Consider the following 288,358-nt stretch of genomic DNA (forward strand, 5'->3'; position numbering starts at 1 on the left):
GCACATGACCGAGGTTGACAAGATGGGCCATTTCCTAAAAGGCATCGCGAATGAAGCCTTCAATTTACTCGTCTATAACGACGTTTCTACTGTCGACGCCATCGTCAAAGAATGCCGCCGGATCGAGATAGCCAAAAGCCGCCGCGTCGTCCCACAGTTTTCCCGGCTCCCAGACACCCCTGCCAGGTCCTCTTGCTCCGCTCTTTTTCACGACCATTTCAAGAGAACGTCACGCATATCATTCGCCGTTTGATTGAAGCGGCGAATCCGGTCCGCCTTCATCCACGACCCCTCGATGATACCTTTGACCAAGCGGCCCCCACTATTTCCGTTATTGAAGCAGTTGTGCGGCAAAAAATTGCAAACCTTGGCATCCCTACAACCTGCTCTGTCTCCCGACCTAACTCGGCACCCATTCCCATGTCCACAACCTGTAATGACTGGTATTTCACTCCCAGACGACGCAATCCTGCTGAATGGCAAACCCGAGACGACAAACCGATCTGCTTCCGTTGCCACCGAGTTGGTAATGTATCCCGCCACTGCCGCACCACCTGGATGCCGCCGTACCGGAGCTCATTCCCTGATCCTCGCCCATACGCTGACACTCGCCGTTATTCACCTGGCCGTCTGTACCCTATTGCTGATGACCCTGACAGCCGCACCTCCGGGCGATCGCCGTCACCTCAACGCCGTCGCTCCCCGTCACCTCAACCTCGCCCGTTTTCCTCGCCAAACCGCCGGACGGAAAACTAGGCCATGCAGCTCTTGGAGGTAGTGCTGCATCACGTTCGTCCTGTCCAAATCCTCCGTTGACGCTCCTCACGAACGCGAACCTAATTGATGTAGACGTAGATGGTGTTCCGTTCAAGGCATTGATTGATACTGGAGCCCAAGTGCCCATAATGAGCGCTAACCTATGTCGTTGCCTCAAAAAGTTCTTACGCATGCCATCAATCGAGCCGTACGCGTCACCAATGGCGCCACTGTTGCCGTCAGTGGTATGTGCACTGCTCGCTTAGGAATTGCTGGCCGCCAAGTTCCTGTCCTGTTCACCGTGCTGACGAGTTGCCCTCATGACCTAATCATCGGGTTCGACTGTCTGATGACGCATTCTGCCATCATCGACTGTTCCACCGGTACGCTGTGCCTCGAGCTTCCGCTTCTTTCAGACGTTCGCCCCAAACAACCGAACACCCTCTGCACTACAGCGTTTGTTCGTTTACCTCCAAAAGCCCTAACCTTCGTCGAGTTGGCCTCAACGGCAACCGTGCCTGATGGCGACTATGTCGTCGCACCTATTCGTGATGTCCTCCTAGCGCGCGGCATCTCTGTGCCACACTCCGTCGTTACCCTTGCCGCTTATCGTATGTGTCTCCCCGTTATCAATTTTGGCTTGACGAAGCAAGTGTTACCTGAAGGCATAGCGGTGGACACGCTCCGGCCAGTGACAGACGACCGCGTCTCTGCTTTTGCAGCCGACGCGTCTCCAGATCCTGTTGATTACCCGCAGGATGCCTTGAACCTCGATGGCCCATTACGTTCCATGGTCGCTCCGGACCTCGCCCCTGACCAAGCAGCCGCCCTATATCGCCTTTCGCTATCCTACCGTGACATATTTGACACTGACAATCGACCATTTGGTCAGACGTCCCTTGTTAAGCATCGGATAAACACTGGTGTGCTGGTCCCATTCACCGCCGACCATATTGCGTGTCCACGGCAGAGCGGCAAGTTAGTCAGCAGGAAGTAAACAAGATACTCGCCAAAGGCATTGTTGAGCCCTCGTCGAGTCCTTGGGTGTCGCTGGTCGTGCTCGTCAAAAAAATGTCGCAGTTTCGCCCGAAAGGCGAAGCATCGATTGCGATAGCAAATTAGTAGAGAGCTATTCGGTGTAGGGATAGTAGTTTTATCGGCTGCATAAACTTGGACACATTGGCTTACTAACTGAATTAACAATCGTGGTGTCGGCGCGCACAAGCAAACATGAATGGATCACACTGAATGACCGCAGCCAACGACTGTCAAAACGCTGGCAGCAAGCGCAGGTTCGCGTGGTCTATCGCTTCAACGGAAACTGAGCGGCGAATGCACAGCGCATAGAAAGGTCAGAGCCGTGTGGAGATAAGAGACGGTGCGGACGACCGGCATCCCCGGGCAAAGCGCAAAGGAGAAGTTGTTGGCAGAGGAGAAGCTGCCCCCCCCTCTCCCCCTTTTCCCGCTTTGTTGCTTTCGCGTGGGAGATTGAGAGGTAAGATACGCCTTTGATGATGATTTATTGGCATCCCCTTTGAAACGGGGCGGCGACAAATAGTCACCTAGCCTGCTTGATTTAATCAGGTACGCTAATCAGGTATACTGGTGCCGGAGCACAGCGCCGCCCCGCCCCGCCCCGCCCCGCCTCCCTCCCTCCCTCCCATACCCCCACGGTCTTGTGTGCGACGGTCACGTTTGCTTACCGCCGAGCGTTCGCTCTCCGTGATAGCGCAGGGGGGGGGGGGGGGGTCGCCCTCCGTGATAACGCGCGTCCCCCGCGCGCTTTCGCTGGCGCATACGGCGCGCGGCGACGATTTTATCGCCCTTGGAATCTATACGGAACTTCACGGCGACGGCGACGACGATGGCAGCGCCGACGGCAGAAATCCGGTTGAAGTGTCCATATAATTGCTATCGCAATAAAAGAAAGATGGCACGCGGCGTTTCTGCGTTGATTACCGCCACCTAAACCGAATCACTAAAAAGGACGTTTACCCTTTACCTCGAATCGACGACGCTCTTGATTGTCTTCACGGTGCCAAATACTTTTCGTTCATTGACCTTCGATCTGGTTATTGGAAGATTTCCGTCGATGAGCAAGACTAAGAAAAGACCGTTTTCGTCACTCCAGATGGCCTCTACCAATTTATGGTTATGCCGTTCGGTTTATGCAATGCCCTCGGCACGTTCGAACGGATGACGAACTCTCTGTCTCTGCTTCAAGGTGTCAAATGGTCAACTTGCCTTTGTTATCGCCACGACATCCTTTTCGTCTACATTTGAGACGCACCTTGAACGCGTCGCAGCTATCCTTGACGTCTTCCGCAAGGCTGGGCTCCAATTAAACTCATCAAAGTGCCACTTCGGGTGCCGACAGATTACAGTGCTAGGCCACCTCGTCGATGCTTCCGGAGTACAACCCGACCCGGAGAAGTTTAGAGCAGTAACGGCTTTTCCTGTGCCTCAGTCTGTCAAAGACGTCCGGAGTTTTGCGGGGCTCTGTTCTTATTTCAGACGGTTCGTGAAAGATTTCGCAGCAATCACTCGACCACTCATTGAACGTCTGAAGAAAGACGTGTCTTTTACGGGGGGTTCCCCTCAGGCTGTCGCATTTTCACGCCTTGCGAGTCTGACCAATCCACCGATCTTGGCCCACTTTGACCCGTCCGCACCTACAGAGGTCCGAACCGATGCCAGTGGTTATGGGATCGGCGCCGTCTTAGCGCAACGCCAACACGGACACGACCAAGTTATAGCCTACGCTAGCCGGCTCCTGACAACTGCAGAGCGCAACTATTTGATTACCGAGCGCGAATGTCTTGCTCTCGTCTGGGCTGTTTCAAAGTTCCGCCCATATTTATATGGCAAGCCCTTCTCAGTAATCACAGTCCATCATGCGCTGTGTTGGCTTTCGTCGCTCAAGGATCCTACAGGCCAGCTCGGTCGTTGGGCCCTCCGACTACAAGAATATCCCTACACAATGACGTACAAGTCGGGACGCCAACACCAGGACGCAGATTGCCTCTCTCGCTACCCAGTCGAAGACCCGATCCCTTCGTCTGATCCTGACACCGACGCCTGCGTCCTCACTGTTTTATTGCGATAGCAACTATATGGACACTTCAACGGGATTTCTGCCGTCGGCGTCGCCGTCGCCGTCGTCGTCGTCGTCGTCGTCGTCGCCGTGAGGTCCCGTATAGATTCCAAGGGCGATAAAATCGTCGCCGCGCGCCGTATGCGCGAGTAAAAGCACGCGGGGGACGCGCGCTATCACGGAGAGCCAACGCACGGCGGAAAGCAAACGCGATTGTCGCGCGAAAGGCCGGGGGGGGGGGGGTATGGAGGGGAGGGAGGCGGGGAGACGCTGTGCTGCGGCACCACATGCTTATCTAGCAACCCAGCGCAAGGGGAACTGGCAACACAATCTCCCAAGCGAAAGCAAAAAAAAAAAAGTCACAGTTTCGCCCTAAGGGCGAAGCAATGAATGCGATAGCAACACAACAATCTCATACGAAGTATTAAGGTGAGCGGCTTTGGTAGCAATATGAATTCTAGTAAACATGAGCTGATTAAGTAAGCAGGTGTGCTGCGGCGTAAGTAGACCTCGATGACCACCAGAAGGCGCGTGTGAAACGGTGGTGTTGATGAGAAGCGCTGCCCGTGGGCAGCGCGTGCGAAGGGACACACCTGTAGCGCTGCACTGCCGATCCGGGCAGCATTGCTTGTGTAGCGTGCGTTGGAAAATGTGGCCCGACTATTACTAACTGTGGTTTGAGCACGCACAAAAAAACATGAATGGATCACACTGAATGACTGCAGACAACGACTGTCAAAATGCTGGCAGCAAGCGCATATACGCCGCCGCAGGCGAAGGTACGTGCGGTCTATCGCTTCAACGGAAACTGAGCGGCGAATGCACAGCGCATAAAGGTCAGAGCCGTGTGGAGATAAGAGACGGTGCGAGCGAGCGACGAGCGCGGTTGTTGGCAGAGTAGAAATGCGCCCCCCCCCCCGCTCCCTCCGGCGCTCGCTTCCCGCTTCCTTGCTTGCGCGTGGAAGATTGAGTGCGTTCGCTCTCCGTGACAGCGTGCGTCCCCGCACGCTTCCGCTCGGGCATACGGCGCGCGGCGAAGATATTATCTATACGGAACCTCACGGCGACGGCGACGCCGACGGCAGAAATCCGGTGGAAGTGTCCATGTAATTGCTATCGCAATAAAAAAAAGCGGGGAGGCAGCGCGGGAGGGAGGGGGGTTGGGGAGCAGCTTCTACTCTGCCAACAAATACGCTTGCACTGGCTGTGGTGGCCGTCACCCGCCCCGTCTCTTATCTCCACACGGCTCTGACCTTTGTAAGTGCCGCTCAGTTTCCGTTGAAGCGATAGACCGTACGCTTCTTCGCCCACTGGCTGCAGCGGCTGCGCTTGCTGCCAGCGTTTTGACAGTCGTTGTCTGCGGTCATTCAGTGTGATCTATTCATGTTTGCTTGTGCGCGATGACACCACGCTTGTCAATTCAGTTAGAAAGCGAATGTGTCCAACTTTATGCGGCCGATAAAACTACTCTACTATCCCTACTCCGAATAGCTCTCTACCAATTTGCTATCGCAATTGATGCTTCGCCTTTCGGGTGAAACTGCGACATTTTTCCACTGGTCCATGTCGCCGACGAGCAGCGCCGTGACCCGTCCTTGCCTATTATCATTGACCGCCTGGAATCGCCACTTGCCGACAGTTCCCTTCGCTTATTCACACTTCAAGATGGCGTACTCTACCGCCACAACGTTCACCCCGACGGCCCAGCATTACTCCTTGTAATCCCTAAACACCTTCGCTCGGCTGTTCTCCACGAACTTCACGACCTCCCCACTGCTGGTCACCTCGGCGTGTCACGTACCGACGACCGGATCCGCCGACGCTTCTTTTGGCCAGGGCTTGCTCGTTCCGTTCGAAGAAACGTAGCTGCGTGTGAGAAATGCCAGCGACGCAAAACACCATCGACGCTCCCTGCTGGGTACCTTCAACCAATCGACGATCCCGCGGAGCCATTCTTTCGGTTGGTTTAGACTTACTTGGTCATTTTCCTCTTTCTACCTCTGGGAACTGGTGGATCGCTGTGGCCACAGATTACGCCACGCACTACGCCATCACCTGAGCGCTCCCTACAAGCTGCGTCACAGATGTTGCATATTTTCTTCTACGCGACGTGATTTTATTACATGGAGCTCCGCGACAACTTCTCACCGACCGTGGCCGGACATTTCTGTCAAAAGTTATCGCGGACATCCTGCAGTCCTGTGCCACGAGGCACAAGCTGTCCATGTCATACCATCCGCAAACAAATGGCCTCATGGAGCGTCTCAATCGCACTCTCACAGACATGCTCGCGAAGTATGCCTCTTCATACCACGCTGACTGGGACCTCGCTCTACTGTTTGGGACGTTTGCGTATAATTCCTCGCGCCACGACACAGCCGCTTATTCCCCATTTTTCCTTCCGTTCGGCCGAGAACCAGCACTGCCCCTCGACACAACCCTCCCTGTTCACGCGGCAACCACCAGTGAATATGCACTTGATGCCGTCGCCCGCGCTGCCCACGCAAGGTAAATTGCCCATGACCGCCTTAACTCCCAAGAGAGTCAAAGGCATTTGTACGACCGGCGACACCAAGACGTGCACTTCCCGCCTGGTTCTTTGGTGCTTCTATGGTCTCCGTCGCGTCAGGTCGGCCTGTCAGAAAAACTGCTGTCTCGTTACACAGGCCCACACCGAGTGCTTCGTGCCGTGAATCCCGTCACCTACGAGATCGACCCTGACGCCCCATCTGATTCCCAGTCCAGTGATACCGTGCACGTTACACGACTGAAGCAGTATCACCCTCCCAGGGATGACATTTAGATGCTCCGGGACGTCGCTTCTGCCGCCAGAGGATTATGCTACACGTGTGTGGTATTTGATTGTTTGAACGACGCGCGCGGGCGCCATCACTTGAGAAAAGAAGAGGAAGAACGAGCAGGGCTCGCGCTGTGAATCTAACCGGTCAGCGCTGCAACCGCTGTTGTAAATATATCCTGCAAATAGTTGCTCGTCTTACTGACTCGTAACCATATACTTTGGGAATCTCAACGCCCTGAAGAAGAACGACCAAGAAGAAGGGGGAAGATAACAGCAGGACCCTCTGAAGCGGGGCGCCTCGCTGAGAGATGGCAAGCCGCCCTCCTCAGCGAGGCACCCGAGGATCAGGAGTGGGCCGTCCAGCGGGCCAGGGCCATTGCCGATGATTTCGAAAAAAATTTTCTCAGGCGATGGACCCCTGGCAGCCTAGTCCCGTGCACCAACAGCAATAACCGCTGGACAAATAAAGTTTATTCCTATCCTATCCTGACTCGTCCTTCGCGTAACAATATTAAGTTGTTTCGCCGGGAACGGTTCGCGGCGTCGTCCAGACGGTTATCTAGATTAGAGACACGACATGCCGTTTCAGCGCTTTCAGTCTGTACGGCTACAAGCTGCTGTCGCAAGCGTTCGATATGTACGCAATGGGCTTCGACAGGTGCCACACGATTGGCCAGGTCAGCGATGGCATTCTTTGTTGCAACAAGATGTGCCTTAAGTTCTCTAATTTTTGTTATTACTGTCGACTGACCGGCGGTTAGCTTGCGCAACTCGGTAAGAATAGATGCATCGTCTGGCCCAGGGTTTGACTCGAAATCACACGCGACTAGCAGCAAGGAACGGAAGACCGCACCACATTCACAACAAGTAGCAAACAAACGCTGCGGGATCGGCAGCTGTAGCAAGAGGTAATTACTCGATTTCTTTGCAAATAGGCTGTACGAAGGACCAGCCTGCATGACGAAGAGCAGTGGTCACGCCTGCTGAACAGCGGCCGAGCCCACAAAGCGATGCCGACAGGAGCGGCGGCTCTATAGCTGGAGGAGCCATTGTTGTCGTGGCCGATGGGACCATCCAAGCTGTACCGCCGTCCAAGCTTTTATTGCGATAGCAATTATATGGACACTTCTACCGGATTTCTGCCGTCGCCGTCGCCGTGAGGTTCCCTATAGATAAAATCTTCGCCGCGCGCCGTATGCCCGAGCGGAAGCGTGCGGGGACGCGCGCTTCACGGAGAGCGAACGCACTCAATCATCCACGCGCAAGCAAAGAAGCGGGAAGCCAGCGCCGGAGGGAGCGCGGGGGCGGGGGGGGGAGGGGGGGCGCACTTCTACGCTGCCAACAACCGCGCTCGTCGCTCGTCCGCACCGTCTCTTATCTGCACACGGCTCTGACCTTCATGCGCCGTGCGTGCATTCGCCGCTCAGTTTCCGTTGAAGCGATAGACCGCACGTACCTTCGCCCGCTGCGGCGTATATACGCTCGCTGCCAGCGTTTTGACAGTCTCTGTCTGCAGTGGTTCATTGTGATCTATTCCTGTTTGTTTGTGCGCGCTCACACCACGCTTGTTCATTCAGTTAGTAATAGTCGGGCCACATTTTCCAACGCACGCTACACATGCAATGCTGCCCGGATCGGCAGTGCAGCACTACAGGTGTGTCCCTTCGCACGCGCTGCCCACGGGAATCGCTTCTCATCAACATCACGGTTTCACACGCGCCTTCTCGTGGTCATCGAGTCTCTCTTCATGTCGGTCTACTTACGCCGCAGCACACCTGCTTACTTAATCAGCTCATGTTTACTACAATTCATATTGCTACCAAAGCCGCTCACCTTACTTCGTATGACATTGCTGTGTTGCTATCGCATTCATTGCTTCGCCCTTAGGGCAAAACTGTGACATTTTTTGGGGGAAAATGGTGATGGAGCACGACCGTAAACGAACGAAGCCAGCGCCCAGTGGCATGACGGCCCACGTGATGACATTAGGCCAATAACGACGCTGCGTCGGCCTCGGACAGGGCGCGTGAGGAGGAGGCGACATTCTTCAAAGCGTTTCGCTACTTTACGAAGTTTGAGGGCTTTAAGCGATTGCTGGCTCAACGTCGCATGCTTTCACTCGCACATACAGCGTACGGCGCGTGGCGACTATATTATCGCCCGTGGACTTTATAGACTTTTTCACTGATTACAAACATAGGCCCTGCAAGGCTTCCGGTTTCCCCCACTGACGTAGCTGCTAAATCTAACTGGCAAAAAAGCAAGCATGCGTTAAAACATAGCAGACTGATAATTAAGGCACGTGACCGGAAGTTTCTTGGGGGCGGCACGCTCGCTGCTGTTATCGAGAGCATGAAACCGTCTATACGGAACCCTACGGCGATGGCGACGTGACGGCAGAAATTCGCCTAGAGTGCCATATAATTGCTATCGCAATAAATCAACTTTCCGTAGGTGTGGAATGATCCCACGTCTTCGCATTACTCGTGGAATGCTTTTACCAATTGAGCTACCGCGGTTGATTGACCAGTTGCCTTCACCCAAAAAGATGACGTACTCGTGACGCCTGCGTCACATCCGCCGCCAGTGTTTGTGAGTGGTGGCGCTGGCTAACACTCTCAGGGTTCTAGTAGTAAAACATAAGTACCCCAGAAAGTGGATGGGAAAACGGCGCAGCGGTAGCTCAGTTGGTAAGAGCACCGCACGCGTAATGCGAATACGTGTGATCGTCCCCCACCTACGGCAACTTGTTTTTAATGGTAAAGCATTATATACCCCATTACGCGAAAATCTGGCTTTGTAGTCGGCGGCGTGACCGAATGATAGTACAAGAAATGGTCGATGGCACAGAGGAAAAACACGTCAAAAAATACCAACGTTAAACTTCTCAGTGAGGATCCGGGAAACGAAGTAAATCATGCCTTGGAAAAGAAAACTAGGTCTGGCTGGGAATCCGGGATGCGAGACGAGAGCGCTTCCCCGAGGCCACGGCGACTTTCTGGTTGACTAAACGTGTGTCCTAGTGCGTGCGTCGTTAGGCACCTGACGACGCAGCCAATGGGTGGCGCCTCGTCAGGAGTGTAAAAAAAAAAAAAAAAGATTTGCCGACGATTACGATACTCCCTAGTGCAACACTTGAGCGCAGCTATATACGTGTTTTCATTTCGCGATATATTTGAATTAGAAAGAGACGTGTAGCACAGTCGGCAATCGCCGAACATCTCATCTGCGGGTCAAGCGCGTCAGCTTTTATACGTGACTCGTCGAAGGTTCCACTGTAATCGATGTTAGCTTCCAGAAAGTACTACACAATACAGAAGTAGTGCATACAATCAGATTACAAAACAGTCGCAAACCATGACAATAGAAACAAGCACGAATGAGACGAAAGCAAGTAAACCAAAGAGGCGCGAGGCGAGATCTGGCGCGAGCAGACGCTAGTACGAAACGAGCGGTCCGGTTGAGACCATATTGGGGGCGAGCTCTAACACTGGAAAAGCTGGCGCCACCATCGGCGTGACGTAGTATGAGGAATCACGTGGACACAGCGGCCGCGTTGTCTGCTTCGGAAGCGCCGAAGCGATCTGAATACAACAGTTTAGTCCCACCTCCGCTACGGTTCTGATTAAGTCGGGATGTTTTCTCGCTTCGGGTGTTTGCTTGACAACACTTGAAAGCACTATGACATGTAGTGGCTGCTTTTCAAGGCGTCCGACATGGTAGGCTATTGCTCAGTACCGCAGTGCCGGACGCGTAAGCAACGCAGCCCGGTGTGAGCCTTCACACGTACCCGCAGGCTAAGAAGCTGCGTGTAGCTTGGATTGCGAAACCTGCAACCGGCAAGCAGCCATCGGCTACAACTTGTGTGTGTAGCAAGCACTTCCGCGACGAAGATTTCTGCTACGGCGTTGGGGCGGCGATGTTCGGTGAGTAGCAAAAAGCATGCACTGAGAAACTTACCCTCGTGCGCTGCCCGGTTAATGTCAGAATTTGGTCTATGAACTTGTTGATGGTAGATACTGGCAAGTTCACCAGAAAGGAAAGGGCACGGTAAGAAGCACATTCAAAAAAGGCATTGCATATGCTCATGTTTGTGTTAGCACCAAACAATGAACGTACTGGATTGACAAAAAGAAGCAGTGGGAGATTTCTTGGATAAACCTACAGTGCGACGCAACTTGAGAAATAAAGATATTGAAACGGCCAATAATTCAGAAGAACAGAAAAAAATAATGGAATCATCGCGGTGGCACATCACGAGTCGCCGTATAGCGTCCAAGTTTTTTTGAACAGCTCTGATTGCGTCCACGCAACAATGGTTGCTTGTGTACTGTTCATATGCTGCGGCCTAAAGCTCACGGCATGGTGCGAAAACGCGCTCGCAGCGAAAGCGAAACATTGTGCGCGGACATGCATGCAGACGCGTAGTCTGCGAACCCGTGCGGTCGCTGCATTCAGGCTCCATTCTGTTATGCTCCATTTGGTTATACAGACAGGACACTTTAAGAACATATTTCACATAGTCTTCGCTCAGCGACTGCTTACTACTACGACTGCGCAAGAAGCTGGTTCGGGGGACTACATCACGACGACCGCGCACAATGGGCGTTCACTGTACGTATTCGGTAGAGATAGCGCCTGTAAATTATTCTGCGCTTTGTTTGCCCAAGGTGATTATTTTGACAGTAAGAAACTTCCCTTGATTGGAGAGTACTGGCAGAAATGGCCGGGCGGGCTCCAGCGTGGTGTTTTTACTGAGCGCCCACAGCCAAACCTGTACGTGAGGAGTGCGCCGCGTTATCCCTCATACTACGCAAGCGAGGCGCTTCTTACAGATGGCGACTCCGTAAGTCCTCGCCCCCAATACGAGTACGCAACAAGTGGTCGGGCGGGTCCGCATGAAACCAGTTTCCCGCGCGCACCTCACTGAAGGAGCCGCTCTCATTGATCTCCGCGTCTTTCATCTTACGCTGTTGTGCTCGTTCGCTGGGTTACGCCGTCTCTGACATTCGCTCCGGGCCATTAAGAGCGGCGTTCTAAAATGAGCGTATGAAATAAAGAGTAATAATGTCAAATTGAACGCCGCCGCTGAGCGAAGGATGCGCGGGCAAGCGAGTGCGCTGAGACTTGATTTGGCCTTACCGAGGCGCAGTTCGAACGCAGGCGCGGAGAAGGAACAAAGAAAACATTTCACCAAACGGTTCGGATTCTCACACGTTAAGCGTCTCGGCCAAATTTTTTCATCCATTTTCATTATTGTATAATTTCCCCTATGTTGTCCTTGGTGCCATTGTTTGTTGGCGTCTCGTGATGTTATATGGCATTTGTAACTGTTAAATAAATATTTCGTCAAATTTCATTGAAAATACAAGGCTGTTGTGCTGGTTGTGAAAATAGGCCATGGCCGGGAATGGTGAGGTACAATTCGACTCCGCTGTAGACATGCCTTCGTAACATCAGGGTAACAGAGTTGTGCTTGTCAGTGAATGGCCAGGCCTACCCGCACATGCTGTCACGCGAGAGCTTTGGTGCGTCTAGTGGTTCTGAATCTGCTGGTCAAAACCCCCAAATGGGCCATGGGGTGTCAAAATATGTGTATTGATCTGCTTGCCGGAGCAGAGGGAAATGTTCAGACTCGGTACCCGTAGTGCTTAAACGTCGTTTGTATTAAGAATATTGTAAGCCTACATATATCATCCATGAAATTATGCTTATTGTGCGGAGTTATTATGCTAAACCTTCGGTTACCAAAGAGAAAAAATGTCGCAGTTTCGCCCGAAAGGCGAAGCATCAATTGCGTTACGAAATTAGTAGAGATCTATTCGGAGTAGGGATAGTTGTTTTATCGGCTGCACGAACTTGGACACATTCACTTACTAACTGAATTAACAAGCGTGGTGTCAGCGCGCACAAGCAACCATGAATAGATCACACTGAATGACTGCAGACAACGACTGTCAAAACGCTGGCAGCAAGCGCAGCCGTCGCAGCGGGTGAAGGTTCGTGCGGTCTATCGCTTCAACGGAAACTGATTGGCTAATGCACAGCGCATACAAAGGGCAGAGCCGTGTGGAGATAAGAGACGGTGCGGGCGACCGCCACAGCCGGGCAAAGTACGAGCGCAGTTGTTGGCTGTGTAGAAGCTGCGCCCCCTCCCCACCTCCCTCCCGCTTTCTTGCTTTCGCGTGAGTGGGCAGTTCCCCTTGCGCCCTATTGCAAGATACGCCTTTGGTGCCGCAGCACAGCGTCGCCCCGCCTCCGTCCCTCCCATACCCCGACGGCCTTTCGCGCGACGGTCGCGTTTGCGGTCGCGTGCGTTCGCTCTCCGTGATAGCGCGCGTCCCGCGCGCGCTTTCAACGCGCATAGGGCGCGTGGCGACGATTTTACCGCCCTTGGACTTTATACGGAACATCACGGCGACGGCGACGCCTACGGCAGAAATCCGGTTGAAGTGTCCATATAATTGCTATCGCAATAAAACTTAACCGAACGCTGCCTCCCAACCGCAGCCAGTTCTGTCTCACCGAAACTGTCGAATTTGGGTTCAGCAGATATGGTTGTGTCCAGCAAATACGCCCTTCGCATTAAAATGCAGGATTCAATCAATCCGTCTCGCCAGACATCAGCAAACATTTTTGGCAGCTCTCTCTGCTGTGGTTAACATCTTTTCATTGAATTAAAATCTAAATGTATCTGCGTCAATGAAGAAAGTAAATTTTCAGATGACCTATAAAAGTGGAGGGTCATTATAGTAGGCGTCACGTACTGGAAACGTTTGAGCAACACTGGGTTTCGGCGGCTGCAGGAGAGGGCACCACTACAGATGTAGCGTCTCTGTTTTTCGCCCAATTGCGCAATGAAACGACAATCGCTACATGAATGTCCTCAATGCCACACGTCTTAAGGCGCGTCATTACTTTAATAAACCGAATGGCTTTCTACAAGTGCTGGGTTATTCGATCAATGATGGACCATTATTGTCGATGGCTTGTGCCTAATTTTTCTTTTCTGTCAGATTCCGCAACAAGTTCCCAGGCCAAATGTACAGGTAGCACAGATAAGCGCTTGCTTTTTAGATGCAGCGAACAACGCCCTAATGACCCGACGAAAGAAGAGCCAATGTGAGAGCAGCAAGCGCTTTCCGTCAGGGCGCCCGCAGCAACGGCTTCCTGTCGGCGCCAAGAGTGGTGGCAAGCGGTGCGCCGACGTCGGGAATCCGGCCACGCTCTCTCTCGCCACCGCGGTGAAAGTGGCCGCCGAGCGCCAACCCACCACATCACAAGGCAGCCGGACGGCCAAGGGAAACCAACTTGACCGGTGAGTGGAGCGCTTTTTCCGGCGCGTCCCGGTGAACGCGCGCCTCTCGCTGTGCGCGCTAATGCAGGCTGCTCTCGTCGACGATCACTTGTGAACCCCTTGTCCTACAAAGAAGACACGACTCAATAGTTAATCCCAATATTTTGGCGGTACCGTGACTGGGCCACAATTCTTTATTTAGCCGCAACGCGGCGTCGCTTTCGGCAGCGATTGTTTTCTTTACACGAGAGCCGTCTTTCCCCTACAACGGAGGAATGCACATGGTTGTTGCGTGACGCGGTGTCGTGAATGTGAGTGGTGGTGCGCCCGACCTGGAAGACTACACCGGTGTGGCTGACGCGCGCACCAGCACGCCTGCTTTCTTTGCCGGGAATACGCAATTTGATGCTCTGCAAAACCATGGGTGAGTCATGAAACTTGACAGCTCACACGCGAGGGCACATTACCTGCATTACCTACCTCCATTCAGACCAATTTCAACCACAAAATTTATGGCTACTCAGCGCAGAACTCAAAGGTGCAGGGGCAAGGTGAGCGCTAACTTTGGGCTGTTTGTTTTGCTTACAAAGACTATGTATGCACTGTGCAGCTCACTTGAAACGCTTTGCGTCAGGCTCAAACGTCGCTCTTACACGACGCACCTCGCTTCTTGATACGAAACGCCTCGAATAATTCACCCCCGCTTCTACCCAGAGCCGATCATCTTGTCTAGTCGTGGCTTTGCAGATGTGCTCCCCTTTGAGACACCGCTCATGTTCCCGCGCACGACACCGTAATATCACACAATCTGGTTCCCTTTTGCACCAAGTGGCCATATCGTCTGAAATTGTTCAGTATGAAACATTCTGCTCAAGACGTGGCTATTTGCTCCCTTTTCTCGCAAACAATGACTTTACCGATTTCGCAGTGAAACGCGAAATCGCCGTTATACCGTTTACAATATCACCGACCCCAGGCGAAAAAATATTATGTTCTTTTATCCCGAAAAAAAAAACTAAAATAGGCCTCGTTAAAAATAAACTACCGACTTTAAGCGCATGCATGATCGCATCTCTTCGAGATATGCAATGGTGACATCATCTTTTTTTGTCGATTCCTGTTTTATACAAATAGGCGTGCAAAATTTTAACGTCAGACTTGTTTGTTTAATAACTGCACACCCATGCATAATACTTTTTGTTAACGGTATTTTAATGTTTTGCACGATCATTTGTTTTTCTTCCTTATGCTTAATTTCTTATCATAATTACCAAGAAATCAGACTGCTCTATTGTCCACTCTGCCAAGCTTATCCATCAAATCGGCCGTGTATGAATTCCAGCAAATACAGCCGCATTCGAGTCAACTTTGAACACGAGGTAATTGCAGCTTTTTTTTTTTAAACGTAACTGGCAATCGACTAAAATATCAGCGTAAGAATTCCAGCAACGCCACTGTCTTCTCTGTAATACGCTGTCCATTCCATTTCAAGTCAGACGTCATTCGAATACCCAGATATTCATACTTGTCACAATTATTTAAGGTAATAATACTCAAAGTATGGGCAAATGGCTGAGATGTTCAGTTCCTCGTAAAAGTGACGTTGACACATTTTCGAACACTGACATTTACCACTCATTGCACCTAACTTATCAGCCTGCAGTTATCTGATTTCTTGACCTATAAATTGTGAAATATTCGACAAATGCTCTAAACGAACGCGCTTCATTGGTTGCAACGTCACTTATAAAAAATAAAAATAAAATACCCAAGAAGGCCCTCCGGGGCACGCAGCTCACTAGAGAATATGCAAATAAATGACAGTCTATAACTGCTGTCTTGAGAAAAGATTGAGAAAAGGAAGCGATGAGACCTTCATGTAGTTTATAGGCAGTTTATCGGTTCCATAGCGACACCACAAGCGTTCACATTTTCACACCTTCAGCGCTGGTCCTGTGTAGTTTCTTCTTCATTCTTAGCCCTTACCATGAATCAACACCAACTCGCGACTATTCTCAGTATGAAATGCTTTTATTTAATCGAGAAAAAACGCAATCAATAGGTTAGTTTGAACCCATTACAAAGTCCAGAATGCAAATATATTCAGCAAACTGTGTTGAGCATGAAATGCCTTGATGGAAACCGTGTTGGCCAGGGCTCAAAAGATTGTGTTTTGCTAAAAGTGACATGATGAAAATGTTACGGGCCGTTCCTAAATCGTACACGTAATACTTCTTAAGGACAACGGTTTCTAGTGCTTAAGGGGGTCTTAACGCCACTTTTGTGAATCTATACAACACGTATCAACTTGCAATCGTGGATAAAGAAATTTTAAGTAAGCACTTTTGAATTTACCGAGAAAAAAAATGACCGACGATTACGATACTCCCTAATGAAAAATTCTCCGTACGTGTTTTCAATTGGCGTGTGGCGCGGTCCATCTATCTCGTGCGGCACGTCGCAAACGGCGGAGTGTGCTGCGACTGCCTCACACACGCGTGTGTGTCGCGTGGGCGCGATTCACAACAGCCACCGCCGACAGATGACGCGCGCTACTGTGGCGCCATCATCGTCGCCGCACTGCGCTTTTCTTCTCAACCTTTCGCCATACCCTCCTCCCCCGTTTTCGCTGGGCTCGCCGCAGGAAAGATATGCGCTCTAGAACGAAAGCTGTTTTTGAATAGCAGTTTGAGCAGCTTTTCGTGCCTGAATCTCATCCGGGTCACGTGCCGTCATCGGCTTTTTTACAGTAACATCATAATCATCAGCCTATTTTTATGTCCCCTGCAGGACGAAGGCCTCTTCTCCCTACGACCACCCCTGTCTTGCGCTAGCTCATTCCATCTTACGGCTGCAAATTTGCTAACATCATCACCCCACCTAGTTTTCGGCTGTCCTCAACTGCGCTTCCCTTCTCTTGGAAGGGAAGCGCAGTCACATTCTGTAACTCGAATGGTGCACCGGTTATCCATCCTACGCATTACATGGCCTACCCAACTCAATTTCTTCCTCTTAATGTCAATTAAAATATCGCCTATCCCCGTTTACACTCTGATCCACACGGCTCTCTTCCAGTCTCTTAACGTTAGGCCTAACATTTTTCGTTCCATCGCTCTTTGTGAGGTCCTTAACTTGTTCTAGAGATTATTTGCTAACCTCCAAGTTTCTGCCCCGTATGTTAGCAACGGTAGAATTCAATGATTGTACACTTCCTTCTTCAACGACAGTGGTAAGCTCCCAGTCAGGATTTGGCAATGCCTGTCCAATTTGGCACTCCATCCCAATTTTATTCTTCTGTAAAGTTCCTTCTCATGATCAGGGTCCTTTGTGAATAACTGACCTAGATAAACGTTCTCCTTTACGGACTCAAGAGGTGAGTCGCCCATAGTTCCGACCAAATATCACTTTGACCATTTGATTTATGTTAGTTGTGTTGTCCTGTGCGATGTCACAGAACGTTAAAAAACTGGGGCGGTATAAATTAATCCGGAGCCCTACACTATGGCGTCAGTCATAGTCTGACTCGCTTCGTGACGTTAGAACCTCACATTCCACAATCCTAGAGCCTGTTTATGTATTGCTGGGGAAAAAATATTTTTAAAAAATAGAAAGAAAACGCAGTGACGTTTAGGGGCTGTTATATCTAGTTAGTGCGTAAACAACCATGCAACAGAGCCACTAATATATTTGTGCGTCAACGTGTACTGGCTCTGTGTATTATGTAACACTAACGAGCCCAGCAGGTGGGCGTAGTAGCGCGCTCAGCCTGGCTACGGCCGCGCTGGAATAGAAAAACAAAATTGCCTGAGGTTTCACGAGCGAAAGGTCTGTTTGGCTTGGTTTTGCAAAGACTATGCACACAGTGTTTCATTAATGCACGCTTCCGCGCGTGGTAAGCATCTCCATAACGTGCTAATGTGGCCTCCATTTGCCAGCTTTGCTTGAAATTTCACAGCCTGCCGTCTAGCGATACAGAATGATTGGATTCAGCCGGTCGCTTGCGATGACGCACAGACCGGCCGGGATACTGAGCGACCCAGCGCCGGCGAGCCTAGTCACGCGGTACCGTAGCGGCCGAGCGAGCGCAGCTGCGACGCCGGCGGCTTATTGCGACGCGACGAATGTTTGTGCACGGCCGGACTCCCCCCTCCGCGCTCCCTTACGGCCTTTGTAATGATGGATGCTGCCGCCGCAACTCTGTGGTGGCGCTGTTAGCTCACCGTTGCCGCCTTCGCAAAACGCGTTCACAGATGCGCTCCGGCACCAGCAACATCTGTGCAACTCCGGCTGTCAGACGCAAGTTATCTCGAATTTTAAAGCCTAATCTTTATTTTTGGTGCCAGTAGTCAATACCATAGCCTCATACGATGTGGATGAAACAGCTTACAGCCTCTTCTTGTAGCCGCAAGCCTGTAGCAGACGACGCTCGAAAGATTAAACTGAGGGGAAGGTTAAGCCAACACCCATAACAATTGAATACACATGTCGTTACTTAGGGGAATTGATTATCTCAGTACATGCACTTCAATTTATAAGAGAGGTACAGATACTGCGAGGCTACAACAAAGACACAAATTTTACAGGTACAAACTATTTATTTCCTGATCAATACAGTGCACTCTTGTACATTTTGGTGCCAACAACCTTCACATCATGTACAATAAAGCCTAAAATAATTTCTGGATGGCTTATGCACAAAAGCAACTGGTTTTTCATTTTTTCGTTAGTCTTTGTGATTTACTGGAAGTAGTCAGACAAATTTGTCAGCAATCACACCAGCTGTGCGCCTTGTGTAACCATTGCCAACATCTGGGCAGTTCAAGATGCGCGATTGTTCAAGGTAGAGCGCAACGAGAAGTTGCAGCACTTCATGCACTTTTGTTCGCGGGAAGTGCTTCGCAGCCGTTTCAAAGAAAGCCACAATGTTGCCCAAAAGTGCCGAAAACATGCGATTTGGGTGAAGCGTATACACTTCGCCGGCAGTGTCAAGAGGTCAAATTTTTGAGCGTGATCATAACCTTTTGGCGAAAGGAAGCGCCAAATCCCAGACTCTCTGACTTCTGAGTAACAAGGTCGTTTACTGCCATAGACTTGGATCTGGTGACGGAGAAAAACAGCCTTTTTTTCACGTTTCTCGGAATCGGCAACGATCTTTTTGACGGCAATATAGTGTTTGTCGTCGTTGTACTGTTTCATCTTTTCTCAGTAGCCCCCCGCACTTCGAGCGCTGGTAGGCAATCTGAGCCCGAAGCCTTTTCATCATGACCAGATAGTGACTAGCTCGGTAAGCATTGTTACTGGTGGTTTGTGTTGAAGCACTTTGTGTCTCCTCGGTTACCTCCTGCCCCAAAATCTTCATGAGCAGGCAAAAGCGACTCTGCTTTTCGCTTTGATGAATTCCCAGGAGCTGGGGGGTCACGACATGTAGGGTCCTTAAGCGGTCTCTTTGCAGCTGGCACCATGTAGAACTGATAGAGTTCGAAGATGGTCGGTACAGCTCCCACAGGCAACTCCCACAGGCAACCGTATTCGGCATCCGGGAACATAATCACTCTCATTGAAGTGTTTGCTGCACACTACAGTTTACAGTTGATGAGGACTTGTCGTTTATGACGAGATTCTCACGGCAAATGTTTTTTCGCCACTTGGAGCACAGTTCCGCATCGCTAGGAAATTGGTGAAAGGAAACACCCGGCGTCTTCCTCTGTTGAGATTTGCAAAATGGCACACAACAGTACACCATGGCTGCAGTGATCGCATTTGAGGCAGGAGGAAAAAATGGCGCTTTCACGCTTGCAACGATCCCATGGAGAAAGCTCACACATTCAGCTGCGAAAGCTGGCACACAGTAGGTAGTACACGAGGGATCGGCGACATAGGCTTGCTGCTTCAGACGCCGCCGTCAAGCACAGAAGTGGTGGAGTAATTGCGCCCACAAAAGCAGACCAAGCAGACCACACTCATGTCGATGGTGGGCATCAGCGGGCAAGTCTGATGAACGTTGTGGGCACAAGAATCTCACCAGTCGGGACACCAGCACAGAATAAAGAACCAAATTGACAGCAGGTATTGAAGAAAATGGCAGCAGCAAAACCGAGCTCGCGCAAGTTTGTAAGGGTGTTAGGTGCACGCGCTACTGTGGCTACCCGCGCGACCCTTCGCTCCCACGGACACGGTTACACGGTGAGGTGGTAGCGACCTCTTGCGGCGAGCCATCGAGCTACTCGTCAGAAAAAAAATACATTGACTCCCGTCGCGTTGCAAAGGCCGTAAGGGAGCGCGGAGGAGAGTCGAGTCCTAAAACCCCTTGATGTTAGAAAGTAGCAACACGCTTTGATCTACGCCGCAACACCCTCGCCGGCGTGGTCAACCTCCTCTTTTTCTCCCCCTCTTTCGCGTTGGCAGCGCATCCGCCACGCTGAATGGCTGCGGCGCTCGAGACTACCCCGTCAGGTGACCCTGACGTCACGAAAACGGCGCGAAACTTGCTTTCGCGCGCCTTTAGTTTCTCCCGCTCGCCATGAGCAGTCCAAGTGGTGGTCGCCCTGCCGCTCCGAACGTAACGCATAACGCACCGAAGCAGGGCATTCGTGTCTGTTCGTGAGAACGCGATGCTTACTTCTGACGCATTATTTACAGCTATAGCTGGGGAAGAATTGCTACAAAGGATTGTGGACCTTAAGCGACAAAGTGTAAGAGTATGGTCGAAGATTATCATGCAGAATATGAAGGTAATGTTCAATAACGTGGTAAGCGAACTAGAGTTCATGATCGCCAGTCAGCATCACATGGAGGAAGCAAACCCAGAAGAGGCCCCGGCGAGCACGGATGTATTGGAGAAAGTGTGGTGGAAGTCACATGCTGTTTTTCGCAAAGGAGCACTGGGACGGGTACCCGAAACGTCAACGTTTCCATAGGAACCGCGCTCTTGGAGCTTTCGCTGCTGCTCTCGGTCTCTGAAATGTGAGATTTTTCCACCGGTGTCTTTCTCGCAGCACCTTTTGTTCGCGAGAAAAGCTGACTTTGGAGTGGGGTATGCAAGATTGAAACTTGTGTTTTGGGTCATTGAGTGTGAGTGTCGGCCAGCAACAGGTACAGTCAAGCAATCACGGCGCGGGTCTTCCTCAACGTGCTACGGAAAAACATAGGAGCGCGTCTGCTTCACTAAAACTGCTTCAGAAGTTTCGTAGGCTTTGTTTTGACGCGCGTCGGCAGCACACACTTCCGGCGGCTCGTAACCGCTCGTAACAATGCAACTTGAAAGTTCGCGCCCATCTGCTCCGGCGAGCTGCGAAACCCCTGATTGGAGGCGCAAAGGGAGATGGTACACTAACATAGCTGCACTTCCGGCTTCAAAAATGGGATGTCAGGGCCTCTCCTGTTTAGTTTGTTTCATGCAGCATCTAGAGTACATGCAGCATCTAGAGTCAGTGTAGGAGTACGTTGATCTAGGGAAATACTAGGCGTAACGTTAAGATGCAGGCAGAGAGTGGGGTGAATGAGAGAGCAAAACGGCGATAGCCGGTATTCTAGTTGACCGTGAGAAAAAATTCCGAGGACACCTAAGCATTTATTATGAGTTGTGATTGCGAAATCATTAATGTCCAATTTAAGTTATGAGCTCTTGGCATTCAACCGAGCGGGTCGAGATGCTTGTCGCGTTTACATTTGGCCTTACTGAGGCGCAGTTACGATGGAAGACTTTATTAACAGCGGAGCTGTTTAAGCCAGCTGTGATTTGTGGTGCGTAGCAAGAAAGAAAAGAAAAACTTTCTTGCCGAGGCGGGATTCGAACCCGCATGCCGCCGGTCCCAAGGCGAGCGTCGTAACCACTAGGCTATACAACCACTTTTTTTGTTTATTGCATGGAAATATTAGTAGTTATATGCGAAAATTAGTTGCGTTACATATACACATACATGAAAAACAAATTCACACAAGCTAGGCAGTCCAATGAAAGTTCAAAAATCGGGTAAACAAACACAAGCGTCCAGATACGAAATCTATTCCGGAACGGGGTCAAAGGTTGTAACCACACTCCGCACTTGAGCAGCCTCTTCTCGAAAGAGAGACCTTGTCGAGCGGGGTGGCTCGGCATGTCTGTCGATCATTGGCTTCTCCATAATGAATACAGTCCTAATAACATAAACAAATCATATGGTGCATTACTGATTGTCTTTTTGAAAGGAAGGAACCGGATACCGTAATGTGTTAGAGGAAATTCTTTTTTGATAGTTCTTTGTAAAATGTCCCAAAAATAAAATGCATCACGACAAAGAATAAAGCAATGTTCTATTGTCTCAGGTTGGCTGCACAGTCTACAATCTGTATTCCACGGTACATATAATCCTTTATCATGAAGCCATGTTTTAACTGGCAGGGTGGAAGTGTGCAGCTTAAAGAAAAATGTTTTCGCTGCTGGCGTTATACACATTCGACGAACACGGCAAAGAACATCTTGACCAAATAGAGACAGATATGGCTTTCGATACATAGGTGCAGGGAAAAGGTTATTTACAAATGCTATATTTAGCGATGTTCGATCAACGCTAAATAAATATTCTAACGTGAATCTGGCTTTTAAAAATGAGATAGTATCCACGAGTTCTTTTAGGAAGCCCCATAACGGCAGTTCTTGAGCAGAGTTTGTCGTGACAAAAAGAAAAGGGAGGTGTGACGCAAGACGTGTTCTATTAACTGCAAGGAGGAAAGGATGACGGACATTTTTAAGGTAAAATAATCGCATGACCAATTGTCTCACAAAAAATGCACAAGACTGACACCTCCCTTCTCAAGTGGAAGAAAAAGATTATCCCTTCTCATAGATTCCCATGATGACTGCCAAATAAAACATGCAAATGTTCTGTGGAATGCCTGAACATGGATGCGGGAGCAGTGCAAGACCTGCAGAACATAAAGAAGCTTAGAAGCAAGGAATATATTGCACGCCTTAGCTCTTGCGAAAATGGAGAAGTCGCCTCCCTGCCAGGTTGTCACCTTTCGACGGATTGTGGTTATCGCGGATGTCCAATGAGGTCCACTATTACGGAAGTTATCGAGAGGCACACCAAGATATCGCAGCGAAGACTGATTCCAATGAATATTCCAGGACACAGAGGGAGTTAGAGCCCACATGCCTAGCCAAAACCCCCTACTTTTATCAAAATTTACACTAGCTCCTGCCATTTCACAGAAACGCAAGGTAGTGCTTATTGTCTCAGTAATACTGGGCTTATCAATGCAAAATAAGGCAATGTCATCCGCATAAGCTAGAACTTTAATTTCTTCATCTGCATACCTGTATCCCTTAATGCTTGAGTTATAAAGCACGCTTAAGCAAAGAGGTTCCAAGTATATTGCGAAAAGTAAAGGCGAGAAAGGACAACCCTGACGGACGGATGACTGTACCTGTATTACACCTGAGAGGGTACGGTTCACAATTAACTTTGTAGTGCACCCTTTATAACAAAGTGCTATACCGTTATATAATGCATCACCTAACTGCAGATGTCGTAGTAATGGAACAAAAAACTGTGCTGAACCTTACCAAAGGCTTTGGCGAGGTCAATCTGAAGAAGAGCTACTTAATCCATGCTACCTTCTAAGCACTCAAGGACTGAACGTGCGCTATGAATATTTGTTTGTATAGAGCGTCCTCGAATTTCACATGTTTGATGGTCACCAACTAATTTAGCAATGACTGTCTGCAACCTATTTGTAAGTACTTTTGCAAATATTTTATTATCGACGTTACATAATGATATCGGCCTATATCCGTTTACACTCTTTAATATTTCATTATCAGTACTCTTTGGGATTAGGGTCGTATGGCCCTGATAGAAAGTCGGAGGAAGCTCACCATGTTTATAAGCGTCTTTGAAAACCTGCTCAAGAAAGGGACACAAGAATTCCTGAAATTTTACATAAAACTCGGCACTAAGGCCATCAGGGCCAGGCGTTTTCTTTTTCTGCAGAATTTCAACGGCAAGCTTAATTTCTTCTCGAGTTATTGGCTCGTCAACGCTGACTCGATCATCATCTTGTAATTGTGGCATAAGAGAAATAAATTGATCGGCTTTTTCTTCGTAACCCGGCTGATGCGTAACTGCAGTGAAAAGATTTTTATAGTGATCTTCAAATATGGTGATTATCTGCGACGTTTCTGTATATATGGAACCACCAGATTCAATTTGTAATAGTTGCTTTGAAAGCGCGTATCGCTTTTCATCACCAAGAGCCCTTTTTGTGGGCTCCTCATCTGTGAAACGAGTTGTGCGTGAACGCACCACTGCTCTTCTGTACGCTTCCGTCTCATATTTCTGTACCTCTGCTCGAACTGTATTTATCTCGTCGCTATACAACCCTGGCTCATGACTTTCGAAAGCGTGCAGCTTATGAAGTAGATTATAAAGGTGATGTTTTTCTGCATTTTTTCTTTGAGGCAGCTCACATGAAATAGCAATCGCTTCATTTTTTACTCTCTGTTTGAACATTTCCCATTGAGCAAACAGTGGGAGCTGTCGACATTGCGTTATCTCTGGAAATAATTCTTTCACTTTGTTTACAAATGTTTCCTCTCGTAAAAGTTCTGTGTTAAGTTTCCACAATTCCCAATTTGGAGTAAACTTGCGAAACTTTCTGGGACCCCATGAAACAGCCACTAAACAATGGTCTGTGAAAAATATAGGCTTCACGACGTAGCTGTGAATGTGAGACCAGAGATCCGTCGAAACATACACACGATCAAGTCGAGCATGAGAGACGCCTTGAAAGTGCGTGAACCACACGCAAGAAGGCGTGTAGGCTCCGACGTCTATTAGATTGTGGTCTTTCAGTAATTGCTGAAGCAAAGTTGCACTTGCATCATAACGCTTTGTTAGGTATGAGTGGTCTCTATGATCACAAACACAGTTAAAGTCTCCCAAAACTACTAAATCTCTGTCAGTGTCTAGGAACGGAGCAAGAGACAGAAAGAAAGCCTTCCTGTCGCTCACTTTAAGGGGAGCATAGACACAAATAAACCGCCAATTACGGTAACGAAAAGAGAGGTCACAACATAGAAAGCGGCCTTCCCCATCAACACGTAGCGACAATGAAGCGTGATTCAACTGCTTTCTAACAAAAAACATCCAGCGGAAGCACCACACGCTTGGCTAACACACACCTCATAATCTGGTTGAAAAATTTGCAGCGCAAGGTTAGCAACGGTAGCAGATGAAATCTTGGTCTCTTGCACTGCACCAACATCAATTTCATGCTAAGTACGTGCAGTAACTTCTGCTGACGCCTTATACTCCGCAGCCCACGCACGTTGAGTGTTGCTACACATAAGGGGAGGGTGAAGGCGGTAGCCATTTTTCTCACCTAAAGCTTTTGTTCTTCATCACCCTTGGCCACAGGTAAATCTGTGGTCTAGGCTATACAACCACGCCTGCCGAGCATGCATTTATGCGAACCATATTGTCACGCAGCAGTGACGCTGAAGTAAACACTCGTAAAACTGTGTATGACGAAACTGATTCTTTATTGGGCGAACCTGTGCCCACAAAAGCAAGCTACACTCGAAGCGAAACGAAAGCGGCAAATGCAGTCGGCGATCGTCCAAAATCGGATCAGCGGCGAAACGCGTCGGCTTTTATACCTGAGTCATCGAAGGTTCCAGATTTTCCCCTGGTGCCCAGCGTGTTTTCCAGAAAGTTCTAGACAATTCGCGTCGCTCATACAATCAGATTACATGAGCGTCGGTGACCACAGACGACGGATAGAAGCATCGATAACGTTCGAGAAGGTTCCAATGCAGGTGCGTCCTGCGCCGAGCGATAACGTTTAACATTTGTTAGTCGGTGGAAAGCGGCCACCGGTGAAAGATAAACATGTATACGTGTCAATGCCTTCACCTTAAGAAGCGTCGTCCCGATGCTACAAACACGAAAGCAAAAACAAAACCACGCGTACAGAAAGGAAGAAAAAAAAACAAGAACAAAGCAACAAAGGACCTAAGTTCGTCCGCGGGCGTAGAAATGCTTTAGACGCACCACGTGGATGACCTCAGGTCGTGCTCGGCGCCGCTGTGATTGCGAAATACCGTCTGGCACGACCTCATAGTCCGGTGCGCCAATACGTCGGATGATCTTATATGCTCCGAAATAGCGACGTAAGAGTTTCTCGCCGAGTCCTCGTCGGCGTATCGGAGTCCAGACCCAAACACAGTCGCCGGGCTGGTACTTGAAGTAGCGTCATCGAAGATTGTAGTGTCGGCAATCGGTCCTCTGCTGGTTCTTGATGCGCAGGCGGGCGAGCTGTCGACCTTCTTCGGCACGCTGCAAATAGGTGGCAAAGTCGAGATTTTCTTCATCGGTGAAGTCCGGTAGCATGGCGTCAAGCGTCGTTGCCGGGTTCCTTCCGTAGACAAGGTTGAACGGCGCCATGTGCTTCGTTTCTTGCACGGCCGTGTGGGATGCGAAGGTCACGTACGGAAGGACGCCATCCCACGTCTTGTGTTCGACGTGGACGTACATTGCCAGCATGTCGGCGATGGCCTTATTTAGGCACTCGGTGAAGCCATTCGTCTGCGGGTGGTAGGCGGTGGTCCGGCGATGGTTTGTCTGGATGTATCGCAGGATGGCTTGAGTTAGTTCTACCGCAATGGCCGTGCCTCTGTGGGTGATGAGGACTTCTGGGGCACCGTGACGCAGGAGGATGTTCTCAACGAAGAATCGGGCTACCTCGGCGGCACTGCCTTTGGGCAAGGCTTTTGTTTCGGCGTAGCGGGTGAGGTAGTCCGCAGAAACGACGATCCATTTATTCCCGGACGTTGACGTCGGAAAAGGTCCCAGTAAGTCCATCCCGATTATCTGGAACGGTCAGCGAGGTGGCTCGATCGGCTGTACAAGTCCAACTGGCCTTGTCGGCAGTGTTTTGCGTCGCTGACAGTCTCGGCATATCCTTACGTAATGAACGACGTCAAAAGAGAGGCGAGGCCAGTAGTATTTTTCTTGTATCCTCGCGAGCGTGAGAGTAACACCAAGGTGTCCGGCCGCTGGGTCGTCATAGAGAGCTTGCAGAACCTCTGGACGCAATGCTGAGGGTACCACGAGGAGGTAGTTGGCTCGGAGATGCGAGAAGTTCTTCTTTAGGAGAATGTCGTTTTGCAAGAAAAACGACGCGAATCCTCGCCTGAACACTTTCGGCACAATGACGGTCTTGCCTTCCAGGTAGTCTACAAGGCTCCTTAGTTCCGGGTCGGCTCGCTGTTGTTCGGCGAATTCGTCGGTACTGATGGGTCCCAAGAAAGTGTCGTCATCCTGGTCGTCCTGTGGCGGCGCTTCGACGGGGGCGCGAGACAAGCAGTCGGCGTCAGAGTACTTTCGCCCGGACTTGTAAACGACGGTGATGTCGAATGCTTGAAGTCTCGGACTCCATCGTGCGAGGCGACCTGAAGGATCCGTCAAGTTAGCTAGCCAACACAAGGCGTGGTGGTCGCTCATAACATTGAAGGGTCGCCCATAGAGGTAGGCGCGAAACGTTCATGTAGCCCAGATGATGGCGAGGCACTCCCTTTCTGTTGTGGAATAATTTGCTTCCGTCTTCGATAGCGAACCTCTAGCGTAACTTACAACCCTTTCTGGTCCATCAGTCCTCTGCACAAGCACGGCGCCGAGTCCTACACTGCTTACGTCGGTGTGGACGTCGGTATCGGCGTTTTCGTCGAAATGCGCAAGTATTGGCGGCTATTGCAGGCGTCGCTTCAGTTTTTCAAATGCTTCGACTTGTGGCGTCTCCCACTTGAACTCGACGTCGGCCTTCGTGAGGTACGTCATTGACTCGGCGATCCGTGAAAACTCCTTGACGAAGCACTTGTAATAGGCGCACAGTCCAAGAAATCTACGCACTGCCTTTTTGTCGGCGGGCGGAGGAAAGTCAGTGATGGCCGCCGTTTTCTGTGGATCAGCACACACTCCATACTTGTTGATGACGTGGCCCAAAAACAAGAGCTCCTCGTATGCGAAGCGGCACTTTTCTGGCTTCAACATAAGTTCCTTTAAGTTGTCTTTGTGAGCATGTAAGAGTTTGCTTATGTGATGGTTGTGGTGTGTGCGTGAGGTGGTGGGATCAATGAGGTGTCGTAATAGTTGCCACGTCCGCTTACTACCAAGGTGACCGTGCATGCTGTCGCATATTTGGCGCGCCAACTTCTCGCTCACGTGGAATGAGCTGATCCGAACTGAGGCGCCGCACACCGACCGCGCCGCCAGAGAGGGAAAAAGAAGAAAATCGTGATACGTCATCGAGGCGAGGCCCCGCCCCTGCACGGATTTGTTGTGAAAACAGTCGCACCCGAGTTCCCCGCGTCGCCGCAGCCGCTGTGTTTGATGATTTTCGTGCAGTGTGATGCCGGTTTTCGCTGTTTTGTGGAAGGAAAGCGAGTTTATTACGCCGACCACATCATTTGAGCCGATCTGAGAGAGGCACATGAGGCTGAAGTGGTCGCACGGTGTGTGGAAACCTCTGGCGTGACAGCGGGCCCGCACGAGCTTCTGATGAAAATCACCGATGTATTCTTGATACTCGTGCACTGCTGGATTGTCGGAAAAGCACAAGCACGTTTCTGCTGCTTTGATTCACTGGCGCAGATCCGGCGTTTCGAGCGTGCGAGACAGCGGCCGGCAAAGTTGGGTATGTCGCGCTGGCCTCGCCATGATTGCCCAAAACGTACAACCTGCTCACTATGGCACGTTTAACATGGCCCGCAGCAGTGCACCGACTTGCTCGATCAGCTTTTGCCGCATGTACATGCGCTTAATTATGCAGACGGCGGGCACTTTTCCATTGTTCTTGCCTTAACGCATTTTCGTTCCGCGAAGGCGCAAGCTCTGCATGCTCCTTACAGTCCTCCTAAAATCAAGTTTTACACTTTATCGCGAGCATGCACTACGAATCTGTGGCAAACCTTTCCCGGTACTTTTGCGTTCCTGTTATCTATTTTACATTCAAGATTTGCGCAACGTGACTGCTGCTTCGCTTAGCTGTAGTTATTGCAGTAGTTGACGCATTGTTTCTCTCGTAGAGAACAAAACGTTATATAAGAAATCGAAGGATCTGCTTCGTAGAATAAAAACACATTTGCACACCATGTGCAGGTATGGCTTGTGGTGCGTGGCCTGACCATGAATGATTACTCCTCGCTGTCTACGAACATGTCGCGTATGGGTGCTCTGTAAACCAATGAAATAAAAACAAATGCTTCTGTATAAATTAATGTTAAATCAGCTACTGCATGATGAATCTAATTTTCCATGTTATTCTATAATTGACGTATTGGGCATGTTATGTGTCCAAAACTGGGTTCGCCTCTGAACTGGCAATTTCCTTCAATCACTGATACGAGATACAATTGATTTGATAAGTACGCATTTTCAAATGAGCACCTACTAATTTGCAGTAGTTATGCGTGTAGCGTGTCCAGGCCGCAAGGAAGGCGTACCGCTATGCCACTCCATAGCTATTCTGCACGCTGGTGTGTACATGGTGTTTCCATAGAACGATTTACCGACGTTACCCGGGAGCACCTGAAACTCCGATTTTCGCTGATACACCATACGCGGTAGTTCCACCATAGAGAAACATACTACGTAAAGAGCGGACACTCCCGTAGGGCCTTGCGGCCCAGCTACTGCACTGCTACCAGCGCGACCAGCGGCTGGTCAGACCATCAATTTTGTCTTCCGAGATTCGGGACGCCTGGTTTGGCTCTGTTTTGGTTTCGGTTTTGACAGCAGTGCTTTTCAATATGATTTACCTAGCTGTTTAAGTGTTCAACTACGTTGTCTTTAGTGAAGCATCGGTGTTGTGTTTTTGGCATAAACAGGCGTATAAACTAGCAGATCGCGATCTTTTCACTAAACAAAAACAACCAAGGTTGTCGATGTACCATGCAAAACGGAATTTGCTCATGCGAACAGCATAAAATCATGCGGTCAGATATTTTGTTGTTGTTTTTGTTCTCACTTTTCTGCCGTTCTTCTGAATTACACACAACAGGAAGCAGTAGTGGCACAGTACAAAATGCTTTATTTTTCCTTGTTTACAAGCGGACTACCAAGATCCTATTAGACACAACTAATTTCAGTGCATATCCTTAAAATTGCAGGTAAAGAGCAGGCAGAACAACAAAAATGGTTTAGCAATGACAGCAACGCGTTATGTACAGCCCACGCTTACGAACCAGCCTCGGTGGGCGCCGAAGCATATATTGTATGCTACGCACGTAAAGATACACTCCATCAGCATCAATAAACATCTCTTTAACAATGTTGAACGCAAACAATTGCAAATTCTTAGTGCAGACAAAAGGATGCAACTTACCGCAGCAGCGAACCGGCGTGTTGAAAGCGCGGCGAGGTGGGCGTATCCAGCGGCACATAAACCGGAGCAGCCGGCGCAGCATCAACGTTTCTATGGAGACGGGACACCACAGAGGGGACGTCATAGAGCTGCTTCACTGGCCGTTCCCCGCGGCAGAGCTTTGGTTTCGGCGTAGCGCGTGAGATAGTCCGTGGCTACCATAATCCATCGGTGTCCCGTAGCAGAGGTTGGAAATGGGCCTAGCAGATCCATTCCGACTTGTGCAATTGGAGTTCTGGGTACTTCCATAGGACGAAGGAAGCCTGCTGGTTTGACGGCTGGCACTTTCCGCCGCTGGCAATCAAGGCATGTACGGACGTACTGTTGAACGGTCGCCGTCAATCTTGGCCAGTAATACTTTTGTCTCACTCTGCAGAGCGTTCGTGTGAAGCCCAAATGGCCGGATGTTGCTTCATCAAGGCATGCGTGCAATATTTCATTCCTGAGATATGGTGGGACGACGAGCAAGTAGGGGCTGCCGTTCGGAGAAAAGTTCACTTTATAGAGGACGTCGTCGCGTAAGCAAAACGATGGAAGTCCTCTTGCAGTACGTTTTGGCAGAGTAGAAGTGCGACCCTCCAGGAAGCTAATAATGGGCTCCAATTCTGGGTCTTCGCGTTGCTGCTGTGCAAGCGTAGTCGTGTTGACAACCGCAACAAACGCTGTAGCGTCGTCATCTTCTGTACTAGCTGGTTCGAATGGGGCACCCGGTATGGGTTTTGCCGTATGGGTCTCGCCGTTTCGTCTGTAATAATTCGATGTTTGGTCAGTGGCGTTTGGCCAACTTTGGACATCGAAGAGAAACAGTCGCGAAACTCATCAATAAGCTCGAGGAGTCTTTCTTTCTGTTTAGGTAGTAAACTTGGGCCGACATCAATGGATAGAGGCACGTTCGGCAGACCGGGGGAATCGTCTTGTTCAACAGTCATGCAGTCGGTAACCTCATTCAGCTCTTCCACGTACGCGACTGCCATACCTCTTGTAAGATGCCGGCGTTCAGGACTAAAGTTTGTTAGTAGGACGTCCGTCTGTCCGCGAGTAATGTCAACTACACCTCTTGCAACTGATACGCCATGACTAAACAGCAAACCAGGAATTTGTTCGGCGATCATGTTGGAGCACCTTGGCGAGTCGCATGTTACAGGCACTAGAGCGCTTGAGTGCGGAGGGATGCTTACATCGTGATCGAAGATACGTAAATGCTCACGTCGCTGATCCTCACAGGGTACGGCCGAATCTGCGTTCATCGAAAACCTGATCGACCTGTCCGGAATGTTCATAATAGCGCCGTATTCATGCAGGAAATCCATTCCCAATATCACGTCTCTGCAGCAATCCAGCAAGATAACGAAAGTGTCAACAACCGTCGAGCTACCGATGTCGACTCTGGCCATGAATTTGCCTGTTGGGGTTATCAATTGACCTCCCACCGTTCTTATGTGGGGACCAGTCCATGATGTTTTGACTTTATTAAGGCTATCGGAGATTATCTGGCTAGTTATCGAGAAATCGGCCCTGCAGTATCTGCTAACGCGGTTACTGGGTGTCAATCTATGAAAACAGCGACGTCGGCACTTACGACTTCCCTTAGGGTCGGCAGAGGCATATTGTCCGATTGCACATATAGCGTTGGGGGTGTTGAAGCATTGCGATGGTGGGCAACCTCCGCCCCAAAGGTCGCTCCTGTTTCCCCGACGAGGGCTGTTTACCCGACGAGGGCTAGGGGACCTGCCGCTCCTGACAACATCGGCGTAACTGCGACCTTGCGGCGAAGAGCTCGGTGCAGGTGACGGAGAGCGGGTTCGACGAGTGAATGGATGTCCTTGTGGAGCAACGTCGTCATTGTAGCGCCTGTTTGCGAAGTGAACTCGAGGAAAGGTGGGTGGAAAGCTCTGGTATCCGGGGTCACGATACGGGCAAAAACGGTAAACGTGGCCGGCTTCTCCACAATGAAAGCACAAAGGACGGCGGTCGACGGTGCGCCAGATTTCCGTCCTGCGAACAAATGGTCGACTTGTGGGCGTCCTCTGCGGCCAAGCTGCAGTTGCCTGCGGAGGGAAGTAGGCCGATGTTTCCACGGGTACACTAGATTGCGTGGTCAGTGGCTGCGCGTTGTACGGCGGGGATGGCGGCTCGTTGAAAGGACCAGCCATTGGTGATGAGTTGTAGGCTGCCGCTGGAGGAGGACGACGAACAGCCGATGCGTAGCTCAGAGACCGTTGGTCCGGTAGGGATTCGGGCAATGCGAATGCCTGCCTGATTTCTTGTCGCACAACCTCAGCTACAGAAGCCCCGACTGACTCCTGCGGGGTCACAAGAAGGTTGCGAATCTCTTCACGAACAACCTCCCGGATGAGCTCACGAAGCTCATTGCCGGCAGCCAGAGCAGAAACGTTGCTCGAGGCGTTGCTTGGGCGATCGAAGGGTCGGCAGCGTTCTTGCAGTGCTCGTTCGATGGACGTAGCTTCCGAGATGAATTCCGCAACGGTTGTCGGCGGGTTGCGAAGAAGACCGGCGAAAAGTTGTTCCTTGACGCCTCGCATCAGACGGCGGATTTTAGTTGCTTCCGGCATCTCTGGGTCAGCGCGGCGGAACAGGCGGGTCATGTCCTCCGCAAACATGGCGACGCTCTCATTCGGTTTCTGGATGCGTGACTCGATTAGTTGGTAGGCAGAATCACGACGATCGTTGTTTGCGAAGGTGGTGGAAAGCTGCTGTCGAAACTCATTCCAGGAAGTCAGTGTGGCTTCCCGGTTCTCGTACCACGTACGAGCGCTGTCCGCCAGAGTGAAGTAGACGCGTGAGAGTTTTTCTTCTGCAGTCCACCGATTCGCCTTGGCGACTCGCTCGTATTGCGCGAGCCAACTTCGATGTCCTCGTAAACATCACCGTGGAATGTCTCGGGAGTCTGAGGATGCTGCAGAGTCACCTGAGAGGGTCCTGCGGTTGCCATTTCGTTATGTAGAGGTCCGGTTAGTGGGGAGTTCTCCAAGAAGATTACCTCCGGGCTGAGGCCCCGCAGTCGGCGACTGTAGCGGTGGACAGGAGTGTCCACTGTGGGAACTGATTGCGGGTTTGAACTGGGCGTTGCACTCCGCACAGGAGTTGCGGGCATCAGGGAGTACCCAGCACCTCCACCAGTGTCGCAAGATGCGAAGAGCGGCACACAGAACGACGGTGGTGTGACAACAAACACAGGCTCTATATTCAAGGCCCAACAATAATTGTCCGCGCCAACTTTATCTTCTTCGAAGAGAGAGACGCTTGCGCTCGTGCCCCTTCCTTCATTGTCTTCTTTAGTCGTGACAATATGACGCGTCGATGCAGCCCGCTGGAGGCATGATAACCTGTCAATCTTTGAAGCGAAGTGGAAGCGCTTGTCACTACGCCATCTGGCGGGTGGTCAGACCCTCAATTGCTTGGCCGCGAAACGGCCCTTGTGGCCACTCTTTACGTAGTATGTTTCTCTATGGTTCCACGTTGTGCGCCACATGTATCCGATATAACAGCTTCAATCAAGGTAAGATTGAGTACCGCGGCGACATTCGCATCATTAACTGTATTACCACGCCGGCTATCACCCGAAACTGCACTGCATGTTGCAACACGCATACGCTGGACGTTATCACGATGGCAGTAAGAACCTCAACGCAAACTTCCTGAAGTTTGCTGTAGCGCTTTACTGCAAACGTGTACAAGCAACAGGATCGCGTTCTTTTCACACAAACAACAAACCGATGCTCGCCCGAAAAAAAAAAGAACTTTCTCGAGCAAGATGTTGAGAACACAGCTATTGTCGTCGTCGCAGTTTTGTTGTGATAATATTCGCAAGCCATGTGGATCTTCGGCGCCGCAAAACTGCAAAACACAGCATAATTCCACGGCCGTGCGGAGTGTCGTAGCTCCATCGTTGTAGAAGCGCACCCGATCGCAGTATGAAGGCTAGGGACGGAGCGTCTGTTGCGACGCTCCAACCTCCGTGGGACGTTTCCGGCGCTCGCCGCTAGGTGTCGCATGAGTTGCAGGAGTCGCGAATAGCCCCGGAATTCGACCGGTCCGTTAGTTCTTTGCAGGCCAATTATGTCTGGTCGGGAGGCGATGTGGGTGATGTAGAGCTGCAGGTTGCTCCGCTTATTGTGGTACCCCCTCTAATGACATGGCCATGCTCTAATTTGCTGGCGGGGCGCCATTTTGGAGTACAGGTGCGGGCGGTTGATTTTGTTGAGGGAGGTTGAAGAGGGAATAGGAGACGGGCTTCGACAGTCGCGAGGCGGTCCGTAATTTGTTGGAGAATCTCGTAGATATTTAGTGTGGTTTTGCTTCGAAAGCGGCTAGTCTGGCGTCGAATGCTGCAAACATGCGCCTTTCCAGCGCGTTCAGTTTGATGTTTGGTTTTGGAGTGAGACTCCTACTCATCAAGACTGCCCTGCAGAACCCAGAGCTCGCGTCCTTTGTCGACGTGGCGCAGTATCCCAGATCAAACTCGTACGCGGCAACGGTGGTTGATCCCCAAGGCAAAATCCTGAATGCAGCGTCCATCCAACACTCGACGGCGTCCGTCGCAGAGCAAGTCGCAGTGGCGCTGGCTCTGTGCGATCCTGGGCGCACCCAGATCTTCACGGACTCCAGGTCGGCGGCGATGGCCTTTCTCGCCGGCTCGGTCTCGGCCGAGGCTGCGGCGGTGCTTAGGACCCGCAAGCCAGGCACGGTCCGTCACGTCATCACTTGGTTCCCGGCTCACATGGGCCGGAACGTCTCTCCCGGATCGATCAACCCCGATGAGCTGGCCCATGACCAGGCGCGAGGTCTCGTCAACCGCGCCGGTCTGAGGGGCCCGGTTTCGCAGGGGATCGAACGGACCACGGACCCGCTGCTTACTTTCCACGACATCACGGCTCACTACCAGCTGGGAGGCAGGCAGTTCCCGGCTCCTCACCCGAAGCTCGGCAGACCTCAGGCCTCGGTGTTGAGAATGCTGCAGACGGGCTCATTTCCGTCTCGATCCAGGCTGAGCCACTACGCTCCGGGTGTGGATCCCCGTTGCCCCGACTGCGGCGAGGAAAGGTCCACCTTTAATCACATGCTGTGGCAATGTTCAGCATTGCACCACTCGCCTTTCAACAGGCAAGAAGACTGGGAAGAAGCCGTCAAGAGCGACGACCTTCAAGTCCAGCTTCGGGCTGTCCAAAGGGCCTGCGAAAGGGCTGAAGATCACGGTCTTCCGCCCCCGGTGCAGGTGCGGCTCGCGACTACGACAAAGTAGTCCCTTAGGATAAAATAAAGTTTCGTGTCTGTTTGTCTGTCTGTCTGTCCTCCTCCGGAGTAGTATCTGTGGAGCGTTTTAGCCCCTGATAATCTCTGGTCCCCTGATTTTATGAAATATAAGTATAGAAAATTTGGGGAAACCCGTTCCTACTGGTATGCAATAACGAGTTTACAGCCAATGAAAAATAAAAAATGAAGGGTATGAAAAATTACCTAAATCGCACATTTGCGAATTAAAATTCAATTGGAAAAATAAAAAGTAGGCACGCTAACTCTTAATGTCCTAAGGTTTGGTCAGCGAGGGCAGAAGGTCTCCGCGTAGAGAGTTTAATGAGAATGTGTTATGATGGTTTGGAAGATGTGTGTCATTGCCAGGTAGCAAGTGCGCCGATGAAAAGTCAAGATGACGACGTCAGGGTTAATTCTGATGCATGTAAACGAAGACAAGACCACAGATGGAATCGGAGCGAGGGAGGAAAATCTGAAAAAAAGCTAAAATAAAAGGTGTTGGCCAAAGAACGGCAAACAATTGATAACTTTCAGAAAGCGTTCGAGCTGGACGCGGTCACCTAAGCCAGCTTGATTATGCAAGTTCCAGAAAATTGTTGGATCCGACTCCAAGATAGCGGCGGACAGGCTCATTCAGGCGATGAATGATCGAAACCAAGGACTGGACATAGATCAATCGAAGTACATTGTAAAAATTACGCTCACTGAACGCAATGGCAACACGTCTCATGTGGTTGAATTGTGCCCTGCTAATTTCCATGAGATCATGAAGAGAAGCCGAGGGTAGTCGAGGACCTGCACGTGTCCCTCTAGACGCACATTGCGGCGTCGCTTTTGCCAGGATGCTTACAAGGCGATCTGCACAAAATTGCTCAGACGTTCGCATGGGCGACGCGGCCGTGAGTTGTGCCGGGGATCCAGAGGGCTTGGCGAGCATCGCTGTCCCGCATTGGTCGAGAGGGCACAATTTTTTTTTCTATTATTTTCGCAATCTCTTTCAACAGGTGTCATTCCAGATGACTGGAAAGTGGGAAAGATCGTTCCCATCTTCAAATCCGGTAACAAAAACTCACCTCTGAACTACCGACCAATTTCCTTGACTGGCGTACCTTGTAAACTCATGGAACACGTCATTGACTCTCACATCATGAATTTCCTTGACTCTCATACTTCTTTCATCATTCTGAAGACGAAACTCAGCTTGTCATCTTTGTTCATGACCTTCATGCTAACCTTGATGTTAACGTACAAACCGACTTTTTATTTCTTGACTTCGTGAGAGCCTTTGATAAAGTACCCCACAAACGCCTAATTTTAAAATTATCCTTCATAAACTTGCAGCCGATTGTAGGAAATTCGATTAAGGAATTCTTGACTAACCGTTCACAAGTAGTGTTTACAAATAACAAATTATGCAGCCCACTACCAGTGTCATCGGGGGTGCCTCAAGGCTCTGTCCTCGGTCCTCTTCTGTTCCTAATATACATTAACGACCTACCTTCGCATGTATCTTCTAATATCCGCACGTTTGCTGACGACTGCGTCATTTACCGAACCGTTACTAGCCCATCTAACCAAATGATTCTACCACAATATCTCGACCACATAGTACAATGGTGTGATGACTGGCTAATGTTCTAAAACCCTACTAAATGCAAACTCATTTCCTTCACACCTCGTGAAACTTTCCTTCACGTCGCTTATAGCATAGCTAACGTTCCCGTTGAATCAGTAACTACTTATAAATACCTAGGAGTTACCTTATCTAACAGTATGTCCTGCAACACGCACATTGCTTAAGTCGCGTCATCCGCTAACAGAACTTTCGGTTTCTTAAAACGTTATTTACGTAATGCTCCGAGACACGTATAACTACTTGCTTACAAATCATTAGTCAGGGCTAAGTTAGAGCACGCATCTCCCATCTGGAACCCACCCGAAGTAAGTCTCACTAATACCCTAGAATACGTTCAAAACCGTGCTGCTAGATTCATTCATGCTTAGTATTCATATGAAATCGGTGCTTCATCCCTTAAAGCCGAGTGTAACCTGTCACCTTTGTCTTGTCGCCGACGTATTGCAACCCTCTCTCTATGTCACAAGTTCTTTCACTCGCCACTTAATTGCGCTCCTTACATTATCCCTGCAGCTCACATTTCTCATCGCACTTGTCATACGCTACAAGTTTCTCGCCCACGTGCCCGTACTAAAACATTTGCTGCTTCATTTTATTGCGATAGCAATTATATGGACACTTCAACCGGATTTCTGCCGTCGGCGTCGTCGTCGCCGTCGCCGTCGCCGTGAGGTTCTCTATAGATAAAATCTTCGCCGCGCGCCGTATGCCCGAGCGGAAGCGTGCGGGGACGCGCGCTATCACGGAGAGCGAACCGAACGCACTCACCTCCCACGCGCAAGCAAGGAAGCAGGAAGCCAGCGCCGGAGGGAGCGGGGGGGGGGGGGCGCACTTCTACTCTGCCAACAACCGCGCTCGTCGCTCGTCCGCACCGTCTCTTATCTCCACACGGTTCTGACCTTTATGCGCCGTGCATTCGCCGCTCAGTTTCCGTTGAAGCGATAGACCGCACTTACCTTCGCCCGCTGCGGCCACATTTTCCAACGCACGCTACACATGTAATGCTGCCCGGATCGGCAGTGCAGCGCTACAGGTGTGTCCCTTCGCACGCGCTGCCCACGGGAAGCGCTTCTCATCAACACCACCGTTTCACACGCGCCTTCTCGTGGTCATCGAGTCTCTCTACAAGTCGGTCTACTTACGCCGCAGCACACCTGCTTACTTAATCAGCTCATGTTTACTACAATTCATATTGCTACCAAAGCGGCTCACCTTACTTCATATGACATTGCTGTGTTGCTATCGCATTCATTGCTTCGCCCTTAGGGCGAAACTGTGACATTTTTTTCCCAGAGCAGCAAAAGACTGGAACGGCCTTTCTCGCAACATCGCTACTATCACCTGCCCATCAAGCTTTATGCATAGCATATCAAATGTATCATCGCACTGATCGTTGTCAACAACATTGTGTGTAAAAAAAAACCACCCCTTATGTAATACCCCCTCGATGGTCCTGAAGGAAATAAAAATGAAAAATGAAATGATTATGACTAGCTTTTGCGGGCCCAGAGGCGCGGCGGGTTTCTCTTACATCACATTTCTCGCATGCTGCGGCTTGCGCTCCGAGGGCGCAGCCTGCGGCATGATACATACTTTGGGCTACAGTAAAACAGTGCGGCGGACGTGCTAATGCGCCCGTTCCTCTTGCTCCTAAAAGAGTGGGTACGTGTTCTCGTGGTGACCCTCACCGCGAGTCACTTCTGCGTGACAGGTCGATCTGGTGTTCCCTCGCGCGCGGCTTCGCAGGGTTGGATGACGTGGTCGGTGGCCCATGTGGTTGGGCCGGCCCGGATGGGGCTGGTACTGGGGGTGAGAGCAGGCGCTGGGTGCATTGCGCGTGGATGACAGCGCCTGTTATTAGCCTGGCCGTACTATTTGGCTCGGTGAATTCGGCATTGATGGAGGCGAAATGCAAAAACGCCCGTGTGCTTGCGTTGTAGTGCACGTTAAAGAACCCCAGCTGGTCGAAATTAATCCGGAGCCCTCCACTACGGCGTGCCTCATAATCAGAACTGGTTTTGCCACGTAAAACCCCAGAAAGAAGAAGAAGAAGAATTTGGCATTGCCTTTAGACCTTTGGCATGACGCATAATTTTAATCTCAATTTCATTCAAGCAAATGTGGACCATACAAAACATGCGATGGCAGCAATGATACGAGCCATGGAGGTCAGGGAAATTTCATTCGCGCTTGTGTGTGACCCTTAGGTAAAGGCGAATGAAATTCCCAGTATTCCGCCTCGTTATCATCAATTCCAGTCATCAGGAAATCCAAAAACGGTTGTCTTTTGCGATGGGCCTTTATACGACTGCTTCCCTATTATGATTTCTACCCATGTCATAGGCGCCGTCTAAGGGGGGGGGGGGGGTGTGCTCCGGGGCTCGAGCCCCCTCCGGGGTTTTCCGGGGAGACCCCCCACCGCTCCTCAAATGTCAGTACGAGAGTCCTGTTATCCAAACCGCTTATGGTTTCTTTTGAGTTGCCTCTACATTTCCGCTTATTGTGGCTAAAAAAGCTAACTGCATCATTGTTGACGCGGACGTGCACGACGTTTATTCATACGTTCGCTTTATTTCTGAAAATCATGGCAATAGCAAAACAGGCTCATTCGAAGCACCAACGGCAGCTCCCTCAGCCGTATTTTTTCACTTCGACATGTTATTTTAATTTCCAGTGCACCATGCACAGACACACCATGCACAGACACATTATATTTCAATGTGTACACAGGACAAAATTTATGATGTTTTGAAAGAGAAAGAGGTAGCCAACGAACAATTATTTCTAATGATATGGATAGCCTATGTCTAGAAAATCAATATGTTGCTCTATGTTCGACTTGCTACAGATTGCTTTGCACTTTTTGACACTGAAAAAGACCTGCAGACTTCAGTGACCCCTTCGGTAGAGTCTTTTATCAACGGTGTGTGAAATACACGTAAATGATATGTGTGTCAGCGTTGCTTCTCTTTCCAGTAGGTAATGCTAGCGACGCATGAAAAAAAAAACTTATAATTATTTACAACATATATTTAAGATGGAAACATCGCAACGTGCATGCAGATGCCATATATATATATATATATATATATATATATATATATATATATATATAATTAACTTAGTAACCGAAGTGAGGCCAAGCCGGATTCACTCGAAATCAGAATCAATAGCAGTCATACGCAGCAGAGCTTCTACTAGGACTCAGAAAAAGAGGTTGTAGTTTTGCCGGAAGGGTGAAGCCATAAGACAATTACATGAAAAAGATTCTTCCCCTATAAATCCATGTAAGATCCGCACACCGAAATTGAAAGCAAATATTTTTTTTTTAAATCCAACCAAGAAGCAATCGGTTTCAGCGCGATTCCGATCGCGCTCCACTGCGAATTTTCCAGCGCAGCGTACTTTCGCACGTCGCAACTATAAAAAAAAGTCAGTTATAACTTAAGAAGACGGGAACCCGGCCCTGACCACAAGCGCAGCAGCCGATTTCCACCACGATTGATGGTGGAATCTTCAAAGGAATCTTTATTGGAATCTTTAAAACGGGTTGGTGACAAATAGTCACGTAGCCTGCTTGAGTTAACCAGGTCCAGTTACATGCAGCATGCAACTGCTATATGCAACTTACATGTTGGGCACGCTGCGTTTGCAGGCACCTTATCTAGATGGCGCCACCATACTGGCGGAGGCTCAGGATCGCGTTGATTGCGCGCCTCGTGTGAATCGCATCTCCTCATCGGTGCTTGCCTAGGGCGCGTTTATGAGCATTTTTCGGCTACCTGACAGCTCGCGCTAGCGTTGCTCAGTGGGCGCACGTTCGATCTCGGCGGGAACCGGGTACTATTTTTCGCATTTCCGGCGATAGCGGTTACGGCCGCCACCTACGCCGGCGACGGCGGCGGACACCAACGTGAAACGAACGAATGAGCCCATAACAGATTACGCTGTAAAATTCAAATGCTTGGCTGTGGAGGTCGCGTTCTGGGCTGTGATAGTGTATACATTACGATCGTCCATAGCCTGAAGCGAGCGCTGGCGTCCCAACAGCATGACAGAAGGTCGTGGTTTATCGAATTCCGCTCTCCTCTGGAAGTGTATATATTGTGTAAATCCGTCGTTGCTTAAATGACCGCTAAAGGGAACAGTGCCATAATGTCAACAACGGGGAACAACGGGCGCTGCCATAAGTGCACCTGCACCCCAAAGCTGCACTGTTATAGCCCGGAATCAATGGGAGAGGCTTGTTATCAAGGCGAAGTCGATATGTGATGAAATAGGAAAATGTGGATGGACGGGCAAAAACTTTATAAAAGCACCTGTGAGGTTGCCGGCCCGGGCTGAGGCCACCCGGGCATTATGTGCGGTGAGGCATAGCCTTTGTACCGCTGCCCGGGCTCGCTGGATTGTCCATAGATGGTTGTGTAGATCTGAGCTAGCCAGAGCGCTTAGCCATCGCTCCTCGAGACGGTCCGGTTCTATGTGTCCTCTCTGTATAATGGGCTGCTCTCTGTGCATTTCCGTAAGACTTGTGCCATGTCTGCGTGTTCGTGCTTGAAGAGCTTGCAGCTCGCTTCTGGGTATTGTGTGGAATTTACTCTCTTTAAGTGTACTGGGTTTCTGAAGGTTCTGGCTTGCCACCTTCTCTAATCTGTTTCTTGAGGTATGTCCAGTTGTTTGTGTGGTTCTCTTTGTTTCTTATAGTGTGTCGGAGCACCCCCTCCTGCGCGCCGTGGTTTTTGAGGATCGTTTTCTTGCGGCATTTTCTTCTCTCGACATTGCGCTCGGGGTGCATGTTCTCCGTGTTTATTGCGGCTCGCACGTCTGGTTGAATCTGGGTATTGGGGCCCTTCAACCCGTGGTAGTTTATGCTGATCTTTTCCATGATTTCTCTGCCCGCCTTGGTTCCGGAGATTCTTTCGAGTTGCGCTATCCTCTGTGCTTTCGCGATCTCGCCCAGCGTGTTATGTACCCTGAGTTGTAGTAGCCTCTTGTCTCTTGTTTATTGCGGGAGACCCAGTGCCGTTCTGTTCGGTTTTCTAATGAGCGCGTCGATCTTGTCTTTCTCAGCCTTGTTCTCAGTCACGTACGCGATGTGACTGATCACGAAAGCCTGGACGAGCCGTACCACGTTTATTTCTTTAATGCCCCTTCTGCTGTTGGAGACCCTTTTTATTAGCCTAACGGTCGCCCTGACTTTCTTTTCAAGACGCGTTAAGGTTTCCGCGTTTGTTCCCCTGGCTTCGATCCAGAGACCCAGGACTCTGATCTCTTGGACCGTGGGTATCTCCGTGCCGTTTCTCGTGGTTATTATGTATTTTTGTAGTTACGCTACGTCTCTGGACGGTGTAATCCAACCTCCTGGGGCGGTGGAGTAGCAGTTCGACTTCCCCGGCGAACATTCTAGTCCGGTGCCCTCCAAATAATACTCGACTGCCGCCACCGCGCCTTGAAATTGGTTATACATCTCGCCCTCGCTTGCGTCCTTCGTGGTCCAAATCGTCTGCATATACTCTATGATTAATGCATTCTATTCGCTCCAATTTTTTCGATAGTCCGATCATGACGAGGTTGAAGAGCATCGGTGACACGATGGACCCTTGCGGTATGCCCGCGCTGCCCGTGTCCACCTGGATGCTCTCCTCCTCGTCCAGTCTGATTCTGGCTGTTCTTCCCGTAAGGAAATTTCTGATGTACGTTCGTTCGCCCAGGCCGAGTTGCGTGATTATTTCGAGGATGGCCGCGTGATCGACCCTGTCGAAGGCCTTTCGATCTAGTCCGAGTATTGCCCTCAAGCCTCGCCGCGTGGTATCTATGACTTTCTCCTTCAGTTGTATCATGGCGTTTTGGGTAGAGAGCCCTCTTCTGAAGCCGATCGTGTTGCTGCGGTATACGTCGTTGTACTCCAGGTAGCCTAACTCTGTTCAGGCGGGCGTTCTCTATCACTTTACCGACGCAGGAAGTGAAGGAGATCGGCCGCATATTCTGGATTTCTAAGGGTTTACCCGGCTTGGGGATGAGGATCAAATCGGTCCGCTTCCATTCGTCGGGTATACTCCCGTTCCGCCAGCACTCGTTGATGTAGTCTGTCAATCGGCTCGTTGCCTGGTCGACCAGGTTCCGGAGCATCTTGTTGGTCACTTTGTCGGGGCTCGGAGCCGACTTGGCCTTGATGGTCGGCAACACCGCCCTGATTTCTTGCTGGGAGAACTCTCTTTCGAGGTCCTCGTTGGAAGAGCCTGAGTAATTCCGGTATTCGACGGCTGGGAGTCTCTCGAGGTACCGCTTGGCGATTTCATCACCCATCTCATAGATGTTTCCTTTGTACTTGTGTGTGATCTTGGTCATTTCCGCTATCGCTGCCGTCTTGGTGCCCGACGGGGCGAGCAGGTGCTTGAGGATCTGCCACGTCTTGCCAGTGTTGATGTTCCCGTCCATGGCGTCGCACACCTCGTCCCATTCCTGATTGCATAACTGGGCGCAGTGTGTTTAGATGTTCTTGTTTAGTTCCGCAATTTTGTGCCTTAGATTTCTATTGTGTTTTTGCCCTTGCAGGCATTTGTGGACGAATTTTTTGACTTGTACGAGGTGCGCGAACCTGCTGTCTATCCGAGGTGGGTGACCGCCGCCGTCGTCTTCGTTTTCTCGTGTAGCTCCCCAGTCTTCCCACTCCATCTGGGTCGTGGCTTTTTCAACGTCTCGCAGATACATAGATAGGTAAACTTTAATCCAAAGATAGTTTTGTCTTGCCCCAATGGGGCATCGCTAATGGTCGGGGCCCTTAGTCCAGGGCTCCGCTGGCTCTTGCCATCTTCTCTGCTCTCTGGATCAGCTTGAGCTGGTCGTCGAGGGCCGAGCTGGACAGCAGTGCCTCCCATTGCTCCCTCGTGGTGTTCGTGTCATGGTGTTCTATGTTGTGTAGCGTGAAATCCCACGTAATGTGGTATAGGGTTGGTGTGGCCCCACACCACGGGCATTCGTCCCTGTAGGCTGTGGGGTGCATGCGATGTAATATGTGTAGGTTCGTGTAACTGCCTGTCTGGAGCCTACGCCAGGCAGCGGCATCCTCCGTCTGATGGGGTGGGGGATATCGCAAGCGACTCCCTCTGTGGTAGTTCAGGATTGCTGAATACTCGGGGTCAACTGGGTCAGCGTCATCTGCAGTCGGCGTGATGAGTGCTCGGTTATGTGCAAATTCTCGAGCTGCTCTGTCGGCATACAGGTTACCCGTGATGGCAGCGTGACCCGGTATCCAAATGATGGTTATGATGGTGTTGTCGTCAGTGTCCTCCTTGGGTATTTGGGCTAGGACTTGTGCCGCAGGTCTTGCGATTCTTCCCTGTAGGAAGTTGTGGCAGCCCTGCTGGGAGTCCGTGAGGATAGTCAGTGGTTTGCTTGCGTGTTGGCCTTCGCGGATAGCTAACGCGATGGCCAGCTCTTCCGCTTCCGTGATCCTGCGGGGGCGGGTCGATGCACTGGAGGTGACGTGGCCGCGACGGTCGCAGACCACTGCGACTGCGCCCTTTTTCTTCGATCCGTACATAGCGGCGTCCGTAAAACGGGCCGTGGTATCGAACCTGAATGTTTTCTCTATGTATTGGGCCCTCGCTTTCCTCCTTCCAGAGTGTAGGTTAGGGTCCATGTTGCGTGGTATTGGGGCAATGTGATACCTGTCCTGGACGTGACGAGGTATCGTGCAGGTTTCTTGGGTTTGTATTGTTGTGGCTTTGAAGCCCAAGGTATGAAGGACCTGCCGGCCCGTGTGAGTCCGCGCAAGTCTCTGTTTTTGTGAGACGTGAAGGGCTTCTGTGAGTTCGCTGAGGTAGTTGTGTAACCCCAGCGCCAATAATTTCTCAGTCGATGTACTCATCGGCAGGCGAAGAGTGGTCTTGAAAGCCATCCTCAAGAGCGTGTCGGCCTGTTTCGTTTCGGATTGTGTGAAATGGTAGTAGGGCAGGCTGTATGTGATTCTGCTCACCACCAGGTTTTTGACCAGTCGGAGGGTGTCCCCTTCCTTCATGCCTCTATACTTCGATCTTACACGGGATATCATGCGTGATATCGCCTTGACACTGGTTTTGAGGAGCGTAAGGGTATGTGTAGCATGCTGGTTAGACTGTAGCCAGATGCCCAGCACCCTGAGCAATGACGTTACTGGTATGAGGCTCCCGTCGAGGCGTACCTCAATTTTTCGTGTTGGGTCTGTGGGGACTGTGTGCTTACCCCGGCCTCGCCACACTCGTATGAGTTCAGATTTCTCGGGCGAGCATTGTAGTCCCCGTTGGATGACGTTTTCTTGGATGAGGTCAGCTACAGTTTGCAGCCGTTCTTCTTTTTCAATAAGGGACCCTGTTGTGGTCCAGAGTGTTATGTCGTCTGCGTAGAAGGCGTGGCGGAGGCCTTCTACGTCCTGCAGTTTTCTTGTGAGGCTGATCATGGCGACATTGAAGAGCGTGGGTGAGATGACTGCTCCTTGTGGTGTGCCCTTGTTGGGAGGGTAGTATACTGCAGTCTGGATCTCCCCAATCTTCAGCTCTGCCGTGCGGTGGCTTAGGAAGCTCTGAACGTACTTGTATGTTCGCTCACCGCAGTTGGTGTTGGCGAGCCCTTCTAGGATTCCTTGGTGGCTGACGTTGTCGAAAGCTCCTTTGATGTCGATTGCTAGGAGCGCATGTTCGCCGCGGCGGGGAACTTTGCTGAGTACTTCTTCCTTGATTTGGAGTAAAACGTCTTGTGTGGACAAGCCTGCGCGGAAACCAAACATGGTGTCTGGCAAGTGCTTGTTGTCTTCTAAGTGTCTCTGTAGTCTCTTGTGTATGATTTTCTCGTACACCTTGCCGAGACAGGATGTGAGCGAGATGGGTCTGTATTTTCAATTGCCAATTTCTTCCCCGGTTTGGGGATCATGATTATGCGTGCGTGTTTCCACATCGCTGGCACCGTACCTTGTTCCCAGTGTTGGTTGAGAAAGGCCGTGAGCGCGGAGATGGCCTTGTCGCTAAGGTTTCTGATCCTGGCGTTCGTGATACGGTCCGCGCCCGCCGCTGTGTTACGGGTGGTGGCTGCGATGGCCGCTCTCACCTCGTTTTCTGTGATAGGTTCGTCCAAAAGTGGGTTGGGTTGTCCCATGTATGGTGTTGTACATGGTTGCGTGGGAACTGGATCTCCATAGCACTTGTTCTTGATGATAGCACTTGGTCTCGCAGCTCTCCGCTTCATTATCTTATGTTCCTTATGGGCACCTGTTCTTTTTCGTATCTAATTTTGCGGAATTTGTCCCAGCCTACTAGCCTGCTGTTGTTTTTTTTTCCACTTCGTGGAGCGGGGCTCTCCTAGGACGATACTGAGGATCCTGTGATCGCTCCCCAGGTCCTCGAAGGTTTTCTCTCAGGTGATTCTACCGGTGCTCCTACACAGCGTTAGGTCCTGTGTGGTGTCCCTATGGGGAACACCGACTCTGGTGTGCGAGGCCGTCTCGTCGAGAAGGGTTAAGCCGGCCTTTTCTACGAGGGCGGCCAGGTCTTTCCCTCCTTTTTTGACGAGTGCCCATATCCCCGTTGCGTATGTGGAGCATTGAAGTCACCTCCTATGATGAGCCTGTTGTCGCCCGCGATGGTCATCGTTTCGTTAATCAAATCTTCGAAATTGTGTGTGAGGCCCTTTTTGGACGGGCTGCTGTAGACATTCAGGATGAAAGTGCTGCTCTCCCTCTTGCTGCGCGGCACGACTTCTATGAGGATAACGACTGTGATATTTTATTGCGATAGCAATTATATGGAAACTTCAACCGGAATTCTGCCGTCGGCGTCGCCGTCGCCGTGAGGTTCCGTATAGATAAAATCTTCACCGCGCGCCGTATGCCCGAGCGGAAGCGTGCGGGGACGCGCGCTATGACGGAGAGCGAACGCACTCAATCTCCCGCGCTCAAGCAACGACGAAGCGGGAAGCGAGCGCCGGAGAGAACGGGGGGGGGGGGGGGGCACTTCCACTGTGCCAACAACCGCGCTCGTCGCTCGACCGCACGGTCTCTTATCTCTCCCACGCGCAAGCAAGGAAGCGGGAAGCCAGCGCCGGAGGGAGCGGGGGGGGGCACTTTTCCTCTGCCAGCAACCGCGCTCGTCGCTCGCCGCACCGTCTCTTATCTCCACACGGCTCTGACCTTTATGCACGCTCAGTTTCCGTTGAAGCGATAGACCGCACGTACCTTCGCCCGCTGCTTGCTGCCAGCGTTTTGACAGTCGTTGTCTGCAGTCATTCAGTGTGATCTATCCATGTTTGTTTGTGCGCGCTCACACCACGCTTGTTCATTCAGTTAGTAATAGTCGGGCCACATTTTCCAACGCACGCTACACATGTAATGCTGCCCGGATCGGCAGTGCAGCGCTACAGGTGTGTCCCTTCGCACGCGCGCTGCCCACGGGAAGCGCTTCTCATCAACACCACCGTTTCACACGCGCCTTCTCGTGGTCATCGAGTCTCTCTTCATGTCGGTCTACTTACGCCGCAGCACACCTGCTTACTTAACCAGCTCAAGTTTACTACAATTCATATTGCTACCAAAGCCGCTCACCTTACATCGTATGACATTGCTGTGTTGCTATCGCATTCATTGCTTCGCCCTTAGGGCGAAACTGTGACATTTTTTTCATAATGCGCGCGATCGCGACCAGTCCTTTCCTCACTAATATGGTCACAACTATGTCCCTCCCAGTCCCTTTTATTCGTTGTTGGCGGGTGGCATACCCGGAAAGTTTGGCGTTGTCGAATGTTTCCTGGAGAATTATTACGTCGGGCTTTTTTCTTTTTGCCGTCATTTTAATGTTTTGCGCCATCGTTGCTTTTTTGTTTGAAAAACTGCGGCAGTTCCACTGCAGATGACAAGTCTTCCCCTTTTGGTGCCCGCCATCATTACGATATCTTCTTCTCCAGCGCTGCGAGCCGCCTGTCGTATTTTAGGGCCTGCGCCTTCCTCTCTGCCTCGCTGTCACTAACCGCCAGCATCTCGAACATTTTCTCCATTTTGTACGCGGGCCTGTTGAGCATTTCCTTGAGGACGTCAGTTTTTTTTTTTTTGCGCTAGGGCTCGACCTCCTGTACTGTACCGACCTGTTCGTTGGTCTTGGTCTCCGGGATATTTCGCTTGGCGCCCGGTTGTTGTGCTACCTTTTCTACCATCTCCACCTCCTCCGCCATGGCTTCGGTGGATGGGGTGGAGACGGCGGCGACGGCGGCTGACGGGGGCGACAATTGTGTATGCATTTCTGAGAGTATTTGATTAAGCGTTTTCTGTCGTTCATCTATTTTTTTGGCTGATTCGGTGTTCCGTATTTTTTTTTTTTTTGCTTTTTCTAGCTCCTGCCTGAGTAGATCGTTTTCCGTTCTATATTCCTTCACGCGTTCCTATATATGTGTTCGTACTTGCTCCTATCGTTACTGGTATTGTCGGGCCTTCCCGATTCGCGACCGGCCACTACGTCTGACCAGCTCACCTTTGCTGGTGTCGTCTGTTCTTGCTTCTTCCCCTTCGTTTCGGGCTTCCTCCCCCGCGAGGCGGATCTCGAGCCGCGCCCGGTCCTGTCTCTACTCCTGGACCTCGAGGTTGGTCGTACCCGCGTTCCCGGCCTGGGGGTGGTTGTCTGTTGTTCCCCGGAGTCGGGGTCTTGTCTACCCGCAGGAGTTCCTCGTTTCTTCGCGCTGTCCATCCTCTTAGTATGACCATGAATTTAGCCCTGCAAGTCCTGTCCACCGTGGGGTGCGCCTCTCCGGGGAGCTTGCATTTGGGTGTGAATTCGTGGTCTTTGGCCGGGTTTTTGGCACCGCACGCCGAGCACAGCTTGTCGTCCGGTCTGGGGCGCACATCGGGTCTATGCCCGAGCCTGCCGCACTCTTTGCAAAAGTCTATTTGTTTCCGGTAGAGGGATACTCTCATCATCGTGGAAAATGTGTCACTTTAACGTCCGTGACATTGTCACAAAAATGATTTGGGCTTTTAATGAAAGAGCATTAGTTGGCTCTATGTGCCAACTAATGCTCGCCGTTGTCGCATGCGTTCGATATCTCGAGTTAGCTCGGCGTCGTGGTTAGCAGCATCCGCCCGTCATTGGCGCTTGCGTTTCACTAGAAACACAAACATGTAACCAATAATTGAGAAACGCTTGAATACAGCGTCGAGATTAACCCACTGCTAAACACCGGGGCCGCACGTTTCAGCGTCGCTGGTTAACCATCTGTACGGCGTGCTTGGGCGGTGTTTTTTTCTCTCTCCTGACTCAGCGCGTCGCGGAGAGACGCTAACGCCGTCACTAACGGCGCTGCCAATGGCGCGCGCTCGGGTGCCACGTAGTAGAGAACGACGTAACTGACGGCGCAGCCAATGGAGACGGACGAGATTGAACGCTCAACGCAATGTGCGTGCAACAATACTTTAATGTGAACTCCGCAAATGAAACTGCGCTGACAGATCGCAATAAGGCCGGTTTGTCGTCTTGCGACCTCATAAGCAGCAGCATTACACTCGGAAACATAACGCAGCACTAAGCTCCCCCCAGCAACATTTTGCCACAGCACTAAACTCAGCGGCACACTTGGTGACCAGTGATGCTCTCGCATTTACACATCATAACAATTGCTCAGGTGCCGTCATAGTTTTGCATGTCCAGTGGGTGCAGTGCGCATGTCACGCGTGTAAGCGTATATAAGTGGCGACCGGATTTTTGAATAAACAAGCTGACAGTTGTGTCTCGGCTTCAGCTGCATCGTCATTTAAGCGCATTTTCATCTTTGTCATGCCTAACTCGCCCAACTGGGTGCACCGAGCACTTTTTCATCGAATGGCCTGTTTGGCGCTAATTAGCACTTTGCCTGCAGTCATACTTGGAACAAGCATGCGTGCTCCACTGTCTCAGCTAGTTTCTGCGCATCACAGTCTGGCGAGTCCATGCGTCGGATGCGACGCAAATATTGACTCGTTAACGCAATATCTAGTCAGCACCCGGTCGAAATACGCTAAAAGCCGTACTAACCGCGCTGCTAAGCTTAAACATTTCAGGGAAATCTAGTGTGTACTTACAAATGAGGTACATCATAGTTGAGTTACAAGTGTACGAGAGGCTTAGCATGGATGAAAAGCTTCAGAAAAGTTAGCCACCGTGAACCGAAAACTGTTCAAACAGTTTTCCTTATTATAATTTGCTATTTTCGTTAAAAAACAGCCGTTATAATTTGATCAGCGAACTGCTCAAATTATAACGGCTTCAAATGAGCCGTTATTTGTGGTGCGTAGCAAGGAACTACTGAGAAAGAAGGTAAACTTTCTTGCCGAGGCCGGATTCGAACCCGCGTACTGCCGGTCTCAAAGCGAGCGCCGTAACCACTAGGCTATAAGCCACGCCTGCAGGAAGGAAAGGAAGGAAGGAAGGAAAGAGTGGAGAAGGAAAGGCAGGGAGGTTAACCAGTTCAGGACAACCGGTTTGCTACCCTACACATGGGAGCGGGATGCGGGGGAATGAAAGATGGGGAGGAGAGAGAGAGAGAGCACATAACGTACACAGCACACACATCGTCAGTCACAGTCCGTCACTCTTGCGTGATGCGTGACATCACTGTCATAGCCGCTTGTCCAAGCCCGTTTCCTTTAAAAACCTAAGCAGTCCCTTCGTTGCTTTCAGCTGCGATGTCTTCTGTCGACGACACGCGAGAATGGTTTTAATTGACAGTGGTCGATTGTCCAGGTGTGCTAGAACGGACGCCAGGGACTGTCTCGGAACATTATATTCAGGACAGTCGCATAGAATATGTTCTAGCGTCTCCTCGCAAAGACAGGCATTGCAAAAAGGGTTGTCGGCCATTCCAATGAGGAATGAATAAGATTTCGTGAATGCCACCCCTAGCCATAAGCGATAAAGCATAGTGGCCTCTTTTCGGCGGAGTCCAGTTGGCATACAGAGATGCATCAAAGAGGGCAGGTGGTAGGGACGATTGCTCCGGTTGGTCTGGCTGCTTGGTGTGCACCATAGAGAGAGCGTGATCTCCTGTGCAAGCACTCGAAGTCTGCTGGCTGCGTCGGACCGTGAGAGCGGTATGGCCTCTTCCTGTGTGTCGTCAAGAGCTGCCCGAGCGGCATTATCGGCGTTTTCATTCCCTATGGCGCCGCAGTGACTTGGAAGCCACTGAAACGTCACGTGGTGTCCTTTCTCCTGTGATGTATGGAGTAAGTATCTAATATCGAATACGAGCTGTTCGTATGGCCCGCGACGCAGAGCTGATAGCACAGATTGTAGGGCTGCCTTTGAGTCACTGAAGATTGACCATTGTCGAGGTGACTCCCGATTGACGAAACGAAGTGCCGCACGAAGAGCAGCTAGTTCCGCAGATGTCGATGCCGTTGGGTGGTCAGTCCTGAAGCTAATGGTAATAGCTCTTGCTGGGACAACCACAGCACCGGACGAACACTGGAGGTTTGTGGAACCATCAGTATAAATATGTACACTGTCCGCATACCTCTCGTGTAGAAGAAGCAGAGACAGTTGTTTCAGCACAGGTGACGACAGCTCAGATTTCTTCTTGATTCCTGGTACACTGAGATGTACTGTGGGGCTAATAAGACACCAAGGGGGTATCGATGGTTTAGATGCAGCGGTGAAGCCCGAGGGAAGTTTGTCGTTGTACTTGATGATAGTTTTAGAGAACGATGCTTGGCGCCGGTCCGAAGGTAGTGTTGCAAGGTGGTGATAGGGGGCACGTGCAAAATGTCTGATGTGCGTTCTCAGGGCTTCCACCGTAATGTGAGTTTGCATCGGATGGTCCCGAGAAATCGCAATAGTTGCCTCTGTTGACGTGAATCTGGGTAAACCAAGGCAAACTCGGAGTGCTTGAGCTTGTTCTGCCTGCAGAACACGAATATTTGTCTTGCAAGTGTTGTTCAGTACAGGTAGACTATATCTTAAAAACCCGAGAAAGAGAGCTCTGTAGAGTTTCAGCATTGCCTCTACTGACATCCCCCATGTCTTTCCTGTCAAGTATTTAAACAACTGGGAAGTTGCTGTCAGGCGCCGTTTCATGTAGGTCACGTGTGGGCTCCAACAGAGGTCTCGGTCAATGATTACGCCAAGAAACCTGTGGGTTCTGACATAGGAAATGGTCCGCCCACTGATTGAGATGACATAAGGCGTCATTGGTTTGCGAGTAAATGCCACTAGTGCGCATTTTTCTGGTGATATGCTGAGACCTTGTTTACACAAGTAGCTCGCTGTCAAAGTTGCTGCTCTTTGAAGCCGCGCACGTATCTGAGGACGTGTGACTGCCGAAGTCCAGACACAGATGTCGTCTGCGTATATTGAAATCTTGATGGTAGTTGGTAAGTATTCAGCAAGTCCAAGAAGAGCGAGGTTGAATAGCGTCGGGCTGAGAGCACCGTCTTGAGGAACGCCTCTGCTCGTATAGCGTCGCGTAGTCGGGCCATCGTCAGTTAACACAAAGAATGATCTTGCAGATAGGTAACTTGCAATCCACAAGAAGACTCGACCACCTAGGCCAACCGTCACAAGAGCATCGAAAATGGACTCATGTAATACGTTATCATATGCGCCTTTCACACCTAAGAATAAAGCTGCAGATAATCGCTTACGGGACCTTTCGTGCTGAACATACGAAACGAGATCAACTACATTGTCGATGGAAGAGCGGTCACGTCGGAAACCAGCCATGGAATTCGGATAAATCTTGTAGTGTTCAAGGTACCATTCTAGGCGGCCAAGGAGCATCCGTTCCATTACCTTGCCTACACAGCTGGCCAGCGCTATTGGGCGGTAAGAGGTGAGCTCGAGTTGGGATTTGCCCTGCTTCAAGAGTGGCACCAGGCGGCTTACTTTCCATTCGTCAGGAACGTTTCCCTCCTGCCATGAGGAGTTGTAAAGGCTCAACAATTCTCTCCGTGCAGATTCTCCAAGATAGCACAAGGCTCGGTATGATATACCATCTGGACCCGGAGATGAAGAGCGCCTGCAGAGCGCTAGTGCCGCCTCGAGCTCCTCCATTGTAAATGGAAGGTCCATGCGGCAATCCCGGGAATGGGGGATCTGGACGAGTCGCTTGGTCGGCGATCATAGCACAAAAGTCCTCTGCGACATCGATGTCTTGCCGCCCTTGGAAGAGCGCGAGCGCCTTGAATGGAAAACGCTGTTCCGGAAGGCAACGCAGACCTTGCACCGTTTTCCAAATGTGAGACAGTGGCTTGCGGGGGTCTAGTGTCTGGCAAAACGTTGCCCAACGTTCCGATGCTAATCTATCCATGCGACGTTGGATCTTCTTTTGCATCCTCCTGGCCGCCCTAAGGTCATGGATTGATTTCGTACGCCGATATCGACGTTCCGCCCGGCGACGAAGTGCTCGTAGGCGCTCTAATTCTATGTCGAAGTCGTTTCGCTTGGAAGAGATCGTCATCATGCGGGTGGCGTTTTGCATCGTACTTTTAATTGTTTGCTCTAATCCGGATGGTAGGCCCTCGCGGCAAGCATCTTCCATATCAAATTTGAAGGTGGCCCATTGAATGGTCCGAATGGTCTTCCGTGGACCAGATCTAGACGACAAGCCTTTGATATTAAGATAAGTGGGAATGTGATCACTCCCATGCGTCTCAATGTCTGCAAACCACTTCACACATTTGGCGAGAGAGTTGGAGACGAAAGCAAGGTCGAGGCAGCTGCCGTATGTGACGCCTCGAAGAAAGGTGGGGCTACCATCGTTCAGGAGAGTAAGGTCATAGTTGTAGGCGATGCTTGCTAATCTTCGTCCTTTTGCATTGGTTCTTGTACTTCCCCATGCCGGATGGTGTGCATTGAAATCTCCTATGATGACCCATGGGGCAGGACACACACTCAAGATATCTGCTAATCTTTTCGTTTCAAAATTGCTTGAAGGCGATATATACACGCCTATGAGAGTAAACAATAGTTTGTTCTTTTTAACTGTGATGCATATATATTGATTGTCGTCGTGAGGCGGAATTGGTTGCAGAACATAGGTAAGTTCACGACGAACAAAAACGATGATTTTGCTGCATGCACCATTTGTTGAAGACCTAATAAATTCGTACCCTGACAGTCTCATTGGTTTCGACAGGTTGGGCTCACAAATGACGATGAGTGGAAATGCATTGGTGTACACAAACTGAGGAAAATCTGAAAGGCGTGATTTTAGCCCTCTGGCGTTCCACTGGATGACGGACGCTGCCTTGACTTCTTTTCGGAAGGATGGGGTATGGGTAGCCATCTTTCTAGTTGAGGGATTCAAGCACTGGGCTTAAGGCGTCCAGCACTTTAAGTGCGCTTCGAGCAGATGTTGTCCCCATGTCGACTAAAAGTGCTCGGATGGCGTCCATGAGGGAACGCAGAACCGAAATGACTTCACGATCTGTTTTAGGTGCATCATCCATGACTGGATCGAGAAGGCTCCGGTTGGACGACGACCTTCTGAGGTTCCTTGGCAAGGGAGCGGCTCGGTAGCGTAGGCCATTCCTCTAAAGAAAGAGTCTTATCCGCTTCCTTCGTGGAAGTGGTGGGCCTTTTCGCGGCGCGACTAAGTGGTGCCGCAGTGAAGTGGGCACTATCACTTCGAGCATGCGCCTTCTTTGAAGACGTACGACGGTGCCGACGTCGACGCCGACGCCGGACTACTTCGGCTGCCTCCCTGTGTGTCGAATTGTCTCTGGACATTTGCTTGAGAACTGCGCGCTCCGTCTTGATGCGGGGCCAGTCTTTCGAAGAGGCAGCGTGAGGGCCATTACAGTTGGCGCACTTCAGAACCGTGGCACCGCAGGTCTCTTCTGCGTGAGGTTCAGCACAACGGGGACACAGTAGCGGGTTGGGACACACGCCCTTGACGTGTCCTAGCCAGAAACACTGATGACATTGAAGCGGCTTCTGGATGAATGGTCGAACCGGATGACGGAAATGTCCGACTTTAACGTGGGAGGGTGTACAATCCCCCTTGAAAATTACTTTTACGCAGCGCGTATTCCCAAGGCGGCGCACTTGCGTAATGATAGTGCCCTCGTTTGCCGGCTTGATGAGGCTAGGTAAGTCATCATTGGGAATGGCAATGTCGATGTCATAAATTACACCGGCTATGGATGTATCGTCGGTCGGGATAAAGGGGCGCATTTTGATGCCGCCTAGCTCCGTGATTGCTTGAAGTTTTCCAAGCGCACTCACGTTGTACGCGTCTATGGCGAGTATATTCTTCCGTGGATTTATTCTGATGTCCTTAATTTGATCTGGCACCGCACATTCCAGAAAAATGGATAGGGCTTGCCTGTTCAGTAGTCGTAGGTTGCTTGAGGGTTCCTCCGGCATAAAGATGATGACGTGTGGCCAGCGCGCAGGCCTTGAGTTCATAGTCGTTGTACTCGCAGGAGTTGACGGCGATGTGTTGACGATCTTTCTCTTCGCCCTCTTGCTCCGGACGGGTATGAAGCTGTCGTCGGATGAGTCGTCTTCCGACATAGAGTACAGCTCGGTGTCTTCGGTGTCGCTGGGGGAGCCAACTCGCTTCCTTGCGGTTGACGGCCGTGATGACTGCTGGCCAGGGGGGCCTCTGGAGTGCTCCGCGTCCATGGCCGCAAGACGGGGAGGCGAGGCACCTCGAAAGGCGAAGATTTCCCCAAAAATTCAGAGAGCACAGAGACAAGTGTTCTATCAAGAAGACACTTCGTCGTCGTTCTTCCCACGCCTGCAGAGCACGCATTTATGCTAACCATATGATTGCGTTCGAGCGTCGTCGTCTTCGTCCACAGTTGGCGCGTTCGTACGCTCGTGCTCTGCGAGGTGTAGAGGTTTTGCGCGCTATGAGAGCGAGAGAGAGACGCATTCACGGAGCGTGTCTCCTGGACCGCGGTGTCGGCATTGGAACGCGGTGTCGGTGTTGCATGCTGCGCCATGGAACGCGCAGTGACGCAGAGACGCGAGAAAAGAACATATCATCACGAGTAATAAGATGAAATGTTCGCGCGTACTTACGGAAAATGCTGGACTACGATCGCCCAGCTTCACTGATTCAAGCGTTGCGTGGCCAATTGCAAGGTTAAGCGTTTTTTTCCTTTCCGCTTCGCTCTGGAGTGAAAGAAATCGTAAGGTTCAGTTTCGGTTAGAGCATAAATAACGTTTTTTTTTTTCACGTTCGGTTCGATACCCCGGTATTTATCTGTAGTATTCATCAGCACTGCGTGCGTTGCAGAAAGTAACACGAAAATCCTCCTTGCCTAAATAATACACCATGCACACTTGCTCGGTACAATACATCAGCCTAATAAAAAATAATTATCACTAAAATACTAAATTTGCCATAAGCAAACTAAATGGACCTCAGTCAAATTTGGTGTGACACTTCATTGTAAGAATTTTCTGTTATAAAATTCTGAAATATAACAAGCGTTTGGGGACATTCATCGGTTTCACCTCGCCAAAAGGCCCAGCGTACTTTATAAAGTACAACCGTGAGCGAAAGTATACGGACCAGGGATTGCGCGATAAAACTAATTTTATCCTCTGTCTGTGAATGCAACTTCAAATTAAAGATTTCAATCTAAAGTTGGCATTACAAATTTTCCAGTGCACTTGTGAGTTTCCGTTTATGCGTATTAATTACGAAGAAATTCCCGTTTTTCGGCGACCCTGTGGTCCGTATACTTTTGGTCAGGGGTGTAAATCATTGTAGCTCTTGGCAGAATGAAGTATTGAATAAAAAATACCTAATATAGTTAGCGTGAAATTGTCATTCGGTACCGAAAATTAATCAAATCTTGAAGATAGATTTTCCTTGCGCCTTATTGGAATAAAAGTGCCCCTTTGGAGCAGCAGGTCGTGCAAGCCCGTGTAAAGCGCCTGCTTGTCTCATCGCCTAACGAGCAGCTTTAGAAAAATAATTAACATAAAGGCCGTCAGAACTGGGTTGAGGTTACTCGAATATATTTCACTCTAGCTTGCTTTTCCCCGCAGTACACAAAGAAGACACATGCAAACAGGAAACAGCTACACTCAAACACATGCTATGGGAACCCAACACAACAAGGAATTAAACTGCGAGACAGGTGGGCCGCCGCTCTGCGCAGCTCCGACCTCGGCTACCCTCAGGCCAAGATCTCGACGTCCCGTCGCGGGAGACCCGGGTAACTGAAGGCAATACACTGTAAACGGAAATAACTCTCAGGTGGGAGTATAACGCTTGTCCTCTAGCGACCCCCCGGTTGGGAGTTTATTATGCTCCGAATGATCGGAGTATATTTTTTACTCCGTGCGTGCGGAATTTTTACGTGGTGCCTTCGGAGTTTTTTTTTTTTTTTCTGTCATTTTTATTTTTTACTTCGAGCTGGACGGAGTTTTTTCGAGGTGCACCGGGAGTCAAAAAAAGACAAGTCAATTTCGTGGAGAATTTTTATGTAGAGGCTTCGGGTCAAATTCCGAAATATACGCACAAGAATAAGCCAAATTCTGCGAAACAAGTGTACGAGACCAGAGAGACCAAGCAATACATAAACACAAACATTTGAGAAACACCCGATCAAGAGCTGTGAAAAACATCCAACGCACACTCGATACACAACAAGAAGCAACCCTGCCAGTATATATAGCCACGATAATGTGGGCCTCGAAACGGCCTAGCGAGCAGCTGCAATGTTTTCAGAATTACGACTGACAGGCTCGCACATATGAGATCGGCCTCTCTGAAAGTAACCTGAAACCTAAATCCACACGGAACTGTTAACTTACAATATTGAAAAAACAACGTTTATGGCATAATTTTTCAAAATTAGAATGCCATTCCGCGAGCGCTAAAGCGACTTCGCACACTGCCGGCGTCCGCGGCCAAAAAGTAGTGCGTTAGTTACAGTACGCAAGAAAAATGTACGTGCGCGTGCTTTATGACAAAATTAGCTTCGTGCGAAAGAATTGTGGTGGGACAACAATTTATTACATGTGAGAATGACCCGTAGCAGCCTACGTAACACCGAAAATTGCGTAGTCATACATTTTTTTTGACCGCATTACTTGCTCCGCGTCCAAGCAATGTCTCTCGGCTGTGAAACGGAGCTATATCGCTGATCTGGCAAACGAATCCTCACGCTCGGAGCCAGCAGGTATGCTCCTAAATCAATATGTTGGATGGAGCATGATGTTAATGCAATATCCGAAGCAACGACGTGAGCAACACAGCACTGCGCGATAACAATTCAATTCACGTCGCTCAGTAAGAAGCTTTATTCACAGTACGTACTTACGTCCTACCGTATTTTTTGGGCGAGGATATCCGTACACAGATTCATAAAGGAGTTGCTTGCACCACGGTCTAACTTACTGGCAGCACAGCACCGTGACGAAGTCGGAATATGGCATTCATGTGCGGCTATCACGGACGTTAATTGTCGCTAGAACAGTGGCTGCTGTTGCCATTGCTACGCGGCACTTTACACCGGACGTTGTCAGAATATACTCAAAAGGACATAAAAGTGGTATTGAACACACTGAGGAACACAAGTCAAGGTCACGCAACACGGAAGCACAGCCAGAAACCCGAGCCGACATCACGAGTCAACCGGCAGCTTCGTGGTCACAACTAAGCCTTTTTCCGCACTTGAAATCATTGCTCTTGCATTCATCGTTGTCAGCAGAGTGATCACAGCTAACGCAGATGAAGATGAGATACAGTGAGCTTCAGGCACGCCTATAACACTTTCTGGAAGGAAGTATAGGAAAGAAAATCGGCGAAACGCTGGCACGGAACGACACTTCACAGATGTAAACAAACCGTCAGCCATGAGCACCGCCGACTCCGCCGAACGCGGCCGGTCGCTGACGCGGCGCACAGCCTTATGGGAAGCACCACGTGACCAACCTGTTCCGGCGGGGGAGTTTTTTAAAACTCCCTGTGCGGAGTTCCCGGGGAGAACAAAATTTTGAAGGCGGAATAAAATCACGTCATGTCCGCCCTTATCCTCCCACAGGTTGTGAGCGGAGTGAAACGAGGGAATGCCGTTGTATTCCTCCCATACATCGGAATAAATATTCAAGGATGGGAGTATATAGGGCACATCACCTTGTTAAAATTCCCATGTGGGGGTATTTTCGTTTACAGTGTAAAGTTATTACCATCCACGGTGTGGGGATCGCTTGCCGAGGCTTTGAGCGTTTGCCCCACATTTCCCCTCTGGCGCGCCCTAGCAGAGTTCACAGGGCTTTCAGAAGTGTTCGGAACCGGTTCGGAACGGTTTCTTCAATAAATTCAGCTTCGGGTTCAGTTCAAAGATGACGGAAAGATAACGGTTCTGTTCCGGTTCGCTGAGAATCACGGTTCAACTCCGTTTTCGGTTCCTGCTCTGTTCGACACCCTGCTACGGAGGTGTTTTTATGGGCTGCACGGCAATGCATCACTGAGTGGACGGCGCATTTCCGGGATGACATTTACGCAGACGTCGCAAATGTCCTTGTGTTGCCATTGGACATGCACAGCGATCATTTTCCATAGCGTGCGCTCTCGGAAAGCCATTATGCCGACGCGAGTCTTGCGCACGCGGAAGAACCGGCTATCAAACCCGTCCGCCGGCGGCGACGCTGCTCGACCTTGGTGGCTCGATTATGTTTTTGGACCACACCCAGCGCGCTTAGAGGAAGACACGCCGAGCCATGTCATGAAAACACTCCGAGCTGTGCGACCGATGGGCTCCCAACTATCGGCGTCGGGTTTTCATTCGTCCCGCCTGTAATCGCGCGATATGTATTCAGTGTAGTAGCTATGTGTGTAGTAGCTATGTAGTATAATGGCCTGGTCTCATTCAATATATGTCAAAGAGTTGCAGGATGTGTTCAACTTATTAAGCGGGAATCGGTCACACGACACTCGAGCATTACCATTCATCTTATGAAAGGAAGCCGCGCTGATTTGCCACAAAAGTAGAAATCGTTAAGGCATATTCTATTAAAATTTTGCTAGCATTCCTTTATGGTAGCATTCCTCCGTTTGTTTCTTGCGTTGAAGGGTTGGTTTACTGCATCCCGTTGGACTGTGGCAAAGAGTATGTGGGACAGACGGCACGGCCGCTACATAAAAAAAGCTGCTACGTGGCGCCCAAACAGCGTCTCAGGCTGTCGCGCCCGCTCTGGCACCACTATAGACTCTGGTTCGCGGAGAAGCGCCTCCACAGCCGCGTCGGTGCGCGCGACAGTGCCTCTAATGAGGCCGTAAATTACGCGTTTTATAGTAGCACATTACAGGTTGAATACTGAAGTCGTTATTAGAATTGCCGATTACCCTACATATGTGAAACGTCTGCCCTAGGAGTGCCAATATCTTGTAGAGTGGACATCAATGCTCCCCATGAAGGCTGCCCGCTCGACTCACCTGAAATGAAAAGTGCTCTATTACGAATAATCGGGAGTGCATTTACGTGTTTATTCAAGACGAAGCAGTGAGTGATGCAGGCAGTAAGAAGGGTGGCCAAAGGGCCCTGGCGCCTTTTCTCCTGAAATATAACTTTTTCTCTATCTCTCTGTTCTCCGCAATCTGACAAGGGAGGCAGGTCGGGCAGGTTAGTAAAGATGCATGACTTGAAATCAGTAGCGCGTAGAGAAACGGTGGCAAAATAAGATACGCCGAAATGACAAGCGCTTGTTCTGTGTACATTTCTTCCTTCTGCCTCCGCTTTTTTCTTTCATTTACGCGCTGCTCGTCTTACCTCTTGCCCGTGTTTGTAATATTCTTTTTGTGCATGTACTGCGGATAACCGGGAAATACAGTCGGGACCGCAGTCGGAACCAAAAGCCTAATGAACTGCAGCAGAACTGATAGTTGGGCGAGTTAGTTCGAATTCATAGTGAAATATTTAGCGCGCACAATCATCCCATAAGTCAACCATCGGTTGCAATTACTGACAAAGAATTGGCATTTTTGAATACTGGTTGAACCTTTTTAATCGGTTTTTAATCTGTTTCTGTTTATACTGACGACTCTTGTTGCACATGCTCAGTGCAGATAGCTGGGGTATTTATGTTCTGTATCTTTCCGAAAATAAACAGTTTGGAATAGGCCCTCGTGTGTCCCCCTTCACTGTGTCCTTGTCGATCGTGCGCGCTAAATATTATTGCGATAGCAATTATATGGACACTCAAAAGCAGATTTCTGCCGTCGCCGTCGCCGTGAGGTTCCGTATGACGTCAATGGAGATGAAATCGTCGCCGCGCGCCGAACGCTGTATGTGCAAGTGAAAGAGCGCGAGGGACGCGTGCTTTCACGGGGAGTGAACGCACGGCGGAGAACAAACGCGCGTTCTGCGCTGTAGTAGTGATTTTATTGAAGAAGAAAGTGACGCTTATTTCTGCTGCCCAATAGGGAGCACGGCGCAGCGTCAGGGGAAGGGGAAAAAGGAGATAAAGATGTTGAAAGGAAGGGAAGTGCTCCCTTAAGGGCTGCAGAAGTAGGCGTCTCTTTCCTCCTCTACAATCACCATATATGTAGAGCAAACGTGCCTTCTTCCGACGCGCGAAAGGACGTGGGGGAGGGGGGGGAGGGGGAGAGAAGGGAGGCGACGTTTAGCTGCGGCACCAAGTGCCTATTTATATGAGAGGCTCCGGCAACAGTCACCAACGCCGCACGCATTTTGAGCGAACGCGGGCAAAACGCCGACGGTGTCGACAACAGTTCTGCGTGTTGCCGGTGCTGCTGCATGTCCAAGTTTATACAGCTGATAAAGCTGCTATCATTACTCCGTATAGCTCTCTTCAAATTTTCTATCGCAATTGATGCTTCGCCTTTCAGGTGAAACTGCGACAACTTTTTTCACTACAAAAGCCTAATCTTCGTGTTCTTTTTATAGTCATTCTCAGTAAAATGTAATGAACATATCAGCGACATGTCGCTTGGCTCCCACTTGCTTCCTTTCCCTGACGTCCCTTGACGAGAAATATTCTTAAGCCACGCTTCCCGACGCTGTAGATCGCAGTAGCGACTTCACAGTAGCGTCTCTTCTCGCGTTCGAGTTGCACAGCGGCACACAAGAGCTTCGCGGCATCACACCGCTAGAAAAAACGTCTGCCACACACGCGCACACCAAAGAACCGTACTCAAGCACGGGAAACATGAGTCAAGCTGCTCACACACACGATCATATAAATAAGCACCCGAGAATATGCACGAAAAAAAATGTCGCAGTTTCGCACGAAAGGCGAAGCATTAGTAGAGTAGGGAGTAGGGATAGTGGTTTTATCGGCTGCATAAACTTGGACACATTCGCTTTCTGACAAGCGTGGTGTCATCGCGCACAAGCAAACATGAATAGATCACACCGAATGACCGCAGACAACGACTGCCAAAACGCTGGCAGCAAGCGCAGGTTCGCGCGGTCTATCGCTTCAACGGAAACTGAGCGGCGAATGCACAGCGCATACAAAGGTCAGAGCCGTGTGGAGATGCGAGACGGTGCGGGCGACCGCCAACGCAGGGCAAAGTGCAGAGACGCTGCCCCCCTCCCCCCTCCTCCTTCCCGCGCTGCCTTCCCGCTTTCGCGTCGGAGATTGAGTGCCAAGATACGCCCATGGTGCCGGAGCACAGCGCCGCTCCGCCTCCCTCCCTCCCATACCCCCACCTCCTCTCGCGCGACGGTCGCGTTTGCTTTCCGCCGTGCGTTCGCTCTCCGTGATAGCGCGCGGAGTTCGCCCACCGTGATAGCGCGGGGGACGCGCGCTATCAGCTTTCGCTCGCGCATACGGCGCGCGGCGACGATTTTGTCGCCCTTGGAATCTATACGGAACCTTACGGCGACGGCGACGACGACGGCAGAAATCCGGTTGAAGTGTCCATATAATTGCTATCGCAATAAGAGCACACCAACACGCATGGCGTCCTCACCAAAAACAGCGGCCGCAACTGTCAACTCAGCTGAGACGCGCTCGCCCATTGACGGCGACGCAACGCAGCAGGCCGCACCTTTCCTTCTTTTATGTGGCGGCAGTGGCAGATGCATCAACGAGCGATTACGTGAGCACAGCTGCAATGATCTGTTGCACTGTTGCACACTGTTGTTCCACTTACTTGCACTGATGAAAATGCACTGCTGTTCCACTTAGTTTTTTACCAAAATACTGTTTTATACATTGAAGCACAAAATTAACTGGAACGCTCATGTATTTCCCCCCACACCTTGGGACATAATGTCTCGAAACTGGTGTCATCGTGGAAATTCATTTCTAGTGGATGCGTCTTGCAAACTCACCGGCGACAATTCGTAAATTGCAATATGTGTCGCAAAGCAATTAGCTAAAAGTTATTAGGCATTTTCTGTTAATGAGTTAAATATGTGTTTCGATTTCTCGTGCCACTAATGTCCGCCTTTTCGAATAACCCAACTCAACGATAAGAATTACGCTACCTGTCACGGGCGATTAAAAAAAATTCTGTAAAACCTAAAAATGAACACCCGGTATATATCTGCTCTCGTGCAATAAGCACTCACTTGTCTGTTTCTTTCGCCATCCATGTGCTTTTGCGCTACTGTATAAATAATGCCATAACACCTAGCCCACCAGTCTGTTCTTTTCAATTTCTTTATCTTTGATTTTAACGCTTGAAAAAAGAAATTGTACATCGCTTATGGCTAAAATGTGTATCGTATACTTAAGTAACAAATGAAGAAACGTGACTCTGTCTTCCATATATATATAACGCTTAACCTTGCACTCGGCCACGCAACGCTTGAAACAGCGAAGCTGGGCGATCGTAGACCAGCATTTTCCGGAAGTGCGCGCGCACATTTCATCTTATTACTCATGATGATTATAATTTCGTTTCGCGCGTCTCGGACTTACGGCTGTCACTGCGCATTGCACAGCGCAGCTTGCAACACCGACACCGCGTTCCAGGAGACCCGCTCCGTTAATGCGTCTCTCTCTCACTCAATGAGAGTGAGACGCGCAAAACGTATTCAGCTCGCAGAGCACGAGCGTACGAACGCGCCAGCTGTGGATGAAGACGACGACGTTTGAACGCAATCATATGGTTCGCATAAATGCACATTCTACAAGCGTGGCTCTATAGCCTAGTGATTACGACGCTCGCATTGGGACCGGGGGTACGCGGGCTTGAATCCCGTCTCGGCAAAAAGAAATGAAAATTTTTATTTTCTTTCTTGGTATACTCGCGGACAACTTTCTGTGGCAATGAAGGGAAAGCTACAGGCGCGTGGATGCTGCGCATGTGTTACCGCGCCAAGTAGTCCGGCAGCGTTTGACAGTGCCTTTGGTTGCTCGGAACGGACGCTGAATCGACGCAGCTTTCACGTGCGACGGTTTCGCGTTTGCCCAGACGCGGAAAGGAAAAGCCACAAAATAAGTAAACTTTTACGCTCAGTAGTGTGTTCTGTCTTATTTAACTGTTGCTAATAAGCTGTTTATGTTTTCTCTTCCCCAGCTTAAACCAACGTGGTTTAAAACTAGGGACTCTTTTCAGAAGCGCTCTCGCTTGTGCGCGCTTTGCCTCCGTAGCTTTCTCTTCATTGCCACAGAAAGTTGTCCGCGAGTATAGTGCCTTCCTACGCACCTCAAATTACGGCTGGTTTAAAAAGCTTCGCTGTTAAAAGAATGAGAAGCACAACTGCGCGGTTTATCTTAGGTTTATTTACCAAACAGTTTCGGTAGGTGGAAGGACCTTAAAAAAGGTCGGTCCTGCGACCTCGTGATCAGCAGCTCAGCGACCACGACGGGTTGATTGCAGTCTTTGTATAAAGTTGAAGAGAGAAAGAGAGAGAAACAACTTTATTTCAATAAAGATCGTGCTTGGTCACTGTGGGTGGAGCCCCTCTTCCAGGGCCCCACTGACTGGCTATTGCTGCGCGCCGGGCCTGGTCGAGGGTTGCCAATTGCCTTCCCAAGTCCAGTTCGTAGAGTCACGCCTCCCACGACCAATTGCTAAGTGTATCGTTAAGTAGCGGCGAGATGGCGTCTGCCGGACGCTGCGTGCATTGGTAAGTGATGTGTTCTAGCGTCGGGGTGGAGTCGCACCATGGACATCTGTCGCTGTGTTTGTTGGGAAATATTTAAATATTTTGTGCAGTCTATGTAAATGTGGGTAGGTGTTTGTATTCGGCGCCAGTCCCTCGCCTGTCGCCTATTGACCTTGGGGTGAGGTGGAGCTTTGGTTCGTCTTCCTAGTCGGTGTGCCTCAAATATGTCTCTCGGTGTGCTGCCGGGTGTCGGAGAGGCGTCCGTTCGAGCGGTATGTATCGCGGCTCGGCCTGTTATGCCTCGAGCCAGACGATCCGCCCGATCGTTGCCTTCCACTCCGGTGTGCGCGGGACACGAGGTTATCCCGTGGTCCATTTGGAGGCTTGGTCCTAGTATGCGAAGGACCCCGGCCGGTAGAACTTCCCGAAGGAAGAGCCGGCAGGCATCTTGCGAGTCTGTTAGTATATAAGCTGACTGGCTCTTGGCCTCAGCGTCTCGGATGGCTAGGGCTATGGCCGCGGATTCCGCCGTGGGGCTTGAAGTCGTGCGTACGGACGCTGCTACGATCGGTCTCCCCCGGTTTGTAGCGACCGCCACATAAGTAGGAGTCGCTGTCTCACCTCTGGGGTATAAGGCCGCGTCAGTAAAGTATGTGTCTGCGTCCTCCTGCCTTTTGCGCAGGATGGCTGCTCGGGCTTGTCGCTGTTTCACGTGGAAGTGAGGGTTCATGTGACGTGGGATGGGGTTCACATGGATTCTTGCTCGTAAATCAGGTGGCATAAGTATGGTCTCGTCTCCGCAGAACTGTGGCGTTAGAGGGTATCGTAGTCGTGTTAGCACGGAGCTCCCCTGGGGTGTTGCGTTTAGTCTTTCGCGCTGGGCCATGAGTGTGGCCGCGGCCAGTTCGTATGCGTTCATCATGCCCAGCTCGCTGAGACGGTCAGTGCTCGTGTTTTCGGGCAGGCCGAGTGCCGCTTTGCAGGCAATCCGGAGCAGTCGATTTGCTTGGTCGATGTCAGTTTGTCGGGCCACTTGGAAAGGAAGAGCGTAAGTGATTCTGCTTATGACGAAGGCCTGTACTAATTTCATGGTGTCTGTCTCCGTAATTCCCTCTCTGCTACGTGCTATTCTGTTAATGAGGCTAGTAACACTGTGAACCGTGCGCTTGAGTTTGGACAGGGCGATGCCGGCACTGCCCGTTTCCTGTATATGCATTCCGAGCACTCGTAGCTGCTGGACTTTTGGGATGGGTTCTCCGTCTAGAAGTAGTTGTAACGGCGGAGCTCTGTTGGCTTGGGTTCTTGGTGGTCGAATATGTATGTATTCTGATTTGCTCGGCGCGCATTTCATGCCGGCATGTTTTGCGTATGATTCGACCGTGTCTAGGGCTTGCTGAAGTGTGTTTTGTCTGTCCCAGTATAATCCTTTGGTAGGAAGTAGAGCGAGTAGCAAGGGTGAGTGGATACAAGCTCGACGGACGCACGATGACAACCACCTTCCCGCGCTTCGCCCGATTTAAAATTCACAGAAAGAGAAATAAAACATGCCAGGCCTGCACGGCACACGCAGCACAATCACAGCGTAAGCTAGACGCGCGTTTCGACAGTACTACCTAGTAATTTAAGTGAATGCGTCAGGAATGCGCTTGGGACGCCATCGCGCGTGCAAGCCGACGCGTTCCATCGCCGATGGCTAGCGCCGTTCGGCCCAGCCAAGCGGCCGACAATGCAACTACGGCTGTCACATTCACTCCCATTGCAACGCGCTCGACGCGGCCTGCTTGGTTGCGCCTGTAGCGCCCGCCACTAGAGGCGCAACCATGCATGAGAGGGCATGCGAACACCGCTACCGCTGTGGTTGTGTGTGGGGCAGCCTGGGTATTCTAGCTTTCTCAACTTTCGCAACCGTCGCTTTCCTTTCATGTAACAATTTTTAACATTCCACATGCTTAAATAACTGCCTAAGCGCGTCTTCTGCCATGCAATGAGCGCCCGGAACGAAAAAAAAACAACTAATAATATGGACTTTACGGTGGTCTTGCTCCAAAAAAAAAAAAAATCTGGGATTTTAAGAGCCAGAACCGCTATACGATTATGAGGCACGCCGTAGTGGGGGACTCAGGATTAATTTTGACCACCTGGGATCCTTTAAAATGCACCTAAATTTAAATAAGCGAGTGTTGTGCATTTCGCCCCCGTCGAAATGTGTCTGATGATGATGATGGTCTGCTGTGCACTGCCGAGCAGTCTCGGTCCAGATTTCTTCTTCATCGCCGTTCGCTTCAACACTTCGGTAGGCTCCGCTTTTTAATATTTGCCTGAAAATTTGCCAGGAAGCGCAGCAACAGGAAGTGGACCTGAAAGGCCCTAATGGAGAAACAAGGAATGAAATAGATTTCATACTCTCTGCCGATCCAAGCATAGTGCAGGATGTAGGTAAGGTTAAGTGCAGTGACCATAGGTTAGTGAGGTCTAGGATTTCTCTCAATTTGAAGAGAGAGAGAGTGAAATTAGTCAAGAGGAAACAGGCCAACCTAGAGGCAGTAAGGGTAAAAGCAGACCAATTCAGGCTGGTGCTTGCAAATATGCAGCTTTAGAAAAGGAAGATAAAGACAACATAGAGGTAATGAATGAAACCGTAACTAGGTTGATCTCAGAAGCAGCAATTGAAGTGGGAGGTAGGGCACCAAGGCAACCAGTAGGTAAGTTCTCCCAAGAAACAAAGGACCTAATAAAGAAACGAAAGAAGATGAAAATGTCCAACTCAAGAGATCAGATAGAATTCGCTGAACTGTCAAAACTAATCAACAAGAAAAAAGTAAGGGATATTCGAAATTATAACGAGGAAAAGATTGAGGAAGCCGTAAAATATGGACGCAGCATTAAATCAGTAAGAAGAAAGCTTGGCATAGGACAAGGCAAGATGTATGCAGTGAAAGATGAGCATGGTAATATCATCAGCAATTTCGATGACATAGTAAAAGCAGCGGAAGAATTCTATACTGACCTATACAGTGCCCAAAACAGCCAAGCTACTATCATTCAAAATAGTGATGAACCGCCGGATACAGAGGCTCCTTCTATAACTAGCGCTGAAGTTAGAACGGCCTTGAAAGACATGACCAGGAGAAAAGCTGCTGGAGAAGATGGAATAACAGTAGATTTAATCAAAGATGGAGGAGATATCATGCTTGAAAAGCTTGCGGCCTTTATACGCAATGCCTCACAACTTCATGTGTACCAGAGAGCTGGAAGAACGCCAACATTATGCTAATCCATAAGAAGGGAGACGTTAAAGAACTGAAGAATTATAGACCCATTAGCTTGCTTTCAGTATTGTATAAAATATTCACCAAGATAATTTCCAATAGAATCAGGGCAACACTTGACTTCAGCCAACCAAGAGAACAGGCTGGCTTCAGGAAGGGATTTCTACGATGGATCATATCCATGTTATAAATCAGGTAATCGAGAAATCTGCGGAGTACAATCAACCTCTCTACATGGCTTTCATAGATTATGAAAAGGCATTTGATTCAGTAGAGATACCAGCAGTCATAGAGGCATTGCGTAATCAAGGAGTACAGGAGGCATATGTGAATATCTTGGCAAACATCTACAAAGATTCCACAGCTACCTTGGTTCTCCACAAGAAAAGTAGAAAGTTACTTATCAAGAAAGGGGTCAGGCAAGGAGACACAATCTCTCCAATGCTATTCTCTGCATGCTTAGAAGAAATATTCAAGCTCTTAGACTGGGAAGGCTTAGGAGTGAGGATCAACGGCGAATATCTCAGCAACCTTCGGTTTGCAGATGACATTGTCCTATTCAGCAACAATGGAGACGAATTACAACAAATGATTGAGGACCTTAATCGAGAAAGTGTAACAATTGGGTTGAAGATGAATATGCAGAAGACAAAGATAATGTTCAATAGCCTGGCAAGGGAACAAGAATTCAGGATCGCCAGTCAGCCTCTAGAGTCTGTAAAGGAGTACGTTTATCTAGGTCAATTACTCACAGGGGACCCTGATCACGAGAAAGAAATTTACAGAAGAATAAATTGGGTTCGAGTGCATACGGCAGGCATTACCAAATCCTGACTGGGAGCTTACCAGTGTCGTTGAAAAGAAAAGTGTACAATCATTGCATTCTACCGGTGCTAACATATGGGGCAGAAACTTGGAGGTTAACAAAGAAGCTCGAGCACAAGTTAAGGACCGCACAAAGAGCGATGGAACGAAAAATCTTAGGACTAACGTTAAGAGACAGGAAGAGAGCGGTGTGGATCAGAGAACAAACGGGGATAGCCGATATTCTAGTTGACATTAAGCGGAAGAAATGGATCTGGGCAGGCCATGTAATGCGTAGGATGGATAACCGGTGGACCATTAGGGTTACAGAATGGATACCAAGAGAAGGGAAGCGCAGTCGAGGTCGGCAGAAAACCAGATTGGATGATGAAGTTAGGAAATTTGCAGGCGGAAGTTGGAATACACTAGCGCAAGACAGGTGTAATTGGAGGTCGGAGGGAGAGGCCTTCGTCCTGCAGTGGACATAAAATATAGGCTGATGATGATGAAACACCGCGCATTGGCAACAAAGCGCCAGTGGTCCCACTTATCACCAGATGCAAACATATGGGCTGTTGCACCCCTGCAAGTAATCGCCTACTCTCGGTTGCGCATAGCGCCAGATAGTTTGCCGAGCACAGCTGTTCAATTTCTGTTAAACTAAGGTCAGTATCTCATCAGGAGATCAAAAGTATGAAATTGTTATTGCAAACCGCTACTTCCGTAGAATACTTAAGATAAAATTAAATTGTGGGGTTTTACGTGCCAAAACCATGATCTGATTATGAGGCACGCCGTAGTGGGGGACTCCGGAAATTTGGACCACCTGGGGTTCTTTAACGTGCACCTAAATCTAAGTAGAGGGGAGTTTTCGCATTTCGCCCCCATAGAAATGCGGCCGCCGTGGCCGGGATTCGATCCCGCGACCTCGTTCTCTGCAGCCCAACACCATAGCGACTGAGAAACCATCCGTAGAATACTTAATGACAAAGAAAAGGAAATTGAGCTGCTCCGTGCACTTCCGATTTCTCTGCGCAGGGATGCCATTTCTCAATGAGATTTAGGCACGATAAATGCAGGACAAACTTCACTACTAAATGTCTTCGGTGTGGCTTTTAGCAACGTATTAAGGCGAACGTGAAGTGTTAGGTCGTGCACAGTTGAAACTGTATTGTAATTAGGCAAGCAGTCGTTTAGAAGCGTCAGTAAGCCCAGCACTTATTCACGCTGCTCGTGGTTTCGACGGAGAAACGACGAGACTAGGCATTTTGGTTCTTAATATGCAACTATTTACACGATGTTAAAGTGTTGTAATCGTCAGTCCTGATATTCTTATCATGGTGGAAAAAAACAGCTCTATAATTCGATTAAGAAAAGAAATAAAATGTGTTGGTGCAAAAACAGCATACAAGCACGATCATTTATCATGTAAAGAATATCACAGTTTCGCCCTAAGGGCGAAGCAATGAATGCGATAGCAACACAGCAATGTCATACGAAGTAAGATGAGCGGCTTTGGTAGCAATATGAATTGTAGTAAACATGAGCTGATTAAGTAAGCAGATGTGCTGCGGCGTAAGTAGACCGACATGAAGAGAGACTCGATGACCACGAGAAGGCGCGTGTGAAACGGTGATGTTGATGAGAAGCGCTTCCCGTGGGTAGCGCGTGCGAAGGGACACACCTGTAGCGCTGCACTGCCGATCCGGGCAGCATTGCATGTGTAGCGTGCGTTTAAAAATGTGGCCCGACTATTACTAACTGAATGAACAAGGGTGGTGTGAGTGCGCACAAGCAAACATGAATAGGTCACACTGAATCACTGCAGACAACAGACAATGACTGTCAAAACCCTGGCAGCTAGCGCATACGCTGCAGCGGGAGAAGGTACTACGTGCGGTCTATCGCTTCAACGGAAACTGAGCGGCGAATGCAGCGCGCATGCAAAGGTCAGAGCCGTGTGGAGATAAGAGACGGTGCGGGCGAGCGACGAGCGCGGTTGTTGGCAGAGTAGAAGTGCCCCCCCCCCCCCCCCCCCGCTTCCTCCGGCGCTGGCTTCCCGCTTCCTTGCTAGCGCGTGGAGATCGAGTGGAAAGTTTCCCGCACGCGTCCCCCGCACGCTTGCGCTCCGGCATACGGCGCGCGGCGAAGATTTTATCTATACAGAACCTCACGGCGGCGCCGACGGCGACGACGACGGCAGAAATCCGGTTGAAGTGTCCGTATAATTGCTATCGCAATAAAATTACTCCATCTCCCGCTGCAGGGAACCATGTGTGGATGCGAAGCAGCGGGGAGATGGTCAGCTTGAGCGGGAGATGGTTTCGCGGCAGCGGCCCACGCGTTCATCGCGGCGCTGCACAGGAGAGAGAATGAGGCGCGCGCGCTCCGTCATTTTCATACCGCGGAACTACCGTGACGCCCCCAGCGGAGTATGCAGCTGTCGCACCACCTGTCGAGCGCGACGCTCCGGATTCCTAGAGGAGAGAAAGGGGGTATGGTAGGAGAGGAGAGAGAGGGGGAGGGGACGCGCATGCGCTGTGGGGGTGCGGGACGCGGGCGCCGCTCCGTACAGGATTCCTAGAGGAGAGATAGGGGGGAGCGTAGGAGAGGAGAAAGAGGGGAAGGGGACGCGCATGCGCTGGGGGGTGCGGGACTCGGGAGCGACGGACAGAGCCGCCGGCAAGAAATGCTTTGCGTTTAATAAGCGAAATACAGACAGCACATAGAGGCGCTTGTATCCGGAACGACAACCCGGCACGCAACACTCGTTCGGCATCGTTGTCCCACTCAGCCGCTTCAACTAAACAGTCCAGCAATCGAAAATGCACATGCGCAGAACGCACCCGATCACTCAGCTCGCTTCGCACTGCGCAAGCGTTTCGGTACGCGAACGATGCCCTCTGTGGCACAGTGGCGCCGCGTCGCGGCAGCTTTGGGCAGCGTATGAACCTCTCCCATAGCGTGACGGCGGAGTTTCATGGCCAGAAAAATATGGAAGGACTCTGGCCAAGCCTAGTAAAACGTGGAAGAAAAGCTAAGTCGATCACCAGCTCCACTGTTTACTCCAGCTTTGCACCACTAGTCCAAGCTGCCAACGTTTTCTTTAATTATTTTTTGTTTTTTACTGCGCACCTGTTCGCCTCTAGTTGGTGGGATCTTTCGTTCTGTGCTCACCCAAAAACGAGCGGCAGCTGGAGGGCTTTGTGTTTATGGTTCCGTGTCACAGAATTGTGTTCTCTCGTATATTCGAATTGCAACGTTTGCTATTATGTCTGCAGGTTGTGTGTAAGTCGTACATTACAAATTTTCAAACGCGTTTTACTGTGAGGAATACAATTAGTTAAATAACGCACAATCGCTAGTGTGCTGCACTCAAGCACATGCGCGTGACGTGCGCACGATGCATCTTTCCTTGATGCTCTGCCCGTTGAATCTGTGGCGCAGCAAGGTACCGCCACCTCACGGCCGCTGGCACAGACAGACGGCAGCTGGAAAATCGTGTTGTCATGCAGTTCCGTGTAACACGTTTATGTTTTCTCTCGTATGCGAATAACAATCAAAAGCTATCATGTCTGCAGCTTGTGTGTAAGTCGTACTTGTCTTCCTACGAGCCCACTATATCTGAAACTGCCATTTTGTGCAAAGGCCAAAACTGCAATTGTGCCATTTTGTGCAACACTGGCACTTCAACCAACCCTGACGAGTGTGAAGTTCGTCGCTGTACGTGCCAACAGTAAGCACCTTCTGAAGTAAGAGAAAAGCCTGGCGCTTAGCGGCCATGTTGTAACCCAGGAACCTGCCTCGGCTCCGGAACGGGAGCTTGTTTTGTCTTTACATGGTCAGAACCCGCAATTTCATCATTATAAAGCAGGATGCCACAACAGTAGAATCCTCATGTTAATATCTTTATCTGCATGATTTTGGGGACAAAAAGTGATGAAAGGGGGCGCAATGTGACTAGTGATCATGTGATCATGTGACTAATGACCATGCGTGATGTCAACACATTTGAAAATCACTTGCATTGCGCGACAATCACAAGGCAAACGTCTTCCCGGTCGCTTTAAACAAACCCATGCACTTCTTACTTGAAAGAGTGCCGCCAATTTCTTAAGTGTAGGGTCCGCACCTATAATTTTGGTTAGAGATTTAAGGAAGTCGACGTTTATCCTTTGAACTGTAATACCATTGAGCCTAGACGGCGTCCCACAAAAGAAAAAATATTTATAAATAGGGAAGTTGAATGTTTGCCTGTTAAAAATAAGTTTCACCGTATTACAGATATTTCTAAGAAATGAACACTTTCTTGACACCCCCAATCGCAATCATGAATCCGCCGGTACAGCACGGCCTGTCGCTATCAGCAGCATGGACGCAACATGGTTGCGATGTGCGATTTCCTTATCGACTGCTGCACATCCAAGTGCCCTCGTTTTTTTTTTTTCATTTTTTTTCCGGCTCGTCAATAGCGTTTTTCGTTCCTCGTCTTTTGTTCGTTTTAGGATATTTTGGGGTTTCTGTTAAAAGTCCGTGTAGAACGCACACATATCCTATGAACGAATGTTCCCTTGAAAGCTCCATGCTCCTTAACTTCAAACGACCTTTGGTATTCCGTTTGACTGTGGTATTGTTTTACCACAGTAATGTTCCTTTGGGAACAATACAACAATGATGTTCCTTTAGGAGTCATAAGCATTGTCTATAAACACACGGTGCCCATCAAGGTACAGTATATTCAGATATTATATCATATTGTTACGGGGAGGCAAACACAACAGGAAAACGGATTTACAGTATATTTACAAGGCGATCAAGCGTTCAACCATATGTCCGAGAGCGCGTGCCAGATCATCAGCGTCTTCTTCATCGATGCTCCTCTAGAGGAATCATACCGTGACATGACCCTCGGCTGCTCAAGCACCGTCACGGTGCTTGCTATGATCCGGGCGAGTGATAAGGTTTAAGGCGGGATACGTGAACAACGTCAGTAGGTGGTGAAACGGTTGGCGAGGAAGACTCGAGCGCGCCAATCTCATACGTGACGTCCGTTACACGGCGTTAGACAGGGTAGGGTAGAGCACTGCACGGGCCAATTTTTTCAGCCCGCCCCGGCCCCGTTTTTACGTTGGGCTGCACGCCCTAGCCCGACCAAACGTTTTATGGCGAGACCCGGGCCCGGGCCCGGGAATATTCTACGTTACCCGCCCGGCCCGGCCCGCCACCCCTTTACCTTAGGCCCGAGCCCGGCCCGGCCCGACTCGAAACCGGCCCGAACCCAGCCCGAGACCGAAGAAGACCACCGAGTGGCATTAAAAAAATTAACATAAAGAAGATAATGAAAGGAATTTATTCTTAAGGCATAAATACATGTCATATGCAATTATGAACACCATTTGAGCGGTCTGAACGCAAATACCAGCGCGCAAAGTACTATGAATGACCCTGCGGAGCAGTATCGCCAGCAGTTTCCAACGGCGCGTTCTTGAAGCGGCCCAATACACTTCTATCGCAGCGCCGCCACAGTATTTTTCCACGTCGGGCGCCTCACTCCAAAGCATGCGCCGCCCCAGTCACTCGTCCCACCTCAACCGTATTCTACTGCACTCAAGCCGAAGCGCAGCTACGACTGGTTTGAGCGCAGCGCATGGATGGAGTAAATGGAGAATGAAAGCTTCTCGTTCCTCCATGGTGCAGCGTAATGTGCTGCTGTAAGGCGGCCGGTTGAGAACATGCGTGCAATCATGGATGGACGCAGTGCTATATTTCAGCCGCGTGACGAATTATCTTATCTTACCAGTCATTGTTTTACCAATTCGCCTTTGAAGAACCTGGAAGTGGCGAACGTACTTGGACAGCGCTGAAAGCATTAATTACATTGATTTACGTAAGCAATACAAGGGCGTGCTTTGGTTTGAGGCGACTTCGGTCTTTCTGGAATTTTACATTCTGTTCAAACAGCGCAAAATACGACAGAAGAAGAAAAGGCAAGTACACAGGAGTCGCACTGCTAGCTTCCAGCTGCGCCGGGGCAACATATTTTTCAGATTCGAGACGCGCGAGGACAACTTGCTGCACGTTACATGCAACCACTAGAAAGTCCAAGCCCGGCCCGGCCCCGCGTCAAAATACCCGAGCCCGGCCCGGGCCCGGGTCAAAAACCACATGCCGTGCCCGAGCCCGTGAAAAAAACTGTCCTACCTAAGCGAAGGGAACTGTCGGCAAGTGGACATTCCAGGCGGTCAATTATGACACGCAAGGACGGGTCACGGCGCTGCTCGTCGGCGACATGGGCCAGAGGAAAAACAGAGAGAACGCAGGCGTCGGTGTCAGGCCCAGACGTAGAGGTCGGGTCTTCGACTGGGTAGCGAGAGAGGCAATCTGCGTCCTGGTGTTGGCGTCCCGACTTGTACGTCACTGTGTAGGGATATTCTTGTAGTCGGAGAGCCCAACGACCGAGCCGGCCAGTGGGATTCTTGAGGGACGAAAGCCAACACAGCGCATAATGGTCTGTGATTACTGAGAAGGGCTTGCCATATAAATATGGGCGGAACTTTGAAACAGCCCAGACGAGAGCAAGACATTCGCGCTCGGTAATCGAATAGTTGCGCTCTGCAGTTGTCAGGAGTCGGCTAGCGTAGGCTATAACGCGGTCGTGTCCGTGTTGGCGTAGCGCTAAGACGGCGCCGATCCCATAACCACTGGCATCGGTTCGGACCTCTGTTGGTGCGGACGGGTCAAAGTGGGCCAAGATCGGTGGATTAGTCAGAATCGTGATAAGGCGTGAAAATGCGGCAGCCTGAGGCTGAGCCCCACGTAAAAGGCACGTCTTTCTTCTTAAGTTCTCTGAGTGGTTGAGCGATTGCTGCGAAATCTTTCACGAACCGTCTGAAATAAGAACAGAGCCCCACAAAACTCCGGACGTCTTTGACAGACTGAGGTACAGGGAAATCTGTTACTGCTCGAACCTTCTCCGGGTCGGGTTGTACTCCGGAAGCATCGACGAGATGGCCGAGCACTGTAATCTGTCGGCGCCCGAAGTGGCACTTCGATGAGTTTAATTGGAGCCCAGCCTTGCGGAAGACGTCAAGGATGGCTGCAACGCGCTCAAGGTGCATCTCAAATGTAGGAGAAAACACAAGGACGTCGTCGAGGTAACAAAGGCAAGTTGACCACCTTGAAGCAGAGAGTCCATCATCCGTTCGAACGTGGCGGGGGCATTGCATATACCGAACGGCATAACCTTAAATTGGTAGAGGCCATCTGGAGTGACGAAAGCGGTCTTTTCTTGATCTTGCTCATCGACGGAAATCTGCCAATAACCAGATCGAAGGTAAATGGACGAAAAGTATTTGGCGCCGTGAAGACAATCAAGAGCGTCGTCAATTCGTGGTAAAGGGTAAACGTCCTGCTTAGTGATTCGGTTTAGGTGGCGGTAATCAACGCAGAAACGCCAAGTGCCATCTTTCTTTTATTGCGATAGCAATTAATTGGACACTTCAACCGGATTTCTGCCGTCGGCGTCGCCGTCGCCGTCGCCGTGCGGTTCCGTATAGATAAAATCTTCGCCGCGCGCAGTATGCCCCAGCGGAAGCGTGCGGGGACGCGCACTATCACGGAGAGTGAACGCACTCCATCTCCCACGCGCAAGCAAGGAACCGGAAAGCCAGCGCCGGAGAGAGCAGGGGGGGGGGGGGGCACTTCTCTGCCAACAACCGCGCTCGTCGCTCATCTGCACAGTCTTTTATCTCTCCCACGCGCAAGCAAGGAAGCGGGAAGCCAGCGCCGGAGGGAGCGGCGGGGGGGGGGGGGGGGGCGCACTTCTACGCTGCCAACAACCGCGCTCGTCGTTCGACCGCACCGTCTCTTATCTCCACACGGCTCTGACCTTTGTGCACTGTGCATTCGCCGCTCAGTTTCTGTTGACGCGATAGACCGCACGTACCTTCGTCCGCTGCAGCGTATGGGCTTGCTGCCAGCGTTTTGACAGTCGTTGTCTGCAGTCATTCAGTGTGATCTATTCATGTTTGTTTGTGCGCGCTCACACCACGCTTGTTCATTCAGTTAGTAATACTCGGGCCACATTTTCCAACGCACGCTACGCATGTAATGCTGCCCGGATCGGCAGTGCAGCGCTCCAGGTGTGTCCCTTCGCACGCGCTGCCCACGGGAAGCGCTTCTCATCAACAGCACCGTTTCACACGCGCCTTCTCGTGGTCATCGAGTCTCTCTACAAGTCGGTCTACTTACGCCGCAGCACACCTGCTTACTTAATCAGCGCATGTTTACTACAATTTATATTGCTACCAAAGCCGCTCACCTTACATCGTATGACATTGCTGTGTTGCTATCGCATTCATTGCTTCGCCCTTAGCGTTATGTTAGCGTTGACGAGCTGTTAGCGTTGACGAGAATTCTGTTAGCGTTGACGAGCACGACCGGCGACGCCCAAGGACTCGACGAGGGCTCAACAATGCCTTTGGCGAGCATCTTGTTTACTTCCTGCTGAATAACTTGCCGCTCTGCCGTGGACACATGATACGGTCGGCGGTGATTGGGAACAGCATCACCAGTGTTTATCCGATGCTGAACAAGGGACGTCTGACCAAGTGGGCGATTTTCAATGTCAAATATGTTGCGGTAGGACAATAAAAGGCGATATAGGGTGGCTGCTTGGTCAGGGCCGAGGTCCGGAGCGACCATGGGACGTAATGGGCCGTCGAGGTTCAAGGCATCCTGTGGGTATTCAGGAGGAACTGGAGACGCGTCGGCTGCAAAAGCAGTGACGTGGTCGTCTGTCACAGACCGGAGCGTGGCCACCACTATGCCTTCAGGTAACACTTGCTTCGTCAAGCCAAAATTGATGACGGGGAGACACATCCGATTAGCGGCAAGGGTAACGACGGAGTGTGGCACAGAGACGTCGTGCGCCAGGAGGACGTCACGAATAGGTGCAACGACATAGTCGCCATCAGGCACGGTTGCCGTTGAGGCCAATTCGACGAAGGCTAGGGCTTTTGGAGGTAACCGAACAAACGCTGTAGTGCAGAGGGTGTTCGGTGGTTCGGGGCGAACGTCGGAAACAAGAGGAAGCTCGAGGCACAGCGTACCGGTGCAACAGTCGATGAGGGCAGAATGCGTCGTCAGAAAGTCGAGCCCGAAGATGAAGTCGTGAGGGCAACTGGTCAGCACGGTGAACAGGACTGGAACGTGGCGGCCAGCAATTCCTACGCGCGCAATGCACATACCACTGACGGCAACAGTGGCGCCATTGGCGACGCGTACGGCCCGAGTGATGGCAGGCGTAAGAACTTTTTTGAGGCGACGACAAAGATTAGCGCTCATTATGGACACTTGGGCTCCAGTATCAACCAATGCCTTGAATGGAACACCATCCACGTCTACGTCAATTAGGTTCGCGTTCGTGAGGAGCGTCAGCGGAAGATTTGTACAGGACGGAAGGGATGCAGCACTACCTCCAAGAGCTGCATGGCCTGTTTTCCGTCCGGCGGTTTGGCGAGGAAAAGCGGCGAGGTTGGGGTGACGGGGAGCGACGGCGTTGAGGCGACGGCGATCGCCCGGAGGAGCGGCTGTCAGGGGCATCAGAAGTAGAGTACGGACGGCGAGGTGAGTAACGGCGAGCGTCGGCGTATGGGCGAGGAGCAGGGAATGAGCTCCAGTACGGCGGCATCCAGGTGCTGCGGCAGTGGCGGGATACGTGACCAACTCGGTGGCAACGGAAGCAGATCGGTTTGTCCTCGGGGGTACGCCATTCAGCAGGATTGCGTGGTCGGGGAGCGAAATACTGGTCGTTGAAGGATGTGGCCATGGGAATGGATGCCGAATCTGGTCGGGAGACAGAGCAGGCGGTAGGGATGCCAAGGTTGGCAATTTCTTGCCGCACAACTGCTTGTATGACGGAAATAGTAGGGGCCGCTGGGTCAAAGGTACCGTCGAGGGGTCGTGGATGAAGGGGGGCCGGACTCGCCGCTTCAATCTCACGGCGAACGATACAAGTGACGTTCTCTTGAAAAGGTCGTGTGGCAGGAAGAGCGGAGCAAGAGGACGTGGCAGGGGTGTTTGGGAGCCGGGAAAACTGTGGGATGACGCGGCGGCTTTTGGCTACCTCGAAGCGGCGGCATTCTTTGACGATGGCGTCGACAGTAGAAACGTCGTTATAGACGAGCAAGTTGAAGGCATCGTCCGCGATGCCTTTTAGGATATGGCCCACCTTGTCAACCTCGGTCATGTGCTCGTCGGCTTTCCGGCAAAGCGCGAGCACTTCCTGTATGTAGGCGACATACGACTCTGTCGACGACTGGACACGGGTAGCAAGCTCCTTTCCGCAGCCTGTTGGCGACCTGACGGGTTGCCAAAGAGGTCGCGAAGCCTCTCTTTGAAAGTGTCCCAGCTGGATATCTCAACCTCATGGGTGCGAAACCAGACAAGCGGTGTCCCGTGCAGATAATATATCACATTGGCAAGCATGATGGTAAGGTCCCAGTGGTGGCTTCGGCTAACACGCTCATACATGCTGAGCCAGTCGTCGACGTCAACGCCATTTTGGGCGGAGAATGTCCCAGGATCACGGAGACTAGGAACCGTAACGTACGTTGTGGTAGGCGCCGCAGGTGTAGGTGGCGACGGGGTGTTTCCATCGGAAGCCATGGCTGAGAAGACGACGGTGCGGCCGCTTCGGAGCTCCGTGGCGAGGACGGGGAACGTTCCACCTCCACCACGATGTTACGCGAAGAACGAGTCAGTAAGACGGGCACCTATTTACAGGATGTATTTACAACAGCGGTTGCAGCGCTGACCGGTTAGGTTCACAGCGCGAGCCCAGCTCCTTCTTCCTCTTCTTTTCTCGAGTGATAGCGCCCGCGCGCCTCGGTCAAACAGTCAAATACCACACGCGTGTAGCAATATCAAAGGAGCAAAAATGCATAAGAAAATCATTTAAAGGAGGAAAAATACATAAGAAAAGCACATAAGTGCGCACGTTTACTGATGTACATATACAAAATTGTGCTTACGTGTCGCATGCATGAATCGCTGTTACACTTCGGGTCATGTTCTTCAAACGGCTTAATTCTTTGATAAAACAGTAAGGAAATGACAAGCGCGCATTCGCAAAGAAAAAAAACGCGCACAATGATTGTCAATGAAAGCGAAGGAATGAGCGAGCTGTGCCGCCCTCCTTCTCGATAGCGCGACATGAGGGTCGCTTCGTGGGAAGGAAGGTCCATTGTTGACGTAACAAGGGGACTTGAAAAGCGCTCAGCTGTACGGAGAAGAGTTGTCTGCTTTCTTTACTTAACGATTCTCTCAATTTGTGGATTGCAGTTTCGACTTGGACGTTTTCCTAATTGTGAAATACGGCAACACGAACGGATTTCCACCCATCACTTAGTGGATCGGTAGCGAAGAGCAACTGCAGCATTGCTGTATTTGCGATACGCACCCGTTATCATAGTATCGCGTCAAGGGGCACCGAATGGAATGCGTTTCTCTTGCGGTGACAGCGCGCATCAGCACTATAGAAGCAGATGCAGAAGTGCTTGCAGTTATGAGCACGCTCATCTGCTTGTGCTGCGTCGAAACAGGGACGCAGTACGCTGCACCATAGCACATACAAAATAAGCTCTAACAAGAGGGAAACATGTATTTAGCGTTTCAACGACGTATCCAAACGTTGGCAAAACCGACGAGAAACGTCAGACGAACGCCCATAGAAACAGTGGCAAATCCGTCTAACGAAAGGAAGTTGTAGAGAGACGTCGGACGTAACTTTAGCCACAGCCTTCTCAATTACGTAGGGTACATTGGCACGCGTACATTGTTCAGCGTTTTCCCGCTGCACTTTTGCAGCGAAGCTGTCTATGGCTAGGATCCCGGGATTATTTCGCGTCCTTCACGTCGACATAAAACCAAGCTGGGCCGATCCCGGCGGCAATGCAGGGAAAGGCCGACACATGAAGCGAGCATACAGCACAGCTTTCGTTTTAGTACGAAACGCAAATAAAAAAGTCGCTGTTTCGCACGAGAGGCGAAGCATCAATTGAGATAGCAAATTTACTAGTAAATAGCTATACGGAGTAAGGATAGTAGTTTTATCGGCTGCATAAACTTGGACACATTCGCTTACTAACTCACTCTACCCGCATAGTGTCAGCGCGCACAAGCAAACACCAATAGATCACACTCGATGACCGCAGACAACCACTGTCAAAACGCCGGCTGAGCAAGCGCGGTACAGCAGCGAGCGAAGGTTCGTGCGGTCTACCGCTTCAACGGAAACTGAGCGGCGAAAGCACAGCGCATACAAAGGTAAGATCCCTGTGGAGATCGCTATCAAGATACGGTGAGCGCGGCAGCCCTGAGCGGTGCAAAGTACAAGTATGCAGTTGCTCGCAGTGTAGAAGCCGCGCCTCCTCCCTCCGGCGCTGCCTTCCCACTTGCCTCCTTTCACGTGGCAGATTGAGTAGCCCGTTCCCCTTGCGCCTGGTCGCAAGAAAGGCATTTGGTGCTGCAGCTAAACGTCACCTCCCCTCCCTCCCTCGCTCCTTCCCAACCTCCACGGCCTTTCGCACGACGGAAGACGTCGCGTCTGCTCACTGCCATGCGTTCGGTCGCTCTCCGTGAAAGCACGTGTCCCGCGCGTTTTCACTCGCGCATGCAGCATACGGCGACGATTTTATCGCCGTTGGACTAGATACGGAACCTCACGGTGACGACGACGACGGCAGACATGAGCTTGGAGTGGTTCAACCTCTTCGTGGAAGAGTTTAGCCTCGCTTACTTCAACGATTCGAATCAACCAGCTACCGTACATGGGCCATGCATCTATTTAAGCTTGGCCACAAACAATTCTCAAATCAGAAAGGAAAACATCAGTGTGTACCCTAGCGACGAAAAAGCAGTACGTTATAGCAGTAATTTCAATTAAATAAATAAAGTAAAGGTTTTGTTAACTCCATTGAAATGTGTGTTTGTGTCATATATCACTTTGAAGAGCACTGTGCGTAATAGGCGTACATTAGGGGATCGGCGTTTGACAAGTTGCACTACATTAGGCGCAACATATCTGCAGCTTCGCTAACCCACCATCTTTACAGGATTAGCGGTAATTTTATTGCGATAGCAATTATATGGACACTTCAACCGGATTTCTGCCGCCGGCGTCGCCGTTGTCGTCGCCGTGAGGTTCCGTATAAATTCCAAGGGCGATAAAATCGTCGCGCATGGCGTATGCGCGAGTGCAAGCGCGCGGGGGACGCGCGCTATCACGGAGAGCCAACGCACGGCGGAATGCAAACGCGACCGTCGCGCGAAAGGCCGTGGGGGTATTGGGGGAGGGAGGCGGGGCGACGCTGTGCTACGGCACCAAATGCGTATCTTGCAACCGAGCGCAAGGGGAACTGGCAGCGCAATCTCCCACGCGAAACCAAAAAAGCGGGAAGGCAGCGCCGGAGGGAGGGGGGGGGCAGCTTCTACTCTGCCAACAAATACGCTTGCACTGGCTGTGGTGGCGGTCACCCGTACCGTCTCTTATCTCCACACGGCTCTGACATTTGTATGCGCTGTGCATTCGCCGCTCAGTTTCCGTTGAAGTAATAGACCGCACGATTCTTCGCCCGCTGTAGCAGCTGCGCTTGCTGCCAGCGTTTTGACAGTCGTTGTCCGCGGTCATTCAGTGTGATCTATTCATGTTTGCTTGTGCGCGACGACACCATGCTTGTCAATTCAGTTACAAAGCGAATGTGTCCAAGTTTATGCAGCCGATAAAACTACTATCCCTACTCCGAATAGCTCTCTACCAATTTGCTATCGCAATTGATGCTTCACCTTCCGGGCGAAACTGCGACATTTTTTTTCACCGAATGACCACTGTTACAAAGTTATCACTCGGCGCCAGACGGCTACATGCATTGGAAGAATGCCGAATGTTTAGGGGTATGTAGGACCCTTAAAGGCCCCCGAATAGGGGTATTACATAGGGGGAACAGATTCATGAAATAATGCGACCTTCGCGCGTTACAGAAAAACAAAGTTATACAAGAAAAAAAGTTGTGATACATCATCATCATCATCATCAGCCTATATTTATGTCCACTGCAGGACGAAGGCCTCTCTCTGCGATCTCCAATTACCCCTGTCTTATGATACATCAGTTATACCAAAAGAATCTTGTCTAATCAGATCGAGTGCGCGACGCAAATATTGGTGTACACTTTGGAACGTACGCAAGTACGATCGATAACGGTGGTACGCAGCCTCTTATAAAACATAGGAGACTCCGTATGCACGATGCGTTATGTATAAATAGCTGGCCACCCGTGCATCTGGTTTCGAAGGCAACGCTATCATTGTGCTGCGAGTGTTACTCGTATTAGTGCGCACAAGTTGGCCTAATAAAGCGTTCTCGACGTTTGGCACCGAGTTCACTGCAACTTATGAATAAAGCGCCCGAGTGTTGACAAGGTGACGTTCTCGGCGCAGGTCTGCACCTTGGAAGGCATGTCGTCGTTGCAGTGGTTCCCGGATCCCGACCGACGATCGGAGGGCTGGTTCCTGACCGGCAGCGCGGCGCCACTGATGGCGTTGCTGGCGTTGTACGTGTACGCCGTCAAGGTGCTTGGTCCGCGGGCCATGAAGGGCCGTGCGCCCTTGCACATCCAGCCACTGGTGCTCGCGTACAACTTGTTCATGGTGCTCAACTGTGCCTTCTTCTTGGCCGAGTTCGTGCGGCTGGCGTTTATCGAGAACGGCTACAGCTTGTTGCTACAGGAGGTCGACTCGTCCATGCGGCCGGCAACGTTACGGCTTGTGAGACTTTCGTGGTGGTATTACATGTTCCGCATCTTCGAGTTTACCGAGACCCTCTTCTTCGTGCTGCGCAAGAAGTTTGGGCAGGTATGCACTTAATTTGAAATCGCTCTGCGACTCTAAGCATCGCGAGTGTTTCATCTCTGGGCTCAGCGCTTGTTGTTGCGTAAAAAGAAGAAAAGGGGAAAAAAAGCGAACAAGTTTGCACTCGGTCGTGCTAAGCTTAGGCACAGCGAAAGTGTCAATCCTCAAGTCTTACTGGCTGCTACTGATAGGCATTAACTTGGTTGCTGGCAGGTCTTAACTTGGTTTAACTTAACTACGCATGTAGGGAAGGTATTCTCGAGCGATAATTTTCGGAGGTAGCTTCTCTTTCGCGACATTTCGCGTGACTAGCGCTGGACGCGTCGGCGCCTACGAGCGACAGCGTTCCTGGCATGCCCCAAACGCGGGCAGGCAGGAGCCGTGTCTGTGTCGGGCGAAGCGAGCGCGCACCTGTGCCGGCGGTTACTAGGCCTCGCTACTGCTTCGGTGCATGCGCGGCTAGGCAACGCGGGCGGCGTCGGCAGCAGCTCTGCGAGTTGCCTTGTTGGTGCTGCTACAATTTGTTTCTCTCTCTCTCTATGTTGTTCTCATTTTCTCTTTCCCTCTTCCAAGCATTGCGCGCGCCACGCGCATGCTCTCCTTCCCTCTTCTTAACGTCCCATGTCAAGGCAGCATGTGCACGGCGCAAAGAGGAGGTGCGGCACACGCCGCTCCACGAGGTGGTTGCTAGGCAACGCGGTGGCGTCATAACTGGGCGAGGTTTCGCGATAGCAGGCGCCACTTTTTACGGTTAGCTAGAACAGCTTGGCTGTTAGAAAAATTAGCGTAGCTTGCACTAGAGGCGCAATGCTAAAGTGACAGCGGAGCTGATGGGCACCTAGCTGGTCCTGACTTTTGGGCTAGGCTAAGCACTACCAAATCAACCCCAGCATTTTGCGGAATTCATTGATTATTGATCGATTATCGATTAGCTATTGATCGGCTGTCGACTGGCTATCGAAGGTATTGGCCACATATTTGGGCTAGGCTAAGCACTACAAAGTCATCCCCAGCATTTCCCGAAATGTATTCTTTGCCGATTATCCATTCGCTATTGATTGGCTATCACAAGTTATTGGCTACGTATTTGGGCTAGGCAAAGCGCTACCAAGTCATCTCCAGCATTTTCTGAAATTTATTAATTATTGATCGATTATCGATTAGCTATTGATTGGCTATCGATTGGTTATCGCAAGATATTGGCCACATATTTGGGCTAGGCTAAGCACTACCAAGTCATCCCCAGCATTTTCCGGAATGTTCCGGTTTAGCTATTAATTGGCTATCGATTAGTTATCGATGACTGAATAAGCTTAAGTAGTCCTAACCATGCCTAGCTAGACTTAGCCAAGCTAAGCTTCGCTAGTTCACAGGGGTATGTGTCATTGCGCGACCCTTTCTGCACAACCGCCAGGATCGGCCCACATTTTTGCATTCAATAGACACGTTGCGCTCGGCTTAAACAGCTGCGCTGTTAAAACATGGGCAGTTTGCACTAGTGGCGCAAGGCTGGAGTAAACAGCGGAGCTGGTGATCGACCTACATTTCTTTCAGGTTTTACTAGGCTTGGCCAAGTTTTGCTAGGAAATACTAAGTGATGCTAGGCAAGGTATTCCGAATCGGCTCGCCGCTGACGCGCAGATTCTCGCTTGGCCGCCCAACGCGCTTCAAGATGAGCGGCTTCGGGTTTCCGGATCTTTTTGGTTCGGCCCATGTCAAGGCTACATGTACTCGCCACCAGGGGCGCAGCCAGGGGGGGGGGGAGGGTTGGGGGGGTTCAACCCCCCCCCCCCCCACTTACCCACCCTTTGTTCTCGTCTCTTCGCGCTGACATAATTCATGAAACCGGTGCTACTATCACAATTTCATTGCTGGGCGCTTCCGTTTGGGTTGTTAATTTACAGCGAATCATGTCTGCATATGGCAAAAACTGTCACGGTGTTTGTCAAGGCTTTGACACTCTGTGAAGTTTTGGGCGAGAATGTGGCGGGCCGCATTCTGAAGCAACAAATGCGGCAGCCGCATTTTAGATGATGGCGAAAACGCTCGAGGCCCGTTTACTTATATTTAGGTGCACGTTAAAGACCCCAGTTGGTCGAAATCTCCGTTATACATTTCCGCCGCTTCCCTTCAGGTGCCGGTTAGGCCGCGCTCGCGCAAGATAGTCTGCGTAGGCTTAGTCTGCGATTGCGACCCTACGGAAGGCTGGTAATTACTGTTGTGTTGTTGAATCCCAAACCAGCAATTACGGAAGGCTGGTCGTTGCTGTTTTGTTGTGGAATCCCAAACCAGCAATGTACACACGAAGGGGTTGATTACAGCAGTGAAATTCCACCGACTCGCAACAGAATGCACGAAACAGACAATCGACCAGCATGAATTACTGCTGTGCGCAGTACAGCGTAAGTAAACTCTTGTTGCAGGCGCTGACAGTTTTCGTCGGAGTTCACGCGTCCTGAGAAATTGATTATGTGCACTATGCACTGAACAAGACCGGAGTTCATTCCTGCATCACTAGTACACCAATCAGTCGAGATTCTGTGAGGTACAAGGCCGCTTCCTGTTTGCACCGGCGTAAGTGAAGCAGAAATGAGTTGCACGCACTACTTAAAATGCGTACACATGCCATATCTATGTTGTGCGGTGAAATATTTTGTACAATTCTGAATCTGTTGACGTAAAGGAAAATGACGGCTGCACGCTCGCACACAGCGGAAGACACAGCGGCCCATGCACTTGCCGCAGGAAATGCAACTCTCCCGTATGAGGGAGCAGGGCGACGAAAGCTTCGAAAAAAAAAGCATTGCTATGGAAGTAGGTATAGCCTGGACACTCGTGCATTTTCACAAGTATATAGCCGTCCTTCACTTGTGAAACGCACTTCGCCCGGACGAGGACGACGCTATCTACGCTTAACGGAAATTAACAATTAATGATGTCTTCTCCGATCGCACGGGTCATCTCAATGATGCGTTTTCGAAGACTGGTCCATTCAGTGGCGCGATGAGAGACCGTTGCTCCAAACGCCCACTGTACCTGTCGTACTTACTGTATTTACTCAGCTTACTTTACTTTTTACTTAATTTCTGCACAAGCAAACGCACACGCGAGGGGGGTCCCATGTCTGTGATATACATGTGTAATGTCTGCTTAAACTACCGATATTTGTTACCGATCACGTGACGTAGAGGAAAGCATAAGCTTGCCCCCCCCCCCCCCGGTCGGGCCGGTGAACCCCCCCCCCCCCCCCCCGATCAAAATATCTGGCTACGCCCCTGCTCGCCACAGAGTCAACGAGAGTTCTGCTGCCGTCGCGGTGGTTCCGAGCTTTATCTCCCCGGTGACGTCACTGCCAAACTGCGCCTCCACACTTGCCGGGGCGTGGCTGGTGGAAACCTGCCGAGCCGACGCCAGAGGCGCCTGCTGCAGTCACGGACTAAAACCCCTTGATGATAGAAAGTAGCGACACGCTTTGATCTACGCCGCAACAACCTCGCCGGCGCGGTCAACCTCCTCTTTTATTGCGATAGCAATTATATGGACACTTCAACCGGATTTCTGCCGTCGGCGTCGCCATCGCCGTCGCCGTGAGGTTCCCTATAGATAAAATCTTCGCCGCGCGCCGTATGCCCGAGCGGAAGCGTGCGGGGACGCGCGCTGTCACGGAGAGCGCACGCACTCAATCTCCCACGCGCAAGCAAGGAAGCGGGAAGCCAGCGCCGGAAGGAGCGGGGGGGGGGGGGGGGGCGCACTTCTACGCTGCCAACAACCGCGCTCGTCTCTCTGCCCGCACCGTCTCTTATCTCCCCACGGCTCTGACCTTTATGCGCCGTGCATTCGCCGCTCAGTTTCCGGTGAAGCGATAGACCGCACGTACCTTCGCCGCTGCGGCGTTTGCGCTTGCTGCCAGCGTTTTGACAGTCGTTGTCTGCAGTCATTCAGTGTGATCTATTCATGTTTGTTTGTGCGCGCTCACACCACGCTTGTTCATTCAGTTAGTAATAGTCGGGCCACATTTTCCAACGCACGCTACACATGCAATGCTGCCCGGATCGGCAGTGCAGCGCTACAGGTGTGTCCCTTCGCACGCGCTGCCCACGGGAAGCGCTTCTCATCAACACCACCGTTTCACACGCGCCTTCTCGTGGTCATCGAGTGTCTCTTCATGTCGGTCTACTTACGCCGCAGCACACCTGCTTACTTAATCAGCTCATGTTTACTACAATTCATATTGCTACCAAAGCCGCTCACCTTACTTCGTATGACATTGCTGTGCTGCTATCGCATTCATTGCTTGGCCCTTCGGGCGAAACTGTCACATTTTTTTCTCCCCCGCTTTCGCGGAGGCAGCGCATCCGCCACGCTGAATGGCTGCGGCGCGCGAGACTACCCCGTCATGTGACCCTGACGTCACGAAAACGGCGGGGAAACTGGCTTTCGTGCGCCTTTAGTTTCTCCCGCCCGTCATGCGCAGTCCAAGTAGTGGTCGCCCTGCCGCTCCGAACGTGTTTCCCAAGTTTTTCCATCCTTTCGTAGGAATCTGAGATTCATTCTCCGTGAAAATGCCTTGCTGCTGCGCGTTTCAATCACGGTGGAAGAATATTCTTACACCATGGTTTCAATGCAGCAGCAGGCCAGAGAAAGGGCAAGCCTTATTTTATCCCCCGAGGTGAACGGAATGTCGTGCGTCGGAAGCAGTGGCTCCATAACATCGGGAGAAGGGATTTCGCCCCTTCTAAGCACGCCGTTCTTTGCGAGGTGAATGTTGCAGCTTTCCTCATATTTGTGGATGAAGTTGCATGGAGATTTTAATGCTCTTCGCATAGCTGGACTCTTCGTTCAGTTCAATACAGAGCACCGATAACTGTGCATATAGTTTTTTTTTTAAGTGAGTCGGTTGAAATTTTCGTTGACTCTTCGAGTCGTGACAAAGCTTATTCTGTTTTCGCGCGTGCGTTAGTTTTCAAATGTATGTAATTTGTGAGTTAATACCTGTAACTCATATTTTGTCGTTGTGTGCGTGTGTGTGTGCGTGTATGTGTGTGCATGTATGTGTGTGCGCGTGTGTGTGTCTGCGTGTGATCCTTGCGCCTGATACTTGTGAAGCCAAGGAACTATTTTACTCTTATTGCGTGCTTATTGTATCTTTGCAAAGTTTCAATACTGCGAGCATTTTTTTTCTTTACGTACTTGATGTTGCGAAGGCATAAACCGCAATATATAAGTAGATAAGTGGTACTACGTATTATGTACTATTCGCGCATGCTCATTAAGTACAAGCCACGCGCTTCTGATAATCTCCCTTAATTCTGATAAACTTGATAGCTTGAAGTCTGTAAGTTAATTATCAAGTTCCAGTCTTAGCAGTTTCCGTGTAAGCAATCAACCTTTTTTTTTGAGAGAGAGAGAGACTTAGGTTACTCCCAGGGGTGATGGAATGTAATTTCTCGTCGTTTCATAGTGACGGAATACAGGCGCGTGTGTAAAGTCCTATGTTGCCTGTTTCGCAAACACATTTTGCACAATGGCATTGGTACAAAGGCTTTTGGCCCACTCCTTTTGGCGAATTCACTTTAAGTAAACTATCACATTTCTTCTTGGTTACCTTCTCTGAGCCTTTTAAGAGCCAGGATTATGAACCAAATTCTCGTTTATACTCGACGCTGCTTATATTGTATGCACCCAATACACCTCCGCGTTACGGACAACCCAAGTGGCGACGTGGAGGTAAACAGCTCAGCCACTGCTTGTTACTCATTTTTTCGGAGTGCTTCCGCTTGTATTTATCGAAGCGTCCTCAAAAAAAATGTCACGACGTTCTATCGGAAACGTACTTTCGTCATGACAGTTTCACATGGGATAAATTCCCATACAACGCTTCAAAGGGCCGAATAAACAAGCGCGCGCATTGATTCTAATGCGGCTGCAGCAAGCCACTGGAGGGTTCAGCGCCGCGCCGGCCCGGTGAGGGGGAGAGATCCGAGGAGAATTGAGGAGGAAAGCACGCGCGCGGGGGAGAGTGTCGCTACTTTCTAACATCAAGGGGCTTTCTAACATCAAGACCTGAGACCTATGCTCCCAATCAAAAGCCTTTATAGGAGGCATTGTCCCAATCTATTGTCGCGACGAGAAAACCACCGCGCAACGAAACAAGCGCCCTGCGACTTCTGCAACATACCGCGCCCGTGCGAGCAGAATTGCGGAGCGCCAACAAGGAACCTGCCCAACTTTTTTCTGCCACAGAAGTGGGCGAAGAAATTGTTTTTTTTTTATACTTCTACCTACTTGTTTCCTAGAAATGGACAATGAATAAACGGAAGGAGCGGACACCTCCGAAGCGGCTGTGGTGGGTTCGCCCAGCTTTGCAAAAGCGCGAGAAGTTGGGTCACCCCAAGGCTTCGTTGCTGCACCTCCGGTCGCGCGAGGTTGAATACTATCGCGAGTATTGTTGACAGTACGTTTTAGTACCACTCTTGTCGTAGAGAAAGTGGTGGATCTAGATCCCGTCGAGCACCATCGCAGCCTACACTTTTGGTGCCATGTACAATTTTACGACCGGATGTTTACATGCTAGTGGAGCTTCCGGTCGAGCGGAACGACTTTCCGCAGCGATTCCGCCTCGCCGTGGCGAAAAAATCGGTCCGAGACCGATTTTGCTTTCCGCCTGGTTTTCCGCCCGCTTCGCCGCCTAGGCGGGCGGATTTTTAGAAGTTTTTGCCGCTTCCGCCTGCTTCGAGACCAAGTGTGAACGTAGCCTAACGTGTACCGAAGAGGTGCCCAGAATACGCGGCGCACATCTAACATCGGGATAGCGTTGGTTGCGCGCCTCGTCTGAAACGCATCTCGTCGCACGCGGCGGTTCCAGGCACGTTAACTAGATGGCGCCACCATACTGCGAGCGATGAGTCATCACGAGCGATGAGTCATACTACAAGCGATGAGTCACCATACAATCCAGGTGACTCTTCGCTCGGTTTTTGGATTCACCAGACACATTACGCCCGGCTTGAACAGCTCCGGTGTTAAAGGACCCCTAAACCACCTCAGATATTTTTTGAACATTTCAAGTAAACACGCGCATCGAGTTCAGAATGCCGTCACGATCAACGATGCCAAACGCTGCAGCGCTACGCGCCGCGGGAGCGCCACAAAATAAAAAAAAATGCCGTCCTCCTCCCCTCGCCTTTCCGGTATCCCCAGCGATCGTCATGATGTCAGCGGGGGGGAATCTGGTGATGTCAACGGTGGAAACGATGTCCATTGGTCGAACAAGAACTTACGACTTCCGGTTTGTCTGTTAGCATGGCACGCGCGCTCCCTGCTCGTCCTCGCCTTGTTGCTCGCTTGTGCGCGCTTGCGCATAGGTAATTGCAGCCCACAACGCAAGTGCCAAATCGCTCGTGTTCCAACACAGTCATGCTTAGCGGTATGATTAACTGTGCGAACAGTGTCGGCCTTTCCAGACGTGCACGCAACGCAGGGTCTATAGCGGCACGCTTCGCATAACACGCGCCGGCACCGCAGCAACAGCGGGTAGCCGAGAAGCGCCGAGTCTACGTCCACGTTACCGGCACGCTAACTCGCCGCACGCCGTTTGCCGTTCGCGGGCCGCCGGTAGACAGCGGTTTTGCTCGCGAACGGCGAGATTTCCTTGCCGTGAGTAGAGAGGATGAGACCGGGACTCATTTGTGCGGCAGCCTCACCGCCGCTGATCGCTCGACGGCGCCGATATCATTGCTAGGCATTTTCCGGTTCCCTTCAAAGCTAAAGCGGATGGCGCTTCGAAATGAATTACCGACGCTCAGAAGCCGCAATATTTTCTAATCGTTGTTATCGCTCTTCGCAATAATTGTACACAAAGAAGAACAATACGCTGATATTAGCGGCGCCGTCGGCTGCGATGCGAGCACAGCCGAGCCGGTGGTCTCTCGTCGGTAGCCGTGCCCTCAGCTGCAGCCGTTGTTTTCGTTGCCGGTGGCGGAGGCGCGCAGCTTCGCGGTCGTCCATTGGTCTGTTGATCGTGCAGCGGGCGGGGCGCCGGCCGAACTGCCGTCCACTTTGGACACCTCTCGCGCGGCAGACTGGAGGCCGGTTCGTCGTCCGTATATGTGCCGCTAGCATCATGGCTAGAGTGGACGTGCCTTAACCGGAAGTAGGCAGTGTTTTGAGAAGCGCGTTGGCGATGACGTTTGTCACGTGAAATTTCGAGCAGCACTCGGCGAGGAGGGGAGACCAGCCGACGAGGAGAGTAGCGAAGGAAAGAGCGAAATGAGGGAGGGCTGTTTTTCGACCATCAAACGCGCGTAACTCCGCTATTACGTAACCATTTCGAAGAATTCTCGCGGCTACGTGTTCTTTGTAGACTCGTGCACAAGTGCAACGCCAGAACTAAATTTCGACCTCTGGGTGGTTTAGGGGCCCTTTAAAGAAGTCACAGGCCTGCGCGGCACACGCAGCACAGACGCAGCGTAAGCTGGTGGAGTGGCTCAACAGTAGCTCCAATTTGGGCACCACGCACAACAGGGTTTTCGCGGCAGTCTGTTCGCCTAGTTTTGATGAGAACGATCTGAACGGTCCGCCCGGCGTCGACGGCGAGCTGCGGCTTGTAATACTCTCTGCACAGCAGTCTGCTGAGCCCGATCAAGCCTTACAACTGCAACTTGCATGTCAGGCACGCCGCGTTTGCAGGCATAACTAGATGGTGCCACCATACTGGCGGTGGCTGGGGATCGCGTTTTTTTTATTGCGCGCCTTATTAGAGTGACCTAGAATCAAGCTGAATGGCACCTCGTCGTCCGCGCCTGCGCACGATATGTTTGCAGGCGCCATAATTAGATGGCGTCACCATACTGGCGAAGACTCGGATCGTCTGCGCCTGCTTTAAAGGTAATTTTTCCGGCGCCCGATAGCAAGCGCTTGCGTGGCTCAGTGGTAGAGTATCTGGCTCCCACGCAGCGGGTGCGGATTTGATCCCGGCGGGAACCGGGTATTTTTCGCATTTCCAGCGATAGCGGCTACGTTCGATTTACGCCGGCGGCAGCATCATCGCGAACCGTAACGCTATTGGAATGAGTCCATAACAGCTGACGCTGTAAAAAAAATTTACAAAGACCTTTCACTTAGTGAACACGGGTGACGATCACGTGCAATTCGTGTGCTATAGAGGACACGAAGCTGTCGGCCCTCGGTGCGCCTAGATGCCTAAACTGTCCGCATCGCTTTCAAGTCGCGCGGCCACGCCTTACGCTGCAGCAACCCCCGGTTGGAGGACGGCGCGCTTCTTCCCCGCTTTCACCCTTTGAGCGATTAAGCTGCCATATATATTGCAAAAAGGTAAGGCGTGCAGACATGGCAGAAGTGGACACGAACGCCGATTATCAACTGAAGGAAGCACTCAGGCGAAAAAAAGAAAGAAGGCACAAAGCTCTCTGCGCATGCTCTGAAATGGTAGCACCGTGTGTCAATCCGGTACACGTGCAGGTTTAGGTGAGAGATAACTGTTAACACATGTGATCTCTTCCTTATGTGAAGTGATCGAAGGCTGACTCGCGCACGCACTTTCACCATTATTGATATGCCAAGCCTTGTTGACCATTAGACTCGTATCTTCATTCTTATGGCTGTACAATATCGCGCATTCATCTAACTCGGGCGTGCAGTTACAATCTTGGCAGTCTTGGCAATGTAAGGAAAGATTAGAAGGCGATAAACCGGTTAACGACCTTTATTGTTCCATTAGCCTCTGTTACGGGCTGGGGTTTGGTGAACCTTCAACAGCGTCTGCTGAGAGCTCGAACCAGGTTAACCATCGGAGTGCGTCCGGCAGGGAAGACGAGGCGACGTAAAAAGAAATAACACAATTTAATACATGGTTACGGGTGAGCGGTGTGCTCCAAAGAAACATACGAGAAACGGTCGGCGTGCATGCACCTGCACGCTAGAACAAAGCAAAAGTGTTCTCCACGTGGCTGCTTGCTGGCTTTCTTATACCCTCCACCATCCGAGCACTCTCCCCCTCCTGCCCTCACTGCAGGACAGGGCAAACCAGACGAAATAGTGAGGGTAGGTGAGCATGGCGGGGTGAACGTCCCCAGCGGGGGTGAGATGGTCGCAAGACGGCACGGCAGGTTTCGTCTCTGACGTATATCTGACCCTCGCGACGGACACGTCTGTTCATGTTGACGAGCGAGATCGCTAGGCGGGCCGTTTCCCATGCGTTTGCACGTGGTCTGGGCATGGCCGCTCTAAGTGAATCGCAACAGACTGCACGTCGTACGGACATGGCGGCTCCAAGTTAATCGTAACACCTCTGTTTGATACACCCCCTGTTTGCCATACGTAGAAATGGGCACAGCTAAAGGGAAATTTATATACCACACCCATACGACAGGCAGTAGAATTGTTGTTCTTGATGTGCTTCACTGGACAAATATCTGCTCTTTTTTGCCTTTCACCTGCTCCTTTTTTCTCTGCACGGCAGCGCAAATCTTACCTAGATTATTGAGAGCTGTAAAAACCACATTAGCACCATATCTACTTGCAACTTTCTTAAGGTTGTGCGATACTGAATGAATGCAAGGAATATAGCCACGACTCTTGCTATTACTGCTTTCTGTAATCACGTCCGCCCCCCCGCGAAATTGACTTCTTTAGGCGTTCAGCTACAGTGGCCACTGCCACGCTAGGATAACCTGCTTGTAATAGGCGCCGGACCTGTGCATTAAAACTGGCGCTCATTTTGTGCATGTATGATCTAGTGAGAGAAGACTTAAGGCACGACATGGCAATTCCGTTTTTTACTACTTTGGAATGCTTCGATTGAAACTTCAGCAATGGCTTCGAAGACCTAGGGGAGTACTGCCAACACACGTGATTTTTTTCGAAGACCAAGGAAATGTCCAGAAACTGTACTACGCAATTCCATTGTGAACTTTATCCTCCTCCATCAAGTTTAAATTGCTCACTTACTGAGGTAGCAGCGCAATCAACGGCATCCCTATTGCAGAAAATTAGGTAATCATCAGCGTGTCGAAATACAATAATAAAACAATCGCCCAAGGCCTTCTCTAAGCAGCTGTGAATCTTGCTCAGGTAAACATCACTAAGAAAAGGGGCAACCTTTGAACCAATACAAATTCCTGATTTCTACAGAAACATGCCATCTCTGCGCCCAACCAGCGTCGGCTTTCAGTACATTGAAAGAATTTCTAGAAAAGCACCCGTGGAAATGCCGCATCTGTCTAAAAAAACCAACTCTTGCACTTTTTCTTTAATGTACTCTTTCACGAAATTGAACAACTCGTCATGCGGCAAGGAGTAATGCAAGTCTTCGATATCCATACTAAAAGCTGTACAATCATTGGGATTTTTCTCTGTAAAAAAAAGTCGAGTTTCGCCCGAAAGGAGAAGCACAAATTCCGATGGCAAAATATAGGGAAAGGATAGCAGTTTTATCGGCTGTATAAACTTGGACACATTCGCTTACTAACTCAATTAACAAGTGTGGTGTCAGCGCGCACAAGCAAACATGAATAGATCACACTCGATAACCGCACACAACCGCTGTCAAAACGCTGGCGTGAGCAAGCGCGCCGGCAGCAGCGAGCGAAGGTTCATGCGGTCAATCACTTCAACGGAAACTGAGCGGCGAAAGCAAAGCGCGTACAAAGGTAGGAGCCGTGTTGCAGATGGCTTTCAAGATACGGTGCGCGCGACCACCCGCCGCCGCGCAAAGTACAAGCACGCAGTTGCTCGCAGAGCAGAAGTCGCACCGCCTCCCTCCCGCGCTGCCTTCCCGCTTTCCTCCTTTCGCCTGCGAGATTCCAGTTTTGCTTGCACCCGGTCGCAAGATACGCATTTGGTACCGCAGCACAACGTCGCCTCCCCTCCCTCCGTCACATCCCCCCACGGCCTTTCGCACCACAGTAGACGCCCCGTTTGCTCTCCGCCGTGTGTTCGCTCCCCGTGAAAGTGCGCGTCTCTCGAGTGCTTTCACGCGCACATACAGCATACAGCGCGCGGCGACGATTTTATCGCCCTTGGACTTCATACGGAACCTCACGGAGATGACACCGCCCATGGCAGAAATCCGCTTGGAGTGTCATATAATTGCTATCGCAATAAAACTGAACTAATGCCTGAGAATCACGCAAGCGAAAGGGGTCTGAAATAAATCTCGCAGTTCACCTGAACGGCGAAGCAACAATTGCGATATCAAATTAGCAGAGAGTTATACGGAGTAAGGATAGTAGTTTTATCATCTGTATAAACTTTGACATGCAGCAGCACCAGCAACGCGCAAAACTGTTGTCGACGCCGTCGGCGTTTTGCCCGCGTTCGTATCGAACGCGCGCGGCGTTGGCGACTGTTGCCGGTGCCTCTGGGGCCAGCTCGGAGGTTTTCGACGAGCTCAGAATGGGGGACTCGTCGAGCAGCGTCGGACGTTTTTATCGCCTTCTCGCCTCGCAACGTTTTTATCAGAAGTTTTTACCATCTTCTCGCCTCGCAACGTTTTTATATAAATACGCATTTGGTGCCGCAGCTAAACGTCGCCTCCCCTACCTCCCTCCTGTCCCCCCACGGCCTTTCGCGCGACGGAACAAGTCGCGGTTGCTCTCCGCCGTGCTTTCGCTCCCCGTAAAAGCGCGCGTCCCTCGCGTGCTTTCACTCGCACATACAGCCTCCGGCGCGCGGCGACGATTTCATCACCGTTGGACTCTATACGGAACCTCACGGCGACGGCGACAATGACGCCGACGGCAAAAATCCGCATTGAGTGTCCATATAATTGCTATCGCAATAAAAAGTCGCAGTTTCGCCCGAAAGGCGAAGCATCGATTGCGATAGCAAATTAGGAGACAGCTATAGGAAGCTTTATACACCGTATAAAGTTGTAAATATTCGCTTACTAACTAAATAAGCAAGCACGGTGTCACGCGCGCACAGCCAAACATGGACACATCTCGCTCGATGACCGCGGCAACTGTTTAAAGCGATGGAATGAGACAGCGCCTGCAGCAGCGGGCAAATTGACCTTCGCGTTGTCTCGCTACAACGCGAACTAAACGTCGAAAGCAGAGCACATACGAAGCTATCGGCACTTGGCGCATGCACTTTGTACCCATCGTAGATCGCTTTGAAGATGAGGTCCCCGCGGCGCGCACTTTGGCCACGTAGCAGATCGCTTTCAAGATACGGTGCCCTCGCGGAAGCTCCGTCAGTAGCAGCCGCAAGAGCAGAACGCGCCCCCATCCCTACCGTCTCTGTCACCTCCTCCCAGTGCCCCGCGAGCGAACGGAGAGCGCGCGCTTCCGGCCACCTTCCTCTCTCGCGTGCGTGAGACTAAGCTGCGGTTGGCAGCTCACCCTCGCACGCTTTCACTCGCACACACAGCGTTAGGCACGCGGCGACGCTTTTATCGACGTTGGACTTTATGCGGAACCTCTCGAGGACGGCGACGGCAAAAATGCGCTTGGAGTGTCCATATAATTGCTATCGCAATAAAAAGCTGGTGAAGCTAAGCAGTTCTTCAGGTAACTAGCCACACAGACCTGCCATGTCCCTTTCTCTGACACTATAGGACGAAAAGGAATCTCTTGCTTATGGGTCTTCGCCGAGAAAAACAGTTCTAAGGTGAGCGATTTTGCTTTCTTGACATTATCTAGATTGTCTGAACAGGAGGTCGACCCAGTGCTGGATTAAGAAATTTCGGGACCCGGGGCTCACTGCATCGTTGGGGCCTTACTGACGACGATAATGCTCATGATGACTGGTTTGAGACGCGGAATTTGCCCACATGTTACGTTCGCTGATTAGGGATAAAATATACATCATTTTTATGGGTTCGGGAAAGTAATCTTCAGCGTGATTTGTAGTACTATTTAACGGTTATTATCTGACTTGCACGTCGGTATATTTAAAGCGTCAGTCCATCACAAATTCACAATTAGTCGAAGTGCCTCATCGGCACACAGCACGGACCAAAAAACAGAAGCGCATATCCTTCAAAACAAGAAACATTTTATAAGCCATTCAATCAAGTTATAACACATAACATTCAACAAAACGTATGTAGAATCGCAACATTTGAACATTGAAATAACCATACGAATCACGTACAATACTTTTAAATCAATATTTACATTCAATACGACAGGGAAAAACAATCACGTCGGACTCAAATTTCATCACTCGTGCCAAAATGGGAACAAAGAACGACTTACTTCACGCTGTTCATTGACCAAAAAAAGCAAGTGAAAGAAAAAAAAACAACGACCGCGATGGCTGTCAAGAAGTTGCCCAGGCCGTCGGTTTTCGATGATAACGTGGGCAGCAACACGCTCAGCAACTTTTTACAGCGTAAGCTGTTATGGACTCATTCCAATAGCCGTTTCGGGTCGCGATGATGCCGCCCTGCCGCTGGTGGCGTCCGCCGCCTAACCACTATCGCCGGAAACGCGAAAAAAGTACCCGATTCCCACCGGAATTGAACCCGTGCCCACTGCGTGGGAGCCGGATACTCTACTAATGAGCTACGCAAGCGCTTGCCATCGGGCTTGGAAAATACCTTATAAGGCAAACGCAGGGGGAGACGACTCGAGCCTCCGCCAGTATGGTGGCGCCATCTAGATAAGATGCTGAAAATGCAGTGGCCGCAGGCGCAGACGACGATATGCGATTCAGACGAGGCGCGCATTCTCGAGCTACCGAGCCTCCGCAACTATGGTAGCGCCATCTAGTTAAGGTGCCTGCAAACGCGGCGCGCCTGACATGTAAGTTGCAGTTGTAAGGCTTCATCGGGCTCAGTATACAGCTGTGCAAAGAGTATTACAAGCCGCAGCTCGCCGTCGATGCCGGGCGAACAGTTCCGATCGTCCTCGTCAAAACGAGGCGAACAGACTGCCGCGAAGACCCTGTTGTGCGTGGTGCCCAAATTGGAGCTACTCTTGAGCCGCTCCACCAGCTTACGCTGTGACTGTGCTGCGTGTGCCACGCAGGCCTGTGACTTTTTTTTTTCAGATGGTCGAGCGGGACCCCTGAAAGTTGGGGGCCCGGGCCTGCAGCCCCTATAGCCCCCACCTTAATCCGGCACTGGGTCGACCGCACGTTCCTTAAGTGCCGAAGGCTTGAGTTTTACTGGCTGAAAATTCTTTTTCATAGCTGATATCGCTTTTACTCAAAACATCTCTTCTGGCATAATTACGAAATAACCTTCCTTGTCTGATATTACTGGCCCAAGTTTATGCTCCACAATATAATTAACCATCGGTCGGACAGGGTCAGACGTCTTAATAGGAATATTCGATTGTTTAATGCTAGCAATGCACTCTGAAATACAGCGCGAGCGTTCTTCTTCCAGGACAAACCTGGTTATGCAGCGCGGCAGGCTTAAAGCGTCAACGGGTTTTAAGTTAGGCTTAAAACAGTGCTTAGGACCTAAAGTTGGGGTTTTTCAATGGTTATCACTTAGGATGGCGTCTCCGAGAACCAGTACGTTAGTTGACGGTGAATTATTAGGAAAGGGTTTTCCCTTACTTTGTTGAAGCTCTCGAAGTTTCATTCTCCGCAAGAATTCCGCGTGTTGCTCTACTAACCTGTTCCAATAGGCGTACTAAAGTTTGCTTTTCCTCTTTCTTTGTTTGTTTTAGCACAGAGTGCTCCAAGCTGCTTACTTGGTTCGGAAACTTCTCTTCACCTGCCGCCGTCGTCGTTTCTCCATTTCCATCAGAGAGGGGACGCCATAGACGTTTGCACTTGGAGATATGACTTTATGTACACAATATATACACCGACAGCTATTTACAGTAGTCTGACATAACACTCGACATAGCCGATAGTGCATAACACCCTTTGTGTACACTGGAACCGGCGCCTTAACTCGGCAGAGCCGATAGTGCAGAGCACCTTTCCTGCGTCCGGAACCCTCGTGAGGTTTCGGGAGCCCGGCTTTAACCCTTCGGTTGCTCTTCCCAAATACCCTCACGGCAAATCACGACGCCAGAGTGACCTGATTGGATCAACTGGGCTTTCACTCACTTGTCACCACTTTTCTCACTCTCTCCCTGTGTTTTTCGGAACATTCAGAGAGAGACAGGGATACAAAGAAAACAAGAAACAAGAAATAAACAAACAACGCACAAACACTGTCACTCTGCGACATGTTAAAACATCCCAGCGTTTCCCCCAGAACACTGTCGGTGAAAGAAGGACCCGAGTCGCTCCGTTCTCGTTCCTTAATTGGAAGTTACACAGGGCATGCCGTAAGGAGCACCGCGCCGAAGCGCGCCCATCGATGCACAAAGCCGTCCCGCGCGCGGACCGTCTCCGGAGGGCTCCTTAAACTGTCCTCTGAAAGACGGACTGCGCCTCGGATGCCAGCCCGTCGCTCCCGAGCCCGCGCGTCGGGTTACACGACCCTACCGGAAATGGTTTCTTTGCAATCGAGGCGTGCCCATTGACACCCTAATGATGTTTTGCAGGTGGTCCGTCTTAGGCAGCGCTCGAGAGGGCAGTCGTTCGCGCTTCCGTTTGGGCCTCGGGGCAAAACAGCTCCTAACGCCACCTCCTCCCCCGCGTCTTCAGACCGCGTGTGCACCATTTTACGATACACTGGACTGGAGACGCGAGTTCTCTGCGACCGAATAGAGCCTCCTGACCCACTAATAAAGCACCCCGCTGGTTTTGCATTGTGCGAGGCTCGAAACGGCGATCTCCCACGTTTCTGGGGCGAAATTATTTTTGAGGGCCTCCCGCGTTTGCCGACATCCTTTACAGGCATAAAGGCGGTCCCCGGCAATGGCGAACGTCTCCCAGGGCTGCGCAACAGACCTCACTTGGCGCCACGATTCAGCGGAAAGAATTGATGGTTGAAGGAAGGCGCACATCATTTGAACTTCTTCTAATGGGAGGACATGATTACGAGTTAACACGACATAGTTCGAGCGCGGAAGATACATAACGCAATTAAGGAAGCTAAAGAAGCAGGATTGTGCAGATAAGTAGGAGGACAAGAAAAGGGGCTCAGAATACTAGAAATGAAGCTTAGAACGACAGAAAGCTGAGCTACTTCGTAAGGATTCATAATGCAAAAAGGTAAGGCGTGCAGAAACGGACACAGGAGACACCTTTTTCTAATAATTCACCGTCAAATAACATACTGTTTCTCGGAGACGCCATTGTAAGTGATACCTATTGCAAAACCATAGCTTTAGGTCCTAAGCACTGTTTTAAGCCTAACATAAAACCCGTTGACGTTTAAACCCGCGGCGCTGCATAATCAGGTTTGTCCGGGAGGAAAGCTGGCGCTGTATTTCAGAGTGCATTGCTAGCATTAAACAATCGAATATTCATATTAAGACGTCTGACCCTGTCCGATCATTGGTTAATTATTTTGTGGAGCATAAACTTAGACCAGTAATATCAGACAAGGAAGGTTATTTCGCAATTATGGCAGATGACATGTTTTCAGTAAAACCGATATCAGCTATAGAAAATAATTTTCAGCCAGTAAAACTCAAGCCTTCGGCAGTTAAGTAACGTGCTGTCGACCTCCTGTTAAGACATAATCTACAAAGGATTGTATCTAATGTCAAAAAAGCAAAATCGCTCACCTTAGACCTGTTTTTCTCGGCGGAGACCCATAAGCAAGAAATTTTTTTTCGTACTATAGTGTCAGACACAGGTCTACGTGGCTAGTGACCTACAGAACTGCTTAGCTGCACTAGTCTTTAGGGGCGAAGCTCCTTAGGGTGTGGGTCTGTCCCTCCTCTGTAGTATGTAGTAGTAGTAGTAGTAGTCGTCGTCGTCGTAGTAGTAGGTAGCCACGTCTACTTTTATGAAAAAAAAAATTCCGAAAGTTGCGTCCGTAGCGCGGAATCGAACCAGGGACCCCTCGCTTCCGAACGCGCGGCGCTAACCACTACGCCACGAAGCGCACATCCACACATGCACCACGATGACAATAAATACCCAACATTAACGAAAGACTGCGCGTTTCTAACGCGTTTGTGCTAGCGCGTTACGGCCCGTGTAAGAAGCTGCTGTAAGACGCTGTGGCCTCTCCGCCTTACCCCCGTATTCATAAACGCTCCTCGACTTGAACTTGACTTGCCACCGCCTTGGGCACCGCGTTCGAAACGCGTTGAAGGAGGTGGCAAATCGAGTTCAAGTCGAGGAGCGTTTATGAATACGGGGGTTATATTCTCTCAGCAGTCATGTGATGGCGTCGGCAAACGCGGTGCACGTTCCGGCATGTGTAAACGGCTGCGTAAGACGCTGTGGCCTCTCCCCCTTACTAGAGAGTACTGCACGTTTCTAACGCGTTTGTGCTAGCGTCCCCTTAAGCGGGAGATGGTGCAATTATAATGAAGGGCGCTGTTATAAAATAGGAATGACGTCACATATGACGCGTGTCATTGGTGGAAGTCAATCGTTCGATTTAGGGCGGTGAGACTGGGCGAATTACACGGAAGATTCACGGTTTACTGATGATTCCCTCCGGAGCTTCGCCCACTCATCATCATTCACCCCGTGGATATGCGGTGTTTTTTTTTCAGACCCCTTTCGCTTAGTTCAGTTTTTGACAGAGAAAAATACCGGTGATTGTACAGTTTTTAGTATGGATATCGAAGACTTGCATTACTCCTTGCCTAATGACGTGTGTTAAATTCCGTAAACCGGGAGTGCATTAAAGAACAAGTGCAAGAGTCGGTTTTTATAGACAGATGCGGCGTTTCCTAGGGTGCTTTTCTAGAAATTATTTCTATGTACTAAAGTAGACGCTGGTTGGGCGAAGAGATGGCATGTTTCTGTAGAAATCAGGAATTTGTATTGGTTCAAAGGTTGCCCCTATTCTTAGTGATGTTTACCTGAGCAAGATTGACAGCTGCTTAGAGAGGGCCTTGGGCGATTGTTTTATTAATGTATTTCGATACGCTGATGATTACCTAATTTTCTGCAATAGGGATGCCGTTGATTGCGCTGCTACCTCATTAAGTGAGCAATTTAAACTTAATGGAGGAGGATTAAAGTTTACAAAGGAATTGCTTCAGAGACGCGTAGTACAGTTTCTGGACATTTCCTTGGTCTTCGAAAAAAATCACGTGTTGGCACTACTCCCCTAGGTCTTCGAAGCCATTGCTGAAGTTTCAATCGAAGCATTCCAAAGTTGTAAAAAACGGAATTGCCATGTCGTGCCTTAAGTCTTCTCTCACTAGATCATACATGCACAAAATGAGCGCCAGTTTTAATGCACAGGTCCGCGCCTATTACAAGCAGGTTATCCTAACGTGGCAGTGGCCACTGTAGCTGAACGCCTAAAGAAGTCAATTTCGCGGGGGGCGGACGTGATTACAGAAAGCATTAATAGCAAGAAAAGAGTCGTGGCTATATTCCTTGCATTCATTCAGTATCGCACAAGCTTAAGAAAGTTGCAAGTAGATATGGTGCTAATGTGGTTTTTACTGCTCTCAATAATCTAGGTAAGATTTGCGCTGCCGTGCAGAGAAAAAAAGGAGCAGGTGAAAGGCAAAAAAAGAGCAGATATTTGTCCAGTGAAGCACATCAAGAACAACAATTTTACTGACAGTCGTATGGGTGTGGTATTAAAGTTCCCTTTTGCTGGGGCCAATTGTACGTAAGGCGAACGGGGCGGTGTATCAGTCAGAGGCTATTGGTACATAAAAGGTCGTTAACCGGTGGATCGCCTTCCAATCTTTCCTTACATTGCCATGATTGTAATTGCACGCCCGAGTTACACGAATGCGCGATAGTGTGCAGGCATAAGAATGAAGATAGGCGTCTAATGGTCAACAAGGCTTGGCATATCAATAATGGTGGAAGTGCGTGCGTGAGTCAGCCTTTGATTACCTTACATAAGAGATCAAATGCCTTAACAGTTATCTCTGACGTAGACCTGCCCGTGTACCCGATTGACACGTGGCGAAACCATTCCAGAGCATGCGCAGATGAGTTTTGTGTTTTTTTTTTTCGCCTCAGTGCTTCCTTCAGCTGATTGTCGGCGTTCGTGTTGTACACTTCTCTCCTCGTGTGTCCGTGTCTGCACGCGTTACCTTTTTGCATTATGAATCCTTACCAACTATCTCAGCTTTCTGTCGTATTGAGCGGCCATCATCGGCTCTCCGTCGCACGCTTGTACTCGCACATACAGCATACGGCGCATGAGGACGATGTTATCACGAGACGAACCCGGCTCGCCCATTCCAAACACATCACCCGTATCAACTGCCAGAGGAGGTAAACTAAGCGCGCCTCCGCCTACCCTCCTCTTTTTTAGACACTCCAGGCGGATTTCTGCCGTCGCTGTCGTTTTCGCTGTCGTCGTCGTCGTGAGGCTCCGTATAAAGTCCAAGCGCGATGTAATCGTCTCTGCGCGCTGTATGTGCGAGTGAAAGCGTGCTACAGCGTGCTGGATTAGGGGTAGTGGGCCGTGGAAGGCTCCGCAGCGAAGCATTTCTCCCAGAAACGCACAGGTGGTGCTGCTGCGCCTTTCACCTGGGCTCTTCATGCCTGCACACGTGTCGGATTTCTCCTCGCCCGGCTGAAAAAAAAAAACGCGTTTCACTACGCTCCGCCATGTTCTCTAACAAACAGAAGAGAGAAAGAGGAGAAAGAAATTCGAGCTGCTGCGTTTTTATTTTTTTCTTCTTTTTTTGCGAGTACACAATTTTAGAAGATTACACTGATACATAGAATTCCAAGCACGCGCCGGTCGCATGGCTAGCTTATCGGAACCTAGAACTTAAAACGTTCAACGCACACACACAGGTTTATTTATACTTCTTCTTTCTGGGGTTTTACGTGCCAAAACCAGTTCTGATTATGAGGCACGCCGTAGTGGAGGGCTCCGGATTAATTTTGACCACCTGGGGTTCTTTAACGTGCACTACAACGCAAGCACACGGGCGTTTTTGCATTTCGCCTCCATCGAAATGCGGCCGCCGCGGCCGGGATTCGATCCCGCGATCTCGTGCTCAGCAGCAAAACGCCTTAGCTGACTGAGCCACCCCGGTTTATTTATACTGACAGCGACGAAAAGTCAATGCTCCAGAAGTAAAGCACACTCACCAGGAGGCTGCTGCTCAATTTCAGGTGCCTTTTCGTGGAGCTGTTCATGCCCATCACTAGAAAATGTAGGCGCGTCAGAATATAAAAGGAAACAATTTTCACACTCTATTCTTTACCATGCTCAGTGCAGCCGACAAAATGTTGAGGCAACAATTTCACCTGTGCCAGAACAAACACTATTCGTGTGCAATTTTCTTAAGCTAAGAAATATATTCTCTAGACAACAGATGTGCAGCGCTCTGGACGGGTACAACAGCTCTCCTTAATCACAATACTCTGTGAAGCTAGAAGAAAGGCGCTCAGCAGCCGCTTTGGCCGATTCCGCAAGTAGATTGTCTTTGCACAATGTGCATTTGTGCTGCAGTACACATTTTCAAACCACATAGCCGGCAATATAAAATATTAATCTCGAATCACTCTTTTCAATAACAAAAGAGAAATGCTGAGAACTACTTATACAAGTTTTCTCAACAGATATTTCGGGTTCATCCAGCCTATCGGCCGAAAGCATCTCATCAATTCTTTTAGGCTTTATATGTGCTATCGACCAAAAAAGATTACGGACCAAGGGATCTGACAAAATGCTCAATATCTCCGCAGCCCCAAAACGCAGCCTAGTATTCCCATTTCCAGCTTCTACTGGTATATGCGAACAAGATTGTGATGTACGGTTTTACTGGCTACTTTTGAAAGCTGCTCGGATATTTAGCGTTTTCTGAGATCCCGTGGTCCGTAAACTTTGTTTTGCGATAGCAATCATATGCACACTTCCACCGGATTTCTGCCGTTGGCGTCGCCGTCGCCGTCGCCTTGAGGTTCCGTATAGATAAAATCTTCGCCGCGCGCCGTATGCCCGAGCGGAAGCGTGCGGGGACGCACGCTATAACGGAGAACGAATGCAAACGCACTCAATCTCCCACGCGCAAGCAAGGAAGCGGAAAGCGAGCGCCGGAGGGAGCGGGGGGGGGGGGGGGGGGGGTCGCACATCTACTCTGCCAACAACCGCGCTCGTCGCTCGCCCGCACCGTCTCTTATCTCCACACGGCTCTGACCTTTGTATGCGCGCTGCGCATTCGCGGCTCCGTTTCCGTTGAAGCGATAGACCGCAAGTACCTTCGCCCGCTGCGGCGTATGCGCTTGCTGCCAGCGTTTTGACAGTCGTCTGCAGTCATTCAGTGCGATCTATTCATGTTTGTTTGTGCGCGCTCACACCACGCTTCTTCATTCAGTTAGTAATAGTCGGGCCACATTTTCCAACGCACGCTACACATGCAATGCTGCCCGGATCGGCAGTGCAGCACTACAGGTGTGTCCCTTCGCACGCGCTGCCCACGGGAAGCGCTTCGCATCAACACCACCGTTTCACACGCGCCTTCTCGTGGTCATCGAGTCTCTCTTCATGTCGGTCTACTTACGCCGCAGCACACCTGCTTACTTAATCAGCTGATGTTTACGACAATTCATATTGCTATCAAAGCCGCTCACCTTACGTCGTATGACATTGCTGTGTTGCTATCGCATTCATTGCTTCGCCCTTAGGGCGAAACTGTGACATTTTTTGGGGCGGTGCCGCCGCCTACGAGCAGAAAAGAGAAGTACTGCATTATGACACTAACGCGCACCGACAGTGAACGCTTCGGTGGTCTCAGCTCTATGACGCCTCGATGCCAGCATTCGAAGGGACGCTGGCATCAAGAAGCACTACCAACGCCACCTAGGTGGCGTTGGTAGTGGCGTTCACCGTACTCAGCACAGCGGAGCGCGGCCTCCGCAATTAGGTCTGAAAATGTTTCTGAAGTTGATCGCGGAGGCTGCAATTACGACGCGCTGTACGCGCTGATTTGACTCGGTGACGATTCAGTTACGTGCTTTGTCTTGCGCGTTGTATTAGTGTGTCAGTTACGTGCTTCGTCTTTCGCGTTGTGCTAGCGTGTGCAGCGTAGTGCAGCTTCCATATGCACGACGGTTGCTCATGGTCATCGACGTTGGTAGTCGTGATGGAGGAGACGTGCCACCAGGCGTCAGCGTGGGTGCATCAACGCCTAAGGGCGCTTTAGCCATTTGGTCGATGCTACATCTTTTTGGTCATGAACACCGGTGAGATCACTAACGACATCAAGACTTGCATTTGCTCCGTCCACACCCCTCGCTAAGTTGTAAAAAGAAATCAAATTTACAGTTACAAAACACCTTCGACAGGTACTTTGGTGCATTCGGCACAATGGTCGGTACGTACTGCGTCCGGTGTAAGCGAGGGCTTTCCAGGCGGTATCCGCACTTCCTTTCCATCAATGACGTGAACGTAGTCTCGGAGTACGCACTTTTCTTCGAAATGTAGCTCACACACAGCGTCACTCAGTTCCAGGGGATTATCAGCACGGTGAAGGTCGCAACAAACAAACAAAATGTCACAGGCCTGCGCGGCACACGCAGCACAGTCACAGCGTAAGCTAGTGGAGCGGCTCAAGAGTACCTCCATTTTGGGCACCACGCACAACAGCATCTTCGCGGCAGTCTGCTTTTTTTTATTTACAGAATACTGCAGGCCAACATGTGGCCCAGGCAGGAGGGAAATCGTTCATACAGTAATGAGGTTAAATACATTCAAAGTAACGAAATACATACGAAATATGAAATACATTGAAGCATATGAGATACATTGAAGGATGATATAAAGTACATAAAAAATACACTGCAAGGCATACAAGCATATAGCAAGGCACACAAGCAAAAAGCATACAATGCAAGGGCTTGAACTGAAAGGTGAGAAAGTTTTGCAGTACCAGTTTACACAGTTTTTTCAGGCCTAACGCAGCGAAGATAGACACAAGTGATCTCTCTCGTGCGGCGGCTAACACGCATGAAAGTACTCACGCGCTCGCACGTTTATTTGAAATGCAGTTTTTCAATGGCATATGGTATGTTATTGAACAGGAATACATGGGCCGGCAGGGAGTTTCATTTATTTATTGTTCTAGGAAAAAAGGAATACTTAAAGCAATTTAAATCCCCTCGTTATGAGGAGAACGATCTGAACTGTCCGCCCGGCGTCGACGGCGAGGTGCGGCTTGTAATTCTCTCTGCACAGCAGTCTGCTGAGCCCGGGCAAGCCTTACAACTGCAACTTACATGTCGGGCACGCTGCGTTTGCAGGCATCTTAACCAGATGGCGCCACCATACTGCCAGAGGCTGGGGATTGCGTTTTCTTTTTATTGCGCGCCTCGTCTGAATGGCATCTCGTCGTCTGCGCCTGCGCACGATGTGTTTTCAGGCGCCTTAACTAGATGGCGCCACCATACTGGCGAAGGCTCCGATTGCCTGCGCCTGCTTTAAAGGGCATTTTTTCCGGCGCCCGATAGCAAGCGCTTGCGTAGCTTAGTGGAAGAGAATCTGGTTCCCACGCAGCGGGCGCGGGCTCGATCCCGGCGGGAACCGGGTACTGATACTGTATCATGAAAGCCATCTGCGGCGGGCAGAGACAGAGTCCACCCTACGCTGTGTTTTCGTGGCTTAGGGCCTATACTCGCTCAATCCACCCGTCCGCTCCGCCTGCGGGCGGACATGGTGCGGATGGCTGTGCGATTGTGTGGGCGAGCGGCCGCAACTTTGCGATCCGCATGCCTGCTCGCCTCTCATTGGCAGGTACGAGGCGGACGGCGTATGACGTCTGCACGGCAAACAAGGCGCTTGCTCGAAGCGAAGTGGGGACGCGAGGCCTAAGCTACAGCCGCGTGAGAAACAATCTATTTTGCTCGTTCTTGTGATTTTTACTAGAATTATACAGCACCCACTGAGACAGTCATCGAAGGCAGCAAGCCCTTCCAGGCCTCATCAGTGCGTGCGATCGCGGACGGAAACAAACGGAGCGCAGGAAGTGTGTTTACGCGGAATACATCAAGCCGTCGAGTTTCTTGCGCCGTGCTTCGCGTGTGTGTGCATTGCAAACGAGAAGCCCATCACATGCACGTGCATTCTCAGCACGACACAGGTTCGAGACGTGGCGATTTGAAAAGTGTCTGATCGGCGCACGTACGTGACTTGTGTGTGTTCTGTGTATGCGGTTCATTGCCGGGAAGTGGTGAACGCAGTCCTTTACAACTTTTCACAAGTGAGGAGTAGCGATAAGCTTTATTGCTTCGCTATCGCTGTCATTCCTCGTGTGCTATACTGCTTGTGAGCCGTTTTAACGGCTGCGATGCGCCGTGGTGACCGCGACGTTCGAGCTGTGTTGTTGGTGTTATGAAAAGTGTTCGCAAGATGCAAATTAGAATATATATGTGTCGCAGTGGTATTAGGCGCGTAAAGGTGCTCGTTTTATGCGATGTGCGTGTACTCAGAAGTGAACTGTGCATAAATGTTGCCGATCTCGTTTTCTTATGTAGTACTCCGACAGAGAAGCCCTATCACACCGGCCTTTTCTGCTTCGTACATGTGTCGTTTGTTTCCAAAGTTGTTACTGCACTTTTCAAGATGCTTCTATCGGTGAGGAGAATTTTGGGAACATCATACATACGTCCACACATACTGCGCTGTCCTGAAATGTGGACACGCCTGAACACTAATGCCATGAATGCAAATTTCAGGCGCTCTTGATTTTTACTGTGTGGACAGTGGTGTGAATAACATGAATTTCTAGATTGCACAAAGTAAATAGCTTTATAATTCGTGATGCAAGCGGCTTGCATATGCAAGAATGCTAACTGCTTGTTTTTTGCTGGTGACCAAGCACACAGTCTGTGAAGACACCAGTGGCATCGTAGATGATTATATTATAGGTAATAAGTGGATGCTTCAGTCTGATTCTGTACAAATTTACGTTTCTTTACAAAAAGCAATATGCATGTAAAAATAAACAAGTCTGAACAAAGTTATAGCAATGATATATGACATTCTGCTAGCATTCTGCAGAATAGCATGAAAGAACTGTTGCGGACAGTTATTTCTCACCGGCTAGCCATGGTCACGGTATTAATACAAGCGGAGAAAGCTAAAGGAAAATTCACCGTTACTTTGTAGATCCACCCTAGTTCTGTCTGTGATTCGTGTCATCCGTTTTGGCACGAGCCTTCAGTGTAATGCGAACAAAATTCATTACTATATAGTACCAGCATAATCTGCCAGGGAAGTGCTGTAGGTTATATTCTTTTGTTGATTCTGCCGGCAGTCAGTGTCGAATATTGTGCCTTAAACTGACTTGTGCCTGTAAAGTATGTTCATTAAGTGTTTTAGGTGCGAAGCACCTTATGCGCCCAGGCTGTTGGTGTCTCCTGTCGTAGTCATGGTACAAGCGGAATCAATTCGTGTTTCATTTCAGTACAACCTTCTCTCCGCCCATACCGCCCCAGGACAAACCTAGCAGCTCGGTTTGCATTCTTTCCAGTTTATCAATCAAGTTTTTTTTTTTTTTTTGCGCGGGGTCCCAGACGGCACAGGCGCATTCTAAAATCGGTCTCACACATGTTAAGTAAGCTGTTTTCTTTAGGTTTGGCTATGAACATTTCAAATTCCTCCAAATATAATTGAGTGCGCTACCAGCTTTTACAATGACGTCATCCACATGGGCAGACCATGATCAGTCAGATGATAACGTAACACCTAGGTACTTGTATGTAGGTTCGTTTTTTTATCAGGGTGTCCTTTATCTGGTAAATACAATCCGTTTCTTCTTTCTTGTAAAACAAACATGAACACACTTTTTGAATTCAAATTCATCTTCCACGTGGAACACCTAGTAATAATACATTGTAAGTCTAATTGTAACATTTGTAACACGGCATCATCTTTTTCATTCTTAATTTTCTTATAACCAACACAATCTTCGCCAAACAACCATATACACGAAGAAATACCAACGGAAATGTCATTTATATAAAGTAAAAACAAAAGTGGCCCTAAGACTGAGCCCTGTGGGACTCCTGATGTGACATAAACGTATGCCGAGCTTTTTCCGTTCAAAACAACATATTGTCGATGCTGAGACAGATAATTTTCAATCCATGCGAGCACACTTGAGTTAATATATTAACATTTTAAGTTTAGTAAGAAGAAGTGGATGTGACACTGTGTCGAATGCCTCAATTGATTGAGTTGTGCAAGATAGACCTTCCCGAAAACCGTGTTGTTCTTTGATTAGTATATTATTAGGTTGTTATATGACGCAATATCTCGGTATATAAAATATACTCAAATATTTTGCACGACAGGGATGTTAGTGAGATAGGCCTGTAATTCGCGACATCTCTTTTCGAACCCCCTTTATGAACAGGTACAACTTGCGCGGTTTTCCAATCACCAGGTAAGATGCCCTGTGGATAGCGATTTCACATAGATTAGATAAAGGTACATCGAAATAGCTGTAGCACACCGCTTTAGTGTACGTGGAGATATACCATCTGGACCGTTTGCTTTGTTTTCATCTATGACTTTTAGGAGTGCCTCGATGCCTCTAACGCTTAATTCAACTTGTTCCATTAAAGGAAGAGTACTTGCATGTGGTGTAGGGCTATGGTTGCATTCAGGTAGGAAGACAGATTTAAAGTATGTATTCAAGCACGTTGCCTTTTTGGTATCGTCTGTAATTATTTGTTGATTACAAATAATTTCATTTATTCATACAAAATCTGATCCGCATCCTTTTCAAAACCTCCAAAAATCTTTAGGATTACATTTCATTCTGTCGTTGAGTGTCTTAAAGTACTCTTGCTTCGTATTTTTTATAGCAGACTTATACTACTGTGTTACTTCAGATAACTTATTTATGTGATTCATACTTTTACTTTCTTTGTATCTATTAACTGCTCTCTTTCTTTTTTTTAATTGTTCTGAGAATACGCGAATTCACCCAGGGTTTCTTACATTTTTTCAGTCTGGTGCTTGGAACACACTTGTCCGTAAGCTGAAGCTTTAAATACCCGCCATAATTCGTGGATGTCGTAAACCTCAGCAAGACATAGCGGCAAGTGATCGAGGATCTCCTGAGAGATGCTAGAACCTTTTTCGAAGGAAAAAAACTCTCCTTGATGCGGGTGACGTTGATCGGTTAATATATGTTTTAATGACAGCGGGATGGCGCTTATTCCTGGTATTATAGACTAGAATTCAGAGCCGTTCTCCAGAGCCGCCATTTTCTCGCGACGGTGGCGCCGCGGTGGGAGCATTGGCTATGGACTGCGGGCACCGCGAATCGTTGCGCGGCGGAAGCAGGAGCGGTTGTTCTTCAATCCGACGCTTAAGATTGCTAAATGCATGCTCATTTCACTACTGCATTATGTACGCATGACGAACACAGTAGAACACGCGTCGGATCGAGGGCACGCTTGACTTTTCTAAAGTTTCGCGGTATCATGGTCGCAATGAGGGCGACGTATTTTCCTTTGCGGAATACGTATGCATTGCTTTCCGCGCGTTGTAAAGCGAAATGTTTTGTTAGAATAAGTGTTCTGGCACGTGCCAGCAATGGTGCAAGATAATTAGTGCCAATAAGCATGCCACAGCTGCATGTAACGTCGCTGTGCGCTGTCACAGAGCCTTAATTTGCAGTGACATGACACTGTGTTCTGGCGAAGCTTTAGTTGTTGACAAAAGTAAAACTCACAAGGTGTAAAACTAGATTTCATTCATACCTCGACAAAGAGAGAGAGAGAGAAAAACGAAGAGGGAAAGGTAGGGAGGTTAACCAAGGACGTGCCCGGTTGGCTACCCTACACATGGGGAGGGGGAAAGGGGAAGAATAGATAAAGAGAGAAAAGAAAAAAAATGGAGTCAGTCATTCGCAGAGACAGTCAAAGAAGAATCTCCGCTGTCACAAGTGTTCGTACAATCCAGTACTCTTCACGAACTGCAGAAAGGCTTTTGTGGCCTTTTACATGCAAGAATGCACAGGCCATGGCCCAAGAATCTTTTCTTCCGAGAACGTTCTGTTGTCTAACAGGTTGAGTTTAGCTTGGAGAATACGTCGTTGAGTGTCAAAAGATGGACAGTGACACAGAAGCTGCTCGAGAGTCTCGTCGCACCCGCACAAATTGCACGCCGCACTGTTGGCCATCCCTATTAGGAAAGAATAGGCGTTGGTAAATGCGACACCCAACCACATGCGACACAGTAAAGTTGTTTCACGACGGGAGAGTCCAGGTGGTAGGCGAAGTCGCAAGTTAGGGTCAAGAGAATGCAAACGTGAGCTGGTGAAACCCGGTGAATTCCATCGCAGAAGTGTCAGATGGCGAGCAATCGATTGAAGTTGCCGTGCAACATCCTTTCTTGAGAGAGGTATAGGAACCAGCTGATGTTTGTGATGAGCCGAGCGTGCTGCTTCATCTGCACTGTCGTTGCCGACAATTCCGCAATGGCTCGGCAACCATTGAAATACCATATCGTGTCCTTCTTCGAGAGCGTGATGGTGAGCGTACCTAATTTCGTGCACTAGCTGCTCGTGTAACGCTTGTCGTAGGGAAAACTGCAGTTTGTAGAGCTGCTTTAGAATCACTGAAAATGGCCCAACGATTTGGAGGCTGCTGGAGCGCGTAATTGAGTGCACCTTGAAGAGCCGCAAGTTCTGCGGTTGTAGACGTGGTGTTGTGCGAGTATTTAAATTGCAAAGTGACGGCGTCCGATGGAATAACTACTGCTCCGGTAGAGCTGTTGAAAATGGTGGAACCGTCCGTATAAATGTGTATGCGGTCAAAATAATACTCGTTGATGACAAGCAGAGACAATTGCTTCAGGGCTAGTGTTGAGAAGTCTGCCTTTTTGCTAATCCCAGGAATAGAGAGGCACACGTGAATTTGCCGGAGGCACCACCATGCCGATGTTGGGCGTTTCGCAGGCTTGAAGCCAGATGGTATGGAGGCATGATGTCTTGTCACAATACTACAGAATGTAGCCTGTGGTCTTCGCAATGGCAAATTGGCTAAATGATGGGATGGTAGCCGTGAAATGTGTCGATGTGCGCTCTTAGCATCTCACCGACGATATGAGTGGTGATCGGGTGCTCCTGTGCAATGACAATTGTTGCAGCTGTCGACGAACATCTCGGGAGGCCAAGACATGTCCGAAGTGCTTGGGCTTGTACGCTCTGTAGTGCAAGGATATTAGTCTTGCATGTATTGGACAAGACAGGAAGACTGTATCGCAGGAATCCGAGGAAAAGTGCCGTGTATAGCTGTAACATGGAGTGCACGGATGGTCCCCACGATTTTCCAGCTACGAATTTAAACATATTCTCAATACAAATGAGTTTTTTCTTCATGTAGGAGACATGGGGACTCCAAGTGAGGTCGCGATCCACAATAACGCCCAAGAGCCTGTGAGTTTTCTTGTACTCAATTGACTGGCCCTCGATACACACTGGGTAGAAATACATCGGTCGTCGTGTAAATGCCACTAGTGCACATTTTTCTCCGAATATCGTCAGGCCTTGTCGGCGAAAGTATGCCGCTGTCAGGGTTGCCGCTTTCTGTACTCTGGCGCGCACTTGTGGCCTTGTCACGCCGGACGCCCAGATGCAAATATCGTCTGCATAGAGCGAGACATTAGCCGTCTGTGGTAGCGTTTCGGCGAGCCCCACTAGAACAAGATTGAAAAGAGTAGGGCTCAACACTCCGTCTTGTGGGACACCACGACTGGAGATATATCTATTTGTCGGCCCATCTTCAGTTAGGACAAACACAGATCTCCGTGATAGATAACTCCTAATCCACCTAAAGACGTGGCCTCCAAGTTCTGCAGCCTCAAGAGCTTGGAGGATGGCTTCGTGGGTTACATTGTCGTAGGCACCTTTTACATCTAAGAAGAGTGCCATAGAGAGGCGCTTCAGAGCTTTTTGTTGTTGCACGGAGGTCACAAGATCAATGACGCTGTCAATTGAAGACCGTCCACGTCGAAAGCCAGCCATAGCCTCAGGGTAAATGTCATAGTATTCGAGGTACCGTTCCATACGTGTTAGTAACATCCTCTCCATTACCTTACCAATGCAACTCGCAAGTGCAATCGGGCGGTACGATGTAATGTTCAGCGGAGACTTCCCAGGCTTCAGTAGAGGCACCAGTCGGCTACACTTCCAATCGTCAGGGACTATGCCGTCATGCCAAGATTGATTAAAGATATCCAGAAGATAGCATTGTGCTGTTGAACCTAGGTGCCTTAAGGCAGCGTACGTCACCCCATCAGGACCGGGCGATGACGACCGCCTGCACGCAGCCAAGGCCGCTTGCAATTCTTTCATAGAGAAAGGCATTTCCATGCTTTGATCTCTCGCAACGGGAACGTCATGTAGCGAGGAGTCAACCAGCAGAACGACGTCGCCAGCAAAGTTCGCACAAAAATCTTCTGCGACCTCAAGCTCTAGACGACCTTGATGTAGAGCCAGCGCTGTGAAGGGACGACGTTGTTGTGGAAGTGAGCGAAGGCCCTGGAGAGTTCTCCACACCGGTGATAACGGCTTGCGAGGGTCCAGCGATTCGCAAAAGGTCTTCCATCGTTGGTTCTGAAGTTTGATCATCTGACGATGAACTTTCTTCTGAATGCGTCGGGCTTCCCTCAAGTCATAAATGGACTTAGTACGCCTATATCCTCTCTCGGCCCGCCGGCGGATCGCCCGAAGTCTCTCCAATTCTTGGTCGAAATCTGTGCGTCTTGTAGATCTTGCATATGTCCGCGCAGAAGCCTGTAGCATTTGTGTGATCATGTCTTCAAGGAGGTCGGGATGTTCATGTTTGCACTTTTCCTCGATCGAAACGCGGTACACTTGCCAGTCTATCTGTCTTGAGAGCACAGGGGAAATAAAGTTGTCAAGGCCTCTGATAGTCACGTACGTAGGTATATGGTCGCGGCCGTGAGTTTCAATGTCTGCGAACCATTGAACCTTTGAACCTAAACTATGTGACACTAATGTCAAGTCCAAACAGCTGCTGTAAGTCACTCCTCGTAGATAAGTCGGGCTGCCGTCGTTCAAAACTCTCAGTCCATGCTCGGCAGCGAGATCCACTAGACTCGTGCCTCGTTGATTTGTCCTGAAGCTTCCCCAGAGTGGATGGTGAGCGTTAAAGTCACCCATGATTATCCAAGGGCCTGGAGTGTTTGTGAGTATGTCGCTTTGTCTCTGTCGATCAAGTCGTCGTGATGGGCATATGTAGGCGCCTATCAGCGTAAATGAAACTTTCTTCTTTTTAACACGGAGACACACGTATTGATTGTCGTTGTGAGGCTGCACTAATTGGTGAACATACGTGAGCTCCTTGCGGATATACACAGTAACTTGACTGCGTTCAATGCATGACGAAGAAACAAATGATTCGTAGCCCGACAGTCGAATTGTCTTTGAAAAATGAGGTTCACAAATTATAAGAATGGGGAACTTGTTTTCAAAAACAAATTGACGAAATTCTGACATCCGTGACCGCAGACCTCTGGCGTGAGTGAGTGAGTGAGTGAAATAACTTTATTGAGGTCCAGAGAAGACGCAGGGGACACCCCGCGCCACCCGGCTAGACCCACGTAGGGACCAGCAAGCCGAGCTTGACGGCCCGATCGCGGGCACTCTGGACGGCCAGGGTTTGGTCGTTGAGTTCGGGGCTGCCCAAAAGCGCAGCCCACCTATCCTCGCCCACCTATCCTCTGGCGTTCCATTGAAGTATGGAAGCGCACTTGACTTTCTCCCGGAATGGCCGCAGTGGTTGTGGATGGCAAGCCATCTCCTTACTGCAGACCCGCAAGTACTGGTTCAAGGGAATCCAGCACTTGCAGTGCGCATTTGGCGGATGGCGTTTGTATATTATTCAGGAGTGTGCGGATAACACTCACCAACGACCTCAGCAATGCAACGACCTGGACATCTTGCGCAGCTTGTTTATCTGTTGCCGAAGTAGCGCTTGGCGGTAGTCGATGCTGTTGCTCCGCGGTGAAGTGTGCCTGTGGTAGTGCTGGCCAAGCAGCGTCAGATTCTCTTCTCTTAGCCTCGGTATTCTTCTGACCATGTAGGTGTAGGGTACTTGGTGGTGGCGGCGGTGGCGGTGGCGTAATAGAACGCTCTGGAGGTAAAACAGCACTTTTTTCTTTCTTGGATGCGCGCCGTCGACGAGAACGTCGTCTTCTAACAGTCGTTATCGCTTCCTTCCGTGATGAGCCGTCCTTCACCATTTCTTTCAAAATTCTCTTCTTCTTGATTAGCGGGCAATTTTTTGAAGATGCATGATGATCTACATTGCAGTTTCTGCATTTAAAAGTAGTCGCCTTGCAAGACTCTGCTGTATGGGGTTCGGCGCAGCGCGGGCAAGCTAACTTGTTGTTACATACGCCGCTGACGTGGCCCATTCTCAGACACTTGTGGCATTGAAGAGGTCTGGGAATATAGGCTCGAACGACATGACGAAACAGACCAACCTTCACATGTGGAGGAAGACAGTCGCCTTTGAAGATCACCTTGAGGCAACGGGAGTTCCCTATTTGGCAAACTTGCAATATTTCCGTGGCGTCAGTAGCTGGCTTGATGAGGATAGGAAGGTCAGCATTCGGTATACAGGCGTCGACATCATAGATGACGCCCGTTATCGTGCCTCGGTCCTGCGGGATGTAAGCGCGGACTCTGATGTCGCCAAGCTCCGTAACGGTTCGCAACGTATGTAAAGCTGCCGGGTGCTCGACGTCTATGGCCGCGACGTTCTTGCGGGGGTTAATGCGAATGTCCTTTATCTCATTCGGCACGACAAACCTCGACAAACTTATCCAAACAGGATAGCGGTTTTCGAAATGCGTTTCACCGCTCGTGTAACGTTACTGAGTGAAGGATGCGATGAAAGTAACAATATTGCCGAGAAGCACTGTCTTTTGAACCGCCTCTGAAAGCTTCTCTAATTGGCTACGCGATACGTGACCAAAGCGCGCTTCCTTGAACACTCTAATAAAAAAAATAAGAAAAACGAATACTTGGGGAGCCACGCAACAATTCATCATGATCTGGTTTCCTAGCGTATTATTTCTTGAAAACTCATCGCTCGGCACCGCCGCCGCGTTGGTGCAGTGGTTAAGGCTGATTCACAATAGGCCGACACGGCACCGATTTTGGTCTGCCGACTGTTGGCGACAGCGTTTTCCTTCATTTAAACCGCAGCGTTTTTCATCCTGCTCGTGTCATCAGTCGGTAGACCAAAATCGTGTCGGCGTAGTGTGAATCAGCCTTTACGCTGTTCGGCTGCTGACGCGAAAGACGCGGATTCAATCCCGGCCGCATTTTAATGGAAGCGAAATGCTAGAAGCCCGTGTACTGTGCGATGTCAGTACACGTTACGGAACCACAGCTGGTCGAAATTTCCGGAACCGTCCAATACGGCGTGCATCATAATCACATCGTGGTTTTGGCACGTAAAAACCGCAGCAGTTATTAAGACGAAACTTTTATCTGTTTCATGCGGAGCTGTCCTTTAAAGAGTTGGCGATGGCCTTGTCGAAAATCCGGCGTCACCGCGGATGGCAAAAAAAAAAATTCACGTGGCCTTATGGAAATGCATATACCCGATCACGCGTGGCGCATACTTCGCTCCATACCTCTTTGCGGGTATGCGGGTATGCGGGGATATGCGGGTATGCGCCACACGGGGTTTTACAGGTAGCGAAAGCCTATCATTTGGTAATGTATAACCTAATGTGTAACTCAATGCATGACTAAATTTGCACCAGGCTTTCGCCTGCAAGTGTTGCAAAGAGTGTAACGCCGAGCGAAATTTTCAAAAATTGGCGCTCGCCACGTTCCTATCAAGATTGCCGACGACGCCACAATGCCGTCGTGTAGCTTTTGTACTACTCACTCAAACCGTGGGAAGCAACGACACAAACAAGGGCCACGCACGAATACACACGCTAGTCCGCCGATTCCCGCAGTCCACGCCGAGATGTGGCGACTAGTGTCGAGAGTATTGAGCGCGCCCGCAGCCTGCGTGCGAGGGTAAAACAATCTGGTCTATATGAACCGAGCTAATAATCGTAGGTGAGCCGCAGAACAAAAGGTCCAGAATGTTACTATTCCGAGTTGGAGCATTGACATACTGTAATATTCCGAAGGAGTTTACAATGTTTTTCATTTCTAAGTTAATATGGCTGTCAACTTTGCATACACAATCGTCTTCTAGCCATTCCAAACCAGGTAAGTTAAAATCACGCGCAAGCAAAATAGGCTGCCGGGATGCCTCCAAAACAATGTCATACAAAGATTGTAACGGTTTTAAATCGGTGGTCGGTAGAATGATCCAACAACTTACTAGGAGTTATCAGGTAGGGTTACGAGCACTAAATCGATTCAGCATCGTCGATATCAAGATGTAGCATAAATTACTTAAGGAAAGAGTAAATTAACAAAAACACCCCTCCACCGTGGCGGGGCCTGTCCTTCCGATAAGCAATGAATTCTTTAGGGAATACTTCACTATCCGTGACAGACGGGTTCAGCCACGATTCTGTGCCAAAAACGATATCAGTCTTAACGGACTCTTGCAGACCAGCGAATTCATCGACTTTGTTTACTATGCTTCTACAGTTTACTATACAACAGCAACGAGGTCACGGCATGCTTGTTCCATTTCTTTTCTATTGCATCATTGTTTCCTGAATGGAACAAATTCCTTTTTTTCTTTGTCCCACGTGCTTTTTTCCGTTAATAAGAAGTTTTTCCAAGTTTAGCTTGTCATTGCTGTCCGCTTTTTTAACGTTTGCGTATTCCCACAGACGCTTCCGTATTCCTCGGGTCTCGGATGAATAATCTTGATCCACACTGTAGGGTGGCCCCTTGAACTTATTAGCATTTGACAGGATGTCCTGTTTCTCCTTATATGAAGCAAAATTTACTAAGACTGGCCTTTTGAACCTATCGCTGTAACGACCCACACGGTGTGCCTTTTGTATCGAATTCAGTTCGATCCCCAGGTTAGCTTTGCGACTGTTAACCAAGTTTTCTGATTGAATACACGTTTCAGAATGGTTTCCGTCGTCTATTCCATACAAGACAAGATCAAAGCCTGCGACTTGTGTGTTCAGGATCGACGTTTTTGTTTCGCACGTCAGATGCTTGTTGTGCAAGTGATCTTTTTGCATTGGCTTAATCAAACGTTTATTTTTTAAACAAACTGCACGGTAGGACAGGACACGAGGAAAGAAGTGAGACAGACGAAGTTGACTCACTTCTTTCCTCGTGTCCTGTCCTACCGCGCAGTTTGTTAAAAAAGATGAATCCGTACCAACTCGCCCAGCTGTCGGCTAAATTATTTACCGTTTCAACCCGCTCCTCAGTTACACCAAGCCTACTGTTTACTTCCGCCAGCATGACCTCGTGTTTGGCTAACCTGATTGTTGCCTAAGCAGTTTGTAAACGTTTGAGTATCTCCATAGCTGTTTCGGTGAGAGGTCCAGGATTAAGCTTGACATTGCCCGATAGCAACAGAATCAAGTAGAACACTCGATTCACAAAGAGGCGGAAATTTCGACAATCGCGCACGCACTCGTCTGCGACGGTTATCATGGGAGGAGCCGGCAACGCATTGGACCTGCATCATAACCCACAGCTGCATGTCAGCCAGCGTTCCGGCTCCGAATCCCACGAAGTGGTCCAAGTGCCTTGCGAACTCAGCGGCTATTTATTTATTTATTTATTTTCAATACTGCCAGTCTCGAACGAGACCATAGCAGGTGGGCATTCATACAAGTCCAGCTGTAGAACAAGTAGAACAGCGACGCCTAACAGTGGGCAAGAAAACAAAGCAAAATGAAAACTGTACAACAGAAAGATGCCATACGTTTGCAGTTAACGTGCAGTTCCCTTAAAATTCACAAAACAGCGTAATCATTTTACTGAGTTAATGACAGCACTAAACGTGTTCGCCAATATGATCGGTTTGCGCTTTATCCAGTAGGTTACAGAAAGTTGAAAAGCGCACTGTGTTAGTTATTCTTGGGTCCAGTTTATTCCATGCTTTCACTGCAACCAGAGTACTGAAATGTGTCATTGTGGAACGAGTACTCTGTTAGTGTGTACGAGTGTTTGTGGCGTGAGAGGTGAGATTTGGAAAATTATAAATACTTAGAAGGGTCTATTTTCAGCCGACTGTGGAGTACCTGGTGTAGGAATTTCAAGTGCGCTAGTTTTGCTCTGGCAAATAGTGTTGGAAGGCCCGCTCGAACTAATAAGTTAGTGGGCGAGTCGTTACGGCTGTATTTGTTGTAGATGAATCTGATGGCTTTTCTTTGGACCATTCTAGTTTATTTATGTTAGACTTTGTGTGCGGAAACCAGACAACGTCGGCGTATTCTAGAATTGGGCACACGAACGTAGTGTATACGCTAACAACCTGGTATTACACGGCGTGTATCGCAAGGGACGTCGAAGATAATATAGTTTCCGCAGGGCAGTAGAAGTGACGATATCGATGTGTGAATCCCAATAAAGGTTTGATGTTAGGGTGACACCTAAATATTTGTGCTGGTTTACTTTAGTAAGAATACTGCCATCAAGAACGTACGTAAAGTTGAAGGGATTCTTTTTTGCTCTAACTGTCATGCAGACTGACTTCTTTTTGTTTATGGTCATTTGCCACGTGCTACACCATTCAGCAATTCTTTTAGTGAACTATTCAGAATATCGTGGTTTTCCGGGCTGTTAATTTCTTTGTGTATGACGCAGTCATCTGCAAAAAGTTTAATATTACACTCTACGTTGCAAGTGATGTCGGTAACGAAAATGAGGAATAACAGAGGTCCTAAGATTGATCCCTGGGGGACACATGATGTGACGGTGACTGTATTGGATGGTGCTTGGTCGTAAACAGTGTATTGCAATCGTTGGAATAAAAAGCTTTTGATCCATGCTGTAATTGGTCCGTCCCCAATAATGGTCCTTAGTTTCTAAATTAGCTTGGCGTAGGATACACAGTCGAATGCTTTGGCGAAATCTAAGAGAATATCTGTTTGGCCACGATTGTTAATAGTTAGCGCGAGATCGTGTACTACCTCGGCTAACTGGGTGATGGTTGACAAACCACTTCGGAAATCATGTTGGTGAGGTGTAAGAATGTTTTCGTTTTCTAAAAAGGAGGTTAAGTGTTTCAATACAATGTGTTCCATGATTTTGCAACATGTACTAATGAGGGAAATTGGTCTGTAATTAGAAGGTGTGTCGTCGCCTGATTTGTGAATTGGTATACCACTTGACTATTTTCGAGTCGTCAGGTAGCTGCGCAGTCGAGAGAGATTTTCTGCAGATAATCCCAAGGTAATGGCTACCCAATTCCGCGTATCGTTTCAAAAACTCGCTCAGAATATTACCGGGGCCGTTTGATTTTTTGTAGTCAAGTTTGAGTAGAAAATTAAAAATACCGGCATCCGTTATATTTAGCGGTTCGATAGGTGGATGCGCAGAAAGCCGAGTGTCGAGAGCGCGCCGTTATCGGATATAAACACTGAGCGGGAGTAATCGTTAAACTGATTTGCCTTTGCTGTTTTTCTTCTAATGATAACACCGGAGCTGTGGTTGGGGGTGCGCGGAAATGGTTCCAAAACCTCTGCGGGCTGTTTGTGATGAATTGTGGCAGTGTTTTGTTAAAATAGTGTTGTTTTGCTTTAGTCACTTGTGTTTTTAAGTTTCTTATGGCACATTTTGGACTACCATTCCCTGATGAAGTGCCCCCCTTTGTTTCGATGGTACGCCGTAGTCTTTTTACTTTACGCTTAGCGTGAATTACATCGCGGATAACCCATGGGTTTTGTTTTCGTGTTTTTGTAATTTGTAATTTGTAATTTGTAATTTTTGTAATTTGTAAGTGGAATGTAATTTTCTGTGCAGGCTGCAATGATGGATTCAAACCGAAGCCAAAGAGTGTTTACATTAGTTATAGTATCGGAAGCCATTTCGGAGAAGCTGTGGAATTCCTGAACCAGATGGGTTGTTACGATGGCGTCATCTGCCCTATTGAAGTCGAAGATGACTCGTTTAGTGGTCAATTTTGGAACAGTGCCTAGTGGTAAGGTACATTTGGGTATATCATGGCCGGAGAAGCCATCTATTACGAGTGTTTGGCTTTCATGTAGAGGAAACCGATCACTTAAAAGTATTAGGTCGAGAATGTTGTGCGCGGTACCCTGAGTGCGCGTTGGATGACGTACCACTTGGTGAAGATTAAAGTCTAGCATTAGGTCTGTTGGCAATATTTCGTAGATTGAAAGATGTGCCATAAAATAATTAAATAATACTTTAATTAGTGTAATTATGTTAATTATTAAATTAGGCGTTTTGACTTCTCGTGGGAGTATTGGCCGCCTCATCGAGTAGATCAAGGGTTACAATTGTGCTATTTGCCACAGGCAATTTTTTAAAATGTCATGCAAATAAAATGAAACACCCTGTATATATTTCACCTGCAGCACAACGAGCTGATGCTAAAAAATTATGTGCACACCTGAGTGTTATGTTGATTTTTATGGTGTCTCAGTTCACTTAAAAAAGTTTTGAATTTACAGATTTCTTCACATGTTCATAGCTAAAAAAACCACAAAAAGCTACCTTGCATTCTGACCGGGAGTTCACAACACAAGTATTTGTGTTGTCCTTGCACTATAAATATAGTGCAAGTTGTATATAGTGGTCTTGCACTATAAATGTAAAATGTCCCACCAGCAAAGCTGAGCATCGCCCTTACATTTCAAAGGCTTTTTTAAAGGCTAGGCAGTTATGTTGATAAGCATATTCTGACAGCAAATGTGCATCACCTACATTTCGGAGTGATGGAAAGGGGTGCTTGTGCATTGCAAAGTTGTTCTGGCGTGCCTGCAGGAATGTAGCAGTGCCTGGTGGCGCCGTGAAATTCAGCCGTAACAGTGAACAAGTAGTAAAGAAAGTGGCTGATACTAAGGGGACACATATGCAGGAGGATTATATTACCTAAGCCACATCCAAAGTTGCTTTCGATGTTCTGTATTAGCACAGCTTTGATTTGTCAGGTTATTTTATCCCACACACACAGCCCTGCATTAAAGTCTGTACAATGGTGAGCAATGCAGGAAGAAGAAGAACGTAAACGTTATTATCAAACCAATCAGATTTGAGTATGGCGTCTTTTACAGCGTAAGCTGTTATGGGCTCATTCCAGTAGCCGTTTCTGGTCGCGATGATGCCGCCGCCTTCCCCGCGCGTAACCGCTATCGCCGGAAATGCGAAAAAAAGTACCGCTCTCCGCCGGGATCGAACCCAGGCCCGCTGCGTGGCAGTCGGATACTTTAATACTTTATCACTGAGCCACGCGGGCGCTTGCTATCAGGCAGCAGAAAAATTCCCTCTAGACGCCCCCTATAGGCAGGCGCGCAGGTGCAGACGACCCGAGCCCCCGCCAGTATGGTGACGCCATCTAGTTTACGTGCCTGGAACCGCCGCGTGCGACGAGATGCGATTCAGACGAGGCGCGCAATCAACGCTATCCCGATGTTAGATGTGCGCCGCGTATTCTGGGCACCTCTTCGGTACACATTATGGCGTCTCCTCGCAAGGTACGAACCGCTGATGAAGGAGCAAATCGTAGAGCTACGTGCGCGGCTACAACCAGGCATCATCGGGCTCAGCAGACTGCTGTGCAGAGAGCCGCAGCTCGCCGTCGGCGCCGACGCTGGGCGGACAGTTGAGATCGTTCTCGTCATAATCGAGGCGAAGACACTTTTCCGCGAAGACGTGCGTGGTGCCGAAATTGGAGCTACTCTTGCGCCGCTCAACCAGCTTACGCTGTGACTTTTTTAGTGGGTCTGGGCACCCGCCGCGGCCGTGGTTCTCGAAGCGGCTTCCTCGGCTCGCTGGACGGCCCAGAGTTGTTCTGTCAGGTTCGAGCAGTGCGGTCTTCCAGCGTGAGCGGTGGAAGATACGGAGGGGTCGGCACTGCCCGAATTGTTTGTTATGTCCTGACATTCCCATAGCATGTGATTAAGTGTGGCAACCTCGCCACAGGATGTGCAGGGGCAGCCTAGAAGCAGAGATGACACGCAGAGAAAACGCATTGCTGTCGTGCCCTAGTCCATCGCTTTTCCCACGGACTAAAGAACGTTGCCAGCAGGTTTGGCGTTGTTTTCAGCGCCCCTGACATGCTGCAACGAATATGTCAAGCGGTGTCCAAAAAGATTGATCAAACTAACAAGAATAGGTGTGTCTGCGCCTTAAAAGAACATTCCAAGCTCGTAAAATGCAAAGTTGGTTGCATACATGTTGCCAATAACTTGCGGTAATATTTACCGGCCGAGAGGCCAGACCGGCCGGTGTGTTAATGCTCGTCTAAAAGAGCAGCAAAATTCACTCGACAAAGATAACCACTTACACCTAGTCAACCATTTTAAAAGCTGTCATTGTAAACCTGTCTATTCTGATACCATGGTTTTGTTTACTCATAGACACAAAATAACACGCGAAATAACCGAGGCCTTCCATATCAAAAAGCGTGCTGATATGTGCGTAAGTGAGCCATCTATAACACTAACTCACAAAGAATTAGCCTTTTTGAGCGCCACCTGATGTTGTTAAGATACGTAGAAGTTCGGTGTATATATATATTTTTTTAATGTTTTTGTTATTTTATTCTATTCCGCACGCTCTTACACATGCTCACTTTAGTCAGACTGGATATATATATATATATATATATATATATATATATATATATTCAAAAAAGGAAAAAAAGACGAACGGTTATGGCATATTTACTGACTGACGTTTCGGCCGGAGGACCGGCCTTCGTCGGAGTGAATACAAGTGTGGTTGCGTTACAGGTATACATAGAGACACTAGACACTTATCGCGTTGTCCCACACGGCATGCGCACAATCAAACCCTAGTCACAGCACGGTGACAAAATGAAAAAAAAAATGGCCGGGCAGTTCTAGAAAACACAGCAGATGGAAATTATCACTACATATAATCACATAATCATGCGGTGTTAAAAAAGTACAAGCTGCGCACGAGTGTATAACATTGTTTAAAAATTTAATTGGGTATGTGTAAGTAGTAAAAGGGCAACAGATTGGCCATCCAGGCCGGCAAGAAAGAATATAACTATTTGAGTTCATTCGAAATAAGTTGTCTTATCAGCAATATAAATGACTTGCTTTCATATAAATATTCTCCTTGAAAACTTGTGATGAGTACATATATATCTGCACAAGGTGACCATTACACATTCATATTGATTTTATGTCAGTCATAATGAATTGTACACTCACTGCTTAACATTTATTTCCTTGCCGCATCAAGTTAACCGCTTATGCGCGACATTTTTACACACGGTAAGAACTTGACCCATAACTGCGCAGATCTTTTATTTTTCTGCTTCAGTTAAGACATTATTTTGTTTGGAAAGCTTACAAGCAGCAAGCATTAAATTTATAAAAGGCATATTTTATGCCGCACTTCGTCTTTGGTGGTTTTATATATGTAAAAAAGAAGGAAAGAAATTTCATGCCATCAAAATGCTTTAAGCTTCACACTCTTAAAATTGGTCTTAAAATTGTTCAAGTAAAAAAAAAGCATTACCAATCAGCAAATCAGGCAAGCTGTACTTCAAGCATCACACGCGTGTTCATTTGTAAAGAGGGGTGACTTATCGAATTACGCAGCTGTATTCCGCAAATCTTGTGCGTGCGTTGCCTGTTCTTGCAATCTGTCACTAGAGTCACTATCACAACTACAGAAACAGCGCCATCGCGCCGAACACAACCGAGTATCGATAGCGATATATAAGGATTCTCGGACAAATCACCCACGACGATACGACGTAGAATTCAGCACGTTGGATGATTCGAGATGCTTTGCTCAACCAGCCAAGGCAGCGCGCACTGAAAGTAATCGGCCGAGAATGCGTGCCATGTTGCGGCATGGCAACATGGCACGGATTGCAATACATTTTTAAAAGGTGGCGCAGATAAGATGACTGTGCGATGTTTCGAACAAGGATGACCGCGCCAATGCAACACATGCGGCTAGAGAACAGAATGTACGTGACAGCCTATAGAGTGGCGTTTTCATCGTGACGCGGAAACTTGGTCTCACTTCTACAAAAATATGCCAGTGTCGTATGCTGTCAAAGGTAGTTGCCAACCTTTGCTCCACCGAATGGTTGCCATCTGTCAACAGAACACGTCGTCCAATCGGGGTGCGCGTGCAATCCGCTCGTGCGGATTCAGCGTACGCCCAGTTTTGCGACACGATCCGCCTTTTGGGCGTCCGCCCCGGTCCGCACGAGGGCGGACGCGTGCGGAGTGGACGGGCGGATTGAGCAAGTATAGGTTCGCGTTGATGCGAGCGGTGGCACGAGGGTGAATTCGCTGACTGCTGCTGCCGCGCGTAGTCACTCGAGCGTTCTGACAACGAGTTTCCGCGCTCATCGAGTGAGATGCGTTCATGTTTGCTTGTGCGCGCGTGACACCACGCTTGTTAACAATAGTTGGTATGCCTATGTTTACAAGCTTATACGGCCGATAAAACTACTATCCTTACTCCATATAGGTATCCACTAATTTGCCATTGCAATCGATGCTTCGCCTTTCTGGCGAAACTGCGCCTTTTTTTATCCGTTCCCGCTGTGCTCAATCCCACGTAGACTGCTCTAGGTGGTGTTGCTTTGCCGTTGCTTTGTCACGTACAGGGTAACTAAAACTGTAAATAGACAACCACGGGGGGATATAGAGTCCACCTAGTGGACTTCGGCTGTCGCCATTGGCTCCAGCGGCACGTGCGAGAAGGAGACTCCTTCTCGCGCCTAAGGACAAAAACATACCGGAGCTAATGTTGAGAAGTAGATGCGTCATGTATATGCTGCAGCAAAAGTCTGGAGAGCAGCACATCCTAATGGAATGAGAACCATAGGTCATGGACACCTTCCAGAAGCGCTTGGGTTTAAAGCGGATGGAAACATCAGTAGGTCAGCAGTCGAGATAAGCAAGAGACGTTTAGAGTATTGGTGGAAAAAAAGTTATGCGTGGCTCTGCTGCCGCAAATACCAGAGACCAGCGGAGCTGGGGAAAACCTAGTAAAGTAGTGGCAAACCACACGCTTATTTTCCTGGCGCTCAGGATTTCTTCGCGATGTTCTGCGTAGTATCGCGATGAATTCCACCGGCCACGTCCACAAGCCTCCGGATCTTCATTTCTTCGCCTACGCGAACCCTCGGCTTCCCTCAATATAAACTCAGGATTTTCTCTTCTGCGACGCTCGGTGTCAACTTCCCTAGCTCTCACTTCAGTCTTTCAGCAACTAGTGTCCTTCAGCAACTAGTGTCCAGTTCTCTGGTCGAAATCTGCCCAGCCGCCGCCCGAAGCATCGGCTGCAGTCACGGACATCGGGCGTGTTAGGCGCGAACGCGGTCGGCGTCGGCAGCAGCTCTACACGTCCCACTACCACCTGCCTCACTCCACCTCTCCACCTGTCATCCACTATGCTGCGCGATGCTATTTTTATACTGTGCTTTCTCTCTCTCTTTCTCTCTCAGCTCTTTCTCTCTCTCCCAGCTCGACGAAGCTATCGCACATCTGGTATGGGGTATTGCGTTTTTAAGGCGAAACCCTTTAATGGCGCATACTCGTGGCGTCTGACCATCCGTCCGTCCGCACCCTGGAAGGGTGCCATCTGTGGGCTCTCCCCCTTACACTCTCTCAGCAATCACGTGATGGCACAGCGGCGCGCGCGGCAACGCTCGTTGGTCAGACGTGTCGTTGCAGTAGTCCAGTTAGTCGGCTGGCTCCCAAGCGGCCCAGTGATGATTCCACGGCAAGCGGTTCGGAGAAGCGCCCCAAGAAGGTGGATTCCCCCGATACCAAACGCCAGAAAAATAATGAACAAATACGCATGCGGCGGTAGTCAGTCGAATGGGCACAGGCTCTCGCTGAACACCCTTTGGAATTTACAAAGTGTCCTTCAATTTTTCCTTACGCCGCCACGAAAATTTCCTTGGCTGGTAGAGGTATACAGCTTGGCTGTAAAAAGCAAGGAATAGATTAATTGAAGGTAGATTTTAAGAAGTGAAAGGTTAAATGAGATGTATACAAAAATGCTATTTAAAAAAGAAACGGGCAAGTTTGGACTCGGTCGTGCAAAGTTTATTTATTTATTTATTTATTCAGTTACCTCACAGGCTCCCGAAGGAGTAATGCGTGAGGGGAGGGTACAGGAAATTAGCAAAAAGGAAAAAGGAGTACAAAGAAATTATACATTGTTAGCGGGTAAACATGAAAGAACAAATATCTAACAATATAAAAAACGCGATAATAACGCGATAATAATAAATATAAATAACGGCACAATGAAACTGTCGATCCTCAAGTCTTACTGGCTGCTACTGCTAGATATTACCTTGGTTGCTGCTAGGTCTTAACGCGGTTGCTGCTAGGTTCTGACTTGATTACTGCTAGGTTCTGTAACTTTGTTGCGGCTAGGTTTGTAAGTAGGTTTTGCTTGGCCTACTATTTTGCTATCCCTTCGCATTACTGGACGTGAGGATCGACAGTTTCGTTGTGCCTAAGGTTTTCACGGCCGAGTGCAAATTTTTCCGTTTTATAACTTAACTACGCATGTAGGGACGGTATTCTCGAGCGATCATTTCCGGAGGTACGTTCGCTTTCGCGACATTTCGCGTGACTAGCGCTAGACGCGTCGGTGCCTATGAGCGACATCATTCCTGGCATGCCACAAACGCAGGCAGGCTAACCAAGGTGGGCACAGTACCAAGAACGCTGTTGCCTGCGGACGCCGAACGCGTTGGAGGCTAGCCGCTCGATATCTAGCAAAAGTTAACACAACTAGGCGCAGCCCCTTTTATGGCAAACTCCGAGGCCAAGCGCATGCACACTGAGCGTTAACGTCAGTTATGACGTAATGGTTGCTAGGCCACACGTTCCAGCTATTTTGCAACGTTAATAGAATCAACTCAATTTCACAGCTCTGCTGAAAACATGGGCTTCGTGGCGGTCGCGAGAAGTAACGGCGCTGCGATCGAGTCGCGCTATCGGCAGCGCTTCCGGTTGCGCGCCTTCTTTGCTGCGGCTGCGTTCCGTGTGGTTGTCATGCTGCTGCGCATTTGTTGCGTCCTGCAGAAGTTCGTTCGGAGGTTTGAGTGCTCGCGCTGGTCTGCGGAGGTGTGAAGCCTGGCTTGTGTCGAGTATGCGATATGCTGACATGTTTTGCACCGGGTTGAACAAGCGGCTACACGTCGTCAGCTAAGCGCTACATTTAATGCGCAAACATTCTTTGCGAATACCACAGGTTCGTCAAGCGAAATGTTTAATGCCTTGTATCTGCAGAAAAATGCGTAATTTGCGAACTTAAAATGTTTCTACATTTTAATATCAATGTAGATGATTAGTAGCTTTATAACAGACAAGGAACAATTAAAAAAGTTGATCAGACGGAATACACAGGGATACACAGGGCTCCGTAGAAAATGCATGGGAAATCTTATAGCAGGGGTGAGCGAAATGAAATTTGGGGGTGAGCTAACTCGAAATTTGGACGGTGGCCAACGTCAATTTGGGGGTGGGCCAGCGCGCAATACGATTGCAACTTCATTCAAGGAAATGCATAGCTTAAAATGGTGTCCCGACTATCATGCACCAAGATGCAAATGCCACGTAGCTGGACAGAAGAAAGATAATGTTTGCCGTCGCTTGGAGATACTCAGCTTATTTTGTGCATTCCGCCTAAGGAAATAATTAGTCTTAATTATTCAACTTCTCAAATATTATAGTTAGATTAAAAGCGTAAATGAGAGAGTGTAGAACTACATGAAAAACTCCCGATACAGCTTCCTGTTGCTCAATTCGTGCTAAATAAAAAGTTGTCGCAGTTTCACCTGAAAGGCGAAGCATCAATTGCGATAGCAAATTTGAAGAGAGCTATACGGAGTAATGATAGCAGCTTTATCAGCTGTATAAACTTGGACATGCAGCAGCACCGGCAACACGCAGAACTGTTGTCGACGCCGCCGGCGTTTTGCCCGCGTTCGCTCAAAATGCGTGCGGCGTTGGTGACTGTTACCGGAGCCTCTGATATAAATAGGCACTTCGTGCCGCAGCTAAACGTCGCCTCCCATCCCTGCCCCTCCCCCTGCCCTCCCCCACAGCCTTTCGCGTGTCGGAAGAAGGTACGTTTACTCTACATATGTGGTGATTGTAGAGGAGGAAAGAGACGCCTACTTCTGCAGCCCTTAAGGGAGCACAGCGCAGAACGCGCGTTTGTTCTCCGCCGTGCGTTCACTCCCCGTGAAAGCGCGCGTCCCTCGCGCTCTTTCACTCGCACATACAGCGTTCGGCGGCGCGCGGCGACGATTTCATCTCCATTGACGTCATACGGAACCTCACGGCGACGGCGACGGCAACGGCGACGGCGACGCCGACGGCAGAAATCTGCTTTTGAGTGTCCATATAATTGCTATCGCAATAATAAAAGTCTTTTTCCGAGCATGAAAGAAGCCCGCGATTATACGCAAAGTGCCTCGAGTGGCCCGTCGCGTGCCTCCTTGGTGCTGCTACAATTTCTTTTCTCTCTTTCTCTCTCGCTATCATTTCCTCTCTCTGCCGAGCATAGCGCGCGCCGCACGCATGCTCTCCTTCCCTCTCCTTAACGTCCCATGTCAAGGCAACATGTGCAGGGCACGGAGAGGAGGCGAAGCACAACGGCGCTCCGCAAGCTGGTTGCTAGGCAACGCAGTTGACGTCATCGCTCAGCGAGATTTTGTTCGCGACACACGGACTGACGGTCGGCTTAAACAGTTCTGCTGTTAAAAGAACCAGAAAGCTCGCCTTTGCGCATAGCGTTCACCGCAAGCGTTTCCCGGTAAAGGTTGCATAATCTTCCCGGCAACTGTGTGGCCGTTCTAAATATAGCGGCGCTGTGAGTCGGTGCGTTGATTTCCTTGAGTTCTGTCGCGCGCTCCAATGGACGAACGTTGGACTTCTTGGTCAGTAGCTGCACCTGGCTCCATTGGACGTCCATGCAAGTGCGCAAACGAGGACGAGGTGTCATCTGAACCTTGGACTTCTCGGTCAGTAGCTGCACCTGGCTCCATTGGACGTCCACGCAAGTGCGCAAACGAGGACGAGGTGTCATCGGAACCTTGAATTTCTCAGTCATTAGCTGCACCTGGCTCCATTGGACGTCCATGCAAGTGCGCAAACGAGGACGAGGTGTCATCGGAACCTTGGACTTCTCGGTCAGTAGCTGCACCTGGCTCCACTGGTCGTCCACGCAAGTGCGTAAACGAGGACGAGGCGTCATCGGAACATTGGACTTCTCGGTCAGTAGCTCCACCTGGCTCCATTGGACGTCCGCGCAAGTGCGCAAACGAGGACGAGGTGTCATCGGAACCTTGGACTTCTCGGTCAGTAGCTGCACCTGGCTCCATTGGACGTCCATGCAAGTGCGCAAACGAGGACGAGGTGTCATCAGAACCTTGGACTTCACGGTCATTAGCTGCACCTGGCTCCATTGGACGCCCACGCAAGTGCACAAACGAGGACGAGGTGTCATCGGAACCTTGGACTTCTCGGTCATTAGCTGCACCTGGCTCCATTGGACGTCCATGCAAGTGCGCAAACGAGGACGAGGTGTCATCGGAACCTTGGACTTCTCGGTCATTAGCTGCACCTGGCTCCATTGGACGTCCATGCAAGTGCGCAAACGAGGACGAGGTGTCATCGGAACCTTGGACTTCTCGGTCATTAGCTGCACCTGGCTCCATTGGACGTCCATGCAAGTGCGCAAACGAGGACGAGGTGTCATCGGAACCTTGGACTTCTCAGTCATTAGCTGCACCTGGCTCCGTTGGACGCCCACGCAAGTGTGCAAACGAGGACGAGGTGTCATTGGAACCTTGGACTTCTCGGTCATTAGCTGCACCTGGCTCCATTAGACGTCCATGCAAGTGCGCAAACGAGGACGAGGTGTCATCGGAACATTGCACTTCTCGGTCAGTAGCTGCACCTGGCTCCATTGGACGTCCATGCACGTGCGCAAACGAGGACGAGGTGTCATCGGAACCTTGGACTTCTCGGTCATTAACTGTACCTGGCTCCATTGGACGTCCATGCAAGTGCGCAAACGAGGACGAGGTGTCATCGGAAGCTTGGACTTCTCGGTCATTAGCTGCACCTGGCTCCATTGGACGTCCATGCAAGTGCGCAAACGAGGACGAGGTGTCATCGGAACCTTGGACTTCTCGGTCATTAGCTGGACCTGGCTCCATTGGACGTCCATGCAAGTGCGCAAACGAGGACGAGGTGTCATCGGAACCTTGGACTTCTCGGTCTGTAGCTGCACCTGGCTTCATTGGACGTACACGCAAGTGCGTCAACGAGGACGAGGTGTCATCGGAGTGACGTCGCAATGCGTTCACGTTCATCCACGTACCGATACCTAAGTGCCCTTAAATTTTATTGCGATAGCAAATATATGGACACTCAAATGCAGATTTCTGCCGTCGGCGTCGCCGTCGGCGTTGCCGTCGCCGTCGCCGTCGCCGTGAGGTTCCGTATGTCGTCAATGGAGATGAAATCGTCGCCGCGCGCCGCCGAACGCTGTATGTGCGAGTGAAAGAGCGCGAGGGACGCGCGCTTTCACGGGGAGTGAACGCACGGCGGAGAACAAACGCGCGTTCTGCGCTTTGCTCCCTTAAGGGCTGCAGAAGTAGGCGTCTCTTTCCTCCTCTACAATCACCACATATGTAGAGTAAACGTACCTCCTTCCGACACGCGAAAGGCTGTGGGGGAGGGCAGGGGGAGGGGCAGGGATGGGAGGCGACGTTTAGCTGCGGCACGAAGTGCCTATTTATATCAGAGGCTCCGGTAACAGTCACCAACGCCGCACGCATTTTGAGCGAACGCGGGCAAAACGCCGGCGGCGTCGACAACAGTTCTGCGTGTTGCCGGTGCTGCTGCATGTCCAAGTTTATACAGCTGATAAAGCTGCTATCATTACTCCGTATAGCTCTCTTCAAATTTGCTATCGCAATTGATGCTTCGCCTTTCAGGTGAAACTGCGACAACTTTTTATTTAGCACGAATTGAGCAACAGAAAGCTGTATCGGGAGTTTTTCATGTAGTTCTACACTCTCTCATTTACGCTTTTAATCTAACTATAATATTTGAGAAGTTGAATAATTAAGACTAATTATTTCCTTAGGCGGAATGCACAAAATAAGCTGAGTATCTCCAAGCGACGGCAAACATTATCTTTCTTCTGTCCAGCTACGTGGCATTTGCATCTTGGTGCATGATAGTCGGGACATCATTTTAAGCTATGCATTTCCTTGAATGAAGTTGCAATCGTATTGCGCGCTGGCCCACCCCCAAATTGACGTTGGCCACCGTCCAAATTTCGAGTTAGCTCACCCCCAAATTTCATTTCGCTCACCCCTGCTATAAGATTTCCCATGCATTTTCTACGGAGCCCTGTGTATCCCTGTGTATTCCGTCTGATCAACTTTTTTAATTGTTCCTTGTCTGTTATAAAGCTACTAATCATCTACATTGATATTAAAATGTAGAAACATTTTAAGTTCGCAAATTACGCATTTTTCTGCAGATACAAGGCATTAAACATTTCGCTTGACGAACCTGTGGTATTCGCAAAGAATGTTTGCGCATTAAATGTAGCGCTTAGCTGACGACGTGTAGCCGCTTGTTCAACCCGGTGCAAAACATGTCAGCATATCGCATGCTCGACACAAGCCAGGCTTCACACCTCCGCAGACCAGCGCGAGCACTCAAACCTCCGAACGAACTTCTGCAGGACGCAACAAATGCGCAGCAGCATGACAACCACACGGAACGCAGCCGCAGCAAAGAAGGCGCGCAACCGGAAGCGCTGCCGATAGCGCGACTCGATCGCAGCGCCGTTACTTCTCGCGACCGCCACGAAGCCCATGTTTTCAGCAGAGCTGTGAAATTGAGTTGATTCTATTAACGTTGGAAAATAGCTGGAACGTGTGGCCTAGCAACCATTACGTCATAACTGACGTTAACGCTCAGTGTGCATGCGCTTGGCCTCTGAGTTTGCCATAAAAGGGGCTGCGCCTAGTTGTGTTAACTTTTGCTAGATATCGAGCGGCTAGCCTCCAACGCGTTCGGCGTCCGCAGGCAACAGCGTTCTTGGTACTGTGCCCACCTTGGTTAGCCTGCCTGCGTTTGTGGCATGCCAGGAATGATGTCGCTCATAGGCACCGACGCGTCTAGCACTAGTCACGCGAAATGTCGCGAAAGGGAACGTACCTCCGGAAATGATCGCTCGAGAATACCGTCCCTACATGCGTAGTTAATTTATAAAACGGAAAAATTTGCACTCGGCCGTGAAAACCTTAGGCACAACGAAACTGTCGATCCTCACGTCCAGTAATGCGAAGGGATAGCAAAATAGTAGGCCAAGCAAAACCTACTTACAAACCTAGCCGCAACAAAGTTACAGAACCTAGCAGTAATCAAGTCAGAACCTAGCAGCAACCGCGTTAAGACCTAGCAGCAACCAAGGTAATATCTAGCAGTAGCAGCCAGTAAGACTTGAGGATCGACAGTTTCATTGTGCCGTTATTTATATTTATTATTATCGCGTTATTATCGCGTTATTTATATTGTTAGATATTTGTTCTTTCATGTTTACCCGCTAACAATGTATAATTTCTTTGTACTCCTTTTTCCTTTTTGCTAATTTCCTGTACCCTCCCCTCACGCATTACTCCTTCGGGAGCCTGTGAGGTAACTGAATAAATAAATAAATAAATAAACTTTGCACGACCGAGTCCGAACTTGCCCGTTTCTTTTTTAAATAGCATTTTTTTAACCAGCCGACTGAGAGGGGGAAAATGACGCGAGATAAGCTGCCGCCAGTGGCCGCTTGAACGCCCAAGTGCGTGTGGTACGCGCGCTCCCCGAGTGTGAGCCATTATTAAAAGAACATTCTGGGAACGCTTGCGAAGGCCTCACTTGTTAACGACGTGACAATATGAAAAGCTATTCGTATTCTAGATTTCAACCATTCTACAGCTCGTTGTTGTAATCTAACACCGAGACCTGATATTTTATTCCGTCACCCCATTCACCCTTAAAATTCTACAATGGTTTTGTTTTCAAAATGGTTGTGGCTAAAGCGACGTCTGACGTCTCCCTCCAACTTTTTTACAGATACGTTAGACAGATCTAGCAGTGCTTTTGTGAAAGTACGTCCGACGTTCTCGTAGGTTTTTCCCATTTTCACGTTAGGATATGTCGGACACACTGAACAGCTAAATACATGCTTCCCTCACGTCAGCGCTTATGGTGTGTGCTTGTGTCGTGCGCAGCGCGCGTGTATGTTTAGTGCGCAGCGTGTGTCTGTGTGTCAGGGGCGTAGCCAGGCGGGGGGGGGGGGGGGAGGTCTGGTGGGGCTTCAGCCAGGTCCAGAAACTTTTTCGTGCTGTCGTGCACCACTGACCACAACAACCAAACAACCACCGGCGCCGGGAATCATTCTGGATTTTATCTACAATGTATTTTTGACGCTCGAAAAGGCATTTCAGTGCGAACATTGCGAACTCGGGCTTGATTTCGTGGCAACGCCAATGCACCAGGAGTCATATAACGCAGGGAGCCCCATCCGAGCACAAAGTTTCAATGGCTTTTTGATGGCGAGCGGGCGCGTTGCGGCAAATCGCGGCGGCAGGGGAATCTACGGAGCGCATGGATTTCAATTCCGAAACTTTGTGTGTATAAAGTTCTCAAAGACTTTTGACGCCAAAGGTGCACTGACATTTCAAAAGGCGTGCTTTATATTTTCAATTCCGCAAGTTTATGGGTTTAATGTTCTCATAAATTTGGTCCAACATGCGCGCCCTGGAGCCCTCGTGTCCAAGCCGTTTCCGAAATGGAAGCACGCGCTAGGAATCTTCCACACAACCAAAATATTAAGTATCACCGTGACTGTCAGCTGTTAATTTTCTCCAACGATTTTCAGGAAGGGCGCCCAATATGATCGATCAGCCGGACCAGAGCAGGCAAAGTAAAATAAGAGTAAACAGAAGGAAGTTAACGGCCTATTATTGAGGCAGTTCATTTTTTGCGGGCGACAAGGTCTGGCTTTCCGTGGCCACAGCGACAGTGGTCCTATGGACTTAAGCAAAGCCACCGCTGAAAATACTGGTATTTTCTGAGCGCTTCTTCGCATGCAAGCTGACTGTGGAGATACAAATCTAGAGAACCATTTGGAAAGTTGCCCCAGTAATGCCCCGTATTCAATTGCCTAGGTGCACAAAACAAAAGTATAGAAATTTGCCGTGAAATTATTAAAGAAAGCCTAGTTGCAAAAGTAAACACTGCAGGCTGTTTCTCCGTACTTGCTGACGAAACGATGGATATTGCTGGAATCGAACAGCTTACCTTTTGTGCAAGGTGCCTAAACAAGGATGCCAACGACATCGAAGTGTGTTTTGTACCAATTCAGGACCAAAGTGGCAGGGCCCGCACTGAAACCATTATAAAATTTCTTCTAGACCTTGGAATGAACATGAATCATATTCGTGGCCAAGGTTATGATGGTTCCAGCTCGATGGCTGGTAAAACGAATGGTGTGCAAGCTGCTGTTCACAAGAAATATCCAGCCGTACACTATAATAAGTTTACCCTATTGCTTGATTTTGTTGCTTCGTTTTGTTTCTGCGCACCCCTATAGACAGTCACCACAAAAATTGTTGGAAGTGAGCGCTTTGTGAGTGCCCATCGTCCTTGCTGTTTTGCCACGAAACTTGCCTTTTCAGCACAACTGTTAAGTGGCGAGCGAATGTCTGTGCAGGTAAGCGGCCTGCACGTATTCCACCACTGCGTGATCGCGTGGAACATGTGGATCTGCGTGACCTACGGGGCCCAGGCGCAGACCATCTTCGTGACGTGCATGAACACTTTGGTGCACTTAGTCATGTACTCCTACTACTTCCTGGCTGCACTTGGGCCGCGCGCCCAGCCGTTTCTTTGGTGGAAGCGGTACCTGACGCAGGTACGTAGGCACTTTTACATTAATGTGTCCTCCATAAATCAAATGCATCTGTCAGCGATATGCGGTGCAAAGACAATCATGCGCACAGCGCTGGTTCAAGATTACCAACCAACCTTTGTGTGAAAGATTCTGTTGATTCTAATGAGAGCGAAGGCTCTCATCAAACTCTAGCAAAATCGTGGTCTATATTTAGGACTTGCAACAGTTATTGCTGCTCATGTTCGCTTACCGCCATATTCATCCTCATTTCAACCCCTCTCTCTCTTCTTCCTCCCGTCTCTGTTCCCCAGCGATAAGTAGCAGGTCGGAACGTTTATTCAGGCCTAGACCGGGCTCGTTTTTTCGTTGGGCTGCCTGCCCGAGCCCGAACAAAAGTTTTATGGCGAGACCCACGCCCGGCCCGGGCCCGGAAATAATCTACGTTACCCGTCCGGCCCGGTCCGCCACCCCTTTACTTTAGGCCCGAGCCCGGCTTGAAATCGGCCCGAACCCAGCCCGAGACGGAAAAAGATCACCGAGGGGCATTAAAAAATGTCACCGTTTCGCCCGAAAGGCGAAGCTTCGATTGCGATAGCAAATTAGTAGAGAGCTATTCGGAGTAGGGACAGTTTTATCGGCTGCATAAACTTGGACACATTGGCTTACTAACTGAAAGAACAATCGTGGTGTCAGCGCGCACAAGCAAACATGAAAAGATCACACTGAATGACCGCAGCCAACGACTGTCAAAACGCTGGCAGCAAGCGCAGGTTCGCGCGGTCTATCGCTTCAACGGAAACCAGAGCCGTGTGGAGATAAGAGACCGTGCGGGCGTCGGGCACCACCGGGCAAACTGCGAAGGAGAAGTTGTTGGCAGAGGAGAAGCGCCCCCCCCCCCCCCCCCATCCCCCCCTCTTCCCGCTTTGTTGCTTTCGCGTGGGAGATTGAGTGGCAAGATACGCCTTTTGTGCCGGAGCACAGCGCCGCCCCGCCTCCCTCCCTCCAATACCCCCACGCGACGGTCGCGTTTGCTTTCCGCCGAGCGTTCGCTCTCCGTGATAGCGCGGGTCCCCCGCGCGCTTTCGCTGGCGCATACGGCGCGCGGCGACGATTTTATCGCCCTTGGAATCTATACGGAACCTCACGGTGACGGCGACGCCTACGGCAGAAATCTGGTTGAAGTGTCCATATAATTGCTATCGCAATAAAAATAATATAAAGAACAGAATGAAAGCAATTTATTGTTAAGTCATATATACATGTCATATGCAATTACGAACACCATTTGAGCGGTCTGAACGCAACTACCAGCGCGCGAAGTAGTACGAATGACCCTGCCGATCAGTATCGCCAGCAATTTCCAACAGCGCGACCTTGATGCGGCCCAATCCACTTCTATCGTAGCGCCGCCACAGTATTTTTCCACGTCGGGCGCCTCACTGCAAAGCATGCGCCGCCCCAGCCACTCGTCCCACTCAACCGTATTCTAGTGCACTAGAATACGGTTCACCACCGGTCGTGAGCGCAGCGCATGGATGGAGTAAATGGATGTTAGATTAGATGAACTTCTTTATTGAAGAATAAAATGCTCAATGGGTGGAGAGCCTAGGCAAGGGCCCCACTGGCTTCCGCACGCTGTCGTGCTTGTCGGATGATGGCACTTTGGACCTCTTCCTGTGAACTGCAGAGCGCCGCCTCCCATTGTATATGCTCCGTAATTTCTGTGTTGCCGTGTCTTTTCTGTATATGCCATGCATGGCCATGAGATTTGGTCTAAGGTTGGCGTGGCCCCGCACCATGGGCATGTGTCCGTATATCTTTCGGGATGAAATTTATGGAGAATGTGCAGGTTGTTATATGTATAGGTTTGCAGCTTTCTCCATATAACCTGTTATTCCTTAGTGAGCTTCATATCTGGGGGTGGTAGTTTCATTATATTTCCTCTGTGATAGTTTAAAATTGCAGAGTAGTTCTGGTCGATCCGGATCAGGTCATCAGAGGCGTCATGTGAGCACCCGTGGTGTGTATACTCTCTCAGCCTCTTCGTTTCCCCTGATTCCCTCAAGACTGGGTACCCATAAAAGGTGAAATCTGGCTCGGCGTTTCACATATCATATAATCCTATAGGCTGCGGTGCATACTCGTCCTCTGAGGTTGCATCTGCATACCGCTTGATAGTCTGATAGGATGGTTATTTGTGGTTGGTTTGGTTCCGTCGCTTTGATAGCAAGGGCTATTGCTTCTGCTTTCACGATAGTGACGTTGCGAGTGGAGGCGCTAGTGATTTCTCTGCCCAAGTAGTCAGTGACAGCAGCTACCGCTCTTTTCTGCCTGCCTGGGTACCTTGCCACGTCCACGAAGCAGGAGTCTGGTTTGTGTCCGTGCGTTTTCCGAATGTATGCAGCTTCTCTTCTGCCTGCATGTAGAGTTGGGTTAAGGGTATGGGCGCCACTTTGATGCTATTTATTATTCTTGTGGGGATGGGTTTAGCTTGGTTATGTTTTTCTAGGATCTTGTGATACCCGAGTCTGACAACGAGTTTCCTACCCGTGGTCGTTTGTGTGAGTCTGTTTCTTTGAGTTATCAGTTGAGCTTCTGCCAGTTCCTGGAATGTATTACGAATCCCGAGAGACATGAGTTTTTCGGTTGAGGCGCATTGCAGAATTTGTAGGGCGATCTTGCATGCTTTCCTTAAGCACGAATTGATCGCATCCCTCTCTGTTTTCGTTAGATGGTAATACGGCAAGCTGTACGTAAATGAAGCGACTAACCACCAGACTTCTGATTAGGCGAAGGGTGTCTGATTCCTTTATCCCTGTCCTTTTCGTGGCTACCCGCTTCATCATTCTTGCGACTTGTGTTGCCGTCTTGATGAGCTTAAGCCCGTGTTGGCAGTGTTGATTTGATTGTAGCCACATGCCTAGTACCCGGATTGTGGTCTTATCAGGTATTGCGTCATTTGCAAATATGATTTCCAGTTTAAGGACAGGGCCCGTCGGCCTCTTTATACGAGTCTTTGCCTCTCCAGACTCGTATAATCTCTGATTTCCCTGACGGGCATTGCAGCCCTCTGGCTCGCACGTATGTCTCGATTACACAGGCAGCTGCTTGTAATCGTTCTTTTTCACGTAGCGGCCCGTAGCGACGTAGCCGAAGCGCAGCCAGGACCGGTCGTGAGCGCAGCGCATGGATGGAGTAAATGGAGAAACAAAGCTTCTCGTTCCTCTATGGTGCAACGTAATGCGCTGCTGCTAGGCGGTCAGTTGAGAACATGCGTGAAATCATGGATGGAAGCAGTGCCATATTTCAGCCACGTGACGAATTATTTTATCTTACCAGTCATCGCTTTACCAATTCGCCTTTGAAGAATCAGCAAATCGCGAACGCGCTTGCACAGTGCTGAAAGAAATAATTACATTGATTTAGGTAAGGAATATTTTAGTTTAGAATCAACGAAAAACGGTCAAGTTCGTAGGTATTCTATGAAGCACGATCTTGCATTGGCTGCACGTTAAATAAACCCAGGCGGTCAAAATTAATCTGGAGTGCAACAATACGGCGTTCCTCATAATTTAGGTAAGGTCTTTCTAGACTTTTACATTGTGTTCAAAAAGTGCAAAATACAACGCAAGAAGCTGTCAGCTTTTCTATTCTAACAACGACAAAGCAAAATTAGAAAATAAGATATGTTACGATCTTGTTTGAGCTAGAAAAGTCACGAGCCCTTCCCCTGTCGAGGATGTGGTGGAGAGCAAAGCTTGCATGTTTCTATGGTGTTCCTCGGAACCTGTTGCACCGACGTTGTGCTCCAACCACAACCGGTCACACACACTACAGCTCGCTCTGCAGTTCCGGTTGAGAAACTCGCGCCGAAACGTGGCCGTCACACCGGCTAAGTTGGCGCTAGCGTTGACGAGGCGTGCACCAACATTGTCGGGTTCCTGGACAACAAGGCGACGTTGTCGCAGGCGTTCCGCTTCGTTTGCCCTAAACTCAGGGCCGGCGGCTCTTGGCTGACGTTTGGCCTCAACATCGCGCTCCCGCAAATCGGTGTCCGCGGCTCTTCGCTGGCGTTTCGCCTGGTCTTTGGAAGCCATCACGTTAGAATCGGCACGCTGGAATCGGATGACAAGCTTCGCTTACCCCCATTTTCTCGACGGAGGAAGGGCTGGTTATTTTGTCTCTTTGGGTCCCACGTGTGACAAAGGTAGTTCAAGGGCGTGTTACAGGTCCCCGAGCCCACAGGGGTATGTGCCATTGAGCTTGGACCCTTTATGCAACTGTCACCAGGATCGGCCCACTTTTTTGCGTGACTACGCCGCCACCGAAATCTGTAACGCAATACAAGCTTCGCTTGAAAACTTGCACATACTTGCAGTGCACTAAAACAATATCGAACATAGCATTGACTTGCATAGAACGGAGGACGACATAGTGCTTTCTGCTCGTGACATTTATTGCTCTGTTCATCAACATCCATTCATTATGAAGAGCTAGCAGTAATTTTGAAAGCGGAGTCGTTATTTCCTTTCCCGCAGGGTTTAGCGTTCGGCGTGATTTCTTCATCGGTTATAGTTGTCCATATATGGAGACAACTCGGGCATCAGTGCATGTGCCCGAAGAAACAACTTCCTGCTGGTGACGTCTGGCCTTTAGGTATATCGTCAATCTTTGGGTATGTGTCGAAGCAAACAACTTCGGCACTGGTGATGTATTGCGTCACTGCTTGTCCAGTCCCCAGAGCGGATATGCAACAAGGGGCACGAAGCCTTGAATGTATAAATGCGATGAGCATTCCTTGCTTACTTAAGGCATTTTGAGACTATCTAGCTATCCACTTACGCCGTGGCCGAAGTTTTCTACTAGTTTGAGCCAGTAGGTGGTCTTGACGCCCTCGTCCGTTGTTCTCATTTCAACTTCGTCATCTCACTCTCGTCATGCCGTTATCGTCAGGCCATTGTTGTCGTCATGCATTCATTGTTACATCTTCGTCGTAACACGACGGTGTTACGACGGCTGTGAAAAGTCGCAGGCCTGCGCGGCACACGCAGCACCGTCACTGCGTAATCTGGTGGAGCGACTCAAGAGTAGTACCAATTTCGGCAGCACGCACAACAGTGTCTTCGCGGCAGTCTGTTGCCTCGTTTTGCCGAGAACGATCTGAACGGCCCGCCGGGCGTCGACGGCGAGCTACGGCTTGTAATGCTCTCTGCACAGCAGTCTGCTGAGCCCGATCAAGCCTTACAACTACAACTTACATGTCGGGCGCGCCGCGTTTGCAGGCACCTTAACTAGATGGTGCCACCATACTGGCGGAGGCTCGGCAGCTCGGGAGAGCGTTGATTGCGCGCCTCGTCTTAATCCCATATCGTCGTCTGCGCCTGCGGATGCCGCGTTTGCAGGCATCTTACCTAGATGGCGCCACCATATTGGCGGAGGCTCGAGTCGTCTCACCGTGCGTTTGCCTTAGGGTATTTTCCGCGGCCCGATAGCAAGCGCTTGCGTGGCTCAGTGGTAGAGTATCCGGCTCCCACGCAGCGGGCGCGGGTTTGATCCCGGCGGGAATCGGGTACTTTTTTCGCGTTTCCGGCGATAGTGGTTGCGCCGCGGACGCCGCCGGTGGCATCATCGCGACCCGAAACGGCTATTGGAATAAGCCCGTAACAGCTTACGCTGTAAAAGTCGCAGTTCCGTTCGAAAGGCGAAGCATCGATTCCGATAGCAAACAAGTGGACAGCTATGCAACGTAAGAATAGTAGTTTCATCGGCTGTATAAGCTTGTAGACATAGGCATAATAACTAAATTGACAAGCATGGTGTCACGTGCGCAAAAGCAAACATGAACGCATCTCACCATATGACCGTAGAAACTCCCTGCCGAAAGGCTGGAGTGAATCAGCGCAGCAGCAGGAGCGACTGAATTGAGCTTCATGCCGGCGCTCGCATCAATGCCATCTTAAGGCACAACCGCATGCACGCGATTTTCGAGCGACAGCGACAAGGAGCGGCGACGAGCGAGAGGCTTTGCAGTCGCGGAGGGCGATCCGTCGCTGTCGCTGGTCGTGTCGCCGGACAGAAAATATCGCTTGTCGCCCGGAAGTCAGCGTGACGACTTCCGCTGGGGACAGCGATTGCGAAACATGGCAGCAATCATTCTGCCCGCTTCGATCGGAATTCGCTCTTGCAACTTCCTCTCTGCTGTGACAGCAAAAGATAAATAGTACAATCAGTCATCGCTTCACCTCATCGCTAGCTGAGGACTAAGTATCGGCGCTCTCTTGTCGTTATTATTGAGATCGGTTGTTTGTTTTGACGCTGTTAGGCCTAAGACGCCACCGAGAGCCGAGAAAGTGTTTTAAGTTTTACTCAACAGATGGCGCCACGGCATTTTACGCTGGCGGCATGGGACGGATTTCTACTGGGGATGGATGATAGCATATTTTAGCTAGATCTACATAAAACGTTGACCTTTTGATAAAATTCAGATTTCTTTACGCGCGCACGATAACATTGATTCGCACAACAATGTAAATTCGTCGCTACTCTTTTTCGCGATGTCGCGTTCATGTGGTTGCTCCACGCCGCGACACGACAGCGCGACAGGGTGTGCCTATCGCGTCGCTTGTCGCTGTCGCTTGAATATCGCGTGCATGCGGTTGGGCCTTTAGCCGGGAAAAAACGGGTAGGGTGGACTCTGCCTCGCCGCAGATGGCTTTCAGGATACAGTTGCGTAGGAAACGCGAGCACCCCCCTCTCCCACCCTGCCCCGAAGCCTCCCGGCACGGCGGGAGCGCGCGGCCGCAGTAAAGCGTGGACCCTCCACCTGCCCACCATCGCCCGGAGCTTTCCGGCGCGGCGGGAGCGCGCAGCCGCAACAAGGCACAGCCCCTCCACCTCCCTACCCTCCCTCCGGAGCATTGTGCGCGACATGAAGACTGTGCTTCCTTCCCGTTTCCCGCCCTTGTGTGCGGGAGCCGCGATTGCCGGCTCACCGTCGCATGATTTCACTCGCACATACAGCGTACGGCGTGCGGCGACGATTTTATCGCCAGTGGACTTAATACGGAACCTCGCGGCGACGGCGACGATGGGGGAAATTCGCCTAGAATGTCCATATAATTGCTCTAGCAATAAAACGCCTATGATGCCGCAACGGCGAAAATACGTTAGCCTTTGCGCGCGCATTGTGGCTTCTTTGCCAACAGTGCACGCGACGCCCTTCATAGGCTCGCAAGTGCTGTCTGCCTTCAGCGAGCGGGACGGTTAACCTTCATGTGTGCGTTCTCTCCTTCTCCTCCTACTCGGACAGGAAGACGCCATTAGCGTCTGTGTTTGTATGTGCGCGTTAGTGCCTTTCCCTCTGCTGGGCCAGTAGTGGTAAGAAAATCCGTTGAACTGACTGCTCGTCTTCACGGACGGCTCCGTCCTCCCCGACACCGGCTCAGCCACTGCAGCCTGTGTGGCCCCCGCGCTCGGCAGGGCGTCGACTTGCCGACTCTCCTTGTCGGCCACCGCTGCTGAGAAGGCAGGCCTTCACCTGGCCGCAGACCTGCTGGGAGCCGGGAGTACCTGTGGCGGTGGCCAGCGACTCAAGAGCAGCTCTCCAGGCCGTGTGTCTCCCGGGGAGGGCTGGCCTTAGTGCAGCCCTCTTGGTAACCAAGCTTCACGCTCTCCGCGCAAGTGGCACCGCTGTCTCGTTGCACTGGATCCCTGCACACGTGGGAATGCCGGGTAACGAAGATGCCTTGGCAAAGGAGGCACACAGCATGGACACGGCAATCAGCCCGGCAGTCATTGCCTGAGACTACTCCAGGAGCACCTTGCAGCGACTGCTGCTGAGCTGTCACCCCGCCTCACGCGGAGCGAGGCGGAGTCCCCCGACACGGCTGCCGCACCGGGGACTGACAAGGAGGGAGAGATCCCTCCTGCTACGCCTACGGATCGGCTGCTGCTGGAAAGCCGCCCGGAGCTTCCACCTGGGTAGAACTGACTCACCAACCTGCACACAGTGCGGGGCAGACCAAACACTGGAGCACATCCTATGTTTCTGCCCCGCACTCTACCAACACCGAGCCACCATGGTGGCGCAACTACGCCGCATGGGCCTGCCTTCAACCTCCAGAACAGACCTGCTGTTTCCAGCCCGCAGCCTCAGCAGGGTATTCAAGGTCGTGCTCTGCTACCTTGCCGATTCAATGCTGGCTGACCGACTGTAAGGTCACCCTGCCTGAGATGATGACGACTACACTCTTCCTCCTCTTCTTCCACTTTTCCTACTTTCTATCCCCCATTCCCCGCCCCTCAGATGCTGAGCCGTGCTCCCTATAAGGGCTACATAAACATGCATATTTTCTTTTCCTCAACCTCCACCACTACTACTGGCTTCCATCTATCGAGCGGTGGCCGCAAGCCTGGACAGCGTTCGCTCTTTCCTTCTCCTGACTGAGGCGTTGCAAAGACTATAAAAAACTAAGTCACCAACGGACTTTGCCTTTATCAGCATTCAGCACAAGCTAGAGTATGTCGCTCTCCGTCAGGGAGCTTGTACAGCTCACCGCTCCGTAGCGATGTAATGAAATGTTATTTGTTCATTATTACGTGGCCGCGGTGTCCTCTGCCTGGCCGCCCACTCGTGAGCCGCCCACTCGTGAGTCCATGGCACACTCCGTATCACCTTCACCACTCCAGCTTCGTCATCCCATTCTCCTCATGCCTTCGTTGTCACGACATCGCCGCCTTACAGTCGTCATATGGTCGTTGTCATCCCATTGTTTTTGTATACTGTTGTCATGCCGTCGTGATGCAGTCGTCGACATGTCATAACTCGTGGTGATGGCGTCGTGATCGTTCCATCGTCGTCATCTGACTCTCATCATGCCGTCGTCGTTACGTCATCACACAGTCACATCATTGCGGGCGTGGGGGCGTGTTGGCGGAACCGTAAACGTGAGTGGCCTGTATGGTGCTGCCACCTGGGGGCGCGGAGCTCAAACAGGCCAAAACAGCTAATATAGCAGTTGTAAGGAAGAAGAAGTGCCGGTTAGTCAGGTGCATCTCCGGTGTCTGAACTACGACGAAGAAGTGCCGGTCAGTCAGGCGCATCACCAGCGCTTTTCGCACGGGGCTTGTCCTGACTGCTCGCAGGGTTCTGACTGCCGCACCGAGTTCGACCTCTCAATCCTGTCAATAAACACCTTGACATTTGGTGGAGAGTGCTGGGTACGACTCCATCAACGCTGGAACTTCGCAGCCGAACCCTTCAATCATCTCGGCCCATGCCGGACGATCCAGCCCAGTCTTCTCGAACCATGCCTGAAGATCCAGCCCAAGAAGCAGCAGTCACGGCACCAACTGTCATCTGTCCTGGCGTGCAGCGTCAGCGGGATCCTGCGATTTTTGCGGGTACCGGTGATCAGGACGTCGAGGACTGGCTCGCCTCGTACGACAGAGTCAGCAGGCACAACCACTGGGACGACAGGGAGAAGCTCAACAACGTAATTTTCTACTTGAGCCACGTTGCGCACTTGTGGTATCGGAACCACGAATCCGACATCTCGACATGGTCGGCGTTCAAGACCAACTTCACGGAAATCTTTGGTCGTCCTGCCGTACGTAAACTTCAGGCCGAACAACGCCTGGGCGGACGCGCCCAGCAACCAGGTGAAAATTTCACCAGCTATATCGAAGACGTCGTTAATATGTGCAACAGAGTTGACGCAACGATGCCAGACGCCGATAAGATCCGGCATATCCTCAAGGGAATTGAGGACGACGCCTTCCATATGTTGGTCGCCCGGAACCCGACCACAGTGTCTGTCGTCATTGCGCTGTGTCAAAGTTACGACGACCCACCGTGGTTGCTCAGTGGCTATGGTGTTGGGCTGCGGATCACGAGGTCGCGGGATCGAATCCCGGCCACGGCGGCCGCATTTCGATGGGGGCGAAATGCGAAAACACCCGTGTACTTAGATTTAGGTGCACGTTAAAGAACCCCAGGTGGTCCAAATTTCCGGAGTCCCCCACTACGGCGTGCCTCATAATCAGAACTGGTTTTGGCACGTAAAACCCCATAATTGAATTGAAAGTTACGACGAACTTCGAAGGCAGAGAGTTGTCACACGACACCCGCCCTGAGAATTTGCCCCTGTCTCAGGTCTGACGCTAGGTGTTGACGAGTCGCCTCTAATGCACCAGATAAAGGAGTTCGTGCGCGAAGAAGTTGCTCGGCAGCTTTCCCTGGTGCCCTTTACGAACGCGCAACCACACTCCCCACTGACACGGGGGTTACAGACCGTCATCAAGGAGCAAGTCGCTGAGTGCCTGCCAGCTGCTATTCCACCGCCTACAGTCGCGGCGCCCTTGACATACGCTGACGTCGCTGCAAGGCCGCCCTTCGCTCCACGTCCACCTTGCCAAGCTGTTGCGCGACCGCCCCCGATTCCCTTCTCGCCGCCTGCACCACAGCTACCACGCCAGCCAAATCCTTGGCGCACAGCCGACAACCGCCCGATTTGCTACCATTGTGGTATTCCGGGACACGTTGCCCGCTTTTGTCGACGCCTTATGCAGCCTACTTATGATTACCGCCGATCCATGAACAGTTACGCCCCTCGACAGCTACAATCTCCTGTGCTACCAGATGAAACCCCTGTTCCCTACACTACTCGTCGTTCGCCATCCCCACGCCGCCGTTCTATCTCACCGATGAGACGCCGGCCAAGCCCTCTGCCTCAGGGAAACTAAGTGTCGCAGTTCCCGAGGCGAGAACTGCGTCCCCTTCGCTTTACCCAAGGCCTCGAAATCACCCCTGCAACGTAATTGAGGTATACGTCGAAGGGATTCCAACATTCGCACTGGTTGATACGGGTGCAGCAATCTCGGTGATACGCGCAGGACTTTGCCGACGGATGGGAAAAGTAACGACGTCGCTTTCCGGACTGTATTTGAGTACTGCGAGCGCACAGCCTGTCGAACCTTTGGGAGCCTGCACTGCTCGTGTTGTCATCGCGGAATCTCTTCATGTCATTGAGTTCGTTGTCCTGCCGTCCTGCTCCCACGATGTCATTCTAGGCTGGGATTTCCTATCGTCTAACAATGCCATCATTGACTCATCAACCGTCTTATTGATCATCAACCGTCTTATTCACGCCATGTGACTTGTTCGCCCGTCGCCGTTCCCTTCCGCTGCCCTTTGCCGTCATCGCCATCAGTGCTGGCCGTGGTGTGATGTGTGTGTGCAATGTGTCATTCCTGCCGGTTACTTTGCATCGCGGAGAGTGCCTCGGTTATGCTGAAATTGTGGATTCTTCGATGCTCTTCGATGCTCCCGACGCCGCGCATTCGACATCCCTCGCCGCGCTCGACAATGCGACTCGACCGCCGTTGGAGTGCTTCCAACCGTCAATCTCCGGTGATTTGACAACCACACAACGCGCGCAACTTGTCAGCCTGCTACGCGAATTTGCCGCCTCCTTCGACTGCCATCAACCTTCTCTCGGCCGCACCACCACAGTGTCGCACAGCATCGACACCGGTTCGCACGCCCCACTCCGGCAGCGTCCTTACCGTGTCTCAGCTTCTGAACGCCGCGTCATCGACGAACAAGTGAGCGGTATGCTTCGGCGTGGCGTGATTCAGCCGTTCCATAGCCCGTGGGCATCACCTATTGTCCTCGTAAAAAAGAAAGATGGTTCTATTCGATTCTGCGTTGATTACAGACGTCTTAACAAAATTACGCGCAAAGACGTATATCCCCTATCGCGCATAGACGATGCTCTTGACTGTTTGCAAGGTGCCGAGTTCTTTTCCTCTTTTGACTTGCGGTCTGGATATTGGCAAGTCCCCATGGCAGAGGCTGACCGCTCCAAAACCGCCTTCGTTACACCGGACGGATTATACGAATTTAATGTCATGCCATTCGGCCTATGTAATGCGCCCGCTACGTTCGAGCGTATGATGGACAGTATCTTGCTTGGTCTCAAGTGGCACACGTGTTTGTGCTACCTAGATGATGTCGTTGTCTTCTCACCTGATTTCTCGACTCACCTCCAACGACTAAGAGAGGTATTAAGCTGTCTGACTAAGGCTGGCCTGCAACTTAACATCAAAAAATGCTTCTTTGCTGCTCGTAAGCTTACCATCTTAGGCCACGTGGTATCCAAAGAAGGCGTGCTTCCGGATCCTGCAAAACTCCGTGCAGTTGCCGAGTTCCCGAAGCCCACTAATCTGAAGACACTACGCAGTTTCGTCGGCCTCTGCTCCTATTTTCGCCACTTTGTGAAGAACTTCGCCATGATATTCGCCCCTTTGACTCAACTGCTGGCTGGAGACAACGCCCTATCCGCCTGGTCGAAAGCATGCGATGACGCATTCACGACCCTTCGCCATCTGCTCACCTCTCCTCCTATTCTGCGGCATTTTGACCCCGATGCCCCAACTGAAGTCCATACCGATGCTAGTGGAGTGGGCCTTGGGGTGGTTCTTGCCCAACGCAAAAGTGGTCTTGTGGAATACGTCGTTGCTTATGCTAGCCGCACGCTGACAAAGTCGGAGCTAAACTACTTAGTTACAGAAAAGGAGTGTTTAGCCATACTGTGGGCCCTTACGAAATTTCGACCTTATTTATACGGCCGCCAATTTGATGTAGTAACGGACCACCATGCGCTGTGCTGGCTCTCCTCATTGAAAGACCCCTCTGGCCGCCTCGCACGCTGGGCACTCCGTTTGCAAGAATACGACATCCGGGTTGTGTACCGCTCTGGACGCAAGCACACCGATGCCGACGCTCTCTCCCGCTCGCCACTATCACCTGACCCTGATCCTGACAGTCTTTGCCCACTCAACTTTGTCCTCTCAGCACTTGCCATCGATGACATGCGCTCTGAGCAGAGCAAGGACCCGTGGATTTCTTCGCTTTTGGAGTTTCTATCTGATCCTACCACTGTTACGGCGTCTAGGACTCTATGGCGGCAGGCGCATCACTTTGTTATTCGCGACCAACTCCTATACCGTCGCAATTATCTCCCCGAGGGTCGGCAATGGCTCCTAGTAATACCGCGTCATCTTCGGGCTGATTTATGCGCATCGTTTCACGCTGATCCCCAATGTGCACACGGTGGCGTGTTAAATACCTACACCCGCCTTAGGCTCCGGTATTACTGGCCTGGCATGTACAAGTTCGTTCGGAAGTACGTCCGCTGCTGCCTCGACTGCCAGCGTCGAAAGTCGGCCCCTACTTCCACTGCCGCACCCTTGCAGCCGCTTCCTTGCCCATCCCGTCCTTTTGATCGGGTCGGAATCGACCTTTACGGCCCGCTTCCTTGTACTGGTGCTGGCAACCGCTGGAATATCGTTGCAGTGGATCACCTCACACGCTATGCAGAAACCGCTCCACTTCCATCTGCAACTGCCCAAGATGTTGCATCCTTCATACTGCGGCGTTTTGTTCTTCGTCACGGAGCCCCTCGGGAACTTCTCAGTGATCGAGGCCGCACATTTCTATCTGAAGTCGTGACGTCGCTTCTGAAGGAGTGTGACATCATCCACAGGACCACTAGCGCATACCATCCACAGACGAACGGGCTGACGGAGCGTTTCAACCGTACTCTTGGCGACATGCTCGCCATGTACGTCGCGTCCGACCATTCCAACTGGGACGCTGTGCTTCCGTTCGTCACGTTCGCCTATAATACTGCCACTCAAGCTACCACTGGTTTTTCTCCGTTTTTCTTACTGTACGGCCGTGAACCTTCCTCCACCATCGGTACCATGCTCCCCTACCAGCCTGATTCATCGGAATGTGTTCCTGTGTCTCAAGCTGCGCAGCATGCTGAAGAATGCAGACAACTCTCCCGTTGTCTTACCACCGCAGATCAGACACAACAGAAGCTCCGTCGTGGTGGCTCTGTTCCACCTAGCTTCCCTTCCGATTTGTTGGTTTGGCTGTGGGTTCCACCTGTAGCTCCCGGCCTTTCTACTAAGCTGCTCCCAAGATATCATGGACCTTACCGTGTAATTGCACAAACTTCCCCCGTGAATTATGTCGTCGAGCCTGTGTCACCGTCCTCTGATCAGCGCCGTCGCGGTCGCGAAACGGTTCACGTAGATCGGCTCAAGCACTTCTACGATCCCTCTATGTTACCGTATGCTTAGATCGCCAGGATGGCGTCTTTTTCTCCGGGGGACAAATGTAAGGAAGAAGAAGTGCCGGTTAGTCAGGTGCATCTCCGGTGTCTGAACTACGACGAAGAAGTGTCGGTCAGTCAGGCGCATCACCAGCGCTTTTCGCACGGGGCTTGTCCTGACTGCTCGCAGGGTTCTGACTGCCGCACCGAGTTCGACCACTCAATCCTGTCAATAAACACCTTGACACAGTAACCAAGTGTTTTCTACTTGGCTGCTGGTGTAAATTTTCGGCAGTGGCGTAATCGTGTTGCTGCCGAAAACTTGCGCCAGCAGAGAAGTAAAATACACTTGGTTACTGCAATATTAGCTGTTTTGTCTGTTTGCGCTCTGCGCCACCAGGTGGCAGCACCATACAGGCCGCTCACGTTACGGTTCACGCCCCAACGGCCAGTCCGCCTGCGTTTACCCGATTACCGGACAAGCTAAACCTCTCTATTGACCGGGTGCTCTGCTCCCGACTGCACCAATCACTCAGAAAGCGGAAAGTTCCGAGAATGTGCACAGGTGAATGCACAAGTCCAAAAAACAACTAATAATATTCGCCCTCCATCTCACGCCACGCGTTAAAATTCAGCAGCGCCTTTTTTCTTCTTGACTATTTTATCTAGTGAGCTGTTTCCATGCGCTTTGGCGTAGTGGTTAGCGTCGCGCGCTCGGAAGCGAGGGGTCCCTGGTACGATTCCGCGCTACGGATACAACTATCGGAATTTTTTTTTTCATAAAAGTAGACGTGGCTACCTACTACTACTACGACGACTACTACTACTACTACTACTACATACTACAGAGGAGGGACAGACCCACACCCTCAGGAGCTTCGCCCCTAAAACGAAGTTCGGCTTCGCCACATAGTTTTGGCTGCTTGCCAGGCAAGATGGCCGACCTACGCGCAACTCTGCTCCCGTAGGGAGCATATGCAGTAACTTTAGCGCACGCGGTCTCCTCCTCACCAGCTCCTTCCCTTCCTGACTCCCGCCTCTCTTCTCTCCGCGTCGTGCTGAGTCGCGAGAGAAAAAAAAAGGCGAACGCTTGCACAAGGGCACACAAAGCTCAAGACACAGCGACGCTGGGAGGGTTGATATCGAGCGGCTAGCGTCCAACGCGTTCGGCGTCGGCAAGCAACAGCGTTCTTGGTACGAACCTTGCTTGGCACTGTGCCAACCTTGGTTAGCCTGCCTACGTTTGTAGCATGCCAAGAACGCTGTCGCTCGTTGGCGCCGACGCGTCCAGCGCTTGTCAGACGAAATGTCGCCAACACGTTCGGCGTCGGCAAGCAACAGCGTTCCTGGCATGCCACAAACGCAGGCAGCCTAACCAAGGTTGGCACAGTACCAAGAACGCTGTTTCTTGGCGGCGCCGAACGCGTTGGAGGCTAGCCGCCTGATCAATCTGCTAGTTTTGCTGTGTCTTGAGTTTTGCGCGGCATAGAGCAAGCTTTCGCCTTTTTTCGTCAATCTATTGTCGTGCTTGTGTCCCTTTCGTCGTCGTCATGCCGTCATACCTATGGCCGACCTTGGCAAACGAGTTCCATGGTAACGTGGGCCAAAACCAGTGTATGCGAAATATACCCGAAGCAACTGGAAGTCTCAAAATGACCCTACGGGTACTGAATGTCTTTAGCAATGCGCTGTGTCACTGCATAGCTTGAATGCTATTACCGTGAACAATCATCGTGACATAGCTTCTGCCGGATTTTTACAGCGAAGCTGTTAAGGGCTCACTCTTCGATGGTCGCGTCCGGCAATAGAAAAAAAACTCTCATTGGCCGTAAGCTGTATGTGCCAGTGAGAGCGCGCGAGGGCGAGAGACCGGCGGAGGCGTCGACGGCGTTTTGCCCGCGTTCACAGCGAACGCGCGCGGCATTGGTGACGTGTTTATGAAGAACGTGACAACCTTTGCCATACACCCTATGGCGGTGTACCGTAGCGACCATAAGGCCATGGTCCCTGTGGTCACTAAATAAATGAAAACTACCGGATCATAAATATTTCTCATTCTTTATTAGTTCAAATAACCAATTATAACATCACACCTTAATAGTCATGATTGAAAATACATAATTCCCGCAATAGTACAGCTTCGCTGGTCTACCACTCCACCCCAGTGGAAGGGCTGACAGTTTTTCTTCTGTAAATTTCTTTCTCATGATCAGGGTCCCCGTGACTAATTGACCTATATAAACGTACTCTTTTACAGCCTCTAGAGGCTGACTGGCAATCCTGAACTCTTGCTGAATTCTGCTGAATTCTGCCAGGCTATTGAACTATATGTTTGTTTTCTTTCTGCATATAATGTTCAACCCCACTCTCACTTTCTCGGTTAAGGTCCTCAATCATTCGCCGTAATTCGCCCCCATTGTTGCTGAATAGGACAATGTCAACTGCAAACCGAAGGTTGCTGAGATATTCGCCATTGATCCTCACTCCTAGGCCTTCCCAGTCTCAGAGTTTGGATACTTCTTCTAAGCATGCACTTAATAGCATTGGAGAGATTGGGCTTCTTGCCTGACACCTTTCTTGATAAGTATCTTTCTACTTTTCTTGTGAAGGTTGCTGTGCAATCCTTGTAGACATTTGCCAAGATATTCACGGCCTCCTGTACTCCTTGATTACGCAGTGCCTCTATGACTGCTGGTATCCCTACTGAATCAAATGTTTTTTTCATAATTAATGAAATCATATAGAGAGGTTGATTGTACTCCGCAGATTTCTCTATTACCTGATTTATGACATGAAGATGATCAAGGTCCCCTGTGAGCAATTTACCTATATAAACGTACTCCTTTACAGACTCTAGAGGCTGACTGGCGATCCTGAATTCTTGTTCCTTTGCCAGGCAATTGAACATTATGTTTGTCTTCTGCATATTAATGTATATCGCAGAATATCCCTACCTGAAGCCAGCCTGTTCTCCTGGTTGACTGAAGCCAAGTGTTGCCCTAATTCTATTGTACATTATCTTGGTGATTATGTTATACAATACTCAAAGCAATGTAATGGGTCTATAATTCTTCAATTCTTTAACGTCTCCCTTCTTATGGATGAATATAATGTTGGCGTTCTTCCAGCGTTCTGGTACACTTGAAGTCGTGAGGCATTGCGTATAAGGGGCCGCAAGCTTTTCCAGCATAATATCTCCTCCATCTTTGATTAAATCGACTGTTATTCCAACTTCTCCAGCAGCTTTTCCCCTGGTCATGTCTTTCAAGGCCCTTCTAACTTCATCGCTAGTTATAAAATGAGCCTCTATATCCTGTTCATCACAACTTCGAATGAAAGTAGCTTGGCCGCTCTGGGAACTGTACAGGTCAGTATAGAATTATTCCGCTGCTTTTACTATGTCATCGAAATTGCTGATGATATTACCCTGCTTATCTTTCAGTGCTTACATTTTGCTTACGTCCTATGCCAAGTTTCCTTCTAACTTATTTCATGCTGTGTCTGATCTCATATCTATCGTCAACTGTACGTAGAACCATCGATAGCGGGTAGATGCGCCGATAGATGAGCGGAGAAAACGTCCCATGCGTTGCCTAGCAACGCCTCGCCCAGCTACGCCGAGCCTCGCAACAGCTGCGGGAGCCGAGCCATGACGTCATCGCGGGTGCCCCATCACTTCGTAAGGCGAAGTGATGCGGCGCCCGCTCTCCCTAGCCATCACGTCACCACGCCGCGCGAATTGGTCCCCGCAGCTGTCCAGAGGCGGAGCTAAGCGGTGACGTCAAGGTGACGACCCTTTTTGCGGTGATCCCGGGGGCGCTGCCATGTTTGATCACGTGGTGACGCTTCCATTGCTTGCCTCAGCTCCCTCCGTTGCCTCCGTGTTCACAATTCATGTACATGATGCCCGGTGCGGCTCAGGAAACCTCTGTTTGGGGATATATCGTAGACGCTGACTTGTTGGTCGACACAAAGCTTTGGCCACAGCTTCAACGGATATGTACAAGCGCTTTCGAAGCTCATTAAGCTTTGTCCAAACGGCGCGAGCAGCGCACATGGGGCTTGTTCTAAAAACGAGGCTAAAAATGTAAGCTATCCAAGCTTTCCGCTTATGAATTGAATCAGCATCAGTGCGTCTTGCTGTTTGTTCTTTATTTGGCAAATACTTTGAAGCAGTGGCTTGTTACGTTTCTGACTAAGTGAAGTTCGTCGTTGGTTTTTACTACCTGATTATTTCCTGCCAAATTGCTCGCAGGTGTGCTCAGTTGCATTATATTTATTCTTGTTGCACAGAAAGCTTGGAACGTAGTTGTTCGGTACTTTGTAATAGCTTGCAACAAAGATGTATTATAGCTAGTAACTCGCTTTTTCCTGTGGAGCGTCACGAAACATTCAGCTTCGACCATTCGTGTGCTGTCAGTGGAGTCGCTGTCACCCGTGCTTTGGCGCACTGATTGAAGTGTGCGCCCATTCACATATTCTTAATAGGTTGGCGATAGAGCCGGGGTCGATGTGTGTAGATAACGTGCGCGAAACATACTATGCCAGGAAGCGGCGCTACTCCCTTTGTCATTGTTTCGCAAGCGGTAGTCACTCTTGCCGACGTTCCGGGGCTGAAGTCCTTTCTCTAGAGGTTAGCGATACAACGCTGGCGGATAAGTGAATATTTTTATCGACGAGGAAAGCCGTACATCTAAAACGGCCGGCAACAGAGACTGTCCGTATGTAGCAATGGTCCATGAACTTGGTCACACATACTCATTCCATTCCTTAATAATATGCCAGTCAACTACTGCACACGTCTTCAATTCACCGCTCGACATTTTCCAGCTAGAATTGAGCACACTGCGTGAGCAAAAATCTAGTTGCATTTCCGACAGCTGATCGCTCAGAAACAGGGCAAAAGCGGTAATGGTTTCGTATTCGTGCGCTTTCGCTGAGGCAACGTATGACGCCTCAAGGGGCTTTAATGACGCCCCGCCGAAAGCGCCATCTGGTTTCTCGGGAACAAACTGCTCCGCGAAAAGGGTCAATATTTATCGACGCGTCGCCGCCGCGTCGACATCGCTACGGAAGGGAATGGTGCGAACGAAGAAGATAGTCACTCCCGAGGAAGCGCAGGGCGAAAGACAGCGCGCCGCTACTCGAGAGTGGATGTGACCACTTAAGGCCGATCAAGAGTTTCGCGCCGGCGAAGCGGCGTCTAAACGACAGCGAATAGCAGAAGATACAGAGCTTCGAGCCCGCATTACGGGCCAAACACGCTTTAGCAACCAGAAGAGTCACCAAAACGATCCGGGCTTACGAGTCCTGGATAATTTCCAGCGCCAAGTGCGGAGAGCCACGGGAGGTGCCCACGGATGGTTCGCCCTCGAGTTTCTGAACAGTGAATTGGACACAGTTGAAGAGCGTACGGTAGACGGTGGTTCGACACGAACTTGTATACGCTTAGCTCCGTGCGCGACTGCGAAAAGCGAGAGACTGCGGTGCGGATCGTACGACAAGCGTTTCCCGACGAAGCTAGGAAGGGCCGCCAGCGTTGCTGTTTCCCCAATCTTCGCGCCACTAGTGCGAAACTGCCCCATTTTACAGCGCAGCTGTGTACCTCTCGTTGGTCGGAAAAGTTTGTGGCGTACACACAAAACTCCAGGTGAAGATTCGAAGGCAACCGGCATATCTTGGTTTGCAATCAAGCATACAGCGTATATATATATATACCCCGCACCTCCACCGATGTGTGACGGGGTGTCAAATAGATAAAAGCGGGACAAGATTTATAAACAGGGACTGTTGGCAGAGATGGCCAAGATGGCTGAACACGCGCATCGTCCCCGGGCGATCGTCGTCTTCTTCCTTTATGCAAGGAGGCGGCCCGTAACAATATATATATATATATATATATATTGTAAGGAAGAAGAAGTGCCGGTTAGTCAGGTGCATCTCCGGTGTATGAACTACGACGAATAAGTGCCGGTCAGTCAGGCGCTTCTTCTTCCTTACAATATATATATATATATATATATATATAAATATCGAACTTGAGCGATGCTACAAGGTAAACAGAACCAGCGTTTAATTTCCACAGTTACGACCGGTGGACCGGTCTTCATCTGGGCTTACAAAAAATGCCACTTCGGCACTGATGTGAAGACAGCAGACAAGCGTGCCTGGTCGTTCTCCCTTACATCAACCCGAAAGGGACAGTAGTGAAAGTCATTGACTCTATAGGCGCTTTGACAGATTTACATCAGCCTTATTGGCAATGATGCAGGGCAAGAGGAGGGCGGAGTCGCATATATGTTGGGCAAGGAGACCAATGAAAAAAAGTCATGAAGCGGTAGCTAGGTCCTCGTTTACTCCGGACACGGAAGTAGAAAACGGTCCCCTGGAAGTACCAGAGCGCTTGCTCCGCTGTAGCGGGAGACAGAGGGCAAGTTGAACAGGGCGATGGGAGCATGATAGGAAAAGAGCCCGGAAGGGAGTGACAGTGTCACATATATAAGGCGTGGCCCGTTCCTTATGGTCCAACTTAGATACGAAAAGAAAAAATGTCACAGTTTCGCCCTAAGGGCGAAGCAATGAATGCGATAGCAACACAGCATTGTCATACGAAGTAAGGTGAGCGGCTTTGGTAGCAATATGAATTGTAGTAAACATGAGCTGATTAAGTAAGCAGGTGTGCTGCGGCGTAAGTAGACCGACATGAAGAGAGACTCGATGACCACGAGAAGGCGCGTGTGAAACGGTGGTGTTAATGAGAAGCGCTTCCCGTGGACAGCGCGTGCGAAGGGCCACACCTGTAGCGCTGCACTGCCGATCCGGGCAGCATTGCATGTGTAGCGTGCGTTGGAAAATGTGGCCCGACTATTACTAACTGAATGAACAAGCGCGGTGTGAGCGCGCACAAACAAGCATGAATAGATCACACTGAATGACTGCAGACAACGACTGTCAAAACGCTGGCATCAAGCCCATACGCCGCAGCGGGAGAAGGTACGTGCGGTCTATCGCTATAACTGAGCGGCGAATGCACATCGCATACAAAGGTCAGAGCCGTGTGAAGAGACGGTGCGGGCGAGCGACGAGCGCGGTTGTTCGGCGCCCCCCCCCCCCCCCCCGCTCCCTCCGCTCGCTTCCGCTCGGGCATATGGTGCGCGGCGCAGATTTTATCTATACGGAACGTCACGGCGACGGCGACGGCAGAAATCCGGTTGAAGTGTCCATATAATTGCTATCGCAGTACAAAAAACGAGGGGTTGCAACGCGAGTGCGCTCACAGTTTTAGGGGGCCTCCGTGTGTGTGCAGTTTTCGAACGTTTGCCGGACAACCGACACCACGTCAGCCCACGCGGATTCCTAGAAGGGGCAACGAGAATGACTTCTTCAGTGGCAGGGCAGAGGAAACTGGATTTATTACTTTTCCACTCGCGCCCTGAGGCGCACGCGGAGGAAACAGCAAGCGGCGGGAAGCGTCTCAATAGGTGACCCGTAAAATAGCGAGGGATTGTGGGATGCGCGGTCTGCTAGCTGTTTCCGGTTCGAGTCAGCGCAGCCGCCGCCGCCGCTTCACCGCTGAATTCTGTTGATGCGCTTGCAGTACGTTCTTCTTTCTGGGGTTTTACGTACCAAAACCAGTTCTGATTATGAGGCACGCCGTAGTGGAGGGCTCCGGATTAATTTTGACGACGTGGGGTTCTTTACCATGCACTACAACGCAAGCACACGGGCGTTTTCGCATTTCGCCTCCATCGAAATGTGGCCCCCGCGTCCAGGATTCGATCCCGCGAGCTTGTGCTCAGTGGCGCAACGGCTGACTGAGCCACTTGCGCTTGCAGTCCGGCTTTGTCCCCCTCGAAGATTACCCGGTTGCAGGTGCCTAGCAAAACCATCGTTTGCCGTTAAGTCGTTGCCTGCTCAAATTCAAGCGTTAAAGGTGAACGCATGTAACTACTGCCTTGCAGCAACCCTTGATGAGTCAGCTCTGCACCAGCATCAGAGGAATGGCTGCCACTTCCAAAACTGTAACAAGGCAGACACCATCCGTGAACAAAAAGAAAATGAACGTACAGTGCCACTTATCAGGCGGCGTTTAGCTGTGTAAGGGCCGACACGGAATCATTCCCCAAGATATTTCTTTCTCTAACATTGACTCAGGCAACCAGAACTATTTCAGTACTCGCATGCACATATCGAGGTATTATGAAACGAGGTTTTACGGCGCGAATTTAAGCGGGACACGGCGAGATACATACATAATACTCGTAATCAACTAGCCCTCCTTAGCTCCTTCAGCGCGCATAGACATAATGTGCATATGATGATGACGGCGACACGGCCATTGTTGACAAAAAAAGCGAGAACGTCTAACTACGTACCACTTCAAATGAACCTAGAGTTTCGACAGAGAAATGCCACTGACAGCTCGCAAATTATCATTTTCAGCGCTAGCTGCGCGGTTATACCGACGATATCGATTTTTAGCTACGATCACAGAGCAGCATGCGCCGCTATAACCATCGCCTCAGCACCCGATTTTCTAAGTAATGCTTCTATACGCTTGATAAATTATCGGATAACCATAACTTTTTCACCTGTCTGACTGACCCGCAGGTAGAGCAGTCAGTGACGGTGCGTCCAAGCAACGGCAGATTTCGAAGAGATAAACGTGGCAGAAACAAAAAAGGCCGCCGAAACGAAAACCAGAGTTCCTTTATGAATAAAAGCGTATCCTTGCCTTTCTTGGCTCGTCATCGTCGCGCCCAGAGTGAACGGAAACCTAGAAATCAGCTGCATGACATTGCTGGTCGACAAAGCGGACGGAAAGCTTCGCACGACTGGCAGTTGAAACCGCCTAGAAAAAGACGTGCGCCGGGCATGCCGCCGAGCCGTCCGTCGAACCGGTAGCTGCTAGCAGACGGCGCGCCCCACAATTCCCTGCGATTGCTCGTTTTACGGGTCACCTATTTTCGCATAGACAGCATGTATCCGCGCTACCCTCTCTCACTGCGTATTCAGGAGGTACGTCAGCCGCCCCGGACTTTAGCATACGTGCTGAATTTATGAATGAAAGAAAAAACTTTCAGCCCTTCCACTGGGGTGGAGATTGAAGACCAGGGAAGCTCTACTATTGTGGGAATTATGCATTTCCAATCATGACTATTAAGATGCGATGGTGCAATTGGTTATTTGAACTATTAAAAAATGTCGCAGTTTCGCCCGAAAGGCGAAGCATCAATTCCGATAGCAAATTAGCAGAGAAGTAGGGATATATAGTAGTTTTATCGGCTGCATAAACTTGGACACATTCGCTTTCTAACTGAATTGACAAGCGTGGTGTCATCGCCCACAAGCGAACATGAATAGATCACACTGAATGACCGCAGACAACGACTGTCAAAACGCTGGCAGCAAGCGCAGCCGCCGCAGCGGGCGAAGGTTCGCGCGGTCTATCGCTTCAACGGAAACTGAGCGGCGAATGCACAGCGCATACAAAGGTCAGAGCCGTGTGGAGATAAGAGACGGTGCGGGCGACCGCCACCACAGCCAGTGCAAGCGTATTGGCAGAGTAGAAGCTGCTCCCCCCCCCTCCCTCCCGGGCTGCCTTCACGCTTTCTTGCTTTCGCGTGGGAGACTGCGTTGCCAGTTCCCCTTGCGCCCGGTTGCAAGATACGCATTTGGTACCGTAGCACAGCGTCGCCCCGCCTCCCCTCGCTCACATACCCCCACGGCCTTTCGCGCGACCGTCGCGTTTGCTTTCCGACGTGCGTTCGCTCTCCGTGATAGCGCGCGTCTCCCGCGCGCTTTCACTCGCGCATACGGCGCGCGGCGACGATTTTATCGCCCTTGGAATCTATGCGGAACCTCATGGCGACGGCGACGACGACGCCGATGGCAGAAATCCGGTTGAAGTGTCCATATAATTGTTATCGCAATAATATTGAGAAATATATATGATCTGGTAGTTTCAATTTACTTAGTGACCACAGGGACCATGGCCTTATGGTCGCTACGGTATTCCGCCACAGTGTGTACGGCAAAAGTTGACACGTTCTTCATAAACACGTCACCAATGGCGCGCGCGTTCGGTGCGAACGCGCGCAGCATTGGTGCGAATTGAAAAACGCCGCCGCCGTCGACAACAGATCTGCGCGTTGTTTGTGTGACCGCACACAACCTCTGTCAAAACGCTGGGGTGAGCAAGCGTGCCAGCAGCAGCGAGCGAAGGTTCATGCAGTATATCGCTTCAACGGAAACTGAGCAGCGAAAGCACAGCGCATACAAAGGTAGGAGCCGTGTTGCAGGTCGCTTGAAATATACGGTGCGCGCGACCGCCTGGCACCGCGCAAAGTATAAGTTGCTAGCAAAGCAGAAGCCGCAACCCCTCCCTCCCCCACTGCCTTCCCGCTGTCCTGCATTCGCGTGAGAAATTGAGTCGCCAGTGCCCCTTGCGCCCGGTCGGAAGATACGCATTTGGTGCCGCAGCTAAAATTCGCCTCCCCTCCCTCCCATCCCCCCACGGCGGAAAAAGTCGCGTTTGCTCTCCGCCGTGCGTTCGCTCCCCGTGAAACCGCGTGTCCCTCGCGCGCTTTCACTCGCACATACAGCATACGGCCAATGAGAGTTTTACAGCGAAAGCTGTATATGGCTAGGCGAAACGAAAAACCGTTCGTCCCATGTTTCGCTCAACGTCTCCATTGGCTGCGCCGTCAGTTATGTCGTTCTCTACGTCGCATTCAAGCACGCGCGCCATTGGCAGGGCCGTTAGTAACTTCGTTAGCGAACGCGTTCCCGCCATTGAGACTTTGACGCTACTCTGCCCGCAACGCCTCCTCCTCGGCTCGCCGTTGTCGCATGCTTTCGATATCTCGAGTTAGCGCGGCGTCGTGGTACAGTGGCTAGAATGGGGAAGTGTGTTGAACGTGCCGGCTCGCGCATGGCCCTTTGGGAGGAAACCGCGAGGTGGCGCTACCACACGCTTACACGATTTGTCGCTGCCCCGTTTCAAAGGGGATGCCAATAAATCATCAACATCAACGTCGGCCGCGATGGCGGCTAGAAGCCGCAGTGCAAGGGCGTTTGCGTGGAATGCGATCATGCGTGCGCGCAGCTTAATATGCAGTAATAAATAAAGAAAGCTTCGTGATATACTCGCTCGTGCATGGTGGGAAATGGCGATTGACTAGCTATGCTAGCCCTTTCGTAATTGAAAGGCGCCGTCGATGGTAGAATGTAGCTTGCTTTAGCCGATTTACTCCCGCTTACACCTTATTGAACGCAAAGCAAGAAAATTCCCAGTGGTAACTCGGCAGCAAACATTTTATTTTTGGCACACTGTTTACGCAAGCAACTCATTTTTGAAGAGTGGCTCACCATCCGTTTAAAACAGACCATTCTCAGTCATCGATGATGTTTTGCTCAGCGACACACCTGAGCTGGTGCTTTTTGTAGCGTTAGCTACACTGGCCTAGCCAAGCCTGTTTCGCGGCACATCAAGAGCCGTGCTGCGCATGCGCAAGGATCAGTGATGTCACACGGCTAGCGCACCGGAGCCGTCACCTCTCGCGCACTCCGCCGCCGCCGCGCGCGACTCACCGCCGCCGGTCAGCGCATTCCAGAGGAGTGACGTCGTAGCCGTGGTAGACGCACTGGCGCCGGCGCGCTTGCTGTGCAGTTGCCGTCTGACACTGCGCTCGAGCCGCTGCGCTTCTGACTGGCGTTTGCCAGTGTGGTATAGCCATGGAGAAGGAGAGCGCAAATGCTGCTCAACAGCGCAGAAGAACGGAGAAGCTTGACTCATCGGATCCAGAAATAGTTGCCTGGCAATTAGCGGTTGAGCGTAGGAGACAACCAGGAAAGCTATAAGAATAATCAGCTGAACCTTTGCTAACGCTACGTGTATCCTGGCATAGCCGAGCTAAGCCACTGCAACTTTTTTTCTCACGAGATAAAAAATTTAAATTGTTCAAAAACACTTCAAACACAACGTTGTCAGCCTTATGTGATTCTCTGCTTAGTGACGCGCCTGGACTTCAGGTGCTTCTTCTTTTCGCGGGAAGACGCTCTCTCTTTATTGAGTGCAAATGGTTGACCAAAAAGAAATGTGTAACCTGGTTGGTAAGGCCGTGCGGTGCACAGCCCAGCATGTACGTCGTTTTTGTGCAGGCAGGAGAGAAGTTCCTTCCAAGCTGTCACTGTGCAGCTCGTTGTGACTGAACCACATCGAAAAAAGTGGTTTCCAGGGCGTCTGTACAAATTAAAAGAGCTTCTCCGAAGGGTAAATGAGGCCCCCATTGACGCAGAACTTGGTGAACACTGCCACCTGTTCGTTGGCTTCGCCGGTGGCAACAAGGAGCTCGTCAAAGCATTCCTTGCATACAGATTTTAGGGTTGTTTTGCGTGCAAGATACCCTGTCACGCAGAAGACTAGCCGCGAGTTGCATATCTTTTCAGCGTAATCATGGTCGGGGAGCATTTCGGATGCAAAAGTACAGACTGGTGAACTAGTTGGTATGGCATTATTTACGCAGTAGCGCAGAAGCACACGAACGGTGAGAGAAACAGACAGGACACAGCACTGACTGAGTCCTTGTCGCGTTAGGCGCCTGTGTCAGTAAACTTGGCTGGGTTGATTTGTTTGTGTCTCCCTTCTCCCATCCTTTTCTGCGGTAATATATATATATATATATATATATATATATATATATACTGCGGTAATATATATATATATATATATATATATATATATATATATATTTATATATATATATCTGCTCTCGTGCAATGAACACTCAATTATTAGATAGCGCTCTGTTTCGTCTGTTTATTTCGCCGTCCGTGTGCTTCTGCGCTGCTGTGTAAACAGGGAGTTTTAGTATAGCGGAAAACAACAAACGCAAGGATTTAGCGTTAGCGTTAGCGTTGCGTGCTGCAAACTGCGCCTGCGCAGAACGTAAACGCAGCCAGAACTTTTACGTACGTACGCTATTTCTGATATATAGCGTTCAACGCTAACGCACGCAAGAGATTCCGTACGTAGGGCAAGATGGCGGCACCTGTTGAAGCGAGAGCCGTCCACTTCGGATCCATCGAGTCGTCGGCCTGCACTGTTCGGCTCATTTGTTCCCCGCTAATGCTCGTGTTTGCTTTAGATTTGTGTGATTATGCTTCGACAGCAGCGTACAGTTGACAAAAGGACGTTGTTTTCGATATACGTTCTCCATTATATAGCGGCGGAGTAGGCTTAACGAGAGGGTTTGCTCATGTTTGCTGTATCCACCTCGAGATGACGCTCAAGTGTGTTTGCGTTAGCGTTAGCGTTTTGCTCCGTTCCGCTATTCTAAAACACTACCTTGTACCGCGCGGTGCAGCCTTTCTTAGCGTTAGCGTTGCGTCGCACGCTAACGCTAACTTAAGCGTTTTCCGCTATACTAAAACTCCCTAATAAAGCATTTGGACTTCTCTATCATGTGAGAAGCTTCTTCAACCTTCCCACTATGCAGCATGGTCTGCATCCTCAATGCTGAGGAGAAGTGTCAGATCGCCCCCTTCACAGTTGCCACTGCTGGGAGCTTTGACCAAATCGTAGAAACTAAGACAGTTCACGGTGAGCAAAAATTGGGCAGCAGTACGATTTTCGCGCCATGAGTACACATATAGACTTGCTGCAGCACAAAAAAAAAAAAACGAGCGCTACTACAGGTCAGGGCGGGCGCCGTCACTGAAGCAGCAGAGCAGGCGCGACTCGCATCGGGCGACGTGTCAATAGGGTGCCTCGATGCCCAGCGCCGCCGTCCAGGGTGGAGACAACCCCGCTGGCGCCGCCATATTGAGTCACACGAGCTGAGACTCAGCTACGCTTGCGTTCATAAATAGTGTTACTCGCGGCGCACTTCCAAGTGCTTTGCCTTGATGAGGATTTTTTTATCGGTATCGCATCTGCACATCTTTATAACCAATAGCCGTTAACTCGTCGAAGGTCCAAGACGTAAATGTATGGCGCCGGGAACATGCCCCAAGTGGCCTAATTCAATTTACATTTAATATGCCGTGTGTATGTTTGAAATACGCACTACTTTTTTTTTACACTTCGATGCTTGGTATATAAGGTTTGCGACCCCCTGTGTGTGGAAGTTTTTCTTTTTCGCTGTTGTATTTTGGTTTACACGTCACGCCTCCTTTACCGTAGCCAGCCACTCGGCCACGGCGGTTAGTTTCCCTTGCGTTGCGCGTGCTCTTCGCGTTCGTTGCAATTATTTGACGATATCTACGCGCAATTTAGTTTTTTTGCCCACAAAACTGTATGCTGACAGGATTAAGCTGGGGTAAAAATAACTGCTATGTGAAAATAAGGTTTAGTTAATGCTGCAGAGAAACATGTAACATAACTTGTCTGTGTCAATCTTGCGTAGTACACACAAGAAACCAAACGATGCACAAAATACATTTATTTATAAACGTCTAGTGCAATCAATCATGAAAGAGATATGTACATGAAAAATATATGTACTGTGTGGCGCCTGAAGGTTATGTTGAAAGACGAGATAAAAAAAATTCGCAAGGTAGGCTCGACACACAATTCGGGATAGTGAGAGTTTTTTTTTAAATTTATTCATTACATGGGGTACAAGTGAGTACGTCAACCTTATTACACACAATATAAATCGAAAACAAGAACGCAAACAAGAAAACGCAACCGCGGGTAATATTAATCAAGATATCCAGCCAGAATACATCAGCTACCATCGAATACGTCGCATCAGCCAAACACATCGATGGCGAGTACAGAACATTTTATAAATAACCATTAGAACACTGATAACTACATTGAAAAAATAAACACTGCATACATATCGCGTACAAAAACCGTAAATGAAACTAAGACAGTCAAATACAGATTAGCAATGTTTTTCACTTCGAAAATATAGTCCATGATGATGTAGGGCTGTTGACTTTAACAGATGGCGCCCATCCTGTCGATTTCCCTCGTACTGGTCCTCTTCAAAGTGTTTCTAAGTACAAGTAAAACAACAAAAGTGGTTATTGATATGAAAAGTTGCCTTGTAAATACAGAGAACCCATTACAGTGCTTAAAAATAAATTTTAGCAGAAGTAATGCCGTATTACCTCGCTTCACACGTTTCGAAGAAATGCACAGGCTACAACAGACACCATGCCAGAAAGCGCCGAAACATTTTGGTACCATGATGCCCCTTAACTCTACTACACCTGGGCATACCGTGCACAGGCACTTAAAGACCATCACAGTACCCACTACGATCGGGAATGAGCACGAATGACCATAGGCTTACGAGCACCACGCTACAAATATATTGACACGTATACAGTTTTACGACTGTTTTCTTCAGCGTCACTACTACGTGACAATATTCGTCTAAAAAATCAGCTATATAACGTAACAACCTCACATCCCCAAGATATCTGCTGAGAATAGAGAAAATCACAATGCTTCGCTTGCCACGTACACAACAGCCGCTCTCCCCAGAAGAAGCACTGCATTCTTTAGTCTCAAATAACGAGTAGCGAAAAAGAAACTGAGGGAGAAAAAAAAAGAAACAAGAGACACACGATGCGTGCTTCCCGTGAAAAAGTAAAATAGGTGGTTTACTTGTCGATTTGTAGATAATGTAAGGCTATTTCGCGGCGAAGCATTTTTGTCAGTTCTTAAACTAAGGGTACTACTCGCATAGACTGCGCCGATCAAAACGGCAAAAGCCTACGCGACGCGCGCTCGCAAACCATAGGCTACTCAGCATCAGTGCAGTGCTTAGTTCGTGAGCGAACGTAGGTACGTGAGCGAGGATCAGAGAATACTTTCTTATTTAAATAAAAAACCCGATGAGATAGTCTAAACTTTCTTGACACTTACCTCGCAAATGTAGGAGCTATCCGTTGCCTTCCAGTGATACCGCTTTACTTGGGCTTCCCATCTCTTCCTTCGCTCTGGGTCCCGGGGGAAGCGTAAACAACGAAGCCCTTTACGCGTCGATCCGGTGCACTTGGAAACACAACAGCCCATCATGTCGACTCGATGCACTGGACAAGCTTGTCATTCATGCGGCTGAACACTGTCCAGCAAGTAGACGCGTCAGCGAAGCATCCGCGCGCACTGTGTCTCGAACTAAGCACCCGCACCAAGCACTCGCAACCACTCGCTGTGACTCAAGATGGCGTCGCAGCGAGAAAGCGGCGGCGCGGGTGCGGTCAAAGGATGGCACCACCCTGAACGGCGGCGCTGGCATCGAGGCACCCTACGTGTCAACGACTGCGCGCGCCCCCTCACGGCTCCCTGCCGGCGGCATTAATGCGCTCGTCACAATTCTCCATTCTAACCGCTGTAGTCGTGGTTAGCAGCATCTGCCCGCCATTGGCGCTTGCGTTCCACTTCGCGATTTCAACGTGGACGTTTCAGCGCAGCCGAAGCCAAAGTGCCGCTCGAGAAACTCCCACCGAAAGCGGGCGTTGGCCCCCGCGATCGCGTTCCCGCCATTGCCGCGTTGACGCTGCTCTGCCCGCAACGCCGCTTTCTCGGCTCGCCGTTGTCGCATGCGTTCGATACCTCGAGTTAGCTCGGCATCGTGGTTAGCAGCCTACGCCCACCACTGGCGCTTCGGTTCCACCAGAAACACCAACCTGTAACCAATAATTGAGAAACTCTTCAATACAGCGTCGCGGTTGACCCACTGCTAAACACCGTGGCCGCACGTTTCAGCTTCGCTAGTTAATCATCTGTACGGAGTGCTTGGGTGGTGTTTTATTCCGATAGCAATTATATGGACACCCCAAAGCGGATTTCTGCCGTCGGCGTCGTCGTCGCCGTCGCCGTGAGGTTCCGTATGACGTCAACGGCGATGAAATCGTCGCCACGCACCGGACGATGTGCGAGTGAAAGGGCGCGAGGGACGCGCGCTTTCACGGGGAGCGAACGCATGTCGGAGAGCAAACGCGCGTTCTGCGCCGTGCTCCCTCAAGGGCTGCAGAATTAATCGTCTCTTTCCTCCTTTACAATCACCATATATAGACAGCAAACGCGACTTTTTCCGTCGCGCGAAAAGCTGTGGGGGGATGGGAGCGGAGGCGACGTTTAGCTGCGGCAACAAATGCGTATTTATATAAAAACGTTGCGAGGCGAGAAGGTGGGTACGATTTCCGACGCAGCTGGACAAGTGTCCCATTCTGATCTCGTCGAAAACCTCCGAGCCGGCCCCAGAGGCACCGGCAACAGTGACCAACGCCGCGCGCGTTCGGTGCGAACGTGGGCAAAACGCCGACGGCGTCGACAACAGTTCTGCGCGTTTCTGGTGCTGCTGCATGTCCAAGTTTTTACACCTGATAAAACTACTAACCTTACTCCGTATAGCTCTCTACTAATTTGCTATCGCAATTGATGCTTCGCCTTTCGGGTGAAACTGCGACATTTTTTTTGTACTGCGACATTTTTTTTGTACGATGGTCGTGTACGCGTGTACACGCGTACACGACCATCGGAGACTGAGCCCTTAACAGCTTCGCGGTAAAAGAAGGACCTTGAGGAAGGCCGCTCCTTACTGAAAAGGAGTGAGGATCGTGATTGTTAGCGATTACGTACTGCATTGGGCTGCTTGAGAAACATTTGATTCGCACTATCACTTTAGTATCAAGGTTTATTTTGCCGAGTTTCAAATGTAGTAGTTGGTGAGGCACAGAATCGAACGCTTAAGCGATAGATAAGCGATCCAAGGTAGAAATTAAATTGTCAGTAAACGCCAGAAGATTAGTTCACAAGAGTGCATTGCAGTAAATAACATGTTCTAGTACTTTGAAATAAGCTGAAGGTAATGAAATAGGCCTGCAATTGAGTGGATTCCAAACGTCACCAGATTTGTGCACCACCTTGCCCCCTTTCCGATTGTCTGGTTTCATGGCATTCTGCAAAGACTGCGTGAAGATTGTCAAGTACGTTCTTTATTTCCGGAAATCCTTGGCGCACGCACACACGCAGTCTGCGTTCCGTCCCGCCGCAGTGCACGCGGCTTGCTCCGCCGATTAATTCACTCACTCAGTTCGTTGTCGCGCGCTCTCCGCAAGCTGACCGCGCACAGACGCCTTCCATGTTCTCCCTGCCAATGCCTCCTTTACAAGATGCCTGCAGCGTGAGCCGAGAAGCTCGTTCCTGCCGCTCTCCTCTTTCCTCTCCTCCACCGGGGTCGGCTGCGAGCGCTAGCTGCGCCTCCGCTCCAAACCTGAACCACGTCACCCTGCTTCTGAGATTACAACGGCGTCTGTTGCGATCCCGGAGGCAGGACCCGCGGTCTCTCGTCAAGCCATTGGTCGAGCCTCGTAATCGTCACTTCCTCCGCAACGGGAAGTAGGGTGGGCAGCGAGCGCCGTCTCTCCGCGACGGGAACCTCCGCTCCAATGGGAAAACGAGCGACGCGGCAGGCATCTAGTAAAGGAAGCATTGTCCCTGCCCGCCACACACCGTTGCCTACCGTCTCGTGCGTGCGACTCTACACCACCTGGCGTCGGCCCGGTACCCTCACAAGATATAAGACAATATGATTGATGAATAAGACTGTACCTTTAAGAAAGTTGTAGTTGAACCCATAAGCGACCAAATCGAAGCCTAAATTGAAGACTATGAGTTTCACCAAAACGCACTATACGAGTGTATGTCGTTAAGCCCTCACTGACACCTTAGGAAGTGCCTTTAAACTTTCTCCTCTGGAAGAGAAACACAGCCTGTGCGCACGCTCAATAGCATGGAGATGGATTGTTCAAGCGAGGCTTCGCTCGCAGTGGTCAAAGATTAACTTCTCGCTATCCTGACAAATTTCATTCTGAGCGTCGTTTAAAGCAAAACATTCGGGGTAGCTTGCACTAGTGGCGCAAGGCTAAAGACGCAGCGGAGCTTATCGGTTCCTAGCTGGTCCTGGCTATACGAAGCGATGCTAAGTTATACGAAGTAATGCCAAGCGATGCTAAGTTATACGAAGTGTATAAGCATTTCCTCGTGGTGCGTGGCATCGGGGAACGCCTCGCGAAGCACTTGCAGTCCGAGCACACGTAGGTGTAGTGGGGCGAAAGCTATGCACAGTGTACGGGCGGCGCGCAGCAAACTACACGCCGCGATGACGTCACGGCGCATGCGCAGTAGCACGCAGCTGGTGGGAGCTTGGCCGAGCCGCTGCCAGAGGCGCCTACTGCAGTCACGGACACCGCGAGCGTTCGGCAGTAATGCAGGGAAACGTAGAAGCGCGGATGGCGTCGGCAGCACCGCTGCGCGTTGCCTCGTTGGTGCTGCTACAATTTGTTTCTCTCTCTCCCGAGCATAGAGCGCGACGCGCGCACTCTCGCTCACTCTCATTCTCTTTCTCTCTCCCGAGCATAGTGCGCGACGCGCGCACTCTCTCTCGCTCTCATTTTCTCTCTCTCTCCCGAGCATAGCGCGCGACGCTCCGCGAGGTGGTTGCTAGGAAACGCAGCGGCAGGCGGCACACATTACGGCCATCCTCCATCCGAGCAGACCACAATACTTGATTTCTCCATTCGTTAAAGAAAAACTGAACATTTTGCGTCTCAGATTTTGTAGTGCTGAACGACAGGTACTCCGAATGAATTTTTTTACTTGATTCGAACTTCCTAAAATATTTTTGGGATTATATTGTGTTACTCACGTCGATTCATTTGCTTGAAGTATCGCCGTCTGCCCAGATTGTACCCCTTAATTACAATGGTGACGTCACGACAAAGCATCACATATCCTCAGTATCGAAGGCTAACAATAATAACTTTATTAATGTATATATACTTTCCCTCGTATCTGTCGAACCAACTGGGAAAAAAACGCAAATGAAAAGAGTTGTTTGGGGACTTGTTCTTTGCCATCTCAGAAGAGCTCTGAGAGAATACGCTGAGTCGTGTTGGGTGCCCCTTGCGCTTTCAGGAACTGAGTGCACGCATTATTACATTTTTAGCAACGAAGCTGTTTAAGCTTTTTGATTCCCCGCGCAGTCTTCGTAAAAACTCGCCTAGCGATGACGTCACTGCGCACAGCTGCGCCTCGCATCACCTTGCGACAACCAATCAATAGCTAATCGATAATCGATCAATATACAATAAATTCCGGAAAATGCTAGAAATATGACTTGGTAGTGCTTAGTATAGCCCAAATACGTGGTCAATACCTTGCAATAGCCTATCAATAGATAATCGATCAATCATCAATAAATTCCGGCAAATGCTGGGGATGACTTCGTAGTCATTAACCTAGCCCAAATACGTGGCCAATACCTTGCGATAGTCAAACAGTAGGTAATCGATCAATAACAAATAAATTCCGGAAAAGCATAACCCGTATATGGCCAGGACCAGCTAGGTGCCGATCAGCTTCGCTGTTTCTTTAGCTTTGCGCCACTTGTGGAAGCTACGCTAATTTCTATTTAGTCACGCGCATGCATACACGCATACCTTGCATAAAAATGCATTCTTAGGCAAGGTTCCTGGAGCAGCGGCAGGGATCCAGTCTTGAAGTAAAGGCAGCGAGGAAACGTACCAACCTGCTGTAGGTGGAGTTTGTTTCCATGTAGGCCCAAATCATTTGCATAGATTATGTTCCTTGTGACAGTTTAAATCTTAGCGATATATAGGGGCATACAGTTGTTTTTTTACTTGGTTTTCTTTAATAAAGCATTCATTGGTTTACAAGAAAGTTGTGCTGGTATTTTTTTTTTTTGGATAACAAATTTGGTCTCGATAAAAGTGTTAAGCCAGTAAAAGCTGCGAGAAAACGTGCCAAGCTGCTGTATGGGAAAATTAAACTGCGTGAAAAGTTTAGGCGGCAGGAAGAAACACACGGCACCTAAACACGCAGCTTCTGCGCTTCGTCATATGCGCTTCTTCCTATCGTGCAGTTTACCGTTCTTTCAGTATTAACCAACTAGCCCGATATATGTTATCGCTGTAAGTGGATACTGATTTCGCATGGTATCACTGATTCTGACTATAGGGAGAACGCCAGCGAGCGTGAAACACGCGCAAGCTCCCCGTTCGCACAAGCTCAAGGCTGCGGCGAGGCGTCTGCAGTGGAGCGCGATGGAACGGCGTCGCCATCTGGCGGCTGCCCAAGGAGTGGCGACGGGCAGAGAGTTTCGCAACTGAAGCTAGTCTAATAACGTTGGACGAAACCGATGTGGAGGACTGGTTGACAACGTATGAGACGGTCACAACAAATGGGATGACCCCGCAAACCTAAGCAATGTTATCTTCCATCTGGCGGGTGTCGCCAGTCTCTGGTACAGCAACCATGAGACCGATTTTCCGACGTGGTCCTCGTTCAAGACTTCTTTGGTGGCGGCGTTTGGTCGCCCTGCGGTGCGCAAGCTGCGAGCGGAATCGCGTTTGTATAACGTGCACAGCAGCCGGGTGAATCATTTACCAGCTACATTGAAGATGTTCTGGACTTGTGCAAACGAGTCAACGCGACGATGTCGGAATCCGACAAAATAAGACATGTCATGAAAGGGATTGAACACGATGCGTTCAACATGCTACTTGCGAAGAATCCTCAGTCCGTGACCGACATCGTCACTCTATGCCAAAGCTACGAGGAGCTACGAAGGCAGCAGTCATTGACACGTTGCCCTTCAACGCGTGACGAACACATTGCTGGTTTGGCCACCATCTCCGACCAGACAGCACTGCTGACAGAAGTGAAAGCGTTGGTTCGGGAGGAAGTTACACGCCAGCTCTCCTTGCTAACCTTCGCTCAGCCGCCGTATGTGCAACAGCCCGCAACGAAGCTTATGCCCACGCTCCGTCGCATGATCGAGCAGGAAATCGCCGAGGTCTTGCCAGACCAGCATCAACATCGTTCGGTGGCCGTTCCACTAAGCTACGCCGATGTCGTCGCGACGCCCCAACATGTCCCGACGGCGGCACCACTCAGCTACGCTTAAGTCGTCGCGAGGACTCAGCCACTCTCTCCGAGTGTGCCTCTCCGTTATGGCGACGTTGCGGCTACGCCCCGATCGCAGCCCGCCATGCCGTCATACCAACTTCCGCCCTGTAAAACGCGACCTCTTACATGGATGCGACCTGCCCCAGAGAACCGATGGCGTACTTCCGACAACCGGCCGATATGTTTTGCCTGCGGCTATGCCGGTCACGTCGCTCGTTCGTTATTGTAATCGCGCTCAGCCGCCTAGCGCCGCATCAGCCGTGACAAGGCAGTTCAACCATCCATATTACGACCCCCATTCGGCTATGTCACCGACTTTGCGCCCGACGCCAACTACCCGCCGTTCACCGTCTCCACGCCGTCGTTCAGTGTCGCCGATTCGACCCCGTCCCGTAACTCGGGACGAGGAAAACCAGCTGTCGCAGTCCAAGAAGCAAGGGCTGCGGTGCCGTCGAAACGTGAAAGTCCTCAAAGCAGCCCTTCAAATGTGATCGAAGTGTTTCTTGACGATGTTCGCGCATCTGCACTCGTGGACACTGGAGCCGCCGCATGTGTTATGGACGCTAAGCTTTGCCGCCTACTTCAGAAAGTCAAGACGCCCCTTTCTGGGCTGTCTCTCCGCACAGCCAGTGCTCAGCATATCCACCCCTTAGCGGCTTGCACTGCTCGTGTTGTTATTGACGACGCTCTGTATGCCATAGAATTAATCATCCTCACCTCCTGTTCTCGCGACGTTAACTTCGGCTGCGATTTCCTCTCGCGCCACAATGCCGTTATCCATTGCGCACGGGCCGACATGGAACTCTCGCCGCTGTTAGATTTGCCATTCACCGACAATACTTCCCTGTCGAGGAAGCTTATTGTCCACGACGACACCCACGTTCCTCTCCGCGCGTCAACAGTCGTGCCCATGTACTGCAGTGGAATCTCAGATGCTGTTGCGCTGCTGTCTCCATCTGACCGCTTCCTTACTCGGACAGGCCTGCTGCTACCTTTTGCGACAGTGGAGATCAAGCAGGGCTGCAGCGCCATTTTCATTTGCAACCCCTTCCCATACCCTGTAATGCTGCTCCGAGGGGAATGTCTAGGCAATGTCGAAGCGATTGAAGACGTGCAAGTTATGGACGTGCCCGATGAAAATTACTGCGCTGGTTCTAGTGCGCTCACTGCTATTTCTGCCTGTGAGGGACCTTCCAGTCATGTGTTTGGTTCTTCTATTGCCGATGATCTTACGCCGGTCCAGCGATCTCAACTTGTGTGCCTCTTAGAAGAATTTCGTTCTTCTTTCGATGTCGGGCAATCTTCCCTAGACCGGACATCAACTGTTACTCACCGCATCGACACTGGCTCGCAACCGCCATTGTGGCAACGCCCGTATCGTGTATCTCCTGCAGAGCGTCGTGTAATCAACGAACAAGGCGACGACATGCTTCGCCGCGAGGTGATATGACCTTCCAACAGTCCATGGGCATCCCCTAGCTGTGGTCCTCGTTACGAAGAAAGATGGTTCTGTGCGCTTCTGTGTCGACTACCGGCGCCTCAACAAGATCACACACAAATACGTCTACCCTCTCCCACGCAGAGACGACGCCATTGACAGTCTACGACAGAATTATTTTCGTCTTCAGATCTGCGCTCATGGTATTGGCAAGTACCCATGGCTGACGCCGATCGGCCAAAGACAGTTTTGTTGCACCCGATGGCTTATACGAATTTAACGTAATGCCTTTTGGACTTTGTAATGCGCCCGCAACTTTTGAGCGCATGATGGACAGAGTTCTGCGCGGCTTGAAGTGGCACACATGCTTGTGCTATCTTGACGACGTTGTTGTTTATTGCGCTGGACTTCACAACGCACCTTCAGCACCTACGGTGTGTTTTGACGGGCTTAGCAAATGCAGGCCTACAACTAAACCTAAAGAAGTGCCAATTTGCAGCTCGGCAGCTGACAATCCTTGGTTACGTCAGGATGGGATACTCGCCGATCCAGCCAAGCTTCGGGCCATCACCGAATTCCCTAAGCCAACGTCGGTCAAAGAATTGCGTAGTTTCATAGGTCTGTGTTCTTACTTCAGACGCTTTATTCGCAATTTCGACGCCATCATCTCACCCCTGACGAAACTGCTTACACGCAACGAGCCCCTCACTTCGTGGTCATCCCAGTGCGACAAGGCGTTCACAAAGCTCCATCATCTGCTCACGTCTCCGCCAATTTCGCGCCACTACGATCGGACAGCTCCTACTGAGTTGCATGCAGATGCCAGCGGCGTTGGCCTCGGCGTTGTTCTTGCCCAGCGCAAACAAGGGTTTCCTGAATATGTCGTCGCCTATGCAAGTCGCACGCTTAAGAAAGCTGAGACAAATTACACTGTGACAGAAAAATAATGTTTAGCCATCATCTGGGCGCTAAGTTCCGGCCTTATTTATATGACCGTCTATTTGACGTAGTCACGGACCACCATGCACTAAGTTGGCTGTCGTCCTTGAAGGACCCTTCTGGCCGTCTTGCTCGATGGGCACTTCGCCTGCAGGACTACGATGTCCGGGTGCTGTACCGCAAGGGACGCCAGCATTCTGACGCCGACGCCCTCTCGCGCTCTTCCTTGCCTAACAATACCAGCTCCTCCCTATCCGAAATTATTGTTTCTTCGCTCGACCTTAACACTATCGCCTCTGAGCAACGCAAGGACGATTGGATTGCCTCTCTTTTAGACTTGCTTTCTGGTTCGTCGGCACGACCAAGCACTCGCACGTTGCGTCGCCAAGAACGTCACTTTGCCATTCGTCACAACCTGCTTCACCGACGCAATTATAACCCCGACGGACGCCAATGGTTGTTAGTGGTACCCCGCAGTCTACGTTCCGAAGTATGCGCAGCTTTCCAGGCTGATCCACAGTGTGCGCACTCCGGCGTTTTCAAGACTTACCAGCGTATTCAACAACGGTATTACTGGCGCGGGATGTCCAGCTAAGTTCTCAAGTTCGTTCGCTCTTGTCCCGGTTGCCAGCGCCGGAACCCTACCCGGCCGCTTGGACACGTCAGAATCGATTTGTATGGGCCCCTTCCCCTTACGTCGGCTTGAAATCGCTGGGCGATTGTGGAAGTCGACCACCTGACGCGATACGCCGAAACTTCCGCCCTAACGGCAGCTACAGCGCGCGATGTTGCCTCTTCTTGCTTCAACGATTCATCCTGCGACATGGGCCACCCCAGAAACTGCTCAGTGATCGCGCACGTGTCTTCCTGTCCTAAGTAGTTGAAGCCATTCTCAAGGAGTGCCACGTTGTCCATCGCACAACTGCGGCGTACCACCCCCTAACTAATGGCCTTACAGAACATTTCAACCGTACCCTCGGGGACATGCTTGCTATGTACGTCGCCTCCGAACATACTAATTGGGACGCCATTCTGCCCTTCTTAACTTACGCCTATAACACTGCTACTCAGAGCACCACTGGCTTTTCACGTTTTAGGGGCGAAGTTCCTTAGGGTGTGGGTCTGTCCCTCCTCTGTAGTATGTAGTAGTAGTAGTAGTAGTAGTAGTCGTCGTAGTAGTAGGTAGCCACGTCTACTTTTATGAAAAAAATATTCCGAAAGTTGTGTCCGTAGCGTGGAATCGAACCAGGGACCCCTCGCTTCCGAACGCGCGGCGCTATCCGCGCGTTCGGAAGCGAGGGGTCCCTGGTGTGCGCTAGTGGTGGTCCCTAGTGGTGCGCTAGCCACTACGCCACGAAGCGCACATGGACACACGCACCACGATGACAATAAATACCCAACATTAACGAAAGACTGCGCGTTTCTAACACGTTTGTGCTAGCGCGTTACGACCCGTGTAAGAAGCTGGTGTAAGACGCTGTGGCCTCTCCGCCTTACCCCCGTATTCATAAACTCTCCTCGACTTGAACTTGACTTGCCACCGCCTTGGGCAGCGCGTTTGAAACGCGTTGAAGGCGGTGGCAAGTCAAGTTCAAGTTGAGGAGCGTTTGGCCTCCCTGGTGCAGTATTCGGCCACTACCTCCCTCATGAATCCGACAAATAACCCATGGCCCTCAGTTCCCAGTGGCTGCGGAGCACCTGACCAAGGCGGCGGTCAGACCTGCTACGCGGCAGAGGGTGCTAAGAATCTCTGGGTCAAGACAGGCCGCCAATGGAAACTGAACCTGGCAACGTTCAACACGCGCACCCTCTCCAGTGAAGCTAGCTTAGCAGGACTATTTCAAGAATTATCAGGCATTTCCTGGGATATTATTGGCCTTAGTGAGGTTAGAAGAACTGGTGAGGCTTACACACTGCTGACTAACGGCCACGTCCTCTGCTACAGAGGTCTTCCAGATAAGAAAGCATCCGGGGTAGGATTTCAAGTGCATAACAACATAGCGGGCAACATTGATGAATTCTACAGCATTAATGAGAGGGTAGCAGTCGTCGTAATAAAGCTGAATAGGAGGTACAAAATGAAGGTAGTACAAGCCTATGCCCCAACCTCTAGTCACGATGATGAAGAAATAGAACAGTTTTATGAAGATGTTGAACTAGCAATGAGAAAGGTGCAAACTCAGTATACTCTAGTCATGGGCGAATTCAATGCAAAAGTGGGGAAAAAGCAGCTTGGTGAGCAAGCAATTGGCAACTACGGCATCGATTCTAGGAATGCAAGAGGAGAGAGGTTAGTAGAATTCGCGGAAAGAAATAGGCTCCGAATAATGAATACCTTCTTCAGGAAGCGCAGCAACAGGAAGTGGACCTGGAAAAGCCCTAATGGAGAAACAAGGAATGAAATAGATTTCATACTCTCTGCCGATCCAAGCATAGTGCAGGATGTAGAAGTGTTAGGTAAGGTTAAGTGCAGTAATCATAGGTTAGTGAGGTCTAGGATTTCTCTCAATTTGAAGAGAGAGACAGTGAAATTAGTCAAGAGGAAACAGGCCAACCTAGAGGCAGTAAGGGTAAAAGCAGACCAATTCAGGCTGGTGCTTGCAAACAAATATGCAGCTTTAGAAAAGGAAGATAAAGACAACATAGAGGTAATGAATGAAACCGTAACTATAGTCGCGTGCAACTTAAGAAGACAGGAGAGGCCCCGCCCAGATGACCGAAGCGCAGCAGCCGATTTCCTCCGCGACTAAAGAAATAGTACTGCTGACGCGACTCGCCCCGGCTTGAAGCGCGGGCTGCATGCTCTCCGTCGGCGAGGACACCGGCCGTCCGGCTCATGACGCAAGTATTTAGTGCGCGCCCATTGGTTGAGGCTCGTATGCATCCGCCTTTGAGGGGGCAAATGCCGCTGCCTTCTAAGGTTGTACCCGACTATAGGTTGATCTCAGAAGCAGCAATTGAAGTAGGAGGTAGGGCACCAAGGCAACCAGTAGGTAAGCTCTCCCAAGAAACAAAGGACCTAATAAAGAAACGACAGAAGATGAAAATGTCCAACTCAAGAGATCAGATAGAATTCGCTGAACTGTCAAAACTAATCAACAAGAAAAAAGTAAGGGATATCGAAATTATAACGAGGGAAAGATTGAGGAAGCCGTAAAATATGGACGCAGCATTAAATCAGTAAGAAGAAAGCTTGGCATAGGACAAGGCAAGATGTATGCACTGAAAGATAAGCATGGTAATATCATCAGCAATTTCGATGACATAGTAAAAGCAGCGAAAGAATTCTATACTGACCTGTACAGTGCCCAAAACAGACAAGCTACTTTCATTCAAAATAGTGACGAACCGGACACAGAGGCTTCTTCTATAACTAGCGCTGAAGTTAGAAGGGCCTTGAAAGACATGACCAGGGGAAAAGCTGCTGGAGAAGATGGAATAACAGTAGATCTAATCAAAGATGGAGGAGATATCATGCTTGAAAAGCTTGCGGCCCTTTATACGCAATGCCTCACAACTTCATGTGTACCAGAGAGCTGGAAGAACGCCAACATTATACTAATCCATAAGAAGAACTGAAGAATTATAGACCCATTAGCTTGCTTTCAGCATTATATAAAATATTCACCAAGATAATTTCCAATAGAATCAGGGCAACACTTGACTTCAGCGAACCAAGAGAACAGGCTGGCTTCAGGAAGGGATATTCTACGATGGATCATATCCATGTCATAAATCAGGTAATCGAGAAATCTGCGGAGTACAATCAACCTGTCTACATGGCTTTCATAGATTATGAAAAGGCATTTGATTCAGTAGAGATACCAGCAGTCATAGAGGCATTGCGTAATCAAGGAGTACAGGAGGCATACGTGAATATCTTAGCAAACATCTACAAGAATTCCACAGCTACCTTGGTTCTCCACAAGAAAAGTAGAAAGTTACCTATCAAAAAAGGGGTCAGGCAAGGAGACACAATCTCTCGAATGCTATTCACTGCATGCTTAGAAGAAGCATTCAAGCTCTTAGACTGGGAAGGCTTAGGAGTGAGGATCAACGGCGAATATCTTAGCAACCTTCGGTTTGCAGATGACATTGTCCTATTCAGCAACAATGGAGACGAATTACAACAAATGATTGAGGACCTTAATCGAGAAAGTGTAACAATTGGGTTGAAGATGAATATGCAGAAGACAAAGATAATGTTCAATAGCCTGGCAAGGGAACAAGAATTCAGGATCGCCAGTCAGCCTCTAGAGTCTGTAAAGGAGTACGTTTATCTAGGTCAATTACTCACAGGGGACCCTGATCACGAGAAAGAAATTTACAGAAGAATAAAATTGGGTTGGAGTGCATACGGCAGGCATTACCAAATCCTGACTGGGAGCTTACCACTGTCGTTTAAAAGAAATGTGTACAATCATTGCATTCTACCGGTGCTAACATATGGGGCAGAAACTTGGAGGTTAACAAAGAAGCTCGAGAACAAGTTAAGGACCGCACAAAGAGCGATTGAACGAAAAATCTTAGGACTAACGTTAAGAGACAGGAAGAGAGCGGTGTGGATCAGAGAACAAACGGGGATAGCCGATATTCTAGTTGACATTAAGCGGAAGAATTGGAGCTGGGCAGGCCATGTAATGCGTAGAATGGATAACCGGTGGACCATTAGGGTTACAGAATGGATACCAAGAGAAGGGAAGCGCAGTCGAGGTCGGCAGAAAACCAGATGCGATGATGAAGTTAGGAAATTTGCAGGCGCAAGTTGGAATACGCTAGCGCAAGACAGCGGTAATTGGAGATCGCAGGGAGAGGCCTTCGTCCTGCAGTGGACATAAAATATAGGCTGATGATGATGATGATGACTCTCTCAGCAGTCATGTGATGGCGTCGGCAAACGCGGTGCACGTTCCGGCATGTGTAAACGGCTGCGTAAGACGCTGTGGCCTCTCCCCCTTACTAGAGAGTACTGCACGTTTCTAACGCGTTTGTGCTAGCGTCCCCTTAAGCGGGAGATGGTGCAATTATAATGAAGGGCGCTGTTATAAAATAGGAATGACGTCACATATGGCGCGTGTCATTGGTGAAAGTCAATCATCATTCACCCCGTGGATATGCGGTGTTTTTTTTTTCTTACTGTACGGTCGGCACCCGTCGCACACCATCGACACAATTATACCGTACCGGCCGGATGCATGTGAATGTGCGCCCATTTCTGACACGGCAAGGCGTGCTGAAGAGTGCCGCGATCTCGCACGTGTCTTTACATCCACTGACCACGAGCGCCAGAAGAGTACACGCGGTGACACCACTTCTGCACCCACCTTCCTTCCTGGAGTGCTTGTGTGGCTCTCGGTTCCTTCCGCTACACCTGGTATCTCATCCAAACTAGTGCCCAAGTATGAAGGCCCCTACCGTATCGTCGAACGCGCATCTCCCGTCAACTACGTGATCGAACCAGTTGAACCTTCTGCGGACATGCGCCGTCGTGAACGCGACATTGTCAACGTCGAGCGCCTCAAGACCTACTATGACCCACTCATAGTGAACAGCTGTTAAGTCGCTCAACGGCTCCCTTTTCGCTACCGGGGGTGATTGTAGCGAAGGATACGAACGCCATAGTGGGTCATGCTCTCCAGCCCTTTCTAGTGGGTTGAACCCTCCTGCGCTCTCCTCGAGAAACGCCGCCCGTGCTGAGAGCTCGGGCCTTGAACTAACGGTTGAACTAACAAACGAATACCCTGCTAAATTTTATCTTTTTTGTACGTTTAAATTAATTATTACTCATTCGATATGACTTTCCTGATATACTTTAACATATAATTCTACGCTGTTGAATAATAATTCCATAGATATTCGGAAATTTATCCTCTATATTAACTTTGGAATAATCCACCCATTTCTTGGCCAATCCCCCATCGTGGGTAGGAGCCACAATCGTGATAGGCTGCAACAACTAACGGTCGGTCCAAAAAGCTGGTGCCTAATACCCACCTCTACAATATATATATATATATATATATATATATATATATATATATATATATAGGAAAATCAGAAGCACAACTTCGCGGTTATCTTAGGTTTATTATTTACCCAACAGTTTCGGTCGGTGGACCGACCTTTTTCAAGGGATACAGGAAATTCTCGCAACAGTCTTTTTATATCTGTTGTTTTTGTATCTGTTTTTATATCTGTTATATCTGTTTATATATATATATATATATATATATATATATATATGAAAGGGAAGCTTGCATCAAACTCGAAGCCTAATTCTGGCCGTTCTTCTTGCCGACTGGGTCGACGCTTAATACCCACAATGCGTACAAGTCGGCGAGCAGAAATCTTTAACTGTTACATGATCCTGGCCCCTGGATACACCTGTTCTGACTATAACCACTTGGTTTAGTCTGTGCCCAAAATTAAGCTTCAGCAGGGTTTAGGTGGTTGGTATTCTATTGCAAACTTGACGTACAGCGCATACAAAGGGACCGCAAGAATGGCGAAAGACAAGCGCTGACTTCCAAGGGAAATTTAATTTCGAATAACATACATATATAGCCAAGACACCTCGACAAAAGCGCCCCCTTCAAAACACCAACTCAACATGAGCAAGCACTCAAAATTCAATCTAACCTCAACCGCCCTTTAGGAAGAACGATATACAATGTACATTGGGCACAATGCGGCTGTATTCCATTATTTAAAAAGACTACTATCTTAGCTAGGCATCCTAATGCAAGCACTAGACTTATCATTGAGGCAGCCGCAATCGCTCAGGTTGACTCGGTCAATAAGCCGTCGATAGCATTAATGGATAAGGAGCTTGCTTTCTTCGGTTCGCACATGCGCTCTCGTTCTTCCTAAGAGGGTGGTTGTGGTTAGATAGAATTTTGAGTGCTTGCTCATGTTGGGACTTGGTGTTTTGGAGGGGGCGGTTTTGGTGAGGTGCCTTGGCTATAAATGCATGGTATTGGAATTTCCCTTGGAAGTCAGCGCTTGTGCTTCGTCATTCTTGCTGTCCCTTTGTATGCGCTGTAAGTTCAGTTACGCGCTATCAAGGAGAGGTGCTCCTAAATGTATTCAGCCTGCAGCAAACTGGAGGTCTTTTACGACTGGATTGAATATCATTCGTTTAAAAACTCGACAAGAAAGAAATCAGGAGAGGAAGTCTCTATAATAATGCAAAATTCAGTTTTCAATTTGAGGCCCGAGATGACGGCCTGAGGACAAAAAAACACCGCATATTCACTATGTGAATGATGATGAGTGGGCGAAGCACCGGGGGATCATTCGGGTAACCGTGAATGCATTGCCCACTTGAACATGCAAATGAGTGATAACAAATGTGTGCAGTATATACAATGTTGTTTTATTAGTCGTATATGGCATTGAGGTGCGGACTTCGTTTTCCCTTCATTAAGAATGGCTTGTGATCAGTGCAGCAGCATGGCGACGTCGGCAAGCGGACGCAGAGGCGGCGATAGCGCGGGAAGCGGCGGCAAAACGCCGGAAGCGTTCTCTACCTGAGGTTGGTGGCACCGATGCTCGGTTCAAGCGCGAGCTTCGCGAGCCCTCAGCTCCGGGTCCGATTGCCGGCGTTGCCGTACTGCTGCAGCTTTGCGAGCCCTCAGCTCCGGGTCCGCATGCCGACGTTGCCATGCTGCTGCAGCTTCGCGAGCCCTCAGCTCCGGGTCCACTTGCTGGCGTTGCGGTTTTGCTGCAGCTTCCCGCACACTAGACTCCAGGTCCGCTTGTCTGCGTCGGCATGCTGCAGCAGCTTTGCGAGCCCTCGACTCCGCTTGCAGTTGAGCCGCCACTCTCGCCTTTTCATCCATAGCGGGCGCGCCGTTATCAGAAGCGACCGTTATCATCCATGGCTGAAGAGAGAAAGAGAGCGCGCGTCGGGAACGTACGCCCTTTTGCACCGCAGCGCCCCTAGCGGACTCCATGCAAACCAGAGGTATGGACGACGACGACGACGATGGGGGGAGGGGGGACAAGGCTCGGCCCTAAGGTGCTTCGCCCCTAAAGCATAAACTATGTGCTACAGGATGAGGCGTGTGCGTGCTGCAAAAAATGCCCGGAAGCGATACGGCACATCACAATGGGACGCCAAGATATTCACTCAGCGAGACCTGTCCACCTTCCGTTGGAATTCAAAGATGAGAGAACTGGTCAGCAGTCGAGATAATAGGCACCGTGCATTGCAACTTGCGCGCGATCTATGCGCCATCTACAAGTGAAGCTTTGGGACGGCCAGTATCAAAACCAGCAAAACTGGAGAGACGTTACATACATTCGCCGTGATACTTTCGATCGCTTATCAAGAAAGAAGACTGTCCGAGTTGTGAAAATATAAAAGTGCGCATGCTCTGCATATGATAGCACGCGTTCGCAATCGATATGAGCAGCGGGAGCGATTGTGAGCTTGATATCGTCAAAGCGCAGGGGATACCTCTAAAACGAGCGACGATAAGGAAGCCGTTGTCGTTCGGAATGGCGTATCATTTTCATCGCCTCTCTAGCGGCCGGCGTCGGCAATACTGGGGCGAAACATGAAATGTCGTAGCGCCATCTGAACAGTGAACGATGCCCATAGACGATTAGGTGGAAAAAATCAGGGAATAAATTCATAGAGCCATTGCAAGGTAAATTTAAGAGGTAGCGCCTGTTTGAGTGACACGACTGCATCGCCGTTAAGCACTGAAACTTTTTTTATTACGATAATTATGACATGGACAATCGAGGTGTACTTCTGCCGTTGCCGTCGCCGTGAGGTTCCGTGTAAAGTACAATGGTGATAACACCATCGCTGCACGCCCTACGCTGTATGTACGAGTGAAAGCGTGCGAGAGAAGCCGGTGATTGCGGCTCCATCGCGCCCACTCAAAATGGAGGTGGTGGTGGTGAAAAACATTTATTTTCTGTATTTACAAGTCAGAGATAGGGACGGCCTTAAGGGCCGACCCTTTACAAACTCTAGGAGGAGTCGCTAGTCCGGGACCCCTGTGGCTTCCGCAGCGGCGCGTGCCCTGGCCACGAGGGCTCTCTGGCCCTCCAAGGTCGAGCAGCCGAGCAGGGCAGCCTCCCAGCTCTCTCGGGTAGGGGGGGAACGGGAGGGGATTGGCGGGACCGCCGGGTTTGAGGTACATGCCCACATCATGTGGAAAGGATCCGCGAACGGATGATCACAGTGCGGGCATTCCCCGGAGAAGGCCGGATTGAAATGCTTAAGTATCGCAGGGCACAATATTGTGTTGGTGTATAGACGTAAGAGCCAGCGCTCCTCCATCTTAGTCAGGACCGGTGCCGGTGGCGGAAATCGGAGCCTATTCGTTTTGTACATATCCGTGATGTCTCGAAAGGAAGCTACCGGATTAGGTTCTGGAACGTCAGGCGATTGAGGGCGAGGCGGGTCCCGGGAATTAAGCGCTCGGGCTGAGGCATCGGCAGCCTCGTTACCACCTAGCCCTGCGTGGGCCGGAGTCCAGATGACGACACGTGGATTTGGGCGGTCTAAATATTCACAGCGCTTGAGGATACGAGCGGCGCGAATAGTGATGCGACCTTTAGTAAGATTTTGACACGCACTCCGCGAATCGGTGATGATAATCCGAGATGCGGGGTCCGCAGCGGCGAGGGCTATGGCGACTTCCTCCGCGTGAGCAATGTCCGGCGCTCTCAAGGTGAGCCCTTGAATGGGTACGTTTTGATGGACTACGGCTGCCGTGTACCACCCGCCGTGGTGAGGGCCGGACGCGTCCGTGTAGAAGACTCCAGGGCGGGACCCATAGCGTCCCTGCAAGGCGGTAACCCGCGCAGTTCGCCGGCCTTCGTAAGTCCCCCTAGCCATGTTGTAGGGCAGAGGCTGGATGGTCAAAGCACCACGCCAGTCCTCAGGGATTGTGGTTCGCTCTTCTGTCTGATAGGTGTAAGAGATATGGAGACGGTGTAAGAGGTTTCTCCCAGCGTGTGACTTAGTAAGTCGCAGGTACTGGTTGTTGAGATGGGCCTCTTTGAGCTCCCCATACGTGTTGGTCATGCCCAAGTCTGCAAGACGCTGGTTAGACGTCGAAATCGGGAGGTCTAGGGCGCGTTTGTAAATTTTGCGGAGAATACATTCTAGCATGTTCTAATCGCACTTGCGCAAACGCAGGTAGGGTGTCGAATAGAGGATTCGACTGGTCACGAAAGCGTTGGCGAGGCGCAGAGCATCTTGACTCTTAAGACCCCCCCGCTTGTTCGAGACCCGGCGGACCATGCGGACCACCTGATCCCCGACAGTACATAACTTGCGCAGGGTTGTATCGACTTTTCGACTCTTGTGTATGAAGAGCCCCAGGATGCGGATTTCGTGGCGTTCCGGGATAGGCCCGGTATGCAGTGAGAGTACAATTTGAGTTGTGTCTTTTGGTTTGGGGCGACGATGCACGTACTCTGATTTAGTAGGCGAGCATTCGAGACTGCAACGTCGGGCTTAGTCATCCACGACCGATGCTGCTTGTTACAGGCAGGCCTCAATACTACCAAGGGAACCCTGGGTTGCCCACAGCGTGATGTCGTCGGCGTACAGAGCGTGCTGCACTCCTGGGACATCCTTTAGCAATGGGGGGAGGTGAGCCATCGCGAGATTGAACAGGAGAGGAGAGAGGACCGCTCCTTGTGGTGTTCCTCGTGTACCCAGAGGGTACGGGCCATGCTCCTTGTCTTGAATGCGGAGGTACGCCTGCCGTTCCATCAGGAACTGACGGACGTACCTGAAAGCATTATGGCCACAGTCCGTTTGGGACAGGTGGGAGAGAATGATGTCGTGAGTGACGTTATCGAAGGCTCCCTTGAGATCTAAGGCGAGGACTACCTTGTCGTCACTCGGATGTTCGATCGGTTCTATAACGTCACAATGGAGATGCAGGAGGATGTCCTGAGCAGAGCGATGTGGACGAAAGCCGTACATAATGTCGGCAAAGGTGTGGCGGGCCTCGAGGTAATCGGCGAGCCTATCTCTAACCATTGTTTCCATAAGCTTCCCCACACACGAGGTTAAGGAAATTGGTCGGAGATTTTCGATGTTTATAAGCTTGCCCGGTTTGGGAATGAAAGTGACTAAGGCCGTTTTCCAATCCGTCGGTAGTGGCTCGCGCCCCTCCCAGATTTGATTGAAGTAGTCGAGAAGGTGAAGGTATGCCGGGTCTGGGAGGTTGGCTAGAAGCTTAACAGTCACTCGATCCCGACCCGGCGCCGTTCCTCGCTTCATTTTGGACAGGGCTGCCTTCAGATCGTGGAGTTGAAAACAACGATCCAAGTATGCGTTTACCGAGCCTGCATAGGAGTACGCCAGTCCGAGGGGGTCCTGTTGCCTGCAGAGATATCTATCTCTAAGAGCCCATGCTAGTTTGTCCGCGTCACCCGCATAGGCGTGAAACGCGCGTTGAAGATGTTTTTGCGTTTCTGTGCGTGTTTGGCTAGGGTCGATGAGGGCCCTGAAGAGACGCCACGTGTTGCGGTTTGACATCTGCTTGGCGGCAGTGTTACAGCGTTCTACCCAATTAGAGTCGGCGAGCTGGGCCGCATACTCGTCCGCTTCCTGGGATGAGGGCTGCGATGCGCATTTTGAGCTGACGATTATGCTTTTGTCGGCGCCATCGGCGGACTAGGCTATGGCGAGCCTCCCAGAGATGCAGGAGATGGTTATCCACCGCCGGCGTGGCCTCTGAGAGCTGAACCGTCTGCTCGGTTTGATGAAGTGACGTCACGAGGTTTTGAGACCAAGTGGCGTAGCCCTGGTGAGCTATGGAAGTCGTATTCGTGTAATCCGAACGGAATTTGGTCCAGTCCGGAAGTTTCGCTTGGTGGTGGGGACGGGTAAGGGGGTGCGTTCGGATTGTAATGAGAGAATGAAGTGGTCACTGCCGAGAGTTTCCTCGGTATTGAGCCACTCTGCATGTCTGATGTTCTTGGTGAGTGCGAGATCGGGACATGTGTCTCGAGTCACGGAGTTACCAATGCGGGTCGGGTGTGCAGGGTCCGTTTGGATGGTGAGGTCCATGGTGGAAATAAGTTCCGCCAGTTTCCTACCACGTCGTTCCTCCTTAGGGTAACCCCAGTGGGGACTAGGAGCATTAGAATCGCCTACTATGACGAGCGGCTCCCTGCCTGCCACTGTTAGGGCTTTGCTAAAAACGTCGGCGTAAGTAACGTTAGGCTGTTTAGGTGAACTGTAGATGTTATGGATGTGTATGGACGGGTCCTGCTTCCTAAGCGGGAGGAGAGTCACCATAACACACGAGTAAAGCGGATCGCAGTCGAGATCCACCGAATTGGCGGTGTAATTTCGATGCACGCATAGTTTGCGCATCCGTTTGGTACACTGTATAATTTGTGAGGGCGACGTGCTCACCCGGCTCCTGAAGAGCCACTACCGCGGGCAGATGTGAATAGCTTTCCAAGTGGAGCCGGAGAGCAGCCCGCTTAGTGCGTGCTTCCAATCCCCGGCAGTTCCATTGTAGGATTGTAAATGGATCCGAATTTGCGCGGCCGCGGCGCGATCTAGAGCCTTTGCCCGCCATCGTGGGAGCTAGAAATTTGGGGGGCCTCCAGGAGAGCAGGGAGGTCCATAGGGGCTCCGCTGCTCGATCTGGTGCTTACATCCGAGGTTGCGATCGAAACTTTGGACTGTCTGTCAACCGCGGCCACACCTGGGGGGGGGGGTGGTCGGGGTGCTTGTGACTTAGATATCCGTTTAAGTTTGGGGCGGCTGGTGCTGAAAGAGTGTTTGGGCAACTGGGCAACTATCATGCCCGGGATGCGGTCGACAACGGTTTGGAGGGCGGCGGCCATCGGTCCTCAATCGTGGTCACTATGGATGCCACATGGGCCTCTAAGCTGCTAACACGCGCCTCAATCGGGGCGAGGAGTGCTGTGGTGTACCTGTGTTCAGAGCGGGCACTATCCATCGCCTCAGGCGCCTGGCCGGACGGTGTCGGGTTAGCTGAGCCTCCACCGCCTGCGTTAACGAGGCAACCTGGGCCTGTAACTGACGGTTGCAATTTGTTCCCGGGTGGGAGTGGAAGGCGTCGGCGGCTTGGGGTTAGGGATCATGGATGGTGGGGGCGGAGAGGCTGCCCCGCCCGAGCCACTCACCTGGGGTCCTTGCCGGACGCGGGTGGCCCACGAGAGATCCCCCTTGGTAGTAGGTTTGGGTTCAGGTGACGGCGGGTGCGGTTTGGGTGAGGCGGGCGAAACCTGCCTCGTAGTGGACTTCCTGGTTGGCGGTCCATCCGGAGTTTGGCCTCGCAGGGAAGGTCCGATAGCCCCCGCGTCAGGGTGCGGGGGTGGGGTAGGGTTGGTGGCAGGGGGCTGAGCCCTCTGCGGCGAAGCCCGAGGGCCCGTCTTCCTCGGTTTCCGTGGGCGTCGACGTTTTCGCTTCTTGTGGCCGGCTTGACCCTCCGGTGGAGGAGTGTGTGATTTGGGTGGCGGCGTCCTGTAGCGCTCCTTACAGCACCGGTCCGCGGTGACGTGGGGTCCGGCACATAGAGCGCACCTGGGCGTACACTCGTAAGGGGCGCGGGCGCCATCCGTGAGCGGCACCGCTTTTCCGCAGATGCCGCAGAGGTCTGGTTTGGGGCCGGGGCAGCTGTCGGGCCGATGCCCAACGGAACCGCACCGACCGCAGGCTGGTACAGTTTTCTTGTACGGCTGCACCGGGATCAGCAGGGCGTCGTAAGAGACGTACCTTGGCTTCACCTTGCCGGAAAAGGTGAGACGCACCTTATTGGAGGTGCCCAATCGCCGGACGTGTAAGATTTCGCCTTCAGGCCAGTAGAGGCTTTCACGAAGAGTGGCTTCGGTGTCGGAGCTGCGCACCGTCACTACTCCATAACAGGAGTCTTGAGCGTCCGCACGCAGGTACTCGAACAGGGGCACTGGTCCGACGGGTGAGGGAACCGCAAATTCACCGATAAGTTTGTCCGCTATTTGCGGGTTCAAAGTGTAAGTCAAAATGAGATTTTGTTCCCGCACCATCACAATTGTGACCAGCCGAGTCGCGGTCGCTCCAAGGTGGGCGATGAGCGCGCGACCAGCCCCGTTCTCAGGGAAAACGGTGGCGAGGGATAACTGTGTCCGGGGTTTGAGTACAACGACGAAGTCTGTTGCTTTCGGCTTCGGTAGGGGTTGAGGTTGCCACAAAGGCCGCTTCTTCCCTGCTGCGGGCCCGCGGAGCGCGGCGCAGGCGGCGCGAGAGTTGGGGAGCAGGTACGAGCCTCGGCGTCAGCAGCTGCGTCCGGGGACGCCGCGTTGGCGGAAGCCGCCGTTATTGCGTTGCTCGCTTGCTCTCGGCGAGCGACCGCGGCAGCGAGCGCGGCGCTCTTGAAGGGTTGGGGCAGCTCCGGTCCGCTGTCCGAGGACGGGACGGTGGTCCACATCATGCTGTGAGGGTCATATCCAACTTGAGTGTCCGCCACGATTGCGGTCGCGGTGCGGGGCCGGCCGCCCGTTTTGCCGGGAGGTGCCATGGCCGTTAAGCCTAGCGGCGTCGCCTCCGGCGTCGAGACGTAGATCGCCCGTAAAAGACGTAGAAGTGGGCCACTTGCCGGAATAAGGTATCCAGATGAACCGGATCACATTCCGGTGACGGTGGTGATATTTCCGTGGGGGTCCGAAGAGGTAGTCCGGGGTCCCGATCGAAAATCGACAGAGCCGGTGTGCTGCACGACCGATCTGGTCGCGCGCTCGCAACGTCCGCCTCAAAATGGAGGAAGGCGGGCAAGAAACGCGCCGTCTTCCGTCACGCGCGAGTACAGTGTACTAGAACAGGGGCAGTGTGATCACTGCCCTATCCCTGCGCCGCGGCGCACTCAGCGTCGACTGCTCCGGCGCCCGCCAGAGGCCCTGCCGCCAGTTTCTCCTGAAAACTTCCCTCGCTTGGTATGGAGTGCGTTCTGTTGGATCGCGACGTTGACCGTTCTCCCTCAAGGCAAGGGCTGCAGAAGATAGCGCCAACCTTTCCTTACCGAAAACGAACCACTTAATATCGACGTTGTCGGCTCTCGACTGCAAGTCCCGCCGGCGTTTTCAGAAGTATCCTCTGTGCTTGCTCTGTGCTTGACGCTTTACTCAATGTGCACTCTGAGTGAGTGAGAATGGCTAGCCGCCGTCGAAATTACTGTTTTGCACCCGAGTGCAGAACTGGCTACAGTCGTGGGAAAGATGCACCAAAGGCGCCTTTGCTCAGCGTTCCACGTGATCAAGAATGGCGAAAGGAATGGGAGAGGAACCTCAACCATGCAGATAAGACACTGGACGAATCTTGCGCGGTCTGTGAGTTGCACTTCGAACCGCGATTCATAATTAGGGACTTGTGCACCTTATAGAATGCAAAGAGGTGTGCATTCCTCGTGACAATTGCCACTGCTATCAAAAAACGCTGTTCCCACGATTCTTCCGAATTTACCAGAGTACCTGATGAAGATGACACCTAAGCCCAGGAACAAAAGGAAAAGGTGCGATAGGGACGAAGCACCCGCGAAGAAAAGCCTAAGCGCACAAGACAGTAGCTATTCGGAGTTTTCACCGGCAGCTCCCGGCGCTTCCGGGGTCATTCTTTATTTCGTTGTAAATAAACATTGGTATTGCATAAATGTACACCCGTGAGCAAAAGTATACGGACGAGGGATTGCGCGATAAAGCCGTTTGTTTCTACTACCTGCGAATGCAACTTGAAATTTAGGACTGCAGTCCAATCTTGGCATTGCGAGCTTTCCAGTGTAATTGTCAATTTCAATTTATTCATGTTAATTACGAAGAAATTGAGTTGTTTCTACGACCTGGTGGTCCGTATACTGTTTCTCACGGGTGTACCTGGTATTTTCATCCTTTCGATTTCATGTCGCAATAACGTTACGAAAGATGTAATACATAAATAACCAGCTAACCAGCTTAACTTCTGCAGCATGCAGTGATACCTAAATATTTCGTGAATAGATGGGGCAACGTGAAAATGTCTAAGGCGCTGCACGCCTTACCTGCGAAAAAAAAAACAAAAAAAGGAAGTGGTGGTTAAATTCGGCGCGGTGGTGCTGGAAATGGGGATGTGCGGTCGTTGTGGCGAAACCACACTTACCATTTTATTGCGATAGCAATTATATGGACACATCAACCGGATTTCTGCCGTCGCCGTCGCCGTGAGGTTCCGTATAGATAAAATCTTCGCCGTGCGCCGTATGCCCCAACGGAAGCGTGCGGGGACGCACGCTATCACGGAGAGCGAACGCACTCAATCTCCCACGCTCAAGCAAGGAAGCGGAAAGCCAGCGCCGGAGGGAGCAGGGGGGGGGGGGGGCACTTCTCTGCCAACAACCGCGCTCGTCGCTCGTCCGCACAGTCTCTTATCTCTCCCACGCGCAAGCAAGGCAGCGGGAAGCCAGCGCCGGAGGGAGCGGGGGGGGGGGGGGGGGCGCACTTCTACGCTGCCAACAACCGCGCTCGTCGTTCGTTCGACCGCACCGTCTCTTATCTCCACACGGCTCTGACCTTTATGCTCCCTGCATTCGCCGCTCAGTTTCCGTTGAAGCGATAGACCGCACGTACATACGCTCGCTGCCAGCGTTTTGACAGTCGTTCACTGCAGTCATTCAGTGTGATCTATTCATGTTTGTTTGTGCGCGCTCACACCACGCTTGTTCATTCAGTTAGTAATAGTCGGGCCACATTTTCCAACGCACGCTACACATGCAATGCTGCCCAGATCGGCAGTGCAGCACTACAGGTGTGTCCCTTCTTTCCTAGGGGAACTTGTCTGTGGCGCGAAATGCATTTTGTGAAAAGGGGACAGAAGAGAAGAGACAGTGAAGCGCCACTGTCTCTTCTCTTCTGTCCCCTTTTCACAAAATGCATTTCGCGCCACAGACAAGTTCACCTAGGAAATATCAGCACCAACTTGCCCAAGAAGAAGTTCTTTTGTGTGTCCCTTCGCACGCGCTGCCCACGGTGAGCGCTTCTCATCAACACCACCGTTTCACACGCGCCTTCTCGTGGTCATCGAGTCTCTCTTCATGTCGGTCTACTTACGCCGCAGCACACCTGCTTACTTAATCAGCTCATGTTTACTACAATTCATATTGCTACCAAGGCCGCTCACCTTACTTCGTATGACATTGCTGTGTTGCTATCGCATTCATTGCTTCGCCCTTAGGGCGAAACTGTGACATTTTATCGATCAGCTGCAGAAAAAACTCGAGTACCCCTTGCTACCGTGACTGCAGTGGCCGTATCAAGCCTTTAACAGAACAGCATGAATAGCAAGGCTAGTTCATCCGTGCCTCCGGCTCAAAACAACGCCAACGGCCAACCCTCTGTAAATCAGCCGCAACAATAGTAATTTATTTCACTGCAAACTACGAAGGTGCATCAAAAGAACTTTCGTGCGCTGCACGTTGTGCATTTTACTTTTACACTGTGAAAACAGCTACACCCGATAGCTGTTCTACCGCGACGCGTAGGAAAGTTTCAGGTGACACTGCGAACCGCGCCACCTGTCGGCGGCGGCACGAAGTGCGTCAAGCTCTGCCGCGTTGTGAGCGCACCACAACTCTTCTAGTACACTGTACGCGCGAAGCACCCAACGTTGCAAGCAATCGAGGGGCTGCAACATTCCGGCTGCAACTGCGTATGTTGCGGCTGCGCGCAGCCGCACGGCCGCATCTTGAGAGCGATCTGCGTTGGGGGCAGAGCATAGGTGCGTAGGCGGCTGGTAGCTTTGTGCGTGCTCTGTGTTCTCGGTGCTCAGTTCGCGTTGAAGCGATAGACAACGCGAAGGTCACTTCACTTGCTGCTGCTGCCGTGTTTCCTCACGCCGGCGTTTTCACTACGAGTGTCCGCGGTCATCGAGTGTGCTGTGTTCTCGGTTGCTCTGCGCGCTGACACCATGCTTGTTAATTCAAGCAGCAAGCGAATGTTTCCAAGTTCATACGGCCGATAAACGTGCTATCCTTGCTTCATATAATTCGATGCATCGCCTTTCGGGCGAAACTGCGACTATTTTTTAATGATAAAGCACTTCGATAAATCCTGTGTTGTATGTATAGGGAAAGAGAAATTTATTTTTTGTCATTGTTCGCGCGTGCACAATGGATTTTTGTGCAAGTATATAATGAAAGGCCCTAAGTTTCAATAAAAGAGTTGGTAGTTGGCGCTCAAACTTTCTTCATGTTCCTTCTCATTGTGTTGTCTACTTCCCGACTCACGCAAGAAGTATCACTGCTTAACATTAATGAACCAACTAGCCCCGCAAGAAGTTCTGCTCAGCTATATTCTCCTACTAATCCCTTGAAAGGGTTCTCGGGTCCTGTCGGTAACAAATAGCTGGCTATGTATCTGTTGGAAACAATACAGATTCATTAATTGAAACGAGCAAATATTGTGACCTTATCTATCAAGGTTCATGTCAAATGCGCCAATAATAACTTCATCATTATCTGGGCGAAATGGCGTGATTTCATGTTAAAGAAAAGCGCGAAGGGAAGAAAACAGAACGAAGGCTAGGTGTAACTGTTGTCCACTAATCCAAATTTGTTTAAAGTGCGGAGCACATTAGTGCCCCGGGCTGTCGGCGTCTAATGTGATGTCATGTCGTCGTAGTCTTCGTAGTCACGCTCAAAAACAAGATCTGCCGAAAACTCGCGTCTCGTTCACTTGGTATTGACACGTATACATGTTTATCGTTCACCAGCGACCGCTTTTCACCGGCGAACAAATGTTAAATGTTATCGCTAGGCACAGGACGCGCCTGCATGTATCCTAAGTTTCTCGAACGTTATCGATGCTTCTATCCGTTGTCTCTTGTCACCGACGCTCGTGTAATCTGATTGTATGAGCAACGCGAATTGTCTAGCACTTCCTGGAAGATACGTGGGTACCAGGGATTAATCTGGAACCTTCGATGACTCATGTATAAAAGCCGACGCGCTTCACCGCTGATCAGATTTCGACGATCGCCGACTGTGTTCGCCGCTATCATTGTGCTTCGAGTGTAGCTTGCTTTTGTGGGCATAGGTTGGCCCAATACAGAATCATTTTCGTCATACACAGTTTTACGACTGTTTTCTTCAGCGTCACTACTACGTGACAGCTGGTGGAGGTGCTATATAGTGCGTTCATGCAGCGAATGCCCCCGAAAAGCCGCGATCCAAGCCCGAAACTGGAGGACAACACCAACGACGCTATGGACCAGCGAGCTAGCCGTAGGCAGCAAGTACTTCTGCCGGAGTACGGACTTCTTTCCGAGAAGACCACAGCGATTAAGGCCAAGTCAACGACCCCAATGGCAGCCCCAGTGTCCTCCATCCTGCTGCAACAACCTCGGGAGCCACCGACCTTCCATGGATCATCGGCTGAAGACCCTCAGACCTGGCTGGAGGCATACGAGAGGACCGCGACGTTCAACAAATGGAGCGACGACAACAAATTGCGCCATGTCTATTTTTCGTTGGATGACGCTGCTCGAACCTGGCTTGAGAACAGAGAGACCACCCTGGTGACTTGGGAATTATTTCGTGAAAACTTCGTGAGGACCTTCATGAGTGTCGTACAAAAGGAAAGGGCCGAGGTTCTCTTAGAAGCGGGAGTGCTATTGCCGAACTAAAACATCGCGATCTTCACAAAGGAGATGACTCGCCTCTTCCGCCTCCCCGACCCCGACATGTCTGAAGAAAAGAAAGTTCGGTTCTTGATGTCGTGTGTCAAAGAGCAACTATTCACCGGATTGATGCGCAACCCTCCTAAGACTGTTGTAGAATTTGTTTCGGAGGCCACAACGATCGAGAAGACGCTTGAAATGCGCGCCAGGCAATACAACCGCCGTGCCCTGACAAACTACGCCGAAGCTCAAGCGCTAGGCGCCGACGACCTGCGATAGACGATCAGAGCGGTCGTACGGAAAGAGCTGCAGAAGTTATGTCCGAGGTCCGAAGCTCAAGCGCCTAGCTCCGGCGTAGTTTGTCAGGGCACGGCGGTTGTATTGCCTGGTGTTCATTTCAAGCGTCCTCTCGATCGTTATGGCCTCCGAAACAAATCCTGCGACAGTCTTGGGCGGGCTGCGCATCAATCCGGCGAATAGTTGCTCTTTGACACCCCGCATCAAGAGCCGAACTTTCTTTTCTTCAGACATGTCGGGGTTGGCGTGGCGGAAGAGGTGAGTCATCTCCTCCGTGAAGATCGGTGGCGCCCGAGGTTGTTGCAGCAGGATGAGGGACGCTGGGGCTGCCATTCGCGTCGTTCACTTGGCCTTGATCGCTGTGGTCTTGTCGGGAAGAAGTTCGTACTCCGGCAGAAATCCTTGCTACCTACGGCTAGCCAGCTGATCCTTGGTGACGTTGGTGTTGTCCTCCGATTTCGGGCTTGGATCGCGGCTTTGCGGGGGTGTTCGGTGCATGAACGCACTAGCACCTCCACCAGACATCCCGTAGTAGTGACGCTGAAGAAAACAGTCGTAAAACTGTGTATGACGAAAGTGATTCTTTATTGGGTGAACCTGTGACCACAAAAGCAAGCTACACTCCAAGCACAACGATAGCGGCGAACACAGTCGGTGATCGTCGAAATCTGATCAGCGGCGAAGCGCGTCGGCTTTTATACATAAGTCATCGAAGGTTCCAGATTAATCCCTGGTACCCGCGTGTCTTCCAGAAAGTTCCAGACAATTCGCGTCGTTCATACAATCAGATTACATGAGCGACAGTGACAAGCGACAACGGATAGAAGCATCGATAATGTTCGAAAAACTTGCAATACATGCAGGCACGTCCTGTGCCTAGCGATAACGTGTAACATTTGTTAGCCGGTGAAAAGCGGTCACCGGTGAAAGATAAGCATGTATACGTAACATTGTATACATGTTTACATGTTTTGTATACATGTTTATCACATACGTAGATAAACATGCATACAAAATTCGCATGGAAGGGTACGAATGTATGAGTAACATGACTGATAGGCCATGTCATCAATAACATCACATGCTCGTCAGTTACGTCTTGATTAACAATAATAAAATCACGTGTGGCACATACCCGCATTGGATATGCGGGTATGAGCTAGGGACATGCGGGGATTAGCAGAAACTCGCGAAAATTGCTTCCGAAACGCCAGTATGGTACCAGCGCAGCGCAAGAGAGGGCGCCACCACCCCACAAGCGCTCGATTCCTCCTCACTTGTGCAAGAATAGCACAAGAATAACATAAGGGAAACACCGGCACATCACTGCTTCGCATTTCCCCAGGTTCCACGTTAGTGGAGCTCCATTAGCACAGGATTTGAATTATACAAGCGCATAATTTTAATCAGTCGCTTGAAGGTGCATTCACACGACCGGACGGAGGAGCAATTTTCGCAGCGGATGGCGTATCATGTGACGCGCGCGTCATCAAAACGTGCCTCCCTCGCCTAGTCCGGCCTCCTCCGCTCGCGGTCCAGATTGAAAATGCTCGCCGGTATTTCCATCCGTCTGTTTGGCGGTCGTCTGACGTCATTTTAGCGTTGTCAGCGTCAAATCTGTCCACATTGTGCAGATTGGCGTGGCTACGATGGCGTGTTGTCGGCTTGAAGCCACGTGTTGTGCAGCAGTGACCGCGCGTGCTTTTGCTGTGGTGCAGCGAGAAAGGCGAGTCATGGTTGCGCGCGCATTTTTATTTACTCAGACCGCGCAGCCCGCGTGACCTCAACATGAGTGAGGTGCACAAGAAAGCGCTAAGTGACGAGGCAACCGTCACTTTTTTGGCTCTTGTTGAGAGATTCACAGCGCTATGGCATATAGGGCACGCCGAGTATGCGAACGTGCAGCTGCTAATAAGCGTTGGAGTCGAGAGTAAGCACACGGATTCCGCAAACGGCGCTCCGGCTGTGCGAATGCGACCTAACACGGCTGCGCCGGATTAAAGTGATCACGTGACTGTATGGCCCGCGGAGCAGGCGGGATTTTGCCCTCGCGTGTGTATCCACCTTTAATGTTGCTCCAATCCTGCTCAAATCCTGCGCTTGTGTAGTTCAAACCAACGGGGCGTTAACATAAGGGAAACACCGGCGCATCACTGTTTCGCATATTCCCAAATTTCACGTTAGTTGAGCTGCATTAGCGCTGGATTTGAACTACCCAAGTGCATAATTTTAATCAAGTGCTTAATGTCGCTCCAATCGTGCTCAAATCATGCGCCTGTGTAGTTCAAACCAACTGTAAGTTAACATAAGGGAAACACCGGCGCATCACTGTTTCGCATATTCCCAAATTTCACGTTAGTTGAGCTGCATTAGCGCTGGATTTGAACTACCCAAGTGCATAATTTTAATCAAGTGCTTAATGTCGCTCCAATCGTGCTCAAATCATGCGCCTGTGTAGTTCAAACCAACTGTAAGTTAACATAAGGGAAACACCGGCGCATCACTGTTTCGCATATTCCCAAATTTCACGTTAGTTGAGCTGCATTAGCGCTGGATTTGAACTACCCAAGTGCATAATTTTAATCAAGTGCTTAATGTCGCTCCAATCATGCTCAAGTCATGCGCCTGTGTAGTTCAAACCAACTGTAAGTTAACATAAGGGAAACACCGGCGCATCACTGTTTCGCATATTCCCAAATTTCACGTTAGTTGAGCTGCATTAGCGCTGGATTTGAACTACCCAAGTGCATAATTTTAATCAAGTGCTTAATGTCGCTCCAATCGTGCTCAAATCCTGCGCTTGTGTACTTCAAACCAACGGTAAGTTAACATAAGGGAAACACCGGCGCATCACTGTTTCGCATGTTCCCAAATTTCACGTTAGTTGAGCTGCATTAGCGCTGGATTTGAACTACCCAAGCGCATAATTTTAATCAAGTGCATAATGTCGCTCCAATCGTGCTCAAATCCTGCGCTTGCGTACTTCAAACCAACGGTAAGTTAACATAAGGGAAACACCGGGGCATCACTGTTTCGCATATTCCCAAATTTCACGTTAGTTGAGCTGCATTAGCGCTGGATTGAACTACCCAAGTGCATAATTTTAATCAAGTGCATAATGTCGCTCCAATCGTGCTCAAATCCTGCGCTTGTGTACTTCAAACCAACGGTAAGTTAACATAAGGGAAACACCGGCGCATCACTGCTTCGCACGTTCTCGGGTTTCACGTTAGTTGAGCTGCATTAGCGCTGGATTTGAACTACCCAAGTGCATAATTTTAATCAAGTGCATAATGTCGCTCCAATCGTGCTCAAATCCTGCGCTTGTGTACTTCAAACCACCGGTAAGTTAACATAAGGGAAACACCGGCGCATCACTGTTTCGCATATTCCCAAATTTCACGTTAGTTGAGCTGCATTAGCGCTGGATTTGAACTACCCAAGTGCATAATTTTAATCAAGTGCTTAATGTCGCTCCAATCGTGCTCAAATCATGCGCCTGTGTAGTTCAAACCAACTGTAAGTTAACATAAGGGAAACACCGGCGCATCACTGTTTCGCATATTCCCAAATTTCACGTTAGTTGAGCTGCATTAGCGCTGGATTTGAACTACCCAAGTGCATAATTTTAATCAAGTGCATAATGTCGCTCCAATCGTGCTCAAATCCGGCGCTTGTGTACTTCAAACCAACGGTAAGTTAACATAAGGGAAACACCGGCGCATCACTGTTTCGCATATTCCCAAGTTTCACGTTAGTTGAGCTGCATTAGCGCTGGATTTGAACTACCCAAGTGCATAATTTTAATCAAGTGCATAATGTCGCTCCAATCGTGCTCAAATCCTGCGCTTGTGTACTTCAAACCAACGGTAAGTTAACATAATGGACACACCGGTGCATCACTGCATCTCACGTTCTCGGGTTTCACGTTAGTTGAGCTGCATTAGCGCTGGATTTGAACTACCCAAGTGCATAATTTTAATCAAGTGCATAATGTCGCTCCAATCGTGCTCAAATCCTGCGCTTGTGTACTTCAAACCACCGGTAAGTTAACATAAGGGAAACACCGGCGCATCACTGTTTCGCATATTCCCAAATTTCACGTTAGTTGAGCTGCATTAGCGCTGGATTTGAACTACCCAAGCGCATAATTTTAATCAAGTGCATAATGTCGCTCCAATCGTGCTCAAATCATGCGCCTGTGTAGTTCAAACCAACTGTAAGTTAACATAAGGGAAACACCGGCGCATCACTGTTTCGCATATTCCCAAATTTCACGTTAGTTGAGCTGCATTAGCGCTGGATTTGAACTACCCAAGTGCATAATTTTAATCAAGTGCATAATGTCGCTCCAATCGTGCTCAAATCCGGCGCTTGTGTACTTCAAACCAACGGTAAGTTAACATAAGGGAAACACCGGCGCATCACTGTTTCGCATATTCCCAAGTTTCACGTTAGTTGAGCTGCATTAGCGCTGGATTTGAACTACCCAAGTGCATAATTTTAATCAAGTGCATAATGTCGCTCCAATCGTGCTCAAATCCTGCGCTTGTGTACTTCAAACCAACGGTAAGTTAACATAATGGAAACACCGGCGCATCACTGCATCGCACGTTCTCGGGTTTCACGTTAGTTGAGCTGCATTAGCGCTGGATTTGAACTACCCAAGTGCATAATTTTAATCAAGTGCATAATGTCGCTCCAATCGTGCTCAAATCCTGCGCTTGTGTACTTCAAACCACCGGTAAGTTAACATAAGGGAAACACCGGCGCATCACTGTTTCGCATATTCCCAAATTTCACGTTAGTTGAGCTGCATTAGCGCTGGATTTGAACTACCCAAGTGCATAATTTTAATCAAGTGCATAATGTCGCTCCAATCGTGCTCAAATCCGGCGCTTGTGTACTTCAAACCAACGGTAAGTTAACATAAGGGAAACACCGGCGCATCACTGTTTCGCATATTCCCAAATTTCACGTTAGTTGAGCTGCATTAGCGCTGGATTTTAACTACTCAAGTGCATAATTTTAATCAAGTGCTTAATGTCGCTCCAATCGTGCTCAAATCATGCGCCTGTGTAGTTTAAACCAACTGTAAGTTAACATAAGCGAAACACCGGCGCATCACTGTTTCGCATATTCCCAAATTTCACGTTAGTTGAGCTGCATTAGCGCTGGGTTTGAACTACCCAAATGCATAATTTTAATCAAGTGCATAATATCGCTCCAATCGTGCTCAAATCCTGCGCTTGTGTACTTCAAACCAACGGTAAGTTAACATAAGGGAAACACCGGCGCATCACTGTTTCGCATATTCCCAAATTTCACGTTAGTTGAGCTGCATTAGCGCTGGATTTGAACTACCCAAGCGCATAATTTTAATCAAGTGCATAATGTCGCTCCAATCTTGCTCAAATCCTGCGCTTGTGTACTTCAAACCAACGGTAAGTTAACATAAGGGAAACACCGGCGCATCTCTGTTTCGTATATTCCCAAATTTCACGTTAGTTGAGCTGCATTAGCGCTGGATTTGAACTACCCAAGCGCATAATTTTAATCAAGTGCTTAATGTCGCTCCAATCGTGCTCAAATCATGCGCCTGTGCAGTTCAAACCAACTGTAAGTTAACATAAGGGAAACACCGGTGCATCACTGCTTCGCACGTTCTCGGGTTTCACGTTAGTTGATCGAGCTGCATTAGCGCTGGATTTGAACTACCCAAAGGCATAATTTTAATGAAGTGCTTAATGTCGCTCCAATCGTGCTCAAATCATGCGCTTGTGTAGTTCAAACCAACGGTAAGTTAACATAAGGGAAACACCGTCATTTGTATTCTTGTTTACAAAATATATTAAAGATGTGTAACTGGTCTATGTAGCTCATTTAGTACACGAACTTGATGGGAGAAGTTCATCTCTGACTCTTTACCGGCCTACCAAAACCTCGACCAGAGATTGTAGTATTTATAAATAGATGAGTACAAAAATAAGAGGTAGGTCTATAGAGACAGATGTCCAAGAGTAATAAGGCTCAAAACAGAACCGGTGGGTTTAAAGTTGCGACAAAGTTTGCTGATTACTTCGCACGTCAAATTTTAACAGTCTGCTTTTAAAGGGGTCGGAGATAGGGCCTCGCTAAGGAGTGATATAGGAGTGATATCAATCGCAGAACAAACTAGGCTGAGTGGTCAGCTCGTCCTTGAGCTTTGCCCAAAGCATTCACACAATACGTCGCCCTCGCAGGTGCAGCTGGTGCAGTTCGTGGTTCTGATGGTGCACAACTCACTTCCGCTGTTCTTCGCGGGTCACTTCGTGCGCCCATTCTCGGTGATCCTTGTCGTCGAGGGACTCATCTTTTTCGCCTGGTTCTCGGCCTTCTACCTGGATACCTACCGCCGCTCCAAGGCGGCGGTCATGCTCTTCGAGTGTCACAAGACCGACTAAAGGACAGCGCATCAGTGCTCTTGGCCTTCCGAGGAAGCTTTAGTTCGGCAGCTCTCATCCATTACGGACATTACGGAGTGATTTAGGCGGGTCCCCGAAGCTCCAAATTTCTAGTGGTCGTGACTGCACAACCATGCATAACCAGTACTCGCTGCGCGGGGAGTACAAAAACATCGCCGCGGCGCACCCTGTCACCAAGCACCATCGCGCATGCAAACGTGGCATCATTTTACAAAAATATTATTTTTCTGACATGGTAATAGTCGCAGTGCAGATACAAAATACGCGTTCGCAGCTGTGGTTTCGCAGTGTCCATGACGTTGCGCTGCTGAGCACATCACAATGGGGCGGAATGATCTAAAAAAAACTCTCGGTAGGAGACCGCATGGTCAGCTACAAAGAAATAACCGATTACTGTCGGCTGTCAAGGGAGTGGTACCCATCCCACGCTAACCATGCGGTAGCCTGGCGCCTTCTGCAAACCCGGTGGCCTGCAGCAGATACCATCCAGGGCAATCATTGCAAGTTATGTAAAGACAGGGCGGATCTGCCACCCATGCTCCTTTCAATGGCTGCAAAATTGCAAACCTGCTGCTCCGACCAGGTCTGGGCAGCCCGGCGGCCATCCGCTCGGCGCAGCGAGGCCCTCGTCACTGCTGGCATCGGTCGAATCTCGGTGGTCGAAATGACTCCAGAACCCACCTCAAAATCAGATTGGGCACAAGAGCTCGACATTAGGTTTGCCTTAATTGTCTGTCCATTCCGTGACGCTGACAAATAACGATCATTTCTGTCAAGCCATGTCGCCATTGCCACGACGAGAAGCAAAAGAAAAGCTCTCGACACTTGGGGTTGAACCCATGCCAGTCGAACACGGTAACCACTGAGCTACCGTGACATTCATTTTCATTTTTTACAGGGAAGCAAAACAGTGAAGGGCAATTAGTGCAAGGCATTACGCTTCGCACAGGCTCTGAGAGCAGTGACGGCTGTGCATGTATTTCGGAGGCCTTAATGAGGAGTACTGACGTGGACAAGGATTACACTGCGTAGCATCGCATCTTGACATGACGATGGTGTGTCTGCGTGCAATTCTTCGTGGCCATGCTCGTGAAAACAGCATAGGTGGCACAAAGCGGGCATGCATGACAATCATGATGATAAATGTCACTATCGCGCTTCAACTCTACTGATGGATTACCAAATACAGCCCGCTCCCAAGCCATGCTCGATGATAACCCTCAAACATGGCGCATACAACCAATAGAGAATCTGCCCAGGTGGTTGGTGAAAAACAACGTCGAAAGCATCGACATCAAAACCTACAGAGCGGACGCAGTCACAACACCCCATTGTTTACATAGTAGCTCACAGGCGCTAAGCGCCCTCTATAGCAACACTGCAAATGTCCAGAAAGAAATACCTCAAATTTGGTAAGGTGCACTGCTTTATTTCGATAGTGACATAAATTGCAGTAAATGATTTGGCCTCAGAGTTGATTATTCTATGGGTAAGCACTTTAAAACGAGTCATTGAGCCTAAAAACGCGTAGAATCTATCGCAGTGATTGCATCTTCACTTGCGGCCTTAACATTGATTTACAAAGAAAAATTGTGTAAGAAGACCAAGTGTGTGCAATGTTAGTGGCTGCTAGTTTCTGTGCTACGTGATTTTGTAGCGCAGAAATACCACAAAGAAAAGAGCGACAGACGTCTTGTTTTATGCTTTTATAAAAATATTGTACACACAAAAAAAAACGCGCTCTTCGCCTTTCCTGTATTTTTGCGCTACAATAGGCCTCTTCGATTATCCGTCTCTGACAGTCGCGGACTGTCCGGGACCCTGCATACACAATGCTCATTGGCTGAAAGCACCGCCCCAGACACTCCGAGACTGTGAGGAACGGATAATCGAATAGGCCAAGTATCATGTCGTTTCGCAAACTTACACTTTATTGAAATCACGTAAACTTATATACGTATTGTAAGCAACGAATGCCGTCACCACCACCGGTCCCCGTTTTCTAAGAAAAGAGGGGACACATTTCGGAGATGGTCCCGGACGAACGGTTCGCATGTCTGCAACCTCGACCCCGGTCCAGCCCCCTGACCACAAGCCGCGCGTTTTACGACCTTGTCTACTGTATCCTCTTTTCGTTGGAAGTAACACTGCGTATCGAGGAGCAACGCTATCCTGTTTGCTCCCCCGAGTTCGCGAGGCACGCTTTGAGTGGGAGCCGCTTGGGGCGACTGTAGGCGTGTGTGCTACTTTGCTTAGCGAATTTCTGGACTTCTGGTCCAACCGCGCACTTGGTCCAACCGCGCACATGGTTCAACCAAGTGCCAGTGTAATTGCTAGTGTTGGGACTCGGGTAGCGCTTGGGCCGGTAATCCTTTAACCATAGGCGATGAGTACGCCCCGGAGTAAAGCGAGAGAAAAAGGGTTTATTCTACATATTTACAGTGGCTCCAAATATGGAAGCCCAGTCCATGGGGGAGCTCACTACATGTCTGAGCACATATCAGAACACACACACAGCACTGAAGGTGTCTGCTTATAAAACATTGGTCTTCCCTAGTTGACCCGACTATGGAATCTGATGACCTTGGTGCGGCCAATCAGAGGGGTCGTATTGTTTACACGACTCCTCCTCTAATGTTGCACCTTCGAAGCAAGGACGAGTCAATCTGGAAACAGGGGATTCACACTCCTTCTGCGAAAGTCGTCTCCCCGGTTTCTCTCTCTCAGTGACGTTCGTCTTGCCAGGGTCGGGAGAGTGACCTTCGCGCTCGTCGCCGCTTCCACAAAAGGTTGTGGTCGCTCGTCAGCTTCTTTGTCATCGCGTCCCAGCCGGTGTCGCGCCGGGTAGGTGGCCGCTGATCAAGGCGGTGGCATCGGGCGGAACACACAAACGATGCGCCCTGCCGATTTGGGGCGCTCGTTTGCCCGTCAACGTCGGTGTCGGGTGCCGTCGCGGTCTGGTCGACGGTGATGAAAGGGCCTGCCTCGATGGGAAAAATCAAATAATGCGCCCGGCCGATTCGGCACGCAACAGACTCCTCCCCCGCCGGAAGATCCGACCTGAGGGTGACCAGCTGTCAGGTTGCCCGAAGCGTCGGTGGTCAGTCGTGAACTCTGGGTTTGTTCTTGAAATGATGGCCGTTGACACACTCGAGCACGAGGTCCCAGCATTAACCTCGTTGTGGCCTTCTCCCTGGAAATACACAAGCACACACACGACCACATGGCACAGGAAAGCGGCTTGCTCGCACCGAGAGCCATCGGGTCTAGCGGACAAATCAACGCACCTGCTATTATCTAATAATAGCACCAAAGCAGCCATCAACTCACGAAACCTTCGCTGAAGCCCACAATTTTGAGATTAGACCAGGATTCACAACTTTTTCGCAACTTTTGACACTTAAGAATCATTCCCAGTGACAAATCACACCACGGTGCACTTGAAAGCGCCCGAAATCTTTTTAAATCCACCAGGCCTCGCTTAACCCAATAATTTAGACCCGAACTTTTGTGCCGCCAAAGCGAGCGCAAAAGTACCTCTGAGTTCAACAATATTAAATCGCTCTGCTGCAGAGAGCAAAGGTTGAATACTTGAAAATGCTCTAAATAAATGATAAATGAAATATCATACGCAGCACAAACGCCATGAACAGTCTTACATCCGCTAGTGTCGCACGTATTAGTGCCACTGCAGCCACATTTGCATCATGGATGTACTGCCAGAGTCGCTTTAACTTTGCGAACAAAACTCACATGTAATATGAGTTTCGCCTCCATCGAAATGCGGCCGCGGCGGCCGCATTTCGATGGAGGCGAAATGCAAAAACGCCCGTGTGCTTGCGATGTAGTGCACGTTAAAGAACCTCAGGTGGTCAAAATTAATCCAGAGCCTCAGAACTGGTTTTGGCATGTAAAACGCCAGGAAGAAGATGCATCATGGATGTACTGTCAGAGTCGCTTTAAACTTTGCGGACAAACCTCACATGTAATACGTGCGACTCACGCACTAACAATTTCTTTCTCTTGTCCACAAAGGACACACACTAAAGAAACAACAAAAAAACTTGCGTAAATTACGCGCTAACATTACAAGATTCGCGCTTATTTATAAGCACTTCCACGCATGCTCTAAAAAAACTTAAAAATCTTGCCGTCTTCTAAATACACGTGTCAGGCACGCTCCAACACTTTGCTTCTTTATGCCCACGCAATACACCCCTTAAAGGAACGGTACAAACACTTACTAAAAAGGTAAAGCTACAGAACGGCTCCTCCAAGTAACGCGCTTTACTTTCAAAGAAAAATCTCGCCAACACTACCGAAAAGTAAACTAACAATCAAGCGCTCCACTACAGGCTTCAAACAAATAGTCTGGACCAGGCACTGCAAGCGTATCTCACAACAAAAGAAGACTGTCTGCTTAAAAAAGAACGACACGCCGAAAAAAAGTTTTAAAAATTTAAACGCGCACAAACCAACTTTTTCAGAATATCGATGAGCTTCTAAAACAAACAATTTAAACAAAGGTCGCAACGTACATATCGGAATGATCTCTAGTCTCGGAGACCATAAAACGTTTAAGCAAACACAAAAATAAAGAAACAAAACACTGTTGTTTCCACAAAACCTGTACTGTCGCTTTTCATTCCGAGTAGCCTATGGTGGCGCCATATCTTTAAGCCATACTCGAGGCGGGCGCGGTCTGAGGGCTCTTCGTTTTCACGAGAGAATACGAAGGGCGCAACGTCATTCACCACGCTGGCGACCGCCGATACTTTATAAACAGGCAACATGACTTCTACGCATCGCACTGCGATTTCAATACCTGGCATGGCCAATTCCCGTCGCCTTACCGGCTTGCCCTCCCGTGCCATGCCTTAAAGGGCAACTCCGGCGATTTTTTGACCATGTCGAGCTAATAAAATATTTAGGTTCCCGAGACCCTCCTGCGACGCACCTGATAGGAGAATTGTTCCGCAAAGTTGAAAATAATTTTAAATAAGCAAAAAAGCGCAAAAACGAAACCGAAACCGGAGCAAGCAGCCGAGCGAACCTCTGCGTGTGACGTCACGAATGTATCCCCGGCGGGGAAGGCGCGCAACGCATGCCGGTCTCGCCCGCGGGGTGAACGAAACCGGCGAAGAGCAGACGCTCAGTTTATTCGTGACCGCGCCGGACCTTCGGGTGACATTGCATGTAAGCTGCACCACCTATTCGGATCTGTCAAACAGTGACAGTTATGATTTAGAAGAATTCAATAGCCACGAATCGCCGTCCTCCACCACTAGAGCCAGCACCCATGCGCAACATATCGCACTGCGACATGAAGACCAAGGGTAGCCCTAACCACTGATATACGCGCTGCTTGCTATTTTAGGTGTTTTACCCCTCTCAGGGAACCGCTTCGAATGCCCACTATAAGATGTGGAGCACGACTTTCCGCATTTGTATCCCACAAGAACGCCGCTGACAGTCCAAAGCACCGACCGGTGCATTTGTTTACATCGGCAGGTACAGCGACCACTCGTACGTCGTTCGCTTGAGATAGCCGCTCATCGTTGACATCAATTAATGTCAGAACATATCAAAACACGTAGATTTTGTGCATGTAAGCACCGTTACATCACTCTGGGTCGCGCTGATACGTGCTACCACACACCTTCGGAAACAGCGAGCGGGAGACCGTAGTAGGGAAGCGTTGTGCAGCCTGCTTATCATTCTTCGTATTCTCTTCATGCACACAATTAGTGCTCCGTAAAGTAGACATAGATTGGGACATTGTGCGTTTGAACGCTCATTTAGAGAATGTATAGTTTTCTCGCGGAAACGCAGATGACATGAAGTATGACATCGTTAGCAGGTGAACGAGACGGTAATTGTTTACACATGCTCTATCGAAGGGGCCTCCGCTTGCTGCCCATTTGGGATACGAGACAAACAGTGCACCTCGTAAGCTAAATAATGAGTCAGCATTACAATAGGTAATAATACACCCATGGATCTGCGTAGTCACATTTCATTTAGGGAAGCGCCGGCGAGTGCGACCGGCCGCATTCGAGAACGGCAACGTATACGGATGTTGATTGCGCGTCGTGTTGTCGCTTCTAGCTTTTTGCGTGTGCACTGTCCGAAATGAGGAATGGTTTATTTCAAATCCGTATGGTCAAAACTGAACTACAGAAGCACCTTTCCTCGTCCTAATAGCTTAATTAGCTTATTCATATCAGTGGATCTGGTCCGCCAGCAGCAGACGCACGAACTCGGCCACTGTGATAGGCTTAACCTCGGCTGAACGCGATCGGGATCGGCTCAAACTGTGTTTGCGGATGGCGAGGGCTGAAGTTCGTGCAGCCAACAACGCAACACCGCTTACCACCCCGCATCACTTGCCAGTCCACAGGGAATGCAACTTCTCGCGACAGCAACGTCTCACGCCAAGCGCTCGCTCACGATCGTCGACTCCTGCACGCTCTCGTCGCTGTCGTCTGCATGATCCCGGCATGCTCTGTGCGTGGACCATTCCTGACGTCATACACAATGTGGCCTATAACTGAGGAGGGGGTAAGGTAGGGTGCTCGAGGCAATAGATTAAATTCATTTGTAAAAAATGTGTGCAACTCTCAAGCCTGCTTTTTTTAGGACATGACGGAGGTATTCAGAGGAACAGACCCAGCGAATTTCATCGACATCCGTTGTCATCGAAAAATCGCCGGAGTTGCCCTTTAACACACCTCGAAAAGAACCGAACGAGGGGGAACATAAATGCCCCCTTCGCGCCACCTTCGCTTTTGTCCACCTTCGCGCCGATCGGCCCTTTCTTTTCTTTCTCGTCCGGCGGTTCGGACGCGCTCTGTCTGGAAACGTTCCAAGGAACAAACGCGCTGTTCGAACTCAATCCACAGGCTTTAGCGCCTGTATTCGGCCGCGTTGCCCTGTCTGCCGCATTCCTGAGTTCGTGAGGCCCTTTTATCCCAGCACGTTTTGTAGTGTTCACTTTCGAGCCTTGCGCTCGCATCTCGTGCTGACCGGCACTTATTAGGGGCGAAGCAGCTTAGGGCCGAGCCTTGTCCCCCCCTCGTCGTCGTCGTCCCTAGCTCTGTTTTGCATGGAGTCCGCTATGGGCGCTTCGGTGCAAATTGGCGTTCGCCCCCGACGCGCGCTCTCTTTCTCACTTCTGCCATGGATGATAACGGTCGCTTGTGATAACGGCGCGCCCGCTATGGATGAAAAGGCGAGAGTGGCGGCTCAACTGCAAGCGGAGTCGAGGGCTCGCAAAGCTGCTACAGCATGGCGACGCAGACAACGAGCGGAGTCTAGGGTGCGGGAAGCTGCAGCAAAACGGCAACGACGGCAAGCGGACCCGGAGCTGAGGGCTCGCGAAGCTGCAGCAGCACAGCAACGTCGGCATGCGGACCCGGAGCTGAGGGCTCGCGAAGCTCGCGCTTGAACCGAGCATCGGTGCCACCAAGCTCAGGTAGAGAACGCTTCCGGCGTTTTGCCGCCGCTTCCCGCGCTCTCGCTGCTCTGGGTCCGCTTGCCGGCGTCGCCGGGCTGCTGCAGTGATCACAAGGCAGGCTTAATGGAGGGAAAACGAAGTCCGCACCTCAATACCATATACGACCAATAAAACAACATTGTTTATACTGTACACATGTGTTCTCACTCATTTGCATGTTCGAGTGGGCAATGTACGGGGGGGGGGCAAGGTATTCACGGTTACCCGAATGATCCACCGGTGCTTCGCCCACTCATCATCATTCACTTCGTGGATATGCGGTGTTTCTTTCATCGGTCACTGTTTCCATCTCAACCGCACAGTCTGAATGATTTTCGTGTAAATCATTCCTCTCAATGCTACCTCGAATGGCGGAGAGTTTCAAACACTTAAAGACAATGCAGCTATGTTCATTTGCGCAACGTAGCTCGTATACCTGGGAGCTGTCCACAACTGCACTGCCCTGCCCTACATTGTGCTTTAGCGCACTTTTCTGACCGATTGAGCTGTGGACTGGTGAGCTTGTTCAATAAATCGGTGTCACTTGGGACTTCTGCAAGATCTACCTTCGCGACATACTCCCTGGACAACTGTGCCAAATCGTCCACAGCTGGCCTAGCTGCTTCTCTAGTATTCCATTGACACAGTATCTCGTCGCGCTCAATACGGTCCCAATTAACGGGCTCCTCAACAACTACGTAACGGTCTACGGATCACGTGTGCAATACCAGGAATCTGGGACATCGCCGAACAGCGCCTCTAGCGGCCGCCTCTGAAAACATGCGCATTTTCTATGGGAGAGCGTCGTTTTTCCCAAATAACTAATCATAGAAGCCATCTTTCAAAATATTACCGTGGAAATAGGCTCTAGGAGCTTAGCCCGACATCTCATGCAAGCGGTACCATTACTTACGACAGAAAAACCGTTCCAAATTGCGGGCGAAGTTCGAAGTATGGGAGTCTATGGAAAAGGCCAAATTTTGGAGGCTTTTTTGGCCAGTAAAAAGCAATTTGCGATGAGCCTATTGCATCGATCGACGTATTATTGGGGATTTATCTACTTCAATGACTCGGCTTTCAGCTAGTTGCAGCAGCAACTCTTGAAATGGCAAAAAAGTCGTTCCAAAATCGCAGTTTTCATAACAAGGTCGCAGAATTTATTGTGGTACGTATATAAACCTAGTTTTTGCCTCTGGCAGCACTCAAACCGATAGCCGAGCGTTCTGCGCGACCACCGATTAGGATCGCTGATACCATGATTGGCAGTTCGCAGGTTCGAAGCCAGCGGTGCCGCTGTTTTTTTTATCACTTTGTCGCTGCTTAGTTTGGCGGTTTCCCGCCAGATGGCATATTCCGAAACGCAGGTCATTTAGTTGCGGTTCTTGTTTCGTTTCTTTCTACTGTACCAACGTCTTCCTAAAAAAAAAAGCTGGCTGGTTTCGTGAACATGCGAACGTGCTTCCAAACTTCTTTTGCACTTTAGGTGTAATGTATTTTAGACAATAAACCCCACTTTGTGTTTTCAAAGTTGATTTCTTTCTTAAAGCAAACATTTATGAAGACATTACTAAGCAATATTTTTGCCTATTCAGCTATGTCATGGAAAGTCGTGTTTGTGCGACTTTTGTTCAGCCTGAAACGTACCACAAAAATAAATAGCTTCCCATGTGTGCAATTAAAAGATGCAGAAGTAGAAAACTTGGCTGCCGCCCCAGACGTAGTATTCTTACAAAGGAATACAGAAGCTATTTGACTGAGTATACTTGCATTATATCAAAGCAAAATTTTTGCGTACCGGATCTTCGGTGCAAATGAAGGCTGTCCGAATTATTTCACAAGCTTTTTTGCTTAGTCCAAACCAATACCTCGAATCATAAACATTCTATCCTCAATATGCAGCGCACGTGTCTTATTATTTGAACCATTCCCATATACCTTCACGAAATTCCCGAAATACTAAAGGTCTTCATACCCTTTTACCACGACGTACGCAGAGGAGTATTGGAAATAATGCGAAAAGACACCGGGGCGTGTTAATGTAGTTTGTCGTGTAAAAATAGAGAACTATTCCAATCACAGATCACACCCTTTTTGAGTTATGCCCACAAAGCGTTGCAAGAAGACATTTTTTTCGGCTAGAATCACCAAAGTTACTATGGCATTCTGCTGTTCTGTTCTTAACTAACTCTATTGCTGAATCAGATCGCAGCACCATGATATAATTACTGGTACATTTCTTCAGTAACTCTGTAATAATTTTCTCCTACGCTAAATTTAACGTGTTTGGACAATTGAAGAAACATGAGAAAGGACCGTGAGGTTTGCAGAAATGTTCCCTTGTTAGAATCGTTTATCACCCATATCGGTACGGTGGTATTGTCATGATCACTCCAGCGTCCACGGACACCATTTATCACTTTACTGCCTGTAAAAAAATTACAAAAGTGTCGTTCCTTGTGCGTGAGTAGCACAATCGCAGCTGATCCTTTCATATGGGCCCACTAAGCTACACCTTCCCTTTTCTGCCATGGTGCAACAAGAGATGTCAATTTCACCCTTGAATTTCTCCCTTTCAGTTTGCTAGAAAGTATAGGGACGTACACAAGAAGAACAGGCGAAGTTTTGAAGTAGTCCTGAGATTTTAGTAAAATTTCACAGGCAATGTTATTATCCTTAATTTATTTACATATTTATTACACCTGATTGGTGATAATAATGACGTGCTACATAATAGTTCAGTTTTTCTACTTAATAAGTCATGTCTGAGTCTGCTGTCCCGAAAATTAACCAGGTGTAAGCACTGCATGAGGTTGGCTGGAAGGCCATTCATTAAAAAAAAATTGTGTGCAGAATAAAGAAAATGCAGGTGTTCAATCGCACAGTCGCCGCCAAAAGTTTACGCGGCCGAGGTTCTGCGAATAAGTTCATTTTCAACGCAGCTACCCCGCAGCCAGTAAAACTATGCAAAACTTTTGTTTTGTTTACTCTAGACCAGTATACGCTGTAAATCCGAATACAACGATGCGTGACTAAGGCGTAGAAATATAAATATTTTTTCACCTTCCGGGGTACGAAAGCTTGTGACGCTGACTATACGTTCTGAAGGCGAGGTTGCTTTTTAGCTTATTCGTGATGACAAGCGCCGAGCTCTTCTTGGTGATGGGATATTGAAGCGTAGAATTGTAGAACTTGTGCAAGCTCAGGCGACTTCACGACGCAAACCTAGCGATAGAAGCTCAGAAAGATGATGATGATATAAATTTTAATTTTCGAGACGGTGTTCCCGAGCGTTTGAGCTGTGGATCACTCTAGGTGGGAGGGTCCCTCATTCCAGGAATCCTCTGGCCGCGATAGCATCCCGGGCTCTGGCGACAAGACGTCGTTGTTCGTCCAGGGCCGGGGTGGAGATCTTGGCCTCCCACGTCTCGGCGAGGAGGTTCAGAAAGAGGAATAAACATTTATTGGTAGAGCCAGCACTTTATGATGGCCGGGCCTAAGCCTCGCATGAGGGGGCGTCGAGGGCTTGCCTCGCCGCCGCCTCACAGGCGTGCTGGGTCACCCAGGTTTGGTCGTCGAGGGCGGAGCTCCGCAGAGCCTCACGCAACCTCGACGAGGGGGTCGTGGTGTTAATGTGTGTGTACAGTGCTGAGCACTAACACAGCACATGCGGAAGCATAGCCGGGTGAGTGCCACAGCACCGGCAGTTGGGTGTACTGTAGACTTCAGGGAATATAAGGTGAAGGCGGGCGAGTGAAGGGTACGTATTTGTTTGTAGCAGACGCAGGGTGGTAGCCTGCGCCCAGCTGAATTTGGGGTGAGGTGGGTGGAAAGATCGGAACAGCATGCGTTTAGTTTATTAAAACTGATGATAGATGAATAGTCAGAGTAAATGAATGTTGTCTAATTCTGGACAGCCTCGAGTGTAATGCATACGTTCTAGATCACTGTAGGTTCCATACTAATTCCATACTACGCATTCCTATTCGAATTTTGGCCTGTCTTAAGCCTACTGAGTCTTAAGTAATCAAAATAGGTAGGAAATTGCTTCTTGGGATGTAGCCGAGGCCATGGTAGATGTGATTAGTAATGCGCTATATGTGAGCAGGCTGACTGGGATTATTACATGAAGTGCGCCAACGTACCTACGTAAAGCCATGGTGGAAATTACGGAGCCCTTTATTGTAAATATATTGAAGTCATCTGAGAGTGTCTCTGGTAAAAAGTTATAAGTTTATTAATATGAGGACTGATTAGCCTTCTGTTAAGCTGTTAGGAAATATACCATGTACGAAGTGCTATTGTGGTTAAAATTACAACGTTATCAGCGCTTCCAAAAGAAAGTGACTGTACAAGTCCATTTTTCTCGGGCGTTCATGTCACCTAGGTACCACCGCCTGACCCAAGACCTTTATGTTTCTAAAATCTGCCCCGATGACGTAAGTTACGTTGCGGAAAAAAATAAATACCCTTTCTAAAGAACGAACCATAACAGCTTCCCGACAAAGCGCAGTACGTTGGCGCAAGTCGTCATTTGTGATAACGATAAGAGCGACAGCCGGTCGTTAAAAATGACTTGTCACTCCCCGGTTTTTCTTTTTTGCTCAAGGACGCGACTAACCCGTAGAAGGGTAATCCCTCCCTTCGCATGATGCTTGCGACCTTTCTGATTCTGGACAAGCGCGTTGTTTGTGTATATTAGGCGCTTGGCATCGAAAGGCTTAAACCTTTAAACAGCGAAAGGCTGTCACAGTCGCTTCGATAGCTGCACGGAAAGCGCGGACAATCAGTCTACTTTCAGCACATGCGCTCTCAACCAAGACATATTTGCGAGACAGGGGCTCCTATATTACCCATAGAGAGAAATGTATCCACAAATTACACCTCATTATCCCGATGTGTTTATGAGCCGCACTCTGGGCCTGTATTCCGTGTTATGACAAAAAATATAGTTTGTGCAGTGTCAGTAGCCTAAACATAAAACAGGAAATTGAAGTCATCACATCAACTATCATATATCATAAACTGAAAGAAATAAAACTGAAACTGTACTTCATAATACTCGCACTGCAAACATTTATGCATGTGATTCATTTCAATTTTCTTTCTGTTCCAGGGTAGAAATATGCTGTTCAGTTGGTAAACACAGATTATTTTGCAAAATTCGCTAAGAATTTTTGCTCCAACATATGTTCCTATTGGTCATGCACATTTCTATCTATCAAATATATGGTCGAAACATCACAAATTCGAATTGTGAATCATTTAAAAGTTAAACTGGCTTCTCAACATAGGGGAAATGCCGTAGGAATTTGAGAATGTAATAATACACAATCATTTGGTTGCATAAACTTCCTTGCTATAGGCATGTAATGAAAAGCTCAAATGTATTACACGGCTTTGTCTTTTCGCAGCAATTTCATTCACTGCATTTATAAAGCAATGTACGCTCTTTTTTTTTTAAGTGCGTGAGTCCAAAAACACATAGCAACTTATTTACCAAAGCGATATAAGTTTCAAAAGCTTGTTAATTAGGTTGTCATTTGAGCAAATAAAACGAGAGACTTTCTTGCACAGACAAAATAAGCGGCTAAGAGGAACAACTGACTAGTTATTTCAGAAGAATAACTTTGTTTAGCTACGTAGTGTTAAACTATGTAGCTTTAAATAATGCGCATATTTTATACATCGCCGGATAGGGGTCATTGGAGATCGCTGGGCGAGGCCTTCGTCCTGCCATGGACATAAATATAGTCTGATGATGATGATGAAACATTGCCGGAGGTGACCACCTCTCATCCAAGAAATATTTTTTACAATTTAATAATTTATTTATTTGCGCCGTCAGCACTCGAAGGCATTACGGAAGGAAGTGGGTTGAGCAGGCTAAACAAATAATGCAATGATTAAAAAGTAAGTTTCTAATCATATAATTTTAGTTGGTGGTACGTGGAAAAACTTAAGTGCGCACGACGAAGGCAGCTTTACAATTATACCATATTACCTGACCTTACAAAGAATTTAAAAGGAACATAGTAAGTAATTAACAAATTCAGATTACACAACGTACGGTAGTTGATGTTGCATGAAACTTGCGTTTATTTGTACTCTTTATGATTTCTTTGGGGAGGCGATACCATTCAAGGGCTGTGTGAGGCCAGAACGAGCTGAAGGAAGTTATTGTGACTAAATCTGATACGTATTTTGTACAGCTGATCAATACGATGCCGTATATATGGTGACGGAGATTGAGTCGTACGCGGATATATCAAGCCAACTTATAACGAATTATTCTGTATATCGAACAGCTGTAAGATCCCCTTGAAAATTCCATGCAAATGTATCGGGCTGGTGCACGCGTATAAAGAACGTTCGTTCACCAGCACATTCGATATATCGAACGCGGCGCCACGCAGAAGACCTCATAGTGCACTCCTTTGTACACTTTGAGGTATTCTGGCACCTGGAGGTGGAGAAGAGATAGTGCAGTCAGTTGAGCCCCGTCAGGCTGTTCAGCTAGCCCTCATGCTACCTCGGACGTCAACATTCCTTCTATCCTATTTTGGAGGCGTCGTAGTGTGGGTTGAGTGCCTATTCACGAGTTTATTTTCCGCAAGCGATGGCCGCTACAAGTGTAACTTTTCAATGAACTTGAAAGTGAACCAGCATTTGTTTTTTTTTGCGGGTAAATAAAGTGTGCTTGCTTTTTTCCCCCCATGTTGCATGCAGTAAGTTAGCGGCTCTCAGATGCACTAACCGGTAAGCCACCGCTTACCTGAGGGCCTATTATCTTATATTCCGAATTACCTATATAACGAACTTCTTGTGATCCCCTTCAGATTCGATATATCCGGGTTGGACTGTATCAGTTTACGGGTTACAAATTCAACTTTAGCTTTATTTGGGGTTAGATTAGCTATTCGATCATAAATTGAACATATAAAACGAGTGGAGTAAATTTGAGTTCTAATGAGGTAATAAATACAATAGAATTTCACACATTGGATGTATACTCAAATTTTGTTCCTATTAGTGTTTTCTATAGTAACTTGAGAGAGGATGGTGGCATTATAAGTGTACAGGAGCCAATAACCCAACTTTCGATCCGCAGTGTTACTAATGTCGATATGCCAGGTAAGATTAGCGGTAATAGGTTGACCAGGTAAGATTAGCGGTACTATGAACACGTGAATACATTTATGAATATACAGGCTGTAACTCCGTGTTGTTAAGTAAGTAATACCCGTGTCACACGTGCTTTTGGAAGGCCTTCCAACCGATAGTCAGTTTACTGAAAGGTCAAGTTCGAGCTGTTACACGTGCGGTTTCGAAGGCCGCCGAGTCAATAGTCTATCGAGTCAACGGAGCACCCTACAACTCTATTGAAATCTGGATGGCCTTTGTGCAACGGAAGCGGAAACAGCGCGAACATGCCGTCTCGTTCACAGTGTGCTCGTACTCACGGTTAGAAAGAACAAATCCAACCAAAATGCTCTAAAAATACTATACATGAGTGTTATTAATTATTCAATAAACTATTTTCGCCACTTCATATGTGCGAACTGCACATACTCTCGACAACAGCAACGTGCTTGTGTTCATTCCTTCCTCCATGTTGTCTAGTACACTCTCCCTCTACTCCATGTGTTGCCGGATTCCGTCATATCGCCGCCATTTCGCAACATAAAATAAATTATAGCGTCTTTAAGTGGTTTTAATGTTCTTGAACTTTTGGTTACATGAAAACGAAAATAAAGATCCGCAGTGCCAAACAATTTTGCGAGAAACGCCTGAACCACTCAACGGCCTTTCAAAAGTGCCGTGTAGCAGCGCGACAACTCCTTCGAGTCGATAGAGTTGTGGCGTTTCGAAGGCCGTCGACTGGAAGGCCTTCCAAATGTACCCGTGTGACACAGGTATAAGTCGAAGAGTTGTTTTGAATGGGAGTTGCTCAGATGATGTTGCTGCTACGTCTGGTGTGCCGCAAGGCTCCGTGTTGGGGCCGATTCCTTTCCACTTTTTTAATGCGAAAGCATTATATGCCCCATTACGCGAAAACCCGTAGTTGTAGTCGGCGGCGTGACCGAATGACGCTACCAAAAATGGCCGACGGCAAAGAGTAAAAACGCGTAAAAAATGCTCGAATTGATGACAAATTTAGCAGGCAGGTTCATGTAAACAAAGTAAACTAATCCCTTTGAAAAAAAAAATAGGTAAATTTTGATCTGGGCGGGAATCGAAACCGGGCCTGCGGGGCGCGGAGGAGACCCAACTTTGTCCCCTACGACCGGATAAACTCATACTAGCCAACTCATCCTAGCTCGACTCGCAACTCCCGCTCCACCGCTACTCCGAATTCCGTCGCTGCCGAGAAATGTATGCAGCCATCTACGCCTCAAGCTCTGGCGAGGAGCCGGCCCCGGCCGCCCCAACTCTCTGCCCTACGCCACCCCAAGCTACCCATCAACGATCATAAAATCATCCTCCGTCCCCGTGGCGACCTCAACCTTCGGACCGTGAACGGCGTTGCGCTTCGCGATGGGATTCTGCAAGCAGCCCGCCTCGGACACCAAGAGGCCAAGCCAGACACCGTAATCATCAACACCCTCCAACACGTCGTCCTCATCAACACTCCCGACCCACAACGCCGACACCACTACCTCGAACAAGACTTTTCGAACAAGACTGGGTGCCCAAGCACCTCTACTACTCCTCTGTACTATATAGGTGCTACATCTGAAACAGCCGGAAACCGTAGCCATCTCCTGAAACAGCCCTCCAACCGTACCAAGCCTATGGCCTGATCCCACTCCTGGACCGGACTCAGGGAACCCCCAGTTCCAGTCCCCCAAAAACCACCTGCACAGGAACCCGGCCGCCACACCAGTGAGGTGAGCTGGGCAGACGTAGTCTGCCACGACTCCGCCAACCCCCTCTAGAAAATGTTGCATGTCCGCTCACAGCTCTCCTCCCTCCACAACACCAACCAACGCCTTCAGTCGCAGCTGCATGCCTTCCTGCAGGTCCTCACCCCTACCCCGGCGACAATGATATCGGCCGCTCATAAACTCCCTCCCCTACTACCTTCTCCTCCTACTGGCAAACAGCCGGCCAAGAAGAGGGCTGCAACTCCCCCTACCTCCTCGGCCACACCAACATCGGCCACGGCAACCCCGGCCCTATCCCCACAATTCGAACAACTCGTGGAGGCCAAAATTCAGGCCGTGGTGCAGACGGCCATCCAAGCCTTCACCCAACAATTCTCCAACCTCACTAGCCGTCTAGACGAATTTGCTCGCCAAATTGACGAGCGATTTAAGGAGCAAGATGCCCTCCACGCGACAGCCTGCGCTGCCGCGCGGCCTAACAAGAAAGCCAAGCTCCACACCCTCTCCACTTCTCCGCTGCAAACTAGACTCTTCAGCTGTGGCACCAAATGTGTATTTATATAAAAACGTTGCGAGGCGAGAAGGTGGTAAAGACTTCCGACGCTGCTCGACGAGTTTCCCGTTCTGATCTCGTCGAAAACCTCCGAGCCGTCCCCAGAGGCCCTGGCAACAGTCACCAACGCCGCGCGCGTTCGGTGCGAACGCGGGCAAAACGGCGACGGCGTCGACAACAGTTCTGCGCGTTGCGGGTGCTGCTGCATCTCCAAGTTTATACAGCTGATAAAACTACTATCCTTACTCCGTATAGCTCTCTACTAAGTTGCTATCGCCATTGGTGCTTCGCCCTTCGGGTGTCTCCTTGCCTGACCCCTTCCATTTATGTCCAATTGAACGCCGCTCCTTCGAGTTATGAACACGTGGGCAAGCGTGTGCGTTCAGACGTTTAGCGCGTTTTCATTTGGCCTCACCGAGGTGCCGTCAGAACGCAGGGGAGAACTTGCACGGAGGTGGAACGTGCGGAAAAAACATTTCACCAAAGCAGCGTTGTACACGTTCCTCTAAAACAGGAATGAAAGCTCGTTCCTCGTTCCTTCCCAATCTTGGAACGAGTTCCCGTTACAAGTTACTTTAGGGCGAATGGAACGCGTTCCAGTTACATTTCTAACATTGGAAGGTGTCGTTACATTAACGTTACCTTTGATTTTTTTAAATTAAAATGTGGTGTCGGATAATCTTGCGACGAAATAAAGTGTGCCCAGTCAAAAAATCCGTCAAAGCGTTCTTGTCGGAACGACAGCATTCTTGTCGGCAACGACAAGATTCTTGTTTGCAACGACAGAATTCCTGTTTGCTGCCTTCCGACACCGACAGCAATGCTGTTTGCAACGACAGCATGTCTGTTTGCAGCCTTCCGACACCGACAGCAATGCTGTTTGCAACGACAGCATGCCTGTTTGCTGACTTCCGACACCGACAGCAATGCTGTTTGCAACGACAGCATGCCTGTTTGCTGACTTCCGACACCGACAGCAATGCTGTTTGCAACGACAGCATGCCTGTTTGCTGCCTTCCGACACCGACAGCAATGCTGTTTGCAACGACAGCATTCCTGTTTGCTGCCTTCCGACATCGACAGCAATGCTGTTTGCAACGACAGCAAGCCTGTTTGCTGCCTTACAACACCGACAGCAATGCTGTGTGCACGATTGACTAGCAGATCGACACTAACGACGGAGCCCCAATATGGCGCCCGCGATTAGATGGGCACTGCGAAATGCGTCGCGGCGTCGACGCATGTTAGCTAATGCACGCATTTATGAAGGCACGAGGCGACACCAAACCACAGGTATTCGATAAAGTGTATCTTCATGAAAGATCGATGCAAGTAGATTGGTATGGTGAGCCATCAATGAAGTAGGAAAGACGTCGCGATGAGTTGCCAAGGAAGCCCTCTCTTCTGCATGGCTCCGGCATTATTTGTAAACGCTGAAAACAGTCGTCCAAGCGTGTCAGCTGCGTGAAGGCAAGAGCGAGTCTACTACGGGTGCATGCGCACATGACCAAAGTTGCCTTCTCAGTTGGCCTACATGCCGGCGTATTTCTGAAGCTGCGCGCTGCAACTACATGCGAGCACCGGTACAGACTATATAGACAGTTTTAGAAGAACGCTGTTTACGCTCCGCGCCGCTCAGATTTCATGCTCCGAGATACTGCAGGGAACTGCGTAGATTTCGCATTTGATAAGCGCGTCTTGCCGAGACGCGAGCGACGCGCTATCAACTCGGCTGCAAAACGACGACGAGGCCAAGTAGTCACCGCTATCACGCTCCGCTCAGTCGGCTTTGTAGCGGAGCGAGGGATGCGGTCTTCGTTCCGCTGCCGGCATGAGCGTCGTGCGCAAGCGCAATTATATCGTCCCCGCTAAGCGGTTGTGTGGCATTTGCTAGCATGTGCCGGTCTGAGCGGGGCGGACAGCAAGCGCTCAGCTAAAACAGCTGATCGTACGCGCGCTCGATGTTATCGGAAGCGTATCAATGTTTCGTTCGGTGCAAGTCGATCACCGCAGGGAGATTGTATTATGCTTAATTTTGACTTCGTGCGTAGCTCTCGTGCCCAGTCTGCGTGTACGGTGGCAGCGCATTCAAGCTATTTTACACATATCTTTTTTTGTGTATGGATATTCCCCCTCTTGTAAGAATGAATACAAATTTAATTTCATTTTTTATCATATAATAAATCAATCACTTTATTGTTGTATCATAGGTTAATTACACCAGGGTCTCAATGTACAAGACTGCAACACGTAGAAGCAGCTGTAGAAAGCCTCACACAACACTGCCCAAATGTTTGCTGCTGGAACAGCATAGATTTATGCCATGCATGTTCCTCGTTCATTACAGACATGCAAAAGTTTGACCACATTGCACAAAAGCAAATGCATAGGAAAAAAGTGCTTGTAAAATGACAATGTCACTTCCTAGCACTGTGCACAATAGCCACCAAGTGAATCACAGTGCTAAGACTTGCATGACTTAGTATTACAACCATACATACTTGCAATAAAAGTTCCCTTTGTGCTAGTGTGCAAGATACGGTTGACGGCACCATGAAAAAACAAACCAAAAAAAAATGTGTAGTATACAGGAAGCGAACATTAAAATAACTGACTAACAGAAGTGAATTTGGATCGCTGCTACAGTCCCCTTTCTAACACTACAAACGCTTCTAATAGGAGTCAACCCTCTTGGTTTTCTGCCATGTATGTTCTAAGCAAGTCGATGCTCACAAATGCATGTTACAAAAATGAAGCAGTACTATTTTCTTAATATTTATTTTTTAATATTCTCCCTCACTGTCATTTACACAGCATCCAGTCATGACCTATTAACCTTTCATACCACAACAGCAACAAAACTGACAAAAGGCATCTTGAATTTTCTGTCAAGCAGCTGCTTTTGTCCACCAATGCAACAAAGCTATGCTGTCTTTGCCAAGGCTGAGAGCACAAGTGGCACGTGGTTAGCAACCAAAGAGTAGAGCAACCAGTAGACACAATGCAAGAGCTAAGGCCACTTAACCCTTTCACACCGTTCCTTTCACACTGCGGTCAAACGCCAGCTGCACATTCAGCCCAAAGCAAGAACAAAACCTATACAAACTGCCACAGGGACACAGTGTAGAGAGCACTCACCGTCGGACAAGCAGTTTTCTTTTGAAACTTCGGAGAGAACCCTATCTGGACAGAGGGAACAGTTTTGAGAAAGCTAGGGCACAGATTGCGGCTCATTAAAGGTCCTAACAGGTTAGTACGACAACAATGCGATCACATCAAGCCCAGCACTTTGAGACACAACATAGAAGATTGAGCGATATAGGATAACAGCTGTACGCTAACCATGAGCAGCGTGCCACTCCCATGTACATTTGGGATACGAGCAGATAACCCCACGTCATTGGAAGCCGCTCAGGCACACTGGAGCCTCTCAGGAAGCTGGAACACCAGTGACCGAGCTAGACATCGGTACTGTCCCTTACCCTGCGATTGTGGATACAGAGCGGAACACGACTGCAGCGTGATGACCACAGTGGGAAAATGACGCCCTCGAAATCACTACGGCGACTCCATCCGAGAAGGGAGGGAAGTGTGTACAAGCAATGCACCACCGCTCCTCAGTTGGAGGAAGCTTCACCAGTGCAGCAGAAACGGGAAGCGACCCCAGCCCGAGTCAAGTTCCAAGAATCCCGTGAGGATCTGTGAAGTGAAGTGTCAAATCCTTGAAAACCACCAACTGATGCTTCAACTGTGGAACAGATGTATCTCTCTTAAGGGACACTGAATACTATCATTCACAAACACCTGATGTTCCGAAATGTCAGTGAATACTGGATTTCAAGACAACTGGCAGTCTTCGATTGGCACAGTAGACTGCAAACTAGCCTAAAGCTTGAAGAATGTTGTGACAGGAAAGGTTTTGTGACAGGTTTATTTGCCAGGTCATCACCTATGACAAGATGTGGGTGAATCATTTATAAAAGTTACACTTGCCTAAACAATGAACACATATGGAAGCTTCCCAACACAAGAAGTTTCGAGCAACTCGATCGGCAGGTGAACTCATGGTCATGGGTTTTTGAGTGGATAGATGTACCATCATCTTGATTTCCTCCCTAGTAGGGAGACTAGCTGAGCAAGTACACGAGTAGTGAGCAAGTACAGCTGTGAGGTTCTCCAACGTGTAGACAGTGCACTTAGGAAGAAATGGCCCTGCTTAAATACCATGGGGGTTCTCTTCATCCAGGAAAATATGTGTGCACATACAGTGCACCACACAATGGGCACTTTACAAATAATCTTGGATGAGAGGTGCTGCCGCATCTGCTATAAAAGCCCAACTTCACTCCAAGACTCATTTCTTTGGGCCACTAGGATAATGAAATACAGTAGGCTGTCCATGCATGGCTGCAACATAAAAGAAATCTTTCTACGCTGCTGGCATCCTTGTACTGCCAAAATGAAAAGGGATTACCTCGAAAAATGAGATCACTTCCATGCATGTAAACATGTTTCATAATCCTAAAAAATAAAAAGTCCAAGCTTGACTTGAGCACCTCTCATGCGCTCACCAACAGAATTAGATCAACTGATGCATTAGTCTTCATGACTTGATGAATTAACTTGAGCTTCAGTCCACTGCAACACTTTTGGTGATAGCCATGCACTTCGCTTAGACATAAAGCAGTTGCCCCAGAAAGATGGATCATAATTTTTCAGTTACAAGCCTATATTTTGAAGAAAGTACATACGGTTAAATTATAGCAGCCTGCTACAGTTCGACGGATGACACAATTCAGAATTCATAAATACAACTACTCTACCTTAATATTGACTCTATAACTCACTTTCCAGAGTCAATTGTACCTGCAATCTTGAAATATGAAATAAACATTCAAATTCCGATTAGTTCTTTTCCACCTTATTAAGTAACTCACACAAATATGATACGTTGCCAACAGAAAACACACTGCAATGTTATATCGCCAACACAATACAAGACATGGTTCTCAGATAGGAGGCGGATGACGGCGGCACATCAAATGCACCGGGTGCAGTGAGCAGCTCCTGGCAGTGAAAATACATAGTACCCGAAACAACATAAATGGCTGAGATATAACAGTACATGCCATCAGACATTTTTACATAGGAAGAGCACGTTTTTCTTGGAACAGAGTACTCAGAACTGTGAAGACAATCGGGCCAACCTGGCACCTCAAATACTTGCAAATTTGTGGGAGGGTACCAAATCATGATACGAAAAGCCTTTTCACATTTTGTGGAATATCATGAATTGGTCGTGCTTGTCCAATAGCACATGTTTGAAAGCACCTCTTAAACGTGTTCTCCAGCTCTTTCTTTGCAGACAACAGACAAGGCGAAAGTTCCACTTGTGCTGAAGCAGTCCGGTGGGCCTGGTGCATGATGCACCGTTCAGCAATTTGAACAGGCACATGCTTGGCAGCTGTTTCAAGCTGGAGTGCCTTACCAATGCCATCTTCAAATGGAAATGTTGAGGTACCCCAAAGAGGGATAAAACATCTGTGCGCACTTTGAAAGATGCAACAACTAATGCATGTTAAATGTCATTGCACTTTCTCCGTACAGCTTTGCAGTCTGCTGAACAAATGCTAAGAGCAAGTTTTCAGCGGCACAGATTTGAGCTTCTGTGACAATATCTTTCAACAAAAAAAGACTGCTTGTGTAAGTAGCACAAAATGCGCCACGTATGCTTGAGGAAGTATGCATCATGACAGACAATACTACAATAAAAGCCGAGAGCGCCATTCAGCAGCCTTCCAATATGACCGATCTGACAAGGGCCGTCCCGACCTTGACAAAATTATGGGTGGCCTTACTGAACGTAATCTTGCATCCACAATTAAACTTCAAGTGCCTGCCTATGTACCACGAAGAACCAGTACATGATAGCCACAATTCAATCACTTTCTTTGTCATGCCTTCCCAAACACAATGCATATAGTCAGGTGGCAGCCCTCAAACAAGATCAAGGCCTTGCAACTTGATAAGAGTTGATGGTCCCTTGATGCCACAAACAGGTTCCTTAAGCTGAGCTGTTTGAACCATTCCTTTGAGCCCACCACTGTGTGTCCTGTCAGGTGCATTCTGGCTGTTGAAAGGGTACTTCATTGTGTCTGCAGCCAAAGCATCAATTGTACATCAGGATGATATCTGCATTTAGAATGTTCAGATGGACACTGCAGTGAAAATATGCAAGGTTTTAAAACACTTCCAGTAGTCAAACATTTCACAAATGGCCCTCATGCAAAATTGATGGCATCTCTCGACAGCACAGCACAAGTGGGGAAAAGGCGCCATGTTGCAAGACTGCACCCACCGCAAAGAGAAAGAACCTGCCTAGGACTGTCCAAGACCTGCAGTTTGCATGAGCAATGCAAAATATTCCTAACATTCCTAGGGTTCATCTTTTACCGCGACAAAAAGGGCAGCGAAAGAGAAATTTCAGATACCAGCTAGAAACGAAGGACACATATTTTTTTCTTGCGCATGTATGCCACAAAACAACTAACATGAGCAGCATTTTATCACAGCCTATTTTGCCAGATTTTCTAGAAGTATAGCTACTGTTGAAGTAAAATATGATTGATTTAACTACATTATGCATTTTTATGCAAGGAAGTGAACGCTTGCTATTTTTTTCCATTTGTGATTCTGACAAGTTTCTTTGAAACTTACAGTTGCACGACATCCTGAACTACACTTAACTGAGGTGTGAATTACAATGTCAACATCAGTGCACTGTAATGTTTCGAGTGGCTCGTGAGCATTGATTCAAATAATTTCAATTTTCAACAAACACATTCACTCCAGTGCAAGTGGTGTTTCGCATGGCTCACGAATACCGCACGTCTTGGACAGTCCTAGTCAGGTTATTTCAGCTTTGTGACGGGTACAGTCCTATAATATTGTTGCGGGCGAGACAACAGAGACAGCCAGAAGTCAACGTCTTTATCGGAACCAGACCAAAAGAACAACATTCTTTTGGTCGTGGTCATATGTGTCGGCACATGCCGACACATATGAGCCAATATGGTGCACGCAAGGTCTATAGCAGCATTGCCATGCAGTTTCTGTTACACGAGCAACTAAGAGGTCAGCTTCTGTGCCTTGGGCCAAATGCTACTTAGAAACGACACATCTGAATGGTAAAAGAAATGCAAACTGTCAAATTCCAAGAAGAATGAAAAACAAGTTAGTGCAATGCAGCTGTGTGTACTGTATCCTGAATTCACACGTCTTTATCAACATCACTCACCTCATGGCGACACTAAAATCACTGTTTCCCTTTTTTTTCCCTTCCCACCATACAGCAGAAACTTTTCTTGCAAGTTTTTCAGCGATAGAAAAAATTGCACTAAAAAGTGATGCGCGTGAGCTAAATTGCCATAATTAATAGTGCTTCAAATAGTTTTCCTGGTTTTCAGCTTTGTATTGCTGTTTCCTAGATTCGGAAATACAGCAGTTGGCCAAACTGGAAAGTGCAAAAGCTAATTCTGCGCTTCTTATACAGTATCAGCTGCTAGCTAGGGGCACTTTCTGCACAAATCTGTGTCGTTACATCCAGGCAGACCCCACTTAACTATGATCATAGGCTGCTGTCTGCCAATGCCAAACACGATATCATTAAGGTATTACATGTTTTGTCAGATTTGCAACAAATGTTAAAACAATTAAATGGCAGGCCACTGAAAGTGATGACATAATTGCATCATGAAATAGTGTGGAAAGTATGCAGTCAACATAAAAATACATCAGGCATGGTCAACCAAAACTTCTGATGCACCAAACAATTAAAACAAAAGCAGTAAGTGGATAGCTTTAATTGTTAATGACTACAAACTTTCCAGTGTATGTAAAATCCAGTGAATAGGTTTGACAAGTTATTTGGTATTCTTCAAATCTGCAGCACATACACTAAAACACGAATCAGAGAAACATGAGACATAAAGCTTTTTTGACAGCCTGTGCTTTAGTGTGTGCACATCACATTCAAATAATACCAGGATGCATAAGCAAAGAACCCACATTCCTTCTCTCATAGACTTGACAATAGCCATTACAATTAATGGCAAAATGCTCTTTAACTGAGCTCACTTACCATCTGTAAGCATACCTTGCTCCAAGCACCAGCTGCATCCAAAGTACCCATTATACTGCTTCCTGTTTAGGATAGCTGCTCTTGCTGGGGAGTCAACACAACAGACAACAACGTGCACTGCTGTCTGAACAGTTCTTCCAGTGTGCGACCACACTAGCTTTCCAACGCTGTTGATCTCTTCGACAAATTGCTTCAGGGAGAGCATTTGAATACAACACACCTGAAGCTAGCACATTTTGCCACAGAGTTAAAACTGGAAGTTCATTAATCATCACTTGAATTGGCCATATGGAGTTTTTGCTCGTATCAAACACAGGTGCTCCATCTGTGTTCATGGTCAAAGTGATGTCGCTCCATGTTATGTTCCTCTGCTTTCTAACACTGCGGTAGAGAATGCCATTCGTGATGTCAGCAAAAACACTTGACACATGAGGAGCAGATGCAATCTTCTGCAAATTAGAAAGCAAGGTACTGCCAACCTGTTTTAGCAGTACCAGAAGCTGCTGCTTAATATTGAATATCAGAAAAAAACTTGCAGTAATAATTAAATGTTGCAGCTTCTCACTGCTGCAAGAAGCACAATTGATGGTGTCTTCGTCTTTGGCATCATTGTATCTTCCCAGTTATTGATGACAGGGCTGGCAGTATAGATGGATCCTCAGTGCTTTTCTGTTTTTCCACAGCCTCCTCATATCATATGTAGTGCATGGCACAACTTTCTCCCCAAACAGAGCATTTATTAAAATGAGAAGTCCTTGTAGTTGTGCCCACGTAAGACCTGAAATAACAACATATGCCAGTATGAGCAGCATAGCCTGTGCCCTTGTTGTTTTCTGGTTTGGAAGGTACTCCTCCGAGAGCTTTGTGAAGTACATGTACTGCATGCTCACTTTCTTCAGCACTATTCTCTGGTTCACTGTCTGCATCACCCTTGTGCCCTTCATCCATCCACTTCCGAACCATCATCACTCAACTCAAAGACAGAACTGAATTCATCGCAACTGAAGTTCACTGTACATTCATACGCAGTGCCTATTTCACTTGCAGCTTGGTTAGTGTCTTCTACGTCGCTGACATGTGCACTCGTGCTTGCACAAGCATACATTTCTGAAGCAAAATTGGAGTTGATGTGCCTAAGATTATCAGCTTCATTCTCGCTCGATTAAACACTACTGACATTCGTTGAAGGGCTGTTCAGGTTTTCCAGGTTCATCTGAAAGAGCAAACAAATAAGAAATTTTATCTTCTAGGGATACCAACTACAAAACAAGTGTCACATTCACAAGAAACATACATAGGGCATAGGAAGGCAACGGTGAGATTACCACTCTTGCGTAAAGCCAGTTCACTGATTAATATGTAGCGCAAAAAAGGACTAGCTGTGTTGCTCTCTATATATTAAATTGAATTATGGGTGCGACAGTGTATGTGCCGCGTGCTAACTTCATAATGGTGCAGGAAGGTGCAGGTTTACCAACTCTATCTCGGGTAATGAACAGGACCCTGATAAAATGCACTCCCTAGGGAGTCTGCTATTATTCTGCCATTAGCCACCTCCGGCTGTGTCCTTTTGCAAATACCCTGCCTTGTACATAGAAACAGCGTTGACACAAGGACGTAGGTCAGCTTAGGTACCACTATTAGAGGGAACATGCACGCGTGTGGCTGTTGTTCTGTAAAGTGCCATCTGCTGGCACCCGCTCGGCACAGGCACAGAGTGCGGCTGAGGCAGTACGCTCCATGCATTGTCTGCAATTACACCGCCCAGTGCTTGGTAGTAGCAGACGACACACGGAGCACAGAGCGCCAGTGGCTTTCTGCACCAAGCGGGTGCCAGGCACCAGCAGATGGCACCTCATGGAGCATTGGTCACGTGCTCGATTGTTCCCTCTTACAATGGTAGATCCTGTACGTTGCATTGTTCCAGGCTAAGATCGTTGCTGTTACACGTGAATGATTCAATTAATTTTATGGCACGTCCTTCCAAAATAAATCGCGCTACCCTAAACCCTCCAAGATGCGTTACCAAAAAGCCCACATTGCAACCCTCGTGATCCTTGGTTGCAAGCAACGTTGGTTGTAACTGCACTCCGAAGAAACGTGCGCGTCACGATCGAGTGCTAGCACGAAACAATTCCCGCTTTCTCCGTGTCGTGACACATCGATGCGCGAGGCAGCACTCAAGACTATGCGTTTCTTGGCTCAGGAAGCACACTGGCGGCTTGGACACGTCATAGTTTGCACCTCACGCAGTAAGACTTATAGCTGCTTTTTGTTATTCGCAGTATGAAATACTGAAACTTACAATAATGACACGTACCTGACTTGCAGCAGTGGATGACCTTGGTCTTTTCAGCATGTACTCTCGAGTTTGCTGTGGCACTTGAACGTTCGAGTCCGGCTGCAGGTACTGCCTATAATGCTTCCTCTGATTTTGGACATTGCGACGTTCGAAGCCAAAATTTTTCACTGGGGCGAACACTGCGGGGCAGTCCAATGTGACTATACGGACTATATTAATATAAAGGTGTAAGCAATACCTAGTCGCGATCACGTCAACTGCAAGCTTTTAGTAAGCTTTAGTAAGCTTCGCTTCGCCTCGCGTTAGTGATCAGAATCACGGTATTACTGACGACATCACACAATGCTAGGCGAATGTCAAATTATAACGGGTTAGATTATAAAGGTTATTATGTCACTAAAAATGCGAAAAAAGTGTTCTAATTTATTTGTTTGGCGTGATTACAGCCAAATGCCTCATACCAGTGGCGCACCGACGGGGGGGGATTTGGGGGTTGTAACCCCCCCCTGAGGCCGACCTAACCCCCCCTTTTGTTTAACCCCTTTTCTTTCCTAGTGCATTTGAGTACTGCAACTAAGATGTAAGACGCGCAATCGTCTGCACACACGCAAAAAACGCATTTTTTTTACAATTTCCCGTGAAGAAATTGAAATTAGTGCTGTTTAGATGGTATTCGCAAACTGTCAACCCCCCCCCTGGCAGAGATCCTGGGTGCGCTACTGCCTCATACGCAAGGATGTTATTGTACATCGGTTGCCGTGAAAGCTTGTAAAGTTGCGGAAAGCCGTGAAAGCATTAAGAAAAATGACGAACTGATGAGTTGTTCATTTTAAATAACCTTATAAATAAAGGATTTAGAAAACTGACATGGAGTGCAGAGGCATACATATCAAGAAACAAGGAATGCATGCATATACCATTGATTGATTTATTGATTGATTAAATGTTTTTGCTTATGGGATGGCGAAAGGGAAAATGTGCTTTGTGTTTCTGTTTCTTCGCAAGTTTTATTTTGCTAGCACAAGATGCGATATAAACAAGCTAGAGAAACACAACAGCGGAGAAGATGGTTTTCGGATATTGCAATAGAGAGAGATACTATATCTTAATTTTACTCATGCTTGCTCATTAATTAAGAAGCACACACACATGCCAGACAAGAAAATGGCTAGATGAATTTTTGTGCCATGTGAACTGATCCTACCATAGAGTCAACCATGATCGATGTCATTGCATATTTAGTGGCAATGCTACCATAATTTCGTGTGGCGCACATTCCTAGAAGTGGCACGCACAATCTACATGTTAAGTAAACCATGTCGTACCTATGCTATATTTACTCGGCAAGGATCTGAGTGGCGTTGCAGAAGTCATGGGCAGCTTTTTTCGTTGCGGGGTGCTCTTTTCGTCGCAACAATAGACTGGATTTTTTTACAAGTACTGCTCCAAGAGGGCATATATGTAAATGGCAAATAGAGGCCTTAGGAGAACACTTGACATTATATAAAGCAGGCAGCACAGCATCTCTAGGGCACCCAAGGGGCAGCGGGGGGATCAAAGTTGGAAGCAAGTAGGTCCATGAGTAGGGGCCTCGGCGAGTCCCAACCCATGGACCAGTCTGGATTGTGGTTTTGGTGTCCCCTATGCCGCTTCCGTGTTCTTGAGGCGTGTGGTGTCGCGGCAACTGCACTCCAATATAATAAGAAATAATGGTACGTTAATTGTTACAACTAGTAAATAAAAAACTATTAAAGAAATATCCAGCCACCACTAACTTGCTATGCTGAGTTCTGCCCCACCGCGGCCAGTTAATCCCCGCTATAATGCTCTGCTTCGGTTGTGATTCTGGTTGTTGAGAAACCTTGTGCTTATGATCTGTATTTCAGCGCCCAATGTGTCACATGCAGCTTCGGTGCAATTACAATTAAGCTTGTAATTCCTCTTCATTTATTACTTGGGCAGAAATGTGCAGTCTTTTGTTAATTAGTTTGTATGCATGATCATCGTTTCTAAATAGAAACAAGCTGTTTAAGGTTTCCTTGTTTCGGCGGTGTCATTTTGCATAATAATATCCATGTGCATATATGTAATTGATCAGCTCCTACGTTAACGATGCGTGTGCTGCATTGCTGCGGCATGAAAAGCATGTTTTTTTTTTTCTGTAAGCCGCATTGGCCGCGCGCTCTTGGCCTTCGTGTGTATATATATATTATCCAGGCTAATAGACGCGGTCAGCTGCTTGACAATGCATGACAGAGCGATAAACCTAACGTGCATGCCCAGGCAGAGAAGTTACAACGCAAACGCTCACTTCCAAAACTCTTTTTGATTACTGCAGGGCCACGATTTTGTAGCGATGCCTTCCGCTCGATCATATGGCCGGCTAGGCCGGTATCTGGTAGCGATGCCTTTAATGTAATAATGTCTTTACGCGCTTATCGCGCTTTTTCAGTGGACGGAGCGACGGTCCGCTCGCATTATCAACGGGATCAGCCGGCCGTGAGCGGTGGATGATAAGAATAGAGTAGAATAAGTCATAATGCCTTGATACAAAATCGCGGCCCTGATCGCTTTGATAACGCGGGCGGGGCGTCGCTCTGACCCCTGACAAAGCGCGAAAAGTGCAACAAGGAATATCATCGGAGACGGAATCGCTACAAAATCGCGGCCCGCGCGCATGTGCATCTGTGTCTGTGTTGTGCGAGTTTGCGTGCGCTGAAAATTTTTTTATTGCGCTCAGAGAAATCTGATCATGCCACTCTACATGACCCGGTGGGCAAAATGAATGAACGCCAACAATCGTGTTCATTGACCACGTATACAAAACACACAAACGATCGATGTCGAATTCATAATTACTCTCATGAGTTGGGATGTCATTTTAAGAATGCTTAAGCCTGATGCAGTTCTCAACATTTCTTATCTGTACAACTGTACAACTTTGTACCTTCCACCCATGGAGGAAGGAAACAACTTGAAAAAAAAAAGTTTTTTTTTTTTATCTTCCTCCATGCTTCCACCCACTACTGTTGTACGGCATTGCTTTAGTAGTATTTTTCTTTTCTGTTTTGGTTTGGTTTGGGTGATGCAGTGGTGGCAGTCGAAGTCGCATGCCAATCCGCATCCATAGAATCCACGGCCATAGCCACAGCTGTCATCTAAGCGAGAACGACTGCGTTGCACTGTGTTAAGCTCGAGATGCTTGTATTCGCTGAATATGAAGTGGACATGACCACTGCGGTTGTCAGGCACACCGCAGTGCAAAACTTTAACCCAGAGAATGTCGTGGATTTCGATCCAATTGTCCTCTACGACGTGTGGTGGAACGGCGATGCGACAGAGTGCTGCACATGGCTGGTAAGTTCTACTCATTCGTTAATAAGCACACCTTAAATGTTTATACGACTAACATTTCGAACGATTTAATCTTCACCGGCATGTGCTTTGTCCCGCTCATTGTGCAGTAAGCAAATGTCCGGCGCAATCTCGTAGCGTGACTTTGGGGTTTAGGCCTGGCTGCTCGAGACGTATCTCTCCTTTGATTAGAGTCTCGGGCAGTCTGCGATATGTCTGGAAGGGTCGGCGTTATGAAATGGGGAGGGGGTGCAGCACGCACTGCCGCGGACGCTCAAGGTAGACACTGCTTCGCAGGAGGGGCCATCGGCGCAAATGTGTGCTTTTGGCAGTTAGCAGCAGAATTTTAGTTTTGGACACATAATTTTGGGCGTAAATGTTAAGCGGCTCCATATTTAGTCTGATGGAAAAACATATGCCACATGAGAACCTGTCTGCTGCATGAACGGGTATCTGTCGTGTAGTGGACGTGGGAGCCACGCTTGCAAATGCTTTGCATTCATGAAAGGATGAAACGAGAGTAATGCCAGGGGGAGACCAGAGGAACTGATATTCTGGCCTGATTTGTTATTATGACACTTGAATGTTTATCACCTAACATTGCTGCCTGTCGGCAGTGTCAGCTTTGTAATGCCTTGTTAAATGCAATGCAGAAACTGAAGAAATGGTGCTGCACACGTCGAAAAGGCTCAGAAATCTGTCCTTAGAAAAGGGCAAGAGCACCAAAGGTATGGCAACTGAAAGTTGACAAGATTTTAGATTTATATGTTGTTACTGATTTGTGTCATGTGGCTGTGCTTTATATAAAAAAAATGGCGCGACATGCTAGTATTTTTTACCCAAGCCCAAACCGCATGCGAGCGATTTCGTGCGCGACGGCGACGAGCGACGGAACAAGCCGTCGCGCAAACTGATCACTCGTTCTTGTCGCTTGATCGCTTGGTTCTGGTAATCTACAACTCGTCGCCGGAACGACTTTCTATGAGCGACTAGCCAATAGCGCGAAGCCAGAACAGGATGTACATCAGTCAAGTACAACCGATTGTCGCACGGAACAAGCGAATGACTCAATTTTGATACGCACAAAGATAAGAACCTAGTGCAAGACGCACAAAGATAAGAACCTAGTGCAAGACCTTAAGAAATATTTATGGTGCTCTTTACAGTAAAACATATCAAGTTAAACTAATAGAGCATGCGTCACACCAGTTACGGCGCGTATTTGCTGCCCTCATACCAGCAACACCGGGGAAACAGCGCTCAAAGTCATCGCTCGCGTGTGGTACGACTTGTAGGCGACGAGCGAATGCGACAGCCATCTCCGTCACGTCACTTGTCGCTGTTGCGTGCAAGATCGCGTGCATGCGGTTTATACTTAAGGCTTGTTGAAGGCCTTACAAGAGCATTGCATTTTTTTGCAAAGGAAGTGAGCTCTGCAGTGGACACAATGTAGTGCATATTTGTGCATGAAGACATTTGTGTGTGGCTTTCTATGACTTCAAATTGCACTTCCATGTCTGTGTTCATCTTATTGTGTAATTTTTACAGGAATTATAACTGCCATGGCCTCTATGGCACCTTTGTCACAGGAGCATGGTAAGAGTACATTTTTTGTACAGCACTGTTCAGTTTCAAGCACCAATTTTTTCTAGTTGTGCAGTACTTCACACTCACTGATATTCGTCCACGCTCAGCAGTGCTTACTCACCGCTACTACCTTACAAATGGACCTTTTTCCAGTAAGCGACCCCTCTAGCGGCCGTCACTTCAACTAAATTTGACGGGCAACACACACACGCTCCCACCGCTTCTCGCCTCTACGCAAAGCATGGTAGCGTGTGACCAAGCAGTCTCTTGCGACGGCTGTCCCTGCTTTTTTTTTCTTCTGTCGCTTGTGTTGCTGAAGCAGCTTCTCATTGTCCTGCTCTAGCGCGCATCTATTTGCTCACATGTAGCAATAACACATTTTACATTTACTGATGCAATGGCAGCATGCTGATGCGATGTGCAGGCCATTTGTAACCAAGATTTGAGAGATGCGCCGGCTTTTGTTCTTCAGCAGCTTGGTCAGTACTTTAACTCAACTGGCGAAGGCATGTGTGAGCGTGAAACGCGCCGTGGCAGGACTTTCTTCAGGATAAACTCGACCATCGTTTTGAGTGGCTCGACTTGAAGGAGGCGGTCAACAGACGCATGCACGTGCGTACGAGCTTGCCCTCAAGAGCGGGCATGCAAGCAGCTCACCATGATGAACAAACAACATGCAAAACTTCTGCACACATACTGCGAGTGCACTGCAGGGCAAGTGTTGTTTTATATCGAGATATGTATCGTATATGGCATGGTACTGGGGACTAAGTGAACGCAACACAGTACGGGGGGGTAAGCAGAATGTAAGTGGACGCAACACGTTGTTTTGTCAGGTGCATAAAGCTTCATTTGCCTGCAAAAAGTAAGACTCGCGAGTTTTGCATAATGCGGCACCACGCGTGTGTCGCTTTGGCCTTGAACGATGCATTCTGATCGGCTGTGTGGCGAGATTCTTCTTTTCGTTTGGCCCCATGTAACCGTACAGCTATTTCCGCTTGCATGCGGTAGCACATTCTTAAGCCAATGGTAAAATCCGTGCGGTATACATACCCGTAGATTAAAACATCGCCGTGACTTCCGAGTCGGTCGTAAGGCGAGAAGTCCAATAATCACAGCGCCAGCATCATGCTGTTACCAGAACGCAGGCTTACCTCACTCAGCAAGAATTGCGTGATAACTCACTGATAACATGGGGTACTTTTTTTTTAATTTGACCGTGCGCTCCACTTCAGTACAATGTTCACCATTCCACGCCGGTTTGTGCAATCGACGGTACAGAAAGTGCCTGCAGGAGTTTTGTCGCAAACGCTGCACCTATCGCTCGAGCGTTAGTTCACAGAGTCTTTTCATCGACAAAAGTGCTTGCAGTCTTTCCCACAAACAGCTAAGTGTTTCCTTTAACCAATATTCTTGCCCAGAACACAAGAAAAATTATTGATCAGCAACTCAAGCTCAGGAAATTGCCGCGGATCATGCAAGGGTTCACGCACTCACTTCGAACACCTGCCCTGTGATAATGGCGGCGCGGCATGTAATGCAGCTGGGGCATGCCCATGTGCATAGCTGAATTGGAAAAAGGTCCATTCATTTGAGCCTATAGGCACTCATCATAGATTTGCAACCGTTTGCACTTTTTCACATTTGCTCTTATGATGTCACTGACGCCTACTCATGTTAACATTGATTCATGCCCGGTCATGTCAGAAATTTCACGAGATCGAAGCCGGTTGTATATTTCACTTTTTTTTCTTGACCAAATAGATATGGTGGGCACGCCATTCAAAAGCATGCAACTGAATTTTGTTTTTAACAGAACCTAACAGTTTACCAGAAAAAGCTACCAAAGACCAACTGGTGAAGGCTACATTTTCATGCGGAGTGCTTTTTCTCAAATTTGAAAGTATCTGTGAAGCAACATAAACGAAACATGGACACGTAACTATTATTACATAGTATATACAAACATAAAGGATATAAGTCGTATGGTTTCCCTTTTTAAGAGAAAAAATGCCTTCTAAAAATTTGAGAAATGCTACATTACAATATTGTACAGCCGATTTCACCTTTCATTTTTCAGTGCATGAAATTTTGCCGAATTTGTGCCTGTGCGTGTAGAACTAGAAGGAAAATAGTATGCAATAACCATTTGATGGCAAATGAGTGACTACGGCTTAAGCGGTCAGGCATGGGGTTCAATGGGGGCTGGGTGGGGGAATCTTCGCGACTACATTTAAACTGCAATTACACATTAAGCGGGTACGTATTAATGAGGTTTGACTGTACCCGAGTTCCTTGAGTGTAGGCAGAAATAATTACCTATGTATTATTGCAGCGTCATTGTACAGGTCATGTTTGCAAGGTACCAGTGTGTGGTATGTCCCACACAATGTTCCTGACAGACATTTTTGGTTTATATACCCCGGCAATGTGTAATGGTTACATTATGCTCTTTCGATAGCATGGGACTCCTATATTGCTTTTGAAGTCTTAAATCCTTACCTTTTATGAGACCTGGCAATTCAAGGGAAAAGTTGTACATTTTCTTTTGTAGCTGACATGGACATATTCACTGGAGAGGCCATCGATGTTGTCATCGGATCCTCAAGAGATGACGGAAAGGTAACTTTAAAAGTCATAGAACTGTTTTTTAAGGATCGATGTTACATTTACGTTCTGAAAGGGCTCGTACATTTCAGAGTGGGGAAAGAAACTGAACTATGTCCCTTTTGTTTTTCCGTTATGGATGTAAGTAGCTGTGTATGATCAACGAACTAGATTTATGGCCGAGTACCATATTTATTCAAATCTAGGCCGGTCTCACTCCTAAGCCAGCACCTGAAGGTCTGAAGCCGGTGAAAAAAGTGTTTTTCTTGAATGTAAGCCGGACAAGTTAGGGCAACAGACATAAAACGCGAACAGCATTTATTAGTCACGACCCGTCCCAGCCCATGCAGTGTTGTTGTTGCTGCTAGCCTTGTTGCTTACCTTCTTATCGTTGTCAGCATAAAAGAGCAGACAATTTTTGGTGCCATTTAGTGCACTTTAGATGCTGCACTCCTTGAAAGCATGCAATCAAGCTTCATGGTGTGTCCCATGCTGCAGTGACCCAGCTCGCCACTTGTGTTATGTGCATTTAGTACAACCTGTTGCTGTTAGCTTATACGCTTTATCACTCGGCCAGATCGCGAAGTATTTCCGCAGGCAATCCATCCTCAAAATGCTTGTTGATACAGACGTCAAGTGGCTGAGGCTGGTCCATCATGCCACCTGGTATAATAGCGATGTCCATTCAAGCTTGGGAGAGCACAGCCTTCATGCTGTCAGTAAGGTGCCCGCAGTACATATCAAGGACAAGGAGACAGTTCTTGGGTGACGTTGCCATGTGATCCTAATCCACTAGTCAAACGTGGCACTCGTCATTCGCCTGTTCGCATTTGCCTGTGTGGCAGCATTTCTGGGAAAGGCTTCTTAAGCCGGCAGTGGCTTCTTCTTATAAATTATGTATGCAGGCAGCTTATGTCTATCAGCTGTGCCATGCAGCATCATGATCGCATGTTGCTTTCCGCAAGTGGCCGAGTACATGACGCCCCTTTGGTGCTGTTGTCATTGGCTTGCTACACCACAGACATACCAAAATAAATGAAAAGGGGTCAGTTTACAGCACTCTACTGCAGCCACTTTTGATTGGCTGGAGTGGCCAAGTAGAAAATCTGACCCTGGTAATATGCTTGCTCTGGTATTTTTGTCTCACATAAATGTTTTAGTTGTGTTTATTGTTGCTTAACACTATTGCCACAATTTCCTGTGTAGAACAGTGTCCCATGAAAGCACAACTATGCTTGCTCTCAATGCATACAAATGTACGAGAAGTGTTTGCAGATCATCTGCATTTGCTGGTGGTAGTAAAATTAAGAGTGTGCAGAAATGACAGCAGTGGGATAGTGGGCATGAAGAAACAGTTCTGTGCGAGACTAGCTTGATGGCTCCTCTAACTAAGCCGCCATAAAGCGATCTCGGTGCTTGTGGAGATGGCCATTTTCGCTGCGTCTTCCAAGCCCATAAAAAAATTGCTGCCACACAGAAGAAATAACTATATAAAATGAAATTGTACTTCTACTATAAGTTAGATGGTGCACTGCGCTCGTAGTGACGCAGGTCTCCAAAACAGCGCGAGAAAACATAATTGGTGGACTAATTAATCCTTTATTATGGTAATGTCACTTGTGTGATGAAATCTAGGGTTTGACGAAAACTTGTCTGGCGAGGAAAGAACATGGCTGAATAAACATACACTCGCCAACTGAAGAACACAAAAACAACAGATTGACGTTTTGGCACTCACTACGGGTGCCTTGTTCACAATGAACGAATGCATGGTGATCTTTATTATATATGCGTTGGAAGACGTAAGGCCCTTGCGTACAACTCAAGGAGGGGGCCCCGTGTCCGGTTTATTGTGTTAGTCGTAGATTGTAGTATGCAAAATGATTCAAGAAGCTATCGGGATAATTTCTTCTCTCTTTTGATGATGAAAGCCGAATGCCAGTTAATACTGTGACCAGTCTTCTCATGATGCTCTGCTAGGGCGCTGGAAACCGTGTGTCCTTTGGCTACATCATTGCGGTGCTGCTGTAGCCTTCTTTTAAAGTTTCCCGTCTCGCCTACGTAGCACGCCTGGTAGTCCTGGCATAGAATTTTGTAGATGATGCCGGGATATTTTTCTTTTTCGAGGCAGTCTTTGACTCGGACGAGTTGTTGTTTTAGCTTGCTTGAAGGGACATGACAGATTTGTACATCATAATCTTTGAAAATTCTTGACATTGACTCGTTCACGCTTCGTGCATAGGGGAGAGCCGCCCGTTTCCTTGTTCTCATCGGCCTGATGGGGGTTCAGCGGCACGCTTTTCTTCAGTCTTTATAAACTGGCTAGGGTAGCCATTGCTGACCAAATCCTGCGTTACTCTCTTCAACTCAGCTCTGCGTGCGTCAGTAGTCGAGCACGATCGGAATGCACGGGTGAACAGTGTAGAGGCAACAGATCGTTTGTGTCCAACGGGATGGGCCGAATAAAAGTGCAGATACTTCCCTGTGTGCGTAGGCTTCTGATAAATGCTTGTTGAAAGGCCGGATGCAGTACGCATGACTTCAACGTCAAGTAAAGCCAGGCGACCATTAACTTCTTTTTCAACGGTGAATTCTATTGTGCTTTGGAAAGCCCTCGAAGGTAAAGCCCTCACGACATTCCAGCCCGCTCCAAAATTGTTCCTGCGGTATGTCGACGATTGTTTTTCCATTATCTGCCGCAAAGACGTCGTACCTTTTCTGCAGCACTTGAACTCTTTCCAAAGCACAATAGAATTCACCGTTGAAGAAGAAGTTAATGGTCGCCTGGCTTTCCTTGACGTTGAAGTCATGCGTACTGCATCCGGCCTTTCAACAAGCGTTTATCGGAAGCCTACGCACACAGGGAAATATCTGCACTTTGATTCGGCCCATCCCGTTAGACACAAACGATCTGTTGCCTCTACACTGTTCACCCGTGCATTCCGATTGTGCTCGACTACTGATGCACGCAGAGCTGAGTTGAAGAGAGTGGCGCAGGATTTGGTCAGTAATGGCTACCATGGCCAGTTTATAAAGACTGAAGAAAAGCGTGTCATCAGGCCGATGAGAACAAGGAAACGGGCGGCTCTCCCCTATGCATGAGGCATGAGCGAGTCAATGTCAAGAATTTTCAAAGATTATGATGGACAAATCTGCCACATCCCTTCAAGCAAGCTAAAACAACAACTCGTCCTAGTCAAAGACTGCCTCGAAAAAGAAAAATATCCCGGCATCGTCTATAAAATTCCTTGCAAGGACTGCCAGGCAGGCGTGCTACGTGTGTTTTTCAGTTGGCGAGTGTACGTTTATGCAGCCATGTCACGTGTGTGAAGGTTTTTTTTTTCTGTATGTGTACATTAATGTTGATGGCATAATTATGTAATCATGCAGTCCTTGGAACGCAATGCTTGTGCACATTCCTATATTGCATCTAGTGACCGCACAGATCAACCTGAAAATAAAGAGTGGTCCTACAGACAACACATGTATTTGAAATTCGGCTACCCAATGTCAAGGTAGATGTTAGTGAGTTCATCGAGCTATAGATAGCAGTGAATATTCTTGCAGATCATTGTCAATTTAACAAATTCAGCGATTGCTATTTATGCTTGGGAGATTTTTATGTGGGATTGTCTAAAAGATTTTTTAAAATTTTACTGTATAATTTCGTTCTGCTCATGCAGGTGAGCCCACTACAACTAATAAATGGCCAGAATGCCAGAAAACAGTAGAGTTGAGAAAATGCATAGTGTATATCGTCCAGTATAAAACCTGTTAGCTACAAGCTATGTATGTGTTATTATATATTGCAGGTGTATGCTGGATCCGGGCAATGAATAGAAAAGGCTGCTTGGGGGACATTGTTGCGGTCTACGTCTATGTTCTGCCGTATGGCGTCCACAACGTATTGGATGCCAGATGAGCTTAAGAACAGAAGCGTGACCGGGACTTTGTCCAACAAGTCGCGATCCAAGGGAAGGACTGAGGCCAGACCAGCCGTGACACCACAAAAGTTGTCATCCTTGAAAAGTATATGAACATACTGTTCTAATGAACTGATCTACTCATGTATAGATGGCACATGCAAATAGCCACAGTAAAAGCGAAGCTAGTGCTAAAGCACTGTGTTGCGATCATCTGCTACTGAAATATTTCATGTTAAAACTGTAGAAAGAATTTGAGGCATGTGAGTTAACATGAAAAAAGTAATCTGCAGTTTGGTTATTGAAAATGCAGCTTTGCAAAAATATTTCATTGAACCGTGGGCATATTGTTGGGAACTTGCACTGTGCATGCTGGAAATTATTGTTTAGATGCTTTCATTAATTTTGTACTCGTGATTGCTTTTCTTGCGCAGGCCTCCTCCGGATCTTCATAGGCAACCGTGTCATGCCGGAAGACGAGAAAAAAAAAGATTGAAAGAAGTGCGCAGGCAATTGGTGCAGAAACTCGCTGACGCGCCAAGAAGGTAGTGCTACTGGTACTGATTGCTACGGGGCTTGTCCCAAAAGTTTGTGCACTGAGCCAGCAAAAACGCGGCAGAGAATGTAGTGACATGAACTGCTCAAACTTCTGGGACAGACTTTGTATATTTACCTTACCAGCTTAGCACTTCTACCTTTCTTTGTGGAGTTAGTGCTTACCGTATTTACTAAAAAATAGGTCCAACATGAGTATAGGTCGACCACTATATATTGAATTAGTTGAGAAATTTAGAAAATTTTAGTTTGAATTAAGTCAGCCAATATCTTTCTTTAGCAGTAGTAGTGTAAACTTAAATTATTTCTCTTAAGGGTCTTGGGTGGTGGGTGGGTGCCTCAGTTTAGAGCTCCATTGGTCTCTGCAGCTTGCTGGGCTTGATCGAGAAGAGCTCTCTGGCTCTCTAGATTTTCGCTAGCAAGCCAAACGTCCCGGGACGCTGCCTGTTGCTTGGAATTTGTGCCGTTAGGGGGTGAATTTAGAATTTGGAAGTCGTTGCTTACATATCCACATTACAGGACGAGACTTGGCCCACCAAGGGAAGTGGCAGGGTGTATGCATCTTGTGAAGTATTTGGATGTATGGATATGCGTGGAGGACCACACAAATAGCGAAGGAACGAAAAAGATTAGGTCTATCTTAAAGAGACGGGAAGAGTGTGGATCAGAGAGCAAATGGCGATAGCCGATATTCTTGTTAACATTAAGAGGGGAAATGGAACTGGGCAGGCCATGTAATGCGTAGGATGGATAACCGGTGGATCATTGGTTACAAAATGGATACCAAGAAAGGGAAGCGCAGTCGAGGATGGCAGAAAACTAGGTGGGGGGATGAAGTTAGGAAATTTGCAGGCGCAAGTTGGAATCTGCTAGCGCAGGACAGGGGTAATGGAGATCGCAGGGAGAGGCCTTCGTCCTGCAGTGGACATAAGTATAGGTTGATGATGATGTGTGTTTGTAAGAAGAGCCAGTACCTGGCCTGTTTCCCTGTACGGTCTGGGTGTAGGTGGCTGTATTTTTGTCTCTTTGGTCTCCGAGGATGTCGTGCTGGTGGATCAGGGGTATTCCAGTAAAACACGTTGTGGGGCTAGTTGGTGCATAGCTTTCAAAAGATGAAGCGCCAACAGTGACAGCACATTAGGAAGGAACAAAGACAGGACAGGCGCTACTTGCAACTGTTTATTGTGGTCAAAGGTGGTTGAATATATAGCCATGGGGAGAGGGGGGGACGAAAAAGGCGGAACACTGATTGTATGAATGCGCACGCGTGAGAACACTGAAGATGTGCATGAAGGAAATGGCGAATCTAAAACTTATCTAAAAACACACTTTCATTTGTGTATATATTCAGAGACGGGGAGCTGACACATGTTTCCCCTCTCTTCCTAATCTGGTTGGCCTCCAACAATTCACGTGCCACAGAGTCTTTACTTTTAAACAAGATTGTAGTATCTTGAAGCCTTGCTTCACATGCTTGTTTATTTTCATTGCCGCAGGCCTTGCAATGAAGAGGCAAGTTTGAGCCATAACCATATTTCAATGAAAGCTTATGCTCCCGCAGGCGATCATTAATACATCGGCCAGTTTGGCCGACGTACTCTTTCCCACACTTCAGCGGTATACGGTATACAACTCCTTCCTCACACTTCACAAAAGGATTCGTATGTTTAATGGAACACCCTGCTTTCTTAGAGTTATCAGAACCAATCAGGCGGCACAAAGTAGCAAGTTTTCGGGGTGCGGAAAAAACCACAGGAATTTTGTATTTGACAGCGACGTGTTTAAGATTGTGCGCCACTTTGTGAGAATACGGAATCACCATTGGTTTGGCTTTCTTTTCGAATGTTTGACCTTCTTCAGTGCTTCTTTTTCTTTCTTTTTTCACCTTTTTCAATAACGCCTCCGAAACTGCACTTACAACCGAACAAGGGAAGCCAGCCTTCCTCAATTTCAAAATCTGTTCGTCAAAGCTTCCTTGTGCCTTATGACAGCACGAATTTTTAAGGGCGGATTCGAGGCACATAGTGGCAATCGCACGTTTAACAGTCTTGGAGTGTGTAGACTCGTACGGCAACAATTCCTTGTGGGCACGGGGTCGATACATCCAGCAGGAACCTTCGTCAGTAAGGGTTATGTCAAGATATAAAAACTGCAAGCTGTTATCCTTGGCTAGTTCAAAAGTAAAATCTAAGCCTTTGCCGTGCTGTTTAGATTTTACTTTTGAACTAGCCAAGGATAACAGCTTGCAGTTTTTAGATCTTGACATAACCCTTACTGACGAAGGTTCCTGCTGGATGTATCGACCCCGTGCCCACAAGGAATTGGTGCCGTATGAGTCTACACACTCCAAGACTGTTAAACGTGCGATTGCCACTATGTGCCTCGAATCCGCCCTTAAAAAATCGTGCTGTCATAAGGCACAAGGAAGCTTTGACGAACAGATTTTGAAATTGAGGAAGGCTGGCTTCCCTTGTTCGGTTTTAAGTGCAGTTTCGGAGGCGTTATTGAAAAAGGTGAAAAAAGAAAGAAAAATAAGCACTGAAGAAGGTCAAACATTCGAAAAGAAAGCCAAACCAGTGGTGATTCCGTATTCTCACAAAGTGGCGCACAATCTTAAACACGTCGCCGTGAAATACAAAATTCCTGTGGTTTCTTCCGCACCCCGAAAACTTGCTACTTTGTGCCGCCTGATTGGTTCTGATAACTCTAAGAAAGCAGGGTGTTCCATTAAACATACGAATCCTTTTGTGAAGTGTGAGGAAGGAGTTGTATACTGTATACCACTGAAGTGTGGGAAAGAGTACGTCGGCCAAACTGGCCGATGTATTAATGATCGCCTGCGGGAGCATAAGCTTTCATTGAAATATGGTTATGGCTCAAACCTGCCTCTTCATTGCAAGGCCTGCGGCAATGAAAATAAACAAGCATGTGAAGCAAGGCTTCAAGATACTACAATCTTGTTTAAAAGTAAAGACTCTGTGGCACGTGAATTGTTGGAGGCCAACCAGATTAGGAAGAGAGGGGAAACATGTGTCAGCTCCCCGTCTCTGAATATATACACAAATGAAAGTGTGTTTTTAGATAAGTTTTAGATTCGCCATTTCCTTCATGCACATCTTCAGTGTTCTCACGCGTGCGCATTCATACAATCAGTGTTCCGCCTTTTTCGTCCCCCCTCTCCCCATGGCTATATATTCAACCACCTTTGACCACAATAAACAGTTGCAAGTAGCGCCTGTCCTGTCTTTGTTCCTTCCTAATGTGCTGTCACTGTTGGCGCTTCATCTTTTGAAAGTGGATCAGGGGTTCCTCGTAGGGATCCTCGAGCAGTTTGGTCGGCCTTCTCATTTCCCTTGTGCCCAGAGTGTGCCGGGCACTACATTATTGTGTGGTGCCATTCTAGGGTGGTGCCTAGCATGCTGTGGATTTTGTGTGGAATGGTGCCCGTTATATATGAATGGACCACTGCCTGGGAGTACGTCAGGACCAATGGAGATTGTTCTTCTGCATCTTGAAAGGCCAGTGCTATGGCTGCTGCCTCCTCCGTGCAAGCCAAAGGGGTCCGAATGGAGCCAGTTATCACTGTGGACTATTGTGAATTTGTTGCCACTCTATGCACGTCCGTGTAGTATATGTCTGGATTTCTTCCATGTTTGTTTTGTAAGGTCTTTGATCGTGCTTTTCTTCTGCGTTGGTTGTGTTCCGTGCTCATGTTCTTTGGGATTGCTGAAACAAATTTTCCCTCTTCGGTATGTTAAGCAGCAAAACTGTTTCTTCCCTGCTGTATTGCCCACTCAGGGGCATCCCACCTTTTACAGCAGGACCCTTCCTAGTTCTGTTGAATTCATATGCTGTCGGTGTGCCACGACCACCACCGTGGTATATTCTTCATATGTGACGTAAATACCAAGAGCGTCCACTTCTTCATGCTCGTGTGTTTTGGTAGCTCCGGAGAAGCCTCGTATGCTGCCCTGATGATGGCGCTCACTTTGGTCATCTTGGCCTTTTTAGCCTTTGAAAAGGGAGGCGAGTCAATGCTGCAAGCTGGATCCTCTTCGTACTTGCCAGAGAAGTCATCCTTGATGGATGCTGCACAGGCGTCCTCGGCACCCCAAATGACGATGTCTTTAACGCTGTCGAGTGTGCTGTATATGCAGCATCATTTAAAACCAGTCTGAATCTCAGCTGGCAGGCCCCCTCGCACATTCTTAACCCATGTTGAGACTTTGCTTGTCTCCAATGATGGTCCCCAAACATACTTTATTAGATTTCTTAATACTAGTTTTGCTTTCTACTTTGTTGTGTATATTTACTACAGGTTACAAATAATGTACTAGTAAAGCAGGCGCCCGTGTGCTGCTTGAACCCAGGCATGGCAGAGGAATGCCATTGCCTCGGTACTTTTGCTAGCTTTTTTCATGAATATAGGTAGAAATTTGTTGGTAACATAGATTGAGTAGCTTCATTTATTTCGAGAAATAGTACCTATGTACAGTAAATACAGTATTTTTGTTTGCATGTATATGATGGCTGCGTGTGAATTACTGTGCAATAAAACTTTGAAACCATCAATCAAAGGTGTATTTTCTATTTAGGAACTGTCTGACAGCATAATAAAGCATGCTTGATGACGCCACTAGGGATCGTATTCTCGGAAAATCACATTCGGAGGTAGTTTCACTTTTGCGAGAATCGGCACTGCATGCCTGCGCACAAGCGTCGGGAAAATGCAAGAGCTTTCGTGGGCCGAGCCATGAACTCTCGCGAAAGTGAAACTATCGCTGAAAGTGATTGCCAGAGAATACTGCCGCAATCGCGGCCTGTCGGAATAGAATGTTCCGACAGGATTACAAACCGACAGGCTGAAACCGACAGGCTGACACCGACAGGCCGACACCGACAGGCTGACACCGACAGGCTGACAAGCCCACAGGCTTACAGGCCGACAGGCCAAAATAACATATAGCCGACAAGCCGACAGCCTGTCGGATTTTTTGTCTGGGGGGGCACTTCTCTGCCAACAACCGCGCTCGTCGCTCGTCCGCACAGTCTCTTATCTCTCCCACGCCCAAGCAAGGAAGCGGGAAGCCAGCGCCGGAGGGAGCGGGGGGGGGGACACTTCTACTCTGCCAACAACCGCGCTCGTCGCTCAACCGCACTGTCTCTTATCTCCACACGGCTCTGACCTTTATGCACTGTGCATTCGCCGCTCAGTTTCTGTTGAAGCGATAGACCGCACGTACCTTCGCCCGCTGCAGCGTATGGGCTTGCTGCCAGCGTTTTGACAGTCGTTGTCTGCAGTAATTCAGTGTGATCTATTCATGTTTGTTTGTGCGCACTCACACCACGCTTGTTCATTCAGTTAGTAATAGTCGGGCCACATTTTCCAACGCACGCTACACATGTAATGCTGCCCGGATCGGCAGTGCAGTGCTACAGGTGTGTCCCTTCGCAGGCGCTGCCCACGGGAAGCGCTTCTCACCAACACCACCGTTTCACACGCGCATTCTCGTGGTCATCGAGTCTCTCTTCATGTCGGCCTACATACGCCGCAGCACACCTGCTTACTTAATCAGCTCATGTTTACTACAATTTATTTCCTAGGTGAACTTGTCTGTGGCGCGAAATGCATTTTGTGAAAAGGGGACAGAAGAGAAGAGACAGTGAAGCGCCAACTACCAACTGTTTAATGACAGCGCCAGAGCATACAGAAACAAAGTTAACTTCCGCGCGTGCGCAGAGAGCCAAGGTATGACATGGAACTACATGGTCATGATAACATTTTATCAAGAAAGCACATTTCCGCAGAATACAATGTGATGGATGTGTCACTAACACAATCAGACCCTTTCTTTTTAATAAAGTAAGCTTCCAACAACTCCCTCGAAGTTTTGTCGCTACTTTTGCCCAGAATCGACACTTGCTTAAAGCGTGGCTCACAATGACAGGCCTTACAATGCGCAGGAAGATGCGCATTGTCACACTTACCAATACTATTGGCATGCTCCCTCAGTCTGTCATTAATGCAACGTCCCGTTTGTCCAATGTAGGACCTACCGCAGTCTAGGGGTATCTCATAGACCACCCCTTCAATACAGCTTCTTACAGGGTTGGTGTGCTGCTTCTGGCAGCCCCGCGGCCCATCGCGTGTGATACGAGGGCATAATTGAGCCAACTTGTTGGGAGCTGAAAAAAACAACGGGAATGCCATATCTGGTAGCCACCTTCTTGAGGTTATGGCTCAAACGGTGAACATATGGAACTACCTCTGGCTTAACACGCTCCCTTTCCTTCGAGTGCGCCTTCACATTTGCAGTGGAGGCTTTCAACTTTTGCAGCAGGGACTCAATCACAGAATTTAAGACAGACTGAGGGTAGCCAGCCCTTAACAGTCTCTCAAGCTGATTGCGAAAACTCGCCTGCATCTGATGTACACATGACTTGCGCAGAGCCGATTCTAGGCAAAGTAAGGCGATTCCACGCTTCACAGTCTTAGAGTGTGCCGAGTCGTACTGCAACAATTCTTTTTTGCCTCGAGGGATGTACGCACAGCAAACGTGATCACTCAGAAGTGTTAGGTTAAGGTCTAAAAATTGCAACGTACTGTCCTTCGGAAGCTCATTAGTAAATGTAAGTCCTTTTGCATTTACTCTAAAAACTTCTAAAATCTGCTCAACCATTTCATGGCATGTCAAAGGGCACCTATTGTCAATAACAACTAAAAAATCGTCAACGTATCTAAAAACTTTAAGAACATTGGGATGAGATGAAGTAAAAACACATTGCAGTGCGTGGTCAAAGTAAGATAAAAAGATGTCACATAAGATGGGTGCTACACGTGAACCAATGCAAATGCCCTTTTTCTGCAAGAAAATGCCATGTTCAAAAGAAACAAAGGTGCGGTTGAGGTAAGCTTCCAAGAGGGAAACAAAATTAGATGCCGACATCTCCATTTGTGACACAAAACCAGCTTCGCCACTTTCATCTATGCACTGCATGACTGCTTTTAGAAGCTCATGATGTGGAACTGAGTAAAATAGGTCATTCACGTCAATAGAGAACACATAGCCTATTGCTTGGCTTCCACGGAAATAATCAAAAACTTCATCCGAGCTTCTCGTCAAGAGAGGGTCATTAAAATCAAGAAGCTTCAGAGCTTTTAGCAAAAAACTGCTAACCTGATATTGCCATGTATCGCGTTCACTAATAATCGTTCTAAACGGGACGTCAACCTTATGGGTCTTGGCACTGAAGAAAGCTGTAAGAGAATCCTTTTTGCTCTTTCTAATCTGCTTAGCTAATATTTCACAGCCAATTTCTTCACAGAAAGAAATCATGGTTTTCTTAACTTTTGATAAGCTGGCTTTAACAGGTTTGAAGTTCTTGTTGATGGCCACTAGTGCTTTGTCATTAAAGGCTTGTCTAGGCAGAGCCACAAAACCGCCTTCCTTATCGGACAGCATTAGACAGAGTTCATTGTCTCTGAAAAAAGACACCACCCGTTGCAACACTCGCGCCTGACGACCAGTTCCGGCCTTGGGGGCAGCCCTGTGTAGGCTGTCTACACCATCTAGTAGGCAACGCTCGCGTTGTTCCTGGGGCGCTTTTTTTTGCGACTTGCCGATTCCACGCCAGAAATTCTTGTGCTGGAACCTGAGGCTCAAGTCCGTATTTCGGTCCCTTATTAAGAAGGTTGGCTATGTCGTCGGGAATATTAGTATCACCAATAACATTCAGTCTCTCTGTCCGGCTCTTCATGGTGGTTGCCTTCTTCATACTCCTTAGAAGGCAAGAGAGCATGCTGTTCCACGTCGTTTCTATGGCAGTACTCACCACCTTCCGGTAGTCCTTAAGTTTCTTTGTAGCCACCCATGCAGGGAATTTAGTGTAGCACATGCACCTGAGAAGGTCGTTGAAAAGCCGGACTTGACGACCCAGCTCGGAACGCAGAATCTTGCACATTCTTTTGATGTGGCCCCAGGACGGAAATACGGATCCGAAGATGGCAGTGATTTCACGTGGTGGAAGGCCTTTCCTGATGCAGAACCCTAGATAGCGTGCTTGGCATGTCGCTGCCACGATGTTCCCTGTCACCTTGTTCGCATCGGGAAGACTTGAAGAAGAATGGCCGGGGAAAAGAGACCCGGAGCCCACTGTACGAGAAATATATTTCGATTCTGTTTTCGATATATCGATATATCGATATATTTCGATAATATGTCGATTCTGGGCAAAAGTAGCGACAAAACTTCGAGGGAGTTGTTGGAAGCTTACTTTATTAAAAAGAAAGGGTCTGATTGTGTTAGTGACACATCCATCACATTGTATTCTGCGGAAATGTGCTTTCTTGATAAAATGTTATCATGACCATGTAGTTCCATGTCATACCTTGGCTCTCTGCTCACGCGCGGAAGTTAACTTTGTTTCTGTATGCTCTGGCGCTGTCATTAAACAGTTGGTAGTTGGCGCTTCACTGTCTCTTCTCTTCTGTCCCCTTTTCACAAAATGCATTTCGCGCCACAGACAAGTTCACCTAGGAAATATCAGCACCAACTTGCCCAAGAAGAAGTTCTTTTGGAGTACTACAATTTATATTGCTACCAAAGCCGCTCACCTTACATCGTATGACATTGCTGTGTTGCTATCGCATTCATTGCTTCGCCCTTAGGGCGAAACTGTGACATTTTTTTCATTCGGTCACTCCAGAGGCTTTTAGCTCTACTTGCCGCGACTGTGCGGCTGTTAGCAATCTAGAACACATGCTCTGGCGATGCCCCTCGTTACAGGGGCCCAATCGCATCACAGAAGAAGAATGGAGCTCTGCCATCCAGAGCTCAGAACTGTCACGACAAACTTGGGCTGTCCAGAGAGCCCACGATGCGCCGGTTAGGCTCGGCCTACCCGTCCCCACGTGGGAGCGGCCCGCAGCTCTGGCCTAGGGCAGGGCTTCTCAGGACCTCTTTAATAAAGTTCTCTGCCTGCCTGTCTGTCTGTCTGTCCGTCCGTCCGTCCGTCCGTCCGTCCGTCCGTCCGTCCGTCCGTCCGTCTGTCTGTCTGTCTGTCTGTCTGTCTGTCTGTCTGTCTGTCTGTCTGTCTGTCTGTCTGTCTGTCTGTCTGTCTGTCTGTCTGTCTGTCTGTCTGTCTGTCTGTCTGTGTCTGTCTGTCTGTCTGTCTGTCTGTCTGTCTGTCTGTCTGTCTGTCCTTATAAACCCCAATGCTTTGAAAAAATGAGCCCCGTTGCTTTGCACTGTAGGGTTAAGCCCTTTACAGAAAAGTATGATGTGTTCAGCTGTTTCCTCTTCCTCTCCACACGCACCTCACAACGTATCTATACCTGGGTACTTGACTTGGTACATCTTAGTCCGCAATGCTCCCGTCCTGGCTTCAGTCGACAAAGAGCTTCCCCTAGAATTATTATAGATATTTTCTTTGGCAATTTCTTGCTTGAAAGTTTTGTATGTTCCCAGGGCTGATTTCGTCTGCATCCCTGTTTTCCACAGACCCCTCTCTGTTTCTTTAACCTTTTTCTTAACCGCTGTTTCCTGGCTTGCACCCCTCCTGCAGTCCAAATATTTGATTGACAATCTTCTGGTCAGCTTCCTCCATTTTGTGTCAACATTCCTCATGTACAAATAACTGAAAACAACTCTCCTTGCCCACCGCTTTTATGCCATTTCTCTCAATCGCTCCTCAAATTATATCTTGCTGCTAGCTTCCCTGCCCTCGAATGACGTCCATCCCGTTTCACCCTGTACCCCCTGATTTGGTGTATTTCAGTGTGCTCTCAAAGCAAGCCTACCTACCCCTCGCTGCTTAATTTCCAACATTGCTCGAACTTCTGATCTCATGCACAGGACCGCATTGCCGAAAGTCAAACTGGGGACCATCACCCGTTTCCAAGTCCCTCTCACCACTTCGTACCTATATACTGTAATTCCACAGTGCCCTATTTTTCATCACAGCTGCATTCCTGCTACCTTTAGTCGTTACGTATGTTTCATGTTCCGTTAGGTAATCAGCCCCATTGTTTATCCACACTCCAAGATATTTGTACTTATCCACTCCCTCCAGCCTAACCTCCTGTATCTTACGCTCGCTGCCCTGATTATCATTAAAAATCATGACTGCCAATTTTTCTTTACTAAACTTCAAACCTAAGCTATCTCCCTCTTTACCACAGATGTCCATTAATCCCTGCAAGTCTTCCTTGTTGTCACACATAAGTACAATGTCATCCGCATACATCAGCCCTGGTAATCACTGTTCAATCCGTCCTCCTTGCTTGAAACAGGAAAGGTTGAAGCCAAGTCCGCTCCTGTCTAATTTTTTCTCTAATCCTTGTAAATACAGCACGAACAACAAAGATGACAGAAGGCACCCCTCTTTCTTTTGTTGTTGAAACTCACACCCTTTCACAAAGCCACTTGTAGCACGCCGTACAAGGCATCGACATGCTGGATCTCTGACGCCGTATCTCACGAGAACTAACCTTTTCAAGTATTCCTTCTTTCCCCGTACCCTATAAGACTGGAACAACTTACAAATGCATGTAGCACATCTATTGAGCATTGACGCTATTGAACAATTAAGATGCTAAATGCGCTGTGTTCCTTTTATATAGTACGGAAATGTGACAATATATTATGTACTCCTTTAATATTCTTGCGTATATGCCGTTGTTGCTTGTCCGCTTAAATCTTATTTACTAATTTCACGCTGTGTTTTACATCTACTTGTTGAATTGCATTATTTGTTCAGCCTTATTGTACATTTGCTTTGGTATTTATGTATCTTTCATTTTGTATTTTGTCTACGCCCCTCCTGCTTAGGCTCTTACTGTGGCCCTCAGTATGTTATAAGTAAGTAAATAAATAAATAAATAAATAAATAAATAAATTTCCATCCCTTATAGTGGTAATCAGGAAATACAAGGACAAGAAAAGACATCAAGGACGCTGGTGTTCAACTGGGTAGCTCGTCTGCTAGCACCATCGTCGTATAACACTTAATTTGCTTGTGTCTCCGTTACTATTAAACCACATTGAAACTTCTCTGGTTTCTCTGTACTTACGGAAAGCGTTCTACGGCTTACAGTGTACAGCGAAAATTCCAGATGGTGCCCGGTAAAATCCCTTCAGAGCCTACTCTGCACATTTGAAATTAAGCTTGAGCTTGAAATTTGGCTTCATTTGTGTAGACCGCAGACGACCAGTGTTGCTTTGTCCAGCGTATTATTTTTCTCCCGAAAGTTTGCGCTGCGAGACTCCACCACAAGAAGTGTGGTAGACTGGCGAGAGCAGGTGGGCGAGGGCAGAAGTCCAGCAGCCTGAAATAAGATACACATGGATGCACGTGACCTAGAGTAAGGTTTTGAACCTAAAACAGACATATACAACCCCTAATGGTGATGGTTTGGAACCGAATTCGACTGAATGCTTTATGAAGTTAGCCGTCATTCAGTGGAGTTTCACCATTAAGTCGTCGAGGACACTTTTGGAAACAAGGCGTGAATCGAACCATGCACAACAGAAGCAGAGCATGGGCATTGCACTCGCAAATTTTACCCTGATACGACTTGGGCTGCTTACAAAAATGTTTGAGTACCAACTCAGTCAGCTCGCCTCGACGTTTCGGTTTCTGACGTACATTGGTTAGGGGATGGCACTAGCCTCGGTCCACCCAAGTGACTCTGGTAGGCGGTTAATACCATTCTTAGTTCGACACGAAAATTTCAATGCGAAGGTTTCATAGGATTTAGAGGACACGTTTTAAGGATTGTTTCAGGCGTTGTATTATTTATATCTCTTCCTCGCAGGTGTGACACTTAAAAGGCGAGGAATATTACAAGACGGAGCGAGGTCGTTTCACGCGGCGACAGCGCATCGACGTCTCGAGGACAATGGGCTGCGGAATCAAGCGGAGTGATTGTCCGTGAACGGGAGAGCGTGACGGTGCCGGCGAGAAATCCATGGAGCCTACTGCCGCCGACCGGCAAAGAGACGAAGCTGGGTACCTCGAAGACAGTGTCGTGACGTCAGCTGCTGACTCCGACGGCGCCACACATGGATCGGCAACCAAGACAGAGGTCACCACGGTGTTGGCAGCTGACGTCAACTGCAGTGTGACACCGCACGCAGACGCTTCGGCGAGCCGACAGCAGTCACGAGTGTCCATCGCTGACTCAGTGGCGGCACCGGCATCGCCGACGACTGATTCGTCGTCAGACTCGTGCCTCCTGTGCTGCACGCTCTCCGTGATAAATGCCACCGAGCCCACTGATCAGGGTGTCCAGCACAGACACCATTTCCGCCACTGCTAGCGAACCCCCATCGCCCGCACGCAGTTCCTCAAGCAGGACCCGATGAGGCCAGACACCCCCCGTGGACAGACCCAGCAATCCCCGCTCGACAGCGCAAGATACTCAACGCTAGCCGCACTCAACCAGCAACCACGCGTGAAACGTGCTTCACGCGCTTGCGCAGCGACGTCGCTCAGCACTGGTTCGTCCATATTACGCTGCGCGGTGAGTGCGCTGTGATCGCGGCGAAAACGCGCTCTACGTGAAGGTAAAACACAGCTGATACTCGGAGGCAGGTATTTACATCGTGATGACAGACTTGTTCACGGAATGGATTCCTCAACGCCGAGCGAAAGTTGCAGGAAATGGTCTCCTACATAGTTTCATCTCCACGTAGAATTAGACACCTTTTGAGAGGTACCGCATGTAGACACCAGTCGCCGTTGACTAAGAACTGGAATGAAATAAAGCTCGACACGCTATACGACATCTTTTTTCCGAGATACTGATAAACCATTTATGTTCACGCGCCCTTACGCGAATTTTGCGATTGGAAAGTGTTGCAAAATTTAAATCCTGGGTGAAAGACACCATGATGAACATTTGAAATTTACTTTTCCGCTAGTTCTGCTGACTGTGTCCCCTAAAACATTTAATTTACTTGAATTTGCAAGCTTGCGCCATGCTGGTACTCCCAAATGCTGTGCGCGGAATCTCTCGCCTCGCAACAAGGAATTAGAATGAGCCAGGTGGCGTGCAGTGGCTTCATCAGTGAGGTCGTTAGAGGTACCTAGTCGTACGCATCCTTTCTTCAGCTGCGTCTCGGTTGTGTCAGCGTACCAGTGCAGAAACTTGGTCTGCATTTCGGACTCGCACATGCTGTCGAAGCGCACATGTCAAGGCTGAGACTTCGTAGACCAAGTGTAGGTACAAACACGTAAAGGATGCCGTTCTCTCTTGAAGGAAACTGCAGTTGGCTCATGAAAGAACATGAAGAGAAATGGGGGGGAAAAAGTGAAATTGTTCGCGGTGTTAAATGGGTTCTTGGGCAATTTCGCGTAGTCGCATGAGCGCCTTGGTGCAGGACTTCTTTTCATGGGCGCTGCCATACTGCGTAGGCAGTGGCGCCATCTATGGGGAGTCGACATGCTGGCTTGAGCGAGCGCTCTGTGTTGTAGGGCATGCAGGTCAAGGCGGTTTCTAGTGGTGGTTTTCCCGTCGCGGTGTTTATTTAGTGTGACGTGGCGTCTTCTGCGTGGGAAACGGTTCTGCGAGACGCACTCGAGTGATTTAAGTCGGCATGGCCGGAGTTTCTGCTGGCGTTGAGGCGGACGGAGCACCCTGCGCGACGTATACGCGCGAGGTTGAGCTTACAATCAGCCTCGGAGACCATTTGTGTATTTCTAAATGTTCGCTTCACGAATGCAACGTTCTCACTTTAATTGTAAGCTGTGGTTTAGAGGCAATGAGTAGTTAAGACACATACGCGACGAGTTTAACAGCGTGGGTGCCGTTCGGGTTTGGAATAAGTCCAGCTGTTTACTTTGACAATCGTTCAAATTGTTATCTGCAAACCCGTTGCATGATTACCTCCTTTGTTGGGCGCGGTTTCCACCCACGAAAAAAAATAGTTTTGTTTAGTGATAACGGCATGCCGTATATATTGTGTGAACCACACTTGTTGAGTGGTCGAGCGGCCGGCTGAGGAGTGCGCGAGCATCCGAAGCATCCGTATGACCTGCGCATCTGCCATGACCATGCGTGGTCTTATTGTGGCGCGGGACCATGCTTTTTCCTTCTATGTGTTTTCGATAAATGATGACAAAATAGGCCGATTGGCCCTTCTAGAGAAGCGTACGTGATTCAGACTTTACAAGCTACAAGAGGGTGAAAAGTGATTTCTTTCTTTTTTTGGTCTTGTTTCTCTCGTCCTCTACGACGAACTCACCCGTTTTCCGGAATGTCCACACGAAAAGCCGCCGCATTGTTTATGCTATCCACTTTGGCTATTACTGCTTTACAGTGCAAAACGTTAGAGGCACTCAGGTATCATTACGTGCATTGAATGCGAAGGCATTCGTGGCATGTCAGCTATATCAACGTCCATGTCACGTGACATTGCCACACGAAGTCATCATTTGGTCTTGTGACCTTGCAACTTAAAGGGCCCTTCACCAGACCACATAGCAAATTTTGGTTATACCGTGGAAGTTGTTACGTGCCCTCTTGGGAGCGTTCTACCGCAAGAACTTTTCAAATCGGTTCATTAATAGCCGCGATAGAAATATTTCACTGCCGCGAACCCATGATTTCAAGAGGCGAGTGTCAGCGCCAACAACGACACTCTCTCCACATGCCCCGGCTAGCCTCCGCAAGCGAAATTCCTTCCCTGCGTTATCCCATAGCGGAACTCGGGGATCGCGTGAAGCATACGTCACGGACCCGCCTTCTTTTCTTTCTCGCTTTTTTGCTGCGCGGTGCACTTCCGCTGACGGTCTCGCGCGCGAGCTGTTGCGTTTGTCTTGTTTCGCGCAGCGCGCGATTTAGCGAGCTGTGCACGAGAACACCCGACTAGCGGTATAAGTCAGTGCTGCAGAAGCACTGAGGCAGACGCAAGCGGATCACAGAGCATGAGCGCGCGATGGAACATGGTAGAAAATAACATAGTTTCGCTCTCAGCTCGCGCAACCGCACGACGTGGGAACAAGCAGATGAAACGGAAGTACATCTCTCTTGCTGCGGCGCGAAGTAAAAAAAAATAAAAAAATCACAGCATTTCCACGAAGTGAATGATGATGAGTGGGCGAAGCACCGGGGGATCATTCGGGTAAACCACAGCTACGGACGAGAGAGAAAGAGAGCGCGCGTTGGGAACGAACGCCCTTGTGCAATGCAGCGCCCCTAGCTACTGACGAGAAAGCGCGCGTCGGGAATGAACGCCCTTGTGCACCGCAGCGGCCCTAGCTACGGACGAGAAAGAGAGCGCGCGTCGGGAACGAGAGAAAGAGAACGCGCGTCGGGAACGAACGCCCTTGTGCACCGCAGCTAACCGCAGCGCACCTGGCTGCAACACTACATTTGCTAGTAGGTACAGCGTTTGACCGCTGGCCCCACGCTGCGCCGCTCGCACGTGCCGCGTTTCTAGGTGGTTCCGTTCACCGAGGGCGCTCGAACGCAATGATATGGTTTGCACGAATGCAACCCGTGGAAGCGTGTCTGTATGGTTGAGTGGTTACGGCGCTCGCTTCGGCATCTTGCGTACGCGGGTTAGAAACCCGCTCTAGCTACATTTTTTTTAATATCACGCTTTCCCTTTTTTTTCTCTCACTGTTTGCCAGCGCGGTCGCTTGAACTCCGGCGCCACGGCGGCAGCCGTGGTGCCGGGCGCCGACGCGAAGCGGTGGTCGTTGGGGTGTTGCGGAGCGCAGCGTAGCAACACCCCAAATAAAAAAATACTGCTCCAGTCAGGTAGACTGCTCCCTCCTTGATAGTGAGATTATATTTGGATCATCAAAACAGTGATGCGTTTATAATACCACCGATCCCAACAGCAGGCTACTCACCACCAGCCCAGCGTTTTCTCCGTCAACGCCTCCTCCGTTCCAACGGCGGCGGCTACAAACATGGTACACGCGAGCGGCGCAGCGTGGCGCCAGCGGTCAAACGCTGTACCTACTAGCAATTGTAAATACGCGAAGCTGGCTTCCGGAAGCGGAAGTGGAAACGAAAGCGGAAGTCGGCTTCCGGTTATACTATACATATACATATATATTAGAGTGTACTAGAATACGGTCGAGTGGGACGAGCGGCTGGGGCGGCGCATGCTTTGCAGTGAGGCGCCCGACGTGGAAAAATACTGTGGCGGCGCTGCGGTCGAACTGGATTGGGCCGCATCAAGGTCGCGCCGTTGGAAACTGCTGGCGATACTACTCGGCAGAGTGATGATGATGATATATGGATTTTATTGGCGCAAGGGCCAGGGATGGCCAAAGAGCGCCAAGAAAGATCGTATGAAGTAGTCTTTGAAGTGGTAAATGGCAGATGGTGATTGCACATGGGCTGTATAGGGGCCTAAGACATACGCTGTAAATGGCGTAAAATATATAGACACTAAAATAATGAGAATGACAAGTGATATGGGCTATGATCATAAAACTTACTCTATGTCTGAATAATACAATAAAATTTGACAACCCAATGGCACAGCTGCCTCACCAGTGCCCTTGAGCGCAAGGGCCCAGAGGCTTGTGCCTTACAGTACTACTATCGCAGCTGCACCCTCTATAGAGAGGGCGTGCTACGAATCTCTTGGGCTAATAACGTGCAACACAACATCGTTTAAGAAATTAAGCACCGCTTTAGACCCAAAGAGTGGTTCTGCGCCAAGAAATAGTGCGGGATGAAGGGGGATACACTGCTGGTAAGCTTGAGGAAAATGCTTTTTTCGTTCAGGTTCCGCTTCCCGACACTCCACCAAGACGTGGAGGACGGTCAGCCTCTCGCCACATCTACCACAGCTAGGAGGTTCAGCACCAGTTAAAAGATAAGAATGGGTACCATAGGTGTGCCCTATTCTCAGTCGGCAAAAGAGCACATCATATCGTCGTGATTTTGACAGTGGCGTCCAATTCCCTAACTGGGGTTTGATTGCATGCAGCTTATTCAAGGTTTCGGTATCCCACAAGTGTTGCCAATGGCTCCTGAGCTTTTTACGAAGGAATGGCTTTAGATCTGTGGCTGGGACTGCTATGGAGAAACTGCTAGCTTTCGCTACCGTGGCTTTAGCCATTTCATCTACTAGTACATTTCCTTCGATGCCTCTGTGCCCAGGCACCCAGCATAATACAACATGTTGGTTTGACATGTAGGTTCTGCATAGCAGTGCATAAAGGTCGTTTATTATAGGATTTTTATGTTTGTGTATTGATTTTAAAGTTTTCACTACACTTAAAGAGTCTGTGAATATAATGGCTTTTGTGAGATTTGTTTTTATAATATGTTTCACAGCCGCCATCACTGCATAAGCTTCTGCGGTGAAGATGCTGGTTTCCGGGTGCAGGACGTCGGATTCTGAAAATGACGGACCAGCAGCTGCATATGATACGCCGGAGTGTGACTTCGATGCGTCTGTGTAGAATTGTGCACAAGAATACTTCCACTGGAGTTCAAGGAACTGCATACGAATGTGTACTTCTGAAGCGTGTTTCGTGATTTCCTCAAATGATAAGTCACACACTATCTCCTGCCACAGCCATGGTGAAAGCGGCTTTGCTGGAGCCATTATTTCATGTGTAAGGAGCGGAATACCCATGTCCTCACTCAGTTTCCTTACACGCAGTGAAAAGGGCTGTCTCACTGAAGGTCGGTTTTGAAAAAGTATACTAGACGTTGTATCGTTTATCGTTGAATAGCATGGATGTTCACAGTTGGAACTTACTTTCAGAAAGTATAAGAAACTAGAGTATGTCCTCTGCAGTTCAAGAGACCACACATCTGATTCTACATACAGGCTCTGTATGGGACTTGTTCTGAAGGCACCGGTCGCAAGGCGGATACCTAGATGGTGCACAGGATCTAGCATCTTCAGAGCGCTGGGTGAAGCGGATTGGTAGACTATAGCACCGTAGTCTAACCGCGACCATATAAGGCTTTTGTGCAGAGTCATGAGGCACTTCCTGTCACTACCCCACGTTGTGTGCGACAGGATTTTAAGGATATTTAGCGTCCTTAGGCATTTACCTTTAATGTGCTTTATGTGAGAAATAAAGGTAAGCTTTGAATCTAGTATGACGCCTAAGAATTTGTGTTCTGCATTCACAGGAACGCGTTCTCCATGGAGTTCAATAATGGGCTCTGGGACCAAGCATCTTTTTCGTGTAAACAGGACACAGGAGCTCTTTTGGGGATTGAGCTTAAATCCATTCTCATTAGCCCACTTAGACAGTTTGTTCAGGCCTAGCTGAACTTGTCGCTCACAGATGGACAGGTTACATGACTTGAATCCTATCTGCACGTCATCAACATATGCGCAATAAAATAAACTTCGCGGAATACAGGAGCGCAATGAATTCATTTTGACAATAAAAAGGGTGCAACTAAGGACACCACCCTGAGGCACTCCAGTTTCCTGGACAAATTGCCTAGACAAAATGTTTCCAATTCTAACACGGAATGTCCGGTTAGAAAGGTAGCTTTCAATTAAGCTAAACATGTTTCCACGGATTCCCATTTCGGAAAGGTCTCTTAATATTCCGTAACGCCAGGTAGTATCGTATGCTTTTTCCATATCGAGGAATACCGATAGAAAGAATTGTTTATGAATGAAGGCATCACGAATAATGCCCTCAATGCGTACGAGATGGTCAGTCGTCGACCGGCCTTCCCTAAAGCCACACTGGCACGCATCAAGCAGTTTGTTCGATTCCAGAAAATGTAGAAGACGGCGATTAACCATCTTTTCGAAAAGCTTACAAAGGCAACTCGTAAGCGCTATTGGGCGGTAGCTTGTTACAGAGGAGGGATCTTTACCCTGCTTCAGAACTGGAATAACAACAGCTTCTTTCCATGCAGCTGGAAGGTACCCGGCAGTAAATATTTTATTAAAAAGTACTAGAAGCGTCCTTAATGTGTCTGTGTGGAGGTTTTTAATCATGTCATACATGATTCTGTCGAGCCCCGGGGCAGAGCTTTTGCACATGTTCAAAGAAGCTCTTAACTCAGCGATACTAAAAGGAAGGTTATAAGCGTTGTTCTTTGTGCACTTGCGGTCGAGTGCCTTGCGTTCAGCTATCTGTTTGTGCTTGAGAAATGATTCGGAGTACTGGGTCAAGCTCGACACACGCTCAAAGTGTTCACCGAGAGCATTTGCCTGGTCCTCCAAGCCGTTCCCTTGTTCATTGACAAGCGGTAATGGGTGGGTTTCCTGCCCCTTCAGCCTTCTAAGGCCATTCCATACTTTAGACTCTTGTGTGTAAGATGTTATGCCAGACAGAAACCTCTCCCAGCTAGCCCTCTTTGCTTGTCGCCGCGTCCGTCTTCCCTGTGATTTTGCCAGTTTAAATTCTATGAGATTTTCCGCAGTCGGGGAGCGACGGAGTACACCCCACGCTCTGTTCTGTTTCTTTCGTGCCAGTCTGCACTCCTCATTCCACCAGGGGACCTGTCTTTTACCTGAGAGACCTTTTGTTTGTGGAATGAATTTTTCCGCTGCGTCGATTATAAAACCAGTAAAATACGCTACTGCGTCTTCAATATTAAAATTGTTCATAAAATCTTCTGATAAGTATGTTGACTCTTTAAAACTTTTCCAATCAGAGGACGGTATTTTCCAATGAGGGGCGTGGGGTGGACTATCATGTTCCTGTATTAAGTTAAGCATTACAGGAAAGTGATCGCTCCCAAATGGGTTCTTGACAACATTCCAGTCTATGTAAGGAAGGAGGCTCGCAGTGCCAATCGCTAAATCTATAGAAGAATATGAATTATTGTGGATATTATAATACGTGGGCTCTTTTTTATTAAAGAGGCACACACGAGATGTTACCAAAAAGTTTTCAATAAGTCGACCCCTGGCATCACACCGGGAGTCTCCCCACAAAGTACTGTGAGCGTTAAAATCACCGGTTATAATATAGGGCTCCGGGAGCTGGTCAGTCAGCTTGTAGAACTCTGTTTTGCTAAGTTGGTGATGAGGCGGTATGTAAATGCAACAGATGGTTACTAATTTTTTAAAGAGAATTGCTCGCACAGATACCGCCTCAAGGGACGTCTGAAGAGAAAGGTTATGACAAGCAACAGACTTATCTACTATTATTGCTACTCCACCGGACGGGGTGACAGCGTCGTCACGGTCCCTCCGGAAGATAGCATATTGTCTGAGGAAGTTTGTTTGTTGGGGTTTTAAATGCGTTTCCTGAACACACAGCACTTTTGGCTTATATTTATGGAGGAGTTCTGTGATATCGTCGAGGTTATGAAGAAGTCCTCTCACATTCCATTGTAGGATTTGTGTGTCCATTTGAATAGTGTTTTATGCTGTATGTTCAAGAATGCAATGTTGGCTCACGGGCCTTTTCCAGGCGCCGTGACACGAGATTTTTCTTTTTTGGAGCGGTCGATAGAATCGCGCCGCTCCTTAGGCGCTGGTGGCGCCGTCTGGCCGGTTGTTGTGTCCATTGCATCTTGCGACGCGCTGGACACACGCTCTTGCGAGCGGTTAGTTTGACGTGAAGGCCTCGTCTCGAGGGACGGGACCTTGGAGGCCACCAGCCCGGAGGTCGATGGCCCCTTGTTCTGAGATGGCGGAGCAGCGCTAGCTGCAGCCGCCGAGGGGGCGGATGGCGTCACCGCCGGCTCACTATGCGTGTGCCAGACAGCCGCCGGAAGCCGTTGTGGCGCTGCCCCCTGACGCACCACTTCGGCAAAGCTGGTTTTCGGCAGGTGCGATACCCGCCTGCGTGCCTCCTTGAAAGTTATGTTTTCCTTTACTTTAATAGTTACTATTTCTTTTTCTTTTTTCCAGGATGGGCACGACCGCGAGTAGGCGGCGTGGTCCCCATCACAGTTAACACAATGTAGAGAGCTTTCACAAGACTCGGAGGAATGTTCAGGAGCACTGCATTTTGCACAAGTTTGGCGGCCTCGGCAGTTCTGGGAACTATGGCCAAACCGCTGGCACTTAAAACATCTCAGAGGATTTGGCACGTATGGCCTTACACGAAGTTTGATGTACCCGGCCTCGATAGACTCGGGCAGAACACTTGAATTGAAAGTAAGTATTAAGTGCTTGGTCTGGAGTTCTTTGCCATCACGCCTCATTTTAATCCGTTTAACATTGATGACATTCTGGTCACTGAAACCCTCAAGGAGTTCAGCCTCACTCAGCTGCAACAGGTCATCATCTGAGACAACGCCACGGGTAGTATTCATAGTACGGTGTGGGGTTACTGATAGTCGGGCATCTCCAAATGACACTAGATTGGGCAGTTTCTCGTATTGTTTTAGATCACGGAGCTCCAAGAGGAGATCCCCGCTTGCCATCCTGGATGCTTTATAGCCTGGTCCAAAAATATCAGTCAGAGTCTTTGACACAAGGAAAGGTGAAATTGTTCTTACTGATTTGTCTGTTTTTTCTGAGTGGATCACATGAAATCGGGGAAAGTTCTGTGTTTGACGTCCAAAAAACTGGAACACATCTTCGGTGCGCCCTCTTTTCAGACGGCGATCAGGGAGTGGTGGAAAAGGACTAGCCATAAGAATATCTAGGTTTTCGGCAGCAACGCCAGCCACCCACCATGGAGCCCAACAAGGGGACGCTGCAGGGCCTGTAAACACAAGATCTGCAGACGCCAGCTGTACGTCACCACTATAACCAAATATGGAATATCCAAGGTTGGCTACCCACACAAGGTTAACCCTTGCCGCCCAGAAAATCAGAAGTAAAAGGAAGTGAGTAGGAGACAGGAAAGATTGAAAGTCAGAGAGAAAGACGAAGATTGAGGAGGAGGACAGGAAAGGGCGACTGCCGATTTCCCCCGGGTGGGTCAGTCCGGGGGTGCCGTCTATGTGAAGCAGAGGCCGAAGAGGTGTGTTGCCTCCGCCGGGGGGCCTTAAAGGTCCGAACACCCAGCATCGGCTCAACCCCCAGGATCCCCCTTTCCCCAGACACGGCTAAGCCGCGCACGGCTATACGCGGGAGGGTCCAACCCTCGTGTGCTCGGGTACGTGGTGGCGCAACTCACCAAACGCCTGCTAAAGCAGACGCCCCTGCGGGGTACTCGGCAGAGTCATTCGTACTACTTCGCGCGCTGGTATTTTCGTTCAGACCACTCAAATGGGGTTCATAATTGCATATGACATGTATTTATGCCTTAAGAATAATTTCCTTTCTTTCTCTTCTTTATTTAATTTTATTTTTTTATGCCGCTCGGTGACTGCGCGTGCATTGCGGCCACAGTGTTGGCTTTCATTCTACTATGTCATTGTACGGTTCCCTTTGGCTAAAAAATATTTTTCTCGTTCTTCAAGCAGCATGTGTCTCTCGTGTGTATTGTTGCGCATATAGTTTTTCATCAGTAGGTCTTGCGAAACGCCGACGGAGAAACACATGTAACCTTCCTGCGTGCCGCTTCAAACAAGTATACAGCATATCTGCTCCATCCGGTGCCCCTTACGGGAAGCATTGTTATAGATTTAAAAAAAACTCTGCCTTCCTCGCGTAACAGAATGCGGAGTAATTGTTACGGGGTCATTTATTGCGGTAGGACCTCGAGCGCCGAAAACAGTTTTAGTTAGTCATTCTATATGCTCATCTTTGGTCGTATAAGCCGTACGTGGAAATTTTTCCCCTGCCAATACTTAAAAAAAAGAAAAAAAGAAGGAAAGAGAAAGCTGGCACGGTAGCCTAATTAGTGGCTATATAGTGGATGCGGCGTTGGGCTGCTAAACTCCATGGAACTCGCGGGTTCAATCCAGGTGGCGGAATTCGACGGGAGCGAAATGGAAAAAAACACTCGTGTACTTGTATTTAGGTGCACGTTAAAGAACCCCAGGTGGCGAAAACTAAACCGGGTGCCTCATAATCATATCGTGGTTTTGCTACGTAAAACCGAAGAATTTGCTTATATGAAAAAAAGAAAAAGAAAAAAAGCAGGTACGTGGCTGCGTTCTTCGGCTTATTTCTGGGGGTGTAAACAACATAAATTAATCTCGAGTCTGATTTCCGAGTAAAACATGTTATGCTTATCCTATATTTCATACATAAATGTAATGCCGTTCCCAAATGTATGACCGCTCAACTCAGCAGCTTTTATATTATAAACGGCTGCTTTCAGTTATCCGGTGCACTATCATAACGACCATAATGAAACAATTAAATGAACGACATGTCTCACATACACATAGAGATATGTGCAGATCCGTTGCGTTCATTGAAGAACATGGGCAGCAGCGGCAGCGGCCAGCGTGCAAACGTCTGAGATTTTGCTCCGTATTTTACAGCTGCAACAGGAAAAAGACTGGGACGCTAGACATCGACTGCCGTACCTGGCCGGCGCTCCTGGGCACCCGTGTGGCGCCATCCTTTCACCGAAAAAAAAAACTATCGCGAAAAGATTGTCGACGTCACCGGCTGCTGCAGCGACGCTACCCGGACACGACCAGCGTAGTTCCTCGAGGGGTGTGACCCACCATTTGGCAGCAGCGGCAGCGGCCAGCGTGCAAACGTCTGAGATTTTGCTCCGTATTTTACAGCTGCAACAGGAAAAAGACTGGGACGCTAGACATCGACTGCCGTACCTGGCCGGCGCTCCTGGGCACCCGTGTGGCGCCATCCTTTCACCGAAAAAAAAAACTATCGCGAAAAGATTGTCGACGTCACCGGCTGCTGCAGCGACGCTACCCGGACACGACCAGCGTAGTTCCTCGAGGGGTGTGACCCACCATTTGGCAGCAGCGGCAGCGGCCAGCGTGCAAACGTCTGAGATTTTGCTCCGTATTTTACAGCTGCAACAGGAAAAAGACTGGGACGCTAGACATCGACTGCCGTACCTGGCCGGCGCTCCTGGGCACCCGTGTGGCGCCATCCTTTCACCGAAAAAAAAACTATCGCGAAAAGATTGTCGACGTCACCGGCTGCTGCAGCGACGCTACCCGGACACGACCAGCGTAGTTCCTCGAGGGGTGTGACCCACCATTTGGCAGCAGCGGCAGCGGCCAGCGTGCAAACGTCTGAGATTTTGCTCCGTATTTTACAGCTGCAACAGGAAAAAGACTGGGACGCTAGACATCGACTGCCGTACCTGGCCGGCGCTCCTGGGCACCCGTGTGGCGCCATCCTTTCACCGAAAAAAAAAACTATCGCGAAAAGATTGTCGACGTCACCGGCTGCTGCAGCGACGCTACCCGGACACGACCAGCGTAGTTCCTCGAGGGGTGTGACCCACCATTTGGCAGCAGCGGCAGCGGCCAGCGTGCAAACGTCTGAGATTTTGCTCCGTATTTTACAGCTGCAACAGGAAAAAGACTGGGACGCTAGACATCGACTGCCGTACCTGGCCGGTGCTCCTGGGCACCCGTGTGGCGCCATCCTTTCACCGAAAAAAAAACTATCGCGAAAAGATTGTCGACGTCACCGGCTGCTGCAGCGACGCTACCCGGACACGACCAGCGTAGTTCCTCGAGGGGTGTGACCCACCATTTGGCAGCAGCGGCAGCGGCCAGCGTGCAAACGTCTGAGATTTTGCTCCGTATTTTACAGGTTGGTGACTACTTTTCTGACATCTCGCTCCCTGCCGCTGCTGCCAAGCGTTGGTGCATTGTTGATCACACTGTAGACGCAGTGATATGTCACAATTACGTTGTTGTGCGTGCCGTCTTGAATTAGAAGAAGGACGCTCCCAGCCGATTTGCTCAGACTGTAAATTCGCATTCCACTTAGATGCATGCTCAGGCGTTTCGGAAGAAGCGTACAAAAAGCGAGGAAAAAAGCCATGGAAGTGTGATAAGTGCAAGGGCGGTGCCCAGAAATCAGGGGCCGAAACGGAAGGGGCGTTGACTGACAGAATTGTAGCGCAGCAGCTCCACTCGCTCGAACGCAAAATCGACGCACTGCTCGCTTTACCAAGCAAAATTGAAGCCATGGAAACATCTGTGCAGCTTCTGTCAAATAAATTTGACGAATTCCGCGAACGGTTGCACGCCCAAGAAGCAGCTATGAAAGATTTGACGAAAAGAGTCGATAAGTTAGAGGAAACCAAGGTAAATAAAGATTTAGCTCTGATGGCGCAGGATTTAGACAAGCTAGAATACCGCAGCCGGCGTTTGAATCTAGAAATCCACGGGATTCCGGAAACTGAAAATGAGGATCTCATGACGAAAGTGAACGAAATTGCGAAACAAATCTCACTCCCTCCTGTGTCCCGAAATGAGCTTGAAAACATCCATAGGCTACCCGCTAAACCAGGCAGGGCACGCGGTGTTATTGTGCGATTTGCAAATCAGGAATTAAGAGACAAGTGGCTCTCAAAGAGGCGACTGCTCAGAAGCGAAAGCAGCAGTACATACATATGCGAGAACATGACTCGACAGGCACGCGAGCTGCTCTCAATGGCCAAGGAATGGGCGACGAAATCAGGTTTTGCATTCGTATGGCATACAAACGGTAAAGTGTTAGTGAGGCGAGCAAGCGGAGAAAGGGCGATGGTCATTCGAGGAAGCGAAGACCTGTCACGTTTGACATGAAGGCGGGTGGCACCATGCATGTGCATCATTGGTGACCTTGACCTTGATGTCGTACTCCACTACCGAATTTCTACGCCATATCCCTGCTTTAAGAAATGGCTCTAGACTTTCTGTTTTTCATTTAAATGCGAGAAGCATACGGAACAAATTTGACGAAATTAATATTTTATTATCTGAATTTAATTATCTGTTTGACTTAGTTTGCTTTAGTGAAACGTGGTTCTCATCAGATGATGATAGTATCATGCTTGACGATTATGACTGCGTCTGTGCATGCCGATTAGGAAAACGTGGTGGTGGCGTCTGTATGTATATCCGCACAAACCTGCCATATAGATTAATCCCAGAATTTAAGATCGTAGGTGATAGCTATGAGTGTATAACGATAGAGTGTTTCGATATGTTATTTTCTGTTATTTATCGCCCTCCTTCTGGATCAATAGAAAGTTTTCTGAATTTCACTGAGAAACTGCTGGAAAGATCTCTTGAATCTCGCTTGCTAACTGTCTTAGTTGGCGATTTCAATATCAATGTGTCACTAGATAACCCCTGCTATGTACGCCTAAATGAATTAATCGAAACATACGGCTGTACAAATGTAATAAGCACACCAACAAGAATAACCGCTACATCTGAAACAACTTTAGATCTATGTATCACAAGCTTCGATCCTGATGACGTAAAAGCAGGCACCATTATGTCCGACATTAGTGACCATTTCCCAATATATTGCTTCCTACCAGGCAACTGTATAATCCAATATAACGATGAAGTATTATTTAGGAATTACTCAGAGCATAATATAGACATCTTCAAGAACCTTGTCACTGGTGTTAATTGGAGCACTATTACCGAAGAAACCGATCCCAATAAGTCCTACAACCTATTCTTAGACTACTTTACATCCATCTATGAAAAGTGTTTCCCTCCTAAGCCCCTCAAAAAACACAGAAAGTGCCGGAAGCCGTGGATAACAGCTGAACTTTACAGCAGAATTAAACTCAGAAATGGCCTTTTTCAAGTATTTTTGTCCTCCAGAGATGGAAATGATTTACGTAATTACAAAAAATTTCGTAATAAACTGAATAAAGACCTGAAAATAGCTAAGTCAGAATACTATATTAGCAAATTTGCTGCTCATTCAGCAGACCCACGCCTCTTGTGGGACACAATTAACGAGCTAATTAACAAAAAGACAGGCACAAGAAGAGTCAAGTTCCAAAGGCCGGGCATGAGGGATGCAGAAATCGCCGATACTTTCAATAAACACTTTCTAACTGTAGGAGGGTTTACAAATGACAACATACAAACACCTTGTGATAACTATATAGCCACAGACTGTCCGTCCAGTGTTTTCCTGTATCCTACTGACCAGAACGAAGTGGAACAGTTAATTTTGTCATTAAAGGATAACTGTGCATGCGGCCCTGATGACGTCAAGCCGAAGCCATTAAAAGCTATAAGTCACATTGTCGCTGTACCGCTGACGCACATTTATAATTTAATACTAACTTCAGGCGTGTTTCCCGATCAAATGAAACTTGCTAGAGTGTCTGCGATTTTTAAAGGTGGGTCGTTTGACGAACTCAACAACTACAGACCGATATCTGTCCTTTCTGTATTTGCAAAAATTGCTGAACACATTATAAATAAGAGGATTACAGGTTTTTTAACGAGAAACAGTATTATCGCAAAAGAGCAGTATGGATTTTGCAAAAACAAGTCTACAGAGACCGCTTTACTTAGCATCAAAGAATACATTCTTGACAACATTGAAAATAAAATATATACACTTGGGATATTTCTGGATTTCAGAAAGGCATTTGACAGCATACAGCACGACCGGCTTTTGCGGAAAATTCCCTATTATGGTATTCGTGGTACCTCGTTGCAACTGATACAAAGTTATCTAGCATTCAGAAAGCAATACACTACAGTAAATAATATACAGTCTCAAGTTGAATTCATTAAATATGGTGTCCCCCAAGGATCCATCCTTGGACCTGTCCTGTTCTTGCTGTTCATTAATGATATAGTAAATATTGAGGGATATAAGAAAATGATATTGTATGCTGATGACACAAACGTATTTTTCTCAGGTCCAAACGTATGTGAACTGTATAAAGAAGCTAACGTGTGGATGAACAAGTTAAATATATGGTTAAATGCAAACAAACTCCAGTTAAACATAGCTAAAACAAAGTACCTGCTTTTCAAACCTAAAGGAGTAACAAACATTCCATACAGACCAATCTACTTCCAAGGTAGCGAGATTCAGCAATCAACAACAATAAAATTCTTAGGAGTGCATTTCCACGAACATCTCTCTTGGTCCCCCCAAATTGACATGATAAAAAAAGATCTTTCCAGGATAATCGGCATTTTAAATAGACTAAGGTATTACGTACCATCGAATGTTAAGCTTCAAATTTACTACGCTCTAGTTCATTCCCGCCTAACATACTGTTCCTTGGTGTGGCTAACAACGACTGACACAAACCTTAATTCCCTCCTAATTCTTCAAAAGCGTGCAATACGTGCAATTTCAAACATTTCACTTCGCGAAAGCACACGACCATATTTCAAAACCTATAAAATATTGCCTATCAAGCAGTTATACAGACACAAGCTATGTTTGGAGATACTACGTCAGTATCGGTTAAATTCATCACTTTTATTGGATACATATCATGTTAAGCAAACCCCGTACGACCTACGCCAGAGCTTAATATACAAACCTCGATCACGCACCAACTACGGAGACCAACGATTAACTTATCAAATACCAGACATGCTTAATCAATACCCAACCATACTACATTTACTGGAGTGTGGAACTTCATCTAAAGCATTTAAAAGAATAACAAGAGAACTACTAGCTGAAGAATACGAACGTTCTCACGATGCCTAAAACACTTGACGTACCTTAACACTTTGACATGTTGTTCCTTATAGCTGTGCAATAGTGCTAATAGTGTCTTTCACAATTTTGTTTAGTACTGCGATTTCTCTCATGCGGACACCGATTACTTGTATGTACAATCAACTCGCTTTTCTGTTTTGACCTGTACAGCATAAACATGCATTTATTGTGTTTTTTTTCTCTTTTTCCCACTGCATCATGTCGCTGCTTTGCTGCCAGGGTGGCACGGCCAAGTCAGGCATTTCCTCAGCCTTTAGCCGTGTCTCCCAAGGCAATTTTGTACCGAATTTGCCTTTAATAAACCCACAGAAAGAAAGAAAGAAAGAACATAAGTGTGGTACCACATGAGGCACTCAGTTTTAGTGGGTTGCAAACATGGTGAGTCTGTCAAAAATCCTTGTCTCAATCAAGTTAGCAGATTTACAGGCTGCCCCAAAACGGGGCGTTTATATTGAATGAGAGCTAGGAACTTGTTAAGCAGGACTTATTAACACCCGTACGTTGTTAATTCTCTCAGGAAGTGCGCCTCTGCGCAACAGCCACGACTCTCTGGCAGCACAATCATTCGGCATAACAGTCCTCATTTGGATGCAGTCACTCACCTTTGAGACTTCAATAGTGCTGTTATGCGTTACATTCGAACGGAAATGACTATTCGGCGTCAGTATATCAATAACACACACACACACACACATATATATATATATATATATAATATATATAATATATATATATATATACAGGGTGTTTCAGCGAACACTTGCAAAATTCTTAAAGGTTGCCTGTGGCAGATAGCACAATTCTAGTTCATGAGCTGGTCTACTCGAAGAGGCTGACATTACTTGCACAATAAATTGAAATGCATAATCGAATAATTAACAGAAATTTACTAATTAGGTCTTTTATAATTACCTGATGGCCCATATTGCAATTTACAAATTGTAGCCGTGGAGTTCGCAAGGCGGATCCACTTGGACCGAATTCTCATGATGACACCAGTTTCGAGATATTAATTCCCGAACTTTGCGGAGAAATGCATTGGCGTTCCAGTTAGGTTCTTAACAAAACGCCGCTTTATGCATTGAAGCGCAGAGTAAATGGAAGACCAATTCATTTCTCCGCAAAGTTCGGGAATGAATATCTTGGAACTGGTGTCATCCTGAGAATTAATTCAAGTGGATCCGCCTTGCGAATTCCACGGCTACAATTTGTAAATTGCAATATGGACCATCAGGTAGTTAGTTAAAAATTTAATTAGTGAATTTTTGTTAATTCGCCGATTATTCATTCCCATTCTTTGTGCAAGTAATGTCCGCCTCTTCGAGTAGATCGACCATCTCATTAAGTAGAATTGGGCTATCTGCCACAGGCAACCTTAAATAAATTTTGAAAGTGTTCGCTGAAACACCCTGTATATATATAACATGGTTTTGGCTGCTATGAATATTATTTCTGCGAATGAGTTTTATTTGCAGTATTCGCTAATAAGTGTGTTTGTTACTGCAAACATGTGCGCTTATTCCGGTCGGGAGTTCTCACTTTTTTAATTATTGCAATTAGAATATTTGTTATTTTCCCCCTTACATATATATGGTGAATATATGTGTCCATGTACCCTTTGATTTAATTACCTAGAAATACATTGGTCATTCTTCGCGCCACGCAGTTAATAAACCTGGTTTATTTCACTCTAACATCGTTTTCTTCGATGATTGTCCCTGATCAATATCCACCAACAAGAAGCGCGCGTAAAATGAAACAATATCAATAATAAAATTTTCTTACGTAGCCTTCATGGTGCAGATATAACCAATACTTTTAGAGGACAGTGGTAAAAACAGCAGTTCACCTGGCTAAAACTACATTTGGTACCGGCCGTCAAGAGCCATGGGAGCACCAAAGCAACTAAAACATTAAAAAATGTGCTGCACAGAGGTTCTGCGAGGAAAACTGGGCGTCCGCCAGCGTCCGCGTAGCGAACGCGCGCTCGCTAGCAGACGACGCGCTTGACAACGACAGCAAAATTGAAGACGTCGCGTTGTAAAATCCATGCCTCAAATATATATGTTTGGCAAAATGGTATAAACATAAATTTGCCGTTGAAATAAAGCACTATTGTAAGAGCGTACTATGCGCAATCGGTCTCGGCGCCCGCAGCGAAAGTACGTTGAATATGCCGCGGAGCGCGTCTCCGCCCCAATCCAGTTCGCTCGCAGCGCCCTCGTACTATTTTTCCACACGCGGCGCCTCAGCGGCAGAGCGCCGTTCGGCCTACTCGACCATTGTCTAGTACTCTCTAATGCCAACGTGTCTCGGAGCCGCTCCTCCATTTCGAGCGCCGCGGCGGTGGCGCTGTCGGTCGTAATGCGCTGCTCGGTACGCGCGCTGTACCGAGCACGCGTACGCGTGCGTTTAGCACGTGGGCCTTTCAGTGATGCTGTTGCAAGTAATGCTTTAACTAATTCATGGTGACGGTGGCTGATACAATGCAATTTTAAGCATTGAAAGGTATTGTTGGTCGTTGCGAGACTTATGCGGCACTGAATCTGCGTAACTAAAAGCTTTCGTTTGTGGATCCTTGCGGTGTTTTGCAGCGCAAGGCATCAGCTTGCTCCGAAAAAATTACTGGTGGTTATAGGGAAACAAAATTTAGTAATCATTTATTGCACATCACTATATTATTAAAATGCATTGCACATCACGAAAGCACATCACCGGGGTAAAATAATGAAAAATAAATACGCACATTTACACATGCTGGTGTCTAGTTAAGAAACAATGAAACATTGCACGCAGACAGTGCATCGCTTGGCACTAAGAAATGTGGAGGCATAGATATTATCACTTACCACTAAGCAAAGAAAAAGAAGAGGCAATGGAGCCTAAAGTTACAATATCAAACTTAGAGCACACGTCTAAGCTTTAGCAATTTCATTCTTTCCTGCCTTGCGTTTAGCTTGCTGTTCTGAGCCTTTACATGGTCATGGAGCCTAGTAAGCACATAGAACTTGATAATTTTGTTTGTCAGTGACACGCTGTGGTCAGGGCAGCCAACGAAGGTAAGCTTTCTTAACTCCAACAAAGAAACCATGTCCATGTTGCTGTCACATTTGAATTCTCTCACACTAAAACAGTGGGTAAAAGTGTTCTCGAGAGTTGTCACGAGTGCATTGAGCTTGGCTGATGGGTACAGCACGCCTCCTCAGTCAACAGCAGCAGTGAGGGATGCTGCTCTTGGAGCGGAATCGTTTTCGCCTTGTAGGAGCTGCCGGCTGCACTGTGCGCATTTGGTGCTTGCAACGCTATTTCTTGCCACGTAGCCAGCCATGTAGTATATGAGTCTGGCATCGCTGGTTTGCACTACCATGTCAACATGCTCGGTACCGTGGGCGCATTCACTGAGCACTTCATGTGCTTCGGCAAGGTTTCCCGCGTCAGGAAGCTCATCCAACTTTCTCTGAGAAGTCGGATCTTTTCCGTTGTCAGCTCCCAGACTGCTCAGCAGTCCTGAGGACACATTGCTTCCTTTCGGTGGTTTTGCCAAATTCTGGACGCTTAAAGTGTTAACCGAGAAGAGGAACTTGCAAAGAGTCGGATGGTCATTGCATCCAGACATTTGTCGGACGATTCTAAACAGCCTCTCCAGAGGGTCCTGACTCAAGCGGCATGTCATCATACAGCTGAAGTTCAACTTCGCCGTCAGGTAGCGGAGAAAATGTAGCGTGCTTGGCAAGGTAACACGAAGTCCTTCGGCTGTACTGCGGCTAAGGAAACCTCCGAAGCCTGCAACTGTTTCCCACTCGGCCAGGTAGGCCAAGAAGTTTTCAATGCACTTCTCGTGCGTCCCTCCAGGCTTAAGTGCTTCTGAGCTGCACCTTGAAGTCATTGCCTCAATCAGCCTTCTCATTTTTTCCACAAAGCTAACTGTCACAGCCGTGCTTTCATGCATTTCTTGGATGATTTCATTGTACAAGTCCTCCGAGGACTGCATCGCTATAAGGCCCCTCTGCGTAATTTACCCCCATTTTCTCAAAGCCATTGGGCCCCATGACCGATGTGCTAATGTGAGGCATGGCTTTGAGAGTCGTGTCATGCTGTTCATCGAGCTTTTGGGCACAGTCGATATTGTCACGAACCTCTAGAAGTAGACTTGAAGGTTTAATAACCCGTAGAGCAGCTGGCTCTCGGAAGACGCGACCGTCAGGGCTGGCTGGAGCAGAGAAGGGGCGCGCGGTCTTCTTTCTTTTCTTTGGCTCGACCCAAAGCATCGCCTCGATGCTAAAGAAAAAAATAGGCGTAGAAGACAAAGAAGAAGAAGGCAGGCAAAGCGAAAGTACACAAAAAAAGTAGACGTCATGCCGGCACAGTCAATGAACGAAGAAGCAATTTCCCAAAGATAAATGAAAAGTAGAAACAAAGAAGGGAATGAGAGAAAAAAAAACGAAAACAAAAAAGTTACGGACGCGCAATTACGGCTTCATGCGCACATGAACTATGTCTGAGCTCGGTTGTCTTTGTGTCCTACTCCGTGTCTGCGATGATGTGTCCGGAACTACTTCGTAGTTTACGTCACTGACGCGGCGGAGCACTTTATACGGACCGAAATACCGGCTCAGCAGCTTTTCACAGAGGAGGTAAGCACGGCTGGTCGAACGAGCATTCTTCTTATAAAGCACATTATGTCGCAGACAGAAGGACGTCAGCGAGCGGGACAGATGGCGTGGTATGGCTGTGTCGCGACCCTCTAAATGATCGATGATCGGTCGAATCTCTGCGTCGTCACGCTGCCGTCTGCTCAAGTCCGACGAACTAATGGCGCCCAGGAAGCGGTTTGAAGGGAGGCGCTGGTCATACCGTTTGATGTGGTGGGAACCGTAGCGTCGACGACTTCTGGGGACAGTCCCCTCATCCTGCGGCTGGCCCGATGCACGGGAGTGTCGACAGGCACTGGAATCGTAGCGCGGATCCTTGGAGGGGTCTGCAACATCCGTGAGGACGCTTACCCCGCACCTCCACCAGTTTGTCACGAACCTCTAGAAGTAGACTTGAAGGTTTAATAACCCGTAGAGCAGCTGGCTCTCGGAAAACGCGACCGTCGGGGCTGGCTCGAGCAGAGAAGGGGCGCGCGGTCTTCTTTCTTCTCTTGGGCTCGACCCACTCTTGTCCTCGACCCACTACCTACAGGTGGCAATATGGTCCACACTAGCATGGCCTTCTGGCAGTTTTACGCCAGTTCGAACAAAAGTATTCCTCACATTTAACGAGGTGTGGGAATTCCTAGATGAAGTGCAAAAAGCGTTCTGGGTCTGTAGGGTGCTGCCTTCTACAGACTGTGTTTTCTTTTCTGCCGTGTGTACTGAACGAGTGCCACATACTCCTTTTCCACGCAGCTCCATCAGTGGTGATAAAGTCTACGTGCGAACCGGCGTTTTCGCCCATGACTGCTGCTTCGAGGAATGTTTTGCCTAACGTCTCTGACTTCACTTTGCTGCGTGTTGCGAAAACACCAATAATCTGGTGCCATGTTCCTGTAAAAGGCACCAACAATACGACGAGGCCACGGTCGCATGCCACGGAGCACTCACTCTCTAGTGTGAATTTCCCAAGATCCACAAAACCTTCGATGTTACCGTCGGATCCTAAGCTCAAGCGTTCGGATAGCTTAATTTCATCAATTAGGAGTCCACCATGGCGCTGGAAAGAGTCCATAGATTTCGTTTTTTCCGCCACAGCAGCAAACATTTTCTCGCTTAGGCCGAATCCACTCTTGTAGCTCTTCAAATATCGACGTAGGGATGTTCGAGAAGGTAAGGTCATGATCTTGTTCTTGCGTATGCGTTCATAAAGGCGGGGATTTTTTCATGGACATAATCAAGCACTCTAGGGCCCACTCACTTTCACATTTCATTCCTTTGGTGGATTTCCTCCTACAAGCTGCAAAGCACGCCTTCCCAGGCAGCACAACAGCACTCGGCCAAGCATGGTCCAATGCTCGCAGAAATTGGTACGAACTTTGGCCCAATCCTGGCATCATGGCAAAGTGCAACCCGATCGAAGGTTCACCCACTGTTCGAGCCAAGATTGGCCTTACAGTTTGCCATTGTAGTATCCAATGTAGTTCGAGCATAGAGCCAGTGTTCAGCCATTTAGTATTTCAAGAATCCAGTGCTCAACCATTCTGTATCCAACGCGTTTCCAGCATATCCAGTGCTCAGCCATTTTCTATCCAATGCGTTTCCAGCATATCCAGTGCTCAGCCATTTTCTATCCAACGCGTTTCCAGAATATCCAGTGCTCAGCCATTTTCTATCCAGTGTGTTTCAAGCATAGCCTGTACTCAGCCATTTTGTTGCTTGTATGCTGGCTTACTGCCTATAAAATTAGCAGCTAAGAAAACGTGATGTAAAAAAGTGCAGGAAGGAAACACACAAAGCATAAACGAAAATATAATTTATTTGGCCTATTTTAGGCAATGCCTCAACCGATGCATAGAGGGGCAGGGGGAGCAGCAGGAGCAAGGGCAGGAGGAGGGGCAGGAGGAGCGGCAGGAGCAGGGGTAGGAGGAGCGGCAGGAGCAGGGGCTGCAGCAGGGGAAGGAGCATGGGCAGCCGGACAGGAGGGGCCAACGGTGGACTGGCCAGGGCCCTGAGGCCAAGGGTGGGGCAGGGAGAGGGCAGCAGTGGGCAGGCAATGATCCCTGCCCCGAAGGGAGGGATCATCGGGCTGCTCTGCTGCTAACGTTTGTGCAAAACGCCTCTTCCTGCCACCACCCCTGTCCACAGACCCTGGCAACCACCTCTTAATGAAGCCCTGAACTTCTGTCAGGTCGGCCCCCCCTTTTGCACAGATGACATCTGCACACAAACATACAAAGACCACAATTAGTACATTCAACATGCACCCACAATAGAGCAGGCAAACACATTCAACAAAAGAAAACCTTAACATGAACTTGAGACTTAGTGAAATAAGTTGCCAAGTGTTTAGCACACAGTTCATCTGACAGAATTTGCAACCGCAGCCAACCATATTGAATCGAGGTTCACAGCATGCTCAGCAACGAAATGCAGAATACGCAAAGTAATGCTGTGGGGAATCAAATACTGCTATCGCCTTCTCCGCCATGAAAATTCTTGATCCATTTACAGGATCTTCATCCCTGTTGCCTTCGTTGACATTCCTGTTTTTCCACCCTAACATAGCGTAAACATCATCAGTGATGATCACACCATGTCTTTACCAACCGAGACATATTCATCAACTATCTCACCCGCTGATGCTAAATGTGTAAGCTGCCTGGTGTGATGCAATTCATCGGCATGCTCGTCAATCAATTGGCGCTAGTGCAGAGCACACCTTCGCAACGCCTTCAAGGGCAGTGGTGGCCGAGTATGTGGCTTTCATAGTAAAAAAATTAAATCAGCCAACAGGGACACCTAAATTTCTTCGTTGTAGAAGTTAACAATTTATATGAAAGACAGGATTTTGGCAAGCCATTTCGCTGTAGAGGAGTTCAGCTGTATACACAATACTTTCCAATGCAAAAGGATGACTAAGGAGGCCTTACCTGTGACTATCCGGCATAACTTCAGATTTACGAAAGCCCTCTTGCCCTTCCTGCCATGAAGGCTGTAAAGCACTTGGACGGGGTGTGCCATTACAGCCTTCATGGCATTCGATGCCACCTCGCGCAGCGACTTCCCTCCTATTTGCAGGAGGTGCTTGCGCTGCAAAAGACAAAAATGTGGTAATGAGCATGGTACGTGACAACGTTTTCAAGTTGAAAAATCTACCCAATACTACTAGAATATAATTTATTGCCAAGAGAAGTGAATTTTTAGCCAAGTGCAAAGCAAGACTTTTTTTGCTGCAAAAGGTTTGTGACGCAATGCTCTTTAATTGTAAATGTGCTCCACAACACCTGGAACGGTGTTGTGGAAGAAGCACAAACACGAAGTGCATCAGATCTTGTCTGTTCTGTGCATTTCATGTTTGTGTTTCGTAACCCTTAGCACTGTAACTGTGTTTCATAGTAACTACCTCTCCAAGCTTTCACCATCATTAAAATAAATGTAAGTGCACCAATTCTACTTGTATGCAAATTGCCAATGCATAATTAAGAGATGTGACATTAGACTGCAGAAAAGTCGGATATACACACGTGTGGCACAAAACAGCTTAAAGGCATACCGACACGATATTTTCAGACCTTCACATTTTGTGTTAAAGGGACTGACAACCAGTTTTTAAAGACCTAGTTTTGTGGTAACCAAAAGCTAGCCCTCAGCAGTGTTTACACCTATAGCTTCGCAAACTGTGAAAGCAGCCCATCATTCTGCTTTTACAGGATGAGGGGAACTGCAGTTACCTGCTCACATTTTGGCCTTTTCAACCACTTTTGAAAATATCAAGTTGGTAAAATAAGTTTGCATTGTCATACAGACCTTCTTACATTTGTACAGCGTTTTTCCCCTAAGTACACGCCTACATCATGGCTGCCTGGCGCCCGTTATCATTCTGTCGATAGACTTACCAAGCCAACTCATCAAAAACAAAGGCAGTGCGCCACTTTCCTGCTGACTACAAATGAAAGCTTATCAGCATATTGTAAGTTAAAAAAATAACAGAAAAATGTGGACTGCATTTCAATAACAATACCATGAATCTCATACACTAATACAAAGCCACATGATAGGCCTCTTATTCATGGTAAATAAAACTAGATTAAAATGAGGTAAATACAGTATATACAGAAGATCATTGCACCCCTTTTCCTGTACTGTGTCCCACTTGTTTGCACTGATATTTATCATTCACGATGTATCTACCACTTGTCCAACAAAAAGAATTTACGCACAAGTGCTCTGCATTGTGTCCTTCTACAGAGAGCTGCCAGTTTGCACTTTGTATCAGCAATGAATTTTTATTACCTTAACGACTTACTCCTGCTTCATGAATGTATCTCTACGGAGAGCTGTTGGAAATCGACGATTCAGCAAGTCACTATGCTAGCTCAGTGGCTATTGCGTTGCGGTGCTGAGCTCGAGGTCACAGATTTGATTCTGGCATTCATGGTCACATTTCGATGAGGCCTCATTGCAAGAACACTAGTGTATGCTTAGATTAAGATGCATGTTAAAGAAACTAAGGTCCAGTCGAAATATATCATTAGAACCTATACAGCAGGGAACAAATTATTTCCATGAACGCTTTTGTGTGTGCGATGCAAAGTTCCTTCACATAAAACCCACAGCATGTTTCATGAAACATGCACAGAACTTCCACATGTTACATAGCCTTATAATTAAAAATAAAAGGGCAGTACAAACCAAGGTGGCAGCCTCTGCTGCCTCCAATTCTTCCCAGGCGGCACGTCAGCTCGGACCAACGTTGGATACGTATTGGCACTTCCTGGCCGAGTGATGGCCTAAGGATAACAGCGTGGTTCCAATATGGGCTGGGCCATTCTAATTCCTGGCCGAATGATGGCCTAAGATTAACAGTGTGGCGCGAATATAGGCTGTACCATTCTGATAGAGATCCAACGCTGGCCCGCATTACACATTCAGTAAACAATATTAGCTCGTCCATTCAACAAGGCGGGAATTATTGGACCAACTTTCATGTGGACTTGCCAACATGGGTTACTAAGATGGCTTTCTCTGGGCTACATTGGTCCGTAATAAGCCAATTTGCGCCTCATCAATTTTTAATACTTTCTGGTACGACTTGCTAAGGTTAAATAGCATGTTTGAAAGACTAATGCACTGATCACAGGCACACTGCGCAGGAACCAGAAATACGTTTGCAAGCTGTGACCCCTTCAACAGAGCGGATACCACGTTGGTTAATTAATTAGAATTCGCTTGACGATACTATACTTTCGTTCAGATTTAATAACAGCTTCGCTTATATGCTTATCTGTCACGGGGAACGGGCTGTTCGACTTGCTGTGACAGACCGCGGGTTGTTCACAGCAGGGCACGGGTATATACCTGCGCCTGCCGCTTAAGTGTGCTCCACACATGATAATTAAGCAATAGTTTGTGAACGACCTTATGGTAAAAATCAATTACAAGGAACGTATGCTTGCATTACGGTCAGAGGATTACGTAGTACAGTAATCGCAAGTGTCTGCATGTAAGGGCGGTTGCCGAGTGCTTGAAGCGTGTACATAAGCACTCAAAATTTGTTTCGCGTCGCTTTGGGCAGAAGCAAACAAAACAGTGAGACCGTTCAATGTTCGCTAGAATGATATATGCTTCGAAGTTTTCGCACGACAGCCGATGACCTGACGTGCAGGAATAGCAAAGTCCTTTTCTTGGCACCGTCGGCAGAAAAGGCACTCGACTCGATCATTGGTGTCGACGGCATGTCGATGTGATGTCTTTCTTATCTAATAGAACCTTAAAGAGACGTTTAAGCGTGACTGATTCTGTAAACACAAGTAAACCGATGAAAAAAGAAATATATATATATATATATATATATATATATATATATATATATATATATTACAACGTAAAATACAGCCATCGGGTAATTCGTGTTTGTGGTCGAGTGCGTGGGGTGCGGTTACCTTATCACCATTCTCGACAAGACGCGTGTTCGAATCCTAACTTTTTTTTTCTTTTTTTTAAGTTGCTTATTAATGCGTGTTTAACGTTTGTAATTCCATGCGTTTTCACCCCAATTAATCTGCGGTGATTAGGAGGAATGCCGCTGAAGTGCTAGCATTTCTCGGGGACTTCAATTATGGGGTTTTACGTGCCAAAACCACGATCTGATTATGAGGCACGCCGATTATGAGGGACTCCGGTAATTTGGACCACCTGGGGTTCTTTAACGTGCACAGGTGTTTTAGCATTTTGCCCCCATCAAAATGGGCCGCCGTGGCAGGGATTCGATCCCGCGATCGGGGACTTCCGAGACATGCTCACAAAAGTGTGGATGGATGGGTGGATAAGGCTGCACCCTTTAAATCGGGCGGCGGCACACGCAACCTAGCCGTGACTAATAAGTTATTTTGTACTCAGCGGAGAGTGAGCTTGCAGTATAGGCCGCCCCCTGTCTTTGATAATTTTCGTCTCCCTCCCCGTGAAGCTGCCTTGGACCCACCCTTGAGTTGAAGCGATGTACTCACTCTACTATAACTTTATTAATTTGTTTTAGTTTATCTTGTCATATAGCAATTTAGCACTTACGTTATACACAACTCAGGATGGTTAAGGAACTGAGGTTTTTGATCTTGTGCATGATCCACACAAGTGAGAGACAATTATTTTTCTAAAGGCGGCTATTTACCATATTTATTGCAAATTTGCTTACATATTCGTGGTCATGGTTCTCTCCGTGCATTCAACAAAAGTTAACTAGTCAAAGTAACAGGCGACTATATAGCAGCATTGGTGAAGTGAGGGTGAGGCTAAAGTGCCTGGATTAAAACATGTTAGAAGCTTCTATGGCAACAAAACATATAACACGAAACATACACATACTCATGTGTCATCACAGACTTTTGAATATCATTAAAAATGCCACAGTCATCCATTACACTGTGCACAATAATAACAGCTCATACAAGTGACCAAATGCTTTGTATAAAACGATTTCATTCATGGGGTTTGATGTCCCTAAGCAATAAGTGCGTATGTAGCTGTTATAATGGTGTGGTGGAAGAAACTGGATTCATTTCGCCCTCCTGGAAGTCCAACATGAAGCCAAAGTGCATTATACACAAGCATTATTTTGCATTTTGCCCACGTTCATTGCATTGTGGCCACTGCTGGTAGGATCGAGTAGTATTTTCAGTGTTATCCATACCGAAAATCAATGTAAACTTCCATGGCAATTATATATCAGAAGGCCTTTTTCCTAAATGTTGCACCATCTAACACATATGTAGTCACAACTCTGAACCCTCAAAGCACTTGTCCATTGTCTACTCTTTCTTTCGTGCCATATGTCTGCTTTTTCTTTGGGGGGGGGTGGGGGGGGCAAAGGTTTTTAAAATCATGTTTCATATGCACCAACTAGGTTTCTAAATGCCCTTTTATGTGAGCTACAGTTTCTTAAAAAGCTTGTTGTTTCTTCGTGTGGCATTCAACTTTAGCACTGCAAGCAGCTTAAAATCTGCAAAACTAATGACAACTGGAAAGTTTGTGTGGTAACATGATGAAACGGCACACACATTTCTAATAAACTTTAGTTTATAGTCACTGCATTATCTGTTTCTTCTTTAGTGTTCGTCTTCAGTACTGTTTCATCATGTTAATTACCACACCAAACCATCAGCTGTTCCTACTTATGTATACATTCTAAACTGTTTACAGTGTAGAAGTTATGTGTGAGAATCCTGCTACCAGTTGCTTGAAGGAAGTGCAGTAGGTGTTTGCAATTAACATACACTTTGTGGTAGTGATAAAACATTTTGCTGTGGATACGGTGAGCTAGATGGCAGATTGTGCAATGCTGCATGAGCGAGCGAGTGTTAGTGTGAGTCAGTGTTTTATTAGTATACAAAGACGATGTTAGCCTTGCAAAAGGTGTCGGCATGGTTGTGCCTGCTTGTCTGATATGTTGTTTCTGTGCAACAGTCTCCAAAGCTCACAGCATTATCTGTTTCTTCTTTTGTGTTCATCTTCAGTGCTGTTTCATCATGTTAATTACCACACCAAACCATCAGCTGTTCTTACTTATGCATACATTCTAAACTGTTTACAGTGTAGCAGTTATGTGTGAGAATCCTGCTACTAGTTGCTTGAAGGACGTGCAGTAGGTGCTTGCAATTAACATACACTTTGTGGTAGTGATTGTAACTAGACCTAAGAAGTGTAAGCCCAAGTGGCCATTGCATTCACTCTAACCAAATCATCATTATCTCCCATGCCAATGCACACTGGAAAATTCTCATGGTTCTGGTGTCTGTTTTCATAACCATGAGACTGCAGCATTTTGGAACCAGTAAAGTAGAAATGCATAAGCCAGGCTAGTTGGCGACACTTCATGGCAATGCACGCTTAGCAGCACTTATAAACACAAGATATGTAATTGGAACATATAGGGACAGGTGAAATAAGTTGCAGACTCACAATTGTTTATTTTTGTACACCATTTCCTTTTCTGGCTAAACCTTGAAGATGTCATTTTTATTCATATACATGTCCAGTCTCTCTGTTTTGGCACATGCATTACTTATTTCTTCAGCAGAGCGACCGATGGCATGCTTATACATTAATCACTTCAATGCATTTTATTTGCATCACCAAGCTTTGATACGTAGGTACACATCACACAATGTGAGGTTTGCGAGAAAAAAAGGATGTTCCACATCTGCCGTCAAGGCCCTGAGGTGCGCTGGCTAACACTCCCAGCTTTAGTTCCAGTAGATAAAACCTTAGTACCCCAGAAAGCGGATGGGAAAACAGTGCTGCGGTAGCTGAAATGCTAAGAGCATTGCACGCGTAATGTGAAGATGTGGCTTCGTGCCTCACCTGCAGCCAGTAGTTTTTTCATCCACTTTCATTTCCATTAATTTATCACTTCCTGCTTCAATTAATACGTACATGTAATTTACCCTATGCTGTCCTTAGTGTACTTGTTTGTTACGATATAAACATCCTATTTTCAATTATTTAATATAGGTAGCACGTGATGTTTATATTGTTTAACGAATGAGTATTTCCAGCTGGCCTTAGGCCCTTCTTTTTATGTTCGAGTTATTCATGATGCGATGAGGCTTTCAGCAGGTAAAACACTAATGATAAAAATCTTATTCTGGCAAATAAACTTTCCAGAAAGTGATTTTCCATGAAAGCTCAAACTGGCAGGGAGCATATGCATGGGGTATAAAAGAAAATGGAGACAGCTACCATAGCACCACAGGCACATGCCATATCCCGTACTGAATGTGGTGGTGCAGTGCAAGTTCCAAGTCGTAATTCTGTCATGCAATAAAAAAATTAGTTTAAAAATCTTGCCCTGCTGTAAATAACTAATGCTCCATTAAGAAAAAATGCAGTGTTGCAACGCATATCTGCAGCCACTTGAAGAGCTAGAGGCAAAATTTGTAATATGGGCCCACTAATACAGGAGAAACACGAAGTTGCATTGATGTAACATTGCAGGAGCATAAAATAAAGCCAACGAACAACCACATAGGGGTCAGTTATCAACAGTGCAGCCACATGTTCGTTTAGGGAATCATCCATCACAGCAATACGCAACTTCACCCCACAGAAAATTACAGACATGTACCACACCAGATTTGATGAAATGCGCAGCAGTTATCCTTCCATTTCATTGAATGAAAAAGACGTTCTTAAGTGCATAAATGGTTGTGCTTTTTATTTTGAAGCTAGTAGTGTGTTGTCGTTTTTATGTTTGTTGTATATCTCACTATACACAGCATCTATAAAAACCTCAATTGCGAGTCAGCGCTTCTCCTTGCTTCTTTATCAGTCTTCTTTGTTTGCATGCTCGTTTCTATAATAAACAATGCTATCATGTCTCCAATACAGCCCCTCTATATAGGCAAAGGAAATGATGCCAAACTTCAAGCAGTCAATTACGCATACGCACAATTTTTGTTCTTTTATTGCTTCCACGTGCCCCCACAAGGAAGCTTGTCTTTTTGTAATTCTACTAACATAGTATATCATATATTATGTAACTAGACCTGAGAAGTCCAAGCCAAAGTGGCTAGTACATTCACTCTAACCAAATAGTCATTATCTACCATCCCAATGCACACAGGGCAGTTCTCATGGTTCTGGTATCTGTTTTCATAACCATTAACTCACCTCAGATAAGGCTCAACTGTAACGGCAATTTCACACTTTACATTATAGGTGTGCTAAAGGGGACTACCAAGTTAGGCTGTATTAGTAAATTCTGCACTGCAATAGCAAAACGGCCACTGTTCACATAAGAGGCAGCTTGGCAAGTCCGAGAAGAAACAAAATTGGAAGATAAGTGGTAGTGCTGCGGTGAAGTTCTAGCACCAGGCTCACTGTGATGTCTTGAATTTTGACAAGACCTACTCGGGTCTACTTGTTCATCTGGTCAAGAATGACATCATTGTAAAGAAGCGAAAGAATAACCTTAGGAACTTTTAAGTACTTCCCCTGAATATGAATATGAATATGAATATCTTGAATATGAGGGAACACACTGAAATCTTTCATACTACCACATTGATGCACCAGTACGACATTAAAAAAGAAAAAAAAACCATTTGGCCTTTATATTCTGCAGTAAAAGTCAACGTAAGTCAGTCTAAGATGACTTAGTATTGCTCTTTAGTGTCCCTATGCTATGGTGCGAGGCAGTGGTTATGCTGATGCTTCATTCATAAGGGACATCATGTCGAAGATGACATGTGCATGACTACTATAAGGACGTGCCATGCGGCATCACAGATACAGTAATCGTGCCATGTCTCATCTTCCACGGCACAGCTTGAGATAATGTAAAATTGAGTGTGGATTAATGTGGTGCTTCCATTGTGCTAGCAGCACACTAAACGGCTGCTCCAGTGACGATGTGCATGCTGCATGTATAGATGCAGATGTATATACTGTATTCATGCTATCTTTCCACATGTGTGGAAGCAGCCAGGGCTGCTGCCGTTAAGATGAGAGGCTTAGATAGGCAAGGTGCTGAATGATGACCAACCTGCTCTATTGTGCAGTCACTGTCAGGCTTAGCCCAAATATGCTGCAATCTAGGCAGAACTACATCACTGCGCCTCACTGCAGCTCATTTTTCAAGCATTAGGCCTTGAAAGAGTGCTGCATTCACTCAAACGAATAGAGCTGTCAGCAAGGAATTTGTTGCCTGGAAGCTGATGGGCATCTCAGTAGTGCCACTGATGTGGTGGCACAGTGACCGTGCAAAAAAATGAGATGGGCAGCAATATGCACGCCAAGGTGATCACAACAGAGAAGAATAAATAACGAAATAATGTCATATTTGTGCATTTTTGCATAAGAAAGAAGAGAAGGGGCCCAATGTGATCGACTGTTTTCAGCACACAGCAAGCTTGATGGCTTCTGTAGCCATATCGCAAACCAATTCAAGGGCGGCTACATGACAAATATGCCACAGAGTTCACACGCCACAGAAATAATTTGCAGAGCCCTTTTACATTTGGCAGGGTTCACATCCATTGATCAGCACATCAATGATAGAATGCATGAACGTTGCTCTTTGCTGCCCATGAGCACACAGGTGGCCATTTATTCTTTCATTGTTGTTAATGCAGCTATACCACCAGTTTTAATGATGTACATGAGATAGGAAAGGCATGCACAAGTCTTGAAAGTGAGCTTCTGGAAATGTACTAATTAAGAAAACAGCTCCTGACATGCGAGCATGACATCTGTTTTGCTCACTGATAAAGAATGCAGACATTTAGAATAACATTTGAACCTTGTTTAGGCGAGTGCAGACATTTAGAATAATGTATGAACCTTGTTAAGGTGAGATGTGGCTGCAGGGATCACGCACATGCAAAACATTAAGTTGCGATATATCCTTTGAATAACCCTAGAAAGTCCCAAACCCATTTTACAAATAATAATAATAATAATAATAATAATAATAATAATAAAGATTAAAAAACAACTGCAACTTTGTCGCCTGGAAAGTACATTTGTATCCTCCCCCCGCCTGAGAAAAAAGTCTTTATATAACTTTGTAATTGTTTATAACTTGACTATCTGAGCTACCTACAATTTAAACTTTGGTTCAGTGTGTCGAAGACACTAGTGTGAATTTCACGAACTTTCCCACACTCATATCAGCCTTTTGAGCTACCGAACTCTTGTGTGCCAAAAATGCCATGTTGGGCATTGTGAAGATAAACTAAAATCTCCAAGTCTAACTCTTGTTCTGTCACTTCTTTTGTTTCTATCCTCCTGAATTTTATGCTGGTTTCGTTTCTAAAACAAAGCAGCTCTATTTAAAACATGCCAATTACAGAAATTAATCCCCGTCAGTTTTGAGAACATATTAAGCTAGCACAAACAGGGCACTTATCACTGGAACGCAGAACCTGTCTACAGCATAGCTTAACAGGCACTCACTGCTTGTGGAATGAAGGGCAACAATGACTTTACATTTGTCATTTTGGTCTGTTAGTCATGATCACAGAAAATGTGGAACCCTCTTGTTTCTTGTTCATGTTGCCAAGTTTTTTTTGTTTTGTTTTTGTTTCCCTTCATCCATAGTGGCATTATTTGTGATTACTAAATAGATGGTTTGTTTACTCTCTTGCTCTTTCCTTCTGTGTATTCTCGAAAAGAACTGTTCTGTATAATTTTTCTTTCAGAAGCACTTACCAAGATATT

General features: G+C 48.8%; 4 protein-coding genes across 6 annotated transcripts in view; 3 read left to right on the forward strand and 1 right to left on the reverse strand.

Moving 5' to 3' along the window:
• Positions 1 to 13,747: 13,747 nt before the first annotated feature.
• On the forward strand, positions 13,748 to 35,778 carry LOC125945142 (uncharacterized). Its single transcript, XM_049666717.1, has 3 exons — positions 13,748 to 13,968; positions 34,723 to 35,415; positions 35,476 to 35,778. Exons 1-3 carry the CDS (start codon positions 13,748 to 13,750, stop codon positions 35,612 to 35,614), a joined length of 1,053 nt encoding a protein of 350 aa, XP_049522674.1. The 3' UTR covers positions 35,615 to 35,778.
• LOC119451003 (elongation of very long chain fatty acids protein AAEL008004) lies at positions 13,846 to 207,145 on the forward strand. Of its 2 annotated transcripts, none has more exons than XM_049666391.1 (4): positions 13,846 to 13,968; positions 83,813 to 84,226; positions 138,112 to 138,312; positions 202,925 to 207,145. In XM_049666391.1, exons 2-4 carry the CDS (start codon positions 83,831 to 83,833, stop codon positions 203,123 to 203,125), a joined length of 798 nt encoding a protein of 265 aa, XP_049522348.1. In that variant the 5' UTR covers positions 13,846 to 13,968; positions 83,813 to 83,830; the 3' UTR covers positions 203,126 to 207,145. The 2 variants fall into 2 exon arrangements, with proteins under 2 accessions (XP_049522348.1, XP_037570369.1); XM_037714441.2 differs by lacking the exon at positions 13,846 to 13,968 and adding an exon at positions 13,993 to 14,371.
• Positions 207,146 to 232,973: 25,828 nt separating this feature from the next.
• Positions 232,974 to 247,448, forward strand: LOC119448532 (uncharacterized). Of its 2 annotated transcripts, XM_049666387.1 has the most exons (6): positions 232,974 to 233,878; positions 234,529 to 234,603; positions 235,424 to 235,471; positions 238,017 to 238,084; positions 241,882 to 242,098; positions 242,427 to 247,448. In XM_049666387.1, the coding sequence occupies exon 6, from the start codon at positions 244,680 to 244,682 to the stop codon at positions 245,637 to 245,639; it is 960 nt and encodes a 319-aa protein (XP_049522344.1). In that variant the 5' UTR covers positions 232,974 to 233,878; positions 234,529 to 234,603; positions 235,424 to 235,471; positions 238,017 to 238,084; positions 241,882 to 242,098; positions 242,427 to 244,679; the 3' UTR covers positions 245,640 to 247,448. The 2 variants fall into 2 exon arrangements, with proteins under 2 accessions (XP_049522344.1, XP_049522343.1); XM_049666386.1 differs by having other exon boundaries at positions 241,882 to 247,448.
• A 40,807-nt stretch (positions 247,449 to 288,255) lies between these two features.
• Positions 288,256 to 288,358, reverse strand: part of LOC125944941 (uncharacterized) — a 2,572-nt gene continuing 2,469 nt past the window's right edge. Inside the window, exon 1 of the mRNA XM_049666382.1 lies at positions 288,256 to 288,358. This exon is cut by the window's right edge and continues 2,469 nt beyond it. The gene's annotated coding sequence lies outside the window, so the exon portion shown is untranslated.

The sequence above is a fragment of the Dermacentor silvarum genome, chromosome 4 (genome assembly GCF_013339745.2).
Source record: "Dermacentor silvarum isolate Dsil-2018 chromosome 4, BIME_Dsil_1.4, whole genome shotgun sequence".
In the NCBI taxonomy this organism is placed as follows: domain Eukaryota; kingdom Metazoa; phylum Arthropoda; class Arachnida; order Ixodida; family Ixodidae; genus Dermacentor; species Dermacentor silvarum.

Coding starts and splice junctions, on each gene's coding strand:
- LOC125945142 (XM_049666717.1), top strand. CDS start 13,748: ATGACCCGACGAAAGAAGAGCCAATGTGAGAGCAGCAAGCGCTTTCCG. Junction 13,969..34,722: donor AAGGGAAACCAACTTGACCG/GTGAGTGGAGCG, acceptor GCGCCTTTCCAG/CGCGTTCAGTTTGATGTTTG. Junction 35,416..35,475: donor CCCGACTGCGGCGAGGAAAG/GTCCACCTTTAA, acceptor GCCTTTCAACAG/GCAAGAAGACTGGGAAGAAG.
- LOC119451003 (XM_049666391.1), top strand. CDS start 83,831: ATGTCGTCGTTGCAGTGGTTCCCGGATCCCGACCGACGATCGGAGGGC. Junction 84,227..138,111: donor TGCGCAAGAAGTTTGGGCAG/GTATGCACTTAA, acceptor ATGTCTGTGCAG/GTAAGCGGCCTGCACGTATT. Junction 138,313..202,924: donor GGAAGCGGTACCTGACGCAG/GTACGTAGGCAC, acceptor TCGCCCTCGCAG/GTGCAGCTGGTGCAGTTCGT.
- LOC119448532 (XM_049666386.1), top strand. CDS start 244,680: ATGTCAAGATATAAAAACTGCAAGCTGTTATCCTTGGCTAGTTCAAAA.